The sequence below is a fragment of the Pristiophorus japonicus genome, chromosome 13, assembly GCF_044704955.1.
Source record: "Pristiophorus japonicus isolate sPriJap1 chromosome 13, sPriJap1.hap1, whole genome shotgun sequence".
NCBI lineage: Eukaryota > Metazoa > Chordata > Chondrichthyes > Pristiophoridae > Pristiophorus > Pristiophorus japonicus.
The window spans coordinates 12,726,687-13,015,044 of NC_091989.1; the positions used below are offsets into that span (position 1 = coordinate 12,726,687).

Below are 288,358 nucleotides of genomic sequence, written 5' to 3' on the forward strand. Positions count from 1 at the left end.
AGATATAGAAGCTGTCGTGAAGGTGTGGCGGCAAACCTAGGAGAGGTGGACTGAAAGCTTAGTCGAAAGGGTGGTGGTTTTGAGAAGGTTTTTAAAGGTAGAGAGACAGATTGCTCCTCTCGGTTTCATGGCGGTACTGCAGGGCCCTGCCAGCCCTGCCCCGCATTGGCAGAAAGTCCACCAGGCTCACAACCACCTGCCTCATCGCGGATCCCCTGAACCCAACTGGCCGGGGTTTTATTGAGTCTTGTGAACGTCATGTGACTGGCTAAGCCACTCCCAACTCAACAGCTCTACAAACCTTTGAGCATCCTCACAGGTGCATACATTACACACACAGTTGTAGTAATGGCAGGATCAGGTCTTTACTTAAACCATCCTACGACACAGAAACCAGTATGAAAGTTACTGAGACATACACTTCGATTCCTGTGTATACTCCCTGCTCTTCAGACACACACATTACATTACCAGTGCCTGCTGCTAAAACAGAGTTTATTCACATCTCTTATACAAAATGTTGTCTTTGATCTCTATATTCCATGCATACTATTAATAAATCATGGTACATCAAAGGTACACACAAATACTAACAGAATGACAAAGTAAACTAAACAACCAGCCACTCAACCTCCTGAAATTGGTTTATTTCCACAACAACTCTTGCCATGTATTTTTTTCCTATTACACACAGGTGACCAAATTGAAACACATTCGATTATGGCTGAATGACTCTCACACCTTCTAGCACCTTCTTTCCTGTGGGGACATCCTCTGCGTTGATCTTGTACCCAATTTACAACCCCGTGCTCATCAGAAAGCTGCTTGAACTTTTAATCCAGTGTGCATTATCTCACAGACAATGCAGAGCGAACAGCGAGGTATTCGGGTAATACGGGCTTTCGATCCCAGAACCTCTATTGTGAAAGTGAGACCCAAGACCCAGTTTTGGGTGAGATGAGAATCAGGCTACCATCTCCTGCCCCTCACCTGCAGCGCATCACCTATTCTGGGTCCAGAAATGGGGCGAAACACTCCAACATTGTACAACATTCACAGGATCACTAACACTTGAAATTTTCTATTAATTGATGAATAGAATGCGTATCAAGCATGTGCACCCTTCATAGCAGCTCGCAGCACATTTAAGAACATAAGAACATAAGAAATAGGAGCAGGAGTGGGCCATTTGGCCCCTCAAGCCTGCTCTGCCATTTAATAAGATCTAATCTTGTGCTCAGCTCCACTTCCCTGCCCGCTCCCCATAACCCTTCACTCCTGTATCATTCAAAAATCTGTCTATCTCCACCTTAAATCTATTCACTGACCCAGCCTCCACAGCTCTCTGGGGCAGAGAATTCCACAGATTTACAACCCTTTGAAAGAAGAAATTCCTCCTCATCTCAGTTCTAAATGGGCAACCCCTTATTCTGAGACTATGCTCCTTAGTTCTAGATTCCCCCAGGAGGGGAAACATCCTCTCAGCATCTATCTTGTTAAGCCCCCTCGGTATCTTATATGTTTCAATAAGATCACCTCTCATTCTTCTGAACTCCAATGCGTATAGGCCCAACCTGCTCAACCTTTCTTCATAAGTCAACCCCTTCATCTCAGGAATCAACCAAGTGAACCTTCTCTGAACTGCCTCCAATGCAAGTATATCCTTCCTTAAATAAGGAAACCAAAACTGTACGCAGTACTCCAGGTATGGTCTCACCAATATTCTGTACAGTTGTAGCTGGACTTCTCTGCTTTTATACTCTATCCCCCTTGCAATAAAGGCCAACATTCTATTTGCCTTCCTGATTACTTGCTGTACCTGCATACTAACTTTTTGTGTTTCATGCACACAGACTCGGTGACTCAGTCTATTGATAACATATGATGTGATCTAACAGTAAGATTTAATGTTCTCTTGTGCAGGCTACTCACTCTAGCTTTGGTAGATGTGGCTCTCTTATATTTTGGTGGAACACAAAGCAAAGTGGCCTTCACTTTGGAGTTCATCTGAGTGAAGATGTTTCTGCACAGACTAAGGAACATGAAGTACAGTGTAACAGATTAGTTTTCTTTCAGCCTGACCGTGTTTGCCTTCAATAAATTTATATTTCAGAAATGAGATTTAATATGTTGTGCAGTAGTTTACGCAAGTTTGTTCAGTTACAATAATACATGAATTACATTTCTTATTTTATAGCTTTTCATCAGACGATGGCCTGGTTTAGATGTGCTGTCACTGATCACTTCCTGTGGCCCCGGAGTCCTATCACTGATCGGTCATCTGTCCAGTTTGCCCCTAGTACGTCCTTGGCACTCTCCCTGCTTAGTACTGGATACCATGATGTTCTGTGATGACACTTTGGAACGGAGAGGAAATCTAATTGAGCAAGCACTGTCAGAGTCCATCCATCACCATGGATCAAGAATGTAGGCTTCGCAAAAAGGAAGGATTGTTCTTTGTCATTTACCTAATCTTTCTTATTTTTAAGGAGAAAGAAACTTATTCGCATTCGCTATATAGTTGTGAAACGTACAAAGAGACAGTTGCCTGTCCCTCATTGTTGTGTTTGTTTTCAAAGTGCTGCTCAGGGGCAGCCATTTTGTGTGCAGTTGCCCATTCAGTGACATCATGAAGTGTTACCAACAGCCCATTGTCCCTGTTCCTGGTGTCAGTGGAGAGCTAGATTACGATGGGAAACAGCAATAAGGCGGAGGCGTCCAAGATAGAACAAAAGAAACAAGCCAGGGCTTGCATTTTCTAGTGTCTTTCACATCCGAAGGTTGTCCCGAATCCATTCTCGGCCAATTAATTAATTTTGAACTGTAATCATTGTTGTCATGCAGGCAACGTTGGCAGCCAATTTTCACACTTACACCCGCAGACAACTATGACCTGTTAATCTGTTTTTGTGGTGGTTTTGGTTGAGAGACAAGCGTTTGGCTGGGACAATAGGAGAATCCCCTTGCTCGTCTACAAGTAGAGCTATGGGATATTTACGTCTGCCTGAACAGGCAGTCGGAGCCTCAGATTAACATCTCGCCCAAAGAACAGAATCTGTGCCAATGCACCAGTGCTTCAGTACTGTGCTGACAAGCAGGTACATTGATGATAATGTGATGGCTAAAAATAGATGAAACGGTAAAAAGATATTGGTGTAAATGCCATGCAGTGTGACAACAGAGCTTAAAATAATGATGTTTAAAAAAAAAGACTCAGATATCTGGTGTCAGAAATGGAAAAATTCACACTGATGAATGACAGAGGATGAAGTTAAGGCATATTGTGAGAGCTGTTTGTATAACATTATGTTAGTGGCAGGTTTATGTCAGTGAACACATTAGTCCAGCACCAAGTTAGGATTGTAACACCAAGATGTGCCAATCACTCTGGACCATCACTTGACGCGAGCATTGCGAGCTTTGTTCGAGCAGGAACACCTAGTCCTGCCACAGAGCCAGTCTTCTGCAAAAACCCTGATGTCCCTCATCTTGATCAAAGCAAACAGCAAAATCACCAGGGAAACAATCTAAGGTTTTATTGTCTCTTCCTGCAGCAGATGAAAATATTAATATTGCTTTGTGGAGGCTGTGAGTGACAGACTGCAGCTTTGCTTTATTTATTCTTCTTACTGCTCCAGAGGGAAAGAAAGCAGAAGAACTTGCATTCATCGAGCCACCTTTCATGACCTCAGGACGTCCCAAAGCGCTTTAAGCCAATGAAGTACTTTTTGAAGTGTGGTCACTGTTGTAATGTAGGAAAAGCAGCGGCCAATTTGCGCACAGCAAGCTCCCACAAACAGCAATGTGATAATGACCAGATAATCTGTTTTTAGTGATGTTGGTTGAGGGATAAATATTGGCCAGGACACTGAAGATAATCCCACTGCCCTTCTTCAAAATAGTGCCATGGGATCTTTTACATCCACTGGGAAGAGTAGACGGGTCCTCAGTTTAACATCTCAGGCAAAAGACAGCGCAGCACTAACCCTAAATGCAGCACTCCCTCGCCAACCTAGATTTTGTCAAGTTGCTGCAGTGGGACCTAAACCCACAACATTCTAACCCAGAAGCGAGTGTGCTACCCACTGAGCCACAAGCTGACACCTGAGAGATGGTTCTCCAGGACAGAGGACAGGGAGGAGAGTTGATTCCAGGTCTTTATTGATTCTGCTGCTGAATCGGCTCACGGAGACGTCCATGAAAACGATGCATTTCACTTAAAGGGAAGGGCACACGCTGCCGGCTCTGCAAAAGAAAAAGGCACTTAGCTGCACCAGCGGGGAGCGAGGCACTCGAGCAGAGTGCGGGACTGAGGGATCGCAGCACCGACCTGCAAAGAAACCGCATCAGGAGCGGCAACAAAAAGGTAAGTTTTATTTTTTCTGCACTCAGCCACCTCCCCTTTAATTTAGGCCCTGGTAGCAGCCGGCTGTCCAATAGGCATCCCTTAAGTTGCCGCTGTCATCGCCCGGCGCTGCAGCCGGGGGTGAAAGCGAATTTGGGGGCCGGGGCGCTAACGGGGTGATGTGCGTGCCGATGACGTCACGATCTCTGGGTGCAGGAGATCGGGGCACAACGCCACAGCGTCGCCGCTAAACTCCCGCCCAATATAGCGGGAGTCATTAACAGCGCCGGACCCGGTCGCAAACTCGTGTGCGCCCTGTTACCACCCTCTGGGGGCACTAACGAGAGGTGCAAAGGAGCCCAATTTCGCCCCCGAGGAGCCCATTCTTAAGCAGTCAGATCTCCCGGTTACGCAGCACAGCCCAACGTAACTGGCAGCAGCTGAAGAGTAAAAAGGGGAGAGCAGCCCATCGATGTCAATCTTCTCAGCCCCGCTTGCCTATCGGCCCCACCCTTGCTGGCATTCACTGACCTCCTCTCCCCTAAAAGATCCAATTTGAAAATGCCGCAGTCTGGTCTACGACTTCCTCCATGGCTTCCTCCCATTCCCAAATCTGCCACCTTTTCCATCCTCGCACCCCATATTCTTCAGTTCTCTCTTCCTCTCGGCTCCCTCTTCAATGGCAGGGCCTTCAGCTTCCTCAGCCCTGCGCTTTGAAACTTCATCCACAAACCCCGTGCACTTCGCAACCCACTTCCCCAGCTTTAAAAGGCCTCTCACAACACATCTCTTTGACTGAGCATTCGGACACCTCTCCAAACCCCTCTCCAAAGGCTCACGCACACACTTCTTTTCTTTTCTCTGAAGTTCCTTGGCTCACTTTCCTACCAGAACTGAAAAGTTACACTTATCAGGAAAGGATAAGAACATAAGAACATAACAAATGGGGACAGGAGTACGCCATACGGCCCCTCGAGCCGGCTCCGCCATTCAATAAGATCATGGCTGATCTAATCATGGACTCAGCTCCACTTCCCTACCCGCTCCCCATAACCCCTTATCCCCTTATCGTTTAAGAAACTGTCTATTTCAGTCTTAAATTTATTCAATGTCCCAACTTCCACAGCTCCCTGAGGCAGCGAATTCCACAGATTTACAACCCTCAGAGACAAAATTTCTCCTCATCTCTGTTTTAAATGGGCGGCGCCTTATTCTAAGATCATGCCCTCTAGTTCTAGTCTCCCCCATCAGTGGAAACATCCTCTCTGCATCCACCTTGTCAAGCCCCCTCATAATCTTATACATTTCGATAAGATCACCTCTCATTCTTCTGAATTCCAATGAGTAGAGGCCCAACCTACTCAACCTTTCCTCATAAGTCAACCTCCTCATCCCCGGAATCAACCTAGTGAACCTTCTCTGAACTGCCTCCAAAGCAAGTATATCTTTTTGTAAATATGGAAACCAAAACTGCATGCAGTATTCCAGGTGTGGCCTCACCAATAGCTGTAGCAAGACTTCCCTGCTTTTATACTCCATCCCCTTTGCAATAAAGGCCAATATACCATTGGCCTTCCTGATCACTTGCTGTACCTGCAGACTATTCTTTCGTGTTTCATGCACAAGTACCCCCAGGTCCCGCTGTACTGTGGCACTTTGCAATCTTTCTCCATTTAAATAATAACTTTCTCTTTGATTTTTTTTCTGCCAAAGTGCATGACCTCACACTTTCCAACATTATATTCCATCTGCCAAATTTTTGCCCACTCACTTAGCCTGTCTGTGTCCTTTTGCAGATCTTTTGTGTCCTCCTCACATATTGCTTTTCCTCTCATCTTTGTATCGTCAGCAAACTTGGCTACGTTACACTCAGTCCCTTCTTCCAAGTCTTTAATGTAGATTGTAAATAGTTGGGGTCCCAGCACTTATTCTTGCGGCACCCCACTAGTTACTGGTTGCCAACCAGAGAATGAACCATTTATCCCGACTCTCTATTCTTTGTTAGTTAGCCAATCCTCTATCCATGCTAATATATTACCCCCAACCCCATGAACTTTTATCTTGTGCAGTAACCTTTTATGTGGCACCTTGTCAAATGCCTTCTGGAAGTCCAAATACACCACATCCACTGGTTCCCCTTTATGCACCCTGTTCGTTACATCCTCAAAGAACTCCAGCAAATTTGTCAAACATGACTTCCCCTTCATAAATCCATGCTGACTCTGCCTGACCGAATTTTACTTTTCCAAATGTACTGCTACTGCTTCTTTAATAATGGACTCCAACATTTTCCCAACCACAGATGTTAGGCTAACTGGTCTATAATTTTCTGCTTTTTGTCTGCCTCCTTCTTTAAATAGAGGTGTTACATTTGCAGTTTTCCATTCTGCTAGTACCTCCCTAGAATCCAGGTAATTTTGGTAAATTACAACCAATGCATCCACTATCCCTGCCACTACTTCTCTTAACACCCTAGGATGCAAGCCATCAGGTCCAGGGGATTTATCTGCCTTTAGTCCCATTACCTTACTGAGTACCACCTCCTTAGTGATTGTGATTGTGTTAAGTTCGTCCCCCCCATACCCCTTGACTATCCACTGTTGGAATATTGTTAGTGTCCTCTATCATAAAGACTGATACAAAATATTTGTTCAGAGTTTCCGCCATCTCCATGTTCCCCATTACTAATTTCCTGGTCTCGTCCTCTAAGGGATCAATATTTACTTTAGCCACTCTTTTCCTTTTTATATACCGATAGAAACTCTTACTATCTGTTTTTATATTTTGTGCTAGTTTACTTTCATAGTCTATCTTCCCTTTCCTAATCATTTTTTTAGTCGTTCTTTGCTGGCTTTTAAAAGCTTCCCAGTCTTCTGTCTTCCCATTAGTTTTGGCCACTTCGTATGCCCTTGTTTTTAATTAGATACCATCCTTTATTTCTTTAGTTAGCCACGGATGGCTATCTTTTCTCTTACACCCTTTCCCCCTCACTGGAATATATTTTTCTTGAGAGTTGTGAAATATCTCCTTAAATGTATACCACTGTTCATCAACCGTCCTCCACTTTAATCTATTTTCACAGTCCACTTTACCCAACTCTGCCCTCATAACTTCATAGTCTCCTTTATTTAAGCTTAGTACGCTGGTTAGAGATCCAACTTTCTCACACTCCATCTGAATTTGAAATTCAATCATGCTATGATCACTCATTCCAAGGGGACCTTTTACTAGGAGATTCCTATCTTATTACACAGGACCAGATCTAAGATAGCCTGCCTCCTGGTTGGTTCCGTTACATACTGCTCAAGGAACTCTTCCCTTATGCACTCTATGAACTCCTCCTCAAGGCTACCCTGATCAATTTGATTTGTCCAATCAATATGGAGGTTAAAATCACCCATGATTATTGCTGTTCCCTTTTTACAAGCCCCCACTATTTCCTGGTTTATGCTGCGACAAACAGAGTTGCTACTGTTAGGGGGCCTATAGACTATGCCCACCAGTAACTTTTTCCCCTTATTGTTCCTTATCTCCACCCAAACTGTTTCAACACCCTTATCATTTGAGGCAATATCATTTCTTACTATTGCAGTGATTCCATCCTTTATCAATAGAGCTACCCCACCTCTTTCTCCTTTCTGTCTCTCCTTGTCAAGTACTCCTGAATATTTAATTCCCAGTCCTGGTCACCTTGCAACCACATCTCTGTAATGGTTATCAGATCATCCCAGATGACCAGGCTATGGCTCGTTTCTCTAGAAGAGCAAAGGCTGAGGGATGGCCTAATAAAGGTCTGTAAGATTATGAAGGGGTTTGAGAGTGTAGATATGTGTTTCCACTTGTGGCGGAGACCAAAGCTAGGGACAATTGTGATGTATTTGCTTCATGGGTTTTTGCTTAAAAATTCATAGCAGCACATACTGTAAAAAAAACTAGTTGGTTTATTCACAAAGATTTAACAATCACACTACACATTACCAGTTCATCCACTAAGTTCACAACTGTACACCTCATCGTGGATGACCTAGACCCAATTGATTGGGTTTTTATTGTGCCTTGTGAATATCACATGGCTGGCTAAGCCACTCACAATGCAACAGCTCTACAAACCTGTGAGCATGCTCACAGGTTCATACATTACACCAATAAATCCAGTAGGGAATTCAGAAGAAAATTCTTTACCCAGAGACTGGTTCAAATGTGGAACACATTACCTCAGGGATTGTTTGAGTTCAATAGCATAGATTCATTTAAGGGGAACTCAATAAACGCATGAGGGGGGAAAGGAATTGAAGGTTATGTTGATAGAAGAGGGGTGGAGGAGGCTCATGTGGAGCATAAACACCAGCATGGACCAGTTAGGCTGAATGGTCCGTTTCTGTGCTTTAATTACTTTGTAATTCTATATATCCTACACGAGCAGGAGCAGTGAGGTCGGGGCGAAGGAGCGGTGAGAGACTGTAGAGGGACGTGATCGGGGTCCAGGGGAGGCGTGAGTTAGGAGCCAGAGGCCAGGGGCAGCACGGGCCAGCCCACACTGCGATATGTGTGCGCACTAGGTCCGTGCAGCAGAGCTGGTCTCCAGTCGTCTTGGATAACCCTTGCCACTGGACCAAGACCTCGCTCTGTCAAGCTCATGTGGTGGCTGGTGTGCAACTGCCACCACACGTTAAAAAAATCCACGCAGAGCCATCTTCCACCCTCAGGATGTAGTTCAGGATCTGGAATATTAGGTCCTTCGTTGACACACCTGCGAACTCATCCTTTTTTGACGTGGAAGCAAGTCATCCTCGTTTCGAGGGACTGCCTGTGATGATGACACGGCAAGCAACCCTCAGGTGGGCAGAAGAAATGTTTCAAGGACACCCTCAAAGCCTCCTTGATAAAGTGCAACATCCTCACTGGCACCTGGGAGTCCCTGGCCAAAGACCACCCAAAATGGAGGAAGAGCATCCGGGAGGGCGCTGAGCACCTCGAGTCTCGTCGCCGAGAGCATGCAGAAATCAAGCGCAGGCAGCGGAAGGAGCGTGCGGCAAACCAGACTCCCCACCCACCCTTTCCTTCAACCACTGTCTGTCCCACCTGTGACAGAGACTGTAATTCCCGTATTGGACTGTACAGTCACCTGAGAACTCACTTTTAGAGTGGAAGCAAGTCTTCCTCGATTTCAAGGGACTGCCTATGATGAAAAGGGGTTATACTGTTGGAATTGTTGTACTAACAGGTTCGTGTAAAAGTGCCTTGGGCGTTTAGCACAACTGCCTGTGTGGGGGAATGACAGAAGACCTCCAGGTGACTGAACAATCGAGTCTGATGGTGGGCAGCGATGAGGATTGCAGCTGATTCTTCACCCTTTCTTAGTAGAACAGCACGTCACGTTATAACACACAGGGGAGATGGTGGAATTTGTTTTATTAAAATTATGCACTTCATAGCTGAGAACTAAACCCCTAAAGCTCTATTATTGTTGAAGATTATGAAATATCTACAAGTTGCAGATCTTGGTAAGATTGACACTGAATGGACTGCCTGTGTTTGATCAGGGCAAACAGAGTAGGTGCTTTGAATTAGTCCCGTGTTTACCTAACACAATTACTCCTCTAAGTAATGTAATTACAATTGGACTATTTGAATACTGTTGGATTATACTCTTTATTAGTGCAGCATTGTTAGGTGGGACTTTCACATTAGCCAGTAATGAGAGTACACTTTTATATTTCCATCACTTAAATCCTGCTTCTTCCCATGCATTTTAATTATGATCCATTATTAGATTGTACGCTTCATTCCTGCACTGTTCCACTGTTGCTGCATAATTATTTTGTACTATATTACAGATAGGAGACAAAGGTGCTTACCTGTTTAATGGGTCTCTCTTCAACTTCAGCTACTCTGATATTTGTTCACGGGTTTTAGGAGCAAGATTGTATCCCGTGACTTCTGGCCAATCCTACCTCCAGCACAGCAAGCCGATGTCCCTGAAATCAATCCCTGCTCCAAACCTTCTTCCCCTTTTGTTCCCTCTGCTCTGGAGTTTGTCGACTAATGCTGAGGTGCGGTTCTACAGGTGCAGTGCGGAGAGAGTGCTGCACTGTCGGAGGTGCCGTCTTTCGGGTGAGACGTTAAACCAAGGCCACGTCTGCTCTCTCAGGTGAACGTAAAAGATCCCATGGCACTATTTCGAAGAAGAGCAGGGGAGTTATCCCCGGTGTCCTGAGGCCAATATTTATCCTTCAGCCAACATCACTAAAACAGATGATCTGGTCATTATCACATTGCTGTTTGTGGGAGCTTGTTGTGCACAAATTGTCTGCTGCATTTCCTACATTACAACAGTGACTACGCATCAGAATTATTTCACTGGCTGTATAGTGCTTTGGGATGTGCTGCGATTGTGAAAGACGCTATATAAATGCATGCTCTTTCTTTTTCTCGCGTGTGTGAGCCTTCATCACTACTGTCACCAGAAAGGCTCTCATTTAGATCGGGCTTCATTGCATCCTTTCGGAAATCTCTCACAGTGCTTCCACACAGTGGGTGTCTTTGAAACATCGTGACTGTTGACTGGTAGCTGTAATGTATGTACATGTGAGTGTGCTCACAGGTTTGTAGAGCTGTTGAGGGGGTTGACTTATGAAGATAGGAAGAAACTGGCTCCACTGGCAGGCAGGTCGGTAACCAGGAGGACACAGATTTAAGATGATTGGCAAAAGAACTAGGGGGGAAATTAGGAGACTTTTTTAACACAGCGAGTTATGAACTGGAACGCGCTGCCTGAAAGGACGGTGGAAGCAGATTCAATAGCCACTTTCAAAAGGAAATTGGACAAATACCTGAAGGGGAAAGAAATTGCAGGGCTGTGGGGAAAGGACAGGAGAGTGGGACTAATTGGATAGCTCCTTCTAAGAGCTGGCCTTCTGTGAAATTGCCCCTGTACGCAGGGCCAGTTAGCTTGGGTGGCTGGCACTAACGGAGCGCTATTGGGTTAGCGCGCGGCCGTGGCGGCCACATCGACCCGAGCGGGATTGTTACCCCGGGGCTCCGCTGGCGAAAAATGGTTTGCGCCGCAATAAGCGCTCCGCTGCAGCGCACGCACGCCTTGTGCGTGGACAACTTATCGCCCCACGCCAACCCCTTTGCACCCCTCGGGGGAAATTGCACCGCGGGACATGAGGTCGGCGCGGGGGCGATAGCACCAACAACTTCTACGGTGCACGAAGCTATGGGGCCCCGACCGCCCTTAAAGGGGAGTTGGTTGCAAGCCAGCCGCCATCTTTCTTCAGCCGGCCCGACATTGGCGGCCGCTGGCATGGTCGGGCCGCCAACCCACAGACCAGCACCCCCTCATGGGTGCCAGGCCACTGGCTCAGCCAACACCCTCCCGAGGTGACCCAGTGGGCGCCACTAAAGAGGCTGCAGTGTTCGAAGAGGCCTGCCCCTTTAAAAAGAGAGGGATGTCCTGAGGTGTCAGCGTGGCGCTAGGCCTCGCGCCGCACAAACGCCGGGGGAACGCTTGTTCCCGCAGGCAAAATTTTTTTTAGTCAAAGAGCCCAAATCTACGGCGCAGAAGAATCACTTCTAGTGAAATGACCGCCCCCAAACCCAGCACGGGGCAATTTCGGCCCCTATGATTGTGTGACCAACTCATCATCATAGGCAGTCCCTCGAAAGTGAGGAAGTCTTGCTTCCACTCTAAAAGTGAGTTCTCAGGAGGCTGTACAGTCCAATACGGGAATTACAGTCTCTGTCACAGGTGGGACAGACAGTGGTTGAGGGAAAGGGTGGGTGGGGAGTCTGGTTTGCCGCACGCTCCTTCCGCTGCCTGCGCTTGATTTCTGCATGCTCTCGGCGACGAGACTCGAGGTGCTCAACGCCCTCCCGGATGCTCTTCCTCCACTTAGGGCGGTCTTTGGCCAGGGACTCCCAGGTGTCGGTGGGGATGTTGCACTTTATCAGGGAGGCTTTGAGGGTGTCCTTGAAGCGTTTCCTCTGCCCACCTGGAGCTCGCTTGCCGTGTAGGAGTTCAGAGTAGAGCGCTTGCTTTGGGAGTCTCGTGTCAGGCATGCAGACGATGTGGCCCGCCCAACGGAACTGGTCGAGTGACCAACTATGGAGATAGCAGTCACCTCCTTCAAGACTGAAAAGCACAAGTTTCTCCAGTCCTTCTGACACTCACAATCGGTCTTTCTTTGCATTGTCTCCAGGGCTTGGGTAGTCTTTATAAATGCAAGTTATTTTCTTTTCTTCATCTTCCAGTGACCAAAGCTGGACACCGTGTTCAATGTCTCACCATACAGCAACCTTGGTGTTTTTTTTTAAATGTTTCTTAGTTCTCATCTTTACAGTTAAAATTCCTCCAAAGTACAAGTGTACAAATTGTGTGCAACTCCTAAATTCAATGTTTCGCTGACATCTACATAAGTTTGTGTCCTGTGTAATTTTTAATTACCAAGTTACCTGCCTGCCAGCCGTTGGCATGTTTTGTTCAGAATCACATGGATGGTTCTGCTGCGCGTTTACGATCTGGGATGTTAACGACCAAGTTGATGATATTTCTCTCACACGCGGTGTGCTGGTTTAATTTTAGCTTGTCATCTTTTCTCATTAGTTCGTAAGGTGCTCTTCTTACCCTCTCCACTGTGCTCGGCCGTGTGTTTGTAAGTATTACTTGCAACACTTTATCTTTCGAGCCAAATGATCGCGCCCAGTGTGGAGCAGGTTTTGCAGACGGGGATAGATGTCAGCCCCCACAGAATGCCTGTCCTGGTCTATATCAATGTTGGTGCTCATTAAGGTGAGGCATGATATTGCTGCAACACGCGACCCTTTTTTTTTTGCCTTTTTTTCCCGCAGCGACAGCATCAACTACCTCTGAGCAGGTGGAGTGAGCATCAGCAGCAAAGCAGAGTGCCTTTTTCAGCAATAATCTTAAAAAAAGACTTGCATTTATATAGCACCTTTCACGACCACCGGACGTCTCAAAGCACTTTACAGCCAATGAAGCACTTTTTTGGAGTGTAGTCACTGCTGTAATGTGGGAAACGCGGCAATCAATTATGTGCACAGCAAGCTCCCACACACAGCAATGTGATAATGACCAAGTCAACTGTTCTTGTTATGTTGATTAAGGGATGAATATTGGACCCGGGACACCGGGGATAACTCACCTGCTCTTCTTCCAAATAGCCCATGGGAGTTTTCGTGTCCACCTCATCCGAAAGACGGCACCTCAGACAGTGCAGCACTCCCTCAGCACTGCACTGGGAGGATTTATGTGCTCAAGTCCCTGGAGTGGGACTTGAATCCACAACCTTTAACGCAAATTGTGTCTCGCTTCTCCTGTTTTATCTCTGTTTTAGAATCATTACAGCACAGTTGGAGGCCATTTGGCCCGTCGAGCCCGTAGTTGAAGGCCCTTGCGGACGAGGCATCGGGTCAAGTCTCAAATTTGGGTTAGCTTTTTTTTGCAGCTTGGGTCTTGGGACCTCGGCTTTAAGCTGTTGAAATTTGTGAAAGTTAACCCTTCCTGTGCCACAAGCGTGTTTATTAGTCCTGTCTTTGCCACTCTAGTTTTCTCATCAATAGGAGACCCTTCTATAGGGTGTAGCATGACAATGTATCAGAGGTTGACACGGGTGTATGTGTGATGTGCCCATGTCAATCATTACATTTTGAACTTCCAATTGGCTGCAAAAGCCGGATTCAGATCTGATTTTCAACCAATGAAAATATTTGTATTTTGCTCCTAACTCCAAAAAAGGACAGAAGCTAAGTAAGAATTTTTAAAGTTAGAGTAAGATTGACATGGATTCGATTGAATAGAAGAAAGTCAAATTAAAGTTTAAAAACTGAAATAAAAATAGGACAGAGAACAGAAGCATGAGCAGAATTAACGGTTTCTAATTTTTTGAATTACATCGGAAAATAGAAGCTCCCCAGGACTAGGCCAATTGGTCCCTTGTATCTGTTGTGCCAGTCAATTAGGTCAAGGCTGATCTGTATCTGAACTCCATTTACATTTTTATTATATATTAATAAGAATTAAGTGCTTACTGTCAGTCGTGGCTGAGTGGGTAGCACTCTCGCCTCTGAGTCAGAAGGTTGTGGGTTCAAGTCCCACGCCAGGAACTTGAGCACAAAAATCTAGGCTGACACTCCAGTGGAGTGTTGCACTGTCGGAGGAGAGATGAGACGTTAAACCGAGATCCCATCTGCCCTCTCAAGTTGATGTAAAGGATCCCCACGGCATTATTTTGAAGAAGAGCAGGGGAGTTATCTCCAGTGTCCTGGCCAATATTTATCCCTTAATCAGCATCACTAAAAGTAGATTATCGGGTCATTATCACAGTGCTGTTTGTGGGAGCTTGCTGTGCGCAAACTGGCTGCTGCATTTCCTACATTACAACAGTGACGACACTTCAAAAGTGCTTCATTGGCCGCAAGGCACTTTTGGGATGTCTTGGGGTTGTGAAAGGCGCCATAGAAATGCAAGTCTTTCTTTTTACAGCTGACATTTTGATAGCTTTATTGCTGCAATATTACTGTTTGTTTCAGCACCACAGTGTGCAAGCTGACAAATAAATCAACTGGCCCTTGCCTAACAAAAATCTATTAATCTCAGTTTTGACATTTTCAATTGGCTGCCAACCCCAACAACATTTTGGTGGAGAGAGTTCCAGCTTTGCACTGCCCTCAGTGTGAAGAGATGTTGCCTGACACCACCCCTGAACGGCCTGGCTCTAATCTTCAGGTTATGCCCCCTTGTTCTGGACTGCCCCACCAGACAAAATTGTTTCCCTCCAGCTACCCTATCAGCTTTTTCTGTTCTTATTTTGGAATTCCATTATTTCATCAAAGGCGACATAAGAAAAAAACGTTCTTAATGCAGCGAGTGGTTAGGATTTGGACTGTGCTGCCCTGAAAGGGTGGTGGAGGCAGACTCAACCTTATCTTTCAAAAGGGAGTTGGATAGGTATCTGGAGGGAAAAAAATTGCAGGGTTAGAGATAAAGGCCGGGGGAGTGGGATTAGCTGAGAGTCAGCACGGGCTCGACAGGCCGAACGGCCACCTTCCGCGCTGCCTCCATTCTATGATTCTATTTTTCTTTTTTTATTTCTACTATCTGCAGGTACATAAGAAAATAATAATTAGGAATAGGAATAGGCCATCCAGCTCCTCGAGCCTGCTCCGCCATTCAACAAGATCATGGCTGATCTGGCCGTGGACTCAGCTCCACTTACCCGCCTGCTCCCCATAACCCTTAATTCCCTTATTGGTTAAAAATCTATCTATCTGTGACTTGGATACATTCAATGAGCTAGCCTCAACTGCTTCCTTGGGCAGAGAATTCCACAGATCCACAACCCTCTGGGAGAAGAAATTCCTTCTCAACGCGGTTTTAAATTGGCTCCCCCGTATTTTGTGGCTGTGCCCCCTAGTTCTAGTCTCCCCGACCAGTGGAAACAACCTCTCTGCCTCTATCTTGTCCATCCCTTTAATTATTTTCAATGTTTCTATCAGATCACCCCTCATCCTTCTGAACTCCAACGAGCAAAGACCCAGTCTCAGCCATTTCCACATTTCCCATTATTAAATCCCCCTTCTCAGCTTCTAAGGACCAACATTTACTTTAATCACTCTTTTCCGTTTTATATATCGGTAAAAGCTTTTACTATCTGTTTTTATGTTTTGCGCAAGTTTACTTTCGTAATCTATCTTTCCTTTCTTTATTGCTTTCTTAGTCATTCTTTGCTGTCGTTTAAAATTTTCCCAATCTTCTAGTTTCCCGCTAACCTTGGCCACCTTATACGCATTGGTTTTTAATTTGATACTCTCCTTTATTTCCTTGGTTATCCACGGCTGGTTATCCCTTCTCTTACCGCCCTTCTTTTTCACTGGAATATATTTTTGTTGAGCACTACGAAAGAGCTCCTTAAAAGTCCTCCACTGTTCCTCAATTGTGCCACCGTTTAGTCTGTGTTCCCAGTCTACTTTAGCCAACTCTGCCCTACATTGTTGGGTGAAGTGTAATTTGAGCATTGCGTAGTTATAGGCTCTACAATCTCAGTCACAAAAGAAGGACGAACGGAAGGAACAATAGGAACAGCTAATTTGTTCAGTTACTGCTCTGCCGTGATGTACACGAGGCTGACACTCCTTGAGACACGGTCTGTGGCGTTCATGCGTGTCACTGTTTGGCTGGAGAGCTGATCCAACAGGCATCTTGTCTTGATCCTTTCCCAGCAAGAGGTTTTAAATGCATTTTACCGTGTCTGTCAGAGCCTCTCTCTTCGCACCCCGTGATTGCAATAGAGTCAGTACCAGCTGAGATTTTAGTAATAGCTTTGCCTCGTAAAAAAATAAGTGCTTCTGATTTATTAATCCCCGGTTTAATTAGTGCGGTTTCAGCTTGAATTTCGCAACTTGATTCTGCCCCGATATGAAAGTTCTTCAGTGTAATGCTGCCTTGCTCCTCTCCGCTGCTTTAATAGGATTCTGTAGCCAGCAGAATCAAGTGGATAGGTGTAGAGTTACATTTTCACCCTTCTGAATAAGAAAAAAGATATTGAAAACTTTTGAAATATAATATTGCACGATGAATAGTTTATTAACTAGCTGTTAAATCTCATAGTGAAGCATTGCTTGTCATGCCGCAATAAATATCAGTTATCTCTGTGACCCTTTCAACTGGCTCCTTGTCACTGCACTCTGCCCAAACTATAATGCTGCACAACAAACTTGTAAAAAATGTGTTTGGTAAAGATGATGTAAAACAAAGGGGCCAAAATTGGTGAAGGCCCCCGCCCGCCCAAGTGCCGCTCAAAGGAGCGCCGATGGCTGCCGAGGTACCTGACGGTACTCTGGGCGGGAGTTTTGGCAAAAAGGTCCTTGAAAGGGCGCCCGGCGGCAAAAGAGGGACTTACGCCGTCAATCTGAGTGGCTGCGGGCGGGAGCTTCCAATCCCAGCGGCAAAGGCGCTTGCCGACCAAGTGCCGCCGAGGATAGAGTCAGGCCCACGGAGGGTCGAAGAGCTAGAAAGAAAAATCAATGCAAAAAATAAACAGAACACCTTCAGGGGACCCCCGTGCAGGCAAGTCGCTGTCAGCAAAATGTTTTTAAGTGTTCACTCACCTTTTTTTGCAGGTCTTCACATACCTACCGTCGGGGACAGGCCCGCCTCCACGCCGCGGGCCTTCCCTGTTCTGGTGCCGACTCCCGCCCGCTCCAATCTGGCATCTCGGTGGGGGGGGAGGTCACTTGCACCACTTGGCCACCCGCTGACGTCAGTGGGCGGTTCTCCCCTCCCGCCCACTCCAGCCCAAGCGCAAACTGGGACTGGGACCCGGAGAGGAATGTTGGCGGATCGCGGCGGTAGTCGGCAGTAAGGCCATCAATTACGGCCCCAAAACCTTTTACTGTTTCTGATTTCCCTCCCTCTTGTTCTATATTATGTACCTATTTATTGCACAATATTATATAACAACCGTGGCTCAGTGGATAGCACTCTCGCCTCTGAGTCAGAAGGTTGTGAGTTCCAGGCCCACGCCAAGGACTTGAGCACATTAGTCTAGGCTGGCACTCCAGTGCAGTGCTGAGGGAGTGCTGCACTGTCGGAGGTGCCATCTTTTGGATGAAAAGTTGACGATTACGAATACATTTCTGGTTTTAATTTATTCGTTCCTGGGATGTGGACGTCGCCAGCAAGGACAGCGTTTATTGCCCATCCCTAATTGCTCTCGAGAAGGTGGTGGTGAGCTGCCTTATACAACTGAGTGGTTTGGCTGGACCATTTCAGAGGGCAGTTCAGAGCCAACCACATTGCTGTGGGTCTGGAGTCACATACAGGTCAGACCAGGTAAGGACAGCAGATTGCCTCCCCAAAGGGCATTCGTGAACCAGATGGGCTTTTACAACAATCCGGTAGTTTCATGATCACCATTAATGATACTAACGTTTTATTTCAGATTAGTTAATGAACTGAATTTAAATTCCCCAGCTGCCATGGTGGGACCTGAACTCATGTCTCCGGAGCATTAGTCCAGGCCTCTGCATTACTAGTCCAGTGACATAACAACTATGCTGCCATACCTGTAAGTAAATAAGTAAACACAGCTTGCCCACGCTAAAACATGCACCAATAAAGTGCATGATAATTTGGAGATTTGTACCTATGTAACACTCAATGACCTATGGCACCGACCTGCCACAGAAAGCTTTGAATGAACTGGTGGATATTGCGTGATCGCACTCCAGGGTACAGATGTGGAAGAAGTTGAAGGTTGGAATGATTCGATTATTTCTGACTCCTCAGATAGTTTTGATACAAGTAAAGTACCAGTAGCATATCCTACATTAAATGTACTGGAAGCAAATCCAAGAGAAAGTGAGAATTTAAGTCTGAGTCCGAGTCAGGCAGACAAACAGTCTGAAGTTGTAGAGAGTTCAAATGTAAATCAAGGGCATCCCTTGGAGGAAAACTTTCCTCAGGATCAGCCTAGAATGAGTCTAAGTTCAACACCATGTTTGGAAGGTTCTGTTCGAGAGTGAAGATATTCTTTTTGAAACAGAAAACAAGTGGTTAAGCTTGATTTGTAAATATGGCAAAATCAGTCCATATCTTTTGTTATGTATTACCATGCAAGTTATGTATCATGATTGTTTGTTATAATTACTTCTTCATTAAGGAGGGAGAAGTGTAATAAATATAGCTCCATCCAGTGGACAACTGTGGCATTGCAGCCATTGCTGTTCATAACAATAAAGAGGGAACAGGTCACCTGACTGGTTCCTGAAGTTATCAGCCCTCTTCGAGCCTGTGCATTTGTGAGGTCGTACAGAAACCATAACAATTGCCAAAGATTGAAAGATGGGCGAACACTCAGAGACCATCCCCATTGATGTTAGCCAATCTAGACATGTGTACAACCCAGCGACGGGCCACCTGGGAGATCCTCTTACCTGCTCACCCTGTACACTGAATGAACAAAGATCAACAATGTTGGGGTTGAAAAGTAACCAGATGTTGGGGGAAAGACCCTCACAGGCAGTGAAACAGGGGCTGCGTCCTTTTGTTTTGTTCATTCACAGGCTTTGTGGGCGTCGCCGGCAAGGCCAGCATTCATTGCTTGTCCCTAATTGCCCTCGGGATGGTGGTGGCGAGCCGCCTTCTTGAATAAGTGGCTTGCTGGGCCATTTCAGAGGGAAGTTAATGGTCAACCACTTTGCTGTCTGTCTGGAGTCACATATAGGCCAGACCGGGTAAGGATGGCAGATTTCCTTCCCTAAAGGACATGGGTGAACCAGATGGGTTTTTATGACAATCGGGTAGTGTCATGGTTTTTTTTTTAATCCAGATTTATTTAATTGAATGTAAATTCCCCAGCTGCCAAGAGGAATGTCTCCGGATCATTCATCCAGGCCTCTGGATTACGAGTCCAGTAATAGAGACACTATACTACTGTTCCCTCTGGCGCTAGGCGGGAACATGAAATGCAGTTTGATCCTGACAGTGGAATGAACATGTGGTAGGACGCCCATAAATTGGCTGGGGGGATTTATTGGGTGCCGTTGCACTGTGCAGCACTCCCCCACCCCAGATCCCCTGAGAGACCAGGGCCGATCCCCATATAGAGCACCTTCCGCTGCCCACACCAGTTGCCAAACTGTTTCCCAGAGAAAGGCTAGCGCAGGGCACAGGAGTGAAGAGTGTGCAAATGGATGCAGGAAATCCATGGACGGAATCTTGGACAGGCAGCTGAGGTCAAGAAGCAGAGATGCCAGGGGAACGGGTGGGGAAGTGTTCAGAGCCAGGTGCTGATGGGCATCTCCATCTGAATGGGACTTCAGTAACTATCAATGTTTCATATCAGTTTGAATAAGTAAATTAACAATTGGCAAATGACAATACATTCATTCAGAAAGCAGTTTGGGTCCTTCATTGAAACACCTGTGAACTCGTGGAAGCAAGTCAGCTGCGTTCGAGGGACCACCTATGATGATGATGATGATGATGATGATCCAGGCTGCCCCAGAGTGTGCAAAGTGGGGTTTGTAAGCAGAGGCTGAGCTGCTGTGTGTAAAGTCATTAAAAACCTTTAGAAAGTTTTCATCCAATCCGTGATTACAATCAATCTTAAAACAAGTTCCGTTAAGAACATCGCAACCTAAGTTTCTCCATTTTTTTGTTTTAATCCCCTGTTCTCACCCGGACTGATGCTTAAAACAAAAGAAAGACAGACTTGCATTTCTATAGCACCTCTCATGTTATCCCAAAGCGCTTTACAGCCAATCAAGTACTTTTTGGAGTGTAGTCACTGTTGAAATGTCGGAAATGCGGCAGCCAATTTGCGCACAGCAAGCTCCCACCGTCAGCATTGTGATAATAACCAGAGAATCTGTTTTTGTGATGTTGATTGAGGGATAAATATTGGCCCCAGGACACCAGGGATAACTCCCCTGATCTTCTTCGAAATAGTGCCATGGGATCTTTACCATCTACCTGAGACAGCAGACGGGGCCTCGGTTTAAAGTCTCATCCAAAAGACGGCACCTCCGACAGTGCAGCACTCCCTCAGCACTGCACTGGGAGTGTCAGCCTAGATTTCTCTGCTCAAGTCTCTGGAGTGGGACACGAAGCGACAACAACAATAAGCATTTGCCTCAAGAACCCTCTTAAATCGATAGAATGGTTTGGGTGGGAAGAGAGGAAGGAAGAGAGAGGACAAGTTATCTGACGCAAAAGCAGCAACCATTACCCATATGCTATAATTAAAAATTCATTTGCTAAACTTTTGTTCCTGAATAATTAAGATTTTTTTTTTGGCTTTACTGTTGGTGAACCGAGCCCTGATTGTATCCTGAGGGTTTGGAGACACCTCACACCGCTCATTTGCAAGGATGTGTCCAAGCACAGCTAATGCACATTGGGAAAGACATCTTAATGAATGGTGCTGTCAGGCCAGCAATTTGCAGGCCTACTTATCACAGTGATGTGAGTCAGAGGTTCAAGTCTTGAAACATCCACTAGCTGTTCTTGGCTGGGCCAATTGTTAGGGGGCGAGGAATAAATGAAGCCACAGTCATGACTTCATGCTGGTCAAGTGCTGAGTGTGGCCTCCAAAATGTCACATTCAAATGTTAATAGGTTTCTGGCATGGTCGGGTGGGCGTTTGGGATCGGGAGGTGTCTGGGTCAGTGAGCTTACACGAGAACATTTAGGAGAGTGGAATAACCTTTGCCGGTGTCCTGGCCAACATTCATCCCTCAACTAACACTACCAACTGCAAATGATCTGGTCATTTATCTCATTGCTGTTTGTGGGAGCTTGCTGTGCGCAAATTGGCTGCCCATGTTTGCCAGCAGTGCAACAGTAGTGACTACATTCCAAAATATTTAATTGACTGTGGGACTTTAGGATGTCATGAGGTCGTGAAAGACGCTATATAATTGCAAGTCATTCTTTCTTTGCCCTGCACCTTGTAATTTAACTTGTATTCCACTTTTTCAACCATGTTTTTTTTTTGGTAAACCTTTTACATGACGATAAAACATACAAACACTGACTGTTCAGCCAAAATGCACGACTTTATTCGATGTTTATATTTAATTGGTGGGCTGTGGCTGATCAAAATGGAGATGATTTGGCAAGTGCAGGACTGTATAATAAGAGGATTGCAGAACACGGAGCAGAAGACTAATACAGGTTTAACCTCCCTTATCCAGAACTCCCTTATCCAGAACCACCCCTCGTCCAGAACCAGTCGGCGAGAGGTGGGAGCAGTGTTGGTGAGGCTTATAAAGGCCCAGCGGGTGTTCCTGAGGCGGCGGCAGTCGAGAGGTGGGAGCAGTGTTGGTGAGGCCTATAAAGACGTGCCTGTGCAGCTTCAGTGGGGAGAGAAAGCAAAAAAGTAGAAAGAAATCAAAAGGTGACGTCACAGCCAAAGGGGTAAGTGATTGGTAAGGAGCTTTTCTTTTTCGTTTTTATATCAGTTAGTAACCTGTTAACATTGTTGTCGTCAAATTAAGTAATTAAGTGTATCTAAGAGTTAAGTCATGGCAGGAGAGCTCGGACACGTGATATGCTCCTCCTGTACTATGTGGGAACTCAGGGACACTTCCGTGTCCCTCACGACTACATTTGCGGGAAGTGTATCCGCCTCCAGCTCCTGACGGACCGCGTTGCGGAATTGAAGCTGAGGGTGTATTCACTCTGGAGCATCCACGATGCTGAGAATGACGTGATTAGCATATGTAGCGAGTTGGTCTAACCGCAGGTAAAGGGTCCACAGCCAGATAGGGAATGAAAGACCAACAGGGAGAGCAGTGCAAGGAAGGTAGTGCAGGGGTCCCCTGCGGTCATCCCCCTGCAAACCAGATACACCACTTTGAGTACTGTTGAGGGGGATGACTCATCAGGGAAGGGCAGCAGCAGCCAAGTTCATGGCACCGTGGCTGGCTCTGCTGCACAGGAGGGCAGGAAAAAGAGTGGGAGAGCGATAGTGATAGGGGATTCAATTGTAAGGGCAATAGATAGGCATTTCTGCAGCTGCAACCGAGACTCCAGGATGGTATGTTGCCTCCCTGGTGCAAGGGTCAAGGATGTCTCGGAGCGGGTGCAGGACATTCTGAAAAGGGAGGGTGAACAGCCAGTTGTCGTGGTGCACATTGGTACCAACGATATTGGTAAAAACAGGATGAGATCCTACGAGACGAATTTAAAGAGCTAGGAGCTAAATTAAAATGTAGGACCTCAAAAGTAGTAACCTCGGGATTGCTATCAGTGCCACGTGCTAGTCAGAGTATGAATCGCAGGATAGCTCAGATGAATACGTGGCTTGAGCAGTGGTGCAACAGTGAGGGATTCAAATTTCTGGGGCATTGGAACCGGTTCTTGGGGAGGTGGGGCCAGTACAAACCGGACGGTCTGCACCTGGGCAGGACCGGAACCAATGTCCTAGGGGAAATGTTTGCTCGTGCTGTTGGGGAGGAGTTAAACTAATATGGCAGGGAGATGGGAACCAATGCAGGGAGACGGAGGGAAACAAAATAGAGACAGTAGCAAAAGACAAAAGGAGATGAGTATAAGTGGAGGGCAGAGAAACCCAAGAAAAGACATGGCTCCAGGGTGACCAAGGCTGGGAACTCAACATCCAAGGCTATTCAACATTTAGGAAGGATAGACAGAAAGGAAAAGGAGGCTGGGTGGCGTTGCTGGTTAAAGAGGAAATTAATGCAACTGTAAGGAAAGACATTAGCTTGGATGATGTGGAATCAGTATGGGTGGAGCTAAGGAATACCAAAGGGCAGAAAACGCTAGTGGGAGTTGTGTACAGACCTCCAAACAGTAGTAGCGATGTTGGGGAGGGCATCAAACAGGAAATTAGGAGTGCATGCAATAAAGGTGCAGCAGTTATCATGGGTGACTTTAATATGCATATAGATTGGGCTAACCAAATTGGAAACAATATGGTGGAGGAGGATTTCCTGGTGTGCATAAGGGATGGTTTTCTAGACCAATATGTCGTGGAACCAACTAGGGGGGAGGCCATCTTAGACTGGGTGTTGCGTAATGAGAGAGGATTAATTAGCAATCTCGTTGTGCGGGGTCCCTTGGGGAAGAGTGACCATAATATGGTGGAATTCTACATTAGGATGGAGAATGAAACAGTTAATTGAGAGACCATGGTCCAGAACTTAAAGAAGGGTAACTTTAAAGGTATGAGGCGTGAATTGGCTAGGATAGATTGGCGAATGATACTTAAGGGGTTGACAGTGGATGGGCAATGGCAGACATTTAGAGACCGCATGGATGAACTACAACAATTGTGCATCCCTGTCTGGTGTAAAAATAAAAAAGGGAAGGTGGCTCAACCGTGGCTATCAAGGGAAATCAGGGATAGTATTAAAGCCAAGGAAGTGGCATACAAATTGGCCAGAAATAGCAGCGAACCCGGAGACTGGCAGAGGAGGACAAAGGGTTTGATTAGGGCAGGGAAAATAGATTACGAGAGGAAGCTTGCAGGGAACATTAAAATGGACTTCAAAAGCTTCTATAGATATGTAAAGAGAAAAAAGTTAGTAAAGACAAACGTATGTTCCCTGCAGTCAGAATCAGGGGAAGTCATAATTGGGAACAAAGAAATGACAGATCAATTGAACAAGTACTTTGGTTCGGTATTCACTAAGGAGGACACAAACAACCTTCCAGATATAAAAGGGGTCAGAGGGTCTGGTAAGAAGGAGGAACTGAGGGAAATCCTTATTAGTCGGGAAATTGTGTTGGGGAAATTGATGGGATTGAAGGCCAATAAATCCCCAGGCCTGATGGTCTGCATCCCAGAGTACTTAAGGAGGTGGCCTTGGAAATAGCGGATGCATTGACAGTCATTTTCCAACATTCCATAGACTCTGGATCAGTTCCAATGAAGTGGAGGGTAGCCAATGTAACCCCACTTTTTAAAAAAGGAGGGAGAGAAAACAGGGAATTATAGACCGGTCAACCTGACATCGGTAGTGGGTAAAATGATGGAATCAATTATTAAGGATGTCATAGCAGCGCATTTGGAAAGAGGTGACATGATAGGTCCAAGTCAGCATGGATTTGTGAAAGGGAAATCATGCTTGACAAATCTTCTGGAATTTTTTGAGGATGTTTCCAGTAGAGTGGACAAGGGAAAACCAGTTGATGTGGTGTATTTGGACTTTCAGAAGGCTTTCGACAAGGTCCCACACAAGAGATTAATGTGCAAAGTTAAAGCACATGGGATTGGGGTTAGTGTGCTGACGTGGATTGAGAACTGGTTGGCAGACAGGAAGCAAAGAGTAGGAGTAAATGGGGACTTTTCAGAATGGCAGGCAGTGACTAGTGGGGTACCGCAAGGTTCTGTGCTGGGGCCCCAGCTGTTTACATTGTACATTAATGTGGTATCTCCAAATTTGCGGATGACACTAAGTTGGGTGGCAGTGTGAGCTGCGAGGAGGATGCTATGAGGCTGCAGAGTGACTTGGATAGGTTAGGTGAGTGGGCAAATGCATGGCAGATGAAGTATAATGTGGATAAATGTGAGGTTATCCACTTTGGTTGTAAAAACAGAGAGACAGACTATTATCTGAATGGTGACAGATTAGGAAAAGGGAAGGTGCAACGAGACCTGGGTGTCATGGTACATCAGTCATTGAAGGTTGGCATGCAGGTACAGCAGGCGGTTAAGAAGGCAAATGGCATGTTGTCCTTCATAGCGAGGGGATTTGAGTACAGGGGCAGGGAGGTGTTACTACAGTTGTACAGGGCCTTGGTGAGGCCACACCTGGAGTATTGTGTACAGTTTTGGTCTCCTAATTTGAGGAAGGACATTCTTGCTATTGAGTGAGTGCAGCGAAGGTTCACCAGACTGATTTCCGGGATGGCGGGACTGACATATCAAGAAACACTGGATCAACATGGCTTGTATTCACTGGAGTTCAGAAGAATGAGAGAGAATCTCATAGAAATGTTTAAAATTCTGATGGGTTTAGACAGGTTAGATGCAGGAAAAATGTTTCCAATGTTGGGGAAGTCCAGAACCAGGGGTCACAGTCTGAGGTTAAAGGGTAAGCCATTTAGGACCGAGATGAGGAGAAACTTCTTCACCCAGAGAGTAGTGAACCTGTGGAATTCTCTAGCACAGAAAGTTGTTGAGGCCAATTCACTAAATATATTCAAAAAGGAGTTAGATGTAGTCCTTACTACTAGGGGGATCAAGGGGTATGGCGAGAAAGCAGGAATGGGGTACTGAAGTTGCATGTTCAGCCATGAACTCATTGAATGGCAGTGTAGGCTCGAAGGGCCGAATGGCCTACTCCTGCACCTATTTTCTATGGTTCTATTCCCAGCCACCGGGTGGCGCATGCGCAGAACTCCGACATGAACAAATTGAAGAACTTCCTCGCTAACGACTCCCACAATCACTGGCCTGACCCCGCGATCCACCACCCTCCAGCCTCCCCCTGCTACCCTCCCGCCACCCCCCCCCCCCCCATGATCTCTCTGCCGCACTCCCAGCCCCAAACCAGCCAGCCCCGATATCCCCTTGCTCAGTACCTGTACCAGCCAATTTAATGTGACCACCCTTCGTCCGGAAAAATCCCTTATCCAGAACAGGCCAGGTCCCGAGGGTGCCGGATAAGAGAGGTTCAACTTGTATAATGGATCTCAAGCTCCAGCGAGGCAGAGTGTTCATGTTCTTAACCTGATACTGTCAGGGGGATTGGTGAGACCTGAAGCTGCCTGGATGTACTCCTGTCAAAAGAGCTAATCTACCAAATGGGGTAATGCAGACTGATAGCCCAGCCTGCAGAGACAACGTCGGTAAGACAACGCAAGGTTTTAGTGAAGCCAAAAATATGAAGGTGGGATGATGAAATCTCTGGAAAATAATGTACACTATCTACAACAACAACAATCACTTTTATTTATATCGCGCCTTTAACGTAGTAAAACATCCCAAGGCGCTTCACAGGAGTGTTATAAGACAAAAGTTTGGCATCGAGCCAGATAAGAAGAAATTACAGCAGATGAACAAATGCTTGGTCGTAGAGGTAGGGTTTAAGGAGAGTCTCAAATGAGGAAAGAGAGCTAGAGAGGCGGAGAGGTTTAGGGAGGGAATTCCAGAGATTCATCATAGGTAGTCCCTCGAAATCGAGGAAGACTTGCTTCCACTCTAAAAGTGAGTTCTCAGGTGACTGAACAGTCCAATATGTATTATTATGCTCATAATAAAGGATGAAACTGAGTACTGTATGCAATGAGTAAGTGTGATCTTAGCTCCTTTAATTGAACTCCAGAGTGCTCGTACAGCGTGGGAGGCCTGCTTATATGCTGGGACCCCTTGGGACTCCAACAGGTAGGTCCTCTGGCGGTGGTGTGATACAGGTTGCCAAGGGTTACATACATAACATCATTCCCTCGTAAAGTCAATCGTACACTTATTCACAGGGTGAGACAATCTGGGGCTTTTCTCTCTCTTGTCGATCGTCTTGGTACAAATGCGGGTGTGGGTGAGTTGGTTGGTTCTTCGCTGGGCTGCTGGGCAGCTGGCCTTGCCGGGCTGCTGGGGATGGTGAGTTCAGCTTCGTGGTCAACCGTGATGTCGGTAGCCACTTGTGTGTGTGTTGGAGGGTCGAAGTTGGTGGTTTCCTCTTCGGGTTGCTCGCAGCTGTTAGTGAACCACAATTTCGTTTGGTCCAAATGCTTTCTGCAAGTTAGTCCATTGGCCAATTTGACCTGAAACACCCTACTCCCTTCTTTGGCTATGACCGTGCCAGCGAGCCATTTGGGACCATGTCCATAATTGAGTACAAACACAAGGTCATTGATTTCAATATCGCGTGACAAGTTTGCGCGATCATGGTATATGCTTTGTTGATGCCGCCTGCCCTCGACATGATCATGGAGATCAGAGTGGACAAGAGAGAGCCTTGTTTTGAGCACCCTTTTCATGAGCAGTTCGGCTGGGGGAACCCCGGTGAGCAAGTGGGGTCTGGTGCGGTAGCTGAGCAGGACTCGGGACAGTCGGGTCTGCAGGGAGCCTTCCGACATGCGTTTCAAGCTTTGCTTGATGGTTTGAGCTGCCCATTCTGCCTGGCCATTGGATGCGGGCTTGAACAGGGCAGATGTGACGTGCTTGATCCTATTGCGGGTCATGAATTCCTTTAATTCCGCACTGGTAAAACACAGCCCATTGTCGCTGACAAGGCCATTAGGCAGGCCGTGTGTGGCAAACATGGCTCGTAGGCTTTCGGTGGTGGTGGTGGACGTGTTGACAGACATTATTACACATTCAATCCATTTTAAATAAGCATCCACAACAACCAAGAACATTTTGCCTAGAAATGGGCCCGCAAAGTCAATGTGGATCCTAGACTACGGTTTGGAGGGCCACGACCACAAACTTAGTGGTGCCTCTCTGAGTGCATTGCTCAGTTGAGAGCAAGTGTTGCACTGGCGCACGCATGACTCTAAATCTGAGTCGATGCCGGGCCACCACACATGGGAACTGGCTATGGCTTTCATTCTTACTATGCCTGGGTGGGTGCTGTATAGGTCGCGTGTGAACATTTCTCTGCCTTTCTTGGGCACGACTATGCGATTACCCCACAAAAGACAGTCCGCCTGTAAGGACATTTCGTCCTTGCACCTGTGGAACTGCTTAATCTCTTCCTGCATCTCCACTGGGACGCTGGACCAGCTCCCATGGAGGACACAGCTTTTTACCAGGGACAGTAAAGGACCCTGGCTGGTCCAGATCCTGATCTGACGGGCCGTAACGGGTGACTTTTTGTTTTCGAATGCATCCATCACCATGAGCAAGTCTGCGGGCTGTGCCATTTCCACCCCGGTGATGGGCAGTGGGAGCCGACTGAGAGCATCAGCGCAGTTCTCTGTGCCCGGTCTGTGGCGGATTACATAGTTGTATGCCGACAGCGTGAGCGCCCATCTTTGGATGCTGGCAAAGGCATTGGTGTTAATCCCTTTGCTCTCTGAGAATAGCGATAAGAACGGCTTATGGTCAGTTTCAAGCTCAAACTTGAGACCAAACAAATACTGGTGCATTTTTTTCTCCCCATAACCGCACACCTGAGCTTCTTTTTCAATCATGCTATAGGCCCTTTTGGCCTTGGACAGACTCCTGGATGCATAGGCAACTGGTTGCAAAATCCCCGATTCGTTAGCCTGCTGTAACACAAACCCGACCCCGTATGATGGCACATTGCAAGCTAGCACTAATCGTTTACATGGGTTAAACATGGGTTATATTTGAACATAAAAGATTTCTGGCTTTCTCAAAGGCAGCCTCTTGTGAATTCTCCCATACCCAATCGTCTCCCTTGCGCAGTAGCACATGTAGGGGTTCTAGCAAGGTGCTTAACCCGGGTAGGAAATTACCGAAATAGTTGAGGAGTCCCAAGAACGACCGCAGCTCCGTCACGTTCTGTGGTCTCGGTGCGTTCTTGATGGCCTCTGTCTTGGCGTCGGTGGGTCTGATGCCGTCTGCTGCGATTCTTCTTCCTAAGAACTCAACCTCTGGCGCCAGGAAAACACACTTCAAGCGTTTCAACCTGAGTCCCACTCGATCTAGCCGACTTAGAACCTCTTCCAGATTCTTCAAGTGTTCGATGGTATCCCGACCTGTGACCAGTATGTCATCCTGGAAAACCACGGTGCGTGGAAATAACTTTAGCAGGCTCTCCATGTTCTGTTGGAAAATTGCCGCAGCCAAAAGAATCCCAAATGGACATCAGTTATAGATGAACGGACCTTTGTGCGTGTTAATGCAGGTGAGGCATTTCGAAGATTCCTCCAGCTCCTGCGTCATGTAGGCCGAGGTCAGGTCTAACTTGATGAACGTCTTTCCTCCAGCCAGGGTCGCAAATGGGTCATCTGCCTTGGGTAGCAGGTACTGGTCCTGTAGCGAAAAACGGTTAATCATTACTTTATAGTCCCCACAAATTCTGACTGTGCCATCACATTTGAGTACCGGGACAATCGGACTGCCCCCCCTCGTTGAATTCCACCGACACGATGATGCCTTCTCGCTGCAGCCTATCCAGCTCAATTTCCACTTTCTCTCGCATCATATACAGTACCGCCCGTGCCTTGTGGTGGATGGGTCGTGTACCGGGAACCAAGTGGATCTGTACTTTCGCCCCCGAGAAACTTCCAATGCCTGGCTCGAACAACAATGGTAACCTGCTCAGAACCTGGGCACATGAGGCGTCGTCAACGGACGAAAGCGCTCGGATGTCGTCCCAGTTCCAGCGGATTTTTCCCAGACAGCTTCTGCCGAACAGTGTGGGACCATCATATCCTGGCACGATCCATAGTGGGAGTTCGTGCACTGCTCCATCATAGGAGACTTTTACTTCTGCGCTGCCAATTACAGGGATCAGCTCTTTGGTGTAAGTTCTTAGTTTGGTATGAATGGGGCTGAGTTTGGGCCTGTTTGCCTTGTTGCACCACAGGCTGTCGAAGGCCTTTTTGCTCATTATAGACTGACTCACACCCGTGTCCAGTTCCGTTCAGTTTAACTTTTAACATAATCGGTGGACATTTTGTGGTGAAGGTGTGTACCCCGTACACTTCTGCCTCCTTGGTTCGAGTCTCTAGTTCAGCCTGATCCACCATGGATCGATCTTCCTCTGCAACTTGGTGGTTTGCAGGATTTGCAGGGTTTGCAGCTCGCCTGCACATTCGCTGGAGGTGTCCCATTGTTCTGCAGCCGTTGCACACATAGTGCTTGAAGCGGCATTGATGGGCCCGATAATCACCTCCACAATTCCAACAAGGTGTTAACTGCTTCGCATTAATGATTGATGGCAGACTCTGGGTCATCTGAGGTCATGCAGCAGCCGGCATGTACGTTCTGCCATGTATATTCCTGCTGGAAAATGATGTTACTTTGTGCACAGTACTAACCGAAACCTCTTTATGCTGCAAAATTTGTTTGGTGTTATCGCTGGTGGACATAAATGCCTGCGCTATCGTTATGACTTTGCTCAGATTCGGTGTTTCAACAGTCAATAATTTGCGAAGGATAACCTCATGGCCAATGCCAAGCATGAAAAAGTCTCTTAGCATTTGTTCAAGGAATCTATCGAATTCGCAATGTCCTGCAAGGCGCCTTAGTTTGGCGACGTAGCTCGCCACTTTCTGGCCCTCCGACCGTTGACACGTGTAGAACCGATAACTCGCCATCAAAACGCTTTCCTTCGGATTTAGGTGTTCCCGGACCAGTGTACACAATTCTTCACAGGATTTGGTTGTTGGTTTCAGCGGAGCTCGAAGATTCTTCATTAGGCCATAGATTGTTGCCCCACAGACGGTAAGGAGGATCGTCCTTCCTTTGGCAGCGTTCTTGTCCCCTTCCAGCTCGTTGGCCACGAAGTATTGGTCAAGTCTCTCCACGAAGGCCTCCCAATCATCCCCTTCTGAGAATTTCTCCAGGATACCAACAGTTCTTTGCATATTCGCGCGTTTTTTTTTACCTCGTTGCTAATTATTATGCTCATAATAAAGGATGAAACTGAGTACTGTATGCAATGAGTAAGTGTGACCTTAGCTCCTTTAATTGAACTCCAGAGTGCCTGTACAGCGTGGGAGGCCTGCTTATTTACAGTGCTCCCAAGGGGTGCTGGGATCCCTTGGGACTCCAACAGGTAGGCCCTCTGGTTGCCAAGTGTTATATACATAACAACGTGAATTACAGTCTCTGACACAGGTGGGACAGACAGCCGTTGAAGGAAAGGGTTTGCCGCACGCTCTTCCCGCTGCCTGCGCTTGGTTTCTGCATGCTCTCGGCGACGAGACTCGAGGTGCTCAGAGCCCTCCCGGATGCTCTTCCTCCACTTAGGGCGGTCTTTGGCCAGGGACTCCCAGGTGTTGGGAGGTTTAGGGAGGGAATTCCAGAGATTAGGGCCTAGGCAGCTGAAGGCACGGCCACCGATAGTTGTGCGATTATAATCAGGGATGCTCAAGAGGATAGAATTAGAGGAGCGCAGATATCTCGGCGGGGGGGGGGAGGTTGTGAGGCTGAAGGAGATTACAGAGCTAGGGAGGGGTGAGGACATGGAGGGATTTGAAACTAAGGTTGAGAATTTTGAAATCGAGGCGTTGCTTAACCAGAGCCAATGTAGGTCAGCGAGCACAGGATTGATGGGTGAGCGGGATTTGGGGCGAGTTAGCAGAAAAGTGGGGCCATTTGCACACCTATTTAATGTAAAGTAGGACCATTTCCCACATTGCAATGGTGACTACGCTCCAACTGAACTCTATTGGCTGTAAAGCGCTTTGAAAGGCGCTATATAAATGCAAGTCTTTTTTTTCTTTTCATTTGCGCACTCACTTACAAACGAACTTCCATTTATATAGTGCCTGTCACAATTTGTTGACTGAATACTACAATTTTACAACTAGTCCCAGAGGCAGCGCAAATCCGAGTTCCTGAGTTATAGCACACCACTTGCTGCGGCCACCTTGCATTGATGAATCAGTGATGCCCTTCAATCCCCTTTTCATCCCAAAGCCAACTATAGTGGAACAAAAGGTTATTTTATTTTCTAAATCTCCAGTAGCAGACACTGTATGATGATGAGGAGCAGGCACTCTCGTTAATCTTCTCTTCCTTAACCAGGATGCTGAAGCTATTTGTAATGCCACTATTACCCTCACCGCCTCCGTCCCATCCACCACCTTCCCCAGCCAGCTGAGACCAACTAACTCTGCCTCTGTGTGTTTGTGTGTGGACGTCAGATGAGAGCAGGATTGAGCACCTCTGACAGTGCAGCACTGCCTCAGTACTGCACTGGAGCGCCAGTCTAGATTTTAGTGCTCAAGTCTCTGGAGTGGGACTTGAAGCCACAACCTTCTGATTTAGAGGTGAGAGTGCGACCCACTGAGCCATGGCTGATACCTCTGGAGGGTTCTGATAAAGGGTTTCTGCTTGATGGGCTAGACTGTCATTCTCTTTCAGATGTTTCACATGAGATCACCCAACTCTTTAAAAGTAATGCAGCAAGAAGCTAATATTGCATTTGGTTGAATGCTCCAATTCTTCAGAAAGAAGCAGCTGTAAATAGCTATGTGACAGAGTGTGACTTATACGAAGGAATTTACAGTACAGTGCATGTAATTTAAATATCCCCATGATCTACAAAATGAAAGAATATAATAAATCTCTTTGTTAGCATTCGTTCTCACTCTGTTTTACAGCTGACTGTCTTTTCTCTCCCCTCTTAGTCTCCAAAAGTTATATATATCTTTCTGTTATATATGCAGACTATAGATATACTCTCTGTGTAGTCACTGTATAGTTGCATAAGATGGAGACTTGTTTACCTGATGTACTATCAATAAGATTTACACTATGTATATACATGCTGGCACCACTAGAGGGTGCAACTGGTGGAGACTGGGGTTTCCTGCCCTGGTGGCAGGGGCTGTATGAAAGGGGAGCCACCTTGCAGCTGCCTCACGCTGGAGTTATGAGTAAAGGATCACGGTCACTATAGTTTGAGTACAACACATTGCCTCGTGGAGTCATTCATAAGTACACTACAAACATAATACTTTGTCCCCTCTTCAACTTTCTTCCACCCTCTTCTCCTGATGACACTGACTCCCTTACTGGGGTCCACTCCCATTGGCACCCACAAGTACCTTGGGCTCATAAATCCAATACCTAGTCGACTCTCTCTGCTGAAATTCACAACACATGAATAATGGCCACTCCGCAAGGTACTTGCGGATGTCCATGGGCGCAGGTCCCAGTAAGGGAGACAGTGTCATCAGGAGAAAATGGGGTGGGAGAGAGTTGAAGAGGAGACAAAGCTATGTATAACTTTTGGAGAATGAGAGGGGAGAGAAAAGACAGTCAGCTGTATAACAGAGTGAGAACCACTGCCAACAAAGAGACTTATTATATTCTTTCACTTTGCAGAACATGGGGATATTTAGATTACATGCACTGTACTGTAAATTCCTCTGTATAAGTCACACTCTGTCACACAGCCATTTACAGCTACTGCTTTCTGAAGAATTAGAGCATTCGACCAAATGCAACATTAGCTTCTTGCTGCGTTACTTTTAAGGAGCTGGGTGATCTCATGTGAAACATCTGAAAGAGAAGGACAGCCTAGCCCATCAAGCAGAAACCCTTTATCGGAACCCTCCAGAGGTGTCAGCCATGACTCAGTGGGTAGCACTCTCACCCCTGAATCAGAAGGTTGTGGGTTCAAGTCCCACTCGAGCACTAAAATCTCGGCTGACACTCCACTGCAGTGCTGAGGGAGTGCTGCACTGTCGGAGGTGCCGTCTTTCAGATAAGACATTAAACCAAGGCCATGCCTGCTGTCCCAGGTAGACATAAAAGATCCCATGATATTGTCTCAAGTACAGGGACGTTCTCCCTCGTGTCCTGGCCATGATTTATCCCTCAACCAACACCATTAAAACAGATGATTATCACATTATCACATTTCTTGGAGCTTGCTGTGCACAAACTGGCTGCCACGTTACAATACTGACTACACTTCAAACGTATCTCATTGGCTATAAAACGTCCAGAAGTTGTGAAAGGCGCTGCATAAAATACAAGTCTTCTTACATTCTGAGAAAGAAACGGCAGCCAACAGGATGCATTACTTTCAATTGTCCCGCTAGCAAAAGCAAATCCACTACTTCCTGTTTCTGCAGAAAGGTTAATGGTTCCTGCTCTGTGTTTACTGTAGTTCTTGGAAGATCCTCTGTGCAGCCGTCTCTGGGGCATCACCGTAAATAATAGATCTTCTTTCTCTTGTCCTTCAGTTTCCTTTTCCATAAAGTTTCAATGGGCCAGAAATTGCGGTCGGAGGCTTCCCGCAGGCAGATGTCCCCGACCACAATCGGAATTACAAAAATATCTGGTGGTCCCAGAGGAACGAACACTTCGGCTCCAAGGCCCAGATCTGCAACCCAGAGCAGAGGCTCATGCATTCCAGGAGTGTAACCGCTTCCTGTGATCGCGTGGACCTGGACCACCGATGAAAATGTAATAGAAACATAGAAGCATAGAAATTTACAGCGCAGATGGAGGCCATTTCAGCCCATCGTGTCCACGCCGGCCGACAAAGAGCCGCACAGCCCTTAGTCAGCAGCCCTAAAGGTTACATATAAACCTATGAACAATGACGGAAAGGCAAAGAGCACCCAGCCCAACCAATCTGCCTCACCACAACTGCGACACCCTTTATATTAAAACATTCTACACTCCACCGCAACCGGAGCAGTGTGATCTCCTGTGAGAGGCAAAAACCAGATAAAAACCCAGGCCAATTTAGGGAGAAAAAAATCTGGGAAAATTCCTCTTCGACCCATCCAGGCGATCGAAACTAGTGCAGGAGATCACCCTGGCCGTATCCTATTTCCTGCAGTACTTACCATTATATCTGCTCCGTCCAACAAAAGGTCATCCAGTCTAATCCCAATTACCAGATCTAGGTCCTTAACCCTGCAGGTTACTGTTGTGTATCTGTAAAGATTGCACTCCCATGTTCCACCACCAGGTAGCACATCCCCTGAGGCCTGTTCCTCACTCTGGAGTGTCTTAATAAAGACTGAGGTCACTGTTACTTTAACCTCCCTGTGTGCAGTCTCATCTGTGTTGGGAACACAACAACTGGCGACGAGTATACGAATCCAACGCAAAGATGCAGCAAACTGTGGGCATCCTGGAGACGTTCTCGGAGGGTGAGGACTGGGAAGCCTATGTCGAACGGCTAGATCAGTACTTTGTAGCCAACGAGCTGGACGGAGAAGGAAGTGCTGCAAAAAGGAGAGCGGTCCTCCTCACGGTCTGCGGGGCACTGACCTATAGCCTCATGAAGAATCTTTTGGCTCCAGTGAAACCCACAGATAAGTCATATGAGGAGCTGTCCATACTAATTCAGGAACATCTTAACCTGAGGGAGAAGGTGCTGATAGCGAGGTATCGGTTCTATACGTACCAGCGATCTGAAGGTCAGGAAGTGGCGTGCTACGTCGCCGAGCTAAGGTGACTTGCAGGACAATGTGAGTTTGATGGCGACCTGGAGCAAATGCTCAGAGACTTTTTTGTATTGGGTATTGGCCACGAGACCATCCTACGAAAACTTTTGGCCGTAGAGACACCGACCCTCAGTAAGGCCATTGCGATAGCACAGGCATTTATGTCCACCAGTGATAACACCAAACAAATCTCTCAGCACACAAGTGCTAGCAATGTTCATACATTAACTGGAACTGTGTTTGCAAGCAGAAATGTACAGGGCAGAAACCACGAGTCTGCAACTGCCAGCAGGCCTCAGGTGACCCAGATGACTCAGAGTTCCCAACAAAGGATGAATGCAAACCAATTCACACCTTGTTGGCGTTGTGGAGGCTTCCATTCAGCCTATTCATGCCGCTTCAAAGGGTATGTTTGCAAGAGCTGTGGAACAATGGGACACCTCCAACGAGCTTGCAGATGAGCTGCAAGCTCTGCAAAACCTGCTAACCACCACGTGGCAGAGGAAGATCGGACCATGGTGGACCAAAGCAATTTCGAGCCTCAGAGAGAGGAGGCAGAGGCTGAAGTGCATGGAGTGCACATATTTTCAATGAAATGTCCACCTATAATGTTAAGCACAAAATTGAATGGCTTACCCGTAGCCATGGAACTGGACACTGGCGCTAGCCAATCCATCATGAGTAAAAAGATGTTTGAGAGACTGTGGTGCAACAAGGCATTCAGACCAGCCCTGAGTCCCATCCACATGAAACTGACAACGTACACCAAAGAGCTTATCACTGTCCTGGGCAGCGCCATGGTCAAGGTCACTTACGAGAGCGCGGTGCACAAACTGCCACTCTGGATTGTCCCAGGCGATGGCCCCACACTGCTTGGAAGGAGCAGGCTGGGCAAAATCCGCTGGAACTGGGATGACATCCAAGCGCTATCACATGTCGATGAGGTCTCATGTACCCAGGTTCTGAACAAATTTCCTTCCCTTTTTGAGCCAGGCATTGGAAACTTTTCCGGGACGAAGGTGCGGATCCACTTGATCCTAGAGGCACGACCCATTCACCACAAGGCGCGAGCAGTACCTCACATGATGATGGAGAGAGTGGAAATCGAGCTGGACAGGCTGCAACGTGGGAGCATCATCTCCCCAGTGGAATTCAGCGAGTGGGCCAGCCCGATTGTTGCAGTACTCAAAAGTGATGGCACGGTCAGGATTTGCGGCGATTATAAAGTAACTATTAATTGTTTCTTGCTACAGGACCAATACCCACTACCTAAGGCAGATGATCTATTTGCAACGCTGGCAGGAGGCAAGACATTCACCAAGCTCGACCTGACTTCGGCCTACATGACGCAGGAGCTGGAGGAGTCTTCGAAGGACCTCACCTGCATCAACACGCACAAGGGACTGTTCATCTACAACAGATGCCCGTTTGGAATTCGGTCGGCTGCAGCGATCTTCCAGAGAAACATGGAGAGCCTACTCAAGTCAGTACCACACACGGTGGTCTTTCAGGACGACATACTGGTCATGGGTTGGGACACTGCCGAGCACCTACAAAACCTGGAGGAGGTCCTCCAGCGACTGGATCGCGTAGGGCTGCGGCTGAAGAGGTTGAAATGCGTCTTCATGGCAACAGGAGTGGAGTTTTTGGGGAGAAGGATCGCGGCGGACGGCATTCGGCCCACAGTCGCCAAGACAAAGGCTATCAGGAACGCACCCAGGCCACAGAACGTCACGGAGCTGCGGTCGTTCCTGGGACTCCTCAACTATTTTGGTAACTTCCTACCGGGGTTAAGCACCCTTTTAGAGCCCCTACATGTGTTATTGCGCAAAGGTGAGAACTGGGTAAAGGGAAAAAAAACAAGTAATTCCTTTTGAGAAAGCCAGAAACATTTTATGCTCCAACAAGCTGCTTGTATTGTATAACCCGTGTAAAAGACTCGTGCTAGCATGTGACGCGTCGTCATACAGAGTCGGGTGTGTATTACAACAAGCTAACGTTGCGGGGAAGTTGCACATGTCGCCTATGCTTCCAGGAGCGTGTCTAAGGCTGAGAGGGCCTACAGCATGATTGAGAAAGAGGCATCAGATTGTGCATCAATACCTGTTTGGCCTCAAATTTGAGCTGGAAACCAATCATAAGCCCCTCATATCCCTGTTTGCTGAAAACAAGGGGATAAATACTAATGCCTCAGCCCGCATACAAAGGTGGGCACTCACGCTATCAGTGTGTAACTATACCATCCGCCACAGGCCAGGCACTGAGAACTGTGCGGATGCTCTCAGTCGGCTACCATTGCCCACCACGGGGGTGGAAATGGCGCAGCCTGCAAACTTGTTGATGGTGGCGCAGTCCGCAGACTTGTTGATGGTCATGGAAGCATTTGAAAATGATAAATCACCTGTCACGGCCCGCTAGATTAGGACTTGGACCAGCCAAGATCCTCTGCTGTCCCTAGTAAAAAACTGTGTACTGCATGGGAGCTGGGCCAGCATCCCTGCTGAAATGCAAGAGCTAATCAAGCCGTTCCAGCGGCGAAAGGACAAGCTGTCCATTCAGGCAGACTGCCTGTTGTGGGGTAACTGCATAGTGCTACCCAAAAAGGGCAGGGAGACATTCATCTCGGATCTCCACAGCACACACCCGGGTGTAGTAATGATGAAAGCGATAGCCAGATCCCACGTGTGGTGGCCCGGTATCGGCTCTGACTTAGAGTCCTGTGTACGGCAATGCAGCGTATGTGCTCAGTTGAGCAACGCGCCCAGAGAGGCACCACTAAGTTTGTGGTCCTGGCCCTCCAGACCATGGACGAGGATCCATGTCGACTATGCGGGCCCGTTTCTCGGTAAAATGTTCCTGGTGGTGGTGGATGCTTTTTCAAAATGGATTGAATGTGAAATATTGTCGGGAAGCACCGCCACCGCCACCATTGGAAAGCCTGAGGGCCATGTTTGTCACCCACGGCCTGCCTGACATACTGGTCAGTGACAACGGGCCATGTTTCACCAATGCCGAATTTAAAGAATTCATGACCTGCAATGGGATCAAACATGTCACCTCGGCCCCGTTTAAACCAGCCAACGAGCAGGCAGAGCGGACAATACAAACAATCAAACAGAGCCTCAAAAGAGTCACAGAAGGCTCACTCCAAACCCGCCCATCCCGAGTACTGCTCAGCTACCGCACAAGACCCCACTCGCTCACAGGGATGCCCCTGGCTGAGCTACTCATGAAAAGGACACTTAAAACCAGACTCCCGCTGGTTCACCCCAACCTGCATGATCAGGTGGCGAGCAGGTGGCAGCAACAAAATGTAAACGATGGTCGCGCCACTGTGTCACGGGAAATTGATCTGAATAACCCTGTGTATGTGCTAAACTGTGGACATGGTCCCAAGTGGATCGCGGGCACGGTGATAGCTAAAGAAGGGAGTAGGGTTTTTGTAGTCAAACTAGACAATGGACAAATTTGAGAAAGCACCTGGACCAAACGAGGCTGCGGTTCACAGACTACCCTGAACAACCCACAGCAGACACCACCTTTTTCGAGCCCACAACACACAACCAAAGGATCAACAACAACAGGCCGGACCAGGAAATCGAACCCATCACTCCCAACAGCCCAGCAAGGCCATGCACGCCAGCCCAGCGAGGGCACAGCCAACACACCAGAACAGACATTTGTACCGAGGGAAAGAAAGGCTCCCGACCGCCTCACCTTGTAAATAGTGATTTTGGCGGGGGAGTGATGTTGTGTATCTGTAAAGCATGCACCCCCATGTTCCACCACCAGGGAGCTCATCCCCTGAAGTCCTAAGGGATCCCAGCATCCCTTGGGAGCACTGTATATAAGCTGGCCCCGAAGGCCTGTTCCTCACTCTGGAGTGTCTTGATAAAGACTGAGGTCACTGTTACTTTAACCTCCCTGTGTGCATCTATGTTAGGAACACAACAGTTACAACAATTTAAGTGCCCATCTAACCATCTCTTAAAAATGGTGAGGGTTTCTGCATCCACCACTCTTCCAGGCAGTGAGTTCCAGATCCCCACAATCCTCTGCGTAAAGAAGCCCCCCCCCCCACTTCAAATCACCTCTAAACCTTCTACCAACCACCTTAAAACTATGCCCTCTCATTATCGACCCCTCCACCAATGGAAATAGACCCTTACTATCCACTGTGTCCAGGTCCCTCAATATTTTGTACACCTCAATGAGGTCTCCGCTCAACCTCCTCTGAACCATTGAGAGCAAACCCAGCCTATCCAATCTGTCCTCATAACTAAGATTCTCCATTCCAGGCAGCATCCGAGCAAATCTCCTCTGCATCCTCTCTAGTGCAATCACGTCCTTCCTATAATACGGCGACCAGAACTGCACGCAATACTCCAACTGTGGCCTAACCAAAGTATTATACAATTTAAGCATAACTTCACTGCTCTTATATTCTATGCCTCGGCCAGTAAAGGCAAACATTCCGTATGCCTTCTTAACCACCTTATCCATCTGCTACTTTCAGGGATCTGTGGTCAAACACTCCAAGTTCCCTTTGTTCATCTACACTATTAAGTGGCCTACCGCTTAATGTGTATACCCTTTCCTTATTAGCCCTCCCAAAGTGCATCACCTCACACTTCTCTGAATTAAATTCCATTTGCCACTGCTCTGCCCACCTGACCAGTAGATTGATATCCTCCTGCAGCCCATGACTTTCCTCTTCATTATCAACCGCACAGCCAATTTTAGTGTCGTCTGCAAACTTCTTAATCATACTCCCTATATTCAAATCTAAAGTGTTGATAAAAGCCACAAAAAGCAAGGGTCCCAGTACTGAGCCCTGCGGAACCCCACTGGAAACATCCTTCCAGTCACAAAAACATCCATCAATCATTACCCTTTGGTTCCTACCACCAAGCCAATTTTGGATCCAACTTGACACTTTGCCCTGTATCCCATGGGCTTTAACCTTCATGACCAGTCTACCATGTGGGACCTTATCAAAAGCTTTGCTAAAGTCCATATATACTATATCATACGCACTACCCTCATCGACCCTCCAGGTTACCTCCTCAAAAAATTCAATCAGGTTAGTCAGAAACGATCTTCCCTTAACAAATCCGTGCTGACTTCCCTAATTAATCCTTGCCTTTCCAAATGCAGATTTATCCTGTCTTTCAGGATGTTTTCCAATAAATTTTCCACCACTGAGGTTAGGCTGACAGGCCTGTAATTACTCGGCCTATCCCTTTCTCCCTTCTTAAACAAGGATTCTACATTAGCAGTCTTCCAATCCTCCGGCACCAAGCCCATATCCAAAGAGGACTGGAAAATGATGGTCAATGCCTCTGCTATTTCCTCTTTTACTTCGCTCAACAGCCTGGGATGCATTTCATCCGGGCCTGGGGACTTATCTACTTTCAAAGCTGTTAAACCCCTTAATACTTCCTCTCTCACAATATTTATTTCATCCAGAATATCAAACTCCTCCTCAATAGCAGTATCTGCATTGCCTCTTTCCTTTGTGAAAACAGATGCAAAGTATTCGTTAAGAACCCTCCCAACATCTTCCTCCTCCAAACAAAGATTACCCGCATGGTCTCTAATGGGCCCCACCCTTTCTTTAGTTATCCTCTTACTCTTAATATATTTATAGACCATCTTAGGGTTTTCCTTAATTTTACTGGCCAAGAATTTCTCGTGCTCTCATTGATAGTAATGGTGAGTTCTGTTTGTACGGAGCTCCCATTACTATGAATGGAAATACCACCAAAAACAAATAAAACACAATACAAAGATAAAAACCAAAACCTCACGTATTTAAAATGAAAAGAAATTGAAATAAGTTAAATGTTTTAGAATTTGGCGGAGGGGAGGGGGGCGCGGGGGAAGTTTTTAATTTTTTTTAATAGTGTTAAAAATAAACTTATCTTAATGGACTGAATTTTTAATGTAAAACTTAGTCATAACATTTATTTTTTCTAAATTTTAAAACTCTTACGCTGGTAAAAGCAGGCCTTACAGCTTGACAGGGAAATCTCCACCCACAAAGGCCCTTCTCCTGGGATGCATGCAATCTGTCAAAAGAAATTTAGACAGATCCCAAGTGCCGAGTTTAGATGCATGCGCAGTTCATGCCTAAACCTGGAACTTGTGGGGCCTCTTTGGGCGGGTGCATCATACGCACTCGGAGAGGCCGCAAATTAGGGTCCAATATCTCTCCGTTGTCTGCTCTGTGTATTTATCTCTCTGGTTCTTCTTTAAATGATTTGGTGACTGAGATTCATGCGTCAGTATTTTATTTTCTGTCGGTCACTAATGCCTTAGTGGTTTTCAAAGCTGTCCGTGGGAGGAGATGAAGTCCTTTTCAAGTATCTATCAATGATTTAGTCTTCAATGCAGGGGGCATGATTAAGAAGTTTGCAGATGATACAAAAATTGGCCGTGTGGTTGACGGAGGAAAAACGCTGTCGACTGCAGGAAGATATCAATGGAATGGTCAGGTGGGCAGAACAGTGACAAATGGAATTCAATCCAGAGGAATGTGAGGTAATGCATTTGGAGAGGGTTAACAAGGCAAGGGAACCATCATCATAGGCAGTACCTCGGAGACCAGGAAGACTTGCTTCCACTCTAAAAGTGAGTTCTCAGGTGACTGAGGAGTCCAGTGCGGGACTTACAGTCTATGTCACAGGTGGGGCAGACAGTGGTTGAAGGAAAGGGTGGATGGGGAGTCTGGGTTGACGGATGCTCTTTCCGCTGTCCACGCTTGGTTTCTGCTTGTTCTCGGCGAAGGGACTGGAGGTGCTCAGCGCCCTCCCGGATACTCTTCCTCCACTTTAGCCGATCGCGGGCCAGGGATTCCCAGGTGTCGCTGGGGATGTTGCAGTTTATCAAGGAGACTTTGAGGGTGTCCTTGAAGAGGGTTTCCTCTGCCCGCCTTTGGCTCGCTTGTCGTGTCGAAGCTCCGAGTAGAGCACTTCCTTTGGGAGTCTCGTGTCGGGCATGCGGACAATGTGGCCGCCCAACAGAGCTGATCGAGTGTGATCAGTGCTTCGATGCTGGGGATGTTGGCCTGAGCGAGAACACTGACGTTAGTGCGCCACTCCTGCCAATGATTTGCAGGATCTTGCAGAGGCAGCACTGGTGGTACTTCTCCAGCACTTTGAGGTGTCTGCTGTATATCCTCCACTTCTCTGAGCCATATAGGAGGGCGGGTATCACTACTGCCCTATAGACCATAAGCTTGGTGCCAGATTTGGGGTCCTGCTCTTCAAACACTCCCTTCCTCAGCCGACCGAAGGCTGCGCTGGTACACGGGAGACGGTGTTGGACCTCGTCATCGATGTCTGCCCTTGCTGATAGTAGGCTCCCGAGGTATGGAAAATGGCCTAAATTGTCCAAGGCCTCATCGTGGATTTTGATAGTTGGCGGCAGTACTGTGTGACAGGGTCAGTTTGGTAGAGGACCTTTGTCTTACGGATGTTTAGCGTAAGGCCCATGCTCTCATATGCTTCGCTGAATACACAATAAATGATAGGACACTGAGAAGTGTAGAGGAACAGAGTGAAGTTAGCAAGACAGATGGATAAGGTGGTTAAGAAGGCATATGGAATGCTTGCCTTTATTAGCCGAGGCGTAGAATATAAGAGCAGGGAGGTTTTGATTGAACTGTATCAAACACTAGTTAGGCTCCACCTAGAGTACTGTGTGCAGTACTGGTTCACCACATTACAGGAAAGATGTGATTGCACTGGAAAGGGTACAGAGGAGATTTCCGAGGCTGTTGCCTGGACTGGAGAATTTTAGCTCTGAGTAAAGGCTGAGGTTGTTTTCTTTGGTTTTCTTTGGAACAGTGGAGGCTGAGGAAAGGCTTAATTGAGGTGTATAAAATTATGAGGGGCCAAGATAGAGTGGATAGGAAGGACCTATTTCTCTTAGCAGAGAGGTCAATAACCAAGGGGCATAGATTTAAAGTAATTGGTAGAAGGATTAGAGGAGAGTTGAGGAGAACTTTTTTCACCCAGAGGGTGGTGGGGGTCTGGAACTCACTGCCTGAAAGAGTGGTACAGGCAGAAACCCTCATCGCATTTAAAAAGTACTTGGATAAGCACTTGAAATGCTGTAACCTACAAGGCTACGGACCAAGAGCTGGAAAGTGGGATTAGGCTGGATAGCTCTTTATCGACCGGCACAGCCAAAATGGGCTGAGTGGCCTCCTTCTGTGCCGTAAATTTCTATGATTTTATTTGTGCAGTCCTGTGTCACCCCTTGTCCGAATTAGTGTCGGCTGCATAAAGGAAACTTTCTTTTTTTATAATATTATTCATTTTATTAATTGGTCAGTGTCAGCTGTGGCTCAGTGGGCAGCACTCTCGCCTTTGAGTCAGAAGGTTGTGGGTTCAAGACCCATTCCAGAGACTTGAGCACAAAAAAAAATCTAGGCTGACACTCCAGTGCAGTGCTGAGGGAGTGCTGCACTGTCGGAGGTGCCGTCTTTCGGATGAGACATTAAACTGAGGCCCTGTCTACTCTCACAGGTGGATGTAAAAGATCCCATGGCACTATTTTGAAGAAGAGCAGGGGAGTTATCCCCGGTGTTCTGGCCAATATTTATACCTCAATCAACACAACAAATACAGATTATCCGGTCATTATCACATTGCTGTCTGTGGGAGCTTGCCGTGTGCAAATTGGCTGCCGCGTTTCCTACATTACAACAGTGACTACACTCCAAAAGGACTTCATTGGCTGCAAAGCGCTTTGAGATGTCCGGTGGTCGTGAAAGCCAAGTCTTCCTTTTTACAATGATAGAAATAACTCGGCATACACAGAGAGCTGGGAATGAGCAGACAAATATATCAGGGCTGATTTTCAATTGTGCCGCCTGGGCAGTAACACGGTGAAGAAGGGTGCCCACCCTTTGTAGATCCCGTGTTGCAAACCGGGCAGGCTCTACAACAGGCAGGTGATCCGTTGCGCCAGGGTAAAGGGCACAGCAGTCAAAGTTGGACATGACCCGCATTGTCTGTGGTTCAGGAACCCTCCCCATCCTCCTCTCCGCCAATTTGAAAACCTGTACTCTACAGCCTCTGTCAATGGTGCAGCACAGTGTTGCAATGGTAGCTTTATTTATGCATAGTTCTCCCCTCCAAGCTCTCATTATTTTCATATTATCCTTGCTTCAGCCTGTGCGCTTGATGAGAAGCAGTGTGCCACCTACTCTAATTAGTGCAACTGCTGGGTACCAATTAGAGACGGGGAGGGATAGAAGAGGCGGCAACTTAACTGATGTCCTATAACTAGCGCCTCAGAAAAAAATTCAGTCATGACAAAAGTTCAGAAATGTATTCTCTTAATCTGCAGTGCATGATGCTTAATTAGGGGCTGAGGTCTGAGCTTCCGCCAAATATTTGAGCACTTGGGTATTTGCGCAGTGCTGATTCTGCGCTCATTGAAGATTTAAACTGACAATTAAATTACAGTTTTTTTCTCCCCACTTCAAGAAGTTGCCAATAATTATAACCTAAAGAATCGGAACTTCACAAAGGATTGTCAGAGCTGAATGATTTCAAAATGTATTTGAACAAGAAATTTTAAAATTGTAGATGTGGGCTCGAGATATAATGCAGTGGCTAATCTTTTCTAAGCTGTTTTTTTTTTAAATGGATTGTTAGTTTAATCCACTTGCTGTGGATTTCAAAATATGCTTTAAAGTCATTGAGGACTTAAAATTTGTGAAGTGGGATCAATGTGGTAAATGTCGAGTAGATGTTTCCACTTGTGGGGGGTTGGGGGGGGGGACAGGAGTGGAGTGCAGGAGTCTAAAACTAGTGGTCATAAACTTAAGGTAGTCGCGAATAAATCCAATAAAAAACGTCTTTCCCATGAGAGTGATTAGGATGTGTGCGATCAGAAGGGTCAGGGGGAAGATCGGTGGCCACAGGCAGGGGCATGGGTGCTTGGAGGCTTCGGGGGGCAAGTCTGAAGGGTTGTGGGTGTCCGATCGTGGGGCTGTTGGTGAGGCAGGGGCGCGGGATCCAACAGGTAAGTGGAAAGGCACTTACCTCCTGGATCCAACAGTTTCCGCCTCCCTTTAGCTGACTGGTTCTCTGAGGCCTGGAAAACCCGACCAGCTAGTTAAATTTGAAATGGCGGATCCCTGAAAGGCACGGAGGCTCATTATATTTAAATGGACAACCCGCCTCCTGGGAGTGGGTTGGCTGAACACCCCCCCCCCCCCCCCCCTCGCTCCCCAGTCCTGCCTCATTAAAACTGGAAGTGGGTGGGTTGGAGGAGCGTTGGGGTCATAATTCAGTTTTTTACCTGCCTCCTGATCCCAACACACCCGTTTTTTCGGGTTAACCTTCCCACATAAAGTCACTTCAAAATATTGCTACATTTCTAGGAGTAGTTCAGTCCCTTTGTTGGTTTTATTCCCCTTTCCCCACCTCCTTTTGTTGGCACTCCTGTTGTCTCACCAAACGCACGTTGACATTTTCCATTCTATCAGTCACTTTCTCGTATTTAGATTGTAATGTATTTGCTCCATGGGTTCTTTGCTGACGAATTCATGGCAACACCTTGCTATTAAGAACTAGCTGGTTTATTAGCAAAAGGTTTAACAATCACACGATACTATATATTTGTTTTAGTTTTTTCGCCTGTGTCTATCTGTGTGCACATTTTGGCTGCCGCTTCAGACCCGAACCTTTAACCTCTTTTTACACTTCCTTCTCCTGCTTTTTCTCTCTTTCCCTCAATGGTCAATATCTAAAGTGGTGTAACCTGCAGGGTTACGGACCTAGAGCTGGTAATTGGGATTAGACTGGATGACCTTTTGTTGGACGGCGCAGATATAAAGGGAATAGAATACGGCCAGGGTGATCTACTGGTCTAGTTTCGATCGCCTGGATGGGTCGGAGATAAATTTTCCCAGATTTGTTTCTCTCTCAATTGGCCTGGGTTTTTATCTGGTTTTTGCCTCTCCCAGGAGATCACATGGCTGCGGTTGGGGTGGAGTGTTGATGTTTTCAGTGTAAGGGGTGTCGCAGTTATGTGAGGCAGACTGGTTCGGCTGGGTGCTCTTTGCCTTTCCATCATTGTTCATGTGTTTGTATGTAACCTTTAGGGCTGCTGACCAAGGGCCGTGTGTCTCTTTGTCAGCCGGCGCGGACACGATGGGCAGAAATGGCCTCTTTCTGCGCTGTAAATTTCTATGTTTCTATGGGCCCAACTTTCCTAGAACGGCACAGTCCCGACCTGGACGCCGGTTTTTCGCGCCACAAAAGCGCCTAAAAAAATCCTCGGTATTCTCCACCTACTTGCAGGTCCTCTGGCCCTCGGCGCAGCCAGCACGAGCTGTGGGGGGGCGGAGCCAGGTCCCTGCGCTGAAAACAGTGCCGGGACCTCTGCACATGCGCGCTACAGTGGGCACGCAAGTGCAGTAGCTCCAGGCGCCGAACTGTGTGGGAGGGGCCCGAAGCACGCAGCCCCTAGCCCTGGCCCAATGGCCTCACTGGGGCTGCGTGAATAAGGCTCCTCCCATGGCCAGCTCCTGCTCCCCCCCCCGACCAGACCCGACACTCGCTCCCTGCCCCCGCCCTGCCTCCAGACCAGACCCGACACTCGCTCCCCGCCCCCCCGCCACTGCCTCCGGACCAAACCCGACACCCGCGCCCCCCCCACCCCCGACTGACCCAACTCGACCCGCTCCCCGCCTCTCCAACTGGACCCGACCCGCGCTCCCGCCCCCCCGACCCGACCCCCCCCCACTGGACCCGACCCAACTCCCGCTCCCGGACTGGATCCGACCTGACCTCCCTCCCTCCCTCTCTCTCTCCCCCCCTCCCTCTCTCTCTCTCCCTCCCCCCCTCCCTCTCTCTCTCTCTCTCTCTTCCCCCCCCTCCCTCTCTCTCTCTTCCCCCCCTCCCTCTCTCTCTCTCTCCTTCAACCCCTCCCTCTCTCTCTCTCCCTCCACCCCTCCCTCTCTCTCTCCCTCCGCCCCTCCCCTCTCTCTCCCCCCCCCCACTCTCTCTCCCCCCCCCCTCTCTCTCCCTCTCTCTCTCTCCCCCCGACCCGAACCGAAGCTCCCCCCCCCCGACCCGACCCAACCCAACGCCACCTACCTGTAAATCTGGTGCTGGGGACGGGCCCTGCCTGAAGTCTCGGGCCGGCCCGTTCAGCCTTCGGTCCCGAAAGGCCTGCCTGAAGCACTTTCACACAGGTAGGAAGATGGTTTATTTAATCTTTTCTTTGCTTATAAATGTTTATTCAGGTTGGATTTATTTGTATAATATTTGTATAAGTATAAATAAGGATTCATTATAGAATTCAATGACTTCCCTTCCCCCTCCCCTCGTTCTGGACGCCTAATTTGTAACCTGCGCCTGATTTTTTAATGTGTAGAACAGGTTTTATCAGTTCTACAAAAATCTTCACTGGCTCCATTCTACTTTAGTTTGGAGTATGTTTTCACTGTGGAAACTTTCAAATCAGGCGTCAGTGGCCGGACACGCCCCCTTTTGAAAAAAAAATTCTGTTCCAAAGTAGAACTGTTCTACCTGTCTAGAACTGCAGAAAAAAAAATGTGGAGAATTGCGATTTCTAAGATAGTCTGTCTCCACCAGTTGCTCCTAAAAATCAGGCGCAAATCATGTGGAAACTTGGGCCCTATGTTTCTAACGTGTTGTAAAATTGTTGTGAAGTGCCTTGGGATGTTTTATTACGTTAAAGGCGCTATATAAATAAAAGTTATTATTATTATACATTACTAGTTCATCCACCAGGCTCACAACCACCTGCCTCATCATGGATTCCCTAAACCCAACTGGCTGGGGTTTTATTGAGTCTTCTGAACATCATGTGACTGGCTAAGCCACTCCCAACTCAACAGCTCTATAAACCTGTGAGCATACTCACACATACCTACATTATAAGGGTAATAAAAGAGACAGAGCTTATAAAAGTGATTGTGTTAGACAGTGGATTTGAAACAGAAAAGAAAGATTTGTATGTGTACAGTGCCTTCCACAATTGTTCGAATGTCCCAAAACATTTTTAAAATGTAGTCAATGTTGCAATGTAGGAAACGCAGATTCAAAACACATTCCCTTCATCCGAGGCCTTTCATTCCAGCCCAGACTCCATGCCAGCATCCAAAGTGTGTTGACTTCAGGCAGTCTCAACCCAATTCTACAAGATCAGAGCACAAAATTGAAAAAAAAAGACCTTGGTACTAAATTGGTATTCGCACTTAAAGAGACAACAGGAAGAATGGTAATTAGGGAAAATTCAGACTGGTAGATAAATATTTGAAGCAGGTGAATGATACAACAACAGCAACAACTTTTATTTATATAGCACCTTGAACGTAGTAAAATGTCCCAAGGTACTTCACAGGAGTGTTACAAGACAAAACTGATAAATTTGACACCGAGCCATATAAGAATAAATTACGGCAGATGACCAAAAGCTTGGTTAAAAAGGTAGGTTTTAAGGAGCATCTTAAAGGAGGAAAGAGAGGTAAAGAGGCGGAGAGGTTTAGGCAGGGACTTCCAGAGCTTGGGGCCCAGGCAACAGAAGGCACGGCCACCAATGGTTGAGCAGTTATAATGAGGGATGCTCAACGGGGCAGAATTTGAAGAGCGCTGACATCTTGTGGGGTTGTGAGGCTGAAATAGATTACAGAGATAGGGAGGGGCGAGGGCCATGGAGGAATTTGTAAACAAGGATGAGAATTTTGAAATCGAGGCTGTTAAGTCCTGACTCTAATGTACTGACTTACACAAGACACATGCTGAAGTCAAGCTCACTCAGGACCTGCACCTTTAATTCCAGCTCTCCAGTGCTGCACTTGCCTGAGACCTCCCTTTATATACCTCAGTGGGACAGGTATGGAGTGTCTCCTGCCAGTGCACCCCTGGTGGTAAGGTATGCTTATTGTTACAGGTCATATCCAGTTACAGTCATGTATAGCATGGTAAGACACAGTTATATACAGTAATGTGAGATACATGACATCACCCTCCCCCAAAGTCTTATTGCCTTTATAGATTCAGTCTCTCAGGTGGTCTGCGCTCTCGTGTGAAGCGTCTTAGTTGTGGTTCAGTTGTTTGCCTTGGTGCCTGTTTTTCATTCGGTGTGATTGCTGGTATCTCGCCTGGGCTGTCTGTTTCGTTCGGTGTGATTGCTGGTACCTCGCCTGAGCTGTCTGTTCAGACCGCCCTTTCGTCAGGTTGTTCCACCTGTCTGTCCACCAGGTGTGGTGTGAGTTCCACATTGTAGTCTGCCTCTGGTTCTTTAGTGTTATCAGTGAATCTACTTTTTACTTGGTCTACATGCCTTCGGCAGGTTTGGCCATTGTCCATTTGTACAACCAGTAGCCTGTTTCCCTCTTTGTCTGTTATTGTCCCTGCAAGCCATTTGGGACCCCGGCCATAGTTTAGCACAAACACTTTGTCCCCTATCTCATTCCACCTCCCCCTCGAATTTCAGTCATGGTACTCAGTTAGCTTTTGACACTTAGCCTCAACAATTTCATGCATGTCTGGGAGGATTAACGAGAGCCTGGTCTTTAAGGTTCGTTTCATCAATAGTTGCGCGGGGGGAACCCCAGTCAATGAATGCAGACGAGATCTTTATGCCAGCATCAGTAGCGACAGGCGGCTCTGCAGCGTGGGACCTTGGATTCTGAGCATGCCTTGTTTAATGATCTGCACTGCTCGCTCCACCTGGCCATTGGAGGCCGGCTTGAAAGGTGCCGTCTTAACATGATTCATACCGTGGTCAACTATAAGATCGTGAAATTCTGCACTGGTGAAGCACGGACCGTTATCACTGACCAATATGTCAGGAATGCCGTGCATTGCAAACATGGTTCTAAGGCTCTCCACAGTGCTGGAGGAGGTGCTCGAGTTTAAAATGGTGCGCTCGATCCATTTTGAAAATACATCAACGACTACGGGAACATTTTGCCCATGAATGGGCCCGCATAGTCTACATGCACTCGTGACCATGGTTTGGTGGGCCAGGGCTAGGGGCTTAGGGGGACCTGCCTGGGGGCATTACTGAGTTGGGCACAAATGGTGCACCGATGGACGCAGAGCTCCAAGTCCGCGTCAATGCCAGGCCACCAGACATGAGATCTAGCTATGGCCTTCATAAGGACGATTCCCGGGTGCTCGCGATGGAGCTCCCGGACAAACGTCTCCCTGCCTCGTAAGGGCATAACTACTCGGCTGCCCCACATCAGGCAGTCTGCCTGTAGTGAGAGTTCATGCATGCGCCTATGGAAGGATTTGACCTCCTCGGGGCAGGCATCGCGAGCCTCTGCCCAGTCACCGGTTAAAACGCATCTTTTAACTAGAGATAACGTGGGGTCGCTGGTCGTCAGACTCTGATTTGGCGAGCCATCATGGGCGAACCTGTGGATTCAAAGGCATTGATTGCCATGACCATCTCACAGTCCTGTTCGTCGGACCCTTCTGTGGTCGCCAGGGGTAGCTTGCTAAGAGCGTCGGCACAGTTACCTGTGCCTGGTCTGTGCCTTATCGTGTAGTCGTAAGCCGCCAGCATTAGTGCCCACCACTGAATGCGCGCCGAGGCGTTGGCGTTAATTGCCTTGCAGTCGGATAGTAGAGATGTGAGGGGTTTGTGGTCAGTGTCTAACGCAAACTTGGCCCCGAAAAGGTATTGGTGCATCTTTTTGACACCGTACACGCACGCGAGCGCCTCTTTCTCAACCATACCGTACCCGCACTCCGCCTGCAAAAGTGACCTGGAGGCATAAGCAACGGGCTACAATTTACCCACATCATTGATGTGCTGTAAAATGCACCCAACCCCGTACGCTGACGCATCACACGTAAGGACTAACTTTTTACCTGGGTCAAAAAAGGCTAAAACTCTCTTGGAACATAGAAGGTTGCGTGCTTTATTGAAGGCGCGTTCTTAGGCGTCCCCTCAAAAACCAATCACACCCCTTTCTGAGTAGCACATGGAGAGGCTCCAGCAGTGTGCTCAAGTTCTGCATAAAGTTCCCAAAGTAATTGAGTAGCCCGAGAAAGGCGTGTAGTTCCGAGACATTCCGGGGCCTGGGTGCCAGGCGAATCGCTTCAGTTTTGGACTCTGTTGGGCGAATTCCATCAGCGGCAATCCTTCTGTGCAAAAATTCAACCTCAGGCGCGAGAAACAGACACTTGGATTTCTTAATTCTTAGGCCTACCCGATCCAATCGACTTAGTACTTCCTCAAGATTGCGGAGATGAGAGTCGGTGTCCCTGCCCGTGATGAGTATGTCATCTTGAAACACAACCGTCCCCGGGATGGATTTGAGCAGACTCTCCATGTTGCGCTGGAATATAGCAGCTGCCGACCTGATGCTGAATGGGCATCGATTGTACACAAAAAGGCCTCGATGTGTGTTGATGGTGGTGAGTAGCTTCGACTCTTCGGTCAGTTCTTGCGTCATATATGCAGATGTGAGGTCAAGTATCGAGAAATGTTTTCCTCCAGCCAACGTGGCAAATAGGTTCTCCGCTCTGGGCAGCGGGTATTGGTCCTATAGGGAGACTCTGTTTATGGTAGACTTGTAATCCCCACAGATTCGCATGGATCCATCAGGCTTCATGACGGGGACGATGGGGCTTACCCAGTCGCTGAATTCCACGGGAGAAATTATGTCTTCCCGCAGAAGCTGGTCCAGTTCGTTTTCAATCTTTTCCCTCATCACATAAGGCACAGCTCTAGCCTTGTGATGGACCGGTCTGGCATTCTGTGTGATGTAGATTCTATCTTTAGCCCCTTTGAAGGTGCCCACACCTGGCTGAAAGAGATGTTCAAAACGGCTTAGAACTGTTGAGCAGGAGGTCCGTTCCTCTGACGACATGGCGTGAACATCATCCCATTTCCAATTAAGTTCTGCTAGCCAGCTTCTCCCCAACGGTGCTGGGAGATCCCCGGGGACAATCCACAGGGAAAGTCGGTGCACCATCCCTTTGTGTGTGACTGAGAGCATGGCGCTGCCAAGGACTGGGACGATTTCTTTAGTATAGATCCTTAGTTTGGTGTCGATTTTTGTGAGTTTTGGTCTGTTGCTTTTGTGCGGCCACAGCTGTTCAAATTGTTGAACGCTCATGAGGGATTGACTGGCCCCCGTGTCCAGTTCCATGTTGACGGGTATCCCGTTGAGTAGAATCCTCATCATAATTGGAGGCATCTTGGTGTAAGAACAGTGGATATTGATCGTGTTAACCCGCTGTACCTCGGCGTCCCGTGCACTGTTCCAACCGTCTTCTGGTCCGCTTTCCGACCCTTCCGATTCATATACCAGCCGAGCTGCTGTTTTTCTGCACATGCGAGCCAGATGCCCTGTGTAGTTGCAGTTTCTGCAAACGGCATGCTGAAATCGACACTCCCTGGTTGAGTGCCTTCCCCCACATCTCCAACACAAACCGTTTCCATTGTTTCCGAAGGACGAGCTGCGTCTGGCTGATCTCCTTTGAGCTTCTCTCAATCTGTTGTTGATTGCTCGCATTGTGGGTTGATGAGAAGTGATCGGCCGTTCATGTGGCCCTTGATTTTGATGGCTTCTGGCACCACTGTCTGCTGTTGAAGGCCTGCTCTCCTGCCTTTGTCTGTGTGTGAGGGTAGCGGTTTGTTTCACAATGTGAACCCTTTATTCCGATGCCTCGTTGGTTGTCGTACCCGAAGTATAGATCAGCCTCGTTTCTTCTTCGCCTGCCAAGAACGTCTGTGCGACCAGTGCTGCTGCCTCTAGAGTCAAGTTCTTAGTCTCTATAAGCTTTCGTAATATACCTGTGTGGCCTATTCTTCAATAAAAAGTCTCTCAGTACTTCTCTCCTTAGTTCATCAGGGAACTCACATGAACTAGCCAGCCTCCGAAGTTCCGCCACGAAGTCGGGTATGCTTTGGCCCACACAACGTCTGTAGTTGTAGAACCTGTGTCTGGCCATGTGTAAGCTGCTCACTGGCTTCAGGTGGTCTCTCACCAGTGTGCTCAACTCCTCAAACGACTTGCTTGCTGGTTTCTCGGGTGCCAGCAGGTCTTTCATTAAAGCGTATGTTTTCGAGCCACAGCTGGTCAAGAGATGGGCTCTTCTCTTGTCTGCCTTATCATCGCCAAGCCAGTCTTTGGTCACAAAGCTTTGCTGGAGCCTTTTTATAAAGTCATCCCAATTGTCTCCAGCATTGTATTTCTCATCTGAGCTGTTGGTAGCCATTCTGTGGATTCTGTGATCCCATAACTCGTCGCCAGTGTTAAGTCCTGACTCTAATGTACTGACTTACATGAGACACATGCTGAAGTCAAGGTCACTCAGGACCTGCACCTTTAATTCCAGCTCTCCAGTGCTGCACTTGCCTGAGACCTCCCTTTATATACCACAGTGGGACAGGTATGGAGTGTCTCCTGCAAGTGCACCCCTGGTGGTAAGGTATGCTTATTGTTACAGGTCATATCCAGTTACAGTCATGTATAGCATGGTAAGATACAGTTATAAACAGTAATGTGAGATGCATGACAGAGGCATTGTTTAACCGGGAGCCAATGTAGATCAGGAAGCACAGGGGTGTGGGTGATCGTGAACTTGGTGCAAGTTAGGACACGGGCTGCCGAGGTTTGGATGACCTCAAATTTACATAGCGTAGAATGTGGGAGGCCAGCCAGGAGTGCATTGGAGTAGTCACGTCTAGAGGTAACAAAGGTATGGATGAGGGCTTCAGCAGCAGAAGAGCTGAGGCAGGGACGAAGGCGGGCAATGTTAGGGAGGTGGAAAAAAGCAGTTTTAGTTATGCCGCAGATATGTGGCTGTAAACTCATTTCAGGGTCAAATATGACACCTAGGTTGCGAACAGTCTGGTTCACCCTTGGATTGATGCTAGGGAGAGGGATGGAATCGGTGGCTGGGGAATGCAGTTTGTGGTGGGGGCCAAAGATAATGGCTTCGGTCTTCCCAATATTTAATTGGTGAAAATTTCTGCTCATCCAGTACGAGATGTCGGACAAGCAATCTGACAATTTAGAGACCATGGAGGGGTCGAGAGAAGTGGTGGTGAGGTAGAGCTGGGTGTCGTCAGCGCACATGTGGAAACTGACTCTGTGTTTTCAGATGATGTCACCAAGGGGCAGCATATAGTCGAGAATTAGGAGGGGGCCAAGGACAGATCCTTGGGGGACACCAGAGGTAACGATGCGGGAGTGGGAAGAGAAGTCATTGGAGGAGGTTTTCTGGCTACGATTAGATCGATAAGAATGGAACCAGGCGAGTGCATTCCCACCCAGCTGGACGATGGATGAGAGGCGTGGTGGAGGAGGATGGAGTGGTCGACTGTGTCAAAGGCTGCAGACAGGTCCAGGAGGGATAGTTTACCTTTGTCACAGTCACAAAGGATGTCATTTCATCATCATCATCATAGACAGTCCCTCGAAATCGAGGAAGACTTGCTTCCACTCTAAAAGTGAGTTCTCAGGTGACTGAACAGTCCAATATGGGAATTACAGTCTCTGTCACAGGTGGGACAGACAGTCATTAAAGGAAAGGGTGGATGGGGAATCTGGTTTGCCACACGCTCCTTCCGCTGCCTGCGCTTGTTTTCTGCATACTCTCGGCGATGAGACTCGAGGTGCTCAGCGCCCTCCTGGAAGCACTTCCTCCACTTAGGGCTGTCTTTGGCCAGGGACTCCCAGATGTCGTTGGGGATGTTGCACTTTATCAAGGAGGCTTTGAGGGTGTCCTTGAAATGTTTCCTCTGCCCAACTGGGGCTCGCTTGCCATGTAGGAGTTCCGAGTAGTGTGCTTGCTTTGCATTTGTGACTTTGATGAGAGCCGTTTCGGTACTGTGGTGGGGCAAAACCCAGATTGAAGGGATTCAAACAGTGAATTTAGGGAAAGATGATCATGGATTTGGGAGGCGACAACACATTCAAGTACTTTGGACAGGAAAGGGAGGTTGGAGATGGGGAGATAGCGAGCAAGCACAGTGAGGTCAAAGGTTGTTTTTTTGAAGAGGGGGTGATGACAGCAGATTTGAAGGAGAGGGGAACAGTACCTGAGGAGAGAGAACCGTTAACAATGTCGGTTAACGTGGGAGCCAAAAAGGGAAGTTGTGTGGTCAGCAGGTTAGTGGGATTAGAGTTAAGGGAGCAGGAAGTGGGTCTCATGGGCAAGATGAGCTTGGAAAGGTCAAGAGGGAAGATCAAAGAGAAACTAGAAAAAGATGTGAGTTTAGGGCTAGGGCAGGTGGGAGCCTCAGATGAAGTTTGGCCCCGGTGGGCTAGGGTAAGGAAGGGAACTCGCAGAGGCAGCTGATTGGATGGTCTCAATCTTTGAGACAAAGAAGTCCATGAGCTCCTCACACTTGTTGTTGGAGTTGAGTGTGGTGGAGACAGGGGTGAGGGGTTCAAGGAGACGGTTAGCAGCAGAGAATAGTAGCCGGGAGATGTCTTTGCATTCCAGAATGATCCTGGAATAGTGACCAGTTTTTGTAGACAAGAGTAGAACCCGATAATGCTTTATGTGTTTGGGCCAAATCTGGCGGTGAATGGCTAAACCAGTTGTCCGCCATATCTGTTCAAGTTTGCGCCCTTTGGATTTGAGGGAGCAAAGGTGAGGGCTGTACTGGGGGAACGGCCAGGGTGAGAGAGAGTAATGGTTTTAATCGGGCCTAGGACATCAAAGGTGGTGCTGAAGGTGTGGTTGAGCAGATCAGTGGCTGCAAAAATGTCATTGTGGAAGGGGAGTCAAAGGTTGGATAGTTTGGAGTTGATAAGTGCCGTTGTAAGAGAGTTTTTTCCAGGGGCAGATGCAGAAGGAAGTAGGTTTGGTTTGGGGAAAGGGGATGTGGGTCGAGAGTGATCTAAGGAAATGGTCAGAGGTAGCCTTATCTTTAATTGACACGGTTGGAATAGCATGGCCACGAGAGATGGCAAGGTCAAGGGGGTGGCCGTGAATATGGGTTGGGGAGTTCACAAGGAGGGAGAGATGAGGGGAGGATGGAGGCTCGTGAACTCGGAATGGGAGAGCATGATGAATTGAGATGGAGGTTGAAGTCACCGAGGATGAGAAGTCGCTCTGTGCAGAGGCTGAGGGAGGAAAGCAGCGAGGATACAAGAATCTATCGAGAGCAGCGCAGTGGGATTGGTCTTGGCTGCTCCACCAAATAGACACGACGGACCAAGTGGCCTCCTCCTGTGCTGTACAATAGCACTGGCGAGGTTGAAGTTGAGACATGTTACTGACACAAAGGGAGCCATTTGCTGCACCTGCCTTGGGATTAACCGGTGCTGTAAAGTGGACCAGTGCTCCATTACCCAGGCAGGCAGCCCACAGCCTGATCAGCACAAAGCCTCATTCCAAAATATCAGTTCAAAGGAAATGCAGCAACATCTGGATTCGATTTCGAAATGCACAACACTAACTGTTGACACTGGGAGTTTAATGCGAATCAAACTATAATTGATGCTGCATGAACTCTTGAGTGTCATACTTAAGGTGTCTAATCAGATTAATTATGAAATGCTTTAGTGAATTGAAATATTTTCGAACAGGTCTGTTGTGTGTTATTGTGGTACGTGTAGGCATTAAGTTAATTGAACTTAAATAGCAGTTCAATTAAAATGAAGTTGCATAGTAATGGGACGCATAGACAAAATGTTTAATAGTTCTTTCTTTAATATTATGCTCATCAAGCATTGGGAATGGAAGGTTTGCAATCTTTGGTTAGCTGGAATCATTCCATCCGGGCACAGCACAATTGAAGAGAAATAAAAAGACTTGACTTGAAATAGCGTCTTGTTACATCTAAGAAGTACCTCAAAACATTTCACATAAAACGAATTACTTTGAAATGCGGTGACTGTAGTTACGTTGGGAGCTTCACTCTGCAGTTGGATGCAGAATAAAGCTCCCTCTGCTCTGCCCCAAACCTCGTGCCTGAGCCTCGGCTTCTGAAGAGTACTGCCACTAAGCCGGCAATCCTGTGGCCTCTCGGTGTGAGCCTGCCAATTAGTGCTGCATTAGAGAAGGTTTGTGCTGAGGACACAGCTTCATTAGGAACTAGACTGATATAACCCAGGCTCATAGCAAAAAGGACCCTTACAGCAAGCAACTAAGACTAGGTTATTCTGCACTGGACTTAAGGCCACGCCCCATCAAGAAAAGACTGTTCCCCATTCCCCAGTTAATATTTTCTTCAAAATTTAGTCGATCAATGAGATCTGATGTTCCTACCAGTGACCGAAGTACATTTGATAAATACACTGCCCAGGTATTGGGCTCAATTTCCCCCCGAGCCCGTTTTTTGGTGTGTTGCCAGAGTTGCGCCACTTAATTAGGTAAATAAATGCGGCAGAAAAAATTCTCTGAAGGTTCCCCGATGTTTGGGCTGTACTCTGCAGCCGCGCAGTGCGGCCAGTCGCCTCTGGGGGCGGAGCCTGCGTTCTGCGCTGGAAAGAGGAGCCGGCCTTCTGCACATGTGCAGGGGAGAAAATTGACGTTCTTGGCGTCGCTGAAATGGCCGCGCATGCACAGTAGAGCTCAGGGAAAGGTGAATGGCAGGCAGTGTTGGCTTGTGGATGGCAGCCATGAGAGGTGGAACAGGGAATGGACAATAGACAGTCAGCATCAGGCCACAGAACTCATTTTAGGTCCTTCAAGACTGCTCAGCGGTAAGTAACATCACCACCTAGTTTGGAGACCGGGCTTAAAGGACTCAAGTCAGAGGTAGGTAAAATGAATAGGGAGCGTAATTATAACAGAAAGCAGGCATGCCGAGAATTTTAATTACAGGAAAGCACTACAGGAAATAAGTCTGACAGTTTACTGGCAGAGAGAGGGAGAATATGAGATAGAATAGAATAAATTTGAGAGAGGAATGGTATCACAATTACAATACCAGGCAACTGATGCATCTCTCAAGAAACTGAACTCACAGCTACCACCCAATACCATCAAAGATCAGTGATGCCAACCAAACGCAGCAACTGAAGTATTTCCTTGTAGTCTAAAGAGTTTCACTGCAAATGGAAACAATAGTGATGCCCTACTATGCAAGAACAATTCTACTGTCTGTAAACTCTCCATTTTACGAGGAGTTGTACTTCAAGCTGGCTTCCTCCCCCGCCGAGCCTCTCCGGTCACGAGTGAGTGTCTTCCCAGTCTGTGGCCCACGAGTGAGTGCTAGTCAGTTCGCTTCCTCCCCCGCCGAGCCCCTCCGGTCCTGAGTGTGTGCTGGTCCAGTTCCGCTCCCCTTCCCACCCCTAGCCCAGGCCGAATGACCTCCGACGTACTTACCTGCGCTGATTTCTTTAACTCTCCGCAAGGGTTTTCTCGCGAGGCCACATACGCTGGCCTAAGTAGAAATGGAGTAACTGATAGTCTGCATCCCAGAGTACTTAAAGAAGTGGCCCTAGAAATGGTGGATGCATTGGTGATCGTTTTCCAACAGTCTATCGACTCTGGATCAGTTCCTATGGACTGGAGGGTAGCTAATGTAACCCCACTTTTTAATAAAGGAGGGAGAGAGAAAATGGGGAATTATAGACCGGTTAGCCTGACATCAGTAGTGGGGAAAATGTTGGAATCAATTATTAAAGATGAAATAGCAGCACATTTGGAAAGCAGTGACAGGATCGGTCCAATTCAGCATGGATTTATGAAAGGGAAATCATGCTTGATGAATGTTCTGAAATTATTTGAGGATATAACTCGTAGAGTGAAGAAGGGAGAACCAGTGGATGTGGTGTATTTGGACTTTCAAAAGGCTTTTGACAAGGTCCCACACAAGAGATTGGTGTGCAAAATTAAAGCACAGGTATTGGGGGTAATGTACTGACATGGATAGAGAACTGGTTGGCAGACAGGAAGCAGAGAGTCGGGATAAACGGGTCCTTTTCAGAATGGCAGGCAGTGACTAGTGGGGTGCCGCAGGGCTCAGTGCTGGGACCCCAGCTATTAACAATATACATTCATGATTTAGATGAAGGAATTGAGTGTAATATCTCCAAGTTTGCAGATGACACTAAACTGGGTGGCGGTGTGAGCTGTGAGGAGGACGCTAAGAGGCTGTAGGGTGACTTGGACAGGCTAGGTGAGTGGGCAAATGCATGGCTGATGCAGTATAAAGTGGATAAATGTGAGGTTATCCACTTTGGGGGCAAAAACACGAAGGCAGAATATTATCTGAATGGCGGCAGATTAGGAAAAGGGGAGATGCAATGAGACCTGAAATGAGTCATTGAAAGTTGGCATGCAGGTACAGCAGGCGGTGAAGAAGGCAAATAGTATTTTGGCCTTCATAGCTAGGGGATTTGAGTATAGGAGCAGGGAGGTCTTACTGCAGTTGTACAGGGCCTTAGTGAGGCCTCACCTGGAATATTGTGTTCAGTTTTGGTCTCCTAGTCTGAGGAAGGATGTTTTTGCTATTGAGGGAGTGCAGCAAAGGTTCACCAGACTGATTCCCGGTATGGCAGGACTGACATATGAGGAGAGACTGGATCGACTGGGCCTGTATTCACTGGAGTTTAGAAGGATGAGCGGGGATCTCATTGAAATATATAAAATTCTGACGGGACTGGACAGGTTAGATGCAGGAAGAATGTTCCCAATGTTGGGGAAGTCCAGAACCAGGGGATACAGTCTAAGGATAAGGGGTAAGCCATTTAGGACTGAGATGAGGAGAAACTTCTTCACTCAGAGAGTTGTTAGCCTGTGGAATTCCCTACCGCAGAGTTGTTGATGCCAGTTTATTGGAAATATTCAAGAGGGAGTTAGATATGGCCCTTACAGCTAAAGGAATCAAGGGATATGGAAAGAAAGTGGAAAGGGGTACTGAGATGAATGATCAGCCATGATCTTATTGAATGGTAGTGCAGGCCCGAAGGGCCGAATGGCCTACTCCTGCACCTATTTTCTATGTTTCTAGCTGGCCAAAGTTGCCTAAATGGCCAGAATTGAGGTAGGTGGCTGGTTACGCCCCCTTTTGGAGGAAAAAACAATGTAACTAAATAAGTTACGCTGGTGCAAATTGATTGGGGAAACTGGGGATTTTTAAGTTAGGCCAGAAAAAGTAGCCTACTCAAAAAAAAAAGCTCAAAATATTGGGGAAAATTGAGCCCATTGTAACAAAGATAAATATAGTTTTGGTGTTTTTTTTTAATGTTGTATAATTTTCTTCACGCACTCCCTATTCCCAGCTGTGAAATCGGACATGACTTAATGCTGGAAGTCGATAAACCGAGGTATAAGATACAAATAACCTTCTAAAGGTACTAGGGGATAGTGGGTCTAGTGAGAAGGAGGAACTGAAGAATATCCTTATTAGGTGGGAAATTGTGTTAGGGAAATTAATGGGATCGAAGGCTGATAAATCCCCGGGGCCTGACAGTCTGCATCCCAGAGTACTCAAGAAAGTGGCCCTAGAGATAGTGGATGCATTGGTGATCATTTTCCAACAGTCTATTGACTTTGGATCAGTTTCTATGGAGTGGAGGGTAGCTAATATAAGACCACGTTTTTAAAAAAAGGAGGGAGAGAGAAAACGGGTAATTATAGACCGGTTTCCCAGTAGTGGGGAAAATGTTGGAATCAATCATTAAGAATTAAATAGCAGCACATTTGGAAAGCAGTGACAGAATCGGACCAAGTCAGCATGGATTTATGAAAGGGAAATCATGCTTGACGAATCTTCTGGAATTTTTTGAGGATGCAACTAGCAGAGTGGACAAGGGAGAACCAGTAGATGTGGTGTATTTGGACTTTCAAAAGGCTTTTGACAAGGTCCCACACAAGAGATTGGTGTGCAAAATCAAAGCACATGGTATTGGGGGTAATATACTGACATGGATTGGGAACTTGTTGGCAGACAGGAAGCAGAGAGTCGGGATAAACGGGTCCTTTTCAGAATGGCAGGCAGTGACTAGTGGAGTGCCACAGGGCTCAGTGCTGGGACCCCAGCTCTTTACAATTTACATTAATGATTTAGATGAAGGAATTGAGTGTAATATCTCCAAGTTTGCGGATGACACTAAACTGGGTGGCGGTGTGAGCTGTGAGGAGGACGCTAAGAGGCTGCAGGGTGACTTGGACAGGTTAGGTGAGTGGGCAAATACATGGCAGATGCAGTATAATGTAGATAAATGTGAGGTTATCCATTTTGGGGGCAAAAACACGAAGGCAGAATATTATCTGAATGGCGGCAGATTAGAAAAAGGGGAGGTGCAACGAGACCTGGGTGTCATGGTTCATTAGTCACTGAAAGTGGGCACGCAGATACAGTAGGCGGTAAAGAAGGCAAATGGTATGTTGGCCTTCATAGCTAGGGGATTTGAATATAGAAGCAGGGAGGTCTTAATGCAGCTGTACATGGCCTTAGTAAGGCCTCACCTGGAATATTGTGTTCAGTTTTGGTCTCCCAGTCTGAGGAAGACTTTCTTGCTATTGATGGAGTGCAACGAAGGTTCACCAGACTGATTCCAGGGATGGCTAGGCTATCATATGAGGAGAGTCTGGATCAACTGTGTCTTTATTCACTGGAGTTTAGAAGGATGAGAGGGGATCTCAGAAACGTATAAGATTCCGACGGGACTGGACAGGATAGATGCAGGAAGAATGTTCCCGATGTTGGGGAAGTCCAGAACCAGGGGACATAATCTGAGGATAGGGGGTCGGCCATTTAGGACTGAGATGAGGAGAAACTTCTTCACTCAGAGTTGTTAACCTGTGGAATTCCCTGCTGCAGAGAATTGTTGAATATAGCCTATGAACTGGCATCAAGAGGGAGTTAGATATGGCCCTTATGGTTAAGGGGATCAAGGGGTATGGAGAGAAAGCGGGAAAGGGGTACTGAAGGAATGATCAGCCATGATCTTATTGAATGGCGGTGCAGGCTCGAAGGGCTGAATGGCCTACTTCTGCACCTATTTTCTATGTTTCTATAAAACAACAACAACTTGTATTTATATAGCACCTTTAACGTAGTAAAATGTCCCAAGGCCTATCACAGGAGTGTTACAAGATAAAACAAATGAATTTGACACTGAGCCACACAAGGAGAAATTGGGGCAGGTGACCAAAAGCTTGGTCAAAAAGGTAAGTTTTAAGGAGCGTCTTAAAAAGGAGGAAAGAGAGGTGGAGAGTCGGAGAGGTTTAGGGAGGGAGTTCCAGAGCTTGGGGCCCAGGCAACTGAAGACACAGCCACCGATGGTTAAGCAGTTATAATCAGGGATGCTTAAGAGGGCAGAAGTTTGGGAGCGCAGAGATCTCTGGGGGGGGGGGGGGGGGGCGTTGAATCTAAAGGAGATTACAGAGATAGGAAGAGGTGAGGCCATGGAGGGATTTGTAAACGAGGATGAGAATTTTGAAATTGAGGCGTTGCTTAACAGGAAGCCAATGTAGATCAGCGAGCATGGGTGATGGGCGAGTGGGACTTGGTGCGAGTTAGGACACGGACTGCCGAGTTTTGGATGACTTCTAGTTTGTGGGAATGTGGGATGCCAGCCAGGAGTGTATTGGAGTAGTCATGTGAAAAGGTATCAAAGGCATGAATGAAAGGTTTCAGCAGCAGATGAGCTGTGGCAGGAGCAGAGACAGGCAATGTTACAGAGGTGGAAATAGGCAGTTTTAGTTATGTCGTGGATATGTGGCCGGATGCTCATTTCAGGGTCAAATATGACACCAAGGTTGAGAACAGTCTGGTTCAGCCTCAGACAGGAAAAGTCAGGGAAATTTCTACACAGAAGGAATATCGACGGAAGCTTCTGAGGCCTTTGGGCAGTGCCTGCAATGGGCAAATCATTCGAGCATCTGAGCCTCTCTGCCTGTGATTCTCCATCCATTCCAGGGACTTGAGCACAAAATCTAGGCTGACACTCCATCATCATCATAGGCAGTTCCCTGAAATCGAGGAAGACTTGCTTCCACTCTAAAAATGAGTTCTCAGGTGACTGAACAGTCCAATACGGGAATTATAGTCTCTGTCACAGGTGGGACAGACAGTGGTTGGAGGAAAGGGTGGGTGGAGAGTCTGGTTTGCCGCATCCTCCTTCCGCTGCCTGCGCTTGTTTTCTGCATGCGCTCGGCGACGAGACTCAAGGTGCTCAGCGCCCTCCCGGATGCACTTCCTCCACTTCGGGCAGTCTTGGTCCAGGGATTCCTAGGTGCCGGTGGGGATGTTGCACTTTATCAAGGAGGCTTTGAGGGTGTCCTTGAAATGTTTCCTCTGCCCACCTGGGGCTCGGTTGCCGTGTAGGAGTTCCGAGTAGAGCGCTTGCTTTGGGAGTCTTGTGTGGGGCATGCGGACGATGTGGCCCGTCCAACGGAGCTGATCGAACGTGGTCAATGCTTCGATGCTGGGGATGTTGGCCTGAGCGAGAACACTGACGTTGGTGCGTCTGTCCTCCCAGCGGATTTGTAGGATCTTGCGGAGGCAGCGCTGGTGATATTTCTCCAGCGCTTTAAGATATCTACTGTATATGGTCCACGTCTCTGAGCCATATAGGAGGGACTTGGTGCGAGTTAGGACATGGACTGCCGAGTTTTGGATGACTTCTAATTTGTGGGAATGTGGGACCCCAGCCAGGAGTACGTTGGAGTAGTCATGTGATGAGGTAACAAAGGCTTGGAAGAAGGGTTTCAGCAGCAGATGAGCTGCGGCAGGAGCAAAGACGGGCAATGTTACGGAAGTGGAAATAGGCGGTTTTAGTTATGCCACGGATATTTGGCCAGAAGCTCATTTCAGAGTCAAATATGATACCAAGGTCACTATTGCCCTGTAGACCATAAGCTTGGTGCCAGATTTGAGGTCCTGGTCTTCAAACACTCTCTTCCTCAGGTGACCGAAGGCTGTGCTGGCACACTGGAGGCGGTGTTGAATCTCGTCGTCGATATCAACAGTAGGCTCCCGAGGTATGAAAAATGGCAGACGTCCAAGGCCACACTGTGGATTTTGATGACCAGGGGGCAGTGCTGTGTGGCGGGGTCAGGTTGGTGGAGGACCTTTGTCTTATGGATGTTTAGTGTAAGGCCTATGCCTCGGTGAAGGTGTTGATGATGGTTTGGAGTTCGGCCTCTGAATGTGCGCAGATGCAAGCGTTGTCCGCGTACTGTAGTTCAATGACACAGGATGGGTGCCATTGGATCTAGCCTGGACGCGATGAAGGTTGAACAGGTTCCCATTGGTTCTATAGTTTAGTTCCACTCCAGCGAGGAGCTTGTTGAGAGTGAGATGGAGTATTGCAGCAAGGAAGATCGAGAAGAGCGTTGGCGCGATGATGCAGCCCTGCTTGACCCCGGTCCGGACATGAATTGGGTCTGTGGTGGATCCATTGGTTAGGATCATGGTTTGCATGTCATCGTGAAGCAGGCGGAGGATGGTGACAAACTTTTGGGGGTAGCCGAAACGGAGGAGGGTGCTCCATAGTCCCTCAGTTGTCAAAGGCCTTTGTGAGGTCAAAGAAGGCCATGTACAAGGGTTGGTGATGTTCCCTGCATTTCTCTTGTAGTTGTCACGCGGTGAAGATCATGTCTGTTGTACCCCTTAGTGGACGGAATCCGCATTGTGACTCTGGGAGGAGCGCTTCAGCCGCAGGGAGAAGACTGTTGGGGAGGATTCTAGCGATGACTTTCCCAGTGACCAACAACAGGGAGAGTCCTCTGTAGTTGCCGCAGTCAGACTTGTCCGCCTTTTTGAAGATGGTCACGATTACGGCATCTCAGATCTCCCAGCATCCTCTCCTCCTTCCAGATAAGAGAGATGAGATGAGTTGTGCCAGTAATGCTTCGCTGCCATACTTTAGTGCCTCGGCGGGGATTCCATCTACTCCTGTTGCCTTGTTGTTCTTGAGCTGATGGATGGCCTTTTCTACCTCGTGCAGAACTGAGATTTTGCTGAGATGGTGGTGGGTAGCATGCTGCGGGATGGAGTCGAGGACACTCATGTCAAAGGCAGAGTCTCAATTAAGGAGATCTTCGAAGTGTTCCTTCCAGCGGGCCCTGACTGCCTCGGTGTCCTTGATGAATGTCTCCCCATTCTTGGTCAGCAGAGGGGTGGGGCCTTGGGTGCTTGGGCCATAGGTGGACTTAACTGCGGTGAAGAATCTTGGCACGTCATGGCTGTCGGCCAGCTCCTGGATGTCCTATGCTTTCTCCACTCACGATCTATTCTTTAGGTCGCAGGTTTTTTATTGGATCTCGGCCATCAGCCATCTGTGGAGCTGCTTTGCTGCTCCCGAGTTGGGTTGTTGCTTTAGGTTCAGAAATGCCCTGTGCTTGCAGTTTATTAGCTCTTGGATCTCCTGGTCATTCTCATCAAACCAGTCCTGGTGTTTCCTGGTTGAGTGACTGAGCGTCTCTTCGCAGGCGCTTGTTATGGTGGCCTGGAGGGCAGACCAAGCGCTGTGGGCACTCTGTGTCTCAGGGTCATTGAGGGTCGCCAGGTTAGCAGTGAGGTGCTGGTTGAATAGGGCTCCCTTAGCTGAGTCTTTGAGTGCCCCGCTGATTTTTCTGCGGCATTGCTTCTGTTGCTGTCGCCGCTTTGGGACTGTATTAATGTTGATGACGGAACAGATTATGCAGTGGTCCGTCCAGCAATCATCGGCTCCTGTAATGGCACGGGTGATGCGCACGTCCTTGCGGTCCCTCACTCGAATGATCATGTAGTCGAGCAGGTGCCAGTGTTTGGAGCGAGGGTGTTGCCATGATGCCTTGACTCTGGCGGACCAAGGTGTTGGTTATGACAAGGCAGTTTTCTAGGCATTTTGTCAGGAGCAGGGTACCGCTGGAGTTGGTTTTCCCTACCCACCTCTCTGCCAATCACGCCTCCCCGGAGGTCTGTGTCCTTACCAATTCTGGCGTTGAAGTCACCGAGGAGGGTCAGTTTTTCGCCTGTAGTGACTCGGGACAGGGATTGTTCGAGGCTGGAGTAGAATTCCTCTTTAGCCTCATCTGTTGCGTCGAGTGTTGGGGCGTACACACTGATGACTGTGGCACACTGGTTCCGGGATAGGGTGAGTCAGAGAGTCATGAGACGTTCGCTAATCCCGCATGGGGAGTCTCTGAGGCGGCCGACCAGCTCGTTCTTGATGGCGAAACCAACTCCATGGAGGCAGTGTTCTTCCTCTGGTTTATCTTTCCAGAAGAAGATGTAACCACCACCTTGTTATTTGAGCTGACCTTCCCCTGCCCGCCGGGTCTCAATTAGGGCGGCGATGTCGACGTCGAAGTGTCTGAGTTCCTGGGCAACAATAGCGGTGCGGCGTTCCGGTCTGTCGCTGTTGGAGTTGTCCATGAGTGTTCTGACGTTCCAGGTCCTGAACTTCATTTTGAAAGGTGGAGGTTGCCTGTGCATGAGTCCTTTTAACGTGCGGTGGCTGTTGCACACCGGCTACCACACGGGCTTAGCTGATCACGGTCTTCGTCCAGTGGCAAGGGGGTCCAAGACGACTGCAGACCAGGCTGTATGGGCTAAGTTGCCTATGGTGGGATGCGAGCCGTAAGCTCGACCCTTCGGTGTGATGGTGAGAGTTCCTAGGTGTGGAAGGTGGGGGTGAGAGATTTGAGGTGATGCTTCCCTCTCCCAAGCACTGGGATGGCCAGAGGTCCACTTCATGGAAGGAGGAGAGGTCAAAGTGGCTGCAGCCATTGTGCGTATCATGTGCTCACCCAGGGCTCCACAGTTGAGTGGGACCAGTGGCCGGGGGGGATGCCAGGACGTCGTCGGAGTGAGGAAGGGAGGCCCGAACATCGCTGGAGGAGTGGAGGCCCGAACGTGAGGGCAAAGAGGGAAAGTTGGGCCCAAACCTGTCGGGGCTGGTCAGAGGCTCATCGGATGCCGTCGAGTGCAGCAGCTAGGTCGGCCATGTCCAGTGGGGAGCAAAGAGCGAAGGTCCAGTTGGGAGGTCTTGGCAGCAGGGAGGTCGATCTGGAAGGTAAGTCTTGATTGGCGGATGGGCAGTGGGCCCAGCTAGCTGCCCTTGCAGCACGGGTTTCAGGGGTAAGGGGTATACTTTTGGGGTGGGAACTGCACCCACTATTAGGGCAGGTGGGGTTTAAACAGTGAGTGGGGGGGGGGTGGGGAGATTGGGGGAGAGAAGAGTGAAGGATGGCAGCAGATGGCCAGGGGGAAGTTAGTTCAGGGAGAGCTCCCGAGGAAGCTGCCATCCTATCCGTCAATCTTTACTGACACTCCAGTGCAATAGTGAGGGATTGTCGGATGTGCCATCTTTCGGATGAGACATTAAACTGAGCCCCCATCTGCCTTCCCAGATGGACATAAAAGTTGCCATGGCATTATTTTGACGAAGAGCAGGGTAGTTCTCGCTGGTGTCCTGGGCCAATATTCATCTCTCAACCAACATCATGAAAAGAACAGATTATCTGGTCATTATCACATTGCTGTTTGTGGGGCATTGCTGCATTACAACAGTGACTGCACTTCAAAAGTACTTTGTAAAGCACTTTGGGACATCCTGATGTCATGAAAGGCCATTATATAAATGTTAGTCTTTCTTCTTTTCCTTCTTTGACACGCACAGTTTTCCAGTAAGCTGCTCCCTATGGGCGAGGATTTGCTGGTCACTCAAAATTCCACCCTTTGAATCATTAGACATCTTGCGCGTGAGTTAAATTGGTCACTTTGCCAGATTCAAGAACAATAACTTGTAATTATATAGCACCTTTAACATAGTGAAATGTCCCAAGGCGCTTCACAGGTGTGTTGTGAGATAAAATATTTACACCGAATTGCATAAGAAGAAATTAGGGCAGGTGACCAAAAAGCTTGGTCAAAGAGGTAGGTTTTAAGGAGCGGCTTGGAAAGAGAGCTAGAGAGGCGGAGATTTTTAGGCAGGGAGTTCCAGAGCTTGGGGCCGAGGCAAATGAAGGCACGGCCACCAATGGTTGAGCGATTATAATCAGGGATGCTCAAGAGGGCAGAATTAGAGAAGCGCAGATATCTCGGAGGGGGGGGTGGGGTGGGGTGGGGGGCTGGAACGGATTACAGAGATAGGGAGGGATGAGACCCTGGAGGGATTTGAAAATAAGGATGAGAATTCGTATCAAAAATCTCTCCTGGAAAAAAAAGGGAACTGGCTTGAGGCTTTGTTCCAGTTTCTGAAGATTCTCCTTCGATTCTGAGTTTTGAAAGTTATGCTTCTCAGAATGCCAACGTATTCCTGACCAGCAGCATAAAAACAGCAAAAGGGAGCGGTTTCAATGCTGCAAAATAAATCTCGAGCTTGGGTCCTTGCAGTTGGCTTTCACGTCAAGTCACATGATTAGATTACAACAGCTTGCATTTATATAGCGCCTTTAATGGGGTAAAATGTCCCGAGGCACTTCACAGGAGCGTGATCAGACAAAAACTGACAACGAGCCAAAGAAGGAGATATTAGGTGACCAAACACTTTGGTCAAAGGAGGTAGATTTTAAGCAACACCCTAAAGTAGGAGAGAGCTGTTGAGAGGCGAAGAGGTTTGGTCAAGGAATTCCAGAGCTTGGCTGAATGCACGGCTGCCAATGGTGGGATGAAGGAAGTGGCAGCCATGTTGTCACTCCGTACTAATTGTTTTTTTGAATCTTTTCGTTCATGGGATGTGGGCGTTGCTGAAATTTATTGCCCATCCCTACTTGCCCTCGAGCTCGTGATGGTGAGCCGCCGCCTTCGACTGCTGCAGTCCGTGTGGTGAAGATACTCCCACACAGTGCTGTTCGGGAGGGAGATCCAGGATTATGCACAGTTTGGATAAGGCTTTTACAAAATGCCTTGCTGCTCAATTTGTGACAGAAGGCTAAATGAATGCCACTTCTGATCTTGCCGATGTTGAAAAGCACAGAGAGAAAAGAAAGACAGACTTGCATTTATAAAACACCTTTCGTGACCACCGGATGTCCCAAAGCACTTTACAGCCAATGAAGTACATTTAGAGTGCAGTCACTCTTGTAATGTGGGAAACGCAGCAGCCAACTTGCGCACAGCAAACTCCCCTGCTCTTTTTCAAAATAGTGCCATGGGATCGTTTGCGTCCATCTGAGAGGTTTAACGTCTCATCCAAAAGACAGCATCTCCAACAGTGCAGCACTCCCTCAGCACTGCTCTGAAATGTCAATCTAGATTTATGTGCGTAAGTTTCCAGAGTGGGACTTGAACCCACAACCTTCTGACTCAAAGGCAAGTGTGCTACCCACTGAGCCACAGCTGAGGGAATGAATCAAACTTGCCTTAATGCACTGCTATCCCCACATTAAAGCTGGTTGATTATTTGATATGTTATACAGTTCTCACCACTTACACCATCCATACGTATCACAGGCAGCTGCCTATTTCAGGCAAATGGCACTAACCGTTTGCCATTACCATTGAAGTCAATTAAAAAAGGAGGCGCTATAACGCCTTGAGTGCTGGCGATTTCGGGCAGCGGCAGATCCAATGGTGCTGAGCACAAGGAGTAGTTGAGACGGATAGCATACATGTTTTTAAGGGAAAGCTAGATCAACAGATGAGGGGGAAAGGATATGCTGATGGGGTTAGATGATGTGATTGGGATTACGGAGACGTGGCTCCAGGATGATCAGGGCTGGGAACTCAACATCCAGGGGTATTCAACATTCAGGAAAGATAGAATAAAAGGAAAAGGAGGTGGGGTAGCATTGCTGGTTGAGGAGCAAATTAAGGCAATAGTTCGGAAGGACATTAGCTTGGATGATGTGGAATCTATATGGGTAGAGCTGCAGAATACCAAAGGGCAAAAAACGTTAGTGGGAGTTGTGTACAGACCGCCAAACAGTAGTAGTGATGTTGGGTAGGGCATCAAACATGAAATTAGGGGTGCGTGCAATAAAGGTGCAGCAGTTATAATGGGTGACTTTAATATGCACATAGATTGGGTTAACCAAACTGGAAGCAATACGGTGGAGTGCATAAGGGATGGTTTTTTAGACCAATATGTCGAGGAACCAACTAGGGGGGAGGCCATCTTAGACTGGGTGTTGTGTAATGAGAGAGGATTAATTAGCAATCTCGTTGTGCGAGGCCCCTTGGGGAAGAGTGATCATAATATAGTGGAATTCTGCATTAGGATGGAGAATGAAACAGTAAATTCAGAGACCATGGTCCAGAACTTAAAGAAGGGTAACTTTGAAGGTATGAGGCGTGAATTGGCTAGGAAAGATTGGCGAATGATACTGAAGGGGTTGACTGTGGATGGGCAGTGGCAGACATTTAGAGACCGCATGGATGAACTACAACAATTGTACATTCCTGTCTGGCGTAAAAATAAAAAAGGGAAGGTGGCTCAACCGTGGCTATCAAGGGAAATCAGGGATAGCATTAAAGCCAAGGAAGTGGCATACAAATTGGCCAGAAATAGCAGCGAACCCGCGGACTGGGAGAAATTTAGAACTCAGCAGAGGAGGACAAAGGGTTTGATTAGGGCAGGGAAAATGGAGTACGAGAAGAAGCTTGCAGAGAACATTAAGACGGATTGCAAAAGTTTCTACAGATATGTAAAGAGAAAAAGGTTAGTAAAGACAAACGTAGGTCCCCTGCAGTCAGAATCAGGGGAAGTCATAACGGGGAACAAAGAAATGGCAGACCAATTGAACAAGTACTTTGGTTCGGTATTCACTGAGGAGGACACAAACAACCTTCCGGATATAAAAGGGGTCGGGGGGTCTAGTAAGGAGGAGGAACTGAGGGAAATCCTTATTAGTCGGGAAATTGTGTTGGGGAAATTGATGGGATTGAAGGCCGATAAATCCCCAGGGCCTGATGGACTGCATCCCAGAGTACTTAAGGAGGTGGCCTTGGAAATAGTGGATGCATTGACAGTCATTTTCCAACATTCCATTGACTCTGGATCAGTTCCTATGGAGTGGAGGGTAGCCAATGTAACCCCACTTTTTAAAAAAGGAGGGAGAGAGAAAACAGGGAATTATAGACCGGTCAGCCTGACATCGGTAGTGTGTAAAATGATGGAATCAATTATTAAGGATGTCATAGCAGTGCATTTGGAAAGAGGTAATATGATAGGTCCAAGTCAGCATGGATTTGTGAAAGGGAAATCATGCTTGACAAATCTTCTGGAATTTTTTGAGGATGTTTCCAGTAGAGTGGACAAGGGAGAACCAGTTGATGTGGTATATTTGGACTTTCAGAAGGCTTTCGACAGGGTCCCACACAAGAGATTAATGTGCAAAGAGATTAATGTGCAAAGTTAAAGCACATGGGATTGGGGGTAGTGTGCTGACATGGATTGAGAACTGGTTGTCAGACAGGAAGCAAAGAGTAGGAGTAAATGGGGACTTTTCAGAATGGCAGGCAGTGACTAGTGGGGTACCGCAAGGTTCTGTGCTGGGGCCCCAGCTGTTTACACTGTACATTAATGATTTAGACGAGGGGATTAAATGTAGTATCTCCAAATTTGCGGATGACACTAAGTTGGGTGGCAGTGTGAGCTGCGAGGAGGATGCTATGAGGCTGCAGAGCGACTTGGATAGGTTAGGTGAGTGGGTAAATGCATGGCAGATGAAGTATAATGTGGATAAATGTGAGGTTATCCACTTTGGTGGTAAAAACAGAGAGACAGACTATTATCTGAATGGTGACAGATTAGGAAAAGGGGAGGTGCAAAGAGACCTGGGTGTCATGGTACATCAGTCATTGAAGGTTGGCATGCAGGTACAGCAGGCGGTTAAGAAAGCAAATGGCATGTTGGCCTTCATAGCGAGGGGATTTGAGTACAGGGGCAGGGAGGTGTTGCTACAATTGTACAGGGCCTTGGTGAGGCCACACCTGGAGTATTGTGTACAGTTTTGGTCTCCTAACTTGAGGAAGGACATTCTTGCTATTGAGGGAGTGCAGCAAAGGTTCACCAGACTGATTCCCGGAATGGCGGGACTGACCTATCAAGAAAGACTGGATCAACTGGGCTTGTATTCACTGGAGTTCAGAAGAATGAGAGGGAACCTCATAGAAACATTTAAAATTCTGACGGGGTTAGACAGGTTAGATGCAGGAAGAATGTTCCCAATGTTGGGGAAGTCCAGAACCAGGGGACACAGTCTAAGGATAAGGGGGAAGCCATTTAGGACCGAGATGAGGAGGAATTTCTTCACCCAGAGAGTGGTGAACCTGTGGAATTCTCTACCACAGAAAGTTGTTGAGGCCAATTCACTAAATATATTCAAAAAGGAGTTAGATGTAGTCCTTACTACTAGGGGGATCAAGGGGTATGGTGAGAAAGCAGGAATGGGGTACTGAAGTTGCATGTTCAGCCATGAATTCATTGAATGGCGGTGCAGGCTCGAAGGGCCGAATGGCCTACTCCTGCACCTATTTTCTATGTTTCTATGAGTAGCGGTGGGAGGAGGCTCATGCAGAGCATAAACACCAGCATGGACCAGTTGGGCCAAATGGCCTGTTTCTGTGCTGTAAATCCAACATAATTTTGGAGAACATGGCCAGAGCTAAGAAGATGGAAACCTTGCTATGTTATTGTTTGCAGGTTGCCATCAGTCAATGGGATGACGCTGTTAACTTTTACACATTTCACCAACCTGCACACTGCACCAAAACCTTGAGTGCACGAAACACAATGGTATCCAGTTTAACAAGATTATTTAATTTGCCCTTGTAAATGCTGTTGTATTGATTAGCACAAAGTACTATAACAAAGACTTGCAGCACTTGCTCCAATATGTTCTCTCACGATTTACCGTCCACTTTATTTCAAATTTATGTCAAATTTTTGTCTTATCACACTCCTGTGAAGCGCCTTGGGATGTTTCACTACGTTAATGGTGCTATATAAATACAAGTTGTTGTTGTTTATTTAAAGCAGGCAAATCACATTGACAAATCATCATCATCATAGGCAGTCCCTCAGAATCGAGGAGAACGTGCTTCCACTCCCAAATGAGTTTTCTGATGGCTGAATAGTCCAATATGAGAGCCACAGACCCTGTTACAGGTGGGACAGACATTCGACGGAAAGGGTCGGTGGGGCTGGTTTGCCACGCGCTCCTTCCGCTGCCTGCGCCTGGCCTCTCCATGCTCTTTGCGCCGAGACTCGAAGAGTTCAACGCCCTCCCGGATGGACTTTCTCCACCTCGGGTTGTCTGCGGCCAGGTTCTCCCAGGTGTCAGTGGTGATGTCGCACTTTACCAGCGAGGCTTTGAAGGTGTCCCTATTACATTTCCACTGTCCTCCTTTGGCTCGTTTATCATGAAGGTACTCTGCATAAAGCATTTGCTTAGGGAGTCTCGTATCTGGCATGCGAACTATGTGGCCTGCCCAGCAAAGCTGATCGAGTGTGGTCAGTGCTTCAATAATGGGGATGTTCGCCTGGACAAGGACACTGATGTTGGTGACACAATGTTGACACAATGCGCCTGCTATAAGCAGTGGAGAGTGTAGAAGAAGATATTCATTTCTATTTTTAATAATTGTGACTGGGCCCTTCAGCCATGTTATATGCACTGATATTCTTTGATTCAAAGCACTTTGGGGTAAGGCTTCAGGCCCTATTGGATTGTATTGGCTTATACACTACACAGAACATCATTTTTCACATAAAACTCACCTCACAACCAAAGTAAAAATACATGAATCCTCAAATCATGAAAATATGTTGCTCAATTGAAAGGTCAATGTATTTAAAACAAATTGAGAGTGAACTGATTCGCCACATTTTCACTCCATGAGAAGATGCCTTACGGGAGCAACGTTTATTCCACATCTCCGGAGTTTCCACCAAGGCACAGCGGGAGGTCAGGTGACCCCTGCAGGAATTCTACCCCTTCATCGGTTTGGATGTGTGTAAATGGGTTCAAACCGATTCCTCATTTGAGATGTAAAGGTGCTGTGTAATAAAGGAAACATGATCACAAATCGGCCAAAGCAATTTTGAAAAAAGGAGTAATTTGCGCACAAAATATTCTAGAGAATAATATCATGTCTTCAAAAACATTAATTTGATGTTATCTCCAAGAGGCAATGAGATGTTTGTTGCTGACAAGCTGAGTTCAGGTGGCAGCTTGGCCTAGTTTGAAGCGCTCACATTTCTGACGCCAAAGTTTTCGGTTGAACCTCCAATTCAAGGACATGAGCATACACTGTAGGCTGTCCCTTCAGTGCAGCATAGTTTGATGTGCCGTCTTTCAGATCAGACTGAGAACAAGCTAGCAGAAGTGTGTAAAAAGAAAGAAAGATTTGGATTTATATAGCGCCTTTCACGACCACCGGACGTCTCAGAGCACTTTACAGCCAATGAAGTACGTTTGGAGCGTGGTCACTGCTGTAATGTAGGAAAGGCGGCAGCCAATTTGCACACAGCAGGCTCCCACAAACAGCAATGTGATAATGGCCGGATAATCTGTTTTTATTTTTGTTATGTTGATTGAGGGATAAATATTGGCCAGGACACCGGGGATAACTCCCCTGCTCTTCTTCGAAATAGTGCCATGGGATCCTTTACGTCCACGTGAGAGGGCAGACGGGGCCTCAGTTTGATGTCTCATCCAAAAGACGGCACCTCCGACAGTGCAGCATTCCCTCAGCACTGCACTGGAGTGTCAGCCTAGATTTTTGTGCTCAAGTCTCTGGAGTGGGACTTGTACCCACAACCTTCTGACTCAGAGATAAGAGTTCTACCCACTGAGCCACAGCTGACACTATCAATTCTATCATAATGTAATCAATTCTATCATATTTGAAATGGATGTCACACGCACACGCACTCACCTTTGGAAAAATACTCACTATGAACTTTATGTGAATAGAGATTTTGCAATTTGACCTTGACCTTGGAAAGAGAACCAAAAACATAAAGAGTAATATTCCTGCAGCTGAGCTGACAAAGCCACTGATACCTCCTGTGAAATTGTACACACGCTCAGACCGTGGAATCTGCCTTCAACTAAAAAGTCATAGGGCTGAGCAAAAATATTTCCAAGTCTCGTTTTTTGGTAGAGGTGAGGCCTTCAAGTAAAAATAGGAATTAAAGTCTTCAAAGACACAAAAGACACAATGGTTAAGAATACATAATTTTATTGTGGCACATGTATCATTTCAATGTTTTGGTATTCAAAACTTTATTTTGAGCTCTGGAAATTTCAGTTACTCAGAAAAAAAATGGCAGCTGAATTGCTTTCAGAAAATAGTTTAAATAATGGATTTGTTCATCATCTTTGGTTCGTCCTCCTGACTGGTCATCTAAGATTGGTTGTTTTCCCAAGTCATTCATAGTTTATTATTGGTAGTTTTCTAGACACTTTCTTGGTTTCTGAATTGCACATAACCTGCATAAGAACATAAGAAATAGGAGCAGGAATAATCCCTTCAGCCCTTTGAGCTTGTTCCACCATTCATCATCATCATCATCATAGGCAATCACTCAAAATCGAGGAAGACTTGCTTCCACTCTAAAAGTGAGTTCTCAGGTGACTCAACAGTCCAATACAGGAATTACAGTCTCTGTCACAGGTGGGACAGACACAGGTGGTTGAAGGAAAGGGTGGGTGGAGAGTCTGGTTTGCCGCACGCTCCTTTCGCTGCCTGCGCTTGGTTTCTGCATGCTCTCGCCTACAAGACGCGAGGTGCTCAGCAACCTCCTGGATGCTCTTCCTCCACTTAGGGTGGTTTTTGGCCATTCAATAAAATCATGGCTGATCTTCTACCTCAACTCCACCTTCCCGATATCCCTTGACTCCCTACAGTCTGAATTTGTTGTTGTTTTACTTTAAGCTAATTAACAAAATGTGACAGAAGAACATAAGATCATAGGAAATAGGAGCAGGAGCAGGCCATACAGCCCCTCGAGCCTGCTCTGCCATTCAATAAGATCATAGCTGATCCGATCATGGACTCAGCTCCATTTCCCCGCCCGCTCCCCATAACCTCTTATCTCCTTATCACTCAAGAAACTGTCTATTTCTGTCTTAAATTTATTCAATGTCCCAGCTTCTACAGCTCTCCGAGGCAACAAATTCCACAGATTTACAACCCTCAGAGAAGAAATTCCTCCTCATCTCTGTTTTAAATGGGTGGCCTCTTATTCCTCTAGTTCTAGTCTCCCCCATCAGTGGAAATATCCTCTCTGCATCCACCTTGTGAAGCCCCCTCATAATCTTATACGTTTCGATAAGATCACCTCTCATTCTTCTGAACTCCAATGAGTAGAGGTCCAACCTACTCAACCGTTCCTCATAAGTCAATCCCCTCATCCCCGGAATCAACCCAGTGAATCTTCTCTGAATTGCCTCCAAAGCAAGTATATTCTTTCGTAAATATGGAAACAAAAACTGCACGCAGTATTCCAGGTTTGGCCTCACCAATACCCTGTATAGCTGTAGCAAGACTTCCCTGCTTTTATACTCCATTCCCTTTGCAATAAAGACCAAGATACCATTGGCCTTCCTGATCACTTGCTGTACCTGCAAACTATCCTTTTGTGTTTCATGCACAAGTACCCCCAGGTCCTGCTGTACTGCGGCACTTTGCAATCTTTCTCCATTTAAATAATAACTTGCTCTTTGATTTTTTTCTGCCAAAGTGCATGATCTCACACTTTCCAACGTTATACTTCATCTTCCAAATTTTTGCCCACTTAGCCTGTCTATGTCCTTTTGCAGATTTTTCGTGTCCTCCTCACACATTGCTTTTCCTCCCATCTTTGTATCATCAGCAAAGTTGGCTACGTTACACTCAGTCCCTTCTTCCAAGTCGTTAATATAGATTGTAAATAGTTGGGGTCCCAGCACTGATCCCTGTGGCACCCCACTAGATACAGGTTGCCAACCAAAGAATGAACCATTTATCCCGACTCTCTGTTCTCTGTTAGCTAGCCAATCCTCTATCCATAAGAACACAAGAATTAGGAACAGGAGTAGGCCATCTAGCCCCTCGAGCTTGCTCCGCCATTCAATAAGATCATGGCTGATCTGGCCGTGGACTCAGCTCCACTTATCCGCCCTCTCCCCGTAACCCTTAATTCCCTTATTGGTTAAAAATCTATCTATCTGTGACTTGAATACATTCAACGAGCTAGCCTCAACTGCTTCCTTGGGCAGAGAATTCCACAGATTCACAACCCTCTGGGAGAAGAAATTCCTTCTCAACTCGGTTTTAAATTGGCTCCCCCGTATTTTGAGGCTGTGCCCCCTAGTTCTAGTCTCCCCTACCAGTGGAAACAACCTCTCTGCCTCTATCTTGTCTGTCCCTTTCATGATTTTAAATGTTTCTATAAGATCACCCCTCATCCTTCTGAACTCCAACGAGTCCATGCTAATATATTACCCCCAAACTCGTGAACTTTTATCTTGTGCTTTTATGAAGTAATAATACTTAATGGAAGTGTGTACTATACACAAAAATGTATATATGCACAATGTTCAGAAACAATTGCATTTGCTATGGTGATCACTAACCAAAATAATAATACACCAGGATTGCTCTGGGTAAAATTACTTGTGAAAGTTTTTACATTGATGTGTGTTTAAAATTTCCCTTACTTTTCCTAACAAAACAAACCTTTGTGTTGTCAGGTCTGTGAGTACGATGCACTGTGTGGGCAGATATGGTAATGTAATCACAGAACATCTTGAGAGAATTAGGTGTATTGAACGTAATCGCGCCTTTGGGTTGGTGCAACGTACAAGCTACACTTTAACTCTTCAGCGACTAAATTACTTTTGTCACCATATTGAAGAATCCAACCAAACAGAAACAGAAATAATGTATTCTGGGAGAATGCCACAGCGAGTTAAAGCCGGATCACTCTCGACCCATCAATTCTCTCACTCTCCTGTCTCACGAGCTCAATCTCGCGCCTAAGACAACCAATCTTAGATGGCCACTCAGGAGAACGAACCAATCAAAGAAAGATGAAGAACCAATACATTATTTAAACTATTTTCTGAAAAGAAATTCAGCTGACATTTTTTTTCTCAGTAACTTGTAATCCCTGACATTTCTCCTTCTTTCTCTCCCTATCTATTGCGAGAAACAAACAGCGAATTGTTGAAAGTTGCCAAGGTTAGCCATTTTTCACATGGAAATTCGTATTCTCGTCGCCAATTGTTGTGTCTGTAAGCACTCTAGTAATGACTCCACGAGGTAAGGTATTGCACTTGAACTGTTGTGACCTTAGTCCATTTATTGCGGCTCCTGAGTGAGGTTACAGTAAAATGAGCTCCCTTTTACACCTGGTTACCTGCGGTGTGCAGGTGACCACCAGTTGCACCCTCTGGTGGTAGACATATTGTATACAGTGTAAAGATACATTCAATGGTCTTATGTAACTGTACATTGCGTGTACAGGGTATATACATACACAACATAAGTTGGGGCTTCCCCACCATTCATAGCCCTAGCGCAAGCCCTTTATTAAAACTAGTGATGCTGGGACGGCCCCACCTCCATAACTATTTACAGTAGGGAAAAACACTGCAAATTCCACCAATACTCCACATGAAGGCAGAGAGAAAGAAATACTTAAATATATGTATTGTCCATTATCATTGTAATGTATTTGCTTCATGGATTCTTTGCTTAAGAATTCATAGCAACACATTGCTATTAAGAACTAGTTGGTTTATTAGCAAAGGTTTAACAATTGCACTACACATTACCAGTTCATCCACCAGCCTTATCGTGGATCCCCTGAATCCAACTGGTCGGGGTTTTATTGAGTCTTCTGACCATCACGTGACTGGCTAAGGCACTCCCAATTCAACAGCTGTACAACTCTTGTTGTAACACTAAAACAAACAGTTAAATCAAGTTCCCCCTGATCTGGGGGACACTCCGAACATTTTTCCAGGCCCTTTTTTGTTTTTTTTTGTATTTTTTGTTGGTTTTTTTGGGGCACTAAAACCATAATTTACAAGTGCCCCCTATAAAAGGGGAGGGGGGACACTAAAACCGGCAATTAAAACAAATTAAACTTTAAAACATATAAAATCAAATTAAAATTTGGTTGCCGGGGGTGATGATGCACTCCAGTCCCTCCGGCGCCCACCTCTCGCAGAAGGCCGCGAGCGTACCTCAACAGCTCGACAAATCTGTGAGCATACTCGCAGGTGCAGACATTATAATCATGTTCTTAAAGTGTCTTGAAATGATACCTTTGGTGTGCAGTGACTAGTATTATTTCGGTAGATAAGCGAACTACTCTGTGCTGGTAACAGCCCATAAAAATCATTTACATAACTATCCAAGTTCATATCTTTTTACTGCTGTTGGTTGAGGGAGGAATGTTGTCCAGGGCATGCAGTTTTTCATTTTAACCCAAATGGGAAGCTCAACATAACATCTGATCTGAAGGATAGCATTCCCAACAATGACGTGCTCTCTCAGCACTGCAGTGCTCTGATCCCTGGTGTGGGCATACACTGTCTAGAGGAAAGAAAGCTATAAAAATAAAACACAAGACAGCAAAGGAAGAGAAAGGGAGGAGAGGGAGTATGAAAGGAAAAATGACTACATTAATGTCATTTGGCTGATCCTGAGGCCTGTACGGTTTGTCACTTTTAACCACCTATCTAAGCACATCAGGTAAATGACTGTGACTGATAATTTCTCACCTGTGATTTGCCCAGTGTATTTGAATCCTTATTTTGAACTTGGTGAATTTCAGTTACTGAGAAAACAAAATGGCAGCTTAATTTCTTTCCAGAAAATATTTTAAATGGTGGATTCGTTCATCTTCTTTCTTTCATTGGTTGTTTCTCCTGACTGGTCATCGAATGCAGCTCTGATCCAACTAAAGTTTTAATAATCAGACATTAGCTGAGTTTGGAAAGTCTCAACCCAGTTCCTGTGGGCCTGCAGCCCGAAATGGTCCGTAATTCAGCACCAAGTTGACAATTTGACTGGCAGAGGACATACAAATGGCTGGTTGTGAGAAATTGAAATAGGTATACTGACAATGTCAGGTGGTCCTTCCTCTGTGGTTCGGGTCAAGATACATTGTTGGTACAGAGTAGAAGGAGCTTTGCCCTACGTCAAGGCTTATCCTATCCCAACAATGGTATCACTGGTCCCGAGCACAAAATATGACAGACATATGCTGAATACATTCTCCTACCTGTGGGAAAATATTTTCTTTCTAAAAGTGTGAAGTGACAGCATGTTGCATTTAAAGGGCTTTGGTTTCTTGGCAAAGTCTTCCCTCTCTCATACATGAGGACTCTTGAAAATACTCCAAGACCCATATAATCATATAAACATATAAGCTGTTTCAAGAGCTTCGATTCCATTCTGTCATTTGAGACCACTGGCCCTGTTCCATGTGTAGACTTCCCACAATAAGTACTGATGAAATTACACAACAACTGTGATCATATTAGCTAACAGCTGTGGTTGACATCTGTGGCTCTTGGCACGGTGAACAAAAAGTTTTTTTTTTTCCCACCTCCTCGTCTGTGCTTAGATTGAAAAGGAGGACATAGTAAATGTAGTGAAGCTGACAACTAGTCGCATAATTAGACAAACTATGGGAGAGTAAGCGGTTGTAATAAAGTGTGCAGTGTTATAGAAACATGTTAGAGTCCTTGCAATGCAAGGGCGACAGACAGCGTCAAACATGTTCAAAGCCTGGATCAGCCAAGTTTTTCTTAAACCAGAAGGGGGAGAAATTCAGTTGCTGAGCGCCCCCGCCAGGCGTTAACAGGGCGCTCAGGCAGTAGCGCCACGGCGGGGCAAATCCCGTGCCGCACGTCACATTCTTCGGCCCCGTAGCACCGGCGATAACAGTTAGCACCTCGGAACCATTCGTCATGCAGATCATGACATTAGCAAGCATGCAACGCTCGCTGGGTGCCAGATCTGCAAACTTCAGTAGCGCTTCCCGCCTCGCGCCGAAAGTGCCAGGGAGCGCAGGCATGAATAAGCCTGCTTACAGCTGGCGGGGCGCTACTTAAAGGGATGCATCCCAGTATGTCCGTTGCAACGGTCGTTTATACATGCCGGAGAGCGCATGAGGTTAGGCCCCGGAGTGTTGCGGGCTGTCAAAGGACTTTGCATTTCATCCCACAGCATATCGCCGTTCTGCACTCCCCGAATCACTGGGGGCTGGTGTGCAGACTCCAGTGACCCTTCCCTTTAATGGCTGAAAGGCACCTTTGCCAAAGCTCACACCCAATTACACAACGCCTCATATTCGTTATCGCTTGGAGCCTAATGCCATGCACCTATGCCATGAGCGCCTGATTTAGCACTCCACTGCATGCTTTCAGCGCAGAGACTCAATTTCCCAGGCGTGGAGATTGATTAACACCTGGCGCTGAAAATTGTCATCCCTGGTAAACTCCTCTGGAACCTCTCCAAGTCCCTGATATCCTTCCTAAAATGTGGTGCCCAGGATTGGACACAGTACTCCAACTGAGGCCGAACTAGTGATTTATAAAAGGTGTAGCATAAAAGTCACAAAGCACAAGGTTGCCACTTGGCCAGTTACACCTGAGCTGCTGCTAGCTCTTCAACTGGAACTACCTGTAATAGAGCTCCACCTAGTGGACTGCTACTCCACCTAGTGCATGACAGCGGTAAAGCTGGAGGGAGATAAAACATCAGCGTCTCCCCGACAACGGAGGCAGCTCAAGCCTGGAGCAGGTGGAGGCAGCTCGAGCCTAGAAACATAGAATATAGTTGCAGGAGTAGACCATTCGGCCCTTCGAGCCTGCACCACCATTCAATAAGATCATGGCTGATCATTCACCTTAGTACGTCTTCCTTGCTTTCTCTCCATATCCCTTGATCCCTTTAGCCATAAGGGCCATATCTAACTCCCTCTTGAATATATCCAATGAACTGGCATCAACAACTCTCTGCGGTAGGGAATTCCACAGGTTGACAACTCTCTGAGTGAAAAAGTTTCTCTTCATCTCAGTTCTAAATGGCTTACCACTTATCCTTAGACTGTGTCCCCTGGTTCTAGACTTCACCAACATCGGGAACATTCTTCCTGCATCTAACCTATCCAGTCCCGTCAGAATTTTATATGTTTCTATGAGATCTCCTCTGATCCTTCTAAACTCCAGTGAATAAAGGCCCAGTCGATCCAGTCTCTCCTCATATGTCAGTCCTGCCATCCCGGGAATCAGCCTGGTGAACCTTCGCTGCACTCCCTCAATAGCAAGAACATCTTTCCTCAGATTAGGAGACCAAAACTGAACACAATATTCCAGGTGAGGCCTCACCAAAGCCCTGTACAACTGCAGTAAGACCTCCCTGCTGCTATACTCAAATCCCCTAGCTATGAAGGCCAACATACCATTTGCCTTCTTCACCGCCTGCTGTACCTGCGTGCCAACTTTCAATGATTGATGTACCATGACACCCAGGTCTCGTTGCAGCTCCCCTTTTCCTAGTCTGCCGCCGAGGCAGGACCGGAACCAATGTCCTAGGGGGAGTGTTTGCTAGTGCTGTTGGGGAGGAGTTAAACTAATATGGCAGGGGGGATGGGAACCAATGCAGGGAGACAGAGTGAAACAAAATGGAGACAGAAGCAAAAGACAGAAAGGAGAGGAGTAAAAGTGGAGGGCAGAGAAACCCAAGGCAAAAAACAAAAAAGGGCCACTTTACAATGAAATTCTAAAGGGTCCAAGTGTAATAAAAAGGCAAGCCTGAAAGCTCTGTGACTCAATGCGAGGAGTATTCGGAATAAGGTGGATGAATTAACTGTGCCGATAGCAGTTAACGGATACGATGTGGTTGGCATCACGGAGACATGGCTCCAGGGTGACCAAGGCTGGGAACTCAATATCCAAGGGTATTCAACATTTACGAAAGATGGACAGAAAGGAAAAGGTGGCGGAGTGGCGTTGCTGGTTAAAGAGAAAATTAATGCAATTGTAAGGAAGGACATTAGCTTGGATGATGTGGAATCAGTATGGGTGGAGCTACAGAATACCAAAGGGCAGAAAACACTAGTGGGAGTTGTGTACAGACCTCCAAACAGTAATAGTGATGTTGGGGATGCATGCAATGAAGGTGCAGCAGTTACCATGGGTGACTTTAATATGCATATAGATTGGGCTAACCAAACTGGAAACAATACGGTGGAGGAGGATTTCCTGCAGTGCATAAGGGATGGTTTTCTAGACCAATATGTTGAGGAACCAACTAGGGGGGGAGGCCATCTTAGACTGGGTATTGTGTAATGAGAGAGGATTAATTAACAATCTCGTTGTGCGAGGCCCCTTGGGGAAGAGTGACCATAATATGGTGGAATTCTACATTAGGATGGAGAATGAAACAGTTAGTTCAGAGACCATGGTACAGAACTTAAAGAAGGGTAACTTTGAAGGTATGAGGCGTGAATTGGCTAGGATAGATTGGCAAATGATACTCAAGGGGTTGACAGTGGATGGGCAATGGCAGACATTTAGAGACCGCATGGATGAACTACAACAATTGTACATCCCTATCTGGCACAAAAATAAAAAAGGGAAGGTAGCTCAACCGTGGCTATCAAGGGAAATCAGAGATAATATTAAAGGAAGTGGCATACAAATTGGCCAGAAATAGCAGCAAACCAGGGGACTGGGAGAAATTTAGAACTCAGCAGAGGAGGACAAAGCATTTGATTAGGGAAAATAGAGTACGAGAGGAAGCTTGCAGAGAACATTAAAATGGACTGCAAAAGTTTCTGTAGATATGTAAAGAGAAAAAGGTTAGTAAAGACAAACGTAGGTCCCCTGCAGTCAGAATCAGGGGAAGTCATAACTGGGAACAAAGAAATGACAGACCAATTGAACAAGTACTTTGGTTCGGTATTCACGAAGGAGGACACAAACAACCTTCTGGATATAAAAGGGGTCAGAGGGTCGAGTAAGAAGGAGGAACTGAGGGAAATCCTTATTAGTCAGGAAATTGTGTTGGGGAACTTGATGGGATTGAAGACCGATAAATCCCCAGGGCCTGATGGTCTGCATCCCAGAGTACTTAAGGAAGTGGCCTTGGAAATAGCGGATGTATTGACAGTCATTTTCCAACATTCCATAGACTCTGGATCAGTTCCAATGAAGTGGAGGGTAGCCAATGTAACCCCACTTTTTAAAAAAGGAGGGAGAGAGAAAATAGGGAATTATAGACCGGTCAACCTGACATCGGTCGTGGGTAAAATGATGGAATCAATTATTAAGGATGTCATAGCAGTGCATTTGGAAAGAGGTGACATGATAGGTCCAAGTCAGCATGGATTTGTGAAAGGGAAATCATGCTTGACAAATCTTCTGGAATTTTTTGAGGATGTTTCCAGTAAAGTGGACAAGGGAGAACCAGTTGATGTGGTATATTTGGACTTTCAGAAGGCGTTCGACAAGGTCCCACACAAGAGATTGATGTGCAAAGTTAGAGCACATGGGATTGGGGGTAGTGTACTGACATGGATTGAGAACTGGTTGTCAGACAGGAAGCAAAGAGTAGGAGTAAATGGGTACTTTTCAGAATGGCAGGCAGTGACTAGTGGGGTACCGCAAGGTTCTGTGCTGGGGCCCCAGCTGTTTACACTGTACATTAATGATTTAGACGAGGGGATTAAATGTAGTATCTCCAAATTTGCAGATGACACTAAGTTGGGTGGCAGTGTGAGCTGCGAGGAGGATGCTGTGAGGCTGCAGAGCGACTTGGATAGGTTAGGTGAGTGGGCAAATGCATGGCAGATGAAGTATAATGTGGATAAATGTGAGGTTATCCATTTTGGTGGTAAAAACAGAGAGACAGACTATTATCTGAATGGTGACAGTTTAGGAAAAGGGGAGGTGCAAAGAGACCTGGGTGTCATGGTACATCAGTCATTGAAGGTTGGCATGCAGGTGCAGCAGGCGGTTAAGAAAGCAAATGGCATGTTGGCCTTCATAGCAAGGGGATTTGAGTACAGGGGCAGGGAGGTGTTGCTACAGTTGTACAGGGCATTGGTGAGGCCACACCTGGAGTATTGTGTACAGTTTTGGTCTCCTAACCTGAGGAAGGACATTCTTGCTATTGAGGGAGTGCAGCGAAGGTTCACCAGACTGATTCCCGGGATGGCGGGACTGACCTATCAAGAAAGACTGGATCAACTGGGCTTTTATTCACTGGAGTTCAGAAGAATGAGAGGGGACCTCATAGAAACATTTAAAATTCTGACGGGGTTAGACAGGTTAGATGCAGGAAGAATGTTCCCAATGTTGGGGAAGTCCAGAACCGGGGGTCACAGTCTAAGGATAAGGGGTAAGCCATTTAGGACCGAGATGCGGAGGAACTTCTTCACCCAGAGAGTGGTGAACCTGTGGAATTCTCTACCACAGAAAGTTGTTGAGGCCAATTCACTAAATATATTCAAAAAGGAGTTAGATGAGGTCCTTACTACTAGGGGGATCAAGGGGTATGGCGAGAAAGCAGGAATGGGGTACTGAAGTTGAATGTTCAGCCATGAACTCATTGAATGGCGGTGCAGGCTAGAAGGGCCGAATGGCCTACTCCTGCACCTATTTTCTATGTTTCTATATTTCTATGTTTACATTAGCTACCCTCCAGTCCATAGGAACTGATCCAGAGTCGGATAAACTGTTGGAAAATGATCACCAATGCATCCACTATTTCTCGGGCCACTTCCTTAAGTACTCTGGGATGCAGACTATCAGGCCCGGGGATTTATCGGCCTTCAATCCCATCAATTTCCCTAACACAATTTTCCGCCTAATAAGGATATCCTTCAGTTCCTCCTTCTCACGAGACCTTAGTGCTAGTACAGGTCCTATCAAGAGGACAAAGTGAGAAATAAAAAGTAATAAAATTATGACATCACAAGAATGGAGGACAGTGATTGGTTCTTCAGATTAATTAAATCACTGGACAGAGAATGAATCTTAAAGACTGCTGATAATTGATTTAACTTGCTTCAATTGCTGATTTTCTAATTTTAACCTAATTTATAATTATGATATATATTATTTAATTTTATTTCATTATAATTAATCTTTATTCTGCTGATTTTACTATTGTATACTCATTGTATTATTTACAATGTAATTTGAATGTTTTTTTTATTTGTTTGTTTCGCCTGTGTCTATCTGCGTGGCCATTTTGGCTGCCGCTTCGGACCCAAGCCTTTAACCTCTTTTTACACTTCCTTCTCATGCTTTTTCTCTCTTTCCCTCAATGGTCAATATCTAACGTGTTGTAAAATTGTTGTGAAGCGCCTTGGGACATTTTACTACATTAAAGGCGCTATATAAATAAAAGTTACTATTTATGCAACTGCTGATGTAAATAATAAAGGATCATGTGACAAGGTCACATGATGACAGCTTCTGGTTAAGCGCCATCTTGTGTAGTGTGTGCTGTGTTAGTGATGTCGTAAGAATACATCACACTACCTGCTCTCACATTATTGAGAAATATGCAGTAATGCATATCTCCCGGTAAAAGAGCCGCTGTGTTTACACTCAAATATTGTTAAATGAGGTAAAACAGGGATGGTAATCTGCTATTTGTCAAGTGTCAAAAGGGGTTATCGCATTGGATGGCAGTAATTGCCAAGGTGAACAAAATGTTAGTGTAAGTAATCAATAGAGTAAAAATCTAATTAGATCAAACAGCTCTATATAGTATTAATAAGACAAGACTCAAATGTTGTACCCAGTTTATGTCACTGCAATTACAAGAATACAGAGGCTTTGGAAAAGGTTGAGAAAAAGTAATAAAGATGGTGTGAAAAGTTCAAATCAATCACCAAAGAGGAAATAACATTCAGCTTGCTCAGAAAAACACTTGGAGAATGAGAGTTTAAATGCAGTGATGGGAACCAGTGTGCTAGATATGGGGGAACTGTTTCGACTGAAAGAGAGCTCTGGAGGTATAATTCTCCTTTAAGTAAAGCTTCAGATAAATGTAATTTCACCAGTAAGTAACATCACATGGGGAGTTACTAACTTACAGACTGGATTATCATTTAGATCAGGGATTTTTGACTTGGTTGAGCACCAGAAAAATAAGGAGACCGGTGAAATTCGCACTGTTTGTGCCTCCCGTTAGAGTCTCTGGGGTGGGGGGGGGGGCACTAATGGGGCGCAAACGATTTCTCACCCGAGGCGTGGGACCCCTACCGCCTCCCGCGAAATTGAGAACTTATGAGAACCACTAATCTGAGGTGGCCCAGTCAGGAAAACCTAATTTTGGCCCCTTGTTCTTTCTAGGACAAGTAATAGAGGAGATATGGGCTTGGTACCAACAGAAAGAAGGAGATGAAAATGGACTGTATGGGCCTCATACACAGATTTAAGTACTGGGTTGGATCAAATGGGATGAACTGCCCTACCTCACCCTGGCTCCTTGGAGGAAGAAGCATTGTGGCACCATTAGGCGGACTTATTATGTAAAAGCAATCCCATGCTAAAATGTAGATTTTGAAAGCCTTTGGGCTGGAATTTCATTGGAGGCTTTTCAAGGCACTAATGGCGGCGGGGCAGTAAATCTTCCGCCGGGAAATGGTTTGCGATGGCAGCCAACAAATCCGGTTGCTTTGACCTGAGTGTGGAGCGGAGCACTAAGCGAGGCTTTCCACATCACTCTCAGGGCGCTATGCCAGGTGAGCAACTGAAAATCCACTCTTAAAGAGCCGGCTTCGGAGCGCCGAAAGAGAGGCACCCAGGGGAAAAAAAAAAAAATCGGCGCAAAAACATTCCCCACATAATCGCTCACCCCAAATAAAGATAAATCACAAAAATAAAACAGAAGAAAACAATCGCACTTACTTCATGCAGTTATTCCTTCCCTCACCACCGCCGGGACAGCTCTGACCGTCTGCTTTCTCAGGCGGGTTAGCTACGGAGTCAGCGCGAAACTAATTTTGAGATGGGGCGCTACTGCACAGCGTCTCTGCAAAACCGCAAATCTAATTACCCGGCACGGCGTTGGAATTTGGCCGCCCGGCCGGTAATCATTTCCAGACCCATTACCGCCTCTCCAGGGCGCTAACGGAGGGGCAAACCCAACGAAATCCTGGGTGAAGGCTTGGAAATGAAGGACTGGTCAACCCAGGCCACTCACTACAACTCCAAGTAGCTGCTTACATGGACAGTCGCATTAACAGGGGCCTTGAAGGAAAAAACACTTGCTTACTTTCTTGGTTGGCAAATGGGATATTCGAGACAACTGAAGAAATCTCTGATTTGTTTTGCTTACTGTAAACTTTTGTTTCTAATAATTTCCACAGAGGAGCTAATCATCCAGTGTGAAGGATTATAATAGCCAAGTCTTTAATTATTGTAATTATTCAAAATTATTTTACATCAACTTGAGGGTTCCAGGTTAAGAATTTTAAAAGGTATTGTGCTCTGGATTAACCCAGTCACTCTGTCCTAACCATGCTGATCCTGCCTTTGTGCTGCAATCTGAATGGAGGAGAAACCTATAGCGAACAGCAGAGAGGAAAGGATTGTCAGTGAGTCACGATTGTACTTCAACACCTCCGACTAGACAAAGCAGGATTGGTGGTGTCCTTGGTATCCATGGAGACACCTGTGGTTGCTAGCACGTCCTCTCACCTGGAGGCCAAGGTGGGAGCACAGAACGAGGAAAAGAGTAGAAAAAGAAAGCTATTGAATAATTGATACTGGTATTCCTACACAGTATGAATGCAACTCTAAATTCCACTACACCCCCCGCCATTTTCACCGCAGTACAGGCGCGGGAAATGTAAATAAGAAATAGGGGTGCTTAAAATAATTGTTGAATATAAATGATAATTGTTAGGTATGGAAGAACTCCACAAGACTGAGTACTGTGAGCTAAAACTGATGTGATCTTAGTCCCTTTAATACAACTCCAGAGTCCCCAAGCAGCACGGCAGACAACCTTTTATACTCCCTTGCACGAGGTGTGCAGGTGATCCTTGGGCCTCCAACAGTTGCACCTTCTGGTGGCAAGTCTTACACAGTTACAATGTTTATGTACATAACAATAATGAGAGGTGACCTAATAGAGGTCTTTAAAATCATGACGATTTTTGACTGATAGAGTGGACAGAGAGATGTTTCCACTGAGGATGTAGTAGCAGGACATTTAGAAAATCATAATACAATCAAGCAGAATCAATATAGTTTTATGAAAGGGAATCGTGTTTGACAAATTTATTAGAGTTGTTTGAGGATGTAATGAGCAAAGTGGATAAAGGGGAACCAGTAGATGCAATGTACTTGGATTTCCAAAAGGCATTCGATAAGGTGCCATGTAAAAGGTTACTGCACAAGATAAAAGTTCAGGATGTTGGGGGTAATATATTAGCATGGATAGAGGATTGGCTAACTAACAGAAAACAGAGAGCAGGGATTAATGGGTAATTTTCAGGTTGGCAAACAGTAACTAGTGGGGTGCCGCAGTGCGGAGTAACCGCGTAGCGCTGACGAACACGCCCGAGTAGCGACCCGGAACCCGCCCCAACAGAAAGTGGAGCACGCGACATTGCGCTCCACTTCCTGTGAGGGGCGGTGACCGTAGGAAGTCCCGCCCCGAGTCTGTTACCGCCCCCAATCGGGACGCTGGGGAATTTCAACCCCTCAATCTTAGCTTTCAAACGGGAACTGAATAAGTATCTGAAGGAAAAGAATTCGCAGGCCTACGGGGAAAGGGCAGCTGAGAGCCGGCACAGGCTTGACGGGCCGAATGGTCGCCTTCAGTGCTGCAACCATTCTGCAATTGAATGATTCTATCGAGCACACACTCCCCGGTTTGTCGCACTTGCGCCATCACAGTTTGTTGGTTGGCTCAAAGTAAAATGGCAGCAAATTAGAACTGAAGAAAAAGTCCGTACAATCAAAAATGAGGAAAACAAACCCACCAATAAGAAACTACGGAGGACTTATGGGAACAACTAATCTGAGATGACCAGTCAGGAAAGCCTACTAATTAAAGAAAGGGGAAATTCATCACTCGATATATTTTATGAAAACAAAATTGCCTGCCATTTCTTCCCGCAGTGATTGTTAATGTTCAAAATAGGATTTTAAACAAAACAAAAATGGCCAATAATTACACCCATACCTGTATGCACACCTCGGAGTCCTACAATCCTCCGCTGGGTGAATTGGTTCACCTGTCGAATTTTAGTTAATGAAAGTAAAAAGCAAGACTTGGATTTGTATAGCGCCTTTCACGACCACCGGACATCTCAAAGCACTTTGCAGCCAATGAAGTACTGCAATAATGAGGGAAATTAAATTTGTTCAGCCTGGTCCGGTTTTAATACAATCCTTGGGCTGCAAATCACTCACATCCAGTAGAAAATTCTGCACATTAACCAGGCTATGATAATTGGCTGTACCTTTAAACAGCTCAGCCTTCTCAATTAAGCATCTTCACACTTTGCTGCATGATTACCTGAAATACTGTAAGCAGTCACCTAAATTTAGGAATGCAACTGGACAAAATTGTTGGCTGATTCTTTTTTTCTCTCAAACTCGTGCATTTCCTCATATACTGCCTTTGTCTCTCTCACAAGTCACAATCTACCGCCGGTGTTAAGACACAAAGGGTCAGACATTTTTTTTTCCTCACCATTCAAGTGACAGCTGCCATGTCCAATGGTGTCACCTTTTTCTCGACTAGCTAAGCTACATTAGTTTCTAGTCAAGGATTTTGCCTTCCACTTAACTGTCGCATTATGGAACAGTGACCTTGGGTACGGTGCGACGTAATGTCACTTATCTGTCTCTCCAAACATCTTGACAAGTGACAACCCACAATTGCGCCTTTCGGTAAATTAGATGGCCCCGCTGTCAGGGCCACTTTGAGGCTGGAACAATGGGGCCTGCTCCTGTCCTACTTATGCTGTTGTAGCCCTCCCACCCACCCACCCACCCACTTTTCGAAGAAACCTTCGCCTCCACATGGAACTGATGGAATACAGGTGCACTTATTTGCATGCTTGCAGTGTCTCCTCACAGGCACTGGATCTTTACTTTAAAAGAACAAAAGGCACTCGGGTTTTACAATGTGTGAAAGAGAAAGGCATTAGGAAAATAATCAGCACCGTTTTCTTTTGCAAGTATTGTTGAATTAAATAAGGATGCAGCGAACAAGTGCCAGATGATTGATTCTTGTGTATTGCAAGTTTAGTCGTAACGAGGTACAAATTTCATAATGTGGCCTAGGCAGACTGTGATATCTGCAAGTGCACATCACTGCTCCCTTGTTGCTTCCATTATTATCATCACAGGCGGTCCCTCGAAACGAGAATGACTTGCTTCCACGCCAAAAAGGGACGAGTTCACAGGTGTTTCAATGAAGGACCCGAACTACATCCTGAAGGGTGGAAGATGCCTGTGGGTGGATTTTTTTTAACGTGGGGTGGCCGTTGCACACCAGCCACCACACGAGCTTGATAGAGCTAGGTCTTGGTCTAGTGGCAAGGATTACCCAAGACGACTGGAGACCAGCTCTGCTGCATGGACCTAGTGCGCGCACATATCTCAGTGTGGGCTGGGCCCGTGCTGCCCCTGGGACCCTGGCTCCGAACTCGCGCCTCCCCGGGCCCCGTTCACGTCCCTCTACAGTCTCTCGCCGCTCCTTCGCTTTGACCTCGCCGCTCCTGCTGTACCTGCCCACGCTCCAATCACCGACCTGGATCTTGATGACGTCACTTTTCGCTGCCGTCGCCCTCCTGCACCAGCTCGCACTATACCTTGCCGTGGTACGTCTTCATGCTGCTCCTGGGCCTCCGTACCCCCACGCCTTTTATGGTCCCTTTTATTGTTGCATCTACAATCAGCTCAGCAACGGTACGGAGAAATCTCTAGTTACTTGTGGCTGTTGCATTACACATAAGCACAACAATTAATAACTTGTTAGTGGAGAATGGTGCTCGTGCTGAAATTGAGCTTACTTCCATGACCGAGGAACGGGAGGAACTGGAGAGCATCATCACAAACGGGAATAACAGTTTAATTTGATTTATTAAGGTTCCCTTTTGGTTTTTCTTTTGGTTAATTTACAGCTTTATTGGCTGTTGACTTAATTGCCGGTATTAAAAAAAGAGTTGAAACTGAGTTTAGTCTGACAGACTAGGTATTACTATGCAGTTATTAAATTACAACAAAAAAAAGACGCAATGGAAGCTGTGTGGCCGGTCTCGTTTCCCCCCCCTCCACCACCACCCCCCCCCAACTCCGTCCCCCCCGACTCCCGACTCCCCATTCCGCCCGCACCCGACTCCCCACTCCACCCCCCCCCCCAACTCCCCACTCCGCCCCCCCGACTCCCAACTCCCCACTCCGCCCCCACCCGACTCCCCACTCCACCCCCCCCAACTCCCCACTCCGCCCCCCCACTCCGCACTCACCCCCTGACTCCCCACTCTGCCCCCCCCCCCCGAATCCCCACTCCACCACCCCCCTCCCCGACTCCCCACTCCCTTCATAGAATCATAGAAAAAATTATGACAGAGAGGCCATGCGGCCCATCGTGTCAATGTCGGTCGAAAAAGGAGCTACCCAGCCTAATCCCACCTTCTAGCACTAGGTCCGTAGCCCTGTAGGCTACGGCACTTCAAGTGCACATCCAAGTACTTTTTAAATGTGGTGAGGGTTTCTGCCTCTACCACCCTTTCAGGCAGTGAGTTCCAGACCTCCACCACCCTCTGGATGACTACATTTTTCCTCAACTCCCCTCTAATCCTTCTACCAACTACTTTAAATCTATGTCCCTCTGCTAAGGGAAATAGGTCCTTCCTATCCACTCTATCTAGGCTGCTCATAATTTTATACACCTCAATCAAATCTCCCCTCAGCCTCCTCTGTTCCAAAGAAAACAGCACCAGCCTTTCCAATCTTTCCTCATAGCTAAAATTCTCCAGTCCTGGCAACATTCTCGTAAATCCCCTCTGCATCCTCCTGCAATGCAGTGACCAGAACTACACGCAATTCTCTAGCTGTGGCCTAACTGGTGTTTTATACAGTTCAAGCATAAGAATATAAAAAATGGGAACACGCCATACGGCCTTTCGAGCCTGCTCTGCCATTCAATAAGATCATGGCTGATCTGATCATGGACTCAGCTCCACTTCCCCACCCGCTCCCCATAACCCCTTATTGTTTAAGAAACTGTATTTCTGTCGTAAATTGATTCAATGTCCCAGCTTCCACAGCTCTCTGAGGCAGCAAATTCCACAGATTTACAACCCTCTGAGGGAAGAAATTTCTCCTCATCTCGGTTTTAAATGGGTGGCCCTTTATTCTAAGATCATGCCCTCTAGTTCTAGTCTCCCCCATCAGTGGAAACATCCTCTCTGCATCCACCTTGTCAAGCCCCCTCATAATCTTATACGTTTCGATAAGATCACCTCTCATGCTTCTGAATTCCAATGAGTAGAGGCCCAACCTACTCAACCTTTCCTCATAAGTCAACCCCCTCATCCCCAGAATCAACCTAGTGAACCTTCTCTGAACTGCCTCCAAAGCAAGCATATCCTTTCGTAAATAACTTTCCTGCTCTTCTATTCTATGCCTCCCTTGATGAGACATTAAACCAAGGCCCCGTCTGCCTTCTCAGGTGGATGTAAAAGATCCCATGACACTATTTCGAAGAAGAGCAATATTTCTGGGCCAATATTTATCCCTCAATCAACATTAACAAAAACAGATTATCTGGTCATTATCACATGCGGTTTCTGGGAGCTTGCTGTGTGCAAATTGGTTGCTGCGTTTTCCACATTACAACAGTGACTACACTCCAAAAGTACGTCATTGTCTGTAAAGCGCTTTGAGACGTCCTGTGGACGTGAAAGGCGTTATATAAATGCAAGTCTTTTCTTTTTCTACCCCTTGTTGAACTAAATGCCATTTCATTCTTTTTAACTACTGAAACACCTCTCTGTGACTCACGCTGAACTTCAAAAAAATGGGTTCACGTTGTTTTGTATCTGGGAGACAACCTGTGGTTTTAGATGACTGCTCTGTCAGTTGTGGAGCTCTCTACATTAATTTGTCTGCTTCACTGAATAGTAACAATTACACGACACTCATTCTCTTATCCCCAGCTGTTCATTATGACGGTTATCCTTGTTTTAAAAAAAAAGCTCCAACGGTTGTATTCTAGATTATTATGCAAATGTCATAGTTTCCTGAAAAAAATGCACATCCACAAATGGAGGTTTTATAAATGTTTTTCGGAACTCTTCTGTCTTATCCATTTGTTGCCAAGTCTACTCTGAGGAGCAGATATGGAGACTTGCTACCAGTGCTTGGGCCTGCAGTAAACACCCTCAGGAACAAAAGAATGTACGCACACAGTACATGGGTTATCAGCTTGGCTCAGTTGGTAGTATTCTTGTCTTTATATCAGAGGATTTTGGGCTGCAGCTCCACTCCGCGACTTGAGTGGACAATGTAGGCCGATAATTGCAGCAGGCCACTTTTGGAGATGTCCTCTTTCAGGTGCAACGTTAAACCCAGACCCCGCCTGCTCATTCGGGTGGACGTGAACGACCCCGTGAACTTAATTGAAAGGGTAGCCATGCAACCACCAAGCATCGTTTAGTTCATTTGCTGCTGGTGGGAGCTTACCATGCCCGTGCCCTGACTCACACCAAGTCCCGCTCACCCATCACCCCCTGTGCTCGCTGAACTACATTGGCTCCCGGTTAAGCAACGCCTCGATTTCAAAATTCTCATCCTTGTTGACAAATCTCTCCATGGCCCTCGCCCCCTCCTTATCTCTGTAATCTCCTCCAGCGCCACAACCCCCCGCGCCGAGATGTCTGCGCTCCTCAAATTCTGCCCTCCTGAACATCCCTGATTATAATCGCTCAACCATCCATGGCTGTACATTCAGCTGCCTGGGCCCCAAGCTCTGGAACTCCCTCCCTAAACCTCTCCGCCTCTTTCCTCTCTTTCCTACTTTAAGACGCTCCTTAAAACCTACCTCTTTGACCAAACTTTTGGTCATCTGCCGTCATTTCTTCTTATGTGGTGTCAAATTTATCTGTTTTGTCTTGTAACACTGATGTGATGCGCCTCGGGGCATTTTACGACGTTAAAGGTGCTATATAAATACAAGTTGCTGTTGTGCGCAAATTGGCTGTTGCAGTTACTGGAGTGTGACTGCACTGCAGAAGTAATTCATTGGCTGCGTGCAATAAGGTGAATGTAAATTAAAGGTTATTTCATCAGCTATTCCCTTGTGAGGAGCCACATCAGCAAACTGGTGTGGCAAGTTGGCAAAAAGAACACGGCCTGCATGGGGATTGAAGTATCACCCCTCCCCCACAGCATCCATTTACGGAGTGACTGCTGCCAACGAAGTGGAAGTTGTGCAGAAATGCTCTGCGCCTAAATCTGTGGTGGTTTAGGTATGAATGCTTGATAATGTAGTCATATCGCATGCCTAATTCTATGGAGCTATGGGTTGGTTTAATAGCATGTAATAATAATTGGTTTAACTGATAATGTAAGGTATTTTTGCGGGGCGAGGGTTGTGGAGATTTATTTGTACGGAGCCCGAAAGGAAAGAAGAAAATTAATAAGTGAGAAAATTAATTTAAAAATGGCCGTTTACTGTGTTTTGCTGGCGCAGATTTTATTTTGCAGATGTGGTTCTGTTCAGCAGTAGTGATCATTTCTCACCTTTCCCTCCCCGTCCTCTCTGTCTGGAATTGTAATGGCGATAATATTTTCTTTTCTGTTAGCGAACAACCGAAAAAACACAGACTGCACACTTCGTAAAAGGTGTAGAGACAGAAAGAAAGACTTGCATTTATATAGCGTCTTTCACGACCACCGGATGTCCCAAAGCGCTTTACAGCCAATGAAGTACTTTTGAAGTGTAGTCACTGTTGTAATATGGGAAACGCATAGGCCAATTTGCGCGCAACAAACAGTAATGTGATAATAACCAGATAATCTGTTTTTGTTATGTCGATTGAGGGATAAATATTGGCCAGGACACCAGGGATAACTCCCCTGCTCTTCTTCTATAATAGTCCCATGGGATTTTTTACTTCCACCTGAGAGAGCAGACGGGGCCTCGGTTTAACGCCTCATCCGAAAGACAACACCTCCGACAGTGCAGCACTCCCTCAGCACAGCACTGGAGTGTCAGCCTAGATTTATGTGCTGGAGTGGAACTTGAACCTACAACCTTCTGACACAGAGGCGAGAGTGGTACCCACTGAGCCACAGCAGACACTGAGCTCAGAATGTCACTACTATGTGACCATGGGAGGGGAGGGACATTTTCTCTAGATACTAGTTTAGCTGAAAAGGTTGCAATCCTGTTTCTGTACTTGCACCGACCGACCTGTTGGTAAAATGAATGTGGAGTTCTCTCAATATCAGCTGCTTCTATATTTCAAGGTAGAGTTACCGGTGTCAGCATTCAGTGGTGGTTTTAATAACACTTGTCGACTTACAAACGATACGATCAGCAACAAGAGCATTTTATTTATCGTGTTAAATCAGCGCTGGTGATGGCCAGTATCCAATCTCTCGAGCCGGAATGCAAGAAAGTCACCTCTGGGAGTTGCTGTTGGATCTCCTTTTCTCTCTCTCTCTCTCGACTCACAGTTGGCCCATGCAGTCAACATCAGACCTTAACGTTCCCAGCTGCATCTGCTCACCTCAGGAAAATGTGAGGAGTGAGATTTATGATGGGAAAGAGTGACACAAACTATTGATGCAGCACTCAAGGCTGCCAGGACTGCAAATCCATTTAAACACAGAGTGGCCCTTGCTTCCCACAGTGAGATGCACTTAATTTGTTTATTTTATGTCCGAAAAAGCAAATCTTACTCCAAAGTGTAACCGCTGGCGGACCCGTGTGTGACACCAATCGTCTAAAATGGAGTAGCAACGGAAACCCTGACAAATGAACCCTCCATCGCAAGGGTGCACGTGAGTTGACACAGATGGGGGTCATCTGGAACTGGCTACTTTCCAGCGCAAGAGGCTGGCCAACTGCTGCTTCAGGAATTGGCACCATTACGGCACCAGCTCTCGACAGTCTCGACATCATGGGAGGGAAAGCTTGTTTACATATTCCATCTGCCTCCTGCAATCCGGAAAATGTGAATAGCGAAAGAAAGACTTCAATTTATATAGCGCCTTTCATGTCCTGGGAACGACCCAAAGCACTTTACAGCCAATGAAGTGCTTTTGGGATGTCGTGGCTGTTGTAATGTAGGAAAGACAGCAGTCAATTTGCGCACAGCAAGCTCCCACAAACAGCAATGTGATAATGATCAAATCATCTGTTTTTAGCTGTTGGTTGAGGAATAACTATTGGCAAGCACATTTGGGAGAGGCCCCCTTGCTCTTCTTCAAAATATTGCACTGGGATCTTTTACATCCATCTGAGAAGGCAGACAGGGCCTCGGTCTAACGTCTCATCCGAAAGATGGCACCTCCGACAGTGCAGCGCTCCCTCAGCACTGCACTGGAGTGTCAGCCTAGATTTTGTGCTCAAGTCCCTGGAGTGGGACTTGAACCCACAACCTTCTGACTCCGAGGTGAGAGTGCTACTCACTCATCATCATAGGCAGTCCCTCGGAATCGAGGAAGACTTGCTTCCGCTCCTAAAGTGAGTCCTTTGGTGACTGAACAGTCCAACACGAGAGCCACAGACCCTGTCACAGGTGGGACAGACATTCGTCGGGGGAAGGGGGGAATGGCACTGATTTGCCGCACGTTCCTTCTGCTGCCTGCGCCTGACCTCTTCACGCTCACAGCGTTGAGATTCGAAGACCTCAACGCCCTCCCGGATGCACTTTCTCCACCTAGGGCGGTCTTCGGCCAGGGTCTCCCAGGTGTCAGTGGTGATGTCGCACTTCACCAGGGAGGCTTTGAAGGTGTCCTTGTAACGTTTCTGCTGCCCACCTTTGACTTGTTTGCCATGAAGGAGCTCCGCATAGAGCAATTGCTTAGGGAGTTTCGTGTCTGGCATGCGGACTAAGTGGCCTGCCCAGCAAGTGTGGTCAGTACTTCAATACTAGGGGTGTTAGCCTGGGCGAGGACACTGATGTTGGTAGGTCTGTCCTCCCAGGGGATTTGCAGGATCTTGCGGAGACATCGTTGGTGATATATCTCCAGCGATTTGATGTGCCTCCTGTACATCGTCCATGCCTCTGATCCATACAGGAGGACGGGTATTACCACAGCCCTGTAGACCATGAGCTTGGTGGTAGATTTGAGGGCCTGGCCTTCGAACACTCTTTTCCTCAGGTTGCACTGGCGCACTGGAGGCAATGTTGAATCTCCGCATCAATGTCTGCCTTTGTTGACAAGAGACTCCCGAGGTATGGGAAATGGTCCACGTTGTCGAGGGCCGCGCCGTGAATCTTGATGACTGGGGGGGCAGTGCTGTGCGGCGACGACAGGCTGGTGGAGGACCTTTGTCTTACGGATGTTAAGCGTAAGGCCCATGCTTTCATATGCCTCGGTGAATACATCGACTATATCCTGGAGTTCAACCTCAGAATGTGCGCACGCATAGGCGTCATCTCCATACTGCAGTTCAATGACAGAGGTTTGGGTGATCTTGGACCTAGCCTGGAGGCGATGTAAGTTAAACAGCTTCCCACTTAAGTAGTTTAGTTCCACTCCAGCGGGGAGCTTGTTGACAGTGAGGTGGAGCATGGCAGCGTGGAAGATTGAGAAGAGGGTTGGATGACGCAGCCCTGTTTGACCCCGGTCTGAACGTGGAATGGGTCTGTAATGGATCCGCTGGTAAGGATCACAGCCTGCACATCATCATGGAGCAGGCGAAGGATGCTGACAAACTTTTGGGGGCATCCGAAACGGAGGAGGACACTCCATAAGCCCTCACGGTCGTCAAAGGCCTTTGTAAGATCGATAAAGGCCATGTATAAGAGCTGGCGCTGCTCCCTGCATTTTTCCTGCAGCTGTCGTGCTGCAAAGATCATGTCGGTCGTTCCCCGTAGGGGCCGAAATCCGCACTGTGACTCCGGGAGGGGCTCCTCGGCCACAGGAAGAAGACGGTTGAGGAGGACTCTAGCGACAACCTTCCCGGTGGTTGGATAGCAGGGAGATTCCCCTGTAGTTGCCGCAGTCGGATTTGTTCCCCTTTTTAAAAATGGACACGATCACTGCATCTGAGATCCCCGGCATGCTCTCCTCCCTCCAAATGAGAGAGATAAGGTCATGTATCCGCACCAACAGCGCCTCTCCGCCATATTTTAGCACCTCAGAAGGAATTCCATCCCTACCCGTAGCTTTGTTATTCTTGAGCTGATTTATGGCTTTGCCGACCTCGTGCAGCGTGGGGTCTCACTGAGGTGGTGGCGGGTTGCATGCTGCGGGATGGAATTGAGAACACTGGAGTCAAAGGCAGAGTCTCGATTGAGGAGATCTTCAAAGTGCTTCTTCCAGCATGCCCTGACAGCCTCGGTGTCCTTGATGAGTGTTCCCCCGTTTTTGGCCAGGAGTGGGGTGGGACCTTGGGAGTTTGGACTGTAGGTGGCCTTGACTGCGATGAAGAATCCTCGCATGTCGTGGCTGTCGGCCAATTGTTGTATCTCGTGTGTGCTTTCTCCATCCACCACCTGTTCTTTAGGGCCCGGGTTTTTTGTTGGACCTCAGCCTTGAGCTGTCTGTAATGTTGCTTTGCAGCTCCCGAGGTAGATTGTTGCTTGAGGCTCAGAAATGCTCTGCGCTTACGATCTATTAGTTCTTGGATCTCCTGATCATTTTCATCAAACCAGTCCTGGTGTTTTCTGGTTGAGTAACCAAGTGTCTCTTCACAGGCACTGGTTATAGAGGCCTGGAGGGCAGACCAAGCGCTGTGGACATTGAGCATCTCAGGGTCATCAAGGCATGCCAGATTGGCTGTGAGGCGCTGGCTGTATAGCTGGCTCTTTAAGTGCCCCGGTATAAACTTTTTTGCAGCACTGCTTCTGCTGTCCCCTCTGCTTTGGGGCTATGTTAATATCGATGATGGATTGGATTAGGCGGTAGTCCGTCCAGCAGTCATCAGCTCCTGTCATGGCACAGGTGATGCACACATCCTTGCGATCCCTGGCTTGGACGATGACATAGTCCAGCAGATGCCATTGTTTGGAGTGAGAAGGTTGCCATGATGGCTTGTATTTGTCCCTCTGGCGGAACAGGGTGTTGGTGATGAGGAATTCATGTTCTAGACATTTTGTCACTGGACTTGGATTCCCCTATCCCCTCTCGACCAATCACGCCTCCCCAGAGGGCTGTGTCTTTGCCGACCCTGGCATTAAAGTCACCCAGGAGGATCAATTTGTCACCTGTGGGGACACGGGACAGGGATGTCTCGAGGTTGGAATAAAAACCCTCTTTAGCCTCATCCGTTGCATCGAGTGTTGGGGCGTACGCACTGATGACTGTGGCGCATTGGTTCCGGGATAGGGTAAGGCGAAGGATCATGAGACGTTCGTTAACCCCGCAGGGGGAGTTTTTGAGGCGGCCGACCAGTTCATTTTTGACGGCAAAGCTGACTCCATGAAGGTGGCGTTCTTCCTCTGGTCTTCACTCAGAGTTGTTAACCTGTGGAATACCCTACCGCAGAGAGTTGTTGATGCCAGTTCATTGGATATATTCAAGAGGGAGTTACATATGGCCCTTACGGTTAAAGGGATCAAGGGATATGGAGAGAAAGCAGGAAAGGGGTACTGAGGTGAATGATCAATCATGATCTTATTGAATGGTGGTGCAGGCTCGAAGGGCAAAATGGCCTTCCCCTGCTCCTATTTTCTATGTTTCCTTTCCAGAAAAAGGTACAACCTCCACCATGTTCCTTGAGCTGGCCTTCCCCTGCCCGCCGAGTCTCGCTTAGGGCGGCGATGTCGATGTCAAAGCGTCTGAGTTCCTGGGCAACTATGGCAGTGCGGCGTTCCGGCCTGTCGCTGTTGGAGTTGTGTATTAGGGTCCTGACGTTCCAGGTCCCGAACTTCATATTAGATGAGTGGAAGATGCCTGTGCGCGAGTTCTTTTAACGTGGGGTGGTCGTTGCACACTGACCACCACACGGGCTTAGCTGAGCAAGGTCTTGGTCCAGTGGGAAGGGGGTTCTAAGACGACTGGAGACACAGAAACATAGAAACATAGAAAATAGGTGCAGGAGCAGGCCATTTAGCCCTTCTAGCCTGCACCGCCATTCAACGAGTTCATGGCTGAACATGAAACTTCAGTACCCACTTCCTGCTTTCACGCCATACCCCTTGATCCCCCGAGTACTAAGGACTTCATCTAACTCCCTTTTGAATATATTTAGTGAATTGGCCTCAACTACTTCCTGTGGTAGAGAATTCCACAGGTTCACCACTCTCTGGGTGAAGAAGTTTCTCCTTATCTCGGTCCTAAATGGCTTACCCCTTATCCTTAGACTGTGACCCCTGCTTCTGGACTTCCCCAACATTGGGAACATTCTTCCTGCATCCAACCTGTCCAAACCCGTCAGAATTTTAAACGTTTCTATGAGGTCCCCTCTCACTCTTCTGAACTCCAGTGAATACAAGCCCAGTTGATTCAGTCTTTCTTGATAGGTCAGTCCCACCATCCCGGGAATCAGTCTGGTGAATCTTCGCTGCACTCCCTCAACAGCAAGTATGTCCTTCCTCAAGTTAGGAGACCAAAACTGTACACAATACTCCAGGTGTGGCCTCACCAAGGCCCTGTACAACTGTAGCAACACCTCCCTGCCCCTGTACTCAAATCCCCTCGCTATGAAGGCCAACATGCCATTTGCTTTCTTAACCGCCTGCTGTACCTGCATGCCAACCTTCAATGACTGATGTACCATGACACCCAGGTCTCGTTGCACCTTCCCTTTTCCTAATCTGTCACCATTCAGATAATAGTCTGTCTCTCTGTTTTTACCACCAAAGTGGATAACCTCACATTTATCCACATTATACTTCATCTGCCACGCATTTGCCCACTCACCTAACCTATCCAAGTCACTCTGTAGCCTCATAGCATCCTCCTCGCAGCTCACACTGCCACCCAACTTAGTGTCATCCGCAAATTTGGAGATACTACATTTAATCCCTTCGTCTAAATCATTAATGTATAATGTAAACAGCTGGGGCCCCAGCACAGAACCCTGCGGTACCCCACTAGTCACTGCCTGCCATTCCGAAAAGTACCCATTTACTCCTACTCTTTGCTTCCTGTCTGACAACCAGTTCTCAATCCACGTCAGCACACTACCCCCAATCCCATGTGCTTTAACTTTGCACATTAATCTCCTGTGTGGGACCTTGTCGAAAGCCTTCTGAAAGTCCAAATACACCACATCAACTGGTACTCCTTTGTCCACTTTATTGGAAACATCCTCAAAAAATTCCAGAAGATTTGTCAAGCATGATCTCCCTTTTACAAATCCATGCTGACTTGGACCTATCATGTCACCATTTTCCAAATGCGCTGCTATGACATCCTTAATAATTGATTCCATCATTTTACCCACTACTGAGGTCAGGCTGACCGGTCTATAATTCCCTGCTTTCTCTCTCCCTCCTTTTTTAAAAAGTGGGGTTACATTGGCTACCCTCCACTCGATAGGAACTGATCCAGAGTCAATGGAATGTTGGAAAATGACTGTCAATGCATCCGCTATTTCCAAGGCCACCTCCTTAAGTACTCTGGGATGCAGTCCATCAGGCCCTGGGGATTTATCGGCCTTCAATCCCATCAATTTCCCCAACACAATTTCCCGACTAATAAAGATTTCCCTCAGTTCCTCCTCTTTAATAGACCCTCTGACCACTTTTATATCCGGAAGGTTGTTTGTGTCCTCCTTAGTGAATACTGAACCAAAGTACTTGTTCAATTGGTCTGCCATTTCTTTGTTCCCCGTTATGACTTCCCCTGATTCTGACTGCAGGGGACCTACGTTTGTTTTTACTAACCTCTTTCTCTTTACATACCTATAGAAACTTTTGCAATCCGCCTTAATGTTCCCTGCAAGCTTCTTCTCGTACTCCATTTTCCCTGCCCTAATCAAACCCTTTGTCCTCCTCTGCTGAGTTCTAAATTTCTCCCAGTCCTCAGGTTCGCTGCTATTTCTGGCCAATTTGTATGCCACTTCCTTGGCTTTAATACTATCCCTGATTTCCCTAGATAGCCACGGTTGAGCCACCTTCCCTTTTTTATTTTTACGCCAGACAGGAATGTACAATTGTTGTAATTCATCCATGCGTTCTCTAAATGTCTGCCATTGCCCATCCACAGTCAACCCCTTAAGTATCATTAGCCAATCTATCTTAGCCAATTCATGCCTCATACCTTCAAAGTTACCCTTCTTTAAGTTCTGGACCATGGTCTCTGAATTAACTGTTTCATTCTCCATCCTAATGCAGAATTCCACCATATTATGGTCACTCTTCCCCAAGGGGCCTCGCACAATGAGATTGCTAATTAATCCTCTCTCATTACACAACACCCAGTCTAAGATGGCCTCCCCCCTAGTTGGTTCCTCGACATATTGGTCTAGAAAACCATCCCTTATGCATTCCAGGAAATCCTCCTCCACCGTATTGCTTCCAGTTTGGCTAGCCCAATCTATGTGCATATTAAAGTCACCCATTATAACTGCTGCACCTTTATTGCATGCACTCCTAATTTCCTGTTTGATGCCCTCCCCAACATCACTACTACTGTTTGGAGGTCTGTACACAACTCCCACTAACGATTTTTGCCCTTTAGTGTTCTGCAGCTCCACCCATATAGATTCCACATCATCCAAGCTAATGTCTTTCCTAACTATTGCATTAATCTCCTCTTTAACCAGTAATGCTACCCCACCTCCTTTTCCTTTTATTCTATCCTTCCTGAATGTTGAATACCCCTGGATGTTGAGTTCCCAGCCCTGATCATCCTGGAGCCACGTCTCCGTAATCCCAATCACATCATATTTGTTAACATCTATTTGCACAATTAATTCATCCACCTTATTGCGGATACTCCTTGCATTAAGACACAAAGCCTTCAGGCTTGTTTTTTTAACACCCTTTGTCCTTTTAGAATTTTGCTGTACAGTGGCCCTTTTTGTTCTTTGCCTTGGGTTTCTCTGCCCTCCACTTTTCCTCATCTCCTTTCTGTCTTTTGCTTTTGCTTCCTTTTTGTCTCCCTCTGTCTCCCTGTATAGGTTCCCATCCCCCTGCAATATTAGTTTAACTCCTCCCCAACAGCACTAGCAAACACTCCCCCTAGGACATTGGTTCCGGACCTGCCCAGGTGCAGACCGTCCGGTTTGTACTGGTCCCACCTCCCCCAGAACCGGTTCCAATGCCCCAAGAATTTGAATCCCTCCCTGCTGCACCACTGCTCAAGCCATGTATTCATCTGCGCTATCCTGCGATTCCTACTCTGACTAGCACGTGGCACTGGTAGCAATCCCGAGATTACTACTTTTGAGGTCCTACTTTTTAATTTAGCTCCTAGTTCCTTAAATTCTTTTCGTAGGACCTCATCCCTTTTTTTACCTATGTCGTTGGTACCAATGTGCACCACGACAACTGGCTGTTCTCCCTCCCATTTCAGAGACCGGGCCCTGCTGTATGAGCCTAGTTGCCTACAGCGAAATGTTGGCCGCAAGCTCGGCACTGAGTAGCGCCCTTGATGGTAGGTGGCCTGCTGCTTGGATGGGGGCAGGCATTGAGAGGGTCAGCGGTCCTCTGGAGTTCAGTGTGGAAGGTGAGAATGGTCACAGCCATGGTACTCATCACGTGAAGAGGCCAGGTCATTAGCAGGGAAGGAGAGGCCCAGTCGTCGCTGAAGAGCAGGAGGCCCAATCACCACCGAGGAGGATAGGCCTAGCTGCTGTCGCTGGAGGAGGCCCAATCTCCGCTGGAGGGGGCCCAGTTGTCGTTAGGAATGGCCCAATCATCATTGGAGGGGGTCCGATTGCCGTTGGAGGGGCCCAATCGCCTGGTCGGAGGCTCACCTGGTTCACCGTGCGTCGTCGAGGATCGGGGATCGGGTGGGGCAGCTGAGTCGACGTCGAAGGAGGAGGTTACCGGAGAAGGTCGCCGAAGGAGACAAAAGAGGTCCAGGTCCAGGTCGCTGCTTCAGGAGGCTTAGTCGTCGCTGGTAGTCCGGTCGTCGTCAATGAGTGGTGTGGAGTTTAGGAGGGAAGGTTCGCGCCTGAGGTCGGCCCGAATTTATGGGGCTTGTAGGATTAGGGTTTAAGGTAAAGTTTAAGAAAATGTACCCCCTATTAGGGTCTATCAAGGCTAGGGAAAGTTTAGACAGTGGGAGGGGAGGAGATTGAGACTGAAAAGTTGTCGGATGGTGCAAGATTGTAAGGTTAAATTTGTTTTGTCAGGGGAGCTGCCAGGGAGCTGCCACCCCAGCGGGCACCTTGATGGAATAAAACTGAGCCACAGCTGACAGCTATTCATTTCCAAAATTGAGGCACTCCTTTCACTTCCCTCCTATGCTCACGGTGGAAAGGAGTTTCCGTAAGCAGAGCATGGGCCCTACGATCCGGAAGCTTGTGCCCATGTATGTGCAACCATCATCATCATAGGCAGTCCCTCGAACAAGGTATGTGCAATAGTATTGCCAAAGTTAACAACAACAACAACAACTTGTATTTATATAGCGCCTTTAACGTAGTAAAACGTCTCAAGGCGCTGCACAGGAGTGTTATGAGTTGGAAAGTTTGACAGCGAGCCACATAAGGAGAAATCAGCGCAGGTGACCAAAAGTTTGATCAAAGGTTTTAAGGAGCGTCTTAAAGGAGAAAAGAGAAGTGGAGAGGTGTAGGGAGGGAGTTTCAGAGCTTAGGGCCCAGGCAACTAAAGGCACGGCCACCAATGGTTTAGTGATTATAATCAGGGATGCTCAAGAGGGCAGAATTAGAGGAGCGCAGACATCTCGGGGTGGGTTGTGGGGCTGGAGAAGATGAGAGGGCGTGGTGTGCAGTACACAGGAGATTGCATGGAACGCCGAACATCTTTTCCGGTCTTCCTCAAGAAGGTGCCAGACTGATGCGTACAGGCTAGGACTCACAAGATTTATTTACAGATTGAATAATGCATAGCTGCAGTGGAACACAACAAGGTACTGAGAGTGCAATAAAGATAGCATCAGCCCGAAAGAGGTTTAAGTATCCTCCTTAGAATGTATTCCTTACACAGCTTGATGAGCGACAGGATTATTGGATGAAATGTGAGATCTTCATAATGTAATGTGCGTGGGTGATGCAAATTCCCAGTACGCCCACAGAGTTCAAATCTCCAGTCAGAATGAAGAACTTGAGCAATCTACACGGTGATTGATGATATAAGAATTCTTCATTGTTACAACCAGTCCTTTGAAGTCAGCTGTCACATTTTGTGAGGTAGCATGTTAATGTCTGAGTATTAGTCTTCCTGCTCATACTTTTCCTTTTAATGGTTTAGCAATCAGAGAAATTAAATTCTATTCTTCTGTCAGTCATCCGCGCTTTTGCCAACTCCAGACTCGACTCTTCCAACGCTTTCCTGGACAGCCTCGTTCCTTCCACCCACCATAAACTCGAGCTCGTCCAAAACTCTGCTGCCCATGTCCAAACTCACACCAAGTCCCGTTCCCCCATCACCCCCTGTGCGCGCTGACCTACTTTGGCTCCCGTTCCACCAACACCTAGATTTTATTCAAATCCCTCCATGGCCTCGACCCTTCCCGATCTCTGCAACCTCCTCCGGAGCCCCACAACCCTGCAAGAACTCTACGTTTCTCCAACTCTGCCCTCTTGTCCACGCCCCACTTCCTTCACCCCGCCATTGGCGGCCTTGCCTTCAGCTGGCTCGGCCCCAAGCTCTGCAATTCCCTCTCCAAACCTCTCTGCGTCTCTCTCTCTCTCTCTCGTCTTTTCAGACCATCCTTAAAACTTATCTCTTTGACCAACGCCCCAATATGTCTTCATGTGGCTCGGTGTCAAATTCTATCTGATTACACTCCTGTGAAGCACCTTTGGACATTTAACTATTTTAAAGACGGTATATAAACGCATGTCCTGCTTCAGCCATGGTGACCTTTGTCAGTCTGCAGATGCAATCTTATTATTCCCTTATGATGAAAGTTAGGACTTAATTGTGCTGAGCACGGCAGTGCCCTGAAGATTTTGAAGAATTGTTCTGGTAGCTGAAACCAACAATCTACCTCGATGGTTAAATTGCATATGAGGGAGAAGGGAATCAAGGGTTATGCTGATAGATTTAGATGAGGAAAAATGGGAGGAGGCTCAAGTGGAGCATAAACGCCGGCATGGACAGGTTGGGCCGAATGGCCTGTTTCTGTGCCGTATATCCAATGTAAAAAGTTTACAGTGGAAAGAATTCAAGGATTAACAAGGATAATTATAGCCCTTAGGGGACTAAGTTATGAAGAAAGACTAAAGAGACCAAAATGATTTTCACTAGAGAAACAAAAGCTGAGGAGGTCTGCTACAGGTATTGAGAAGAGTGAACAGCAGAGAGTAGCTTGGACAGTGAGCATTGAACGTGAGGATTTGGCAGAGGATCATATGCACATCAGATTGGGCACAGACCATCCCACTGCTCAATCGATGCACCCATTTTTCGGGTGTGTAACAGGCACAACGACTACTAATTTCTGTGCCATGGAGTCAGGTTCCACAGGTCAGCTGATGACACCGAGCTCTACCTCTCCCGACTGCCTCTGTGCTGTCAGGCTGTGTCAGACACCCGATTTATGGATGAGTTGCAATCTCTTTCCATTGGGAAGACCGTCACAAACTCCGTACTTGTGCCACCGATTCCATCCTCCTTCCCAGCCACCATCTGAGGTCGCAATCTCAGCGTCCCAGTCAAACCCAAGCTGGTCTCCTGATGCCATTTCCTCTTCATCTCAAAGGCCATTTACTTCCACCTCAGTAACATTACCCACCTCCAGCCCTGCCTTACCCCATTGCTATGAAAACACCCTTCTATGCCTTTGTCACCTCCAGGCTTCACTATTCCAATCCTCTCCTTACCACCCTCCTATTCTCCGTGCTCCGTAAACTTCAACTCGTCTGAAACTCCGGTGCCTGTATCCTATCCCACTTAACTATCACTACTGTTCATGTTGACCTACATTGGCTTCTCGTCCCCCAAACCACATGTTCAAATCCCTTCATGCTCTTGCCGCTCCTTTCACGGGAGCATCCTCTAGTCTTATAACCACACCCCACCCACCATCCCGCCAAATTGTGTTAAGAACGTAAGAAATAGGAGCAGGAGTAGGCCACACAGCCCCTCGAGCCTGCTCCGCCATTTAATACGATCATGGCTGATCCGATCATGGACTCAGGTCCATTTCCCTGCCCGTTCCCCATAACCCCTTATTCCCTTATCGATTCCTCCAACTCTGGCCACTTGTGCATCTCCCCGACCCCCACCCCCAACCCACCCAACCTTCACTCCACCATTAGCTGTGGTGCCTTCAGCCATCTAGGCCTCACGCACTAGAATTCCCTCCTTAAACCCCTCTGCCTCTCTACCTTCCTCTTTTCCTTGAAGACCCTCCTCAAAGCCCACATCTTGCCCTTCCTAATGGCTCCTTGGCATCCATTTTGTTCCAATTAAGTCTCTGTGAAGCACACAAGGACATTGTTCTGCGTTAAGGCTGCAATACAAGTAAATGGACCAAAATGGATGGCAAGGACTCGTGAGGAGTTGTTATTTATATGCTAACCTACACTCTAATAGCCATTTTGGTCATTCAAATATCTGATGTTAAATTTAAGAATGTGTTGGTTGTGCAAGAAGTTAGAAGAGTATTCTTTGCTTCCAAAGACTGGAAATCATCTGTGTTTTGTATTCATATTTTTAAATTTACATACATTATGCTATTAATGCTGTGGACATTACAACAACAAAGTTGGGTTTGGTTAAAATCAGATTGTTTAGATGTTAAGACCATAAGCTACGGAACTAGTGCCGGAAGGTGGGATTAGGCTGGGTAGCTCATTTTCAACTGGCATGAACACAATGGGCCAAAGAGCCTCCTTCTGTGTCGAAATTTTTCTATGATTCTATATGAAACTCTGGAACATGAAAAATGCCTTTGCATTAAGACGATTCCATTCATTCTCTTCAACAGATATACTTCTGCAACAGGGAGCTTCCATCTATCAGGCATGAGCCTTGGCTCAGTGGGAGCCATCTTGGCTGAGGCAGAATGTCATGGGTTCAAGCGCCACTCCAGGTTTAGAGCACATAATCTGGGCTGAGACTTCGGTGCAGTACTGAGGGAGTGCTGCACTGTCGGAGGTGTCGGCTTTTAGACGAGCGGTCGAACTGAGATGTTCTCCACCCTCCCACAGCACTATTAAAAAAAAGAAGAGCAAGGGGGTTTGGTCTCCCAGTGTCCTGCCCAACATTTATTCCTTGATCATTAGTACCAAAGAAACAGATTATCTGGTCATTTGTCTGATTGCTCTGGGCATATTAGCTGCTGCATTTCCCGACAGTACAACAGTAACTGCACTTCAAGGAGTATTTCATTGACTGAGTCGGGCTTTGGGATGTCATAAGTGGTACTATATAAATGCAAATTCTTTCTTGACCAATGTACAATTCACTTATCCCTGAAACTACAAGCACTTTTGTTCTCATCTTGCCCTGGACTTCAGTTTTATCCTGTTCCATTTGTCTGTAACTATTCCCTTTTAGAAAAGTTTTGTGAATCTGGTATTTACTGCTTGGAGATTGTACTTTTTTGAGAAATTAATTCGTTGAAGAAGTTCCTTCTCAGTGCTCATTTGCCTTGTGGTTTCTTTATTTGCAAAGAATCTCCTATTCTGATTAATTTAAAGGCTCGATGGCACCACTCATTATTTCAAGCTGTATGAATTAATTTCTTGTACCTTCTCCCCAGTCCTCATTTTAATTGAAGAGAACACGCTCATTACGGGCTGTGTTAAGCCCTTCTCTTCCCCTCTGCACCTTCCCCACCCAATAGGAAAGTTGTGCTTTGTGAAAATTGGTTCAGGCGCCAGGGGATGCCAGTTAGAAGTTAGGGAGTTGGGAGAAAGGAGGGAAGTTGGGCACAATCCCGTTCATTTTCCACAAAAGAAGAAGCAAACTAGGGTTCGAGACACGACTGGCTGCATTTCTGAAGGAAGGAAGGAATTGAGGGGCAAGGATTTAGAAGCCTGGGTATGAAACAATTAAATGTTAGCCGCCTCTGCGAAAAGTGGTCAACGGGGCGAATGGGATCACGCGATAAAAGCAATTATACAGCGTGCGGTCAGGGGGGATTCACGATATTCAGTCACAGATGTCCCACGTTGGGTGACAGCAGGCATGAAGGGACTGAGTTAAGGTGAAAGGGTAGGCAAACTAAGTTATAGTTCCCTGCAGATGATGTTCAGGGGTGATCTGATTGTTCCCTTCATCATTTTAAAGATCTCAGACAGGCTAGCTTAGCAGAACAACAACAACTTGTATTTATATAGCGCCTTTAACGTAATAACACATCCCAAGGAGCTTTACAGGAGTGTTATAAGACAAAACAAATAAATTTTACACCCCGAGCCACATGACAAGAAATTACAGCAGAGAGGTAGGTTTTAAGGAGCGTCTTAAAAGGAGGCAGAGAGGCGGAGAGGTTGCGGGAGGGAGTTCCAGAACTTGGAGCCCAGGCAACAAAAGACACGGCCACCAATGGTTGAGCGATTATAATCAGGGATGCTCAAGAGGGCAGAATTTGAGGAGCGAGATATCTCGGGGGGTTGTGGGGCTGGAGGAGATTACAGAGATAGGGAGGGGCGAGGCCATGGAGGGATTTGTAAACAAGGATGAGAATTCTGAAATCGAAGCGTTGCTTAACTGGGAGCCAATGTAGGTCAGCAAGCACAGGGGTGCTCTTCCATTTAGCAGGACAGTCCAGAAGAAGAAGATATAATCTTTGGATTTGAACTAAGCCGATTAAAAGCAAATCCAGGAAAAACATTTTCACACAAAGTATTGTGAGAATGTTGAACATGAATCAATGCAGAGTCAGTTAGAATCATAGGGGAAGAAATTGGCCTGGTTTGCACCGTCTGTTAGCACCTCCAGGGGGGGAGGCGGTAACGGGGCGCTAAGGGCTTACCGACCAGGCACGGCAAAATCCCCAATGCCGGCGAACTTCCTGAGCAGGTTTGCTTTGCCCTAAAACTTACCGCTTCAATCTTTGCGTCCCATAGACCGTGATGTCATCCGGTGCGCAGCGCCCCGTTACCGTCCCGGATGCAACATTCGCTCCCGCCCCCTGCAGCATCGCCGGGCGTCAACAACGGCAGCTGCAGGAGGCGTTGTCACCTCGGCCGGCCACTTGGAGAGCGCGAATTAAAGGCAGTGGTGGTCAGATAGGGCAAAATGTATTTATCTCCCCATTCTGCTGTTTTTTGCTTTTTTTGGATTGCTCAGCCCTGAACTCTCCATCATTGTAGGCAGTCCCTCGAAATTGAGGAAGACTTGCTTCCACTCTAAAAAGTGAGTTCTCGGGTGACTGAACAGTCCAATACGGGAATTACAGTCTCTGTCACAGGTGGGGCAGACAGTGGTTGAAGGAAAAGGTGGGTGGAGAGTCTGGTTTGCCGCACGCTCCTTCCGCTGCCTGCGCTCGGTTTCTGCATGCTCTCGGCGACGAGACTCGAGGTGCTCAGCGCCCTCCCAGATGCTCTTCCTCCACTTAGGGTGGTCTTTGGCCAGGGACTCCCAGGTGTCGGTGGGGACGTTGCACTTTATCAGGGAGGCTTTGAGGAGTCTTTGTGCTTGGGGCTGCTACTCACGTAGCACAGGTGCCATCCCCCACCAGACACAGCCTGGCGATTCCTTCACCCCAGTACTGGCCCTTGACGGAAGGAACCTGTACAGACAGCAGCGCTGCCCCAAACTTTGCTCAGCGCTCTGCCAATACCACCCCTCTCAGTCTCTTTAGAGCTCAAAGGGAAGTGGTAGCGCTTGATTCAGTGCCCCTCTTCCCTCTTGGAGTGCTAAAGTGGAATTTTAGGCAAAATCAAATCTTTGCCACCCGGCGATACTTTTGCGCTCCCTCAAAAGTTATTGTCCCAAACGGGGCACTACGTAATTTCTCGCCCATAGAACTATAGAACGAGGCCATTCGGCCCATCGTGCCTGTGCCCCGGCTCTTTGAAAGAGCTCTCCAATTGGTCACACTGCCGCGCTCTTTCCCCATAACCCTGTAATTTTTTTCCCCTTCAAGTAGTTATCCAATTGTCTTTTGAATGTTACTATCGAATCTGCTTCCACCACCAATTCAGGCAGCGTGTTGCCAGATCATAACAACTCACTGTGTAAAAACTGCTGCCTCTGGTTCTTTTGCCAACCATAGTATATAGTTGTAAAGGATGTGGAGAAGATGTAAGGAAATTAGATTTTAAAAGATTACGGCTAATTAATAGGAGGAGCAGGCTTGGTGGGCTGAATGACAAAAAAAAATCAAGTGAAGGCCAATGAACCCCAGCATTTGATTTGTTTAATAATGAAAATATTTATATATTACCTTTCACACCCAAAGCCTCAAGGTACTGAACATAATGAATTACTGATTAAAATGCAGTTACTGTTGTTCAGAAAGCAGTGATCACTCAAAGATGCTCTTCCATTTGATTCAAATTTCACGATTCATCTCAATCAAAGTTAATGTAATTCACACAGTATGTAGTAAGCAGTGTTCATCAGAGTCCAATCATTTGATCAACTACCGGGTCTCATGAGATGCCTTTGGACAATATGAATGTCCATGGGACTATTTGCCAATTCTACACACAGGTAACAAACGTGGAATTCTTTTGAAACCCATCGTCCAAACTTTTTTCGGGACCCCAGTCATCATGTCGCCCTTGCTCATGCTAACACTTCTATAATACACTCTGACCCAATATCAAATCAGCTTTCAGACCTCTTTGCTATATCTCCCAAAGTGCCCTTCCAAGGTGCACCAAAGATGTTCAACTTGCCTGGACTGTTTGATCCACAACGTTATTCATTCATATAGCGCCTTTCGCGACCACCAGACGTCTCAAAGCATTTTACAGCCAATTAAGTACTTTTGGAGTGTAGTCACGGTTGTGATGTGGGAAACACGGCAGCCAACTTGTGGCTCCCACAAACAGCAATGTGATAATGACCAGATAATCTTTTTTTTTGTTATGTTGATTGAGGGAAAAATATTGGCCTCAGGACACCGGGGATAACTCCCCTGCTCTTCTTCGAAATAGTGCCATGGGATCTTTTATATCCCTGAGAGAGCAGACGGGGCCTTGGTTTAACATCTCATCCAAAAGATGATTCGAACTGAAGAATCAGTTTAAAATTCTACCAACCTAGGACTTTCTTCATTCAAAAAAGCAGTTGTATCTTTTGCAAGCTCTATCTTTTAGTCCGTTCTCTGTCTAATATAAGCATAGTTAAAAAAAGAGTCTGTCTCCTTCTGTTAAATCCCCATCACAATTTGCCTTTCTATTTATTCATTTTCATTTTAGTCATCCTTTTCTGCCTGGCTTACCTCCTTTGCGGATGGTATAGATTGATTCAAGTGAGAACAGCCAGCAAAGGAACAGGAGTGGGCCATTCAGCCCGTCAAGCCTGCTCCAGCATTTTGCTTCTCTAACCGATATTTACAGTTCTAGATTCCCCCCACGAGGGGAAACATCCTCTCAGCATCTACCCTGTCAAGTCCCCTCAGAATCTTATATGTTTCAAAAGATCACCTCTCATTCTTCAAGACTCCAGAGAATATAGGCTCATTCTACACAATCTCTCATCATAAGACAGCCCTCTCATCCCAAGAATCAAACTAGTCAACCTTCTCTGAACTGCCTCCAATGCAAGTATCTCCCTCCTTAAATAAGGAGGCCAAAACTGTACGCAGTACTCTAGGTGTGGTTGAACCAACGCAGTTGTAGCAGCAAGGCAAACGAGCCAACAGTGGGCAGCGGAAATGTTACAAGGACACCCTCAAAGCCTCCCTGATAAAGTGCGACATCCCCACCGACACCTGGGAGTCCCTGGCCAAAGACCGCCCTAAGTGGAGGAAGCGCATCCGGGAGGGTGCTGAGCACCTCGAGTCTCGTCGCCGAGAGCATGCAGAAAACAAGAGCAGGCAGCAGAAAGAGCGTGCGGCAAACCAATCCCACCCACCCCTTCCCTCAATGACTATCTGCCCCATCTGTGACAGGGACTGTGGTTCTCGTATTGGACTGTTCAGCCACCTAAGGACTCATGTTAAGAGTGGAAGCAAGTCTTCCTCGATTCCGAGAGATTGCCTATGATGATGATGATGATGATGTAGCAGGACTTAAAATTGTTCTCCTGAAAGCAAGTGCTTTTTGTTGTATTGGTGTCAACACACATTGAACCTTTATGATCATATTTACTTAAATATTCCCTTACCTCCAGGCTACCAATCATTTATAACATCCTGTTCAACACCAAATCAAAAATCACCTTCTACCCTGCTGTACTGATTCACATGCTATGTCAAAATTCTCTGCTCAAATACTCCACACTCTGCTCCCCTGTTATCGTCACATCGTTTAATATCAGCCTCAGCACCTACCTCGGCAGTCCGGAACAGTTACCTACAAAATAATTCTTAGCTGTGCTGGTTGAGCTCCACACAAAGTTGATGCTGATAGTTTCTCTCCCAGTGATGAGTCACACGCACATTAATCCTTCCCTGAACAGTAAATGCTTAGAATCATGGAACCGTAGAAATTTACAGCACAGAAGGAGGCCATTTGGCCCATTCTGTCCGCAGCAGCCGACCAAGAGCTATCCAGCCTAATCCCACTTTCCAGCTCTTGGTCCGTAGCCCTGTAGGTAACGGCACGTCAAGTGCACATCCAAGTACTTTTTAAATGCGATGAGGATTTCTGCCTTTACCACTCTTTCAGGCAGCGAGTTCCACACCCCCACCACCCTCTGGGTAAAAAAGTTCTCCTTAACTCCCCTCTAATCCTTCTACCAATTATTTTAAATCTATGCCCCCTGGTTGTTGACCCTTCTGTTAAGGGAAATAGGTCCTTCCTATCCACTCTATCTAGGCCCCTTATAATTTTATATTATTCAAAAAGGTCTCCCCTCAGCCTCCTCTGTTCCAAGGAAAACAACCCCAGCCTATCCAATCTTTCCTCATAGCTAAAAGTCTCCAGTCCAGGTAACTGCCTCGAAAATCTCCTCTGTACCCTCACTCGTCCAATCACATCTGTCCTGTATTGTGGTGACCAGAACTGCACGCAGTACTCTAGCTGTGGCTTAACTAGTGTTTTATACAGTTCAAGCATAACCCCCTTGCTCATATTCTATGTCTCGGCTAATAGAGGAAAGTATCCCGTATGCCTTCTTAATCACCTTGTCTACCTGCCCTGCTACCTTCAGCAATCTGTGGACATGCACTCCAAGGTCCCTCTGCACGTTTCAGTATCCTTCTCCCTTTCTAAACAACTTACCCTCCGACCCCAGCGCCCCCGAAAATCCCCCCTCCCCTGTGAAACTGCCCCTTCCATTTTGTTTCTGAGCATTAACATCTGCTTGAGAACTCCAAGACCTAACCAAACCAAGTCACACTTTGTCACATAAGCTTCTCGTTCCAATGTCCTTGTTCAGACATCATCCCCCTCTCAGTGTAGGAAGTACACAACAGCAATAATAACTTGTATTTATATAGCGCCTTTAACGTAGTACAGCATCGCAGGAGACTTATCGGGCAAATTTTGACACCGAGCCACACAAAAAGACATATTAGAACGGGTGACCAAAAGCTTGGTCAAAGAGGTAGGATTTAAGGAGCAACTTAAAAGGAGAGGGAGAGGGAGAGGGAGAGGGAGGGGGAGGGGGAGAGAGAGGAGAGAGGGAGGGGAGGAAAGAGAGGGAGGGGAGTGAGGGAGGGGAGTGAGGGAGGGGAGTGAGGGAGGGGAGTGAGGGAGGGGAGTGAGGGAGGGGAGGGGAGGGGAGAGGATGAATGACTTTCAGCAGAAAGATTCATATTTATATCGAGCTTCATTGCATTCTATGAGAAAGCTCTTCTTTATCACTGAATACTGGCTTCTATCAAAATGTCAACCCATTAGAGAAGTGGATGTGGTATTCCACAAGGATCAGTGCTGGGAACACTGCGGCTCACAATTTATTAATGATTTAGACTTTGGAATCAAAAACACAATTTCTAAATTTGCAGATGATACCATAGATTTACGTAGATTTATTTTCTCTCTTATACTCAGCTCCCAATCAGATAATTGTACCTTTGCTCTGGAATCTTTTCAGTCCGAGATTACTCTCTCCAATTTTCCAATCCACCACCTCGAGATTGGCTCAATTTACCCGTCTGACGATAGTGCGACCAACTGCTTCACTCCTGGTCCTCCAACGACCCAAACTTGTCATCCATCTCGCTTCCATGTTCCACTTAACAGTCCAGTCAGGGAGTTGGGCTGGCTTTCTAATTCATAACTGCCATTTAATAAGTGTATTTAGTTCAGTGATTAGCAGGTAATTTAAATCGTGGGTTCTCACAACTCTTTTGGTTGGATAACAATAAAACAGTTAAGTCAAGTGCCCTCCAATCTGGGGGACACTCCAAACATTTTTCAACTGCCCTTTTTTTGTTTTTTTGGTCTTTTGTTTTTTTTTGTAGTTTTTTTGCCACCAGTTACACACCCGCCCGTTATACACCCCGCCTGTTACACACCCGCCCGTTATACACCCCGCCTGTTACACACCCGCCCGTTATACACCCCGCCTGTTACACACCCGCCCGTTATACACCTTCCCCACCAGTTATACACTTACCCATTTTACATCCGCCCGTTATACACCCCGCCTGTTACACACCCGCCCGTTATACACCGCCCACTATATATCCCGCGCCGTTGTACACCCCGCCCGTTAAACACCTGGCCTGATTTTCCTCTGAGCTGATCCACTATGGCAGTTTTCCATCACTGCTTAAAATGTAAAATCGGCCAGTAATATTCCTGATCTGTGATGTTGGCCTGGTTTAGATTGAGGGAAGAACTGCTGGAACCCGGTTTGTTTGCTTTGGCATGTGTGTGTTTGGTGGAGGAAACTCTTCATTTTTAAAATTGTAGTCATGCAAATGCCAGATGATTAGAAAGCATGTTATTTTGTTCTTATAAGCACGAGAAAGTTTTTACAAGCAAGTGAGTGTTACTTTGAGAGCTGTATGGAAATGTCAATCTGACTTTTTTTGTTTACAAATTTCAGTGCCTTTCCTGCCCTTCATGTTTATAGCCCAACTGATGAACGAAGCAAAGGACTGTGGCACTGAGATAGTCTGCTGACAGGATGCTGGGGGAAAGACTCATTTTCCCCCAGTGCCCTTTATTTTGTGGTCAAACTTTTAGTCGCCTCTTAAAGGCGTAGCTCTAGTACCTCGTCCAAGGGGCCAGTCGTCATGGATCAGCGGACTATTTAACCACAAAGGCATCGCAGCTAAGGCTCATCCTGTTCTCACTTGCTGCACCGTGCACGCCCTCGCACACAGTGTCCAGCAGGGGTCACTAGATAGCAATGGGGAACGGGAGCCCTGGCTGATTTGCTGGGATTATTGCCGGGGATGACTGAGACCGAGTGTTGAGCTCCTGCTACCACCGGGAGAGTTCATCTCGTTCAGCACGGACCCGGAATCGAACCTGGAACCCTCCTGCTATGTAAGACTCAAAAGCCTTACATTGCTTGTACGTTGCTACAGCCGCAGAGGAATTTGGAATGTTATTCTCTCGTGCCCTAATTTCTATCTTCTCAGATTTAGAAACCTGGACATAATGAAGAGGGCATGTGACTGGCCGAAGGGGGCACAAGCTGAACCAGTGTCAGCTGTGGCTCAGTGGGTAGCACGCTCGCCTCTGAGTCAGATAGTTGTAGGTTCAAATCTCACTCCAGGGACTTGAGCACAAACATCTAGGTTGAGGAAGTGCTGCACTGTCGGAGGTGCCATTTTTTGGATGAGACGTTAAACCGAGGCCCCATCTGCTCTCTCAGGTGGATGTAAAATATTCTATGGCACTATTTTGAAGAAGAGCAGGGGAGTTATCCCTGGTGTCCTGGGGCCAATATTTATCTTTCAATCAACATAACGAAAACAGATTATCTGGTTATTATCACATTGCTGTTTGCGGGAGCTTGCTGTGCACAAGTTGGCTGCCACGTTTCCTACATTCCAACAGTGACGACATTCTCAAAGTACTTCATTGGCTGTAAAGCACTTTGAGAAGTCTGGTGGTCATGAGAGGCGCTATATAAATGCAAGTCTTTATGGCATTGAGTTTAGACTTCACTTTACAGCTTCAAATCTTTTCTTCACATGGTGTTACTTCAAACAAAGCTGAATCTTGTCACTTTTGTCAGAACCAAAGAATTTTTAGAAACATGAGAAGGCCTTTATACCCGGAGGTGGCTCAGCCTTTTGCGTAGATCAATCCCATCTCCCTTTCTCCTTCACCACATCCTTCAATGCCACTTCTCACCAGAAACACATACAACTACCTCTTGATCCCGATTACACTGTCTCTTTTGATGCCTTTTGCTGGTAACTTATTCCATTGGCCTTTAAGTAAACAGGCTCTGTCTCTTAGAATCATAGACTCATTGGGGTGGAACTTCGGTCGTGCCTAAGTTGGAGCGGTGTCCCGGGCCGAGCGGTACATTTTGCGCCAGCAAATGGTTTGCGTCTGCTGCCCCAAAATTCATCTGCTGGGCCCGGAGTTTGGAGCGGGGCACTAAGGGGGGGCGTTGCAGGTTTCTTTTAGGATGTTAGGCCGGTTGAGCAAGGGAAAATCCTGAGCAAAACTGCCAGCCTCGGAGCGCCATAACAGAGGCCGGGGGGGGGGGGAAATCCCACCAAAAACATTCCTAATACACGGCCCACGCCACCACAACATAAATCGCAAAAAGAACATTTTAAAAACAATCAGACTTACCTGAGGTGGACATTATTTACCTCACTGCGGCCGCTACAGCTCGGGCTTTCACAGGCGGTCCCAGCACAGTGCTCTACGGCGCACTATGGATCGAGCAGCAGCCAAAAATCAAGCTGTGTTGCAACCAGGGGCGTTGCACCGGCTCGCCTCTCCCGGGCAGTAATGCTCCACGCCCCAACAATAGCGGCACCAAATGTCCCGTCGGAACGCTAGAAGCTGGCCGCCCAGGCGCAAGTGTTTTCTGTCGCCATTGCCGCCCCTCCGGGGCGCTAAAAGGGGCAGCAGAAGGCCGAATTTCCAACCCAAAGAATCATCGAATGGGTAGAGCACAGAAAAAGGCCATTCGGCCCATCGAACCCATGCCAGCTCTCTGCAAGAGCACTTCAGCGAGTCCCACTCCCCCCACCCTTTCACCGTAGCCCTGCTATTTATTTTCCTTCAGGTACTTATCCAATTGCATTTTGAAAGTCAAGATTGAGTTTGCCTCCACCATCCTTTCAGGCAGTCCATTCCAAATCTTAACCACTCGCTGCATAAAAAAGTTTTCCCTCTATGAAGACCCAGTTAAGTCCCAGGAAACAGACAGAACAGGGTACCATTAACTGACATGATAGGTCCAAGTCAGCATGGATTTGTGAAAGGGAAATCATGCTTGACAAATCTTCTGGAATTTTTTGAGGATGTTTCCAGTAAAGTGGACAAAGGAGAACCAGTTGATGTGGTATATTTGGACTTTCAGAAGGCTTTCGACAAGGTCCCACACAAGAGATTAATGTGCAAGGTTGGAGCACATGGGATTGGGGGTAGTGTGCTGACGTGGATTGAGAACTGGTTGTCAGACAGGAAGCAAAGAGTAGGAGTAAATGGGTACTTTTCAGAATGGCAGACAGTGACTAGTGGGGTACCGCAAGGTTCTGTGCTGGGGCCCCAGCTGTTTACATTGTACATTAATGATTTAGACGAGGGGATTAAATGTAGTATCTCCAAATTTGCGGATGACACTAAGTTGGGTAGCAGTGTGAGCTGCGAGGAGGATGCTATGAGGCTGCAGAGTGACTTGGATAGGTTAGGTGAGTGGGCAAATGAATGGCAGATGAAGTATAATGTGGATAAATGTGAGGTTATCCACTTTGGTGGTAAAAACAGAGAGACAGACTATTATCTGAATGGTAACAGATTAGGAAAAGGGAAGGTGCAACGAGACCTGGGTGTCATGGTACATCAGTCATTGAAGGTTGGCATGCAGGTACAGCAGGCGGTTAAGAAAGCAAATGGCATGTTGGCCTTCATAGCGACGGGATTTGAGTACAGGGGCAGGGAGGTGTTGCTACAGTTGTACAGGGCCTTGGTGAGGCCACACCTGGAGTATTGTGTACAGTTTTGGTCTCCTAACTTGAGGGAGGACATTCTTGCTATTGAGGGAGTGCAGCGAAGATTCACCAGACTGATTCCCGGGATGGTGGCACTGACCTATCAAGAAAGACTGGATCAACTGGGCTTGTATTCACTGGAGTTCAGAAGAATGAGAGGGGACCTCATAGAAACGTTTAAAATTCTGACGGGTTTAGACAGGTTAGATACAGGAAGAATGTTCCCAATGTTGGGGAAGTCCAGAACCAGGGGTCACAGTCTAAGGATAAGGGGTAAGCCATTTAGGACCGAGATGAGGAGAAACTTCTTCACCCAGGGAGTGGTGAACCTGTGGAATTCTCTACCACAGAAAGTAGTTGAGGCCAATTCACTAAATATATTCAAAAGGGAGTTAGATGAAGTCCTTACTACTAGGGGGATCAAGGGGTATGGCGAGAAAGCAGGAATGGGGTACTGAAGTTTCATGTTCAGCCATGAACTCATTGAATGGCGGTGCAGGCTAGAAGGGCTGAATGGCCTGCTCCTGCACCTATTTTCTATGTTTCTATGTCTATGTTACGTCAGTGACTGCAAAGTAACTTCTCCTTTCCCTCTCTGTCTTTAGCCTCGCAGCACTGTCCTGGTTTTGCAGTCTATGCCCAACGACTGCCTTTCTTTCCCAGTGTTGGGCCCTAACTCCATCTGCCCACATCCCAGAGCCACAGGATCATTACATCTGCTTACTTCTAATGTAGTCATTCTTAATCGCTGTCCCCTGATATTTGAACCAAGGCTGGCATTTATTGCCCATCCCTAATTGCCGCTTGAGAAGGTGGTGGTGAGCCGCCTTCTTGAACCGCTGCAGTCCGTGTGATGAAGGTACTCCCACAGTGCTGTTAGGGATGGAGTTCCAGGATTTTGACCCAGCGACGAGGAAGGAACGGCAATATATTTCCAAGTCAGGATGGTGTGTAACTTGGAGGGGAACTTGCAGGTGATGGTACTCCCAGGCGCCTGCTGCCCTTGTCCTTCTAGGTGGTAGAGATCATGTGTTTGGGAGGTGCTGCAGTGCATCTTGTAGATGGTACACATTGCAGCCATGGTGCGCCGGTGGTGGAGGGAGTGAATGGTGAAGGTGGTGGATGGGGAGCCAATGAAACAGGCTGCATTGACAATGATGGTGTCAAGCTACTTGAGTGTTGTTGGAGCTGCACTCATCCAGGCAAGTGGAGAGTGTTCTATCACACTCCTGACTTGTGCCTTGTAGATGGTGGAAAGGCTTTGGGGAGTCAGAAGGTGAGACACTCGCCGCAGAATACCCAGCCTCTGACCCGCTCTTGTTGCCACAGTATTCTCATCATGATGGAGGTTTGGAGCCACATTGGCCTTCTCTGGCAGGCTTGATAATCCAACACCTAAACCATGTGCCCCAGTGTACTGTTGATGAGTGGACCCGATAGCCTAGCTCCCTATGGAATTTGAAGGGATTGACCTATCAGGAAAGAAGTTATACCGAGCAGCAAAGGATGAACTGGCTGGGTCTCTTTACTCTGTAGAAAAAAAGAGGGATGAGGAGTGACGTAATAGAGGTCTTTAAAATTATGAAAGGTTTCGATAGAGTGGATACAGTGTGAGTGTTTCCACTTGTGAGGAAGAGCAAAACTAGAGGCCATCAATATAAGATAGTCACCAAGAATTCCAATCGGGAATTCAGAAGAAACTTCTTTACCCAGAGAGTGATGAGAATGTGGAACTCGCTGCCACAGGGAGTGGTTGTAGTGAATAATATCGATGCATTTAAGAGGAGGCTAGACAAGCATTTGAGGGAAAAGGGAACAGAGGGTTATGCTGATAGATTTAGATGAGGAAGGACGGGGGGAGGCTGGAGTGGAGCATAAACGCCGGCACGGACTGGTTGTTTCTGTGCTGTATATCCTATGTAATCCTAAGTAATTATCATTGGGATTCTTCACACTCAACTCCAAGTAACTCTGAAAAGCAAAAGCCCCGTTGGGAAGGATGGTCAAAGCTAGAGAAGCTCACCGCTGCCTTGGAATGATGCCAAAACCCACCCCGTGCTTACCGTCCAGTCGTGCCTCCGTTACAGCAGCCACCATTTTGAAAGAGGCCTACCGCTGGGCGTCCGTATCCCCTGCCTGTTTCGGGCCGGATAGGCCCCATTTAATATGCAAATTGGGGTCCTACGACATATGTCGGGCCCCGATTGCCATTTTGGAAGCAAACACATTTTGCTTCCAGTCTCCGATCGGTTCCACGGGTAATAGAGGAGAAGAGGCCCAGTTACGATTGGCAGGAGGTTTTCAAGGTATTAAGGGGAACGAATAGGGTCGAGAGAGAGGAACTATTTCCGCTGGTTGGGGATTCTAGGACTAGGGGGTCATTTTCGACAAATTAGAGCCAGACCTTTCAGGAGTGAAGTTAGGAAACACTTCTACACCCAAAGTTTGGAACTCTTCCGCAAACAGCAAATGGTGCTAGATCAATTATTAATTTTAAATCAGAGATTGATATATTTTTGTTACCCAAAGATAATAAGGGATATGGGCCAAAGGCGGGTATATGGAGTTAGGTCGCAGATCAGCCGTGATCTGATTGAATGGCAGAACAGGCTCCAGGGGCTGAATGGCCTCCTCCTGTTCCTATGATCCTTTGAGTGGTTTTTCCAAGCCACCACAAAAAATTAATCTTGCCAGTTACTGCCCCAGGCCCTTGGCACCGTCACAATCACACTTACCCTGCTATGGGCCGGGACAAGCCACTAATGGATCACCTGAATCCAGGGTGTTGCAGTGGTACGTACACCTGTTTACTGGCCAGACGTCAATGAGGACCTCAAAATCACGGCCACCTCTATGCTGTCAGGATGGTTGGCTGCCTGAGATCAAAATCGATCCCATCGCTTTGATTTTCCTATTTATCTTATCAAAAATCCCTTCGTTAACATAGAATCAGAGAGATTTACAGCACGGAAGGAGGCCATTTCGGCCCATCGTGCCCGCGCCGGCCGACCAAGAGCTATCCAGCCTAATCCCACTTTCCAGCTCTCAGTCCGTAGCCCTGTAGATTACAGCACTTCAAGTGCACATCCAAGTACTTTTTAAATGTGGTGAGGGTTTCTGTCTCTACCACCCTTTCAGGCAGTGAGTTCCAGACCTCCACCGCCCTCTGGGTGAAGAAATTTCCCCTCAGATCCCCTCTAAACCTCCCCCCAATTATTTTAAATCTATACTCCCTAGTTGTTGACCCCTCTGTTAAGGGAAATAGATCTTTCTTTCCCCCTCAGCCCTGTAAGCTTTCTCCTTTTCAAACTCCAACCAGAAAATTACATCGATTTTCTGTTAAAGCGATCCAGAACCTTATTTGCTTTCATTTTTCAAAAATAAAATTGCAGCTAAGGACTGTATTGACTGTTTCATGTAGTTATCCACATTAACCCTCTTAGCGCACACTTTCCCTTTGGGTTCCTGTCTCTCATTCTAATTATTTGACGTTTATCCCCATGTACTGCATCTGCTGGCCCAGTGACCTAAAAAGATCGGAATTCTCCTGAGGCTGGCTACATTATTTTTCATTATTTGCCTCAAGGGCCTAATGATTTTATATTAATATCCTGTGTTATCTGCCCACTGTGCATCTTCTGCGACGCTTCCCCGAACCAACTGAGGCAAATTGCTCAGCTTTCATGAATAAAGACAGGTTTGAAGTAGATATTTAATAACTATATCGGGCTCCAGCTCTCCCGCTACGGTTTTGAGTGGCCCAATACTTCCCCTCGCCCATTTTATCTGTGTCCATCAATTAATGATATTGTCTATAGGTTGTCAACCGTGCATGAAACAAACCCGCAGAGGTGCGCTGTCCTGTTTTGTCATCAACCAGCAGACCCATTAAACCGTGTCACGAACCGACAGTTCACAGGTCAGTGCGAGAATTGTTTCACAGATAGAGCTTAAGCTGTAACAGCAGTGGCAAGGTCCTGTGGAATTCATTACCACACTGACGTGTAATGGATTGCTGCTTGAGCAAATGCTGGTGCCTTAACAGGAGCTGACAGCAAATTACTTCTAGTGGACTAGATTTGTTATGGTGATCCATTCCTCAATTCCATTATTTTTTGTTTGTTTCCGAGTCAGATCACCCGCGCTCTTTGTTTCTCAGCTGCCCACCAAGAGAGATTGCACAGCCGTAATGAAGGAGTGATCTCACTAATAATTAACACTGCAATTAAACTGAAGGCAGCTCATTGGCGAGGTTTGTTTTTCTGCAGACTAGCATCAGGTCCCAGTAATCACTGGGCAAAGGCCGGGAGAGGCAGTGCTGGCTGCCAGGTCAACGTGACGGAGAACTCCCTTTAAAAAGGAATGTCTTACACAGCATTCACAGTGCAGAAACAGGCCATTCGGCCCAACTAGTCCACGCCGGTGTTTACACGCCACACGAGCCTCCTCCCACCTTACTTCATCTCACCCCATCAACATATCCTTTTCTTCCATTCTCCCCTTGCTTCCCCTTAAATGCATCTGTGCTATTCGCCTCAACTACTCCCTGCGGTAGTGAGATCGACATTATATCCACTCTCTGGGTAAAGTAGTTCCTCTTGAATTCCCGATTGGATTTATGAGTGACTATCCTATATTGATGGCCCCTAGTTCTCTTCTCCCCCTCCCCCCCCCCCAACCACCCAGTTGAAACATCTTCTCTAAGTCTTGCATTTCTATAGCGCCTTTCGTGGCCTCAGGACATCCCAAGGTGCTTCACTGCCAATGAAGTACTTTTGACGCGTAATCACTGTTGCAATGTCGGTTTTTACAACAGCCAAATTGTGCACAGCAAGTTCCCACAAACGGCAAAGTGATACCGACCAGATAATCGGTTTTGGTGATGTTGATTGAGATAAATATTGGCCAGGAGAATTCCCCTGCTTGTCTTCGAAATAGTGCCATGGGATCTGTTGTGTATGAAGAAAGAGTCAGACTGAACACTGTGAGCTCAAAGTAAAGTGTGACCTTAGTCTTTTATTGCAGATCTCCAGAGTGCCTCTCCAACCCATGAAGCCTCCTTAAATATCTGTGCTCCCAAGGGACTCCAGGGCATGAGCCCTCTGGTGGCTGTACAGAGTAAATACAAGTCCACTTATATAACAGGATCTTTTACATCCACCTCACAAGGCTGACGGGACCTCGGGTTAACGTCTCATCAGAAAGACGGCACCTCCGACAGAGCAGCGCTCCCTCAGTACTGCACTGAGATGTCAGCCGAGATTCTGTGTTGAGGGCCCTGATATTGCTGGAAGTCCTGCCCACAGCCGCCAAGCTACCACCGGAAATGCCGTTTTTTTTTCCCGGTGATTCCTCCGGTGCCGAGGCTGGAAATCCGGCTTTTTCCTCATCGTAGGACAGTCAAAGATGGCCCTGCCGCCCGTCAGAAGGACCGCTGGGGAAAAGCGGGTCTGAGCTGCGTGTGAGTCGGGCGGCAGGGAGGGTGACCCAGATCGCTGCAGCGCTGCACTTCACTTCCCCCGATATCGTTCACATCCTGCAGCACTGTTGGTGGCACATAAATAGTGAGGTGATGGATCTTAACCCGCCCAGAGAGAGTTCAGATATGTGACTCCCTATGACTCCGTTGAAGGGAAGGTGTGGCAGAGGAAGTGACAATGAGTTGCGGAAGATGGTGAAGGCTCAATGCAAGAGGGACCCTGCAAGAGTTTGGAGCCCATTCCATGCGGAAAATATTTAGTGACTGATGTGACTGCGCAGATGGTCTGAGCTTATGCCAGAGTTATTATGCGAAAGTGATAAGATGTCAAGCGATGGCACATAGCTGCAACTGATACTGAGAACAGCATGACATGAGGTGTGGAAGAGGGGTAGATACATATAATGGACTGCAATGTAGCTAATCAACATGTCATCTCAGGGATGGCACTCCGCCATGTTTGGCGTCTTAAAAAGTGTCTTGACCTGAAAGCATTATTGTGTGCCCTGCAAGTACTTCAAGTGACTCTCATTGAATGGCAGTCTTTCTGCATTGGTCTCCCTTACTTGTCGTGCCGCGATGTCCTGATGACAGGACCCATTATACAGTGCAATCATATGTGGAGCACAATATAGTCCCGAAGCAGCAGAACCCACGAGGGACAGCACTGTGTTTCTCACATCACGTGGGAATGAGACACTAACCAAGAGAGGGTGAACATTGCGACTGTATTTAAAAGTGCTATATTACAGAAGTGACATAACTCTACAGGATTTACAAACATCTCCACCACCAACACCCACCCCTCTACCCGCTACCACCACCTCTCCCGCCGTCGCCTTGATGTGAGGCCCATCGTCCTCTTCTTTGTCCCGCCTTCAACTTGGCGTCCCGCACCCCTGCCCCTCCCCTCTCCCCATCTCTGCTTGAGCAGGTTGTGCAGGAGGGCTGCCGGACCTCTGCAGACGTGTCCGTCTTGGCGAGAAGGTAGGGGGCATGACTGAAGGCACCGGCTCCTCGGGATCTGTCTGCCCTGAGGGTGTGGCGCAGGGGGCTTGCATGACCGGCCCAGAAGCCATCGCTTGTCTCGTCGCCTCAGCAGACTGGGTGTTGCTCTCCACCGCATTAATGAGCCGGTCCATTCGGTCAGAATGATGCTGAGCCGAGGGACTCGATGCCGGCACCTACCCCAGCCATGGTTCGGCAGCAGCTCGCAACCTATCTCCACACTTGTCCTCGATAGCTGCACCATCTCGTGAATAGCTGTGCGCGGTCCTGCATCCTCAGCAGCTTGTTGGGTCGGTGTGGGTCGGTGTGGGTCGTTGTGGGTCGGGGTGTGTCGGTGTGGGTCGGGGTGTGTCGGTGTGGGTCGGGGTGTGTCGGTGTGGGTCGGGGTGTGTCGGTGTGGGTCGGTGTGGGTCGGGGTGTGTCGGTGTGGGTCGGGGTGTGTCGGTGTGGGTCGGGGTGTGTCGGTGTGGGTCGGGGTGTGTCGGTGTGGGTCAGTGTGGGTCGGGGTGTGTCGGTGTGGGTCGGGGTGTGTCGGTGTGGGTCGGGGTGTGTCGGTGTGGGTCGGGGTGTGTCGGTGTGGGTCGTCGTGGGTCGGTGTGGGTCGGGGTGTGTCAGTGTGGGTCGGGGTGTGTCAGTGTGGGTCGGGGTGTGTCGGTGTGGGTCGGGGTGGGTCGGTGTGGGTCGGTGTGGGTCGGGGTGGGTCGGTGTGGGTCGGGGTGGGTCGGGGTGGGTCGGGGTGGGTCGGGGTGGGTCGGGGTGGGTCGGGGTGGGTCGTCGTGGGTCGGTGTGGGTCGGTGTGGGTCGGTGTGCGTCGGTGTGCGTCGGTGTGCGTCGGTGTAGGTCGGGGTGTGACAGTGTGGGTCGGTGTGGGTCGGGGTGTGTCGGTGTGGGTCAGTGTGTGTCAGTGTGGGTCGGTGTGGGTCGGTGTGGGTCAGTGTGGGTCGGTGTGCGTCGGTGTAGGTCGGGGTGTGACAGTGTGGGTCGGTGTGGGTCGGGGTGTGTCAGTGTGGGTCGGTGTGGGTCGGTGTGCGTCGGTGTGGGTCGGTGTGCGTCGGTGTGGGTCGGTGTGCGTCGGTGTGGGTCGGTGTGCGTCGGTGTGGGTCGGTGTGCGTCGGTGTAGGTCGGGGTGTGTCGGTGTGGGTCGGTGTGCGTCGGTGTGGGTCGGTGTGCGTCGGTGTGCGTCGGTGTAGGTCGGGGTGGGTCAGTGTGGGTCGGTGTGTGTCGGTGTGGGTCGGTGTGGGTCGGTGTGGGTCGGTGTGGGTCGGTGTGGGTCGGTGTGGGTCGGTGTGGGTCGGTGTGGGTCGGTGTGGGTCAGTGTGGGTCAGTGTGGGTCAGTGTGGGTCAGTGTGGGTCGGTGTGGGTCGGTGTGGGTCGGGGTGTGTCAATGTGGGTCGGTGTGGGTCGGTGTGTGTCGTCGTGGGTCGGTGTGGGTCGGTGTGGGTCAGTGTGGGTCGGTGTGGGTCAGTGTGGGTCGGGGTGGGTCGGTGTGGGTCGGGGTGTGTCAATGTGGGTCGGTGTGCGTCGGTGTGGGTCGGTGTGCGTCGGTGTGCGTCGGTGTAGGTCGGGGTGTGACAGTGTGGGTCGGTGTGGGTCGGTGTGGGTCGGGGTGTGTCGTCGTGGGTCGGTGTGGGTTGGTGTGTGTCAGTGTGGGTCGGTGTGGGTCAGTGTGGGTCGGGGTGGGTCGGTGTGGGTCGGGGTGTGTCAATGTGGGTCGGTGTGGGTCAGTGTGGGTCGGTGTGGGTCAGTGTGGGTCGGTGTGGGTCGGTGTGGGTCGGTGTGGGTCGGGGTGTGTCGTCGTGGGTCGGTGTGGGTCGGTGTGGGTCGGTGTGGGTCAGTGTGGGTCGGTGTGGGTCGGTGTGGGTCAGTGTGGGTCGGTGTGGGTCGGTGTGGGTCAGTGTGGGTCGGTGTGGGTCAGTGTGGGTCGGTGTGGGTCAGTGTGGGTCGGTGTGGGTCGGGGTGGGTCAGTGTGGGTCAGTGTGGGTCGGGGTGGGTCGGGGTGTGTCAGTGTGGGTCAGTGTGGGTCGGTGTGGGTCGGTGTGGGTCGGTGTGGGTCGGTGTGGGTCGGTGTGGGTCGGTGTGGGTCGGTGTGGGTCGGTGTGGGTCGGTGTGGGTCAGTGTGGGTCGGTGTGGGTCAGTGTGGGTCGGTGTGGGTCGGGGTGGGTCGGTGTGGGTCAGTGTGGGTCGGGGTGGGTCGGGGTGTGTCAGTGTGGGTCGGTGTGGGTCAGTGTGGGTCAGTGTGGGTCGGTGTGGGTCGGTGTGGGTCGGTGTGGGTCAGTGTGGGTCGGGGTGGGTCGGGGTGGGTCGGTGTGGGTCAGTGTGGGTCAGTGTGGGTCGGTGTGGGTCGGTGTGGGTCGGTGTGGGTCGGTGTGGGTCGGTGTGGGTCAGTGTGGGTCAGTGTGGGTCGGTGTGGGTCGGTGTGGGTCGGGGTGCGTCAGTGTGGGTCGGTGTGGGTCAGTGTGGGTCAGTGTGGGTCAGTGTGGGTCGGTGTGGGTCGGTGTGGGTCGGGGTGTGTCGGTGTGGGTCGGTGTGTGTCGGTGTGTGTCGGGGTGGGTCGGGGTGTGTCGGTGTGGGTCGGTGTGGGTCGGTGTGGGTCGGTGTGGGTCGGGGTGTGTCGGGGTGGGTCGGTGTGGGTCGGTGTGGGTCGGTGTGCGTCGGTGTGGGTCGTCGTGGGTCGTCGTGGGTCGGGGTGGGTCGGGGTGGGTCGGTGTGCGTCGGTGTGCGTCGGGGTGCGTCGGGGTGCGTCGGGGTGCGTCGGTGTGGGTCGTCGTGGGTCGGTGTGGGTCAGGGTGGGTCGGGGTGGGTCGTGGTGGGTCGGGGTGCGTCGGTGTGGGTCGGTGTGGGTCGGGGTGCGTCAGTGTGGGTCGGTGTGGGTCAGTGTGGGTCAGTGTGGGTCAGTGTGGGTCGGTGTGGGTCGGTGTGGGTCGGTGTGGGTCGGGGTGTGTCGGTGTGGGTCGGTGTGTGTCGGTGTGTGTCGGGGTGGGTCGGGGTGTGTCGGTGTGGGTCGGTGTGGGTCGGTGTGGGTCGGTGTGGGTCGGGGTGTGTCGGGGTGGGTCGGTGTGGGTCGGTGTGGGTCGGTGTGCGTCGGTGTGGGTCGTCGTGGGTCGTCGTGGGTCGGGGTGGGTCGGGGTGGGTCGGTGTGCGTCGGTGTGCGTCGGGGTGCGTCGGGGTGCGTCGGGGTGCGTCGGTGTGGGTCGTCGTGGGTCGGTGTGGGTCAGGGTGGGTCGGGGTGGGTCGTGGTGGGTCGGGGTGCGTCGGTGTGGGTCGTCGTGGGTCGGTGTGGGTCGGGGTGTGTCGGTGTGGGTCGTCGTGGGTCGGTGTGGGTCGGTGTGGGTCGGGGTGGGTCGTCGTGGGTCGGTGTGGGTCGGGGTGGGTCGGTGTGCGTCGGTGTGGGTCGGTGTGGGTCGGGGTGGGTCGGTGTGGGTCGGTGTGGGTCGGGGTGGGTCGGGGTGGGACAGTGTGGGTCGGGGTGGGTCGGGGTGGGTCGGGGTGGGTCGGGGTGTGTCAGTGTGGGTCGGTGTGGGTCGGGGTGGGTCGGGGTGGGTCGGGGTGGGTCGGTGTGGGTCGGGGTGGGTCGGGGTGGGTCGGTGTGGGTCGGGGTGGGTCGGGGTGGGTCGGGGTGGGTCGGTGTGGGTCGGGGTGGGTCGGGGTGGGTCGGGGTGGGTCGGGGTGGGTCGGTGTGCGTCGGTGTGCGTCGGTGTGCGTCGGTGTGGGTCGGTGTGCGTCGGTGTGGGTCGGTGTGCGTCGGTGTGGGTCGGTGTGGGTCGGTGTGGGTCGGTGTGGGTCGGGGTGGGTCGGGGTGTGTCAGTGTGGGTCGGTGTGGGTCGGTGTGGGTCGGTGTGCGTCGGTGTGGGTCGGTGTGCGTCGGTGTGCGTCGGTGTGGGTCGGGGTGTGTCAGTGTGGGTCGGGGTGTGTCAATGTGGGTCAGTGTGGGTCGGTGTGTGTCGGGGTGGGTCAGTGTGGGTCGGGGTGGGTCGGTGTGGGTCAGGGTGGGTCGGGGTGTGTCAGTGTGGGTCAGGGTGGGTCAGTGTGGGTCAGGGTGGGTCAGGGTGGGTCGGTGTGGGTCAGGGTGGGTCGGGGTGTGTCAGTGTGGGTCAGGGTGGGTCAGTGTGGGTCGGTGTGGGTCAGGGTGGGTCAGGGTGGGTCGGGGTGTGTCAGTGTGGGTCGGTGTGTGTCGGGGTGGGTCGGTGTGGGTCAGGGTGGGTCGGGGTGTGTCAGTGTGGGTCAGGGTGGGTCAGTGTGGGTCAGGGTGGGTCGATGTGGGTCGGTGTGGGTCAGTGTGGGTCGGGGTGTGTCAGTGTGGGTCAGGGTGGGTCGGGGTGGGTCGGTGTGGGTCAGTGTGGGTCGGGGTGTGTCAGTGTGTGTCGGGGTGTGTCAATGTGGGTCAGTGTGGGTCGGTGTGGGTCGGTGTGTGTCGGGGTGGGTCAGTGTGGGTCGGGGTGGGTCAGTGTGGGTCGGTGTGGGTCAGTGTGGGTCAGTGTGGGTCGGGGTGTGTCAGTGTGGGTCAGGGTGGGTCGGTGTGGGTCGGGGTGTGTCGGGGTGGGTCGGGGTGTGTCAATGTGGGTCAGTGTGGGTCGGTGTGGGTCGGTGTGTGTCGGGGTGGGTCGGGGTGTGTCAATGTGGGTCAGTGTGGGTCAGTGTGGGTCAGTGTGGGTCAGTGTGGGTCGGGGTGGGTCAGTGTGGGTCGGGGTGGGTCAGTGTGGGTCGGGGTGGGTCAGTGTGGGTCAGTGTGGGTCGGGGTGGGTCGGTGTGGGTCGGTGTGTGTCGGTGTGTGTCGTTGTGGGTTGACCCGCCCTGGTTGGGTCAGCTCCACAGCCTCTGAGCCTGGCAGTGCTTGGAGGTGTTGCGTCCGGCTCAAAGCCCATGAATTCTGAGCCGACGCCGAGGTTCTGAGGACAGATGGCACACATGGCAGGAGGCTGGTATCATCCTCTTCCGGCTCCTCCACCGCAAGGGGCTCAAAGATGGGCCCTTCTCCCTCCTCGCTCTCCTCTTCTTCGTGACTCTGGGCGGCGGAGTTTGGTGCGATGGAACTGGGTGGTCTTGGCGGTGGGGAGGGGAGGTGGCGGGGTGTGGTCGAGGAAGGAGCCCATGTCTCGGGCTGGGGACCACGTTGGGGTGGGAGACGCTGAGGTCACACTCCTCCTTCGAGTGCCAGAGGTGGCTGGCGTGCATTGATCAGTGCTGTCCGACTCACCGTCTGCAAGTAGAGGCCAATATTTCAGTCTATAGGGCTATAGGCAAGGGGGGCGGGGGTCGGAGGGGCGGGAGGTCAAGCTGATGTGAGACTTCTCATCTCACACTCACATTGTGCCATCAGGGAGTTCCATCTCTACATGGGCGCACCAATAGTGACCTTTCATGCACTGAGCCTGACGCAGACCGGAGTTTAGTAGAAGCTTACCACGCTCTAGCAGCGGATCTGCATCACCCTTTGGTTGCATGATGGCGGTCACCCACCAATGCCAAGGCATGCTCCTCCAGGTTGCTCAACTCCATCACCTCTGCTGGGTCCCCTCCCGTGGCACTGGGGCTTGCTGCCTTGGATGTATTTTTCTTCTGCAGAAAGATACGTTGAAGTTTTTACCCCCTTTGATCATGCCCCACACACACAACCACACACACACACACACCCACACACATATCTGGGTCATGACCAATTGCAGTTGGACGGGAGGGGTTCCTTAAATGTTTACTCACGCTTGCTGATGCCACCGCATCGCTCCAACGTTTCCTACACTGGCCTCCATCTCACTCAATGTTGCCCGTTGAGGACACGGCCTCACCAATCTCCCTCCAGATGCGTCTGCATCGGGGTGGTGGAGGTTTGCCACGACCATCCCGGGTGAGGTCTTTATACGTGCGCTCCACTTCTGATGCAAGGAAAGTAGTGCAGGGGTCCCCTGCGGTCATCCCCCTGCAAAACAGATACACTGCTTTGAGTACTGTTGAGGGGGATGACTCATCAGGGGCGGGCAGCAGCAGCCAAGTTCATGGCACCGTGGCTGGCTCTGTTGCACAGGAGGGCAAGAAAAAGAGTGGGAGAGCGATAGTGATAGGGGATTCAATTGAATGGGGAATAGATAGGCGTTTCTACGGCCGCAACCGAGACTCCAGGATGGTATGTTGCCTCCCTGGTGCAAGGGTAAAGGATGTCTCGGAGCGGGTGCAGGACATTCTAAAAAGGGAGAGAGAACAGCCAGTTGTGGTGGTGCACATTGGTACCAACGACATAGGTAAAAAATGGGATGAGGTCCTATGAGGCGAATTTAAGGAGCTAGGAGCTAAATTAAAAGTAGGACCTCAAAAGTAGTAATCTCAGGATTGCTACCAGTGCCACGTGCTAGTCAGAGTAGGAATCGCAGGATAGCGCAGATGAATACATGGCTTGAGCAGTGGTGCAGCAGGGAGGGATTCAAATTCCTGGGGCATTGGAACAGGTTCTGGGGGAGGTGGGACCAGTACAAACCAGACGGTCTGCACCTGGGCAGGACCGGAACCAATGTCCTCGGGGGAGTGTTTGCTAGTGCTGTTGGGGAGGAGTTAAACTAATATGGCAGAGTGATGGGAACCAATGCAGGGAGACAGAGGGAAACAAAAACGAGACAAAAGCAAAAGACAGAAAAGAGATGAGTAAAAGTGGAGGGCAGAGAAACCCAGGGCAAAAAACAAAAAGGGCCACTGAATATAAAGGGGTTGCAGGAGGGTTCAAAACTAAAAATCATGGTTTAAAAACTAGTATTAAAACACTCTACCTAAATGCACGCAGCATTCGAAATAAAGTAAATGAGTTGACGGCACAAATCATTACAAATGGGTATGATTTGGTGGCCATTACAAAAACATGGTTGCAGGGTGGCCAAGACTGGGGATTAAACATACAGGGGTATCTGACGATTCGGAAAGATAGACAAGAAGGGAAAGGAGGTGGGGTAGCTCTGTTAATAAAGGATGATATCAGGGCAGTTGTGAGAGACGATATTGGCTCTAATGAACAAAATGTTGAATCATTGTGGGTAGTAAGGGATAGTAAGGGGAAAAAGTCACTGGTGGGCGTAGTTTATAGGCCCCCAAATATTAACTTCGCGGTGGGGCGGGCAATAATCAAGGGAATAATGGAGGCATGTGAAAAAGGAACGGCAGTAATCATGGTGGATTTTAACCTACATATCGATTGGTCAACTCAAATCGCACGGGGTAGCCTGGAGGAGGAATTCATAGAATGCATGCGGGATTGTTTCTTAGAACAGTATGTAACAGAACCTACAAGGGAGCAAGCTATCTTAGATCTGGTCCTGTGTAATGAGACAAGAAAAATAAACGATCTCCTAGTAAAAGATCCTCTCGGAATGAGTGATCACAGTGTGGTTGAATTTGTATTACAGATTGAGGGTGAGGAAGTTGTGTCAGAAACGAGCATACTATGCTTAAACAAAGGGGACTACAGTGGGATGAGGGCAGAGTTGGCTAAAGTAGACTGGAAACACAGACTAAACGGTGGCACAATTGAGGAACAGTGGAGGACTTTTAAGGAGCTCTTTCATAGTGCGCAACAAAAATATATTCCAGTGAAAAAGAAGGGCGGGAAGAGAAGGAATAACCAGCCGTGGATAACCAAGGAAATAAAGGAGAGTATCAAATCAAAAACCAATGCGTAGAAGGTGGCCAAGGTTAGTGGGAAACTAGAGGATTGGGAAAATTTTAAACGACAGCAAAGAATGACAAAAAAGCAATAAAGAAAGGAAAGATAGATTACGAAGGTAAACTTCTGCAAAACATAAAAACAGATAGTAAAAGCTTTTACCGATATATAAAACGGAAAAGAGTGACTGAAGTAAATGTTGGTCCCTTAGAAGATGAGAAGGGGGATTTAATAATGGGAAATGTGGAAATGGCTGAGACCTTAAACAATTATTTTGCTTCGGTCTTCACAGTGGAAGACACAAAAACCATGCCAAAAATAGCTGGTCACAGGAATGTGGGAAGGGAGGATCTGGAGACAATCACTATCACTAGAGGGGTAGTGCTGGACAGGCTAATGAGACTCAAGGTAGACAAGTCCCCTGGTCCTGATGAAATGCATCCCAGAGTATTAAAAGAGATGGCAGAAGTTATAGCAGATGCATTCGTTATAATCTACCAAAATTCTCTGGACTCTGGGGAGGTACCAGCGGATTGGAAAGCAGCTAATGTAACGCCTCTGTTTAAAAAAGGGGGCAGACAAAAGGCAGGTAACTATAGGCCGGTTAGTTTAACATCTGTAGTGGGGAAAATGCTTGAGACTATCATTTAAGGAAGAAATAGCGGGACATCTAGACAGGAATAGTGCAATCAAGCAGACGCAGCATGGATTCATGAAGGGGAAATCATGTTTAACTAATTTACTGGAATTCTTTGAGGATATAACGAGCGTGGTGGATAGAGGTGTACCGATGGATGTGGTGTATTTAGATTTCCAAAAGGCATTCGATAAGGTGCCACACAAAAGGTTATTGCAGAAGATAGAGGTACGCGGAGTCAGAGGAAATGTATTAGCATGGATAGAGAATTGGCTGGCTAACAGAAAGCAGAGAATCGGAATAAATGGGTCCTTTTCGGGTTGGAAATCCGTGGTTAGTAGTGTGCTACAGGGATCGGTGCTGGGACCACAACTGTTTACAATATACATAGATGACCTGGAAGAGGGGACAGAGTGTAGTGTAACAAAATTTGCAGATAGCACTAAGATTAGTGGGAAAGCGGGTTATGTAGAGGACACAGAGAGGCTGCAAAGAGATTTGGATAGGTTAAGCGAATGGGCTAAGGTTTGGCAGATGGAATACAATGTTGGAAAGTGTGAGGTCATCCACCTTGGGAAAAAAAACAGTAAAAGGGAATATTATTTGAATGGGAGAAATTACAACATGCTGAGGTGCAGAGGGACCTGGGGGTCCTTGTGCATGAATCCCAAAAAGTTAGTTTGCAGGTGCAGCAGGTAATCAGGAAGGCGAATGGAATGTTGGCCTTCATTGCGAGAGGGATGGAGTACAAAAGCAGGGAGGTCCTGCTGCAACTGTATAGGGTATTGGTAAGGCCGCACCTGGAGCACTGCGTGCAGTTTTGGTCACCTTACTTAAGGAAGGATATACTGGCTTTGGAGGGGGTACAGAGACGATTCACTAGGCTGATTCCGGAGATGAGGGGGTTACCTTATGATGATAGACTGAGTAGACTGGGTCTTTACTCGTTGGAGTTCACAAGGATGAGGGGTGATCTTATAGAAACATTTAAAATCATGAAAGGAATAGACAAGATGGAGGCAGAGAGGTTGTTTCCACTGGTAGGGGAGACTAGAACTAGGGGGCCCAGCCTCATACGGGGGAGCCAATTTAAAACCGAGTTGAGAAGGAATTTCTTCTCCCAGAGGGTTGTGAATCTGTGGAATTCTCTGCCCAAGGAAGCAGTTGAGGCTAGCTCATTGAATATGTATTCAAATCACAGATAGATAGATTTTTAACCAATAAGGGAATTAAGGGTTACGGGGAGAGGGCGGGTAAGTGGAGCTGAGTCCACGGCCAGATCAGCCATGATCTTCTTGAATGGCGGAGCAGGCTCGAGGGGCTAGATGGCCTACACCTGTTCCTAATTCTTATGTTCTTATGTTCCTCCAGCTCCTCATTATTAAACCAGGGAGCTCTGAGCCTGGTTTTGACAGTCTTATTTGATGCTTTTTTTCCACTCATCTTAAATCACTTAAGGAATGGATAATGAAAGATTTGCAGCTCTCTGTCTCCTACTCTCTCCCCTCTACAACTGGCAGGTGCAAGGGAGTGTTTGACATTTATGCGCATGCGCAGAAGTCCCAGCAGCCTCAATCGTAGAAACATAGAAACCTTGAAAATAGGTGCAGGAGTAGGCCATTCGGCCCTTCGAGCCTGCACCACCATTCAATAAGATCATGGCTGATCATTCACCTCAGTACCCCTTTCCTGCTTTCTCTCCATACCTCTTGATCCCTTTAGCCATAAGGGCCATATCTAACTCCTTCTTGAATATATCCAATGAACTGGCATCAACAACTCTGCGGTAGGGAATTCCACAGGTTAACAATTCTCTGAGTGAAGAAGTTTCTCCTCATCTCAGTCCTAAATGGCTTACCACTTATCCTTAGACTGTGTCCCCTGGTTCTGGACTTCCCCAACATTGGGAACATTTTTCCTGCATCTAACCTATCCAGTCCCGTCAGAATTTTATATGTTTCTATGAGATCCCCTCTCATCCTGCTAAATTCCAGTGAATAAAAGCCCAGTCGATCCAGTCCCTCCTCATATGTCAGTCCAGCCATCCTGGGAATCAGTCTGGTGAACCTTCGCTGCACTCCCTCAATAGCAAGAACCTCCTTCCTTGGATTAGGAGACTAAAACTGAACACAATATTCCAGGTGAGGTCTCACCAAGACCCTGTACAACTGCAGTAAGATCTCCCTGCTCCTATACTCAAATCCCCTAGCTATGAAGGCCAAAATACCATTTGCCTTCTTCACCCCCTGCTGTACCTGCATGCCAACTTTCAATGACTGATGTTCCATGACACCCAAGTCTCGTTGCACCTCCCCTTTTCCTAATCTGCCACCATTTAGATAATATTCTGCCTTCGTGTTTTTGCTCCCAAAGTAGATAACCTCACATTTATCCACATTATACTGCATCTGTCATGCATTTGCCCACTCACCTAACCTGTCCAAGTTACCCTGCAGCCTCTTAGAATCCTCCTCACAGTTCACACCGCCACCCAGTTTAGTGTCACCCGCAAACTTGGAGATATTACACTCAATTCCTTCATCCAAATCATTAATGTATATTGTAAATAGCTGGGGTCCTAGCACTGAGCCCTGCAGCACTCCACTAGTCACTGCCTGCCATTCTGAAAAGGACCCATTTATCCCGCTCTCTGCTTCCTGTCTGCCAACCAGTTCTCTATCCACTTCAGTACATTACCCCCAATACCATGTGCTTTAATTTTGCACACCAATCTCTTGTGTGGGACCTTATCAAAAGCCTTTTGAAAGTCCAAATACACCACATCCACTGGTTCTCCCTTGTCCACTCTATTAGTTACATCCTCAAAACATTCCAGAAGATTTGTCAAGCATGATTTCCCTTTCATAAATCCATGCTGACTTGGACCGATTCTGTCACTGCTTTCCAAATGCGCTGCTATTTCATCTTTAATAAATTATTCCAACATTTTCCCCACTACTGATGTCAGGCTAACCTGTTTTCTCTCTCTCTCCTTTTTTAAAAAGTGGTGTTACATTAGCTACTCTCCAGTCCATAGGAACTGATCCAGAGTCGATAGACTGTTGGAAAATGATCACCAATGCATCCACTATTTCTAGGGCCACTTCCTTAAGTACTCTGGGATGCAGACTATCAGGACCCAAAAGGTTACTGCAGAAGATAAAGGTACGCGGAGTCAGAGGAAATGTATTAGCATGGATCGAGAATTGGCTAGCTAACAGAAAACAGAGAGTCGGGATAAATGGGTCCTTTTCGGGTTGGAAATCGGTGGTTAGTGGTGTGCCACAGAAATTGGTGCTGGGACCACAACTGTTTACAATATACATAGATGACCTGGAAGAGGGGACAGAGTGTAGTGTAACAAAATTTGCAGATGACACAAAGATTAGTGGGAAAGTGGGTTGTGTAGAGGACACAGAGAGGCTGCAAAGAAATTTAGATAGGTTAAGCAAATGGGCTAAGGTTTGGCAGATGGAATACAATGTCGGAAAATGTAAGGTCATCCACCTTGGGAAAAAAAACAGTAAAAGGGAATATTATTTGAATGGGGAGAAATTACAACATGCTGCGGTGCAGAGGAACCTGGGGGTCCTTGTGCATGAAACTCTTTTAGAGTCACGAATTTGCGTGTCATCCTTGCGCAGGGGCCATGCTAATCTTCTCTGTATCGTTCCAATTTTAGTATATGTGATGCCGAAGCGAGCACACATGATTTGAACACACAACCTTCTGATCTGGAGTCAGACACACTATCGTTGCACCACGAGGTCTACACAAAACTCCAAGTTAGTTTGCAGGTGCAGCAGGTAATCAGGAAGGCAAATGGAATGTTGGCCTTCATTGCGAGAGGGATGGAGTACAAAAGCAGGGAGGTCCTGCTGCAACTGTACAGGGTATTGGTGAGGCCGCACCTGGAGAACTGCGTGCAGTTTTGGTCACCTTACTTAAGGAAGGATATACTAGCTTTGGAAGGGGAACAGAGACGATTCACTAGGCTGATTCCGGAGATGAGGGGGTTACCTTATGATGATAGATTGAGTAGACTGGATCTTTACTCATTGGAGTTTAGAAGGATGAGGGGTGATCTTATAGAAACATTTAAAATCATGAAAGGGATAGACAAGATAGAGGCAGAGAGATTGTTTCCACTGGTCGGGGAGACTAGAACTAGGGGGCCCAGTCTCAAAATACAGGGGAGCCAATTTAAAACCGAGTTGAGAAGGAATTTCTTCTCCCAGAGGGTTGTGAATCTGTGGAATTCTCTGCCCAAGGAAGCAGCTGAGGCTAGCTCATTGAATATATTCAAATCACAGATAGATAGATTTTTAACCAATAAGGGAATTAAGGGTTATGGGGAGTGGGCTGGTAAGTGGAGCTGAGTCCACGGCCAGATCAGCCATGATCTTGTTGAATGGCGGAGCAGGCTGGAAGGGCTAGATGGCCTACTCCTGAAACTAATTCTTAAGTTCTTATGTTCTTATTAATGTTGGGGAGGTCCAGAGCCAGGGGTCACAGTCTAAGGATGGGGGGTGCTCCATTTGGGACCGAGATGAGGAGAGGCTTCTTCACCCAGGGAGTGGTGGGCCTGTGGGATTCTCTGCCACCGAGAGTTGTTGAGGCCAGTTCACTAGATGTATTCAGGAGGGAGTTAGATGTAGTCCTTACTACTGGGGGATCAAGGGGTATGGTGAGAAAGCAGAAATGGGGTACTGAAGTTGCATGTTCAGTCATGAACTCATTAAATGGTGGTGCAGGCTCGAAGGGCCGAATGGCCTACTCCTGCACCTATTTTCTATGTTTCTATGACCCGGGGATTTATCGGCCTTCAATCTCATCAATTTCCCCTAACACAATTTCAAGCCTAATAAGGATATCCTTCAGTTCCTCCTTCTCACTAGACCCTCAGTCCCCTAATACTTCTGGAAGGTTATTTGTGTCCTCCTTCATGAAGATAGAACCAAAGTATTTGTTCAACTGGCCTGTCATTTCTTTGTTCCCCATTACAAGTTCACCTGAATCTGACTGCAGGGGACCTACATTTGTCTTCACTAATCTTTTTCTCTTCACATATCTATCGAAGCTTTTGCAGTCAGTTTTTATGTTCCTGGCAAGCTTCCTCTCATACTCTATTTTCCCCCTCCTAATTAAACCTTTTTTCCTCCTCTGCTGAATTCTAAATTTCTCCCAGTCCTCAGGTTTGCTGCTTTTTCTGGCCAATTTATATGCCTCTTCCTTGGATTTAACACTATCCTTAATTTCCCTTGTTAGCCACAGTTGAGCCACCTTCCCCGTTTTATTTTTACTCCAGACAGGGACGTACAATTGTTGAAGTTCATCCATGTGATCTTTAAATGTTTGCCATTGCCTATCCACCGTTTAAGTATCATTTGCGGCAAAAATGACGTCGGTGATAGAACTACAAAAAAAGACCACAGATCTCGCGCATGCGCAGTGCGGCACCTTCGAAGTTCCCCGATTCGAGAGGCCTGTACCTCCCGCTCACTGATCGCCACCCGCCGACTCCCGCTGCTGCCCACAATACCGAGCCGAAGATGGATCCCAGCGACAGCAGGCGCCAAAAAGGTAGATGCCGCTCAGGGACTGCCGAAAAATGGGCGGGCCTTACAGCTCATCACTATTGGGGGCCTAGGTCTCTGGAACCCACAACTTTCTGACTTAGAGCTACCTACTGAGCTAAATGCTGAGCCCATGCTGATTGGCCAAACACTGTGAGCTATCGTTTCTTTCCGAACACATGACAGTAGACCCTTGTAGGGCATTCAGACACTTGCATTTTGCCAGATAAAGCTGAGCAAATAGGTCGCAACTTGCCTTTTATAAAACACATTAATTTCGACATCTCCTCACTGAACCTCTCCGGGGCCAGAAGCTTTAATTTTGTGAGAATCATCTATCTTCAACAGCGAACAACCGGAGCTAAATCAGCCGGAAAAAAACCCATTGGGCTCCTCGGCCTTTGTGATTGGGTCCCAGCCACTGTCACTCTGCTTCGAACTGAACTTATCTGCTCCTGTCAGAGGGGGTTTCAAATAGATCGGAAGGAAAGCGGTGTGGAATGCAACGCAAGCAACTGTGGAAATGGGCGCTAGCATCAACTAGAGGAAGAAAGTACGAAAGGGCAGACACAGCTCAGGGAATCTCCAACCACTCCAACTCAATCTGGCTGCTCAGTGCTCGGCGCTTGATGTCAAATATTTTAACGTCAGCACACACACACACAGAAATGAAGTGGAAGGCAGCTGGAATTGATAACCATCGCTGATTTTTCTTTCTTCTCGTTCGTGCAAGGCACTGGCGGGAGTTCCTGTAACGCTTTTTGTTATACTTTTTGCACTTCCAACAATGAGAGCGTTTGCAGAGAGTGTTTCAAACAGAGCTTCCAACTCCTGCTAAAAACAGCAGCAGTAGGTGATGTACTTGTCTGGCGCTGCGCTTAATCAGTGCTCAGGGGATACTTTTCCTTTTTGGCTCCACTGGACTCCTTTGAAAAGCTCAGCCCCACACTGGGCACTAAATGAATTGCCCAGTGTGGGGCCAGCCTCAAATACATTGCCCATTGTGGAACAGTGCCACAGAGACCAGGAACGGCACAGATTCCATTTTGGAGCACTGGGGACACGTTGCTTTTTAGATTTAATTTGACTTCACGTCCTGCACAATAGTACAAAGCCGCAACTATTTTGGGGTTGAACTTTCTTTTTGGTTTGTTTTTAAACTTCCGTTGTCTGAATTTGGTGTTCAGCGAGAATGGAACTGTTTTTCATTTTGGGGGCTGGGTTTCAGCATCAAGCATTGGGTCAAACAAAAGACTTGAACAACTTGCATTTATATAGCACCTTTCGCGACCACCGGATGTCTCAAAATACTTTACAGCCAATGAAGTGCTTTTCGAGTGTAGTCACTATTGTAATGTGGGAAACACAGCAGCCCATTTGCACACAGCAAGCTCCCACGAACAGCAATGTGATAAGGACCAGATCATCTGTTTTTTTGTTATGTTGATTGAGGGATAAATAGTGGCCAGGACACTGGGGATAACTCCCCTGCTCTTCTTAAAAATAATGCCATGAAATCTTTTAAGTGCACCTGAGAGAACAGACAGGGCCTTGGTTTAACATCTCATCTGAAAGACAGCACCTCCAACAGTGCAGCACGTCCTCAAGTAGCGTGTCAGCCTAGATGTTTGTGCTTAAGTTTCTGGAGTAGGACTTGAACCCACAACCTTCTGACCCAGAGGCGAGAGTGCTACCCACTGAGCCACAGCTGACACTGCGAGCCTGGTATCAGCATCAAGCACTCTCGGGTCAAAGTAAACTTCAGTCTGCTCGGACCCAATAAGGCGCCTCCTCTCCAACAGGGGAATGTCTCCTGACCATACCATTGTGCAATTTTCCCCCTCATTTATTTTGGGGTGTGCAGTCCCTTTAACGGGCTGCGCGGCCCATTCAAACTTTCGCGCATACGCAAAATCTCCGATTCAAAAGCCGGTAAGCAGTCTGTGTGGGACCTCCGGCCAGCTGTGGTGCTTAGCGGGAATGTTGCCATTGAAGCATTCCTCCGTTTCCCGCACTAGCCATCTGGCAGCCTGTCTGAATGAGATTCCTGGCTTTTTAAGTGCTATTTGGGGCTGTTTTGTACATTGAGACTGACCAAACATATGGTTCTCATCTTTTTTTCAAATCCCACCATGGTCTCGCCTCTCCCTATCTCTGTCACGTCTTCCATCCTTACAACCCTCCAAGATCTCTGCACTCCTCCAATTCTGGCCTCTTTTGCATCCCCGATATTAATTGCTCCACCATTGGCAGCGGTGCCTTCAGTTGCTGAGACTCTAAGCTCTTGCATTCCCTCCCTAGACCTCTCTGCCTCTCTACCTCTCCCTCCTCCTTTAAGATGCTCCTAAATTACATTGCAACAGTGACTACACTCCAAAAGTACTTCATTGGCTGTGAAGCGCTTTGAGACTTCCGGTGATCGTGAAAGGCGCTATATAAATCCAAGTCTTTCTTTCTTTTAAAATGTTTCTTTGCACCAGTCTCAATATCTCCTTTTGTGACTCGGTGTCAAATGTGTTTTATAAGACTCCTGTGAAGCACCTTGGGACGTTTTACTAAGTTAAAGGCGCTATATAAATGTATGTTGTTGATATTATATGGGATCCTTACAGCCAGCCTGAACTACATTTGATCCCAAATCCCAGAGTTGAAAGGTCAATTCACCACACCAGCCAGTCCACCATTTTGTAGTGTTTCATTATGTACAATATAATTTGGATTCCCAAAGCAAGCGCTCTACTCGTTAACTCCTTCACGGCAAACTAGCCAAAGGTGGACACAAGAAACGTTACAAGGACACCCTCAAAGCCTCCCTGATAAAGTGCAACATCCCCACTGACACCTGGGAATCCCTGGCCAAAGACCGCCCTAAGTGGAGGAAGTGCATCCGGGAGGGCGCTGAGCACCTCGAGTCTCATCGCCGAGAGCATGCAGAAATCAAGCGCAGGCAGCGGAAAGAACGTGTGGCAAACTTGTCCCACCCTCCCTTACCCTCAACGACTGTCTGTCCCACCCGTGACAGAGACTGTGGCTCTCGTATTGGACTGTTCAGCCACCTAACGACCCATTCTAAGAGTGGAAGCAAGTCTTCCTCGATTACGAGGGACTGCCTATGATGACAGGAGATGGTATCTGTTTCACGTTTCTTTTGACTTTTGAATGGGTTTCCTTCCATAGTTATATCATTTCTTTGGCAAGAACAAAGTAATATTGTTTTGTTGCGCCAAATATAATGTAAGATAATAAGTTTCAAAAAGCAGGTATTCCCTCAAGAGCTGAGTTGGTTATATACACTGCCCAACCACTGGAATTGAGCCAGATAGACCCGGAATCTGAGCAGATTCGATCGTTGGTCCGTGCTGAATTAGCTGGTTTTAATGGATGTGGTTCATGGGTGCTTCTAATTAAAGTGCTATAATTAACAGAGGCATTCTACTACCCAGTACAGCTTGAACCTCCCTTATCCAGAACTCCTTTATCCAGAACCACCCCTCGTCCAGAACCATTCCCGGCCACCGGGTAGCGCATGCGCAGAACTCTGACATGAACAAATTGAAGCCCTTCCTCGCTGCCGACTCCCGCAATCGCTGGCCTGACCCCGCGATCTATCCCCCGGCCCCCCCATGATCTCTCTGCCTCACTCCCAGCCCCAAGCCAACCAACCCTGATATCCCCTTGCTCAGTACCTGTACCATCCAATTTAACATGACCGACCATCCCTCGTCCGGAAAAATCCTTTATCCAGAACAGGCCGGTCCCGAGGGTTCTGGATAAAGGAGGTTCAACCTGAATATGCATATTATACGTAGCATATCTTCCCCCCTTCCCCACCCCCAACTTGATTAACTCATATCCTGCAACCTCTTGCTTTATCTGAAAGAATATTTAAACAAATCCATTCATTTTTTTCCCCTATTTTCAGCAGTGGTGATGTATGGAAGTGTCAGCTATGACTCAGTGGGTAGCACTCTCACCTCTGAGTCAGAAGGTTGTGGGTTCAAGTCCCACTTCAGGAACTTGAGCACAAAATCTAGACTAACGCTCCAGTGTAGTGCTGAGGGAGTGCTGCACTGTCGGAGGTGCTGTCTTTCAGATGAGGGGTTAAACCAAGACCTCGTCTGCTCTCTCAGGTGGATGTAAAAAATCCCAGGACACTATTTGGAAAAAGAGCAGGGGCCTTCTCCCCGGCGTCCTGGCCAATATTTATCCCTGAATCAACATAACAAAAACAGATTATCTGATTATTAACACTGCACTTCAAAAGTACCTCATTTGCTGTAAAGCGCTTTGGGACGTCCTGCGGTCATGAAAGGGGCGATATAAATGCAAGTCTTTCTTTCTTTCAAATATTCCAAAATTCGATACAGGCCTATTTCTAAGGTGGCTCATACTTGGCAGGAGTTGGGCAAATCGTCCAATTCTCCGCCCGCGAAGGACCCTTCTCCCGGGGTGACGCGCAATCTGACAAAAGAAATGTTGACAGATCGCAAGTGCCGGGTTTAGGTGCATGCACTTCGCGCGACTAAACCTGGAACTTGCGGGGGCCTCTTCGGGCACATGCGCACCTCATACTCTCCCAGAGAGGCTGCAGTCTATGGCCCAGTATTTCCTTCACGCTTGAAAAGTACTATTTTTAAATGTGTAGTCTTTTAGGTAGTGCGGACAGCCCACAAGAAATCATGCATTTTGGGTGACTATGCCCTGACAACCTCAGTTGAACTCTCTGCCCCTCTACCAGGAGTTTCAGGGCCTACAGTCACATCCATCTCCGATAGTTCAGATGTAAACACAAGACAATGCTGATTCCACACTGAACCTTTAGGTTTCTTGGGGACAAATTATTGACACTTCAGGTGTTCCTATTCTTTTATTTCCTACGACTTGGTCCAGTGTTCAGCCTTGGTAGGACCCTAACTTTATGTCGGGAATTGGAGTCTCCCACTTGCCTTGAATGCTTTGTGCGTTTCTCTGATGCTGGTCAGGTATTTCCACTTAACTTTGAGATTTTCTGGAAGCTCTGTAGACTTATTCTTAACTGTTAGCCCATTAAGATTTCTGCAGGGTGTATCTATTTGCCAATATACGGGATCTAAATTGTCATGTTTTTAACCTTCACATAACTGTAACCTTTATGTAACAACACTGTACACTGTATACACCTGAGTAATGCACACCTTGACCACAGGGGGTGAACTTGTGGGAGACACTCCTCACCTGGTCATCCAGGTATATAAAGGGAGGTCCCACGCAGGGTTGTCACTTCTTGGTCCTGGGAATAAAGGTTCAGGTCACAGAGTGACCTTGTCTGTGGTACATACCTCGTGTGATTCTATAGTAAGGTGTAAGGACACTACATTTGGCGACGACCCACGAGGATGGCCACCAGTAGCACAGAGGAATGGTACTGTGTTGGTGAGGACTGGGTCGATTTCGTTGAGAGGCTCCAGCAGAGCTTTGTCACGAAGGACTGGCTGGGAGAGGAAGCGGCTGGCAAATGGAGGGCGCATCTACTGACCAGCTCTGGGCCTAAGACATATGCGCTGATGAAAGACCTGCTCGCACACGAGAAGCCGGCGGACAAGTCCTTTGAAGAGCTCAGCACTCTGATCGGTGAGCACCTCAAACCGGCGAGCAGTATACACATGGCCCGGCACCGGTTCTATACACACAGGTGTCGGGAGGGACAAAGCATATCAGACTTCGTTGCGGACCTTCGGCATTTGGCCAGCCTGTGTAAGTTCACAGACGCCTGCAGGGGGGGAGATGTTAAGGGATTTCTTCATTGAGGGCATTGATCATGCCGGGATTTTCAGGAAGCTTATTGAGACCAAGGACTTGACTTTGGAAAGGGCAACGCTGATAGCTCAGACCTTCATTGCAGGGGAAGAGGAGACCAAGATAATTTACATGCGCAGCCCTGGTTCCAACGTGGCGATGGACCAGGGAGTTAACCTTGTAAACGAGACACAGAACCCCACAGGCAGGCAAGGGCAATTCAACACCGCCCAGGCAGCAACAGGCTCTAGGGTGGGCCAGCAACAGAGACAATGGCAGGGGGATCAGCAATTCACGCCATCACAAGGGACAATGCCTCTCGGGATGGGACCATTGACACTCAGCAACAGAGTGCTCAGGAGTAATCAAAGAGACAATCAGAGAGGAATGCCTGTTAACAGTTTCTTTGTTCACAACAATCTCAGCTCATGCTGGAGGTGCGGTGGCTGACATGCTGCGAAAACCTGCAGGTTTCAACAATTTATCTGTAGAAACTGTAACTTCAGTGGACATCTGGCCAGAATGTGCAGAAAGCCCGTAGCGAGGCTAGTTTACGAGGCAGAGGAACCAGACGAGGGGTCTGCAAGGCAGGGTGATGCTTGGGGCAAAGCTATGGACGCTGAAGTCCAGCAGGTTCATGTGGCAGACGTCCACAGCTCGTACACCAAAACGCCACCTATGATGATGAAAGTTCTATTAAATGGTATCCCGGTACGCATGGAGCTGGACACAGGAGCCAGCCAGTCACTTATGAGTGCCCAACAATTTGAAAAACTATGGCCACTCAAAGCTAACAGGCCCAAACTGGAACGCATTGACATGCAGCTACACCAAAGAGATCATCCCAGTACTAGGCAGTGCAAACTTGGTGGTCACACACAATGGATCGAAGAACCGGCTGCCACTTTGGATTGTCCCGGGAATGGTCCTGCGCTCTTGGGGAGAAGCTGGCGAGCCGAGATGAACTGGAAATGGGGGGATGTGCACGCCATTTCATCTGTGGAGCGAAGTTCATGCTCACAGGTCCTACAGAAATTCGAGACACTTTTTCACCAGGTGTCAGGACCTTTAAGGGCACCAAAGTAGTGATACGCATCACCCCGGACGCCAGACCAGTGCACCACAAAGCCAGAGCCGTGCCGTATGTGATGCATGAGAGAATTGAGAGTGAGTTGGATAGACTGCTAAGAGAGGGCATTATATCGCCTGTTGAATTCAGTGACTGGGCAAGCTCCATCGTTCCTGTCCTTAAAGCGGATGGCTCGGTCAGGATTTGTGGCGATTACAAGCCCACCATCAACCGAGTGTCACTACAGGACCAATACCCGCTTCCAAGAGTGGAGGATCTTTTTGCCATGCTGGCAGGTGGAAAGCTGTTCACCAAGTTGGACCTCACTTCAGCCTACATGACTCAGGAACTGCGAAGAATCCAAGCTTCTGACCACCATCACTACGCACAAGGGGCTATTCGTTTACAACAGGTGTCCGTTTGGCAGTCGTCCAGCGGAACATGGAAAGCTTGCTTAAATCCATCCCTGGAACAATCGTATTCCAAGATGACATCCTTATCACAGGTCGAGACACCGAGGAACACCTCCACAACCTGGAGGAGGTGCTACGCTGACTGGACCAGGAAGACTTGCGACTAAAGAAGCCCAAGTGTGTGTTTTTGGCCCCAGAGGTCAAGTTTTTGGGCAGGAGGGTTGCTGCAGATGGGATCTGGCCTACCGAATCCAAAACAGAGGCGATCCGTCATGTGCCCAGGCCCGGCAACACATCGGAGTTGCGGTCATTTCTGGGACTATTGAACTACTTCGGGAACTTTCTGCCGAACTTAAGCACATTGTTGGAGCCGCTGCACGTGCTCCTGCGTAAGGGTTGTGAATGGTTTTGGGGGGGCTGTCAAGAAAAGGCTTTCAATCGGGCACGGAATCTGCTTTGTTGTAACAAGCTGTTGACCCTGTACGACCCCTGTAAGAAACTGGTTTTAACGTGTGATGCATCATCCTATGGGGTTGGGTGCGTGTTGCAGCAGAGTAATGATGAGGGCCAACTCCAACCTGTGGCTTATGCCTCCAGGTCGCTCTCCCAGGCAGAACGGGATATGGGATGGTTGAAAAGGAAGCATTCGCATGTGTCTACGGGGTGAAAAAGATGCACCAGTACCTTTTCGGCAGAAGGTTCGAGTTAGAAACGGACCACAAACCGTTAACATCCCTTTTGTCCGACAGCAAAGCTGTCAATGCCAATGCGCCGGCTCGCATACAGCGACGGGCCCTCACGCTGGCTGTGTATGACTACACCATACGGCACCGGCCAGGCACCAGAAATTGCGCTAACGCGTTCAGCAGGCTTCCACTGGCGGCCACCAAGGGGGCGTCGGAACAAAGCGCGGAGATGGTCATGGCCGGTGAGGCTTTTGACACCGCAGGCTCCCCCATCTCAGCCCGCCAGATCAAAATCTGGACCAACAGAGATCCTCTCCTATCCCTGATAAAGAAATGTGTCCTGACTGGGGATTGGGCGTCCGCACATGGAGCGTGTCCCGAGGAGGTCAGGCCGTTTCACAGATAGATGGACGAGCTCTCCATCCAAGCCGACTGCTGCTAAGGGGCAGCTGGGTAGTTATGCCCCAGAAAGGAAGGGAAGCATTCCTCAGGGATCTCCACAGCGAACACCCAGGCATCATGCTAATGAAGGCCATTGCCCGATCACATGTATGGTGGCCGGGAATTGACTCAGACCTGGAACACTGGGTTCGCAGGTGCACGATGTGTTCTCAGCTGGGAAATGCCCCCAGGGAGACCCCACTCAGCCCGTGGCCCTGGCCCACCAGGCCATGGTCACGTATTCACGTAGACTACGCGGGCCTGTTCATGGGAAAAATGTTCCTGATTGTTGTTGATGTATATTCGAAATGGATCAAGTGCATCATCTTGAATTCGTGCACGACATCCACCACCTTGGAAAGTCTGCGTACGGTCTTTGCGACCCACGGCTTGCCGGACATCCTGGTTAGTGATAATGGCCCGTGTTTCACTAGCTATAAATTCCAGGAGTTTATGTCGGGTAATGGCATCAAATATGTCAGGACAGCACCATTCAAGCCGGCTTCCAATGGCCAGGCGGAACGTGCGGTTCAAATCATAAAACAGGGCATGCTCCGGATTCAAGGACCCTCCCTCCAGTACCGCCTATCGCGCCTTCTGCTGGCCTATAGGTCCCGCCCGCATTCGCTCACGGGAGTCCCGCCCGCGGAACTACGCATGCTTAAAACGCGGCTGTCCCTCATTCACCCAGGCCTGTCAGACATTGTTGAGGGCAAGCGCCAGTCTCAAATCGAATGCCATGATCGCAACTCAGTGGGGAGATGCATAGAAATTGATGACCCTGTATTTGTTCTCAATCATGCTTTGGGACCCAAGTGGCTTGAGGGTACTGTAATTGGCAAAGAAGGGAATAGGGTCATAGTGGTCAGACTTAACAATGGGCAGATAAGAACATAAGAACATAAAGATTAGGAACAGGAGTAGGCCATCTAGCCCCTCGAGCCTGCTCCGCCATTCAAAAAGATTATGGCTGATCTGGCCCTGGACTCAGCTCCACTTACCCGCCTGCTCCCCATAACTCTAAATTCCCTTATTGGTTAAAAATCGATCTATCTGTGATTTGAATACATATTCAATGAGCTAGCCTCAACTGCTTCCTTGGACAGAGAATTCCACAGATTCACAACCCTCTGGGAGAAGAAATTCCTTCTCAACTCGGTTTTAATTTGGCTCCCCCCGTATTTTGAGGCTGTGCCCCCTAGTTCTAATCTCCCCGACCAGTGGAAACAACCTCTCTGCCTCTATCTTGTCTATCCCTTTCATTATTTTAAATGTTTCTGTAAGATCACCCCTCATCCTTCTGAACTCCAACGAGTAAAGACCCAGTCTACTCAATCTATCATCATAAGGTAACCCCCTCATCTCCGGAATCAGCCTAGTGAATCGTCTCTGTACCCCCTCCAAGGCTAGTATATCCTTCCTTAAGGTGACTAAAACTGCACGCAGTACTCCAGGTGCGGCCTCACCAATACCCTGTACAGTTGCAGCAGGACCTCCCTGCTTTTGTACTCCATCCCTCTCGCAATGAAGGCCAACATTCCATTCGCTTTCCTGATTACCTGCTGCACCTGCAAACTATCCTCTGTCATTCATGCACAAGGAACCAATCGTGAAGCAGTGGAGGCGTGTCCTGCTCAGTAGGAACTGTGAGCAGTGAGAGGAGCAGCCATCAACTTGAGCTCCTGCCTGGAGAGCCCTGAGACCAGCCCAGGAAAGGAAGGAAGGAAGGGGCTTCACTACAACTTCTATCCAGAGGGAGAGGAGGAGGAAGCAGAAAACATTAAACATCTTTTACCATTCTGCAAGGAGTTGGAGAGAGGGGGAAAGACCAACAACAAACCAGTGTGGAAGGAGGGAGACTCAACATTCTACAGGTGGGTGTGGGTGCATTTCCCAAAAAGACTTTGTTGTTTCGGTGGGGGGAGGAAAGAAGACCACTGAGGGCCGGAACATCGCGGCGGGTGTGTGTGTGTGTGTGTGGTAGTGTGCGTGGGGGCCGTGCTTACAACTGGGCCCCCCCCACAATTGGAACCCCCCCCACCCCCCACATTTGCCTAGCCTGGGATAGCTGGAGCTACCAGGCTGAAGATTGTTATTAATCACCCAATTAAAGATCGTTAGGAGTGCCTGGTGGCTCCAGCTACCCCAGGTGAAGACATCTTCTCCCCCCACCTGAAGACCACCCCAAGGACTTTTGTGTTTTTGCCATCTGGGGAGTGCACCCACCCACAGCTGCGAGGGGAGACCTGCCCTCGCAGCCCCCCCCCCTTCCCACCCCCCTCTCTCTTTCTCTGCTACTCTGTTTCTCCCCTCTCTCTCTGAGAACCCTTTCCTTCCAAATTTTAAAAAAAAAACCAATTAAGACAACTGAGCAGAGGGAGCAAGGCCTCTCCCCAATTGTCAACGAGGGGAGAGGTGCCTCGTTAAGGGCTCCTCTGCTCAGTCATTATACAAGAGGCCAATTAAGACCATTAAGGCCTGTGACTTTGGGGTGGGTGTAGCCCTTAAAGGGACCCCGTGATGGCGACTCCATCCACGCCGGTGGCAGGGCCAGCAAGGACGTATGCGCAGGTGGCAACCGCTTCCACGGCCCCTCCTGCGCCACCCGCTGCCCTGCCACCATTTAGGTTAATTACGAAAAAACACGGGGTCAAGAGCTACACTCACCCCACAATGACCATCGAGGAGTGCGTGCGGGCGATGGCTGGGGTAGTCGGCCCCTCGGCCATTGTCGCAGCCTCCAAGATGTCTGGGAAGGCCGTGTTCTTCCTGGGGTCGGAGCGGGCGGTGTCCCTGGCCCTTGAAAAGGGGCTCACGGTGGGCGGGACGTTCCTGCCGGTGGACCCTCTCGAGGCCACCGCGCAGAGGGTCATCGTGTCAAACGTCCCGCCCTTTGTTTCCGCTGAGCTCCTCCTCCCTCACCTACACCAACTGGGGGAGGTAAGGTCGGGGATCAACCCCATACCGCTCGGCCTCAGGGAGAACAGCCTGCGCCACGTGTTCTCCTTCCGCCGCCAGCTCTTTGTCCGGCTGGCGCGGGAGGACCTGACAGAAGGGCACTTTAATGTGGTGCACGAGGGGACTGCCTACCGCGTCTTCTGGACGTCGGACGGCGTGCGGTGCCATGCCTGCAGGGAGGTGGGGCACGTTCGCAAGAGCTGCCCCGCCTCCAAGGCCGCCAAACCACCGAAGGCGGCCATAGCTGGCGCCGCCGCCACCCCTCCCCCTAGTTGCGTCCGCGTGCCGGGAGCCATGGGTGCGCGGGCATCGTCGGAGGCCTTTGTTTTCAGGGCCTCCGGCGGGGGGGAGGGAGAGCGTCCGAGCGGAAAGAAGGCGCGGAAGAAGGAAAAACATCTAGAGGCGGGTCCCCTCGGTGCGCCGGAAAGTCTGACCACCGCGCTCAGCCCAACCCAGTCACCGGCGAGCGCGGGGTGCCCCGAGCCCGTGCCCGGGCCCTTGAATAACACCACAGAGGGGCCCAGGCGCGGGCAAGAAAAGGAAAAGGGGGGGGCGGAGCGGGAGGCCTCGGCAGACATGGAGGTCTCCCTGACTCCGCGCGCCCCCAGGAACAAAAAGAGGCACCGCCCCAATGAGGCGGAGGGGGAACAACATCCCTCCGCGGAGGAGGCGGTGCCCGCCGCGTGTCCCGCGTCCCCCACCAGCGCCCCCAAATTGCGCTGCAGGCGCGAGGAGTCTTTCCCCGGGGAGGGTGAGGCAGTCGAGGCTGCCCAGCCGCTGCCTCCTGGGGAGGGCGTGGAAGATCTGCCTGTCGTGGGGGGCGTGGGGCCAGTGGAAGAATGCGTAGCCGCCGGGTCGAGCGTCCCGGGGACCGAGGCGGGCGGGGCCGAAAAGGCCGAACCTGAGCCCGCCCAGCCAATACACAACTTACCCCGGGATTTGCTCGACCCGGCAGAGAATGAAACAATTGATTTTAATGATACTGTAGATGCTGGGCCGGGGGGTGGCAGCGGGGAGGGGGAGGAACACCCACCCTCGCCCCTTACTTTGGAGCTGGAGCACTTGGAGGGCCTGGGGATTTCCTATGGCCGGGTCTCTCCTTGTTCTCCGGTTCCTGGGGCGGAGGGGGAACCCCTTCCGCTGTCATTTCCCGACCCGGCACCATTTTTAAAAGAGCCCAGTGGGGACTCCTCTGCCGACGATCCTGGGGGTGGGATCGGGGCAGTGCCAGGGCCGGTTGGAGCGGCCGGTTCATTTGCCGTACCTTGTGCGGTCGATGGGCCGGCTGCTGGCGGCCACCTCCCGGAGGAGGACGGGGACTCGGTGGGGGACGCGGGTGAAGACCTAGAGACCACCGCCAGGGAGGCGGTGGATCTGCTCGCGGCCGCCGCTGAGGCCCTCCTCGTTCCTGCAAAGGAACTCCGGGACTTTTTGGCCCAGAGCCGGGGTCGCCGCGACCAAGCCCGACTGGCCCTGGAAAAATGGTCCGAGCCGGAGCTGATCAAGGGGTCCGTCCGCGCCGCCGTTAAAACCTTGGCCGCGGGCGGGCCCTTGACAAAGGAGCAGCACCTTGAGCTGCGCGAGCTCGAGGGACTCCTCGCTGGGCTGCGGAGGGAGCGGAGTTCAACAAAAGACTCCGCTCCCTCCCCCACAATAGGTTAAGGTAGAGGTTGCACTATGCTTTTGCCATGAAGATAACCATAGCCAGCCTCAACATCAACGGCGGCAGAGGGGCACGCCGTAGATTTGACAATTTTTCGCTCCTGCGGGAGGGGAAATATGCGGTGTGCTTCCTGCAAGAAACCCACACCGTTCCGGGAGACGAAGCCACGTGGCTCCTGGAATGGCAAGGAGAGGTCCGCATGAGCCACCTCACCGCCATTTCTAGTGGGGTGGCCATCTTGCTGGGCCCGCATTTTCAGCCGGAGATCTTGGGGGTCGAGGAGCCCGTGCCAGGCCGCTTGCTGCACGTAACGGTTCGCCTGGGGGACGTGCCGCTCCATCTCGTGAACGTGTACGCCCCTCATCCCGGCCCGCAGCAAACGCGCTTCTTTGAAGAGGTGTCCGCTCTTCTTGGCTCCGTCGACGTCGGCGACTGCATTGTCCTCGGGGGGGATTTTAACTGCACCCTCGAGGCGAGGGACCGCTCCGGTGCCCCGCAGTGCATGACGGCGATGGAGAAGTTGAGGGACCTGGTCGGGTCCTTCGACTTGGTGGACGTCTGGCGAAATCTCCACCCCGACTCCAGCGCCTTTACTTGGGTGAGGCCTGGAGTTGGATGGTCTAGAGTCGACCGCCTTTACGTGTCTCGGGCGTACGTTTCCTGCGTCCCGGCGGCCTCCATGCGGCCGGTGCCGTGTTCGGACCACCACCTGGTGTGGGCGGAGCTCGCTTCGCTCCGCGCGAGGACGGGGTCCGCGTACTGGCACTTTAACAACCGGCTGCTGGAGGACGTGCGGTTCCAGGACTCGTTCCGTCGATTCTGGTCCGACTGGAGAAGGAAGCAGGGGGGCTTCCCCTCCTTGAGGCTATGGTGGGACGTGGGCAAGGCTCACGTCCGCGTCTTCTGTCAAGAGTACGCGAGGGGGTCGACCAAGAGGCGGGCGGCCAGAGTCGGGCGCCTAGAAAAAGAGGTGCTCGACCTGGAAGCCCGTCTCGGTCAAGTCGTCCAGGACCCGGCCCTGCGGACGGTGTACGAAGCGAAGAAGGCCGCGCTGAAGGACCTGCAGCTCGTCGGGTCCCGAGGCGCGTTCGTGAGGTCGCGGATCCGGTTCCTGCGGGATCTGGACCGCGGCTCCCCCTTCTTCTACTCGCTGGAAAAAAGGCAGAGTGTCCGTAAGCAGCTCTTGACGCTGCTGGCCGACGACGGCTCTCTCGTCTCGGATCCGGAGGGCGTCAACAACAGGGTCCGTGAATATTACGGGGCTCTGTTCTCTCCGGATCCGTCCAGCGAGGAAGCGCGTAGAGTTTTGTGGGAGGACCTGCCGAAGGTCGGCCCGGAGGGCGCCGAAAATCTGGAAGCTCCGCTAAGCCTGGCGGAGCTGACCGGTGCCCTCGCCCGGCTCTCGAGGGGAAAATCCCCGGGGCTGGACGGGCTGACCGTGGAGTTCCACAGGGCGTTCTGGGACGTCCTGGGGAGCGACTACGCGCGGGTCCTGGGGGAAAGTCTGGCGACCGGGGAGATGCCCCTCTCTTGGCGCAGGGCAGTCATCGTCCTGCTGCCTAAGAAGGGCGATCTCCGCCTCCTTAAGAACTGGCGCCCGGTCTCCCTCCTCAGCACGGACTACAAAATCTTCGCCAGGGCGATGTCTGCTCGCCTTGGTGCCGTGCTGGACCACATGATTCACCCCGACCAGTCATACACGGTCCCGGGCCGGACGATCCACGACAACATCCATCTGGTCCGGGACCTCATCCATTGCTCCCAGGAGGCTGGTCTGTCGGTCGCCTTCCTATCCCTCGACCAAGAGAAGGCGTTCGACAGGGTGGATCACGACTATCTGCTCGGAACTCTGCGCGCTTTCGGGTTCGGGACGCATTTCGTCGCCCGGATCCGACTTTTGTACGCCGCCGCGGAGTGTCTGATTAAGGTTAACGGGTCCTTGACGGCGCCCCTTCGCTTTAGGAGAGGGGTGCGCCAGGGATGCCCCATGTCCGGCCAGTTATACGCCGTTTGCGTGGAGCCTTTCCTGCGCCTCTTGCGGACGAGGTTGACGGGACTGGCTCTGCAAGGGCCGGGCGTGGAGGTCGTCCTCTCGGCTTACGCCGATGACGTGCTCCTCGCGGTAGAGGATCCCGCTGACCTGCGGAGGATGCGTGAGTGCCAGGAGATTTACTCGGCCGCGTCCTCCGCCAGGATCAACTGGGAGAAATGTTCCGGACTCCTGGTGGGTCAGTGGCGGGTGGACTCCCTGCCGGAGGAGCTCAGGCCTTTTGCCTGGAGCACGACCCATCTCCTCTATCTGGGAGTCTACCTTAGCCCCGACGAGGAAGCCTGGCCGGCGAACTGGCAGGAGCTGGAGGCCAAGGTCGCCGCTCGCCTAGGGCGCTGGACAGGACTGCTCCGAGTGCTGTCCTACAGGGGTCGAGCGCTAGTCATAAACCAGCTGGTGGCCGCAATGCTGTGGTACCGGCTGGTCACTTTGACCCCTCCCCCTGCGTTTGTCGCCAAGATACAGAAGAAGCTGGTGGACTTCTTCTGGAACAACAGGAAGCACTGGGTCTCTGTCGCGGTCTTGAGTCTCCCGCTTGAGGAGGGCGGTCAGTCGTTGGTGTGCGTCAGCGCCCAGCTCGCGACTTTCCGTCTTCAGACCCTGCAGAGATACCTTTACGTCGAGCCCCCTCCTAGGTGGTGTGCTCTGGCGAGGTATTTCTTCCGCCAGCAGCTCGACCTCAATTATGACACGCAGCTCCTGTTTGTGAACTTGGGGGGTGCCAGGACCGCCCTCCGGGAGCTGCCTGTCTTTTACAGGGAACTCATCAGGGTCTGGAACAAAGTCTCCACCAAGCGCAGCTCTCCGCCGGCTGGAGTGGCGGCCGTCCTGCAGGAACCGCTGCTCGGGAATCCGTACCTCCACGGCCGAGGCTTCATGTGGCGGTCGGAAGAGAGGGCTGTGGCTGGTGAGGTGACCAGGGTCAGGGACCTGCTCGATGGCGGAGGAGCGGGCTGGATGGCGCCAGTCACGCTGGCGCGGCGCCTAAATTCTGCCAACGTCCGCCGCGCGGCCGATGCCATCGAGTCGCTAAAAACAGCTCTGGGCCCTGACTCCGTTAGGTGTATCGAGGAGGCTCAAGCACGTGGGGAGATCCCGTCCGAACTGACCCCCGTCCGGACGGAATTCCTCATCGGCGCCAAACCCCGGAACCTCCCTCGGGGGCCGGCGCCTCACAACTTGAGCCGCCTCGGGGAAATCCCCTCCGTGCCTTTCAGTTCCGCGCGGAGGGGTTTCCTGTACGGGCTGCTCCTGCACACCCTCAACTTTGCCATCCTCGCCGGCCGTCCGGACACGCCATGGCGCACCATCTTGCCGTCCGGAGGAGGCGGGGGTCCCCGATGGAGGGCACTCTACGCAGGGGTCCTCCCACTATTCATCGGGGACTTGGCCTGGAGGGTGGTGCACGGAGCAGTGCCGTGCAACAAATTTTTAAGCCGGTTCACGGACTCCCAGGCCGCCTGCAATTTCTGCGGTCTGGAGGAGTCCGTGTTCCATGTTTTTATTGAGTGCACAAGGTTGCAGCCCCTGTTCCATTATTTGAAGGGGCTGCTCCTGAAATTCTGGCTGCACTTCAGTCCCACTCTCCTGATCTTTGGGCACCCTGTGCGGAGGGGAGCGGGTAGGTCCGAAGGCCTCCTCGTAGGACTGCTCCTGGGCACGGCCAAGGGTGCCATCAGCCGGTCCAGGCAGCGGGCGGTCGAGGGGGTCGTTCAACCTGACTGCCTGCCTCTCTTCCGCTCTTACATCCGGTCCAGGGTGTCCTTGGAGATGGAGCACGCGGTGTCCACCGGTACGCTCGCGGCCTTCCGCGAGAGGTGGGCACCGGAGGGACTGGAGTGCATCATCACGCCCGGCAACCAAATTTTAATTTGATTTTACGTTTTAAAGTTAATTTGTTTTAATTGCCGGTGCTTTTAGTGTCCCCTTCCCTTTTATAGGGGGCACTGGGGAAAAATTGTGATTTTAGTGCCCAAAAAAAAAAACAAAAAAAAAAAAACACACAAAAAAAAAACACAAAAAAGGGGGAAAAATGGGCCTTGTAAATGTCTGGAGTGTCACCCAGGTCGGGTGGCACCGTTTAATGTTTTATGTTTTCACAGATAAACTCAAAAGAGTTTCATGCACAAGGAACCAATCGTGAAGCAGTGGAGGCGTGTCCTGCTCAGTAGGAACTGTGAGCAGTGAGAGGAGCAGCCATCAACTTGAGCTCCTGCCTGGAGAGCCCTGAGACCAGCCCAGGAAAGGAAGGAAGGAAGGGGCTTCACTACAACTTCTATCCAGAGGGAGAGGAGGAGGAAGCAGAAAACATTAAACATCTTTTACCATTCTGCAAGGAGTTGGAGAGAGGGGGAAAGACCAACAACAAACCAGTGTGGAAGGAGGGAGACTCAACATTCTACAGGTGGGTGTGGGTGCATTTCCCAAAAAGACTTTGTTGTTTCGGTGGGGGGAGGAAAGAAGACCACTGAGGGCCGGAACATCGCGGCGGGTGTGTGTGTGTGTGTGTGGTAGTGTGCGTGGGGGCCGTGCTTACAACTGGGCCCCCCCCACAATTGGAACCCCCCCCACCCCCCACATTTGCCTAGCCTGGGATAGCTGGAGCTACCAGGCTGAAGATTGTTATTAATCACCCAATTAAAGATCGTTAGGAGTGCCTGGTGGCTCCAGCTACCCCAGGTGAAGACATCTTCTCCCCCCACCTGAAGACCACCCCAAGGACTTTTGTGTTTTTGCCATCTGGGGAGTGCACCCACCCACAGCTGCGAGGGGAGACCTGCCCTCGCAGCCCCCCCCCCTTCCCACCCCCCTCTCTCTTTCTCTGCTACTCTGTTTCTCCCCTCTCTCTCTGAGAACCCTTTCCTTCCAAATTTTAAAAAAAAAACCAATTAAGACAACTGAGCAGAGGGAGCAAGGCCTCTCCCCAATTGTCAACGAGGGGAGAGGTGCCTCGTTAAGGGCTCCTCTGCTCAGTCATTATACAAGAGGCCAATTAAGACCATTAAGGCCTGTGACTTTGGGGTGGGTGTAGCCCTTAAAGGGACCCCGTGATGGCGACTCCATCCACGCCGGTGGCAGGGCCAGCAAGGACGTATGCGCAGGTGGCAACCGCTTCCACGGCCCCTCCTGCGCCACCCGCTGCCCTGCCACCATTTAGGTTAATTACGAAAAAACACGGGGTCAAGAGCTACACTCACCCCACAATGACCATCGAGGAGTGCGTGCGGGCGATGGCTGGGGTAGTCGGCCCCTCGGCCATTGTCGCAGCCTCCAAGATGTCTGGGAAGGCCGTGTTCTTCCTGGGGTCGGAGCGGGCGGTGTCCCTGGCCCTTGAAAAGGGGCTCACGGTGGGCGGGACGTTCCTGCCGGTGGACCCTCTCGAGGCCACCGCGCAGAGGGTCATCGTGTCAAACGTCCCGCCCTTTGTTTCCGCTGAGCTCCTCCTCCCTCACCTACACCAACTGGGGGAGGTAAGGTCGGGGATCAACCCCATACCGCTCGGCCTCAGGGAGAACAGCCTGCGCCACGTGTTCTCCTTCCGCCGCCAGCTCTTTGTCCGGCTGGCGCGGGAGGACCTGACAGAAGGGCACTTTAATGTGGTGCACGAGGGGACTGCCTACCGCGTCTTCTGGACGTCGGACGGCGTGCGGTGCCATGCCTGCAGGGAGGTGGGGCACGTTCGCAAGAGCTGCCCCGCCTCCAAGGCCGCCAAACCACCGAAGGCGGCCATAGCTGGCGCCGCCGCCACCCCTCCCCCTAGTTGCGTCCGCGTGCCGGGAGCCATGGGTGCGCGGGCATCGTCGGAGGCCTTTGTTTTCAGGGCCTCCGGCGGGGGGGAGGGAGAGCGTCCGAGCGGAAAGAAGGCGCGGAAGAAGGAAAAACATCTAGAGGCGGGTCCCCTCGGTGCGCCGGAAAGTCTGACCACCGCGCTCAGCCCAACCCAGTCACCGGCGAGCGCGGGGTGCCCCGAGCCCGTGCCCGGGCCCTTGAATAACACCACAGAGGGGCCCAGGCGCGGGCAAGAAAAGGAAAAGGGGGGGGCGGAGCGGGAGGCCTCGGCAGACATGGAGGTCTCCCTGACTCCGCGCGCCCCCAGGAACAAAAAGAGGCACCGCCCCAATGAGGCGGAGGGGGAACAACATCCCTCCGCGGAGGAGGCGGTGCCCGCCGCGTGTCCCGCGTCCCCCACCAGCGCCCCCAAATTGCGCTGCAGGCGCGAGGAGTCTTTCCCCGGGGAGGGTGAGGCAGTCGAGGCTGCCCAGCCGCTGCCTCCTGGGGAGGGCGTGGAAGATCTGCCTGTCGTGGGGGGCGTGGGGCCAGTGGAAGAATGCGTAGCCGCCGGGTCGAGCGTCCCGGGGACCGAGGCGGGCGGGGCCGAAAAGGCCGAACCTGAGCCCGCCCAGCCAATACACAACTTACCCCGGGATTTGCTCGACCCGGCAGAGAATGAAACAATTGATTTTAATGATACTGTAGATGCTGGGCCGGGGGGTGGCAGCGGGGAGGGGGAGGAACACCCACCCTCGCCCCTTACTTTGGAGCTGGAGCACTTGGAGGGCCTGGGGATTTCCTATGGCCGGGTCTCTCCTTGTTCTCCGGTTCCTGGGGCGGAGGGGGAACCCCTTCCGCTGTCATTTCCCGACCCGGCACCATTTTTAAAAGAGCCCAGTGGGGACTCCTCTGCCGACGATCCTGGGGGTGGGATCGGGGCAGTGCCAGGGCCGGTTGGAGCGGCCGGTTCATTTGCCGTACCTTGTGCGGTCGATGGGCCGGCTGCTGGCGGCCACCTCCCGGAGGAGGACGGGGACTCGGTGGGGGACGCGGGTGAAGACCTAGAGACCACCGCCAGGGAGGCGGTGGATCTGCTCGCGGCCGCCGCTGAGGCCCTCCTCGTTCCTGCAAAGGAACTCCGGGACTTTTTGGCCCAGAGCCGGGGTCGCCGCGACCAAGCCCGACTGGCCCTGGAAAAATGGTCCGAGCCGGAGCTGATCAAGGGGTCCGTCCGCGCCGCCGTTAAAACCTTGGCCGCGGGCGGGCCCTTGACAAAGGAGCAGCACCTTGAGCTGCGCGAGCTCGAGGGACTCCTCGCTGGGCTGCGGAGGGAGCGGAGTTCAACAAAAGACTCCGCTCCCTCCCCCACAATAGGTTAAGGTAGTGGTTGCACTATGCTTTTGCCATGAAGATAACCATAGCCAGCCTCAACATCAACGGCGGCAGAGGGGCACGCCGTAGATTTGACAATTTTTCGCTCCTGCGGGAGGGGAAATATGCGGTGTGCTTCCTGCAAGAAACCCACACCGTTCCGGGAGACGAAGCCACGTGGCTCCTGGAATGGCAAGGAGAGGTCCGCATGAGCCACCTCACCGCCATTTCTAGTGGGGTGGCCATCTTGCTGGGCCCGCATTTTCAGCCGGAGATCTTGGGGGTCGAGGAGCCCGTGCCAGGCCGCTTGCTGCACGTAACGGTTCGCCTGGGGGACGTGCCGCTCCATCTCGTGAACGTGTACGCCCCTCATCCCGGCCCGCAGCAGACGCGCTTCTTTGAAGAGGTGTCCGCTCTTCTTGGCTCCGTCGACGTCGGCGACTGCATTGTCCTCGGGGGGGATTTTAACTGCACCCTCGAGGCGAGGGACCGCTCCGGTGCCCCGCAGTGCATGACGGCGATGGAGAAGTTGAGGGACCTGGTCGGGTCCTTCGACTTGGTGGACGTCTGGCGAAATCTCCACCCCGACTCCAGCGCCTTTACTTGGGTGAGGCCTGGAGTTGGATGGTCTAGAGTCGACCGCCTTTACGTGTCTCGGGCGTACGTTTCCTGCGTCCCGGCGGCCTCCATGCGGCCGGTGCCGTGTTCGGACCACCACCTGGTGTGGGCGGAGCTCGCTTCGCTCCGCGCGAGGACGGGGTCCGCGTACTGGCACTTTAACAACCGGCTGCTGGAGGACGTGCGGTTCCAGGACTCGTTCCGTCGATTCTGGTCCGACTGGAGAAGGAAGCAGGGGGGCTTCCCCTCCTTGAGGCTATGGTGGGACGTGGGCAAGGCTCACGTCCGCGTCTTCTGTCAAGAGTACGCGAGGGGGTCGACCAAGAGGCGGGCGGCCAGAGTCGGGCGCCTAGAAAAAGAGGTGCTCGACCTGGAAGCCCGTCTCGGTCAAGTCGTCCAGGACCCGGCCCTGCGGACGGTGTACGAAGCGAAGAAGGCCGCGCTGAAGGACCTGCAGCTCGTCGGGTCCCGAGGCGCGTTCGTGAGGTCGCGGATCCGGTTCCTGCGGGATCTGGACCGCGGCTCCCCCTTCTTCTACTCGCTGGAAAAAAGGCAGAGTGTCCGTAAGCAGCTCTTGACGCTGCTGGCCGACGACGGCTCTCTCGTCTCGGATCCGGAGGGCGTCAACAACAGGGTCCGTGAATATTACGGGGCTCTGTTCTCTCCGGATCCGTCCAGCGAGGAAGCGCGTAGAGTTTTGTGGGAGGACCTGCCGAAGGTCGGCCCGGAGGGCGCCGAAAATCTGGAAGCTCCGCTAAGCCTGGCGGAGCTGACCGGTGCCCTCGCCCGGCTCTCGAGGGGAAAATCCCCGGGGCTGGACGGGCTGACCGTGGAGTTCCACAGGGCGTTCTGGGACGTCCTGGGGGGCGACTACGCGCGGGTCCTGGGGGAAAGTCTGGCGACCGGGGAGATGCCCCTCTCTTGGCGCAGGGCAGTCATCGTCCTGCTGCCTAAGAAGGGCGATCTCCGCCTCCTTAAGAACTGGCGCCCGGTCTCCCTCCTCAGCACGGACTACAAAATCTTCGCCAGGGCGATGTCTGCTCGCCTTGGTGCCGTGCTGGACCACATGATCCACCCCGACCAGTCATACACGGTCCCGGGCCGGACAATCCACGACAACATCCATCTGGTCCGGGACCTCATCCATTGCTCCCAGGAGGCTGGTCTGTCGGTCGCCTTCCTATCCCTCGACCAAGAGAAGGCGTTCGACAGGGTGGATCACGACTATCTGCTCGGAACTCTGCGCGCTTTCGGGTTCGGGACGCATTTCGTCGCCCGGATCCGACTTTTGTACGCCGCCGCGGAGTGTCTGATTAAGGTTAACGGGTCCTTGACGGCGCCCCTTCGCTTTAGGAGAGGGGTGCGCCAGGGATGCCCCATGTCCGGCCAGTTATACGCCGTTTGCGTGGAGCCTTTCCTGCGCCTCTTGCGGACGAGGTTGACGGGACTGGCTCTGCAAGGGCCGGGCGTGGAGGTCGTCCTCTCGGCTTACGCCGATGACGTGCTCCTCGCGGTAGAGGATCCCGCTGACCTGCGGAGGATGCGTGAGTGCCAGGAGATTTACTCGGCCGCGTCCTCCGCCAGGATCAACTGGGAGAAATGTTCCGGACTCCTGGTGGGTCAGTGGCGGGTGGACTCCCTGCCGGAGGAGCTCAGGCCTTTTGCCTGGAGCACGACCCATCTCCTCTATCTGGGAGTCTACCTTAGCCCCGACGAGGAAGCCTGGCCGGCGAACTGGCAGGAGCTGGAGGCCAAGGTCGCCGCTCGCCTAGGGCGCTGGACAGGACTGCTCCGAGTGCTGTCCTACAGGGGTCGAGCGCTAGTCATAAACCAGCTGGTGGCCGCAATGCTGTGGTACCGGCTGGTCACTTTGACCCCTCCCCCTGCGTTTGTCGCCAAGATACAGAAGAAGCTGGTGGACTTCTTCTGGAACAACAGGAAGCACTGGGTCTCTGTCGCGGTCTTGAGTCTCCCGCTTGAGGAGGGCGGTCAGTCGTTGGTGTGCGTCAGCGCCCAGCTCGCGACTTTCCGTCTTCAGACCCTGCAGAGATACCTTTACGTCGAGCCCCCTCCTAGGTGGTGTGCTCTGGCGAGGTATTTCTTCCGCCAGCAGCTCGACCTCAATTATGACACGCAGCTCCTGTTTGTGAACTTGGGGGGTGCCAGGACCGCCCTCCGGGAGCTGCCTGTCTTTTACAGGGAACTCATCAGGGTCTGGAACAAAGTCTCCACCAAGCGCAGCTCTCCGCCGGCTGGAGTGGCGGCCGTCCTGCAGGAACCGCTGCTCGGGAATCCGTACCTCCACGGCCGAGGCTTCATGTGGCGGTCGGAAGAGAGGGCTGTGGCTGGTGAGGTGACCAGGGTCAGGGACCTGCTCGATGGCGGAGGAGCGGGCTGGATGGCGCCAGTCACGCTGGCGCGGCGCCTAAATTCTGCCAACGTCCGCCGCGCGGCCGATGCCATCGAGTCGCTAAAAACAGCTCTGGGCCCTGACTCCGTTAGGTGTATCGAGGAGGCTCAAGCACGTGGGGAGATCCCGTCCGAACTGACCCCCGTCCGGACGGAATTCCTCATCGGCGCCAAACCCCGGAACCTCCCTCGGGGGCCGGCGCCTCACAACTTGAGCCGCCTCGGGGAAATCCCCTCCGTGCCTTTCAGTTCCGCGCGGAGGGGTTTCCTGTACGGGCTGCTCCTGCACACCCTCAACTTTGCCATCCTCGCCGGCCGTCCGGACACGCCATGGCGTACCATCTTGCCGTCCGGAGGAGGCGGGGGTCCCCGATGGAGGGCCCTCTACGCAGGGGTCCTCCCACTATTCATCGGGGACTTGGCCTGGAGGGTGGTGCACGGAGCAGTGCCGTGCAACAAATTTTTAAGCCGGTTCACGGACTCCCAGGCCGCCTGCAATTTCTGCGGTCTGGAGGAGTCCGTGTTCCATGTTTTTATGGAATGCACGAGGTTGCAGCCCCTGTTTTATTATTTGAAGGGGCTGCTCCTGAAATTCTGGCTGCACTTCAGTCCCACTCTCCTGATCTTTGGGCACCCTGTGCGGAGGGGAGCGGGTAGGTCCGAAGGCCTCCTCGTAGGACTGCTCCTGGGCACGGCCAAGGGTGCCATCAGCCGGTCCAGGCAGCGGGCGGTCGAGGGGGTCGTTCAACCTGACTGCCTGCCTCTCTTCCGCTCTTACATCCGGTCCAGGGTGTCCTTGGAGATGGAGCACGCGGTGTCCACCGGTACGCTCGCGGCCTTCCGCGAGAGGTGGGCACCGGAGGGACTGGAGTGCATCATCACGCCCGGCAACCAAATTTTAATTTGATTTTACGTTTTAAAGTTAATTTGTTTTAATTGCCGGTGCTTTTAGTGTCCCCTTCCCTTTTATAGGGGGCACTGGGGAAAAATTGTGATTTTAGTGCCCAAAAAAAAAAAAACAAAAAAAAAAGAAAAAACAAAAAAAAAACACAAAAAAGGGGGAAAAAAAATGGGCCTTGTAAATGTCTGGAGTGTCACCCAGGTCGGGTGGCACCGTTTAATGTTTTATGTTTTGCAGGTGAACTCCCAAAAGAGTTTCATGCACAAGGAACCAATCGTGAAGCAGTGGAGGCGTGTCCTGCTCAGTAGGAACTGTGAGCAGTGAGAGGAGCAGCCATCAACTTGAGCTCCTGCCTGGAGAGCCCTGAGACCAGCCCAGGAAAGGAAGGAAGGAAGGGGCTTCACTACAACTTCTATCCAGAGGGAGAGGAGGAGGAAGCAGAAAACATTAAACATCTTTTACCATTCTGCAAGGAGTTGGAGAGAGGGGGAAAGACAAACAACATCCAGTGTGGAAGGAGGGAGACTCTACAATTCTACAGGTGGGTGTTGGTGCAGTTCCCCAAAAGACTTTGTTGTTTCGGTGGGGGGAGGAAAGAAGACCACTGAGGGCCGGAACATCGCGGGGGGTGTGTGTGTGTGTGGTAGTGTGTGTGGGGGCCTTGCTTACAACTAGGCCCCCCCCACAATTGGAACCCCCCCCACCCCCCACATTTGCCTAGCCTGGGATAGCTGGAGCTACCAGGCTGAAGATTGTTGTTTTTCTTAAATCACCCAATTAAAGATCGTTAGGAGTGCCTGGTGGCTCCAGCTACCCCAGGTGAAGACATCTTCTCCCCGCACCTGAAGACCACCCCAAAGACTTTTGTGTTTTGCCATCTGGGGAGTGCACCCACCCACAGCTGCGAGGGGAGACCTGCCCTCGCAGCCCCCCCCCCCCTTCCCACCCCCCTCTCTCTTTCTCTGCTACTCTGTTTCTCCCCTCTCTCTCTGAGAGCCCTTCCTTCCAAATTTAATTTAAAAAAAAAAAACATTAAGACAACTGAGCAGAGGGAGCAAGGCCTCTCCCCAATTGTCAACGAGGGGAGAGGTGCCTCGTTAAGGGCTCCTCTGCTCAGTGAACATAAGAGGCCATTAAAGACCATTAAGGCCTGTGACTTTGGGGTGGGTGTAGCCCTTAAAGGGACCCCGTGATGGCGACCCCATCCACGCCGGTGGCAGGGCCAGCAAGGACGTATGCGCAGGTGGCAACCGCTTCCACAGCACCTCCTGCGCCACCCGCTGCCCTGCCACCATTTAGATTAATTACTAGAAAACACGGGGTCAAGAGCTACACTCACCCCACAATGAGCATTGAGGAGTGCGTGCGGGCGATGGCTGGGGTAGTCGGCCCCTCGGCCATTGTCGCAGCCTCCAAGATGTCTGGGAAGGCTGTTTTCTTCCTGGGGTCGGAGCGGGCGGTGTCCCTGGCCCTTGAAAAGGGGCTCACGGTGGGCGGGACGTTCCTGCCGGTGGACCCTCTCGAGGCCACCGCGCAGAGGGTCATCGTTTCAAACGTCCCGCCCTTTGTTTCCGCTGAGCTCCTCCTCCCTCACCTACAACAACTGGGGGAGGTAAGGTCAGGGATCAACCCCATACCGCTCGGCCTCAGGGAGAGCAGCCTGCGCCACGTGTTCTCCTTCCGCCGCCAGCTCTTTGTCCGGCTGGCGCGGGAGGACATGACAGAAGGGCACTTTAATGTGGTGCACGAGGGGACTGCCTACCGCGTCTTCTGGACGTCGGACGGCGTGCGGTGCCATGCCTGCAGGGAGGTGGGGCACGTTCGCAAGAACTGCCCCGCCTCCAAGGCCGCCAAACCACCGAAGGCGGCCAAGGCTGGCGCCGCCGCCACCCCTCCCCCTAGTTGCGTCCGCGTGCCGGGAGCCATGGGTGCGCGGGCATCGTCGGAGGCCTTTGTTTTCAGGGCCTCCGGCGGGGGGGAGGGAGAGCGTCCGACCGGAAAGAAGGCGCGGAAGAAGACAAAACATCAAGAGGCGGGTCCCCTCAGTGCGCCGGATAATTTGACCACCGCGCTCAGCCCAACCCCGTCACCGGCGAGCGCGGGGTGCCCCGAGCCCGTGCCCGAGCCCTTGAATACCACCACAGAGGGGCCCAGGCGCGGGCAAGAAAAGGAAAAGGGGGGGGCGGAGCGGGAGGCCTCGGCAGACATGGAGGTCTCCCTGACTCCGCGCGCCCCCAGGAACAAAAAGAGGCACCGCCCCAATGAGGCGGAGGGGGAACAACATCCCTCCGCGGAGGAGGCGGTGCCCGCCGCGTGTCCCGCGTCCCCCACCAGCGCCCCCAAATTGCGCTGCAGGCGCGAGGAGTCTTTCCCCGGGGAGGGTGAGACAGTTGAGGCTGCCCAGCCTCTGCCTCCCGGGGATGGAGTGGAAGATCTGCCTGTCGTGGGGGGCGTGGGGACCGCGGAGGAATGCGTAGCCGCCGGGCCGGGCGTCCCGGGGACTGAGGCGGGCGAGGCCGAAAAGGCCGAACCTGAGCCCGCCCAGCTATTACCCAACTTCCCCCGGGATTTGCTCGACCCGGCAGAGAATGAAACAAATAATTATGACACTGTAGATGCTGGGCCGGGGGGTGGCAGCGGGGAGGGGGAGGAACACCCACCCTCGCCCCTTACTTTGGAGCTGGAGCACTTGGAGGGCCTGGGGATTTCCTATGGCCGGGTCTCTCCTTGTTCTCCGGTTCCTGGGGCGGAGGGGGAACCCCTTCCGCTGTCATTTCCCGACCCAGCACCATTTTTAAAAGAGCCCAGTGGGGACTCCTCTGCCGACGATCCTGGGGGTGGGATCGGGGCAGTGCCAGGGCCGGTTGGAGCGGCCGGTTCATTTGCCGTACCTTGTGCGGTCGATGGGCCGGCTGCTGGCGGCCACCTCCCGGAGGAGGACGGGGACTCGGTGGGGGACGCGGGTGAAGACCTAGAGACCACCGCCAGGGAGGCGGTGGATCTGCTCGCGGCCGCCGCTGAGGCCCTCCTCGTTCCTGCAAAGGAACTCCGGGACTTTTTGGCCCAGAGCCGGGGTCGCCGCGACCAAGCCCGACTGGCCCTGGAAAAATGGTCCGAGCCGGAGCTGATCAAGGGGTCCGTCCGCGCCGCCGTTAAAACCTTGGCCGCGGGCGGGCCCTTGACAAAGGAGCAGCACCTTGAGCTGCGCGAGCTCGAGGGACTCCTCGCTGGGCTGCGGAGGGAGCGGAGTTCAACAAAAGACTCCGCTCCCTCCCCCACAATAGGTTAAGGTAGAGGTTGCACTATGCTTTTGTCATGAAGATAACCATAGCCAGCCTCAACATCAACGGCGGCAGAGGGGCACGCCGTAGATTTGACAATTTTTCGCTCCTGCGGGAGGGGAAATATGCGGTGTGCTTCCTGCAAGAAACCCACACCGTTCCGGGAGACGAAGCCACGTGGCTCCTGGAATGGCAAGGAGAGGTCCGCATGAGCCACCTCACCGCCATTTCTAGTGGGGTGGCCATCTTGCTGGGCCCGCATTTTCAGCCGGAGATCTTGGGGGTCGAGGAGCCCGTGCCAGGCCGCTTGCTGCACGTAACGGTTCGCCTGGGGGACGTGCCGCTCCATCTCGTGAACGTGTACGCCCCTCATCCCGGCCCGCAGCAAACGCGCTTCTTTGAAGAGGTGTCCGCTCTTCTTGGCTCCGTCGACGTCGGCGACTGCATTGTCCTCGGGGGGGATTTTAACTGCACCCTCGAGGCGAGGGACCGCTCCGGTGCCCCGCAGTGCATGACGGCGATGGAGAAGTTGAGGGACCTGGTCGGGTCCTTCGACTTGGTGGACGTCTGGCGAAATCTCCACCCCGACTCCAGCGCCTTTACTTGGGTGAGGCCTGGAGTTGGATGGTCTAGAGTCGACCGCCTTTACGTGTCGCGGGCGTACGTTTCCTGCGTCCCGGCGGCCTCCATGCGGCCGGTGCCGTGTTCGGACCACCACCTGGTGTGGGCGGAGCTCGCTTCGCTCCGCGCGAGGACGGGGTCCGCGTACTGGCACTTTAACAACCGGCTGCTGGAGGACGTGCGGTTCCAGGACTCGTTCCGTCGATTCTGGTCCGACTGGAGAAGGAAGCAGGGGGGCTTCCCCTCCTTGAGGCTATGGTGGGACGTGGGCAAGGCTCACGTCCGCGTCTTCTGTCAAGAGTACGCGAGGGGGTCGACCAAGAGGCGGGCGGCCAGAGTCGGGCGCCTAGAAAAAGAGGTGCTCGACCTGGAAGCCCGTCTCGGTCAAGTCGTCCAGGACCCGGCCCTGCGGACGGTGTACGAAGCGAAGAAGGCCGCGCTGAAGGACCTGCAGCTCGTCGGGTCCCGAGGCGCGTTCGTGAGGTCGCGGATCCGGTTCCTGCGGGATCTGGACCGCGGCTCCCCCTTCTTCTACTCGCTGGAAAAAAGGCAGAGTGTCCGTAAGCAGCTCTTGACGCTGCTGGCCGACGACGGCTCTCTCGTCTCGGATCCGGAGGGCGTCAACAACAGGGTCCGTGAATATTACGGGGCTCTGTTCTCTCCGGATCCGTCCAGCGAGGAAGCGCGTAGAGTTTTGTGGGAGGACCTGCCGAAGGTCGGCCCGGAGGGCGCCGAAAATCTGGAAGCTCCGCTAAGCCTGGCGGAGCTGACCGGTGCCCTCGCCCGGCTCTCGAGGGGAAAATCCCCGGGGCTGGACGGGCTGACCGTGGAGTTCCACAGGGCGTTCTGGGACGTCCTGGGGAGCGACTACGCGCGGGTCCTGGGGGAAAGTCTGGCGACCGGGGAGATGCCCCTCTCTTGGCGCAGGGCAGTCATCGTCCTGCTGCCTAAGAAGGGCGATCTCCGCCTCCTTAAGAACTGGCGCCCGGTCTCCCTCCTCAGCACGGACTACAAAATCTTCGCCAGGGCGATGTCTGCTCGCCTTGGTGCTGTGCTGGACCACATGATCCACCCCGACCAGTCATACACGGTCCCGGGCCGGACAATCCACGATAACATCCATCTGGTCCGGGACCTCATCCATTGTTCCCAGGAGGCTGGTCTGTCGGTCGCCTTCCTATCCCTCGACCAAGAGAAGGCGTTCGACAGGGTGGATCACGACTATCTGCTCGGAACTCTGCGCGCTTTCGGGTTCGGGACGCATTTCGTCGCCCGGATCCGACTTTTGTACGCCGCCGCGGAGTGTCTGATTAAGGTTAACGGGTCCTTGACGGCGCCCCTTCGCTTTAGGAGAGGGGTGCGCCAGGGATGCCCCATGTCCGGCCAGTTATACGCCGTTTGCGTGGAGCCTTTCCTGCGCCTCTTGCGGACGAGGTTGACGGGACTGGCTCTGCAAGGGCCGGGCGTGGAGGTCGTCCTCTCGGCTTACGCCGATGACGTGCTCCTCGCGGTAGAGGATCCCGCTGACCTGCGGAGGATGCGTGAGTGCCAGGAGATTTACTCGGCCGCGTCCTCCGCCAGGATCAACTGGGAGAAATGTTCCGGACTCCTGGTGGGTCAGTGGCGGGTGGACTCCCTGCCGGAGGAGCTCAGGCCTTTTGCCTGGAGCACGACCCATCTCCTCTATCTGGGAGTCTACCTTAGCCCCGACGAGGGAGCCTGGCCGGCGAACTGGCAGGAGCTGGAGGCCAAGGTCGCCGCTCGCCTAGGGCGCTGGACAGGACTGCTCCGAGTGCTGTCCTACAGGGGTCGAGCGCTAGTCATAAACCAGCTGGTGGCCGCAATGCTGTGGTACCGGCTGGTCACTTTGACCCCTCCCCCTGCGTTTGTCGCCAAGATACAGAAGAAGCTGGTGGACTTCTTCTGGAACAACAGGAAGCACTGGGTCTCTGCCGCGGTCTTGAGTCTCCCGCTTGAGGAGGGCGGTCAGTCGTTGGTGTGCGTCAGCGCCCAGCTCGCGACTTTCCGTCTTCAGACCCTGCAGAGATACCTTTACGTCGAGCCCCCTCCTAGGTGGTGTGCTCTGGCGAGGTATTTCTTCCGCCAGCAGCTCGACCTCAATTATGACACGCAGCTCCTGTTTGTGAACTTGGGGGGTGCCAGGACCGCCCTCCGGGAGCTGCCTGTCTTTTACAGGGAACTCATCAGGGTCTGGAACAAAGTCTCCACCAAGCGCAGCTCTCCACCGGCTGGAGTGGCGGCCGTCCTGCAGGAGCCGCTGCTCGGGAATCCGTACCTCCACGGCCGAGGCTTTATGTGGCGGTCGGAAGAGAGGGCTGTGGCTGGTGAGGTGACCAGGGTCAGGGACCTGCTCGATGGCGGAGGAGCGGGCTGGATGGCGCCAGTCACGCTGGCGCGGCGCCTAAATTCTGCCAACGTCCGCCACGCGGCCGATGCCATCGAGTCGCTAAAAACAGCTCTGGGCCCTGACTCCGTTAGGTGTATCGAGGAGGCTCAAGCACGTGGGGAGATCCCGTCCGAACTGACCCCCGTCCGGACGGAATTCCTCATCGGCGCCAAACCCCGGAACCTCCCTCGGGGGCCGGCGCCTCACAACTTGAGCCGCCTCGGGGAAATCCCCTCCGTGCCTTTCAGTTCCGCGCGGAGGGGTTTCCTGTACGGGCTGCTCCTGCACACCCTCAACTTTGCCATCCTCGCCGGCCGTCCGGACACGCCATGGCGTACCATCTTGCCGTCCGGAGGAGGCGGGGGTCCCCGATGGAGGGCACTCTACGCAGGGGTCCTCCCACTATTCATCGGGGACTTGGCCTGGAGGGTGGTGCACGGAGCAGTGCCGTGCAACAAATTTTTAAGCCGGTTCACGGACTCCCAGGCCGCCTGCAATTTCTGCGGTCTGGAGGAGTCCGTGTTCCATGTTTTTATGGAGTGCACAAGGTTGCAGCCCCTGTTCCACTATTTGAAGGGGCTGCTCCTGAAATTCTGGCTGCACTTCAGTCCCACTCTCCTGATCTTTGGGCACCCTGTGCGGAGGGGAGCGGGTAGGTCCGAAGGCCTCCTCGTAGGACTGCTCCTGGGCACGGCCAAGGGTGCCATCAGCCGGTCCAGGCAGCGGGCGGTCGAGGGGGTCGTTCAACCTGACTGCCTGCCTCTCTTCCGCTCTTACATCCGGTCCAGGGTGTCCTTGGAGATGGAGCACGCGGTGTCCACCGGTACGCTCGCGGCCTTCCGCGAGAGGTGGGCACCGGAGGGACTGGAGTGCATCATCACGCCCGGCAACCAAATTTTAATTTGATTTTACGTTTTAAAGTTTAATTTGTTTTAATTGCCGGTGCTTTTAGTGTCCCCCTTCCCTTTTATAGGGGGCACTGGGGAAAATTGTGATTTTAGTGCCCAAAAAAAAAACCAAAAAAAAAGAAAAACACGAAAAAAAAAAACCAAAAAAAAAGGGGGGAAAAAAAGGGCCTTGAAAATGTCTGGAGTGTCACCCAGGTCGGGTGGCACCGTTTATTGTTTTTATGTTTTCACAGGTGAACTCAAAAGAGTTTCATGCACAAGGAACCAATCGTGAAGCAGTGGAGGCGTGTCCTGCTCAGTAGGAACTGTGAGCAGTGAGAGGAGCAGCCATCAACTTGAGCTCCTGCCTGGAGAGCCCTGAGACCAGCCCAGGAAAGGAAGGAAGGAAGGGGCTTCACTACAACTTCTATCCAGAGGGAGAGGAGGAGGAAGCAGAAAACATTAAACATCTTTTACCATTCTGCAAGGAGTTGGAGAGAGGGGGAAAGACAAACAACATCCAGTGTGGAAGGAGGGAGACTCTACAATTCTACAGGTGGGTGTTGGTGCAGTTCCCCAAAAGACTTTGTTGTTTCGGTGGGGGGAGGAAAGAAGACCACTGAGGGCCGGAACATCGCGGGGGGTGTGTGTGTGTGTGGTAGTGTGTGTGGGGGCCTTGCTTACAACTAGGCCCCCCCCACAATTGGAACCCCCCCCACCCCCCACATTTGCCTAGCCTGGGATAGCTGGAGCTACCAGGCTGAAGATTGTTGTTTTTCTTAAATCACCCAATTAAAGATCGTTAGGAGTGCCTGGTGGCTCCAGCTACCCCAGGTGAAGACATCTTCTCCCCGCACCTGAAGACCACCCCAAAGACTTTTGTGTTTTGCCATCTGGGGAGTGCACCCACCCACAGCTGCGAGGGGAGACCTGCCCTCGCAGCCCCCCCCCCCCTTCCCACCCCCCTCTCTCTTTCTCTGCTACTCTGTTTCTCCCCTCTCTCTCTGAGAGCCCTTCCTTCCAAATTTAATTTAAAAAAAAAAAACATTAAGACAACTGAGCAGAGGGAGCAAGGCCTCTCCCCAATTGTCAACGAGGGGAGAGGTGCCTCGTTAAGGGCTCCTCTGCTCAGTGAACATAAGAGGCCATTAAAGACCATTAAGGCCTGTGACTTTGGGGTGGGTGTAGCCCTTAAAGGGACCCCGTGATGGCGACCCCATCCACGCCGGTGGCAGGGCCAGCAAGGACGTATGCGCAGGTGGCAACCGCTTCCACAGCACCTCCTGCGCCACCCGCTGCCCTGCCACCATTTAGATTAATTACTAGAAAACACGGGGTCAAGAGCTACACTCACCCCACAATGAGCATTGAGGAGTGCGTGCGGGCGATGGCTGGGGTAGTCGGCCCCTCGGCCATTGTCGCAGCCTCCAAGATGTCTGGGAAGGCTGTTTTCTTCCTGGGGTCGGAGCGGGCGGTGTCCCTGGCCCTTGAAAAGGGGCTCACGGTGGGCGGGACGTTCCTGCCGGTGGACCCTCTCGAGGCCACCGCGCAGAGGGTCATCGTTTCAAACGTCCCGCCCTTTGTTTCCGCTGAGCTCCTCCTCCCTCACCTACAACAACTGGGGGAGGTAAGGTCAGGGATCAACCCCATACCGCTCGGCCTCAGGGAGAGCAGCCTGCGCCACGTGTTCTCCTTCCGCCGCCAGCTCTTTGTCCGGCTGGCGCGGGAGGACATGACAGAAGGGCACTTTAATGTGGTGCACGAGGGGACTGCCTACCGCGTCTTCTGGACGTCGGACGGCGTGCGGTGCCATGCCTGCAGGGAGGTGGGGCACGTTCGCAAGAACTGCCCCGCCTCCAAGGCCGCCAAACCACCGAAGGCGGCCAAGGCTGGCGCCGCCGCCACCCCTCCCCCTAGTTGCGTCCGCGTGCCGGGAGCCATGGGTGCGCGGGCATCGTCGGAGGCCTTTGTTTTCAGGGCCTCCGGCGGGGGGGAGGGAGAGCGTCCGACCGGAAAGAAGGCGCGGAAGAAGACAAAACATCAAGAGGCGGGTCCCCTCAGTGCGCCGGATAATTTGACCACCGCGCTCAGCCCAACCCCGTCACCGGCGAGCGCGGGGTGCCCCGAGCCCGTGCCCGGGCCCTTGAATACCACCACAGAGGGGCCCGGGCGCGGGCAAGAAAAGGAAAAGGGGGGGGCGGAGCGGGAGGCCTCGGCAGACATGGAGGTCTCCCTGACTCCGCGCGCCCCCAGGAACAAAAAGAGGCACCGCCCCAATGAGGCGGAGGGGGAACAACATCCCTCCGCGGAGGAGGCGGTGCCCGCCGCGTGTCCCGCGTCCCCCACCAGCGCCCCCAAATTGCGCTGCAGGCGCGAGGAGTCTTTCCCCGGGGAGGGTGAGACAGTTGAGGCTGCCCAGCCTCTGCCTCCCGGGGATGGAGTGGAAGATCTGCCTGTCGTGGGGGGCGTGGGGACCGCGGAGGAATGCGTAGCCGCCGGGCCGGGCGTCCCGGGGACTGAGGCGGGCGAGGCCGAAAAGGCCGAACCTGAGCCCGCCCAGCTATTACCCAACTTCCCCCGGGAGTTGCTCGACCCGGCAGAGAATGAAACAAATAATTATGACACTGTAGATGCTGGGCCGGGGGGTGGCAGCGGGGAGGGGGAGGAACACCCACCCTCGCCCCTTACTTTGGAGCTGGAGCACTTGGAGGGCCTGGGGATTTCCTATGGCCGGGTCTCTCCTTGTTCTCCGGTTCCTGGGGCGGAGGGGGAACCCCTTCCGCTGTCATTTCCCGACCCAGCACCATTTTTAAAAGAGCCCAGTGGGGACTCCTCTGCCGACGATCCTGGGGGTGGGATCGGGGCAGTGCCAGGGCCGGTTGGAGCGGCCGGTTCATTTGCCGTACCTTGTGCGGTCGATGGGCCGGCTGCTGGCGGCCACCTCCCGGAGGAGGACGGGGACTCGGTGGGGGACGCGGGTGAAGACCTAGAGACCACCGCCAGTGAGGCGGTGGATCTGCTCGCGGCCGCCGCTGAGGCCCTCCTCGTTCCTGCAAAGGAACTCCGGGACTTTTTGGCCCAGAGCCGGGGTCGCCGCGACCAAGCCCGACTGGCCCTGGATAAATGGTCCGAGCCGGAGCTGATCAAGGGGTCCGTCCGCGCCGCCGTTAAAACCTTGGCCGCGGGCGGGCCCTTGACAAAGGAGCAGCACCTTGAGCTGCGCGAGCTCGAGGGACTCCTCGCTGGGCTGCGGAGGGAGCGGAGTTCAACAAAAGACTCCGCTCCCTCCCCCACAATAGGTTAAGGTAGAGGTTGCACTATGCTTTTGCCATGAAGATAACCATAGCCAGCCTCAACATCAACGGCGGCAGAGGGGCACGCCGTAGATTTGACAATTTTTCGCTCCTGCGGGAGGGGAAATATGCGGTGTGCTTCCTGCAAGAAACCCACACCGTTCCGGGAGACGAAGCCACGTGGCTCCTGGAATGGCAAGGAGAGGTCCGCATGAGCCACCTCACCGCCATTTCTAGTGGGGTGGCCATCTTGCTGGGCCCGCATTTTCAGCCGGAGATCTTGGGGGTCGAGGAGCCCGTGCCAGGCCGCTTGCTGCACGTAACGGTTCGCCTGGGGGACGTGCCGCTCCATCTCGTGAACGTGTACGCCCCTCATCCCGGCCCGCAGCAAACGCGCTTCTTTGAAGAGGTGTCCGCTCTTCTTGGCTCCGTCGACGTCGGCGACTGCATTGTCCTCGGGGGGGATTTTAACTGCACCCTCGAGGCGAGGGACCGCTCCGGTGCCCCGCAGTGCATGACGGCGATGGAGAAGTTGAGGGACCTGGTCGGGTCCTTCGACTTGGTGGACGTCTGGCGAAATCTCCACCCCGACTCCAGCGCCTTTACTTGGGTGAGGCCTGGAGTTGGATGGTCTAGAGTCGACCGCCTTTACGTGTCTCGGGCGTACGTTTCCTGCGTCCCGGCGGCCTCCATGCGGCCGGTGCCGTGTTCGGACCACCACCTGGTGTGGGCGGAGCTCGCTTCGCTCCGCGCGAGGACGGGGTCCGCGTACTGGCACTTTAACAACCGGCTGCTGGAGGACGTGCGGTTCCAGGACTCGTTCCGTCGATTCTGGTCCGACTGGAGAAGGAAGCAGGGGGGCTTCCCCTCCTTGAGGCTATGGTGGGACGTGGGCAAGGCTCACGTCCGCGTCTTCTGTCAAGAGTACGCGAGGGGGTCGACCAAGAGGCGGGCGGCCAGAGTCAGGCGCCTAGAAAAAGAGGTGCTCGACCTGGAAGCCCGTCTCGGTCAAGTCGTCCAGGACCCGGCCCTGCGGACGGTGTACGAAGCGAAGAAGGCCGCGCTGAAGGACCTGCAGCTCGTCGGGTCCCGAGGCGCGTTCGTGAGGTCGCGGATCCGGTTCCTGCGGGATCTGGACCGCGGCTCCCCCTTCTTCTACTCGCTGGAAAAAAGGCAGAGTGTCCGTAAGCAGCTCTTGACGCTGCTGGCCGACGACGGCTCTCTCGTCTCGGATCCGGAGGGCGTCAACAACAGGGTCCGTGAATATTACGGGGCTCTGTTCTCTCCGGATCCGTCCAGCGAGGAAGCGCGTAGAGTTTTGTGGGAGGACCTGCCGAAGGTCAGCCCGGAGGGCGCTGAAAATCTAGAAGCTCCGCTAAGCCTGGCGGAGCTGACCGGTGCCCTCGCCCGGCTCTCGAGGGGAAAATCCCCAGGGCTGGACGGGCTGACCGTGGAGTTCCACAGGGCGTTCTGGGACGTCCTGGGGGGCGACTACGCGCGGGTCCTGGGGGAAAGTCTGGCGACCGGGGAGATGCCCCTCTCTTGGCGCAGGGCAGTCATCGTCCTGCTGCCTAAGAAGGGCGATCTCCGCCTCCTTAAGAACTGGCGCCCGGTCTCCCTCCTCAGCACGGACTACAAAATCTTCGCCAGGGCGATGTCTGCTCGCCTTGGTGCCGTGCTGGACCACATGATCCACCCCGACCAGTCATACACGGTCCCGGGCCGGACGATCCACGACAACATCCATCTGGTCCGGGACCTCATCCATTGCTCCCAGGAGGCTGGTCTGTCGGTCGCCTTCCTATCCCTCGACCAAGAGAAGGCGTTCGACAGGGTGGATCACGACTATCTGCTCGGAACTCTGCGCGCTTTCGGGTTCGGGACGCATTTCGTCGCCCGGATCCGACTTTTGTACGCCGCCGCGGAGTGTCTGATTAAGGTTAACGGGTCCTTGACGGCGCCCCTTCGCTTTAGGAGAGGGGTGCGCCAGGGATGCCCCATGTCCGGCCAGTTATACGCCGTTTGCGTGGAGCCTTTCCTGCGCCTCTTGCGGACGAGGTTGACGGGACTGGCTCTGCAAGGGCCGGGCGTGGAGGTCGTCCTCTCGGCTTACGCCGATGACGTGCTCCTCGCGGTAGAGGATCCCGCTGACCTGCGGAGGATGCGTGAGTGCCAGGAGATTTACTCGGCCGCGTCCTCCGCCAGGATCAACTGGGAGAAATGTTCCGGACTCCTGGTGGGTCAGTGGCGGGTGGACTCCCTGCCGGAGGAGCTCAGGCCTTTTGCCTGGAGCACGACCCATCTCCTCTATCTGGGAGTCTACCTTAGCCCCGACGAGGAAGCCTGGCCGGCGAACTGGCAGGAGCTGGAGGCCAAGGTCGCCGCTCGCCTAGGGCGCTGGACAGGACTGCTCCGAGTGCTGTCCTACAGGGGTCGAGCGCTAGTCATAAACCAGCTGGTGGCCGCAATGTTGTGGTACCGGCTGGTCACTTTGACCCCTCCCCCTGCGTTTGTCGCCAAGATACAGAAGAAGCTGGTGGACTTCTTCTGGAACAACAGGAAGCACTGGGTCTCTGTCGCGGTCTTGAGTCTCCCGCTTGAGGAGGGCGGTCAGTCGTTGGTGTGCGTCAGCGCCCAGCTCGCGACTTTCCGTCTTCAGACCCTGCAGAGATACCTTTACGTCGAGCCCCCTCCTAGGTGGTGTGCTCTGGCGAGGTATTTCTTCCGCCAGCAGCTCGACCTCAATTATGACACGCAGCTCCTGTTTGTGAACTTGGGGGGTGCCAGGACCGCCCTCCGGGAGCTGCCTGTCTTTTACAGGGAACTCATCAGGGTCTGGAACAAAGTCTCCACCAAGCGCAGCTCTCCGCCGGCTGGAGTGGCGGCCGTCCTGCAGGAGCCGCTGCTCGGGAATCCGTACCTCCACGGCCGAGGCTTCATGTGGCGGTCGGAAGAGAGGGCTGTGGCTGGTGAGGTGACCAGGGTCAGGGACCTGCTCGATGGCGGAGGAGCGGGCTGGATGGCGCCAGTCACGCTGGCGCGGCGCCTAAATTCTGCCAACGTCCGCCGCGCGGCCGATGCCATCGAGTCGCTAAAAACAGCTCTGGGCCCTGACTCCGTTAGGTGTATCGAGGAGGCTCAAGCACGTGGGGAGATCCCGTCCGAACTGACCCCCGTCCGGACGGAATTCCTCATCGGCGCCAAACCCCGGAACCTCCCTCGGGGGCCGGCGCCTCACAACTTGAGCCGCCTCGGGGAAATCCCCTCCGTGCCTTTCAGTTCCGCGCGGAGGGGTTTCCTGTACGGGCTGCTCCTGCACACCCTCAACTTTGCCATCCTCGCCGGCCGTCCGGACACGCCATGGCGTACCATCTTGCCGTCCGGAGGAGGCGGGGGTCCCCGATGGAGGGCACTCTACGCAGGGGTCCTCCCACTATTCATCGGGGACTTGGCCTGGAGGGTGGTGCACGGAGCAGTGCCGTGCAACAAATTTTTAAGCCGGTTCACGGACTCCCAGGCCGCCTGCAATTTCTGCGGTCTGGAGGAGTCCGTGTTCCATGTTTTTATTGAGTGCACGAGGTTGCAGCCCCTGTTCCATTATTTGAAGGGGCTGCTCCTGAAATTCTGGCTGCACTTCAGTCCCACCCTCCTGATCTTTGGGCACCCTGTGCGGAGGGGAGCGGGTAGGTCCGAAGGCCTCCTCGTAGGACTGCTCCTGGGCACGGCCAAGGGTGCCATCAGCCGGTCCAGGCAGCGGGCGGTCGAGGGGGTCGTTCAACCTGACTGCCTGCCTCTCTTCCGCTCTTACATCCGGTCCAGGGTGTCCTTGGAGATGGAGCACGCGGTGTCCACCGGTACGCTCGCGGCCTTCCGCGAGAGGTGGGCACCGGAGGGACTGGAGTGCATCATCACGCCCGGCAACCAAATTTTAATTTGATTTTACGTTTTAAAGTTAATTTGTTTTAATTGCCGGTGCTTTTAGTGTCCCCTTCCCTTTTATAGGGGGCACTGGGGAAAAATTGTGATTTTAGTGCCCAAAAAAAAAAACCAAAAAAAGAAAAACACAAAAAAAACAAAAAAAGGGGGGGAAAAAAAGGGCCTTGTAAATGTCTGGAGTGTCACCCAGGTCGGGTGGCACCGTTATTGTTTTATGGTTTCACAGGTAGACTCTAAAAGAGTTTCATGCACAAGGCTATTCATCGGGGACTTGGCCTGGAGGGTGGTGCACGGAGCAGTGCCGTGCAATAAATTTTTAAGCCGGTTCACGGACTCCCAGGCCGCCTGCAATTTCTGCGGTCTGGAGGAGTCCGTGTTCCATGTTTTTATTGAATGCACGAGGTTGCAGCCCCTGTTCCACTATTTGAAGGGGCTGCTCCTGAAATTCTGGCTGCACTTCAGTCCCACTCTCCTGATCTTTGGGCACCCTGTGCGGAGGGGAGCGGGTAGGTCCGAAGGCCTCCTCGTAGGACTGCTCCTGGGCACGGCCAAGGGTGCCATCAGCCGGTCCAGGCAGCGGGCGGTCGAGGGGGTCGTTCAACCTGACTGCCTGCCTCTCTTCCGCTCTTACATCCGGTCCAGGGTGTCCTTGGAGATGGAGCACGCGGTGTCCACCGGTACGCTCGCGGCCTTCCGCGAGAGGTGGGCACCGGAGGGACTGGAGTGCATCATCACGCCCGGCAACCAAATTTTAATTTGATTTTACGTTTTAAAGTTTAATTTGTTTTAATTGCCGGTGCTTTTAGTGTCCCCCTTCCCTTTTATAGGGGGCACTGGGGAAAATTGTGATTTTAGTGCCCAAAAAAAAAACAAAAAAAAAGAAAAACACAAAAAAAAATCAAAAAAAAAAGGGGGGAAAAAAGGGCCTTGAAAATGTCTGGAGTGTCACCCAGGTCGGGTGGCACCGTTTATTGTTTTTATGTTTTCACAGGTGAACTCAAAAGAGTTTCATGCACAAGGCTCTAAAAGAGTTTCATGCACAAGGACCCCCAGGTCCCTCTGCACCGCAGCATGTTGTAATTTCTCCCCATTCAAATAATATTCCCTTTTACTGTTTTTTTTCCAAGGTGGATGACCTCACATTTTCCGACATTCTATTCCATCCGCCAAACCTTAGCCCATTCACTTAACCTATCTAAATCTCTTTGCAGCCTCTCTGTGTCCTCGACACAACCCGCTTTCCCACTCATCTTTGTGTCATCTGCAAATGTCATTACACTATACTCTGTCCCCTCTTCCAGGTCATCTATGTATACTGTAAACAGTTGTGGTCCCAGCACCGATCCCTGTGGCACACCACTAACCACCGATTTCCAACCCGAAAAGGACCCATTTATCACGACTCTCTGCTTTCTGTTAGCCAGCCAATTCCCGATCCATGCTAATACATTTCCTCTGACTCCGCGTACCTTTATCTTCTGCAGTAACCTTTTTGTGGCACCTTATCGAATGCCTTTTGGAAATCTAAATATACCACATCTATCGGTACACCTCTATCCACCATGCTCGTTATATCCTCAAAGAATTCCAGTAAATTAGTTAAACATGATTTCCCCTTCATGAATCCATGTTGCGTCTGCTTGATTCCACTATTCCTATCGAGATGTCCCGCTATTTCTTCATTAATGATAGCTTCAAGCATTTTCCCCACTACAGATGTTAAACTAACCGGCCTATAGTTACCTGCCTTTTGTCTGCCTCCTTTTTTAAACAGAGACGTTACATTAGCTGCTTTCCAATCCGCTGGTACCTCCCAGAGTCCAGAGAATTTTGGTAGATTATAATGAATGCATCTGCTATAACTTCCGCCATCTCTTTTAATACCCTGGGATGTATTTCATCAGGACCAGGGGACTTGTCTACCTTGAATCCCATTAGCCTGTCCAGCACTACCCCCTAGTGATAGTGATTGTCTCAAGGTCCTCCCTTTCCACATTCCCGTGACCAGCAATTTTTGGCATGGTTTTTGTGTCTTCCACTGTGAAGACCGAAGCAAAATAATTGTTTAAGGTCTCAGCCATTTCCACATTTCCAATTATTAAATCCCCCTTCTCATCTTCGAAGGGACCAACATTTACTTTACTCACTCTCTTCCGTTTTATATATCGGTAAAAGCTTTTACTATCTGTTTTTATGTTTTGCGCAAGTTTACTTTCGTAATCTATCTTTCCTTTCTTTATTGCTTTCTTAGTCATTCTTTGCTGTCATTTAAAATTTTCCCAATCTTCTAGTTTCCCACTAACCATGGCCATCTTATACGCATTGGTTTTTAATTTGATACTCTCCTTTATTTCGTTGGTTATCCACAGCTGGTTATCCCTTCTCTTACCGCCCTTCATTTTCACTGGAATATATTTTTGTTGAGCACTATGAAAGAGCTCCTTAAAAGTCCTCCACTGTTCCTCAATTCTGCCACCGTTTAGTCTGTGTTTCCAGTCTACTTTAGCCAACTCTGCCCTCATCCCACTGTAGTCCCCTTTGTTTAAGCATAGTACGCTCGTTTGAGACACTACTTCCTCACCCTCAATCTGTATTACAAATTCAACCATACTGTGATCACTCATTCCGAGAGGATCTTTTACTAGGAGATCGTTTATTATTCCTGTCTCATGACACAGGACCAGATCTAAGATAGATTGCTCCCTTGTAGGTTCTGTTACATACTGTTCTAAGAAACAATCCCGTATGCATTCTATGAATTCCTCCTCCAGGCTACCCCGTGCGATTTGATTTGACCAAATCGATATGTAGGTTAAAATCCCCCTTGATTACTGCTGTTCCTTTTTCACATGCCTCCATTATTCCCTTGATTATTGTCCGCCCCACCGTGAAGTTATTATTTGGGGGCCTATAAACTACGCCCACCAGTGACTTTTTCCCCTTACTATCTCTAATCTCCACCCACAATGATTCAACATTTTGTTCATTAGAGCCAATATCATCTCTCACAACTGCCCTGATATCATCCTTTATTAACAGAGCTACCCCACCTCCTTTCCCTTCTTGTCTATCCTTCCGAATTGTCAGATACCCCTGTATGTTTAATTCCCAATCTTGGCCACCCTGCAACCACGTTTCTGTAATGGTCACCAAATCATACCCATTTGTAATGATTTGTGCCGTCAACTCATTTACTTTATTTCGAATGCTGCGTGCGGTTAGGTAGAGTGTTTTAATGCTAGTTTTTTAACCATGATTTTTTTGTTTTGACCCCTCCTGCAGCCCCTTTATATTCATACATATTGTCCCTTCCTATCACCTTGTGGTTTACACTTACCCCAGTGCTACTCTGCCCTGTTGCCTCCTGCATTCTTTCTTGGGGTCCTGTTCATCTGCACTCTCACCCACTCTAACTAGCTCAGAGCCCTCTCCTGGGTTCCGAAAAGCCCTCGCATTGAGGCTCCGAGCTTTCAGGCTTGCCATTTTATTACAGTTTGACCCTTCAGAAATTTGCTGTACAGTGGCCCCTTTTGTTTTTTGCCTTGTGTTTCTCTGCCCTCCACTTTTACTCATCTCCTTTCTGTCTTTTGCTTCTGTCTCCATTTTGTTTCCCTCTGTCTCCCTGCATTGGTTCCCATCCCCCTGCCATATTAGTTTAACTCCTCCCCAACAGCACTAGCAAACACTCCCCCTAGGACATTGGTTCCGGTCCTGCCCAGGTGCAGACCGTCTGGTTTGTACTGGTCCCACCTCCCCCAGAACCGGTTCCAATGCCCCAGGAATTTGAATCCCTCCCTGCTGCACCACTGCTCAAGCCACGTATTCATCTGCGCTATCCTGCGATTCCTACTCTGACTAGCACGTGGCACTGGTAGCAATCCTGAGATTACTACTTTTGAGGTCCTACTTTTTAATTTAGCTCCTAGCTCCTTAAATTCGTCTCGTAGGACCTCATCCCTTTTTTTACCTATGTTGTTGGTACCAATGTGCACTACGACAACTAGCTGTTCACCCTCCCTTTTCAGAATGTCCTGCACCCGCTCCAAGACATCCTTGACCTCTGCACCAGGGAGGCAACATACCATCCTGGAGTCTCGGTTGCGGCCGCAGAAACGCCTATCTATTCTCCGTACAATTGAATCCCCTATCACTATCGCTCTCCCACTCTTTTTCCTGCCCTCCTGTGCAACAGAGCCAGCCACGGTGCCATGAACTTGGCTGCTGCTGCCCTCCCCTGATGAGTCATCCCCCTCAACAGTACTCAAAACGGTGTATCTGTTTTGCAGGGGGATGACCGCAGGGGACCCCTGCACTACCTTCCTTGCACTGCTCTTCCTGCTGGTCTTCCATTCCCTAGCTGGCTGTGGACCCTTCATCTGCGGTCAGACCAACTCACTACACGTGCTACTCACGTCATTCCCAGCATCGTGGATGCTCCAGAGTGAATCCACCCTCAGCTCCAATTCCGCAACGCGGTCAGTCAGGAGCTGCAGGCGGATACACTTCCCGCACACTTAGTCGTCAGGGACACCAGAAGTGTCCCTGAGTTCCCACATGGTACAGGAGGAGCATATCACGTGACCGAGATCTCCTGCCATGACTTAACCCTAAGATACACTTAATTTGGCGACAACAATGTTAACAGGTTACTTACTGATATAAAAAAGAAAAAGACAACAATATTAACGGGTTACTTACTGATATAAAAAAGAAAAAGAAAAGCTACTCACCAATCACCAGCCAATCACATACCCCTTTGGCTGTGACATCATCTTTTGATTTCTTTCTACTTCTTTTTTGCTTTTTCTCCTGGCTGGAGCTGTACAAGCCGGGCATTTATAGGCCTCATCACGCACCCTGGACTCGCGCTGCTCGAACTGCCATTCCTCCTGCGACCTTGGGCCTTTATAGGCCTCGTCATGCACCCCAGACTCGCGCTGCTCGAACTGCCATTCCTCCTGCGACCTTGGGCCTTTATAGGCCTCATCACGCACCCCGGACTTGCGCTGTTAAAACTGACGCACCTCCTCCGACGTTGGGCCTTTATAGGCCTCTCCACGCACCCCGGACTCGCGCTGCTCGCAAGATATGCCGCAAACATCTGGACCAAGTAAAGAAAAGGTTCAGCATGGACACTGAGGAACCTGAGGAAGATCATGAGATGTCACCCACACCACCGCCAGTGAACGAGCAACAAGGACATTCACCAGCATGCACAGTCCCTGCGGCCAGCCCGGACAGGCCAGAATCACCTCAGGTGACAGAGACGCATACCAAGGCCCAACCACCAGAGCCCCAACTGCGGCGCTCCACGAGAGAGCGCCGACCGCCTGAAAGGCTCAATCGTTGGGGGGAGGTGATGTCATGTTTGTAACCTTCATATAACTGTTACCTTTATGTAACAACACTGTACACTGTATATACCTGAGTAATGCACACCTTGACCACAGGGGGTGAACTTGTGGGAGACACTCCTCACCTGGTCATCCAGGCATACAAAGGGAGGTCCCACGCAGGGTCATCACTTCTTGGTCCTGTGAATAAAGGTTCAGGTCACAGAGTGACCTTGTCTGCAGTACATGCCTCATGTGATTCTATAGTAAGGTGTAAGGACACTACATAAATAATGATCTTTTGGTTTCCTGATTAGTCGGTAGTGCTCTCTCTCTCTCCCGCCACCGACATAATAAGAACATAAGAATTGGGAACAGGAGTAGGCCATCTATCCCCTCGAGCCTGCTCCGCCATTCAAAAAGATCATGGCTGATCTGGCCGTGGACTCAGCTCCACTTACCCGCCCGCTCCCCATAAACCTTAATTCCCTTATTGGTTAAAAATCTATCTATCTGTGATTTGAATACATTCAGTGAGCTAGCCTCAACTGCTTCCCTGGGCAAAGAATTCCATAGATTCACAACCCTCTGGGAGAAGAAATTCCTTCTCAACTCGGTTTTAAATTGGCTCCCCCGTATTTTGAGGCTGTGCCCCCTAGTTCTAGTCTCCCCGACCAGTGGAAACAACCTCTCTGCCTCTATCTTGTCTATCCCTTTCATTATTTTAAATGTTTCTATAAGATCACCCCTCATCCCTCTGAACCCCAACGAGTAAAGACCCAGTCCACTCAATCTATCATCATAAGGTAACCCCCTCATCTCCGGAAACAGCCTTGTGAATCGTCTCTGTACCCCCTCCAAAGCTAGTATATCCTTCCTTAAGTAAGGTGACCAAAACTGCACGCAGTACTCCAGGTGCGGCCTCACCAATACCCCGTACAGTTGCATCAGGACCCCCCTGCCCCTGCACTCCACCTCCACCGTGTGGCTATTAAGTCTCCTCATAACCAATCCATATTGCCTTGCAACGGTATCAAAGTCAACGGCTGAACGTTGTTCGATATCTGAAATTACCTCCTTCAGTATTCCATGTTGGGCAGCTATCAGTTTCAGATCTTGCACCATATGTTGTGAAGAGGTGTGGATCAGTCGAGTGGCCTCAATGAAAAATAAGAAGTTGTCTACAATGAAAAGGCAACCATTAGCTTTCCAGTCAAAGAGATCCGTGCCAAAAGTCTTCCAGGGTTGCTCAGACAGTGCAGATTGTATCGTGGACTTGACCAGATTTATCTCTTCATCAACACAGCTCAGATGGTTCTAAACAATTTCTTTGAGCTTCTAACTTATGCCAGGCTGCCACTTGGCCTGTCAGGCACTCTTTCCAGATCTCTTGATTTCTGTATGTACTTTACCATCATCCTCAAGGCACATCGATGGTGAGGTCCCTTGAGCTGTGCTTCTTGAGACACCAACTGCCTGGTAGGTTCAGGTCAATGGGATTTACATAGGCATCCTCATCCCCTTGAACTCTCTCAGTCACTCCTGATATTGGAGCTCATGTCTGCCATTATCAGGTGTACGTCTCTGGATGGTGGATGCCCATGCCTGTTGTAAGTTTTCTATTTATCGGTGCGAGATCGTGGCTGAGATCTGACAAAAGATGAGCAGTGAGAGATCGTGGCGGAGGTGCGGCGAATGTTTTGTGGTGGAGGAACGGCGAGAGATCATGGCGGAGGAGCGGTGAGAGATCAGCGGCGAGAGATCACTGCGGAGGAGCGGCGAGAGGTCGTGGCGGAAGCGCGGCGAATGTTTTGTGGCGGAGGAGCGGCAAATGAGGGTGCGGGGCCCAGAAGAGCCGAGGGCCCAGGGACAGCACGGGCCAGCCCACACTGCGATATGTGTGCGCACTAGGTCCGTGCAGCACAGCAGGTCTCCAGTCGACCTGGTTTATCCTTGCCACTGGATAAAGACTTAGCTCTGTCAAGCCCGTGTGGTGGCTGATATGCAACGGTCACCACACATTTAAAAAATCCACGCACAGGCATCTTCCACCCCTGGTGTTCAGGACTGGAATATCGGGTCCTCCACTGAAACATCTGTGAACTCATCCCTTTTGGTGTGGAAGCAAGTCATCCTCGTTCAAGGGACCGCCTATGATGATGATGATATATCGGTGGGCTTATTTCTCTATTTGCAGCATCGATTCAGAGGGTACGTGTGTTGGGACACCATTGTAGACTGAAGTTTCCTTCATGCATTTAGATGATTTACATTTGCTTACCCAGCTGCCTGGGTTCTCCTAAGGAGTCTCTGCTGTTTTTTAACAGCTTTGCTCTGTCTTGAATGTTGTTTTGCCTTCTCTAGTGTAAGGTCAGGATCATGCTGAAGACTTTCCAACAATCATTTATGTTGCAAGCCAACAACAAGGTTGTCATAAATCATTAAATTTCACCATATAGCACTCTGTGCTCATAGTACTCTGCAAAGCAGTATGGGACTGTAAAACAAAACTGCCAGCAAATTGACCCTCTTACCGCCTTTTGTTAAATTTCAGTGTCTCACAAGTTACAGGATAAATTTTGCAAGGCCCCACTAAATCGTTCTGCGTTTGAGACTCCTTGGAAAACGGAAGGCACAAAATCATTTTGCATTCCTCTCAACGCCCCTCAGATCTTTCCATAAACATCTCCCGTCAGTCCCTCTGTCCGTCAGCTCAAATGAGTATATCGACTGCCTCTTCCCCCGTCACATAGAGCAGTGGGAAGGTTTGAATCTCCTCATTCTTTGCATATAAACTGGGCACTTTTCTCTATCGCCTACATCCTGCCATACATGGAGACCCTGCCTCAGCTTTTATCCAGTTAACTCTCTCTGTGGGGCTAATTGAAATGCTCTCTGCCTTTCCTTTACCCTCGGTTGCCAGGCAGTGCTTTGGCCGTACTCCTAGGGAGGCTGTGCTTTGTGCCTAGGCCATCGCATGTGGCTCCATCCCTCTCCAAAATACACTAGTTGTCCCCGTGAGATGTGAACGGGTCCTTCGAGTCGAGCTCAAGGATATGTGGAGTAGCGAACAAGTGAGTTTTAATTAGCACAAAGTCGCTCTATTTTCCAGTTCATTCATCTCCATGCTTGTCTCCTCCTCAGTCCCCTGGCGCCTTCATAGTGGTTGTAGGGCCCAGCGGGGATGTCTCGACTGAGATCATCGCCTGGAATCCGGAATATCAGCCTTATTTTTTTTTAAATAAATGCTTATGTGGCCCCCTTTGTAAGAGAACTGGGGGTGAGGAAGCCGTTTAAAGTTACGCCCAAGCAAGGCATCCAGATACCCATGCCCGCCCCCCGCTCTCTGACCCTGGGCACATAAGATGGACTTTCTACCCTCCTTGTTGAGCAGCCATGACCATGCAAATCATTAGACCTCCCTTTGACCTCATGAACTTTGGCAGGGTCAGGAGCAGGGGTCCAGAGTGAGCCCCACAGACGTACAATGCCTCTGTCAAGGAAAATTCCCAGGTTCAATACCTGGTCTGTGCTGAGTTAGAGAACGGAAAGGTTAGCCATGGTCCCCACTCAAGTTTGCTCTACAGTGACCCCCCCACTGGAAGTATTTCCGTGGATCACAGCATGGCCTCGCCCGAGCCAAGGAGGGTGCTGACCAGTCTGCAACCGGGCCTTCCAGACCCAGAGCTGGCGAGGACGTCCGAGAACGACATCTGCAGCTTCCACACAGGAAACACAGCAGCCTTCCCAGACCCATGAGACACTGAGGCGTAGTAGCAGATTATGCATGTGTAAGAGGGGTTATAAGGAACTGCACAAGGGTGAGAAATGAAGTTATTGTGTAAGTTATTTTGCACTGGTTGGGATGATGTCATAAATCTTTATTTTTTCCACCTATATCTGGGCAGGTGTGCCATTTCAGAGTGGGCAATTATGTATGAAGGCACGCATTGGGATGGCCATGCAAAATAGAAAATGAAGGGTCATGTGGGGATGAAATTATCTGAATCGAGCAGCAATCGGACGTATCTGCACCTCCCTTGCAGGGTTAGGATGGCGACAGGGATCCTGGTCCTCCACCTCCTCCTCCTCCATCTCCTCCCTCCTCCAACCCCTCCTCCCTCCTGCTGCACCTCCTCCTCCTCTCCCTCCTCCTGCTGCACCTCCTCCTCCTCTCCCTCCTCCCTCCCTCCTCTTCCTCCTCCTCCCTTCCTCCCCATTCAGGAGCGTACTGCAAAGCGCCACCAAGCAACGGAACCTGTGTTTGAGGATCCCGATGCAGTGCTCGATGATGCTCCCGGTGGCAGAACGAGCGTCGTTGTAGGGGGTTCCAAAGTGGAGTCCCCAAGCAGCCATCCGCAATCGTGGCTTGGCCCGGTGAAGACGGCCGGGCACACTGCTCTGGTGCAGGATGACGGAATCCTGGCTGCTGCCTGGGTACCTGGCATCAACTGCCAGGATCCTACGCTGGTGGTCGCACACCAGCTGCACATTCAGGGAGTGGAATCCCTTTCGGTTCATGAAGAGTTCGGGATGGTTCAGTGGCGCCCTCAGGCCAAAGCATGTGCAGTCGATGGCAGCCTGCACCCTGGGGAACCCTGCAATACAGACAAATCCGGCCTGCCGCTCTACCTGCTTCTCCCTGCTCATGGGGAAGGAGATATGTTGGTCGCTTCTCTTATACACAGCATCGGTCACCTGCCCGATGGAGCGATGGGCAGACAATTAGGAAATGTTGGAGATGTCTGCAGTGGCAGACTGGAACGAGCTCGTCGCGTAAAAGTTGAGAGCGATGGTGACCTTGGTCTCAACATTGAGAGTTGTCCTCAGCCTTGTGTGAGGCTGCAGATCTGCCCACGGGAGATTGCATAGCTCGCTCAGGATGTCCTTTCTAAATCTGAGCCTTTGCAGACATTGCTCGTCACTGAGCTCCAGGAATGAAAACTGACGTTGGTACACCCTTTCACAGTAGGCCCTCCTTCCCCCAGGTCTGTGCTGGGCCACTCCGATATCAGCTGGCTGATCGCCTTCTCCCTGTTCCTGCTGATGTTCCTCAGCCTCTGCAGGCTGCTGCTGGCAAGGCTCCTGGCCCAGTATGTGGTGCGGGGGTACAGTGTACCTGACCCTCCTCCCCACGCCATCTCCCTCCTGGCCACCCTCTCAACGTGGAGGTCTGCGGCCTTCTGCAGGCCTTTCTCCATGTTGGGCAGCCATGGCTGCTGGCTCCCTTGCCCGCTGTCTCTGTGCCCGTTGCTGATGTGTTCGGGAGGGAGTTGGATGTAGTCCTTGCGGCTGGGGGGGGTTCGGGGGGGGTGTGGAGGGGGCGTGGAGGGGAGGTACTGGGGTGGGTGATCAGCCATGATCTTGTTGAATGGCGGTGCGGGCTCGAGGGGCCGAATGGCCTACTCCTGCACATATTTTCATTGTTTCTATGTTTCTATGATGGCGCCGCCTTCTCCTGCTTGCCGCCCTGTGCACAACACGTTGCCCTGCCAACACTGAGCCCATTCTGTCTGCAGGCTCAACCCTCACATGCAGGCCTCTGTGGAGCAGAGAATCAGGTCCATAGGCCACGACTAATCAGTGAGAATGACGAGACTCAAGTCAAGAGTCTCATCGCCAAGACCATGCAGAAATCAAGCGCAGGCAGTGGAAAGAGCGTGCGGCAAACCAGTCCCACCCACCCCTTCCCTCAACGACTATCTGTCCCACCTGTGACAGGGACCGTGGTTCTCGTATTGGACTGTTCAGCCACTTAAGAGCTCATGTTTCAAGTGGAAGCAAGTCTTCCTCGATTTCGAGGGACTGCCTATGACGATAATGATGAGAGTGAAAAAGTGTTCTAAACTCTCAAAACTTTATCCAAAGTCCACTGCAGGTTTAGCAAATCCCTACAGAGAAATCCGAGAAAGTTTTCACGAAAAAAAGCCCAATCACACCTGTCATGTATTCAACCAGCATTGTAACCCATGCATAATCTGACCTAAGTTGTACACTGTGAGAACAATGACCACTAGGTGGGAGACACTCCTAACCTGGACCTTCAGGTATAAAAGGGGAAGCTCCACCCACCTTCATCACTTGAGTGCTAAGAAATAAAGGACAGGTCACAGACTGACCTTCTCTCAAGCATGGGCCTCGTGTGCATTTATACTGTATAGTAAGGACGTATCAATGGCAACGAGAAACTGGGATTTAAACCACGCAAGCATGGCCACTAGCAGAACAGATGAGAGGTACTGTGTTAAGGAATGGTTGGGACAGAGATTCAACATTGTTAAAGCAGCACACGGTTCTCCAGGCAGACAAGGGCAGTCGGGCATGCCCCAACATGTAGTCGAACCCAGAGGGGGAGTTCGACAGAGACAATGGCAAGTTGAACGGTGATTCACGCCATTCAAGGGACAATGCGGGCAGTAATGGGGCCATCAACACCTGTTAATGGCGCACTCAAGGACAGTTACAGGGGCAGTCAGGGACGATCGACTGACAAGGGACCTTTTGTTTCCAACAGCAGCTCATGTTGGAGGCATGGAGGCACACACTCAGCCGGAGTTTGCAGAGATGAGCAAAATACCTGCAGAAATTGCAGAAATGAACGCTGGGGGAAATCGCTGGAAGCTGAAATTCAGCGAGTTCATGTGGAGCACGTATACAGTTCATACACCAGGACGCCACCGATAATGATGAAAGTGCTCCTCAATGGCATCCCAGTATCAATGGAGCTAGACACGGGGGCCAGCCAGTCCCTGATGGGTATCAAACAGTTCTAAAAGTTGTGGGCATCCTAGGCCAGGAGGCCAAAATTATCACCGATTGACGCACAGCTACGGACTTACACAAAGCAGATCATTCCGGTGCTCGGCAGCGCCACGGTAGTCGTGACCCACAAAGATTCGGAGAACAGGTTGCCACTCTGGATTGTCCCAGGGGACGGTCCCGCACTACTGGGGAGGAGTTGGCTTGCTGTCATGAACTGGAAATGGGGCGATGTCAATGCAATTTCCTCTGTGGAGCGAGTATCATGCTCAATGATCTTGGACAAATTTGGCTCATTATTTCAACCCGGCATCGGCACTTTCATGTGGGCCAAGGAAATGATTCACATAAACCCAGACGCCAGGCCAGTACATCACAAGGCCAGAGCGGTGCCGTACGTGATGCGGGAAAAGATAGAAGGCGAATTGGACCACCTGCTGAGGGAAGGCATCATCTCGCCAGTCGAATTCAGTGATTGGGCGAGCCCGATCGTGCCGGTGCTCAAGGCGGATGGGTCGGTCAGGATATGTGGTGATTACAAGGCCACCATCAATCAGGTGACACTCCAAGACCAGTACCCGCTACCGAGAGCGGAGGACCTCTTTGCGACGCTATCCGGTGGCAAACATTTTTCAAAATTGGATCTGACCACAGCTTACATGACCCAGGAGCTGGCGAGTGAGTCGAAGAAGCTGACCACCATCACGACACACAAGGGGTTGTTTGAGTACAACAGATGTCCGTTCGGGATTTGCTCGGCCGCCGCGATCTTCCAACGAAATATGAAAAGCCTCCTCAAGTCGATTCCAGGGACGGTGGTTTTTCAGGACGACATCCTCATCACGGGTTACGATACTAAAGAACACCTCCACAGCCTGGAGGAGGTGCTACGCAGACTAGACCAGGTAGGGCTGCAACTGAAAAAGGCGAAGTGCGTCTTCCTAGCTCGAGGTAGAATTCCTGGGGATGAGGGTAGCAGCAGACGGGATCAGCCCTACTGCGTCCAAGACGGAAGCGATCCAGAGAGCACCCAGACCCCGTAACACGACAGAGCTGCGTTCGTTCCTGGGGCTCCTGAACTATTTTGGTAACTTTCTTCCCAAATTGAGCACGCTGCTAGGGCCGCTACACGTGCTCCTATGCAAAGGTCGCGAATGGGTCTGGGGGGGACAGCCAGGAAAGGGCTTTTAATAGAACACACAATTTGTTATGTTCCAACACTCTGTTAACACTATATGACCCATGTAAGAAACGTGTTAACGTGCGATGTGTCGTCCTATGGGGTCGGGTGTGTGTTGCAGCATGTCAATATCAAGGGTCAGTTACAGCCAGTAGCTTATGCCTCCAGGAGTCTGTCCCAGGCAGAAAGGGGCTACGGGATGGTAGAAAAGGAGGCGCTCATATGTGTATATGCGGTAAAGAAAATGCACCAGTACCTGTTTGGCAGGAAATTTGAGCTGGAGACAGATCACAAACCCCTAACGTCCCTTTTGGCCGACAACAAGGCCATAAATGCAAACGCATCGGCCCGCATACAGAGTGGGCACTCACGTTAGTCGCCTATGACTATACAATTCGGCACAGACCGGGCACTGAAAACTGCGCCGATGCACTCAGCAGGCTCAGCAGCTCAAATTTCCTGCCAAACAGGTACTGGTGCATTTTCTTTACCGCATATACACATACGAGCACCTCCTTTTCTACCATCCCGTAGCCCCTTTCTGCCTGGAACAGACTCCTCGAGGCATAAGCTACTGGCTGTAACTGACCCTTGACATTGATATGCTGAGGGGGCTACCGAGCATGCTGCTGAGATGGTCATGGCTGTTGAAGCTTTCGGAAGCGAAGGCTCACCCGTGAAAGCCCGTCAGATTAAAGTCTGGACAAATAGAGACCTGCTATTGTCTTTAGTCAAGAAATGTGTCCTGAATGGGGACTGGACAGCAACGTACAGGACATGCCCTGAGGAATTTAAACCATTTCACAGGCGCAGGGATGAACTCTCGATTCAGGCCGATTGCCTACTGTGGGGAAATCGCATAGTCATGCCCCAGATGGGCAGAGAGGTGTTCATCAGAGAACTCTACAATGAGCACCCGGGCATTGTCATGAAGAAGGCAATTGCCAGGTCACACGTTTGATGGCCAGGGATAGACGCAGATCTGGAACTTTGTGTTCGCAGGTGCAACACGTGTGCCCAGCTGGGCAATGCGCCCAGGGAAGCCCCCCTTAGCCCCTGGCATGGCCCGCCAAGCCTTGGTCATGCATCCATGTGGACTACGCAGGTCCTTTCATGGGAAAAATGTTTTTGGTTGTAGTAGACGCCTACTCCAAATGGATCGAGTGTGACATTTTAAATTCAAGCACATCCTCTGCCATGGTAGAAAGTCTACGGGCAATGTTCGCCGCCCATGGTCTACCGGACGTCTTGGTCAGCGACAATAGCCCGTGCTTCACAAGCACTGAATTCCAGGACTTCATGGCAGGCAATGGAATTAACCATGTCAGAACGGCACCATTCAAGCCGACCTCAAACGGCCAAGCAGAACAAACAGTGCAGATAATCAAACAGGGGATGCTCAGAATCCAAGGGGGTTCCCTACAAAGGCACTTATCACGCCTCCTGTTGGCCTATAGATCCCGACCACACTCGCTCACAGGGGTTCCACCCACAGAGCTGCTAATGAAAAGGATGCTCAAAACCCGGCTATCCCTTATACACCCCACCATGAAAGAAATTGTCGAGAGCAGGCGCCAGCCACAATATGACTACCATGACAGGAATGCGAGGGCGCGATGTATTGATGTAAATGATCCTGTTTTTGTCCTCAACTACACTGCAGGGCCCAAATGGTTCGCAGGCACTGTGATTGCCAAAGAGGGAAATAGGATTCTAGTAGTTAAACTTACCAATGGGCAAATCTGCCGCAAACATGTGGATCAAACAAAAAGGAGGTTCAGCAACCCCATAGAAGAAGCAGAGGAAGAACACGATGTAGAGTTCACTCCACCACAGGTGACCGAACACCGGAACCAAAGGGAGGAGAGCCCAGTCACTGTGGGCAGTCCGGACAGGCCTGAGGCACCGCAAACAGCAGACACTCAGGCCAGTGCCCAACAACCGGAGCCCCAACTCAGGCGCTCTACAAGAGAGCATAAACCACCAGAGAGACTCAACCTGTGATCCCAATAAGACTTTGAGGGAGAGGTGATGTCATGTATTTAACCAGCATTGTAACCCATGTATAATCTGACCTAAGTTGTACACTGTGAGAACAATGACCACTAGGTGGGAGACACTCCTAACCTGGACATTCAGGTATAAAAGGGGAAGCTCCAACCACCTTCATCACTTGAGTGCGAAGAAATAAAGGACAGGTAACAGACTGACCTTCTCTCAAGCATGGGCCTCGTGTGCATTTATACTGTATAGTAAGGACCTATCAACACCAAACCTCTGTTCTGCTTCTCTGGCGCTCTCGAGCAGCCCGGCAAAGTGCAACAACCCACAAAGCTGGCGGGGACACTGTCAGAAAAAAAGCTGAGTCTTTTATACTGAAAATAGGTGACGTGGCGGAGCGGCAGCGATGCGCACTTTAATGACATCATTGCAGCCGCAAGCCCCACACGGCAGCGGAAGTCTGGGGTTTGGGGCGGAAGTGGACACCGCCCCAAAAACTCCCGCGCTGAATATGGGTCGTGGCAGCAGATAGACTGCAACGTAGCGGCCTCACGATTCCGCCGCATGGCCGACCCAAAACGGCGGTAATGGGCCTTATCTAGACCCTGAATTTCGGCCCGTTAATCTCTCCTGCCTTCCACCCTATCAGAGACCTTCCCTTGCCTTCCACCCTATCAGAGACTTTCCCTTTTGTTCTATCCTCCCCTCCCACTTTCCCTGTCCCTACACCTGCTTAAAAACCTGTTACATCTCTAACTTTTTCCAGTTCTGACGGAAGGTCATCGACCCGAAACATTAACTCTGTTTCTCTCTCCACAGATGCTACCTGACCCGCTGATTTCAGATTTCGAGCATCCGCAGTATTTTTCTTTTGTATTGAGGTTAACCTGATCCCATCTTACTCCCAATAGGAGTAAATCTTTTGTGAGCAAATGTTACATTTTCTTTATTTTAGAAAAATCACTTAATTTGTCCAATCGAATCCACAGTGAGAGACAATCAAGTGACGAGACGTAATGTTTGGCAGCGATTTACATGTTTCCCAGCGTGTGTTTCTTAACGTTGATGGGCAGCGTATTATCTCATCCCAAATTGCATGCTTCCAAGATTGTCAGTCAGTCAGAACAGAAAGTACGTTGTTGACAGGACTAAATTATCTTTGTCTTGCCAGCCATCGAGCTTGAACAACGAGAATCAAACATCGGATTGGCGTGATCGTACCATCCTCAGATATATACAGCCCCCAACAGCACTCCTCATGCATCTCAAAGCACATAACTATTCTGTGGGCTACTGGGTATTGAATAAAAGACGTGAACACCGAACAGAAGGACAGAAAGGGGTGCAGGGAGGGAGGGAATGGTAAACGAGTGTCGGAGGAATGGAGCATGCATGCAGGGATCTACAAGTAAGAAACAAAGAAAGACTTGGATTTATATAGCGCCTTTCATGACCACTGGACATCTCAAAGCGCTTTACAGCTAATGAAGTACTTTTGGAGTGGAGTCACTGTTGTAATGTGGGAAACGCGGCAGCCAATGTACGCACAGCAAGCTCCCACAGACAGCAATGTGATAATGACCAGATAATCTGTTTTTTTTATTATATTGATTGAGGGTTAAATGTTGGGCCAGGACACCGGGGATAACTCCCCTGCTCTTCTTTAAAATAGTGCCGTGAGATCTTTTATGTCTGAGAGAGCAGACGGGGCCTTGGTTTAAAGTCTCATCCGAAAGACGGCACCTGCGACAGTGCAGCACTCTCTCAGCATTGCACTGGGAGTGTCAGCCTAGATGTTTTTTTGTGCTCAAGTCCCTGGAGTAGGACCTGAACTCACAACCTTCTGACTCAGAGACGAGAGTGCTACCCACCGAGCCACGGCTGGAGGAATTCTCTGAGGGAGGGGGTGACAATACTATGAGGGGCGTGTCATTACGATTATGGGCATGGGGGCAATCAAGGGAGGGGGAATGGTGAAGTCATAGGTTTCTCTCAAGCGCATGGCTGGTATCCTGTGCTTTTCAATCTTTATCTCATTTACTTTGTTCCTTTGTTCCTTCACGCACGGCCCCACAATGCACTCTTCCGGCGTAACACATGGCAATCTCTTGTTGTGTTTCGAGGGGTGTCCCAATGCTGGCATTGTAATGTCAGTGCTCTTCTGCTGTTCCAAGTGTACAAGAGGAAGCCAACTGTACAGCCCCAAACCTGGCACCTCACGGCACCCTGCATCGCCCACTCCTACAGTGGCAAGCACCAGCACAGATATACGCATTCTGAAGAGGGCATCATCATCTTCATCATCATAGGCAGTCCCTCGGAATCGAGGAAGACTTGCTTCCACTCTTAAAATGAGACCTTAGTTGGCTGAACAGTCCAATACGAGAGCCACAGTCCCTGTCAAGGGTGGGACAGATAGTCGTTGAGGGTAAGGGTGGGTGGGACAGGTTTGCCACACGCTCTTTCCGCTGCCTGCGCTTGGTTTCTGCATGCTCTTGGCGATGAGACTCGAGTTGCTCAGCGCCCTCCCGGATGCACTTCCTCCACTTAGGGCGGTCTTTGGCCAGGGATTACCAGGTGTCAGTGGGGATGTAGCACTTTTTCAGGGAGGCTTTGAGGGTGTCCCTGTAACATTTCCTCTGCCCACCTTTGACTCATTTGCCATGAAGGAGGTCCGAGTAGAGCGTTTGCTTTGGGTGTCTCGTGTCGGGCATGCGAACGATGTGGCCCGCCCAGCGGCCATGATGATGGAGAGGGCAGGATGTGGTTGAAGCACACAGCACGAGCGAAGGGGAGAAAGTGCAGGTTGAATTGCAAGAGGCACAACCTGTTGGCTAGATGACCAGCTGGAGCGATCCATCATGGGAATGTAAGTTGTGCAGAGGATGCAGAGACTTCAAGGGGATATAGACAGGCTAAGTGAGTGGGCAAGAACATGGCAAATGGAGTATAATGTGGAGAAATGTGAAGTTATCCACTTTGGTAGACAAAATAGAAAAGCAGAGAATTTTTAAATGGTGAGAGATTGGGAAATGTTGGTGTTCAGAGGGACCTGTGTGTCCTTGAACACGAATCACTGAAAGTTAACATGCAGATTCAGCAAGCAATTAAGAAAGCAAATGGAGGTTTTGAGTATAAGAGTAAAGACGTCTTACTGCAACTATATAAGGCCCTGGTGAGACCGCACCTGGAGTATTGTGTACAGTTTTGGTCTCCTTATCCAAGGAAGGATATACTTGCCATTTATGGAGTGCAATGAAGGTTCAACAGACTGATTCCTGGGATGGGGGGATTGTCCTATGAGGAGAGATTGAGTAGGAGAATGAGAAGTGAAATATACAAAATTCTTACAGGACTTGACAGGGTAGATGCAGGGAGGATGTTTCCCCTGGCTGGGGAGTCTAGAACCAGGGGTCACAATCTCAGAATAAGGGGTCTGCCATTTAGGACTGAGATGAGGAGAAACTTCTTCACTCAGAAGGTGGGGAACCTTTGGAATTCTCTACCCCAGAGGGCTGTGGAGGCTCAATCTTTGAGTATATTCAAGGCAGAGATCGATAGATTTTTGGATATTAAGGGAATCTATGGATGTGGGGACAGTGCAGGAAAGTGGAGTTGAGGAAGAAGATCGGCCATTATCTTACTAAATAGCAAAGCAGGCTCGAGGGGCTGAGTGGCCTACTCCTGCTCCTAATTCCTATCTTCTTATGGGCTGCTGTGCCCAGAGATTTGGACCTCGAAGCACTTATCTACAAACATTCTTTGGTCGTTCAACATCACACCTTCATGGAGTCATTTGAGAGTGCGTGAGTCACTCCATACATTCTGGAGGTGTCACTGGATGAGTCCACAAACTGTGGACTCCTTCTTTAAGTTTTGGTCACCTTACTTAAGGAAGGATATACTGGCTTTGGAGGGGGTACAGAGACGATTCACTAGGCTGATTCCGGAGATGAGTGGGTTACCTTATGATGATAGATTGAGTGGGTCTTTACTCGTTGGAGTTCACAAGGATGAGGGATGATCTTATAGAAACATTTAAAATAATGAAAGGGATAGACAAGATAGAGGCAGAGAGGTTGTTTCCACTGGTCGGGGAGACTAGAACTAGGGGGCACAGCCTCAAAATACAGGGGAGCCAATTTAAAACCGAGTTGAGAAGGAATTTCTTCTCCCAGAGGGTTGTGAATCTGTGGAATTCTCTGCCCAAGGAAGCAGTTGAGGCTAGCTCATTGAATGTATTCAAGTCACAGATAGATAGATTTTTAACCAATAAGGGAATTAAGGGTTACGGGGAGCGGGCGGGTAAGTGGAGCTGAGTCCACGGCCAGATCAGCCATGATCTTGTTGAATGGCGGAGCAGGCTTGAGGGGCTAGATGGCCTACTCCTGTTCCTAATTCTTATGTTCTTATCTTATTATGTGTCTGTGCAGAGCTGGGCAACTACCTGACCATGTTGCGCACTACCATAGAGAAAGTGGCTACTCCAAGGCCCTCTGCAGCAAAGCTCTTTCTCCACCCACAGGTTCTAACCTCAAGCCGAGCTTCTCTCAAGAATGTTTAGAATGGAACAAAGGGCACCTTCAGCTTCAGTCCAGAGCAGCATATCTCCTCTGGCCTCAACACCTTGATCAATCAAATCGAGGCGACCCACAACTTCATAGCATTAATTTACAATCTATATTAATGACTTGGATGAAGGGACCGAGTGTAATGTAACCAAGTTTGCTGATGGTACAAAGATGGGTTGGAAAGCAAATTGTGAGGAGGACACAAAAAATCTGCGAAGGGATATAGACAGGCTAAGTGAGTGGGAAAAAATTTGGCAGATGGAGTATACTGTAGGAAAATGTGAGGATATCCACTTTGGCAGAAAAAATAGAAAAGCAAATTATAATTTAAATGGAGAAAAATTGCAAAGTGCTGCAGTACAGAGGGATCTGGGGATCCTGGTGCATGAAACACAAATAGTTAGTATGCATATACACATTGGAGTTCAGAAGAATGAGAGGTGATCTTACTGAAACATATAAGATAATGAGGGGGCTCGACAAGTTGGATGCAGAGAGGATATTTCCACTCATAGAGGAAACTAAAACTAGCGAGCATAGTCTCAGAATAAGGGGCCGCCCATTTAAAACTGAGATGAAGAGAAATTTCTTCTCTCAGAGGGATGTAAATTTGTGGAATTGTCTGCCCCAGAGAGCTGTGGAAGCTGGGTCATTGAATATATTTAAGGTGGAGATAGACAGATTTTTGAGCGGTAAGGGAGTAAAGGGTTATGGGGAGCGGGCAGGGAAGTGGAGCTGAGTCCATGATCAGATCAGCCATGATCTTATTGAATGGCGGAGCAGGCTCGAGGGGCCAAGTGGCCGACTCCTACTCCTATTTCTTATGTTCTTATGTTCTAACCACAGATCCATTCCTGTATAAATCTCTTGACTATGCTCAGGGAGTGCCCAGCAGCAGGGCAATGGCAGGAGTTGGCATGAACGATCATTTGGCAGACCCAGGTAGCCACTTCATCAGCAGTTGTGACACCTTCATTTGTAGGGTCACCTTCTGACCCAGCACCTCTATCTCCTGAGGCAAACACTGAAAGCCGGCAACCATCCACCTCGCTTCCTCCTCCGATTGGGGGAGCACATAGAAGGAGTGGAGGTTTAGGAACTAGAAGGCACTTTCCTGAGTACCGGACTGGGGTCTCTTACCTGGACCTGTCAACAACAATAACAACAACATCTTTGTTTTTAAATAGCGCCTTCAAAGTAGTAAAACGTCGCAAGGTGTTTCACAGGAGTGTACCTGTGAAGAACCACCTCATGACCAGGGTGCTTTTATTTTTAGCCCGCACTTTAGTGTGAACTTTCCTCACAACAACAAAAAACAACAGCTTTTATATCGAACCTTTAACGTAGTAAAACGTCCTCAGGTGCTTCACAGCAGCATTGAATTACAGAACGCGGACGACGCTTGTGTCTGCGCACACTCGGAAGCTGAACTCGAAGCCATCGTCAACACCTTCACCGAAGCCTATGGGAGCATAGACCTTACACTAAACAGCCATAAGACAAAGGTGCTCTACCAACCTGCCCTCGCCACACAGCACTGCTCCCCGGTTATCAAAATCAACGACGAGGCCTTGGACAACGTGGACCATATTCCAGACCTCAGGAGCCTACTGTCAACAAGGGCAGGCATCGACGACGAAGTGCAACACCGTCTTCAGTGCGTCAGTGCAGCCTTTGGTCGCCTGAGGAAGAGAGTGTTTGAAGACCAGGACCTCAAGCCCGGCACCAAGCTCATGGTCTACAGAGCAGTAGTAATACCCACCCTCCTATATGACTCAAAGATATGGACTACATACAGCAGACACCTCAAAGCACTGGATAAGTACCACCAACACTAACTCCACAAGATCCTGCAAATCCATTGGCAGGATAGGCACACCAACGTCAGTGTTCTCGCTCAGGCCAACATCCCCAGCATCGAAGCATTGAACACGCTCGATCAGCCCCATTAGACAGGCCACATCGTCCAGCATGCCCGACACGAGACCCCCAAAACAAGTGTTCTACTCGAAGCTTTGACACGGCAAGCGAGCTGCAGATGGGCAGAGGAAACGCTTCAAGGACACCTTCAAAGCCTCCTTGAAAGAGTGCATCATCCCCACCGGCACCTGGGAATCCCTGGTCCATGACCGCCCAAAGTGCAGGAAAAGCATCGGGAAGGCGTCAAACACCTTGAGTCTCTTCGCCGGGAGCACGCGGAAGCCAAGTGCAAACAGCAGAAGGAGCGTACGACAAATCAAGCACCCCGACCACCGTCCTTCCAACCACCATCTCCCCACCTGTGACAGAGACTGTAGGTCCTGCATTGGACTCATCAGTTACCTGAGAATTCATTTTCAGTGTGGAAGCAAGTCATCCTCGACTCCGAGGGATTGCTTAAGAGAGAAAATCTAATTAAATTTGACACCGAGCCACATAAGCAGGTCCTGGTGCATGAAACACAAAAGGATAGTATGCAGGTACAGCAAGTGATCAGGAAGGCCAATGGTATCTTGGCCTTTATTGCAAAGGGGATGGATTATAAAAGCAGGGAAGTCTTCCTGCAAGATATTGGTGAGGCCACACCTGAAAAAATGCGTACAGTTTTGGTTTTCATATTTACGTAAGGATATACTTGCTTTGGAGGCAGTTTAGAGAAGTTTCACGAGATTGATTCCGGAGATGAGGGGGTTGACTTATGAGGAAAGGTTGAGTAGGTTGGGCCTCTACACATTGGAATTCAGAAGAATGAGAGGTGATCTTATCGAAACGTATAAGATTATGAGGGGGCTTGACAAGGTGGATGCAGAGAGGATGTTTCCACTGATAGGGGAGACTAGAACTAGAGGGTACAATCTTAGAATAAGGGGCCGCACATTTAAAACTGAGATGAGGAGGAATTCCTTCTCTCAGAGGGTTGTAAATCTGTGGAATTCGCTGTCTCAGAGAGCTGTGGAAGCTGGGACACTGAATAAATTTAAGACCGAGATAGACAGTTTCTTAATCGATAAGATAATAAGGGGTTATGGAGAGCGGGCAGGGAAGTGGAGTTGAGTCCATGATCAGATCAGCCATGATCTTAATGAATGGCGGAGCAGGCTCGAGGGACCAAATGGCCTACTCCTGCTCGTATTTCTTATGTTCTTGTTGTTATATGTGTATACTTGTATTTACTCTGTACAGCCACCAGAGGGCTCATCCCCTGGAGTCCCAAGGGATCCCATAATCCTTTGGGAGCACAGGTATATAAAGAGGCTTCACAGGTTGGAGAGTCACTTTGGAGACCTGCAATAAAAGACTAAGGTCACACTTTACTTTGAGCTCACAGTGTTCAGTCCTCCATACACTACAACTGGCGACGAGACACAAATAGCGAACCCAAAGAGGCAGAGAACAGTGGGCATCCTGGAGAAATTTTCGGAGGGAGATGATTGGGAAACTTTTGTGGAGCGACTCGACCAATACTTCATGGCCAACGAGCTAAATGGGGAAGAGAGCACTACCAAATGCAGAGCAATCCTCCTCACCGTCTGTGGGGCACCGATGTATGGCCTTATGAAGAATCTGCTCACTCCAGCGAAACCCACGGAGAAATCGTATGACGATTTGTGCACGCTGGTCCGAGAGCATTTGAACCTGAAGGAAAGCATTCTGATGGCGAGGTACCGGTTCTACACCTACAAAAGGTCTGAATGCCAAGAAGTGGCGAGTTATGTCGCCGAGCTGAGACGCCTTGTAGGACATTGCGAATTTGAAGGACATTTGGAGCACATGCTCAGAGACTTTTTCGTACTTGGCATTGGCCACCAAACCATACTTCACAAGCTTTTGACTGTAGAGACCCCAACCCTGAGTAAGGCCATAGCGATAGCCCAGGCATTCATTGCTACCAGTGACAATACGAAGCAAATCTCTCAACACACAAATGCTGCTACAAGTACTGTGAACAAAGTGATGTTGTTTTCATATCATAACGTACAGGGCAGGTCACACATACCTGCAGCTACACGTCTGCAGATGTCTCAGAGTCCACCATCAAGGGTGATAAATGTAAGGCCATTAACACCTTGCTGGCACTGCGGGAGTGATCATCGTTTCCATTCATGCCGATTCAAAGAGTACGTTTGCAAGGGCTGTGGAACAATGGGACACCTCCAACGAGTGTGCAGGCAAGTTGCTAAGCCTGTTAAACCTGCAAACCACTATGTTGCAGGGGATCACTACAAACCAGAGCCTCAGATAGAGGAGGCAGAGGTACATGGGGTCCACACATTCACCACGAATTGTCCCCTGATAATGCTGAATGTTGAACTAAATGGACTCCCAGTGTCAATGGAGCTGGACACGGGCACGAGCCAGTCTATCATGGGCAAAAAGACTTTCAAAAGGTTGTGGTGCAAGGCCAGTCTTAACTCCAGTTCGCACGAGACTAAGAACTTACACTAAAGAACTGATTCCTATAATCGGCAGTGCTACCATAAAGGTCTCATACAATGGAGCGGTGCACAAACTTCCACTCTGGGTGGTACCGGGCGATGGTCCCACGCTGATCGGCTGGAGCTGGCTGAGATAGATATGCTGGAACTGGGATGACGTCTGAGCACAATCGCCCGCTGACGACACTTCGTGTGCCCAAGTCTTAAACAAATTTCCTTCGCTGTTCGAAACAGGCATTGGGAAATTCAAAGGAGCAAAAGTGCAGATCCAACTAACTCCGGGGGCGCGACCCATCCATCACAAGGCGACAGCAGTACCTTACATGATGAGAGAAAGGGTAGAGATCGAGTTAGACCGGCTGCAATGAGAGGGCATCATTTCACCGATCGAGTTCAGCGAGTGGGCCAGTCCTACTGTCCCAGTTCTCAAAGGAGACGGCACCGTCAGAATCTGTGGCGATTACAAAGTAATTATCAATCGATTCTCCCTGCAGGACCAATACCGACTACCAAAAGCCGACGACCTCTTTGCAATGCTGGCAGGAGGAAAGACATTCACGAAGCTGGATCTGACTTCAGCCGACATGACGCAGGAACTGGAGGAATCATCGAAGGCCCTCACCTGCATCAACACACACAAAGGTCTTTTTGTTTATAACGGGTGCCTGTTTGGAATGCGATCAGCGGCGGCGATATTCCAGAGAAACATGGAAAGTTTACTGAAGTCGGTCCTGCACACCGTGGTCTTCCAGGACGACATCTTGGTCACAGGTCGGAACTCAGCCGAGCACCTGCAGAACCTGGAGGAGGTTCTTAGTCAACTCAACCGCGTGGGGCTCCGGTTAAAGTGCGTTTTCTTGGCGCCTGAAATACAATTCCTGGGAAGGAGGTTTGCAGCGGACAGCCTCAGGCCCACGAACGCAAAGACGGAGGCAATCGAGAACGCACCGAGGCCACAGAACGTAATGGAGCTGCAGTCGTTTCTGGGACTCTTGAACTACTTTGCTAACTTCTTACTGGGTCTCAGCACATTGCTAGAACCACTACATGTCTTATTACGAAAAGGAGGTGAATGGGTTTGGGGCAAAAGCCAAGAAAATGACTTTGTAAAAGCGAGAAAATTGCTATGCTCAAACAATTTGCTTGTGTTGTACGATCCATGTAAGCGTTTGGTACTAGCTTGTGATGCGTCGTCATATGGCATCGGGTGTGTATTGCAACAAGTTAATGATTTTGGGAAACTGCAACCGGTTGCTTATGCATTCAGGAGTCTGTCCAAGGCTGAGAAAGCCTACAGCATGATTGAAAAAGAAGCATTAGCGTGTGTCTATGGGATAAAGAAAATGCATCAATGTTCAGTCTGACTCTTTGTCCATACACTACACTTATGTACTTATGTTCTTATTAGGACAGGTGACCAAATGCTTGATCAAAGAGATTGATTTTAAGGGGTGACTTAAAGGAGGAAAGGTGAAGAGGCAGAGGCTTAGGGAGGGAATTCCAGGGTGTAGGGTCCATGCAGCTGATTAAAAGAGGGGAAGCTTAACACAGCATTTGCTGATCTTTCACTGCCCATTGCAATTCCAATAAACAACACTGAGCAACAGAAATGAGAAGGCACATGTGCAGATTTGGCAGCTGTGTGCACTGTTCTCAAATTAATATAATCCTTTTGAGAATAGAAAGACTCTTCAACTGAAGGAGAAGCAGACCTTCCCTTTCAACAGGTGCAGAAAATGATTTTGCAATGATTGTGTTCAAGCAGAATTAGCAAACTGTACAGAACCATAAAGTCTTACTTAATTCTTGGAATAAACTGTAACATTATCATTTATTGTTTTTTTAATTTGTTACAGGAATGGAGGCTTTTCAAATCGAAAGGACAGTTCAGTCCCATAATTCCTGCCGAGTGACGGAATTCTGGACTTTATATGTTCCTTGCGCCCGCCCACAGCACAATGTTTGCAAGTTAGTTCCACCCATTATGTTAAGTCGCACTGACCAAGGTGTGACCTCCACCTCAGCCCTAACACCTGCGGTCCTTGGCAATCCTGGTGCTCTCCATCTCTCGGCTTCCAGTCAGTCACTCAGCTGTACATTTCATTCACCCACCTGTGTGTTCAGCACTATTCACTCTCCTCTTGCTGTACAATTAGAGAAGGTAAGGGAGGGGGGGAGGGTGCAAGGTGTCTCCCAAATGCTATTAAGAGACAAGGCAAAACATATAGTCTCAGCTTGGCTCAAACATTAGGGGCCCCGATTTTCCACAATCACGATTTCTGGCGCCCACTTGCGATAACGTACGTCCCCCCCAGTCACCCCACCGCCTCCCCCCCCCCCGTTAGCGCAAAGAAAATCCGGCACTTTCCACGAAGTAAACGTTATTTTTAGTGCCCGAAGACATTTTTGGGGGCGGAAAAATCACTGTGTGTGCTGAAAAATCACTGTGCATGTGCTGAAAACAATCGCCCACTGCGCTGTGTGGAAAAGGCTCTGCTGGAAGTTTATTTTTCAATGTGCCTGGAGTTTGTTCAGTCTGGTGTGGAGGACCTTCGGCCAGAGATTGCAGTGGGCCAGCGGCGATTTCCTTAACTTAAGATAGGGCTTTTTACAGCGGGGTCTAAGGTCTCTCTGCGCTGTTTTGGAAAAAAAATCGTTGCTGGGGAAAATGGCGTTAAGTGGCCAGAAACGGCGCGGAATCCCTTTTCAACGTAAACCAGCGCCAAAATATCCGGCCCTGATCATTGGCGCTGGCGTCAAAACTTTGGGGAAAATTTCCACCGACCCATTACGCCAAAAAAAAAAATCGCCGGGCGCCCAAAAAAACGCCACCCAATGATGCCGGAAATTGCCTCCCTATCGCACACCGACTCATTTGGTAGCATCCACCTCTCCCTGTCCAGCATATGAGCACATATTTCAGGCTGTCACACTCCAGTGCAGAACTGTATTGTTAGAGTTAGATGTTGGATAAGGCCCCCTCCATCTGTTTCCATGGTGCTATTCAAAAAACAGCAGGGAGTTCCCGGCTTCCTTCTTCAACCAACAAAGAAGTCTTGCCACAGTTATAGGCCCCAAATTTCACCCGCTGCTTAGAGCGGCGTATTTCAATGTGGTGCGCTTACTTCCTGAGGGAAAAAAAGCGCCAAAAATCTACCTTTGAATTTGGCCGCTCCGTCGTCGTCCGGATCCATCAGCATCGTGCAGCAGAGCCTTGGGGGGGGGGGGGGCGGAGCTTCGGCCGCGCTTGTTCAGCGCAGTGGGGCGGGGCTTGGGCCCAGCGTGTTGTGCAGTGCCGGCAGGGGCACGCTTGACCGCTTGAGCATGCGCATTGGGTGGTTCAGTTTGCGCGCATGCGCAGTGCAACAAGAAACTTGGCAAGTGGCCTATTAAAGGGAGAGCGCCCTCAGAATAATTGGTTATGGAGCATATATAAAGGTGAGGTCAGTGGCTTGACCCATCCACCTCCACGGAGGTGTGTGGGGGACCTGACCCATCCACCTCCATGGCACGAACCTGGTATTGCAGTATTTCCAGGAACAGTGCAGTGGCTCTAGGCCTTTTGGCTAAGAGCATTGGCGCAGAGTGATCCTTGAATGGGCCCAAGGTGACCTCTGGCGTTTGTGATTTGACAAAGAATTGGAACGATTGACTACGAATTTCAAAAAAAATATATATATAAAGGTGAGGTCAGAATATTGATTTTTGTGTGGCTGAGGGAGTGCTGGACAGATGTAAGAGAGGTGTAAGTGTGATCTTTGAACATTACCTGCGTTTGAGTCCAATAGACAAATGGCGCAAGAGAGTGCAAGAGGAACCAAGAATTTCCTCCATGAGGACGTGGAGAAATTAGTGACTGTAATTGAGGAGAAATGGCTGGAGCTGGATATCAGCAAGAGTGGTCCGTCAAAAGTTTCACCCAAGGAAATGAGAAAAAGATGGAACCTAGTTGCAGAAGAATTCTCTGCTGGGGTCAACACCACAAGATCTGGAAGCCAGTGCAAGAAGAAATGGCAGGATGTTGGTCAAGTAGTGAGTGTAAGTAATATCTTCATCTTTAAGTTGAATTGCAGTGGAAAATGTGACCATCTGTATGTGTCCCACCCATCAGAAGCGCACCATGACTTTCAATTAATATTTTCATCTTTCCAGAAGAAATTGGTCCACAACAAGAGGGAGAGAATTAGAACAGGAGGAGGTCCGCCAAATCTGCACCAACTGACACCGCTGGAACAGAGGGTTGCTGCCTTGCTGACTCGCACCGGCAGAAAAAGAATCAGCTCTGCACAAGCTGGACCCACATGCGAGGGTGAGGGTGGGTCATTAAAATGCATAGTGGCCCTTCAAAGCAACCTGCTGACTGGCCTGCTACGCATGAGGTTACTTATGCCACCCATCCTGCCCCCTCCTGTGCTGCTAACCATTTGACTCTTGTGTGGTCTTTTGCAGAAGAAGAAGATCCTCCTCAAGATCCTGAGGATCCAGATGCGTGCGCTCCAGACCAAGGCTGGTGGGGGGAGGAGGGATCCATGGAAATGTGTGCTCAGGAGAACGCTGACCGCGATATGGATCAGTACCTATCACAGGAGATCACACAGCCAGAACCCTCCATTAGCTCCTCGGCAATCTGCCATGGGTTCACACCTTACAAGGTCGCGGATCCGAGTGACGGTCAGGAAATGCATCTTGGGACACCCAGTCCCCCACCATCCCAGCCTGCACCTCACACTGGAGGGGTGCCACTAGGCAGACCCACAGCGAGGGGAAGGAGAAGCCAACCAGTCTCTCCTGAGAGGCAGCCCTCAGCAAAGGTTAATCAGGTTGTTTCATTGGGTGAGGAGACCAATGCCCTCACAAGAGCACTCGTGGCGGCCATCAGTGGGGTGCATGATGAGGTCGCGACACTGTCGGGTGAAATCTCTGCACTAAGATGGGAAGTCAGGGCGGGCATTTCAGAGGGTGTGCAGACGATGGCAGATGCCATGAGGGAGCTGGCTTCTGCAATAAGGGCACAAAGGCCGGAGACTCAAATGTCACTCACACTTCAGTCCATGCACCAGCCACCGGTCAGACCCAAACCGGGCCCCCAACACCCCCCACCACCATCACTGACCCAATAAAGGAAGTGCACTTTCCCCGAGATGTGGGTGAGGGATGGGTGCAGACTCCTGTTGTGGCTGTTGTTGTTGTTGTTGGTATCATTGAAGTGCATTGTAAAATTTACAATAAAAGATATTTTGCATCAAACTGAATCATCCTCCATTAGGACCACGCAACATTTAGGGTCAACTGTAAACAGTAAAGATCCCTCACCCCTACAGTCATGCGTGCCTGCCGCCCCTAGCCCTGGCGGGAGGGCTAGCCGGTGCATTCTGCAGTCGGCAAGGTAGGACTGCTCTAATTTCTGTAGCTGATTTATCTTTCATTTATTTGTGATGATGTTGTGCAGCTGTGTGCTGAAGATGTTGTAATGTCGTGCTGATGTTGTGAAAGTTTTTAGAGCTTTGGAATCCTCTAACTCACCTTCTGCCCCCACCCTATCTCTGGCTACCTGCGCTGATCTCTTAAATGTTGGTAAAGTTTTTCTGTGCCTACAAAAGTGGTCACATACACAGGCCTAAGTTAGTTTGGAGTAGCTTTCGGCTGGCCAAATTTGCTTCAATGGCCAGAAGAGGTATAAGTGGCTTGTCACACTCCCTATTGGAGAGAACAAACTAAATTAGAAAAAAACCTAACTAACTGACTTAAACTGGAGCAAGTTAAATGGGGAAATTTGCGATTTTTAAGTTACTCCAAAAAAAGCTACTTCCTCCAAAAAAAACGGGGCAACTCTTGGGGAAATTTGGGCCCATACAGGGTATTGGTGAGGCCACACCTGGAATACTGCAGACAGTTTTGGTTTCCATATTTAAGAAAGGACAGAAACATAGAAATTTACAGAGTAGATGGAGGCCATTTCGGCCCATCGTGTCCGCGCCGGCCGACAAAGAGCCGCGCGGCCCTTGGTCAGCAGCCCTAAAGGTTACATATAAACCTATTATCAATGACGGAAAGGCAAAAAGCACCGCAGCCCAACCAGTCCGCCTCACACAACTGCGACACCGCTTACACTGAAATATTTTACACTACACCCCAACCGGAGCCATGTGATCTCCTGGGAGAGGCAAAAACCAGATAAAAACCCAGGCCAATTTAGGGAGAAAAAATCTGGGAAAATTCCTCTCTGACCCATCCAGGCAAACGAAACTAGTCCAGGAGATCACCCTGGCCGCATTCTATTCCCTGCAGTACTTGCCATTATATCTGCACCGCCCAACAAGAGGCCATCCAGTCTAATCCCAATTACCAGCTCTAAGTCCGTAACCCTGCAGGTTACTGCACTATAAGTGCCCATCCAACCATCTCTTAAAAGTGGTGAGGGTTTCTGCATCCACCACTCTTCCAGGCAACGAGTTCCAGATCCCTACAATCATCTGCATAAAGAAGCCCTCCCTCAAATTCCCTCTAAACCTTCCATCAACCACCTTAAAACTATGCCCCCTTGTAATAGACCCCTCCACCAATGGAAATAGACCCTTATTATCCACTATGTCCAGGCCCCTCAATATTTTGTACACCTCAATGAGGTCTCCTCTCAACCTCCTCTGTTCCAATGAGAACAAACCCAGCCTATCCAATCTGTCCTCATAACTAAGATTCTTTAATCCAGGCAGCATCCTAGAAAATCTTCTCTGCACCCTCTCTAGTGCAATCACGTCCTTCCTATAATACGACAACCAGAACTGCATGCAGTACTCCAGCTCTGGGCGAACCAAAGTATTATACAATTTAAGCATAACTTCCCTGCTCTTCTATTCTATGCCTCAACCAATAAAGGCAAGCATTCCGTATGCCTTCTTAACCACCTTATCCACCTGGCCTGCTACTTTCAGGGATCTGTGTGGGGTGGCTTGACCCATCCACCTCCATGGCACGAACCTGGTATTGCAGTGCTTCCAGGAACGGTGCTTGGCCTCTAGGCCTTTTGTCTAAGAGCATTAGCGCAGGGTGATCCTTGATGTGTGCTAGGTGACCTCTGGCGTTTGTGATCTGACAAAGAATTGGAAAGATTGGCTACGATTTTTAAAAAAAAAATCTCTGTGGACAAGCACTCCAAGGTCCCTTTGTTCATCTACACTATTAAGTTGCCTACCGCTTAATGTGCATACCCTTTCCTTAGTAGTCCTCCCAAAGTGCATCACCTCACACTTCTCTGAATTAAATTCCATTTGGCACTGCTCTGCCCACTTGACCAGTAGATTGAAATCCTCCTGCAACACGTGACTTTCCTCTTCATTATAAACCACACAGCCAATTTTAGTGTTGTCTGCAAACTTCTTAATCATACTCCCTATATTCAAATCTAAATCAGTGATATATACCACAAGGGACCCAATACTGAGCCCTGCGGAACCCCACTGGAAACATCCTTCCAGTCACAAAAGCATCCACCAATCATTACACTTTGCTTCGTACCTCCAAGCCAATTTTGGATCCAACTTACCACTTTGCTCTGTATCCCATGGGCTTTAACCTTCATGACCAGTCTACCATGTGGGACCTTATCAAAAGCCTTGCTAAAGTCCATATATACTACATCGTACGCACTACCCTCATCAACCCTTCTGGTTACCTCCTCGAAAAATTCAATCAGTTTAGTCAGACACGATCTTCCCTTAACAAATCTGTGCTGACTGTCCCTAATTAATTCATGTCTTTCCAAATGCAGATTTATCCTGTCTTTCAGGATTTTTTCCAATAATTGTCCCACCACTGAGGTTAGGCTGACAGGCCTGTAATTATTCAGCCTATCCCTTTCTCCCTTCTTAAACAAAGGTACTACATTAGTAATCCTCCAATCCTCTGACACCATGCCCAGATCCAAAGAGGACTGGAAAATGATGGTCAAGGCTTCTACTTTTTCCTCTTTTACTTCGCTCAACAGCCTGCGATGCATTTCATCCGGGCCTGGGGACTTGTCTACTTTCAAAGCTGCTAAACCCCTTAATACATTCTCTCTCACTATATTTATTTCATCCAGAATATCAAACTCCTCCACGATAGCAGTATCTGCATTGCCTCTTTCCTTTGTGAAAACAGATGCAAAGTATTCGTTAAGAACCCTCCCAACATCTTCTGCTTCCACCCAAAGATTATCCTCATGGTTTCTAATAGGCCCTGCCCTTTCTTTAGTTACCCTCTTACTCTTAATATATTTATAGAACATCTTAGGGTTTTCCTTAATTTTACTGACCAAGAATTTCTCATGCTCTCTTAGCATTCCTAATATCCTTTTTAATTTTGCCTCTTAACTTTCTATATTCCTCTAAAGATATACTTGCTTTGGAGGCAGTTCAGAGAAGGTTCACAAGGTTGATTCCGGAGATGAGGGTGTTGACTTATGAGGAAAGGTTGAGTAGGTTGGGCCTCTACTCATTGGAATTCAGAAGAATGAGAGGTGATCTTATCGAAACGTATAGGATTATGAGGGGGCTTGACAAAGTGGATGCAGAGAGGATGTTTCCACTGGTGGGGGAGACTAGAACTAGAGGGCATGATCTTAGAATAAGGGGCCGCCCATTTAAAACTGAGATGAGGAGGAATTTCTTCTCTCAGATGGTTGTAAATCTGTGGAATTCACTGCCTCAGAGAACTGTGGAAGCTGGGACATTGAATAAATTTAAGACAGAAATAGACAGTTTCTTAACTGATGGGAATAAGGGATTATGAGGAGCGGGCAGGGAAGTCCTGATTCCATGGTCAGATCAGCCATGTTAGTATTAAATGGCGGAGCAGGCTCGAGGGGCCGTATGGCCTACTGCTGTTCCTATTTCTTATGTTCTTATGTAACAATGTCCAAAGAACTGATTATCCCTCTTAACAACAACGGGCGGGTGTATAACGTGTATGACTGGCGGGCAGGGTGTATAACGGGTATAATGGGCGGGCAGGGTGTATAACGGGTATAATGGGCGGGCAGGGCGTATAACGGGTATAATGGGCGGGCAGGATGTATAACGTGTATAATGGGCGGGCAGGGCGTATAACGGGTATAATGGGCGGGCAGGATGTATAACGTGTATAATGGGCGGGCAGGGTGTATAACGGGTATAATGGGTGGGCAGGATGTATAACGGGTATAATGGGCGGGCAGGATGTATAACGGGTATAATGGGCGGGCAGGGCGTATAACGGGTATAATGGGCGGGCAGGATGTATAACGTGTATAATAGGCGGGCAGGATGTATAACGGGTATAATGGGCGGGCAGGGCGTATAACGGGTATAATGGGCGGGCAGGATGTATAACATGTATAATGGGCGGGCAGGATGTATAACGTGTATAATGGGCGGGCAGGGTGTATAACGGGTATAATGGGTGGGCAGGATGTATAACGTTATAATGGGTGGGCAGGGTGTATAACGGGTATAATGGGCGGGCAGGATGTATAACGGGTATAATGGGCGGGCAGGATGTATAACGGGTATAATGGGTGGGCAGGGTGTATAACGGGTATAATGGGTGGGCAGGGTGTATAACGGGTATAATGGGCGGGCAGGGTGTATAACGGGTATAATGGGTGGGCAGGGTGTATAATGGGTATAATGGGCGGGCAGGGTGTATAACAGGTATAACGTGCGGGTGTATAACGGGTATAATGGGCAGGCAGGATGTATAACGGGTATAATGGGCGGGCAGGGTGTATAACGGGTATAATGGGCGGGCAGGATGTATAACGTGTATAATAGGCGGGCAGGATGTATAACGGGTATAATGGGCGGGCAGGGCGTATAACGGGTATAATGGGTGGGCAGGATGTATAACGTGTATAATGGGCGGGCAGGATGTATAACGTGTATAATGGGCGGGCAGGGTGTATAACGGGTATAATGGGTGGGCAGGATGTATAACGTTATAATGGGTGGGCAGGGTGTATAACGGGTATAATGGGCGGGCAGGATGTATAACGGGTATAATGGGCGGGCAGGATGTATAATGGGTATAATGGGCGGGCAGGGTGTATAACAGGTATAACGTGCGGGTGTATAACGGGTATAATGGGCAGGCAGGATGTATAACGGGTATAATGGGCGGGCAGGGTGTATAACGGGTATAATGGGCGGGCAGGATGTATAACGGGTATAATGAGCAACCGACTGCTACCCGCTGCCGAAGCTTAAATTGAACCTCATAATCTCAACCCAGCCCTTAATGGACTCACGCCGGCAGTATAAAACTGCAGAAAGCAGCACTGCACTGGCAATATGACCAACAAAGGTCCGAAGGTCGTGGCAATGGGCGATGAGGGGTAGTGCGAGGGGCGGCAGAACAGGAGAAAGGGGATTCTGTTAGTACAGGCAAGGATTCTCTCCTGACATTGAGACTGCTGGGTGCGCTCAGTTAGACGAGAGTAAATTAATTTTCAGTGTGCCTCTCCATGTTCTATCTGATCTGGAAGTGCTTGACATGGGGCAAAACATGTGGAAATGTATCGTCCATTCTTCATCCTTCACTTTGATGACCGCATAAAAAAGAAGCCACAGAAAGGATTGTTAAAGATTACAATTACCGTTGTTTTCTGTATCGGTTTATCTCTGCTTTGATTGTAACACTTCTAGAAAGAAAGACTTGCATTTATAGAGCACCTTTCACAACCACCGGATGTCTTAAAGCGCTTCACTGCCAATGAAGTACTTTTGGAGTGTAGTCACTGTTGTAATGTGGGACATGCGGCAGCCAATTTACATACAGCAAGCTCCCATGAATTGCAATGTGATAATGACCAGATAATCTGTTTTTGTTGAGAAAGTTGTTGAGGCCAATTCACTAAATATATTCAAAAAGGAGTTAGATGTAGTCCTTACTACTAGGGGGATCAAGGGGTATGGCGAGAAAGCAGGAATGGGGTACTGAAGTTGCATGTTCAGCCATGAACTCATTGAATGGCGGTGCAGGCTCGAAGGGCCGAATGGCCTACTCCTGCACCTATTTTCTATGTTTCTATGTTATGTTGATTGAGGGATAAATATTGGCCCCGGGGATAACTCCCCTGCTCTTCTTCGAAATAGTGCCATGGGATCTTTTACATCCAATTGAGAGGGCAGTTATAAACGTATAATTGATTTAACATCTCATCCGAAAAACGGCACCTCCAACACTGCAGCACTCCCTCAGCACTGCACTGTAGTGTCAACCTAGATTGTTTTAATGTGTTCAAGTTCCTGAAATGGGACTTGAACCCACAACCTTCTGATTCAGAGGCGAGTGTGCTATCCACTGAGCCACAGCTGACACATCCAGCACTGCCTTGACACCACATTCTGATCTCTCTCCAATTTACCAGACTGAGCTAGTATGTGTTCAGGTTACACATTAGGTGTGCGTTGTATTCGGTTGATTCAGTGCTTAATTTCAAACTAAAAATAAACCTTAAGTGATTTTTCTTTTGTTCCCTCGATGAAGATAATTATCAGAATTTAACATCCAGCTCCGTGGTCTACAAGTTAAAATTCTTGGAATGGTCAAGGCTTAGTTCTCATTGCAATTGGAGATGCATCTTTCCTGGGACCATACAAATCCTTTCTTTGGCTCCATTCAGACTTGTCTCTAGCACATGGAGAGGTCAGGGCAGCCTCAGGACAAACTGGGTCTACTCTGGGAGTTACCAGATATCTGGGCATCCAGACTGAGTGCGTGCTATCGCTTGAATCAACATCAAGCTCGGGACGATTTGACCAGAGCACGCCAAAGCTCTCCTGTGAATTCTCCACACAGTAAACTCCCCGCCTCTCTTGTGCACCAACAGGAGGTTCCTTGGAGGGAGGGGCCTGGGGAGCGGAATCGCAGAGCCAGCCACGAATGCTGCTCTTGCACGTGTGAAAGCAGTCATTTAAGGAGGAGCATGGTGGAACCGAGGGAGGGAAAGAACGAAAGGATACATTTTTGTCTTCATCACATGGACAGTGTAATGTATGCACCGGTGAGTATGCTCACAGACTTGTAGAGCTGTTGCGCTCCCCTTAGGACTGCTCCTGGGCCTGGACAAGGTGGCCATTAACAGGTCCAGGTAGTGGGCGGTCAAGGGAGTTGTTCAGCCCGACTGCCTGCCTCTCTTCCGCGGTTACACCCGAGCCAGGGTATCCCTGGAGATGGAGCATGCAGTGTCCACCGGTAGGCTCGCGGCCTTCTGCCAGAGATGGGCGCCGGAGGGACTGGAGTGCATCATCACCCCCGGCAACCAAATTTGAACTTGAACCAAGTTTCCTTTAAAGTTTTATTCTGAAATTTGTGGGTTTTGGTGCCCTTACTAAAAGGGGTACTCAAAATGCTTAAAATAGTTGTAGAGCTGTTGCATTGTGAGTAGCTTAGCCAGTCACATGATGTTCATAAGACTCAATAGAACCCCAGCCAGTTGAGTCTAGACCATCCATGATGAGGTATGCAGTTGTGAGCTGAGTGGATGAGCTGGTAAGGTGTAGTGTGATTGTTATACCTTTATTAATAAACCAACTAGTTCTTAATAGCAATGTGTTGCTATGAATCCTTAAGTAAAGAGCCCATGAAGCAAATACAACAACTTTTATTTATATAGCGCCTTTAACATAGTGAAACGTTGCAAAGCGCTTCACAGGAGTATTATGCGATAAAAATTTGACACTGAGCCGCGTAATTAGAAACTAGCGCAGGTGACAAAAAGCTTGGTCAAAGAGGTATGTTTTAAGGAACGTCTTGAAGGCGGAAAGTGAGGTAGAGAGGCAGAGAGGTGTAGACAGGGAGTTCCAGAGCTAGGGGCCTAGACAACAGAAGGCACGGCCACCAATGGTGGAGCGATTATAATCAGGGATGCTCAGGAGGGCAGAATTAGAGGAGGTCAGACATCTCGGGGGGTTGTGGGGCTGGAAGAGATTACCAACATAGGAGGGGCAAGGCCATGGAGAGACTTGAAAAGAAGGAAGAGAATTTTGAAATCGAGGTGTTGCTTAACCAGGAGCCAATGAAGGTCAGCGAGCACGGTGGGGTGATGGGTGAGCGGGACTTGGTGCAAGTTAGGACACGGGCAGCCGAGTTTTGGATCATCTGTAGTTTACGTAGGGTAGAATGTGGGAGGCCGGTCAGGAGTGCGAGGAATGGTCAAGTCTAGAGGTAACCCTAGCGGTAATCTGGAATGAAAATCGGACGGGTTCTATAAAGGCGGTCGATTCCTTCTGACAGATTCTGCCAACCCCCATCCTCTCCCTGTGCAGTCAAGGGTGAAGCCAAAAATTTACCTCAGGTCTTCAACTGATCCTTTTCACTCGACCCCACGTGGGATTCTGCAAAGGAAAATTATATATTCATCAGTTCCCTGTCTACCATTGACGGTAGAATAGGCAGTAACATCTGGAGGGGAGCAGGGGGCAGGGGGCGGGGGACAGGGGGGGGACACCCGTGCCCCAAAAGGCAAAGAAGTTGATGAAGGTTGTACACTTGAAACATTAACTTGTCTATTCTTTCCACATATGCTGTGTCCTTCCAGCATTTTCTGTTTTTCAGTTCAGATTCCAGAACCTGTAAGGAATTGCTTTATTTTTTTTAAATGAGAGGCATTTACTTGCAATTTAATTCCATTCAGGTAGTTCAGAATGCAAACCTGTTAATTAAGAAGGCCCAGGGATCAGAGGACACTAGTGAGGTGACTTCACTGGCTCATGGTTAATTCTGCATTAACAGCACCAATCAGGCTACCCCAATAGTCATCAACTTAGTTTGTGTACATACCAAGCACTATTGAAGCAATTAATTAAATGTCATGTCTCCGATAGTTAAAAGATGGCAGGCATACAGTCCATGGTACTCCACGTCAACAGGATTGAACTAAATTAATGAGATCAGTCCTTGCAGTCCTGTCTCAGGCTGGCACACTGGCAGCCTCAAATCACCACTACTGCCTGCTCTTTGGAGAAAGTAAATCGAATCTGGTTTAGGAAAGTCCAGCATGGATCCTAAATAGCTTTTAGATCGTTACACTGCTTTTGTTGAGAGAAAGAAAGACGTGGATTTATATAGCGCCTTTTACGACCACCGGAAGTCTCGAAACGCTTTACAGTCAATGGAATACTTTTTGGAGTGTAGTTACTGTTGTAATGTAGGGAAACGCAGCAGCCAATTTTCACATGGCAAGATCCCACAAACAGCAATGTGATCATGAGCAGATAATCTGTTTTTGTGATGTTGGTTGAGGGATAAATATTGGCCCGGACACCGGGGATAACCTCCCCCCACCCCGTTCTTCTTCGAAATAACGCCATGGGGTCTTTTACATCCGCCTGAGAGGGCAGACGGGGCCTGGGTTTAACGTCTCAAGGAAAAACCGACACCTCCGACAGTGCAGCACCCCCTCAGCACTGCACTGGGGTGTCAGCCTGGAGAGGGGTGGAATAGCACCTCCCAGCACCACTCTAACCCGCTCCCGGAACAGCCTAGAGCGGGCCGTCTTCTCATGCACTGGCGGGAATGAAAATTGGACAAGTTCAATTAACGGGCGGACGATGCATTCTGCCAGGATACCACCCGTTGCGGTGGAAGCTGAAGACGGAAATTTACCTCAGGGTCCTGAGCTGATCCTCTTAACTGGGGTGAACATGCAAGTCCGCAAAGGGGAAACATAATCATAGTCAAATAGTCTGTAAAGGGTTGTCCTTTGTGGAAAGATTGAGTATATTGGACCTATACACTCTGGAGTTTAGGAGAACGAGAGGTGATCTCTTTGAAACATCAGACTCTCAGGGGGATTGACAGGGTAGACACTATGGGGTTGCTTTTCCCTGGCTGGAGAGTCTAGAACTAGGGGGCACAGTCTCAAGATAAGGGGCTGGCCAGTTAAGGCCGAGATGAAGAGGAATTTCTTCATTCAGACGGTTGTGAATCTTCGGAATTCTCTACCGCAAAGTGTTGTGGTTGCTGAATCATTGAGTATATTCAAAGATAAAACAGATAGATTTTTGGACTCTGGGGGAATCAAGGGATATGGAGATCGGGCGGGAAAGTAGAGTTGAGGTCGAAGATCAGCCACGATCTCATTGATTGGCGGAGCAGGCTCAAGGGGCAGTGTGGCCTACTCTTGTTCCTAATTCTTACGTGCTAGCCGGCGGCGAGAGAACGGGCAGTTTGCCATCGGTTGTGAAGGGCCATGTCGTGTGATGCGATGCACAGCAGGTCAGTCAGGATGTGACAGGTTGATGTGACAAGGACTGACGAGCACTGATGAAGCCTTCCGCTCAAAACACGAGCTTGTCTCCCTCTTTCAACTGCTGATTGACGGCATTCCCAGTACTTGTGATTTTTTGTCATTTCACCGTCATTCTTTTCATCCCGACTCCTCGTGATGTAGCTCGCAGCAGGCCACAGAGTGATGACACAACATCGCACGATGTTCCGTCTTGTTGCATTCTGACACCTAAAGGACATTTTCAATGTGCCAGCACTGTTCTCTGTTAACACTCATTGACTGATAAGTGTCAGTGTAATGTTCCTCAGCCATCAACCGGGACTTTAGCCCATGACTGTTGTCACCTGCGGGAGCAATAATGAAATATTAATTCCAACAAATACAGAAGAATCTAATTCCACACTTCCATCACTCCCCGCAGGATCAGTTTCTATCGGGCAAACCCTAACGGAATTCTTCAGTTGTTTCTGTAATTGTCGGAAGAATTCCTTTTGTAAATGTATCCCAAGTGCAGCGATTTGCTTTTTCTACCTTTGATGGCAAGGACAGGCAGGGCCAGTTTCTCAGCCTAGTAAGAAAGAAAGACTTGGATTTATCCCATAGGCAGTCCCTCGGAATCGAGGAAGACTTGCTTCCACTCTAAAAATGAGTCTTCAGGTGGCTGAACAGTCCAATACGAGAACCACACACTCTGTCACAGGTGCGACAAATAGTCGTTGAGGGAACGGTTGGGTGGGACTGGTTTGCCACACGCTTTTTCCGTTGCCTGCGCTTGATTTCTGCATGCTCTCAGTGTTGAGACTCGAGGTGCTCAGCGCTCTCCTGGATGCACTTCCTCCACTTAGGGCGGTCTTTGGCCAGGGACTCCCAGGTGTCAGTGGGGATGTTGCACCTTATCAGGGAGGTTTTGAGGGTGGCCTTGAAACGTTTCCTTTGCCCACCTTTGGCTCATTTACTGTGAAGGAGTTCCGAGTAGAGCACTTGCTTTGGGCGCCTTTCACGACCACCAGCTATTGCAAAGTGCTTTACAGCCAATTAAGTACTTTTGAAGTGAAGTCTGTGTTGTAATGTAAAAAACACGGCAGCCAATTTGCGCACAACAAGCTCCCACAAACAGCAATGTAATAATGACCAGATAATCTGTTTTTTTTGTTATGTTGATTGGGGGATAAATATTCAGAGTAATTATTTGTACTAAGTCTCCTGACACATGCACAGAAGCGAGTTAGGGCAAATAGTCTCCGCCCCCCCCCCCCGGCGCAATTCACGCTGACCCTCTTCTGCGCATGCGCCCAACCGCAGCACCGATCCATCCTCCGATCCATCGACCACGTTGCGTCCACTGTGCCAAGCCTCCGAGCAGCCCCGAGCCCTGAGCAGCCCCACAACACCACAGTGTTTCCACTGCCGCTCCAAGGCCTGGGCAGTGCTGAGCCTCCCATCCACCCAAGAGGGCCCGCGGGGCAGCTGGGAGCAGGGCTGAAGAAGCAGAGGGCGGCCAAGAATGGAGTGGGAGAGAGGGAGACTGGCGGGGGGGGGGGAGAGGGAGAGAGACTGGAGGGGGGGGGAGAGGGGGGGAGAGGGAGAGAGACTGGAGGGGGGGAAGAGAGGGAGAGAGACTGGGGGAGAGGGGAGAGAGAGACTTGGGGAGAGGGGAGAGAGAGACTGGGGGAGAGGGGAGAGAGAGACTGAGGGAGAGGGGAGAGAGAGACTGGGGGGGAGCGAGAAACTGGGGGGAGCGAGAGAGAGAGAGAGAGAGTGGGGAGGGGGGGAGAAACACGGGAGCAGGGGGAGAGAAACATGGGTTGGGGGGGGGGAGAGAAACACGGGTGGGGGGGAGGGATCGGAGGGGAGAGAGGGAACTCAGGGAAGATGGATCACATTCTTACAACCCGCTACAAGGGACAGGATGAAATCTAGAAGTCACGACACTGTCACTATTCATTTCATACCCAATAAACCATACACAGTGCCCCATCTATGGTTTGGGGGGGGTAAGGTACTTTGCGCTTGCACTGGGGTAAGGTACTTTGGCTGGGGGAGGGATGTGTTCTGACTTCTGATGTCAAAATGGATCATGTTACATCGTGCAAAGTTAGACTGGGAGGTTCATTCACATATTCCAGAGAAATTTCAGAGTGTGGCATATCCTCCAAGGGGACCAATCAGCAATAGGTTATGTGATAATAGAGAGCCAATCAGAGAAACGGCTGCAATTCAGTTAGTACAAATAGACGCATCCATAAATATTGGCCAGGACACCAGGGATAACTCCCTGCTCTTCTTCAAAATATTACGTCTATCAGACAGAGCATTGGTTTAACTTTTCATCCGAAAGACAGCACCTCCAGCAGTGCAGCCCTACCTCAACACTGCACTGGAGTGTCAGCCTATATTTTTGGGCTCAAGTTCCTGGAGTGGGACTTGAACCCATGACCTTCTGAATCAGGGGCAAGTGTGCCACCCACTGGGCCACTGGCTGACACACAACTTGGTCAAAGAGGTAGGTTTTAAGGAGCATCTTAAAGGAAGAGCAAGAGGCAGAGAGGTTTGTGTTCACAGAAACATATTAAGCTTTCTCCTGTTAATATCAGCACAACAGTTTCCAGGTCACTGTGATTAAACTGGTCTCAGGCCCTCACAAGCTATATTCCTTATAACAGGCTCCCAAGGCAATGGCTTCACCTCTCGCCCCCGCTTGGTCACGTCCCATCCTTGTCCAACTTTCCTCCTTAACTCTCTGCTCCCCCTCAGTAACTATTATTTCCGACCCTTCAGGATTGTCGTGAAGTCTCCAGGAATTGAAGATTCATCTCCACGACACTGCCGCCAGCAAAAACTCAGGCGAAAAATCACAGGCGCATTAAAAAATGGTATGTTTTTTTTCATAGTCTTTGAACACTTTTGTTTATTAGTTACAAAAATATAGGAGTTGCGGGGGGGGCGCGGGCTAAGTCTTCTTGACAGTCAAGCATCATCCAATTGAGTCAGGAGGAGTCTGTTCGCTTTCCAATTGGCCGACCAATGGCGGGGGAGTGGGAGGTGGGACGTCATGGAATGCAACTTCCAGGAATGCATCCAACCAGAATTGGCAACCCAATCAGTGATATTATTCTAAACATGAGATCAGCTTCTATATAACAACCAACTGTACCTCTCCAACACAGCCCTTGTTTCCTTGATTGTCCTTAAACTGTCCACCTGTCTTCAGTCGTCAAATCCTGGACAAGGCAAAAATTTCTTCAGCCCAAAAATAACAATCCTGAAGCCAGCTTGTTTGGCCCCCTTCAAAAACTTGTCTCTTAGACACTGATTCCATCCACGTCCCCACATGCTCGCCAACACGGAGCCAGATGTAGCATAATCCCGGTGTGCAGCTGTCCTGGGAGTGAGATTCGATCTTTGGATGGATTTGGGCTTCAGGAAGATTTAAGAGCTGTTGCAGGGAAGAAAAGATGCTTGGAACAAAGGGGGGGGAAAATAAAGTGGTTTGGAGACAGCTTTAGCAAAGGAGGACATGTGGGAGTTCAATCTGAGATCCGAGGGGATAGTGATGCCAAGATTGCCAATACTCAAGCTAAGTGTGGAGCCAAAGGTAAAATGTTGCCTGTGGTGCTTAACATGTACTTGTACAATTAGGCTCTACAAAATAATGAACCCTTATTAAAAAGCATGTTCATCAGTCAATACAGCAATCTTTACATATGTTGCTCAACTTTAGCTCAAACACAAATGTATACAATAATGTGAAGGAAAGGTAACAGAATTCACCAAACACACACCTTCCCTTCAACCAATCTGTTTTTTAAAATTCATTCCGGGATGTGGGCGTCGCTGGCAAGGCCAGCATTTATTGCCCATCCCTAATTGCCCTCAAGAAGGTGGTGGTGAGCCGCCTTCTTGAACCGCTGCAGTCCGTGTGGTGAAGGTGCTCCCAAAGTACTGTTCGGGAGGAAGTTCCAGGATTTTGACCCGGCAACGATGAAGGAATGGCGATATAGTTCCAAGTCAGGATGGTATGTGACTGAGAGGTGAACTTGCAAGTGATGGTGTTCCCAAGCACCTGCTGCCCTTGTCCTTCTAGGTGGCAGACGTCGTGGGTTTGGGAGGTGCTGCCGAAGAAGCCTTGGCGAGTTGCTGCAGTGCATCTTGTAGATGGTGCACACTGCAGCCACGGTGCGCCGGTGGTGGAGGGAGTGAGTGTTGAAGGTGGTGGATGGGGTGCCAATCAAGTAGTTTGATTCTGTTGAATATGGGCAATTGAAACCAAATGAATGAGTCCTGATAGCATCCAGATAAATTCAGCAATATATAAAATGTACATTTATGTCACAATTTACTTGCATGTTAATGGAATTAAAACCTTGCCCATTGGCCACGCAGCCTGCAAGGAGTTCTACGTCTGTGCCCGGGACCCTTGCAAAACCAATAATATATTTTTTTAATCTTTTCTCGTTGTACTTTGGTACCAGGATCTAGTTGGAAGGATGTGGCTTGTTCCTGTAATTCTCCCAGATGATGAGTTTTAGGCCTAAAACCTTGATGTTTGGGAGGCACCACACCATAATTACGTTTAAGTGGGAGTGATGTGCATCTCAAAGTGAAGAGGATTTAAAATTCTCATCCGTGTGTTCAAACCTCTTCAGGACCTCGCCCCTCCCCATCTTTGTAACCCCCTCCAGCTCTACAATCCTCAGATCTCTGCACTCTGTCAGTTCTGGCCTATTGCGCATTCACAATTTCCATCGTTCCAGCATTGGCAACCGTGCTTTCAGGTGCCTGGGCCTTAAGCTCTGGAATTCCCTCCCTAAACTGCTCTACCTCTCTGCCTTGCTCGTTCATCCTTTAAGAGGCTTCTTAAAACCTACCTATACTAATATCTCTCTATCTGGCTCCGTGTCAACATTTTGTTTGATAACGCTTCCATGAAGTGCCTTGGGATGTTTTATTATATTAAAGGTGCTATATAAATGCAAGTTGTTGCTGAAGAATCAGAAGGCACTCTATACCTCCCGGTGGCCAGCCTATGACTGCTAATGGCGGGGAATGGATTATGTCTCCTCCAATTCCATAGGGAATTATCCCACCTTGGAAATCTAAAAAGGAGAGAAAGTGATGTACAAAATGGGGACGAGAAAGGAAGTCAGGAGACCAGAGACACTCTGATCTGCTTCCTCCACCACAACAATGGGCTAAAACCACGCCTCGCCGGGTGGGTACGAAGTGCGCACGGACCCAGCGAGGCCTCGCAAAAGCCGGCTCTCGGGGCACATTACGCATGCGCCGAAAACCGGCTTTTCCGATCTGTCAAGATTTCTCCGTACAGATCCTCTGCGTCCCCGGGAGAAGGACATCCGCACGGGAGAGATCGGGCTATTTGCCCAACTCATGCCCAGCAAATGTCCTTCAAACTCTTACACCTGGTAAAAGCAGGCACACATAGAAACATAGAAAATAGGTGCAGGAGTAGGCCATTCGGCCCTTCTAGCCTGCACCGCCATTCAATGAGTTTACTTTTACCAGCATAAGAGTTTTAAAACATATAAAAGTTAAATTTAAATACACATTTTTTTATTGAAAAGCCTGTCCATTAAGGTAAGTTTATTTTTAACACTATCAAAACATATTAAAAAAAAATTGAAAAATGTTTTTTTCTAAAACAGTTAATTACATTTAATTTCAATTAATTTTAAATATGTGAGGTGTTTTATTTATTTGTTATGCTGTGTTTGAGTGCTTTAGGGGGGTTTCTCATTGGTAGTAATGGGAACTCGTACAAACCAAGTTCCCATTTTTATCAATGAGAATACTGCATCGTGATTGGTTCTCCAGGCCCACGTGACTCCAGCTTGGACTTGCGTACCTCGAAGACAGGCCTCCGACCGGGATCCTACGTTTCTCCAAGACCAACGGGTAGATTCGTAGATGTTTTTCAGGTTGGAGGCGTTCGTACAAAGGAATCCTCCGACCTCAATTTCAAGCACAATGATTAATCGCCCCCAACACCCGCTGTAACATGGTTAATAGGAAGCTAGAAAGAGCCAAAAGCACAGAAAGCTAAAGATACATACTCTTCCACTACTTTTTTTCTTTTTAAGTCCACATTTTATTTCAAGAAATTAAATATTACAAACCAACAGTTTACAAGTTAGAAACATAGAAACATAGAAATTTACAGCGCAGAAGGAGGCCATTTCGGCCCATCGTGTCCGCGCCGGCCGACAAAGAGCCACACGGCCCCCGGTCAGCAGCCCTAAAGGTTACATTTAAACCTATGAACAATGACGGAAAGGCAAAGAGCACCGAGCCCAACCAGTCCGCCTCACACAACAGCGACACCCCTTACACTGAAACATTCGACACTCCACCCCAACCGGAGCCATGTGATCTCCTGGGAGAAGCAAAAACCAGATAAAAACCTAGGCCAATTTCGGGAGAAAAAATCTGGGAAAATTCCTCTCCGACCCATCCAGGCAATCAAAACTAGTCCAGGAGATCACCCTGGCCATATTCTATTCCCTGCAGTACTTACCATTATATCTGCACCGTCCAACAAAAGATCATCCCGTCTAATCCCAATTACCAGATCTAGGTTCGTAACCCTGCAGGTTTCTGCATCCACCACTCTTCCAGGCAGCAAGTTCCAGATCCCCACAACCCTCTGCGTAAAGAAGCCCTCCCTTAAATCCCCTCTAAACCTTCCACCAACCACCTTAAAACTATGCCCCCTCATTATAGATCCTTCAACCAATAGAAATAGACCCTTACTATCCACTATGACCAGGCCCCTCAATATGTTGTACACCTCAATGAGGTCTCCTCTCAACCTCCTCTGTTCCAATGAGAACAAACCCAGCCTATCCAATCTGTCCTCATAACTAAGATTCTCCATTCCAGGCAGCATCCTATTAAATCTCTTCTGCATCCTCTCTAGTGCAATCATGTCCTTCCTATAATACGGTGACCAAAACTGCACGCAGTACTTCAGCTGTGGCCCAACCAAAGTATTATACAATTTAAGCATAACCTCCCTGCTCATATATTCTATGCCTTGGCCAATAAAGTCAAGCATTCTGTTTGCCTTCTTAACCACCTTATCCACCTGGCCTGCTACTTTCAGGGATCTGTGGACAAGCACTCCAAGGTCCCTTTGTTCATCTACACTATTAAGTGGCCTACCGCTTAATGTGTATACCCTTTCCTTATTAGCCCTCGCCAAGTGCAGTACCTCACACTTCTATGAATTAAATTTGCTACTGCTCTGCCCACCTGACCAGTAGATTGATATCCTCCTGCAGCCCATGACTTTCCTCTTCATTATCAACCACACAGCCAATTTTAGTATCGTCTGCAAACTTCATAATCATACTCCCTATATTCAAATCTAAATCGTTGATATATACCACAAAAAGCAAGGGTCCCAGTACTGAGCCCTGTGAAACCCCACTGGAAACATCCTTCCAGTCACAAAAACATCCATCAATCATTACACTTTGCTTCGTATCTCCAAGCCAATTTTGGATCCAACTTGCCACTTAACCTTCATGATCAGTCTACCATGTGGGATCTTATCAAAAGCCTTGCTACATCATACGCACTACCCTCATCGACCCTCTTGGTTACCTCCTCAAAAATGTTGAAGAAGGAAAACTGGTAAACACATAACAGATTATTCGAGTAAAAATGGAAAATGCTGGAAACACTCAGCAGGTCAGGCAGTATCTGTAGAGCAATAAACAGAGTTAACGTTTCAGGTTGATGGTCCTTCTTCAGAGCAAACAAAAACAACAACTTGTATTTATATAGTGCCTTTAACATAGTGAAATGTCCCAAGGCGTTTCACAGGAGTATTATGAGATTTTAAAAATGTGACACCGAGCCGTACAAGGAGAAATTGGGGCATGTGACCAAAAGCTTGGTCAAAGAGGTAGGTTTTAAGGGGCGTCTTGAAGGAGGAAAGAGAGGCAGAGAGATTTAGAAAGGGAGTTCCAGAGCTTAGGGCCTTGGCAACAGAAGACAAATTCCTACATTACAACACTGACTACACTTCAAAAGTTCTGCATTGGCTGTAAAGTGCTTTGGGACGTTCTGAGGTTGAGACTATATAAATGCAATTCTATCTTTTTTACGGCCCAGGTATAATATCATTTTTTTAAATTTAACACTTTTTAAAATCTTTTTACAAAGGAAAGAAAATTGCACACTGGTCTTCATATTGGTAGAGCCATGGTGTATATTCTCAATCTGGTGTTTACAGAAAGGGGACTCTGATGGGCTCAATTGTGCATATTTGCACAGTAACTTAACAGTCTTCAGGTCCGTTGTGCACAAAGGGTGGAGGCTGCACAGCCACAATTCTTTTAGGGAGTACAAAACAAACATTAGATCGAGTGCCCCCTGATCTGGGGGACACTCCAGACACTTATACCTGTCCTCTTTTTTAAAACTTTTTTTTTGTTTTTTTGGTGATTTCTTTTGGGCAATAAAATCATAAAGTTTACAAGTGCCCCCTATAAAAGGGCAGGGGGACACTAAAAACCCCGGCAATTAAAACAAACTAAACTTTAAATCATAAAATCAAATTAAAATTTGGTTGCCGGGCGTGATGATGCACTCCAGTCTCTCCGGCGCCCACCTCTCGCGGAAGGCCGCGAGCGTACCGGTGGACACCGCGTGCTCCATCTCTAGGGACACCCTGGCCCGGATGTAGGCGCAGAAGAGAGGCAGGCAGTCAGGCTGAACGACCCCCTCAACCGCCCGCTGCCTGGACTGGCTGATGGCACCCTTGGCCGTGCCCAGGAGCAGTCCTACGAGGAGGCCCTCGGACCTACCCGCTCCCCTCCGCACAGGGTGCCCAAAGATCAGGAGTGTGGGACTGAAGTGCAGCCAGAATTTCAGGAGCAGCTCCTTTAAATATTGGAACAGGGGTAAATGTCTCATCTGAAAGATAGCACTTCTGATAGTGCAGCACTCCCTCAGTACTGCACTGGAATTTCAGCCTAGATTTTTGTGGTCAAGTCACTGGAGTGGGGTTTGAACCCACAACCTTCTGACTCCAAGGTGAGAGTGCTCCCCACTGAGCCACCTAGGCTAATGATCTGCACAGCCACAACTCTTTTAGAGACAAAATAAAACATTTAAATCAAGTACCCCCCAATCTGGGGGGGCCACTCCAATGCCCTTTTTTTTGTTGGTTTTTTTTGTATTTTTGTAGGGTTTTTTTGTTTTTTTGGGGGCATTAAAATCGTGAATTTTCCAAGTGCCCCCTATAAAAGGGGAGGGGGACACTAAAACCGGCAATTAAAACAAATTAAACTTTAAAATAAATAAAATCAAATTAAAATTTGGTTGCCGAGGGTTATAATGCACTCCAGTCCCTCCGGCACTCATCTCTCGTGGAAGGCCGCAAGCGTACCGGTGGACACCGCGTGCTCCATCTCCAAGGACACCCTGGCGCGGATGTACGCGCGGAAGAGAGGCAGGCAGTCAGGCTGAACGACCCCCTCGACCGCCTGCTGCCTGGACCGGCTGATGGCCCCCTTGGCCGTGCCCAGGAGCAGTCCTACGAGGAGGCCCTCGGACCTACCCGCTCCCCTCCGCACAGGGTGCCCAAAGATCAGGAATGTGGGACTGAAGTGCAGCCAGAAGTTCAGGAGCAGCTCCTTTAAATATTGGAACAGGGGTAAATGTCTCATCTGAAAGATAGCGCCTCTGATAGTGCAGCACTCCCTCAGTACTGCACTGGAATTTCAGCCTAGATTTTTGTGGTCAAGTCACTGGAGTGGGGTTTGAACCCACAACCTTCTGACTCTGAGGTGAGAGTGCTACCCACTGAGTCACCTAGGCTAATGACCTGCACAGCCACATGTGGGCTACCCAATCCTCTCCAGAGTCACGTTATCTGCATCGTTAGAAAAGAAAGACTTGCATTTATGTAGCGCCTTTCATGACCATCAGGCAGCCCAAATCGCTTTACAGCCAACGAAGTACTTTTTGAACTGTAGTCACTGTTGTAATGTAGGAAACGCGGCAGTCAAATTGCACACAGCAAGGCCCCACAAGCAGCAATGTGATAATGACTAGATGTTTTAATGTTGTTGGTTGAAGGATTAATATTGGCCAGGACAGCAGGGATAAATCCCCTGCTCTTCTTCAAAACAGCGCCATAGAATTTTTTTACATACACCTGGGAGAGCAGACGGAGCCTCGGTTTAACGTCTCATCCGAAAGAACAGCACTGGGAGCATCATCCTAGATTTTTGTGCTTGAGTTTCTGAAGTGGGACATGAACTCACATACTACCTTCGGACTCAGAGGTGTGAGTGCTACCCACTGAGCCACGGCTGACACTAAGTTAGGAAGCAGTGGTGGTGAAAAATGCACTTTCACTTCTACTGGTTAAGTTGACCCTGGCATAGACCGAGGTACAGTTCCTGACTCATGCCTGCTGTGGTTCTTTGGTAAGCTGAAAGCCCTTCTGTCTGTACCAGCTAAAGAATTACATTGCGTGCAGTAATTGTGTTTTCTGCTATCTTTTTCTGCCTGGTAACATTGGTCACAAGGTAAGCGGTATAACACTCAACTATTTTTTTTAATCCTGATATGTGAACCTTTGCTGTCGTGTTTGATAGACTTGAAGCTGGCTGATGCTTGATCAAATATACAAAAGAAAGGTGAACACAGCATGCGCAGTCCACTTACCTCACACACTCCCTAATTAAGGTACTAATTGGCTTGTGTTGCATGGCACTGCGACGCCCTGAACTTGGTAAATGTTAATGCAAAACAATGCTGAATGTTCCTTGAATATTGTGTTGTTGTTGAGATTGTTCTGTGAAACGCAGTTTGGGTAAGAACTTGCATCTCACTCTGATAGCCTATCAGTTTGAGTGGAAGAATTTAGGGACAGTTCTTAAGCACCAGCAAGTGCTGCAATTGATGTTGCAATTAAACAACTGGTTGGAGCCAGACTGGTGAAGTGAGTCAATCTGCAAGATGGAGATTGGTGATCTGTTGAACGTGAAGTTGTTTGAAACGCTACAATAAATTGGTTCTTAGCCAATACTGGATTAGAGCCCCTCAAAATGTTACAGCAACATAGTTATCAGTGACAACTCCTTTGTAAATGCTGAATTTTTTTTAAAAAACAGTAGATGACTGGTATTTTTTGCAGTGAAGCCCCCTTTGTTGTCATGCACCCCATCACTGTGCGAGGGAGACGTTGAGAAAGTGTATCGGCAGATATTGTAAGCTGGCAAATGGATGGATACTATCAGATTTTAACACAAGTCTGAAACACAGTTCACCAATTGTTTGCATACCTGTCAATGGAGCAGTTTTGTTTTAATTGGTAAATGTATTTCCAACAGTCACTCGTACAGTTGAGACCCAACCTTACCATTCACCAACATATCTTTGGTGTAGCTATCTGCCTGTCTGTCTTTACCGATTTCAGTTTGTCTGTATCAATCCCCCTCTCCCCTCCCCTCACCTTTTACTGCTCGCCTCGGGCGTTTACAGTAGCACATATTAGGTGTTGTCTGTACAAGTGGCTCGGCATGTAATACTTTTTCCAGGATTTAAAAAAAATATATGAAATGCTTTCTGAGCTTCAATATGGACCTAAGCCCCTTTTGATGAGCCAGTTAAATTGAACGTGTTTTCATTGCTAATCAGTATTCCAAACGCTCCACATATTCAGGAAGGGTGCATGTGTGTGTGTGTGTCTCTCTCTCTCTCTCTCTGAACATGCCCGATGTGCACCTGACGTTTTCAAACCCACACAAACCTTCATTAAATGCGAGGCTGTGCTAAACTTGGGTCTGTCACCGTCAGCTTGCTACAAGAGCAGTTGAGTGCTGGGAGTTTACGGGTTCCAGCTTCTCGCCGCTTGGAAAGCCAATCTGCCCCCCTCAGAAAGAGGTAGGTTGTTTGGGGGATTTTTAAAAACCTATCTTTTAAGCTTGGTTCTATTTTTTTTAGACTTGATTTTTTTTTCCCGGTCCTTGTAAAATCAAGTTGCCACTCGCGGTTTGAGACATGTGCTTTGAAATCACCGAGTCATTTTAATCTCTTTCAGCAAGGTTTATTTGGGTTTTTAATGTTTGTATTCTCTGCTGGTTGTGAAGTGTGTGTGTGTGTGTGTGTGTATCTTGGCTGGTTTGTGGGCAATGAATCAGCCTCCATTTGTGACCTCGATGTTCACAAGTGCAGTTTATAGTGGACGCTGTTCTGATACTTGCTGGTTCCGTGTATTGTGCATATTTAAGACAACCCATAGTTTTAATTAATTGAATTTAAATTCCCCCAGTTTTAAGTTCCTCCCCGCTTTGCCCAGCATAGCTCCGAGTTCCCAGATATTTCCAGGCTGATGGTCTAGTAGGCGGCGTGGGTTCAATGTCCGGCTCCCTGAGAAGGATGCACTCCTTATACACCATGAAATGGACCGTGTCACTAAAGAGCGGTACTTTGTGGCCAATTCCGCAAGATTGCAAGTGTCTTTGGCAGAAGAGAGCGCTTTTCTTGGACCGCAAACTTTTTTTGGGGGGTGGGGGGGAAAGAGAGACCCAGCCAGTCACTTGGTGCAATTATTTGCATGAACGTTTTGTTCCTTGTCGAGAAGCACAGGTAGCCTGCTGTCCGCACAACTGTTGTTTTAACCCCTTTTTGGAATGATGCTTCCTCTGGGGCAGGTGCACAGCTCGTTCCCAATTTGCAGTGCCGACTAGTATCCAGGGTCGTACAATAGTGGAAGTGGATCATTTCAAGAGCTGAGGGGGTAGATCGCACAGGGCTCTCTTTGGAATTCTGTGGCCCCTGTCCACAGTGTGGTCTGTGGTTTGAATGCAGTTCACATTGGACCCCAGCCCATTGTGATTGTGGTGCTATTGCGGACTCACATTTCACCTGTTGCAAACTTGAAGTTGCACGTTTCCGAATGTGTTGCCAGAATGTCTTAACCCCTTTTAATGTTCTTAGTCGCAGTGACACTTGAGCAGAATTAGTTGATTTAACAGTGCTACGGTTGCCATCAGATGACCGTATTGTTTGGCATGCAGTTTCAAGACGAGATATGTAAAAAAAAAATGAAAAGCTGTATTCAGCTGTTTGAGCAGTGCATTTTATTTGTAAAACTAACACTCAAGATCCTCAGACTGAAATGTAAATCCTAGAATATTTTGTGATCTCCCCTGTCATTGCACACAGGTGGGGAGGGGTTTAGAGGGCAGGAGAGAACTGAACAGGGTACGCATATATAAATGATATGCCGGCACTTTTGAAATCTTTCTCTTTTTTTCAATTTTCTATCTAAGACAGAATATATTTTTATATATTTACACACATAGCTTTATCACTACGTGTTTTTTTTGTTAAATTGACAAACTGCATCTCATTGGAGCGGGACACAGTATTGTTTCCTGCAGATCCCAAGAGTTCCCGATCTCAGCCGGACACTGCAGGACGCACGAGGCAGTGACAAGAGGATTGGAAACTTTGGAGGACCAATCACACTTGTGCTGCTCTTTGTCATCTCCTAGTGGCGAGTACGGGTATAGCTGGCGTTGGGAGAACTGGCCTGGCCCAACGATTTTCACATGGCCAGCGGCCAGTCCCATTGGAGGAAGGGCAGACACTACCTGGTAGAATAGGAGAAAATAGTCAGAAGTACCATCAGCAGATTAGTGAGCATCATTGTTAGACTCCAGAGAACCGCACCTCCATGTCTTGTCTTTGGAACAGAGGAGGCTGAGGGGAGACCTTATTGAGGTGTATAAAATTGAGTGGCCTAGATAGTGGACAGGAAGGACCTTATTTTCCTTAGCAGAGCAGTCAATAATCAGAGGACATAGATTTAAAGTGATTGGTAGGAGGTTTAGAGTGGATTTGAGGAGAAAGTATTTCACCCAGAGGCTGGCGAGTGTCTGGGACTCACTGCCTGAAAGGGTGGTAGAGGCAGAAACCCTCCATAGTATTTAAAAAGTACCTGGATATATACTTGAAGTGCCATAACCTATAGGGCTACGAACCGAGAGCTGGAAAGTGGGATTAGACAGGATAGCTCTTTGTCGACCAGCATGGGCTGAATGGCTTTCTGTGCTGTAAATTTCTGATCCTATGCTATGATCCATTAAATGAGTGTGTGAGGTCTGAAAGAGGAGGAGATTGAAATAATAAAAATGGTGACTAAGAGGGGGTTAACTTGTGCACACTGGCAAGGAATCATTGAGTGACCATTGGACAAATTTGTTTAGCAGCAGTTTCTCCAGATTTCGGTGTGGGGTCTTGTTTTATGGAACTGGCACAATAGAGAGCTTGGCATACAAGCCTGCCGACACATTGTTTACGAGAAGAACGTGGATATTTTTTTTAATGTTTAATTGTTTAGATTCACTTCCGTGTCACTTTTTTGCTTTCGGTCATCTGTTGTGTCTGAGCAGAATGGTCTTGTGTGGTGACTATATTGTTGTGGAGTAATTCCCAGCCCGGTGTCCACTGCATTGCCATGTGGCACCATGCCGCAATTAGTCACGGTGATGCTAATGGTATGGAGAGCAGTTCTCTGGAAGAATTTCACGACTGCTTCCCTCCATTATCATCAGTAACAGTATAACAAGGGGCCACTATATGGGCAGTGTTTACCATCTAAGGAGTGCCTTCCGATGATCAGCAATGCTGAAGTGACAATGGAGAGGGGGGGAGTAACAGACTCATTGCGTCAATGAATGTAATGACGGGTCCTTACTGACGTGTTAAGAATGAAGCTAAGTTCTTTGCCTACATCAGCATATTATCTGAATGGCTTTACATTGAGGTTATGGAAAAAAAAGTTGTGGAGGTAGAGAAACCTTTCATTTAACCAATAATTTACATATGGGGTCCTGGGGCATAATGATACTGAACTAGTAATTGAGAAGCCTGGGTTAATGATCCGGAGGCGTGAGTTCAAATCCCACCACGACAGCTGGAGAATTTTTAATTTAAATTTAAATAATTAAATCTGGAATAAAAAAAACTAGCATCAGTAATGGTGACCATGAAACCACTGGATTGTCGTAAAAACCTATCTTGTTCACTAATGCCCTTTAGGGAAGGAAATCTGCCATCCTTACCCGGTCTGGCCTATGTGACTGCAGCCCTACAGCAATGTGGTTGACTCTTAACTGCCCTTTGACAAGCCCTAGCAAGCCATCACCAAGGCTGCTCACCACCACTTCTCGAGGGCAATTAGGGATGGGCAGTAAATGCTGGCCTTGCCAGTGACGTCCACATCCCGTGAATGATTTTTTAAAAATCTTAATTTATTGTTATATACAAGTAGGTCAAGCTTGTATTTTATTCCCACCCCACATCACCCAACTGATGGCAATGGCACATGTCAGGAGACCTCACGTAAGTGGTCAGCTTTCCGTGTGTAATCGTGGACAATGACCATCGGCAGACTGTCTGTCTGATCCTGGAAGCACGATGGGCCAAATAGCTGCCTTTGAGCTGTATGATTCTATGCTCATTGTTCAATGCTGCTCAACCTTCGTGGTGATATGTGCTTTCTCTCGACTGTGTAAATGAGGTGTGTACAACAGGATTGCCAGGTCCAGAGAGCTGAACAGTTAACTGTGCCCATTTTACAACAGACTTCTTAAGATTGTGTCCAACTGTCCATTAAGGAATATAATTAGGTTGTTGAATGTAGGACTCTATCCTGGATTAGTGTCTATTCACCAGCCAATCTGTCGCATTGTCCTTAATAAACTACCTAGCAAAACAGTATTCATAACACCCATGATCTTATTGAATGGCAGAGCAGGCTTGGCGGGCCATACGGCCTACTCCTGCTCCTATTTCTTATGTTAGCACTAAGTCCAACATGATTCCATCGGTAATGCAAGTTAATTATATTGTACTTGTCTCCTAGAATTATAGACATGTAATCACAGAAGCAGCCTATTTGGCTCCTTCACAGGAACTATTTACTCTCTCATTTCCCTGCTCTTTCCTAATGCCATTTAGTGTTTATACATTTACTATTAAATGCTCTGATGGACTCAATTTCCATAGCTTCGTGTCGGTAATGCAGTCTATATTCCAGTAATCCTTTGCATAAAAAAAAGTTTTTCTAACCTAGAGAATGCATTGATGGCAAAATACAGCGCTCATGCTTTTGGTAAATTTTTGTACTCATAAAAGTGAGATTAGCACTGGACAGTTCCTCCCTGTCCTCCCTTTTAAGATGCTGCTTAAAACCTACTTATTTGACCAAGCATTTTGTTCTCTGGCTCGGTATCAATCTTTGTCTGAGTATGCCCCTGTGAAGCACCTTTGTGCATTTTAGTATGTTCAAGGTGCTATATAAATGGGGGTTGTTGAGGAGGAGATAGTTTCCCATCTTGGGTGTCCAGTGGTAGTTAGATCCAGAGTAAGACGTCGTCTATTCTGCCCTGACAATGTGCTGTGACCTTGGCCTTTACTGCACAAATACAACATGTCCTTTCTTGCACCAGCCATCCTTGCTCTGTGCAACCTCAGGTCAATCAGTGTCAGATTAGGAGGTAAGGGAGAAAGTAAGTCTTTGATTCCTATCATGCCTTTCACCATCTCGGGGCATTGCAAAGTGCTTTACAGCCAATGAAGTACGTTTGAAGTGTAGTCGCTGTTGTAATGTGGTAGTCTTCTGAGGTCCATTGAAGAACTTATCCTGAAATGTTAAAACAATCTTTTTTTTTTTCTTTTCAGGTGCTGTTTGGCCAGTTGTGTATTTGTGGTATGTTCTGTTTTTATTTGCAGTTTAAAATTTTTATCCATGGGGCAGTTTTTCATACCCTTTTTATAACCATACCCTTGAAACCATCCAAACTGATTCCATGCAGTACCCTTGCATCCAACAGAGAGAGGAGACTTCCATCACACTAGTCCGGACTTAGGCCTGTGTGCAACGCATGGCTGCACCTGGGTGGGGTGGGGGGTGGTGAAGGTAAGGCAGGCTATTATAAATCTTTATTCCTGTGTTGAATCTGAGTGTGCTCCATAGGAGCGGGTGCCCCTCTGATGCCTTACCAAAGTGGCCATTTGTTCTGAGGCTATTCTACCATGGAAGGCATAATCACAGAGCTGGATCTTGTTCTCCTCAAGCAAGCACTGCCACAGCAGAGGTTACTGGGTTGTGATCAAGACGGTCACCTTGGATAATCCTCCCCCTGTCCCCTCCCAGTCCGACCCCAATTACTTCGCCCCGAAGCCCATCGAGATCAATTATAGCAGTCCGTTGTGGCCCAGGCCCGCCTCCACTAACTCTGTGCAGAACAAAGATCGAACAGGGGACCTTGCAGTCCTGGATGGCTCACTGCCATTTGTGGGATCTTTCTGCGTGCAAGTTGGCTGTCATTTGCCTCAAACGACAGTGACTACACTTCAAAAACACTTCCTTGGTCGTGAAGCACTTTTGGGATGTCATGATGTGAGAAGATGCTCTTTCTGATCACGTGAGCTCTTTCTTTATATTCGAATACACCCACTTTATTCCAGTGTCCCTCCCTTACTTTCTCTCATCCTGTCTTTTCTCCTCATGGAATGCGCTGCCTGAAAGGGCGGTGGAAGCAGATTTGAAAATAACTTTCATAAGGGAATAGGACATGTCCTGGAAAAGGGTAAAACCTGCAGGGTTATGGAGAAAGAGCAGGGGGAGTGGGACTAATTGGATCGCTCTTTTTTTAATAAGAACATAAAAAATAGGAGCACGATCGGCCATTCGGCCGCTCGAATCTGCTCCACCATTCAATAAAATCATGGTTGATCTGATCTTGGCCTCAACTCCACTTCCCTACCTGCTCCCCTTGACTCTTGCCCCCTCCACTCCCACTCCCCCTGGCACGGCCCCTTTTTTAAAAGCTTTCACAAGAGTCAGTATGGGCATGATGGGCCGAAGGGACACACGCACACACACTCTGTGCTGCAAGATTCTGCACCACACCATGCGGTGCATTGAACCTCAGCCATTATCAGGGCTGCCTGAACCAACAGCAAAAAATCAAATTACCGAAGGAAAGTGATTTGCTTTCCACAAACTGTTTAATGAACGATGCTAAGTGAACTCTCGGGGGAAGTCAGCGTTTCAAACGTGACCCTTTCTTTTCTCTTCACAGATGCCGAAGGACCCCTGCTGTGCCTTGCCATCATGTTCTGTTTTTGTTTCAGATTGACAGCTTGCTGTGAAGCCTTTGACGAGGATCTTTCAACATATTTGAGCGTTAAAAAAAATGATTACCTCCGTGCCGCATTCATTAGTGTTATACTTTTTTTAAATACAAATAAAAGGTAGAAAAGATCAAACTTCATGGGCACCTCTCCGCACTCCGATGCCCAGGAACCAGAGCAGCCGACATGCAGTAAATTGGTTAACTTCACCATGTTCATTTTAGGGTCCAGCGGTGGGTTTTAAGCGTGCATCTAAATGGCTTTATTAATAGCACGGTGCCCATTATTCCTTCCAGCACTGCCAGCGACCGGGCTCACAGCAATTACACGGCACCCACTGGCCTGTTGCTTCTTATTAAACAGTTTCTGCTTTCACCAGTGACTAAAGGCAGCCTGTCGACTAATTACATGCTTTCAGATTTGCAGTGCAGTGTGAGGTCAAATGTCAGGAGCTGCTGCAAGCTCGCGGAACGTGTGCGTTTTTTGGTCAGTCTTTGCATCATTTTTTTGAAGCCTCTTCCAGGTATCGGAATGCTTGAACAAAAGTCAAATTTCACTCCCCCCCCCCCCCCCCACCTCCAAGAAGGGGTCGAGGGGAAGGATTTTTGGCATTGCTGGCTTGTTGTGGGTGCAATATGCAGCATTTTGTGTCTAAATTGGAGGATTATTAGGACGAAAGGCTCACGCACTATGTCCACTCTACCACACTGTTGAAAACCGTTCGTTATTGATGTGAGGTAATTGCCCAACAAGTGGAATACAATGAGCAACATCTCATTTGCCCGCGCTTCTTTGACGGGTTCATTTTAAAGGAAAATTAGGTTTCTAACATCTTTTGAGGGTGCTTTTAGCAGATGAATAACATTTTGGACCAAAATTTGATTTGAATTCCCCAAAGCTCTTCCTTGTTAACATTAACATAGATTGTGATAATTCAGGCATCTCTCTCTCTCTCTCGGGCAGTAACAGGTTTTTAATTGGTACAGCATATAATGCATATTAATACTATTCTCGGGGAGAAGGCATTGCATACGCCGGCAAGCACTTCTAATGGAGGGATAACTATTTGGTCAGTCACCTGAGGCTCCGTGTTTATATGGGACCTCTATGGTGAGATATATATGTATAATATGTATGTTTTTAATGAAGGGATTAATCCATTTAAAATGAACAAGTTTAACAACCCCCCCCCCCCTGCTCCTCCTACACCACGCTGCTAAAATCACAGACAAATTGAGAGGAGATTTGATAAAGGTGTTCAAAGCCATGAGGGGTTTGCAAAGAATAGATTGAGAAACCCATTGGCGGAAGGGTCAAGAACCAGAGGACACAGATTTTAAGGTAATTTTCAAAAGAACCAAAAGCAACATAAAGTTTGGGTGACTATGATCTGGAATGCACTGCTTGAAAGGGAGGTGGAGGCCGGCTCGATCACTGCTTTCAAAAGGGAGTTGGATAAGCACCTGAGAGAAGAAAGTTTCAGGGCTACGGGGAAAGGGCGGGGGAGCGGGACTAGCTGAGGTGCTCTTGTAGAGAGCCAGCATGGGCCGAATGGCCGCCTTCTGTGCTGTAACCATTCTTATGATTCCATGAAATTAATATGTTTGTATGTGAATATCGCCCGATTAGTGAAGTATGACATGCATGTCAGCTGTTGCTCAATCTGCAGCCACGTTTGCGCCCGGGTGTTCCTGGAGATGGAGCACATGGAGTCCACCAGCACACTCGAAGCCTTCCACGAGAGGTGGGTGCCGGAGGGACTGGAGTGCTTCATCACAACTGCCAACAAAATTGTAATTTGATTTATTAAGTTTTATTTTAAATTTGTTAACTTAGCCTTTATCGGTTGTGCCCTTTTTAAAAAGGGGGGCACATGCTTGACTTTTAATTGGCACGTGGCAGTTTTTTTTTAAGTCAGCTGTGACTCAGTGGGTAGCACTCTTGCCTCTGAGTCATAAGTTTGTGGGTTCAAGCCTCACTCCAGAGCACACAAATCTAGGCTGACACTCCAGCGCTGACGAGTGCTGCACTGTTGGAGGTGCTGTCTTTCGGATGTGACATTAAACCAAGGCCCCGTTTGCTCTCTCAAGTGGACGTAAAAGATCCCATGGCACTATTTTGAAGAAGAGCAGGGGAGTTATCTCTGATGTCCTGGCCAATATTTATCCCTCAATCAACACCTTTAATAAATAAATAAAATTATCTGGTCTTTGTCACATTGCTGATTGTGGAAACTTGCTGTGTGCAAATTGGCTGCCGCATTTCCTACATTACAACATGGACTCCGACCCCTCGGCGCTCCTCTGCTGCTCGCCATGTTTCCTCCTGCACCTGGATCCTAACCCCGCCATTGATCCTGTCCACGCTCCAATTGGCGACCTCGATTTTTGGTGTCGTCAATCCAGTTGCCCTCCTGGAACGGCTCGTGCTGCTCCCTGGAGAGGCTAGCTCGAAATCGAGGAGCAGTGGGGTCGGGGCCCAGAAACGTTTGAGTCGAGGAGCCCAGCAGCGAGCGAGGCAGGGGGCCCAGGAGTGGCGCAGTGTATAACAGCGGGGTTGGGGCCCAGGGAAGGTGCAGCATGGGCCAGCCCACACTGCGATCTATGGACAGTAGGAGTATGTGTGCGTACTAGGTCCGTGCAGCACAGCTTGGTCTCCAGTCGTCTTGGTCAACCCTTGCCACTGGACCAAGAGCTTTCCAGGTCAAGCCCGTGTGGTGGCTGGTGTGCAACGGCCACTCCAGGTTAAAATAATTCACGCAAGAGCACCCTCCACCCTTTTTAGGATGTAGTTCGGGACCTGGAATGTCGGGTCCCTCATTGAAACAACTGTGAACTCATCCCTTTCTGGTGTGAAAGCAGGTCACCCTCTAGACTGCACAACATGGACTGCACTTCAAAAAGGCCTTCATTGGCTGTCTAGAGATTTGGAACATTCTGTGGTCATAGAAAGGTGCCCGATTATATGTGAGGCTTTCTTTCTTTGAATCAAGTGTACAATGAGTCACAGTCCACTGGCTACCGGAGTATTCAAAGCTGTCGGCATAGGCACTTGGCTCACTTCTGTGTGCTACGCTCTTGCTGTCTCTCCCTTCACTGACTCTCCCTCTTCAGCCAGCCCAGGCTGACTTTCTCTGAAAGATATGCCTTCACCGTCTGTCGAAAAACACTTTGCGGTCAATTTTAACTCTGCTTTAGCGGGAGCGGTTATGTTGTCAAAATGGGGCCAGTAAATTTGTTGACGCTCTTACAAGGACCTACCATAGGGCGGTCGAAGCATCTGCCTGTTTTAGGTGGTAGGCCCCTTTTTTAATATGCAACTAGAGGTCCTGTGAGCTACATTGGGCTCAGATTGCTAGTTTGGTCCAGACTTGGTCAGAGCGAACAGCGTGCAGACCCCAAGTAGTTGCTGTCCATGTGCTGCAGATAATTTATTAGTGATGTTGATTTGAGGGATAAATATTGGCGAGGTCACCAAGGAAACCTCCACTGCTCTTCCTTGAATAGCGCCATGAGACCTTTGCATCCGCCTGAGAGGGCAGATGTTTCATCCAAAAGACGGCACCTCTGACAGTGCAGCACTCCCTCAGCACTGCACTGGAGTGTCAGCCTAGATTTATGTGCTCTAGTCCCTGGAGTGGGGCTTGAACCCACAACCTTGTGGCTCCGAGGCGAAGGTGCTACCCACTGAGCCACACGCTGACACTTCCCAGCACTGTCACTCTTCCATCTTAAGTGAGCCCGTGTCTAGGCTGACCGTTTACTTTATTTTCCCAGCAGCCACCTTTTGACTGGCGGCGGGTGCAAGCCAGGGGCAGGATTTATCTGTCTGCGATCTGGCTTTTTATTAATCTATCAAGCACCCGAGATAGGCCCGATTTTATTTTTTTTTAAACGAAGGACGGTGGAATATATATAATAAAGCTGACACGCACAAAGTCTGTAGAAGCAATATAAGCGGCAGCCCAGAAGCTCTCAAACAGAATTGCGAATGAGATTGCCTTCCAAACAAAAATAAACAGAAAGCAGAGTCTCATAAGTTTTGAGATGTTGGGAGCCCACTGTTGTCACTGACATTCTCAAGGCTAGATATCAGGCAGTGAACTCACACTGACTTTCCAAGCAAAGGGGTTTTTATTGATTTTTGGGAAAGGGTACTACCATTTGATTAAAAAAAAATAATCTTTTATTTTAACAAGTTTGGATCTTTCCAAGTGCCCAACAATCAGTGTTATAATGTTGTTTCCACCACAACCTGGATTTGCAGTATGAACAAAAGACTTGCATCAAATATGCATGTTTAAGCAGCAAGCTTAGAGTATCTGTAGCCAGGCAGCCAGGATGAGGAGTTTAACTGTCCATCAAACCACTACAAGAGTATTTGCAATCCTCTTAGTGCTGTTTTATCGCCGTTAATGCAGGACAGCAGATGTTCCAGAATCCTCATCTGCGTTGAATTTATTGATCACTTCATGACTAACATACTTATTGCACACTTTCACATTTCACTGATTACATGGCTCCACAAAGGCTCCAGGAACCGAACATTTGAGTGATTTTTAGCTGCTTGGAATTGGCCCATTTTCTTTTTTGCACGCTAAAACAACAATTGTTTAGAATGACAGTATGCATTCGATTCACAGGTCTGTGGGCCACGTTAATATGGGCCTTCCTATGTCACAATTTTAATCTAACCCAAGAGTGTCAGCTGTGGCTCAGTGGGAGCATTCTTGCCTCTGGATCAGGAGGTTGTGGGTTCATCTCCGAGACGCCCACTCCAGAAACTTGGGTACAAAATCCAGGCTGACACTCCAGTGCTGTACCGAGGGAATGCTGCATGTCAGATTATCTGAACATTATGACATTGCTGTTTGTGGGAGCTTGCTGTGTGCGAATTGGCTGTCCGTGTTTTCTACATTGCAACAGTGACAACACTTCAAAAAGTACTCCATTGGCTATAAAGTGCTTTTGGGCATCCTGAGATAGAGAAAGGCACTATATAAATGCACATTCTTTTTATTTTTAATCTGACCGACTTCAATGGGGCGGGCGTGAGTCATTTTACCCCTCGACTGATTTTGCTCTCTGTTAATATCAATTCAAAAGGGAGAAAATAGATGATTAATGTCAAATGGAAACAACCACAAATGTTGAAATCCTGTACTTTTTTTTAAAAAAGCACAACAGGCCTATCAACGCATGAAAAGAGAGATACCATAATGTGTGCGTATGCCCTTCATGTATGAGGACAAAATTTCATTGCGGAAGCTAGGTTCAGATCCAAGTGTCGCCCAACGGCACCAGCAAGGTTGAAAAGACTTGTGCCAACCACTAATTATTGATCTATCTTGTCTCATCAATAATTCGTAACTTAGTTGACACATGAACATGACGGGCAGCAAAAGACTAGTTGGTCCATCAAACCTGCCCCACGCTCCTGATGTCTGAAGCATCATGCCTAGATACTTCTTTCCAACCCCCCTGCCCCCAACACACATTCTCACACACACTCTCTCACTCAACACACTCTCACACTCACACTCACACACTCTCACTCACACCACCATCATCTCCTGGAAGAGGCAAAAAACCAGAAGACCATGGCCAATAAAGGAAAAAAATACTCTGGGAAATTCCTCTTTGACCCCTTCAGCCGATCGCCACCAGTCGAGATCACATTAACCAGGTGTTCGCTGTAAAGATACTTATTATTCTGTATGACAATAATCCATTCGTTGACATTTAGTAATATTACACGGTTGAAAGACGTCCATTTTTCAGCTTGTACAGCCTGCTCACTTCAGCTAATTCTGTCCTCTTGAGCATCCCTGATTATAATCGCACAAATATTGGTGGCCATGCTTTCTGTTGCCTAGGCCCCAAGCTTTGGAACTCCCTCCCTAAACCTCTCTACCTCTTTCCTCCTTTTAAGATGCTCCTTAAAACATCCCTCTTTGACCAAGCTTTTGGTCACCTGCGCTAATTTCTTCTTGTGTGGCCCGGTGTCAAATTCTTTTATATATTAAAAAAATCTCATTATCCTCCTGTGAAGCACCTTGGGATGTTTCACTATGTTAAAGTTGCTATATAAATACAAGTTGTTTTTGTTGTTGTATGACTTGCCCCTCTTTTTGAAGGACCTCCGCCACATTCTGTTGACGACCCATTTGCCATCCTTTAGCTATACAGGATGAGCCTAGAATTCACTTACTGCATTGACCGCATTTAACATTTTACAAATGAGGTGCCACCATTGTGGAAAATAATACATGCAATCAGTCTTAAAGTGTTGGTCTCTGGAGTAGTTGAAATGAGTCTGGTTATTCCGGTCAGGCCCAATTAACAGAGAGCTGTTCAGAAGATCAAAAGTAAGCAATGCACTTTTAAGTTTCAATGTTGCGCTGAGGATGGATTTTCTTAGGACATCTCACTGCTTTGACATCTACCAAAGCTCGACTTAAAAGTATCAAGCTGAAAAATCAGCCTTAATCTACAAGGGGCTATCCAGTATTTACATCACGTTCGCTGATATTTGTACCTGGTTCCGCAATGTAGCTTGTAGCTTGTCCTCTTGATCTTGAGTACGACACTTGCCTCTTAATCAAGGCTGCCTAGTCCCACAAGGGGCTTCCAGTACTCTTGAGCTTTTCCAAAAAGCTGTGGGTGCTGGGATAAATGGACCTTTTGAAGACTTTAGATCGATGGATTTTGTTAGACAAAGATTCGGAGCAAAGGCGGGTACACGAATTGAGTTGCAGATCAGCCATGATCTGATTGATTAACTGGTGGAGCAGATTCGTGGGGCTGAATGGCCTCCTCCTGTTCCCATCTCCAATTTCCCTGGCTCCCCCCCCCCCCCCCCCACACACACACACACACACACACACACTGCGGTCCATATACAGAAACAGGAGCAACTCCATCTCTAGCATTTCTCCAATTCTGTCGGATTAGATTGCCCATTTCCGAATTCCCTGTTGACAGGCAGCTTATTACCAAAACAAGTTGGTTTTTGGCTGCACCTTAAGTGCAGGCTGAGCACCTCGAGTCTCGTCGCCGAGAAATCAAGCGCAGGCAGCAAAAGGAGCGTGCAGCAAACCAGACTCCCCACCCACCCTTTCCTTCAACCACTGTCTGGCCCACCTGTGACAGACTGTAATTCCTGTATTGGACTGTACAGTCACCTGAGAACTCACCTTTGAGTGGAAGCAAGTCTTCCTCAATTTCGAGGGACTGTATTATGATGATGATGATGCACAAGATTAGATGTGTTGCTGATTGAACAGCTCGTGCACTGAAGGTACTAAAAAAAGAACAGCCTATGGAATCCCACTAACTTCAGCAGAACCCCCAGGGCAATGGCCTAAACAGCTGATTGCATCATTCCCATTGGGAATCTGCTGGTATTCCACCACAATTCTCCCTCCAAGATTGTGGCCAGAGTTGGGTTTCCTATATCTGTTTTTTCTCTCTTTATCTCTCTCTCTCTCTCCTACATAACATAAGAAATAGGAGCAGGAGTAGGTCATACGGCCCCTCGAACCTGCAAATGATCATGGCTGACCCAATCGTGGACTCAGGTCCACTTCCCTGCCCGCTCCCCATAATCCCTTATTCCCTTATCGGTCCTCTTTTTCTTTCTTTTCTTCTCGCTCTCTCTCGTCTCCCTTTTCTCCCGCTCCCTCGACCTGAGGGGGGTAATTTTGATTTTCTGTCGTGGTGTAAAATGAGTGATGGCGATTCCGCAGTTACGGAGCCAATGAGGTTGCTCTAATTGACATCAGTGCAAGGAAGGGGAACATGTGGTTATGACGGACGAGCATAGGACCAAAACTGATTGAGGCTGACCTCCCCCAGCTTGCCGCTGCAAACTGGATTTACACACTATAAATGGTTACTGCGTGTGGTACCGGTTCACCAATGTGAGTCAGCACGAACAAATTCTGCCCTTTACTGGTCGTGTCCCTTGGTGGAGCCGCTGATGCCTGTAGCTTAGGTGGCGAGGAACTGATGGCTTAAACCCAGTGCCTCACACCTTTTTATGGGACTCCTCGATGGCACATCACAGCATCACACATGAGCCCTTTGAAAACATTACACTGGATGTTACACTACATGATGTAGGCCAGCATTTGGAGAAAAGCTGAACTCAACCAAACTGTTATATATGCAGACTATAGATATACTCTCTGTGTAGTCACTGTATCGTTGTATAAGATGGAGACATGTTACCTGATGTACTGTGTATATACTATGCTAGCACCACTAGAGGGTGCAACTAGTGGAGACCGGGGTTTCCTGCCCCTGTGGCAGAGGCTGTCCACCAGAGGGCACTGCGGTGGGAGACCTGAGGGTCATCTGCATAGGTGTGCAGGGTCCAGTATAAAAGGCTGCCCACCATGCTTGTGCCTCACTCGAGTTACGAATAAAGGACCAAGGTCACTACAGTTTGAGTACAACACATTGCCTCGTGGAGTCATTCATAAGTGCATTACAGACATGACATAAACTTTCAGCTAAACTTGGCAAGCAAGCAAACAAAATAATTGTTGGGAGCCATTAACCCTGCGTTTGAAACTCCGTTGTTTGTTAGTACACAATACAACAGTGAATTTAAATTTTGAAATGATGCAAATTGGCAACAGTAATTTTACAGCACTTCAAAAATTGACTGTAAAGTGTTTTGAGACCTCCGGTGGTCCTGAAAGGTGCTGTATAAATCCAAGTCTTTTCGTTCCATCCTTGTACCACATAGTGCCAGCACATGGTCACACTAAGGAGCCGAGAGGTCTGGGCTGGTAGTGAAATGCACAGGAGACCTCAATGGTGGAACTTGGGCCAGGAGTAAGATTGGGTGGTGAAGGGGTTTGGGGAAGGGTTGGACAACTGGCAGTGAAGCCTGGGCCAGCAGTGGGAACTGGAATTCATCTGCAGTTGAAGAAGGCTGGCAGAAGTGGGAGAACTTTGGACGAAACTCAAGAGCCAGCAGGAGTGGGCAAAGCCTGGGACATAGAACACATGCTCCCGAGGACTAAGCCAGAAGAAGAGGAGGAGGTAGGTAGGTGGATGCGTGGCTTCTGCCAGGAATACGCGTAAGTTGAAAGAGAGTGAGAAAATCTGACGGAAGTTGTGGAAATCGGGTCCAGAAGAAGGAGAAATGCGGGATTCAGGAATAAGGGAGCCTGCAAGCTGATATTAGACTCTGGCTGGGAGCAGGACATTAGAAGCAGTCTGAAGATGGTGTAAGAATGGTTTGGGGCATGCAGTATATTCGTCAGGAGGAAGGGGAATAAGGATCCCAGGTCAAAATCCTGCATTTTAAATTTCAATATTTTCGTATAAATTGAATGCGCCAACCATTGCTTTGCTGTTTCCTTGTCCAACCAAATTTGGAATAATTGGTCATACTTTTAAAGGAAATGGAGAAAATAAAACATTTTGCAAGGGTAAAATATTGTATGAAATGATCTCCTGGCAGTCACAGCCCTTGCGACATCACACAGCATTCCTTCACCTACAAAGGGTCCGCTGTCTTCCCCTTGCCCAGCTCCCCCGTACACACCAGTTGCCCACAAGCCTGTCTTTGTCCGCCAAACTACCCAGGCCTCGCGTTCTATGGATTGAAGGTGGTCCTTGGCTCCTTGCAAATGTGTGCCAGCCAAGGGCGATGAACGAAAAGGCCACTTTGCAATGCCTTTCAAGTCGCGATTGGATGGTGCAGCAGCGAGCGTTAGGATCTGTCTGCAGCGCTACTTGAAGTGTGTTGGCAGGATGTGTGTGTGAACACAGCCTTTGTCAGGAAGTCTGATGCGACTTGGAGTCGGAGGTGCGAAGATCAGATCTGTGAATGTTATTCATATATACTTACACGTTGTCTTCATGCAGTGTGTTCTGAGCGCCATCTGTTCACACCTTTGTGTTCAACTTTTATGTTTCTCTGAATTTTTGTTGTTTGTTGCACAAGAGAGCTTGGTACCGAATCTCACACCACAGGTGCTGATGACGCGAGCTCCCTGGTGCCAGTCCCATGGAAGTTTGTGTACTTGGCCTCCAGTATCACTGCGAAACTTCCCAGTTGGCCCCCTGGCTCCCACTGAACGAAGGCTGCAGGAACTTCTTCTCTCACCCCCGTCCTCCCTCGCAGAGTGGAGATTGGAAAAGGACAAAGTTTGGAATATAGAGAGAATACAAGAAAGGCAAACAATAAGTTGGAAAAAGTGCAACATCTCCACCGACACCTGGGAATCTCCGGCCCAAGACTGCTCCGAATGGAGGAGAAGCATCCGTGAAGGCACAGAACACCTCGAGTCTCTTTGCCGGGAGCACGTGGAAGCCAAGTACAAACAACGGAAGGAACACACGACAACCCAAGCTCCCTACCCACCCGTCCCTTCAACCACTGTCTGCCCCACCTGTGACAGACACTGTAGGTCTTGCATAAGAACCTAAGAACATAAGAAATAGGAGCAGGAGTAGGCCATACAGCCGCTTGAGCCTGCTCTGCCATTTAATACGATCGTGGCTGATCTGATCATGGACTCAGGTCCACTTCCCTGCCTGCTCCCCAAAACCCCTTATCCCCTTATTGATTTAAGAAACTGTCTATCTCTGTCTTAAATTTATTCAATGTCCCAGCCTCCACAACTCTCTGAGGCAACGAATTCCACAGATTTACAACCCTCAGAGAAGAAATTCCTCCTCACCTCAGTTTTAAATGGGCAGCCCCTTATTCTAAGATCATGCCCTCTAGTTCTAGTCTCCCCCATCAGTGGAAACATCCTCTCTGCATCCACCTTGTCAAGCCCCCTCATAATCTTATATGTTTCGATAAGATCACCTCTCAATCTTCTGAATTCCAATGAGTAGAGGCCCAACCTACTCAACCTTTTCTCAAAAGTCAACCCCCTCATCCCCGGAAGCAACCTAGTGAACCTTCTCTGCATTGGTCTCATCAGTCACCTGAGAACTCAGATTAGTGTGGATGCAAGTCATCCTCGACTCCGAGGGACCGCCTAAGAAGGAGAAGAGCGGAGGGGGCGAGAGTGGAAGAAAAGTGTTGCAAAATCAATTCTTGTGCTCCGTCGATAGGCCATGACCTGACCATCCAGTAGATCCAGGCTCAATAACAGGGAGTGCAGCTCACGGACTGCAGGCATCGATCAACACTACTCTATGGCAGGCTTCGGCCTGGCAGTGGGGCAACACATGCCCTATGCTTGGCATCTCTTCACGATGGGACAACAACATACAACAACAACAACTTGTGTTTATATAGCACCTTAAACGCTATGAAACGTCCCAAGGCATTGCACAGGCGAATTATGAGATAAAAAAATTTGACTCCAAGCTGCATAAGTAGAAATTCGCGCAGGTGACCAAAAGCTTGGTGAAAGAAGTATGTTTTAAGGAGCGTCTTGAAGGAGGAAAGAGAGGCGGAGAGGTTTAGGCATCGAGTTCCAGAGCTTGGGGCCTACGCATCAGAAGGCACGGCCACCAATGGTTAAGCAATTATAATCAGGGATGCTCAAGAGGGCAGAATTAGAGGAGCACAGACATCTCGGGGGGGGTTGTGGGGCTGGAGGAGATTAGAGATAGGGAGGGGCGAAGCCATGGAGGGATTTGAAAATAAGAAAAATCGAGACGACGTTGCTTAACCAGCTGAACAAAGTAAGTGTCCTAACATTATGTGGTTCAGTGTGGCGGAGCTTGAAGGCACTTCCCCACCCTTCATGCTGGAAACAAGAGACCAGCAAAGTCTAGAAGGTGAACAGAGTTGCCTAGAAATAGCTGCCTGGATCATTTCTGTAGTGGGGTGGGCGGGGGCATCCTTCAGTTGCTTGTTTTATCCAGAAAACAAAATGGACAATGGCAAGGTTGTTGTCTTTGCTTGAGTCAAGGGGATGTACAGTTGGGGGTAGGGGTGTAATGGGCGGTACGGTGTACAACGTTCAAAATGCTTGCCGCACGTCTGGCTGTTACATTAAAGAATTAAGGCATTATCTGCATAGCTGTAGGTATAACTCTATGCCCATGTTGTAAGATGAAAGTTTAGCCTTCAATACTTATGCAGACACCCTTAACATCTGTGCCAGAATGTTAAACTGGAAATTGCAATGTATCCAGTCACATCCGCTCCATTCGTATTCAAAGGGGGCTAAATGTTATCCACAGTTGTGACATTACGTAGGGTACAAGCTTTATGTTGCGTATAATCAATGCTGTACCTAGTATTCACTAATTGGCTGCAGTGGGTGGTATGTGGAGGGAGGGATGCATGTAGCAGTACAGAGGCAATTTTGCTTTGGAGTCCAATGGCAGATTATGCATCTAAATCAGCAAAACCAACACCAAAAATGGTTCTTATTTACATTGATTCAGCCCCTGGTTAATTGTTTGGGTTGAGCTGAATATCAGACCTCCTGAGAGCGAGACTCTTTCCTTCACCCTTCATATCTTCTCTCTCCACCTTTCGAATCATAGGATGGTTACAGCACAGAAGGAGGCCATTCAGGCCGTCAAGTCCATGCTGGCTCTCTGCAGGAGCACTTCAGCTAGTCCCAATCCCTCGTCCTGCAACTTCTTTTCCTTCAGCGACTTATCCAATTCCTTTTTGAAAGCCATGATTGAATCTGCCTCCATCACCCTTTCAGGCAGTGCATTCCAGATCCTAACCACTCGCTGCAGAAAAAATGTTTTTCCTTATTGCCTTAGAACCAATCACGTTAAATCTGTGTCCTCTGGTTTTCGACCCTTTTGCCAATGGGAACCGTTTAAGAACATAAAAAATAGGAGCAGGAGTGAGGGGATTTGAGTACAGGGGCAGGGAGGTGTTGCTACAGTTGTACAGGGCCTTGGTGAGGCCACACCCTGGAGTATTGTGTACAGTTTTGGTCTCCTAACTTGAGGAAGGACATTCTTGCTATTGAGGGAGTGCAGCGAAGGTTCACCAGACTGATTCCCGGGATGGCGGGACTGATATATTAAGAAAGACTGGATCAACTGGGCTTGTATTCACTGGAGTTCAGAAGAATGAGAGGGGATCTCATAGAAACGTTTAAAATTCTGACGGGTTTAGACAGGTTAGATGCAGGAAGAATGTTCCCAATGTTCGGGAAGTCCAGACCCAGGGGTCACAGTCTAAGGATAAGGGGTAAGCCATTTAGGACCGAGATGAGGAGAAGCTTCTTCACCCAGAGAGTGGTGAAGCTCTGGAATTCTCTACCACAGAAAGTTGTTGAGGCCAATTCACTAAATATATTCAAAAAAGAGTTAGATGTAGTCCTTACTACTAGGGGGATCAAGGGGTATGGCGAGAAAGCAGGAATGGGGTACTGAAGTTGCATGTTCAGCCATGAACTCATTGAATGGCGATGCAGGCTCGAAGGGCCGAATGGCCTACTCCTGCACCTATTTTCTATGTTTCTATACGGCCGCTCGAGCCTGCTCCGCCATTCAATAAGATCATGGCTGATCTGATCATGGACTCGGCTCCACTTCCCTGCCCGCTCCCCATAATCCCTTATCCTCTTATTGTTTAAGAAATTGTCTATTTCTGTCTTAACTTTATTCAATGTCCCAGATTCCACAGCTCTCTGAGGCAGCAAATTCCACAGATTTACAACCCCCTGGGAGAAGAAATTTTTCCTCATCTCATGTTTGAAATGGACGGTCCCTTATTCTAAAATCATGCCCTCTAGTTCTAGTCTCCCCTATCCAGTGGAAACATCCTCTCTGCATCCACCTTGTCAAGCCCCCTCATAATCTTATACATTTCGATATGATCACCTCTCATTCTTCTGAATTCCAATGAGTAGAGGCCCAACCTACTCAACCTTTCCTCATAAGTCAACTCCCTCATCCCCGGAATCAACCTAGTGAACCTTCTCTGAACTGCCTCCAATGCAAGTATATCTTTTTATAAATATGAAAACCAAAGCAGCACGCAGTATTCCAGGTGTGGCCTCACCAATACATTATTTAGCTGGAGCAAGACTTCCCTGCTTTTGTACTCCATCCCCTTTGCAATAAAGGCCAAGATACCATTGGCCTTCCTGATCACCTGCATACTATCCTTTTGTGTTTCATGCACAAGTACCCCCAGGTCCCACTGTACTGCGACACTTTGCAATCTTTCTCCATTTAAATAATAACTTGCTCTTTGATTTTTTTTCTGTCAAAGTGCATGACCTCACACTTTCCAACATTATACTCCATCTGCCAAATTTTTGCCCACTCACTTAGCCTGTCTATTTCCTTTTGCAGATTTTTTGTTTCCTCCTCACACATTGCTTTTCCTCCCATCTTTGTATCATCAGCAAGCTTGGCTATGTTACACTCAGTCCCTTCTGCCAAGTCATTAATATAGATTGTAAATAGTTGGGGTCCCAGCACTGATCCCTGTGGCACCCCACTAGTTACTGGCTGCCATCCAGAGAATGAACCATTTATCCCAACTCTCTGTTTTCTGTTTGTTAGCCAATCCTCTATCCATGCTAATATATTACCCCCAACCCCGTGAACTTTTATCTTGTGCAGTAACCTTTTATGTGGCACCTTATCAAATGCCTTCTGGAAGTCCAAATACACCACATCCACTGGTTCCCCTTTATCCATCCTGTTCATTGCATCCTCAAAGAATTCCAGCAAATTTGTCAAACATGACTTCCCCTTCATAAATCCATGCTGACTCTGCCTGACCGAATTTTGCTTTTCCGAATGTCCTGCTACTCCTTCTTTAATAATGGACTCCAACATTTTCCCAGCCACAGATGTTAGGCTAACTGGTCTATAGTTTCCTGCATTTTGTTTGCCTCCTTTTTTAAATAGGGGTGTTACATTTGCAGTTTTCCAATCTGCTGGGACCTCCCCAGAATCCAGGGAATTTTGGTAAGTTACAACCAATGCATCCACAATCCCTGCCGCTACTTTTCTTAAGACCCTAGGATGCAAGCCATCAGGTCCAGGGGATTTATCCGCCTTTAGTCCCGTTATCTTACTGAGTACCACCTCCTTAATTTCCCTCTATCTACCCTGTCCAGATCCCCTCATGAATTTGAACACCTCTATCAAAACCCTACTCAAACTCCTTCTATTCAACTAAGCTTGGTCATGTCTCCTAATCTCTCCCTCAACTTCATTGACTGTAAAGCGCTTTGAGATGTCCAATGGTCGTGAAAGGCGCCATATAAATGTAAGTCTTTCAACGGCTGAGCATCCATTCCTCTATGTCCATTTGTGAAGAACCTTGGGACCATTTTTTGTACATTAAATGTGCCGTATCAATGCAAGTTGTTGTTCATTTAACCATGACTTGATGTTAGATCTGCCAAAAGAGAGAGTCTCATCATTAAACATGAAGAAGTAAAAGCAAATGCAAATGTCAATGATATGATCAGGGGTCCGGGAGCAACAGCAGTGAGAGTTTAAACATAAATGTTCAAAAAGAGAACAAAGCCACGATAGAAACAAAGTGATGTTTCCAGTGACGGGAAGATTCTCTCAGTGACATGTTCACCTGTTTTGAAGTAAATGGCTGCAAAACTGATTTCCTATGCTCCCCTACGGGCAAACTATACAGATCAGAATCATTTCAACTACGACAGAGAAAACTGCAATTGCAAAGACAGTTTTTAAAGAATGGGAGTTTTCCAGAGTAATTTTTCATAGTGTACACGCAAGGGCATGGAGGCCCAACTGGAGGAGAGTCAAACAAAAATTGCATCATTTAAAAAAAAAAGAAGTTACTTCTGAAAAAGAACCGATGAGGTTGGGGGACTGCATTAGCGTTCTGTCCTTTCACCAATGACCGGGATGAAAGTGGGATTGCTAAACTTCCTGGAGTCTCCAGAAATTAAAGATTAATCTCCAGGACACTGGTGTGAGCAATCCCGGAGTGAAATCATCATCATAGGCAGTCCCTCAGAATCGAGGAAGACTTGCTTCCACTCCAAACGTGAGTTCTCAGGTGACTGAACAGTCCAATGCAGGAATTACAGTCTCTGTCACAGGTGGGGCAGACAGTGGTTGAAGGAAAGGGTGGGTGGGACTGGTTTGCCGCACGCTCCTTCCGCTGCCTGCGCTTGGTTGCTGCATGCTCTCGGCGACGAGACTCGAGGTGCTCAGCGCCCTCCCAGATGCTCTTCCTCCACTTAGGGCGGTCTTTGGCCAGGGACTCCCAGGTGTCGGTGGGGATGTTGAATTTTATCAAGGAGGCTTTGAGGGTGTCCTTGAAACGTTTCCTCTGCCCACCTGGGGCTCGCTTACCATGCCGGAGTTCTGAGTAGAGCGCTTGCTTTGGGAGTCTCGTGTCGGGCATGTGGACAGTGTGGCCCGCCCAATGGAGCTGGTTGAGTGTGGTCAGTGCTTCGATGCTGGGGATGTTGGCCTAATCGAGAACACTGACATTGGTGCATCTATCCTCCCAGGGGATCACAGGGACATTAAAAGACATTGTGTGCTTTTTTTCCCCCCCCATTTTCTTTGAACACTTTTTAGTTTATGATTTATAAAATTATTGGAGATGGGGAAAAAGGCTGAATTATCAAGAATCATCCAATCGGTTAACGGAGTGGCTGTTCACTTTCCAATTGGCATGGGAAGGTGGCGCCCTGCAAGGACGGAAGTGTCGATTGGCCGATGACTGGAGCGGGCTGGTTAAAGGTGGCAGGCCAGGGGATGAAACCTTCTGGAATACGCCCAACTAGAATTTTCATCCCTATGTGAAAGTCGCCTGTGTCTATTGCTTGTGAAGGTATTTGTATATTGCAGTGTCATTGGTTTCCAAAGGGTTTGTCCCACACTACCAGCATGGGCTCGAGGGGCCGAATGGCCTCCTGTGCAGTAACCTTTCTATGATTCTACCAAATCTCCCACGCTGCACTGTTCTACTGCAAGTGGTGACCCCAGTTTAGGCTGGGTTTCCCAATCCTGCCAATATTCCTCGTCAGGGGGCTGAATTGCATCAGTGAGCCTGTGTCATGACGGGTGGTATGTCTATTGCACGGGTTATACTCAGCACATTTTCACAACTGGCAGGGTGACTTTTATTCAACTGAAGAACTTCTTTGAGCAGAAGTGGCTGAGCACTCCATTTTTCTGGTGACTCTGCTCTCCTATTGGAGAAGACCGATTTGGAAATGGGGACCCAGTCTTGGGTACACATGTGGAGGACATGCTCTCCGATTACCAAACTGATTTCCAGCAGGCCCACGGAAAATTGGAGGCCTCAGCCAGTATATGCGTGTAAGAGTAATACAGAGTTCAGTTTAACATTTGACAGAACCCAGGGAAAGTATAAAAGTAATTTGTGGGTTCAGTGCCAGCTGATTTTGGGATGCTTCAACAACAATTTACATTCATTACAAAAGTTTCGATATAAAAGTGTTAAAAGCTCTTTGGAGGAACAGTGTACAGTGAGCAAGATGTTGAGCTAGATGACTGAAGGAATGGGTGACGAGAGAGGCCTTCAGGAGGCTTTCGAAGGAGAGAGTGAGTTGGCGAGGAAGAGGTTTAGGGAGAGCGTTCCAGACGTAAGGGTATAATGACTGAAAGTGCTGTCATCAATGGTGTAACGGGGTAGGGGTGAGGTGGGAGGAGGGGGAGATGGATAAACTCGGATAGAAAGACGCATGCTGAGACTTAGAGCTGGAGAAGATTGTAGAGAGAGGGCAGAGAAAAACCATGGATGTATTTGAAGATGAGTATCAAGATTTTAAAGTTGACAGTGGTGGTTGTCAGGTAAGAAAGAAACATAGAAACATAGAAAATAGGTGCAGGAGTAGGCCATTCGGCCCTTCTAGCTTGCACCGCCATTCAATGAGTTCATGGATGAACATGCAACTTCAGTACCCCATTCCTGCTTTCTCGCCATACCCCTTGATCCCCCTAGTAGTAAGGACTTCATCTAACTCCTTTTTGAATATATTTAGTGAATTGGCCTCAACAACTTTCTGTGGTAGAGAATTCCACAGGTTCACCACTCTCTGGGTGAAGAAATTCCTCCTCATCTCGGTCCTAAATGGCTTACCCCTTATCCTTAGACTGTGTCCCCTGGTTCTGGACTTCCCCAACATTGGGAACATTCTTCCTGCATCTAACCTGTCTAATCCCGTCAGAATTTTAAACGTTTCTATGAGGTCCCCTCTCATTCTTCTGAACTCCAGTGAATACAAGCCCAGTTGATCCAGTCTTTCTTGATAGGTCAGTCCCGCCATCCCGGGAATCAGTCTGGTGAACCTTCGCTGCACTCCCTCAATAGCAAGAATGTCCTTCCTCAGGTTAGGAGACCAAAACTGCACACAATACTCCAGGTGTGGCCTCACCAAGGCCCTGTACAATTGTAGCAACACCTCCCTGCCCCTGTACTCAAATCCCCTCGCTATGAAGGCCAACATGCCATTTGCTTTCTTAACCGCCTGCTGTACCTGCATGCCAACCTTCAATGACTGATGTACCATGACACCCAGGTCTCTTTGCACCTCCCCTTTTCCTAATCTGTCACCATTCAGATAATAGTCTGTCTCTCTGTTTTTACCACCAAAGTGGATAACCTCACATTTATCCACATTATACTTCATCTGCCATGCATTTGCCCACTCACCTAACCTATCCAAGTCGCTCTGCAGCCTCATAGCATCCTCCTCGCAGCTCACACTGCCACCCAACTTAGTGTCATCCGCAAATTTGGAGATACTACATTTAATCCCCTCGTCTAAATCATTAATGTACAGTGTAAACAGCTGGGGCCCCAGCACAGAACCTTGCGGTACCCCACTAGTCACTGCCTGCCATTCTGAAAAGTCCCCATTTACTCCTACTCTTTGCTTCCTGTCTGACAACCAGTTCTCAATCCATATCAGCACACTACCCCCAATCCCATGTGCTTTAACTTTGCACATTAATCTCTTGTGTGGGACCTTGTCGAAAGCCTTCTGAAAGTCCAAATATACCACATCAACTGGTTCTCCCTTGTCCACTCTACTGGAAACATCCTCAAAAAATTCCAGAGGATTTGTCAAGCATGATTTCCCTTTCACAAATCCATGCTGACTTGGACCTATCATGTCACCTCTTTCGAAATGCACTGCTATGACATCCTTAATAATTGATTCCATCATTTTACCCACTACCGATGTCAGGCTGACCGGTCTATAATTCCCTGTTTTCTCTCTCCCTCCTTTTTTAAAAAGAACTTGCATCTATATCGTGCTTTTCATGTCATCACGAAACATGCATTTTGTATTCTAGGCAGACACAGCAACAAGATCCGACAAATGGCAATAAACAAAATAACGTTTAATCTGCTTTTGGTGGTGGTGATTGAGGGAGAAATGCTGACCAGGACTTTTATGTTCAGAATAACTTCACAAGACTGTATACTGTCTCTTTAATGTAACTCCAGACTGAGGAAGCAGTATGGTAGGCTGCCTTTTATACCTGCTTGCCCAGGGTGTGCAGATGACCCTTGGGTCTCCAACAGGTGCGCCCCCTGGTGGCAAGTCTTACATACTAGTAAAGTTTACATACATAACAAGGACATTGGGAGAATATCCTGCTCTTGAGATAATGCCATGGGACCTTTTATGTCTATTTAAACAAGCAGATGGTGCATTGGTTTAACGTCTCACCCAAAAGACAATGCAGTACTCCCTCAGTACTGCACTGAAATGTTGGCCTCGATTTTTGTAATTGAATCCACAACCTCTGACTCTGAGGCAAGACTGCTATCAATTGAGCCGTACTGATACTTGGAGCATGATAGGTGAGCAGGACTTTGTTGGGGATAGTATTGGATGAATTGGATGAGGGAATGTGGCAAAAAAAAAGCTACTGACAAATTGTGCTTTGAGGTAAAGGTGTGAATGAGGATTTCGGCTGCACTGGAGCTGAGATTTGAGAGACGGTTTGGGATAGAAGAAAGCTGCCTTGGCAGCGAACTGGATGTGGGTTGAGAGTTCAGCTCAGGGTGGCAAATGATACCGAGAGCGAGAGTGCACGGTTTGCTTCAGTCAGAGTGCGCGGCTGGTGAGAGAGATAGAATCAGCACCTGAAATGTCTGAAGGGTCTGGTGGAAGCCAACCAGGATAACTCCTGCCTTGTCGCTGTTAAACCGAAGAAAGTTAAGGTCAGACGGGCTTATGGAGTCCAGGGTGATGGTGGAGAGGTAGAGGTGGGTGTGTTCAGCGTTCACATGAGAGCTGGCCCCCCTTGTTTGCTGATGCTGTCACCAAGTGGACATAAAAAGTCCCATGGCATTATTCAAAGAGCAGGATATTCTCCCAATATCCTGGTCAGCATTTCTCCCTCAATCAACACTACCAAAAGCAGATTAAACACTATTTAGTGTATTGACATTTGCAGGAACTTGCTGTGCACAAGTTGGCTCTGTGTTTGCCTAGAATTCAAAATGCATGCTTCGTGAAGACACTATATAGAGGCAAGAGCTTTTCTTTCTTGACTTGAGGAATGGGATGGGCCTTTGACCACATAATAGGTGGCCATACTTCATGGAAGGAAAAGCCATTGGAGGAGATGAATTGATTGCTTTAGGAGAGGAACCATGTCCACATGTACGCCTCCCGAAATGTTCCCCTGGTCTACGGTTGGTGTGTGGTGCTGGAGGAATGTACAACAGCAACAACTTTCATTTATACAGCGCCTTTTAACGTAGTAAAACGCCCCGAGGCACCTCACAGGAGCGATATCAGACTGAATTTGACGCCGAGCCGCGCAGATATTGGGATAGGTGACCAAAAGCTGGGTCAAAGGTTTCAAGGAGGGGAGAGAGGCGAAGAGGTTTGGGGAGGGAATTTCGGAGCTTGGGGCCCAGGCAGCTGCAAGCACGGCCGCCAGTGGTGGAACGATGAAAATCGAGAGTGCGTAAGAGGCCAGAATTGGAGGAGTGGAGTGATCGCGGAGGATTATAGGGCTTGAGGAGGTAACAGAGGGTGAGAGCGGCGGGGCCTTGGGAGGGGTTTGTAAACACGGATGAGAATTTTGAAATCGAGGAATTTGAAGGTAACATATTGGCCTTGAAATTCCGGGTCCATACGAAGTTTCTACGGACCCGGGAAGGCATCGGAAAAACCAGTTTTCAGCGCGCAATGCGCATGCGCTGAAAACCAACTTTTTCCACCTGTCAAGTTTCTGGCTTGACCGATCCTCCGTATCTCTGGAGCGAGGACCCCTGCAGGGCTAGATTTCCGATATTTACAAATATCTTGCCCAGCAAATGTCCTTTAAAATCTTGCGCCTGAAAAAGCAGGTGTATAGCCTACTTTTACAGGCGCAAATGTTTAAAAATACACAAACATTTTAAAATAAAGTTACAAAAACACATTTTACTGTTTTAAAAACCCTCCCCACTACGGTATGTTTTTATTTTAAGGCTTAATTTAAAAAATATATATTTTTTTAAAGTCAGGAAAATATTTTTTTTATAACAACTTTAATTTAAATGAAATTTTAAATATGTAGTTTATTTTCTATTTTTTATTTTGTTTTGGGTGTTTGTAGGGGGGTTCTCTTTCATAGTAATAAGACTTCCGGACTTAAGGAACTCCTATTACTATGAGAATCTATACTACACCTGGTTGGCTGCTGTCTCCAGCTCCTGGCCTGCGCACATCCCCACATGCACGCGCTGCGACGCACAGTCAGGGGAGGCCTCAGGCTGGGAAGTTCCAACGGGTGCAGCAGCAACAGGTAACTGCGCATCTTTTTTCTCTTTTTCTGTCGTTTGCCCGCGGGAAGAGCTCGACTGGAATTTAAGGGCCAATGTATTGGGAAGAAAAGAATAAAATTCATCCATGTTTTCTGTTTTAAAGATGATACTTTTTGTGGTACATCTTGCTTTGCACCGCAGTGCCACGAACATTCCTCAGCCCAGGGGGCAGGAACGTGGCCCCTGCTTCCAGGCCTTCACCACAGGCAGTGTAAATAAAACCTGCTGCTATGCAATGCATGGAAATGGCCCGAGGGCAAGTTCTTTTCTCCAACTAGCTTGCTTGGGTTACAAGAACAAGGTCGCATCTCAGCCCTGTGATGTAGATCCATGAGCTGCCAAACGTACGAGGAAAGATTGAGTAGGTTGGGCCTCTACACATTGGAATTCAGAAGAATGACAGATGATCTGATCAAAACGTATAAGATTATGAGGGGGCTCGACAAAGTGGATGCAGAGAGGATGTTTCCACTGATGGGGGAGACTAGAACTAGAGGGCACGATCTTAGAATAAGGGGCGGCCCATTTAAACCAGAGATGAGGAGAAATTTCTTCTCCCAGAGGGTTGTAAATCTGTGGAATTTGCTGCCTCAGAGAGCTGTGGCAGATGGGACATTGAATAAATTTAAGACAGAAATAGACAGTTTCTTAAACAATAAGAGGATAAGGGTTTATGGGGAGCAGGCGGGGAGTTGGAGCTGAGTCCATGATCAGATCAGCCATGATCGTATTGAATGGTGGAGCAGGCTCGAGGGGCCGTATGGCCTACTCCTATTTCTTATGTTCTTACGAACTGGGCTATCACTCCCGGAGGTGTTCAGATATGAACATGTAACATTGGCTGCTGAAAAATGCATTTAACCACTGTACCAAATCCAAATCTTCCGCACATCTCTGTAAATCATATTTTATAATTGTCAATTGGAAGGTAAATGCTCCTGACAAAGCTCCCGTGTTCCTTATCAGTATTGTATTCAAATAATTTCAACACCGCCTTTTGAAGTGTATCTCTCGCAGAAACATCTATTCACACAGTATCGCTGCTGTCTGCTGCATGTGTGTAGTATCCAATCTGACAGACAATAGCTCTTTTCTGCATCTTCCGTGATCGTTTGACCGATTTTGTGCAAAAACCCATCAGTCTTTGCCTTATCAGCACTTTGCCTGGCTTGTCCGCAAATCTCCTATGGAACACCACACACACACACACACACATATACAGCTGGTCTAACTGATTATCCAAGCCCGGTTTACACCAGCATTCTCCAATTCATTACTGCTCTTGAAAAAGCACGCTGTCGCAAAAGAGCTTGGCAAAGTATTTTGGTGCCGCCTGTGATTGGTGCGTTTTGAGATTTGTCTGCCAGCTTTTTTGAAAATTGTTTTTGGAGGATGTTGAACGTTCAATTCTCGTCTTGATGGGTCACTGGTGCTGAGCCTGGGAGCCCAGTTCGATCCCTGATCTGTGCTCAGCTCTACCGGGTGGGGTGGGGTGGGGGGCAGGTACTGCAGTTGACCTCAGGACCCTGGAGCAGGGAGAGGGAAGGGCCGTGCTGCGTGTGCATGCACATGTGAACAGGGGCTCCGAGTATGGTCAGGATTAGGCTTGACTGTGGTGCCCCCACGGTGGAATATCCTTTGGCACTCCAGAGGTAACTTTACGTGCCTGAATTCCAGATATGTACTCGGTGTCAGCTGTGGCTCAGTGGGCAGCACACCCGCCTCTGGGTCAGAAGGTTGTGGGTTTAAGTCCCACTCCAGGAACTTGAGCACATAAATCCAGGAGTGAGATGCTGAGGGAGTGCTGCACTGTTGGAGCGTGCCGCCTTTCGGATGAGGTGTTAAACCGAGGCCCCCTCAGGTGAACGTAAAAGATCCCAAGGCACTATTTTGAAGAGGAGCGGGGGAGTTATCCCCTGTGTCCTGGCCAATATTTATCCCTCAATCAACATCACTAAGACTGATTATCTGATCATTATCACATTGCTCTTTGTGGGAGCTTGCTGTGCACAAATTGGCTGCCGCATTTCCCACATTACAACAGTGACTACACTCCAAAAATACTTAATTGGCTGTAAGGTGCTTTGAGATGTCCGGTGGTTGTGAAAGGCGCTATATAAATGCAAGTCCTTCTTGGGCAAGGCTCCCTACCGAGGGAGAAATGCAACTTTAAAAAGTTACCACACAAATCTCAAAACTCAACAATCCAGGCGGACACGGAGAAAGCCCAGTTGGGTATTGGAGTATTGAAGTTGGCAACACTTGCGAAATTGTCTGCCAGCTTGAGTCAGGTGTCTTCAAGAGGGCGACAAAGTGTAGCTTACTGCCATGTCAATTTTCATCAATCTTCCTGAACTCGAAGTAGACAGTTTAGAAACGTGCATACTTCAAAAATCTGCAGTTGATATTTCCCTTGTTCTGAAGTCAGTATTGATGTAGCAAAGAATACAGTCTCCAGCTGGATATGTAACTATTCCCGCTTGACGTCACTCGTGCAGCACAATGGGGAGGGTTTGACCAGTGATGTTGATGCAACCTTCCTCACAACTTGTGGTCTATAAACATGAAAATCCACCCGTCCTGAAACTTTCTGTAAACAGATCAGAGTATCTTCTTGCCCTGTTCGCTGGCTGTTCTCCAGGCATCAGGGGCCATGCTGCAAGTATAGGGTACGGTAGCATCGTGCTTGTGTTACTGCACTAGTAATCCAAAGGCCTGGACTAATGATCTGGAGACACAAGTTCAAATCCCACATGGTAAGTATTAGATTAATTGGAAAGAAGCTTTGTGCTATAATAACTCAAAACTTGAATGTCCTATCTTTACTAAACTGAGGAGAATAATTATGTTAATCCAGCCTAATTTGAATTGTTACTTTAGTAATTGGTCTCCTCCTCCCACCCCACCACCCCCCCCCGCAATTAACCCAAAGTCTAGTCTCCTTTTTTAACTTGCTAATTCTTATCGTCATTTTCACCCCCTCCCATCCTCTCATCTCCTTAATCCATTGAGTCTTTGCTGGAGTAGATTTCAATGGGTAACCACTGCCCTCTGATACCTTGCACTTGTGGCTACTAATGTGTGAGCCTCACTATTGAGTGATGGCACTGGGCAGTACAGCTAGATCATGTCTAGTAACTGGATAGTAATCGGAACTGTAAACCATGGCTCTTTAGTCCTTCTCTCACCCAGGGGTGCTGAGGCTTAAGTGCAACACCTCTCCCATCACCGGAGATGAGGGGGTTGACTTATGAAGATAGGTTGAGTAGGTTGGGCCGATATACTTTGGAGTTCGGAAGAATGAGAGGTGATCTTATTGAAATATAGAAGACAATGAGGCGGCTCGACAAGGTGGAGGATATTTCCACTCATAGGGGAAACTAAAACTAGGGGACATAGTCTTAGAATATGGGGCCGTCCATTTAAAACTGAGATGAGGAGGAATTTCTTCTCTGAGGGTTGTAAATCTATGTAATTCTCTGCCCCAGAGAGCTGTGGAGGCTGGGTCATTGAATATATTTAAGGCGGAGATGGACAGAATTTTGAGCGAAAAGGGAGTAAAGGGTTATGGGGAGCGGGCAGGGAAGTGGAGCTGAGTCCATGATCCGATCAGCCACGATCTTATTGAATGGCGGAGCAGGTTCGAGGGGCCAAATGGCCGACTCCTGCTCCTATTTCTTATGTTCTTACCTCTCCCATCAACGAACAGGCAGAGAATTGAACTTGGCATCTTGCTGGTCTGCATAACTGCCCTGATCACTGGGCACTGGGGGAGTAGCAAGGGTAGTCTGTACAGAACTCAGAACCATAAGAGGTGGCTCCGCGAAGTGTTGTATTACCGTCATGCCTGAGCAATGGGATTTGGGTTTCTGCAAATGAGCGCCAGCCATGCCCTCGGTGAGAAGTCAAAGTGCTGACTAGTCGCCTCCCTCTGAAGAAGGAAAGAGGAGCAGAGATCAGGGCAATGTTGGTACAACTTGCAAACAGCCCTGGCAGTCAGTTGAAGGGCTGCATCAGATCTACTGGTTGAGTTATGTTCTTACCATGGGAGGGTCAGGGGATGGAATGTGAAGAGAAACTAGGGGAGGCATTGTGATATATTCGTTAGGACCTCACAAACACACAGACTACAAGATGGCTGTACAGGAACTTGTCATCATGTGACTTCCCCTCTTGTATTTACATCAGCAGTTGCATTACCACAGTAGTCCACTCGGTGGAGCAACAGTCCACTAGGGGGAGCTCTATATTACAGACATATTTTAATGTCATAAGAGTTAACAGGGCCGAAATTCAGGGTCTCAAAAGACCCGTTAATGTCTGTTTGCGGCGACCATTCCTAAAAATCGAATGGCCGCCGCTTTGGGGTCAACAGGCCGACCCGACCTAAATTCAGGTTGGGGATTTTTCAGCCTGGACTCCATTCCGCCCAAGTGGTTGCACCGCCAATTTAAAGGAATAAAAAAAATACTCACCAGCCATTTTCAGCTCGATTCCCCCACCGCGCGGTGCCCCTGACAAGTTTATTTTGCCGATGCACCATCTCCGCACTGAGTGCGGCCCGTCAGCGTGGCGGGGGAATCGCGGGATGGAGCTGAAAATGGCTGGTGAGTAAAACACTGCCCCCGGGTTTGGCCGGGCCACCAAAGGGGAAGCTTGGCATCACCTCTTGGCTGGCCCGGCTGAAAACTTCCCAACATTAAAAAAATGATAGATTCTCTCCCCTTTAACAGAGGGGAGAGAGCGTGGTGATGCACACGCGCTATGACATCGCTATGACATCACCATGACTCCACCACTGAGGGACAACGGCGGAGGCCCCGAATGACCTAGTCAGCCCGGCTTTGAATCTGAGGCCCGCCTCATTATGATCCATTTCCTGTCGGACTTAGGAAAAATGTCAAAGTCCTGAAAATGGGATCTACTTCCTGTACCAGGAGTTCCAGCGGTGAGCTCCACTCCAAAACTCATAAGTGCGCCAGCTTCCTGGTGCACCAAAATTTTGACCCTAACATATTAATGAATTATTATAATTAAGCATGATTTAAATAAGGACATTAATTAGAATATAGGCAATAATTCAAAGTCCGTCCTGCTTTAATGAAGATTGTACTGTATAGCCAAGCCACCACTGAACTTGCTCAACAAAACCAATACGGTAATACATTGTGACAAACAGGTTTTCAGTCCTGCATAAACTAGAGCTTATTATATGAAATGTACATTTTACACATCATTCTGTCAAAGAGAGAGAACACGTTTTAAAAGCCTGTTACACAAAGAACCTGTCTTATCAGTGTGCTCTTTCTGGAGCTATTTAAGTCTTATTATCATAAGCTTTTCACTGAAGGTTCCCTGTCTTAAAGAACCTCAGTCTTTTTATTTTTAATGCTCATTTCTTGGGCTGTGGGCGTCGCTGGCAAGACTGACATTTTATTGCCCAACCCTAATAGCCCTTGAGAAGGTGGTGGTGAGCTTTTTTCTTGAACCGCTGCAGCCCATGTGGTGAAAGTGCTCCCGCAGTGCTGTTCCCAGACAGGGAGTTCCAGGATTTTGACTCTGTGACCATGAAGGAAGAGCGATATATTTCCAAGTCAGGATGGCGCGTGACCTGGAGAGCAAGTTGGAGATGATGGAGCTACTGCCCATGCCCTTCTGGATGACGAAGGTCGCGGGTTTGGGAGGTGCTGCCGAAGAAGCCTTGGCCAGTTGCTGCAGTGCATCTTGTAGATGGTACACACTGCAGCCACGGTGCGCCGGTGCTGAAGGGAGTGAATGTTTAAGCCAGTGGATGGGGTGCAGATCACTTGGATGTCAGGAGTGTGGTGCATTATTTAAGTTTGGAATAAAAGAACACATTATATCTCCTAAACCTACAGTATCCTGATTCCAGAGTCAGATCCTGGCTGAGAGGACAGCCAGCATGTGTCGGTCTGTTACCCTCCTGCAGAGGGAGGCATCGGTGGTAGATTGCTGCTTCTTTATTCCCCATTGGCAGGTCAACTGTTTCTGCTGCTGGGTTTTTTTCAAAGCAATCTTTATTTGATCAGGAAGTGTCTGCTGGGCCATTTCAAATGAGCGAATGGGCCAGATTCAGCCTACAGTTCAGGGCCTTGGACACCACTGTGTCCGCCAAGGCTCAGTGGGTAGCACTCTTGTCCCTAAATCAAAAATTTTGGGTTCAAGTTTCACTCCAGAAAACTTGAGCACAGGATTGAGGCTGACACTCCAGTGCAGTGCTGAGGGAGTGCCGCACTATCTTTCGGATGAGATGTTAAACCGAGGCCCTGTCTGCCCCCTCGGGTGTACGTGAAAGATTCCACGGAAGAGCAGGGGAGTTCTTCCCGGTGTTCTGGACAATATTTATCCCTCAATCAACAGCACTAAAAAACAGATTATCTGCCCGTATATTTAATTGCTGTTTGTGGGAGCTTACTTTGTGCACCAAATTGACTCTTGTGTTTCCTACATTCCCACAGTGACTACACTCCAAAAGCACTTCATTGGCTGTAAAGTGCTTTTGGGCGTCCTGAGGTTGTGAAAGGCGCTATATAAATGCAAGTCTTTCTTTCACTGAGATCTAGTATGACTACTGGATGGATGCTTTTATTTATTAAACTCAGAGCCCCAGATTGCATGCAAGCATGAAACTACGTTCAACTTTAAATCGGTTTTATTAAACCTCCGTTTTAGAAAGTAAATCAGCATGAACAAGACAATTATAACCCACCTTGTCATTGAAAATATCATGAGGTAAAGTTTTGCCTTCACCGTATGTGTGGGAATCTTGAAGTAGTTCACCCATCTGTTGGAAAGCGCACCCAATTTATATTCCATTGCTTTCAACCGAATGTAAATCGGGGCAGCTTCATACAACAGGCAGGAATCTGCTCCACCAAATCACTGCCCAGGTGGTAAAGATCGGAGCACAGGAACAGGAGGAGGCCATTCAGCTCCTCGAGCCTGTTCTGCCATTTACTGAGATCATGGCTGATCTGCAATCTAACTCCGTCTACCCTTTGCCCCATATCTTTTAATACCTTTGGTTAACAAAAATCTATCAACCACCGATTTAAAATTGACAATTGACCCAGCATCAACTGCTGTTAACGGAAAAGAGTTCCAAACCTCTACCACCCTTTGTGTAGAAGTGTTTCCTAACTTCACTCCTGAAAGGCCTGGCTCAAATTTTTAGGCTATGACCCCTAGTCCTAGAATCCCCGACCAGCAGAAATAGTTTCTCTCTTTCCCTCCACCCTTTTGGTTCCCCTTAATATCTAGAAAGCTTCGATCAAATCACCCCTTAACCATCTAAATTTACTCTGCAGTTTCCTGCACTGTTGCTGTAAGAACAATAAGAAATAGGAGCAGGAGTAGACCGTTTGGCCCCTCAAGCCAGCTCCGCCATTCAATAAGATCATGGCTGATCTGATCTTGGCCTCAACTCCACTTTCCTGCCCGCTCCCCATAGCCCTTGACTCCCTTGTAGTTCAAAAATCTGTCTATCTCCACCTTAAACCTATTCAATGACCCAGCCTCCACAGCTCTCTGGGGTAGAGAATTCCAAAGATTCACGACCCTCTGAGAGAAGAAATTCCTCCTGATCTCCGTTTTAGATGGGCGACCCCTTATTCTGAAACTATGCCCCCTAGTGGATTAGATCAACGTCCTTTCACATTCGGGGTCTGTGATGCAAAATAAGGCAGATGGAACTAAAAAGATTGTTGACGCTTGTTGAGATTCTGTAAGTGGTTTCCCTTGGGTGTTTTCAACGCACCCCCACTTTACAATAGTTCTAGAGCTGGGAGTAATTACTGTACTGAACAGATGAACGAATCTGAGACGAATATCTTGGTCTCAACCGGCAATACTTTTATTAAAGTTAACGCACACACCTGCACCCAGTAAAACTGCACACACCCTGGTATGTAAAACAAACAAATACGGTACAACACACAGTCTGGCCCATCTAAACAGGCCCCTATCGTGAAGTACTCACGTCTAAAACCTCCTCTGAAAACCTTTGGTTGGGAGAACACACGATACCCCCTCACACCGTGGCTGTGATCTTAAAAGATGTGTGTGTAAAGATGATGCTCACCGATTTGTTGGCTTACTCGCTGCTTCTCCTGATGAAAACGTGTCTCTTCTGGTTTCTTCTCTCTGTCCCACATGGAGAGTTCGGTTCTTGTAGAGGCGACGCAGCGAGAGCAGGATGTGGCCACACGGCCTCTTTTTTTTATACCCCCTTTTCGTTTGCCTTTTCGAGCCGAATAAAGTTTGTTCTTGTTCCGAAGCTTCCTGTGGGTGTGTCTTCTTCTGGCCCAATCAAGTTTTTTCCTTGTTTTCGAGGTTTCCTGTTTTGCCAGTGATGGATTTTCACTTCCGATTGGTCTGGGCTTAATGGCGTTCTGGTATCTCATCCAGGTAATGGCTCGATTTGGTTCTGTTCATTTGGTCTACCTTTGGCGAGTTCACATTGCTTAACAATGGGCTCACCATTTGCCCATCAGCTGCGATGAATTGCCTGATCTTGACCATTGTCTTCCCAGACCACACCTGCACATCATTCCAAGTCCAACATGGAGAAGTACCTGGGCCCTTCCCACAAACAGCTTCCAGCTTTTTTCTGCAGTGAGAAAAATATGTCCAACAAATCCTTAGGGATTAAAACGTTATGTCCAACAAAATCCTTGGGGAGCCGATGCTTACAATTCCCAACAAAATTAGCTTGGGGATCTCAGTCTAGTTCCTCGTGGCTGCAGGACCTCGGCAAGACACGTGTAAAGGGCAATTTAATTTTCCCACTTGCCACTGTGGTGCAGAGGCTGTTTACACCAGGCAATGGTTTTAAAAATCGCAGTGTGCCAAAAGTTTCCCTCTGGCTCTTCACACCGTGGGACCGGACCACTTCAGGGACTTGAGCACAAAACATCTAGGCTAACACTCCAGTGCAGTGCTGAGGGAGTGCTGCAGTGTCAGTGATTGGCTGCCGCGTTTCCAACATTACATCAGTGACTGCACTCCATTGGCTGTAAAGTGCTTTGGGATGTCCAGTGGTGCTATATAAATGCAAGTCTGTCTTTCTTTATACATGAAAAAAAAATCAACAAAAAATGATGGCATTAAAAGAAGTTACAATTCCCGTCTTGGATGAGATTCAAACTCCACTGTATTTGTGGCATTTCCTGATTAAATTCCCAAGTCACGCTTTTTTTCCCCTCGTCTTTTGAATGTGAAGCATTAGTGCTGGTGCAGGGCTCAAAGCAAAACAGACAGAAATATAACGAGAAGATACTAATGAGACCTACTGCTGCCCTGAATTTTCAAAAGCTGCAATACCCCGATACAGCTCACAAGCTTCACGGAACGCTGGAAAACTTGTAAAGATTTTTTTTTTAATCGGAAAATGAATAATGGGAAGGAAGATGTTAGTTCAGCTTTTATTTAATTTCACTATATTTCGATTTTTACCCATCTTTTTAATTGACAATTTTCTGACTTTTAAGATCCCTCCCACAGCTTGCATCATTCATGTGTCAATGCCACCTGCCAAGTTTCTAGGATAGAGAGAGCAAGAGAGAGCGCGAAAGAAAGAGAGTATCTGACTTCACTCTGGGGGGCAAGTGGCTTGCTCTCTCACCTGAGAATGGGAATTAACCACAGACAATCGCAAGATAGATGAAGAAGGAGGCCATTGGGCCCATCCAGAAAGAAGCTACAATCCTTCCATCATGGCATTCAACCATTTCTTAAATAATTCCAGTGCTTCTGCCTCCGCTGGCCTACTTGGAAGTGTACACCATGTGTTAATCAATCTTTGAATGGCTGTCCTGATATCAGTCCTAAATTTGAGACATTTGTGATAATGACCAAATAATCTCTCTTGTTATGTGAATTGAGGGATCGGCCGCAACACTGGGGATATCTCCCCTTCTCATCTTTGAAATAGTGATATGGGATCTTTTTACATCCACCTGAAAGAGCAAGCGAGGCCTCGGTTTAACATCTCATCCAAAAGACGGCATCTCCGACAGTGCAGCACTCCCTCAGCACTGCACTGGAGTGTCAGTCTATATTTTTATGCTCAAGTCCCTGGAGTGGGACTTGAACCCACAACCTTTTGACTCAGAGGCGAGGGTACTACCCACTGAGCCAATGTCTGATCATGGTGAAAGATTTTAGCCCACCCAAGGGCCAGCATTAAAGTCCACACTCGAGTCATATGGTTGCAGAAGGTCCTCTGGTTCAACCCTCGGGGTTGCTGAATTATCTGGTCTCCAATGGGATAGCAGTAGGGATGCTATAATTATCTACAGTGTGCCTGGGTTAGGGGAAGGAAAACTAATCAGTGTTTCTGCTTTAGGTTGTAGGAAGATCAGATTGTTTATATAAAAGAAAAATGGACTATGCAATACCCCAGGACATTGCAGAATCCTTGTGGGATTTAGCAGCATCCATGAGAGGCAGCAGTGTTAATACCCCAGGTGGTACAAGAACCCTCAACTATTTTTGTGGAAGATCACAAAAGGATAGTATACTGGTACAGCAAGTGATCAGGAAGGCCAATGGGAATTTTGGCCTTTATTGCAAAGGGGATGGAGTATAAAAACAGGGAAGCCTTGCTACAGTTATACAAGGTATTGGTGAGGCCACACCTGGAATACTGCGTGCAGTTTTGGTTTCCATATTTACGAAATGAAATGCTTGCTTTGGAGGCAGTTCCGAGAGGGTTCACTAGGTTGATTCCGGAGATGAGGGGATTGACTTATGAGGAAAGGTTGAGTAGGTTGGGCCTCTGTTCATTGGAATTCAGAAGAATGAGAGGTGATCTTATCGAAACGTGTAAGATTATGAGGGGGCTTGACAAAGTGGATGCAGAGAGGATGTTTCCACTGATGGGGGAGACTAGAACTAGAGGGCATGATCTTAGAATAAGGGGCCGCCCATTTAAACTGAGATGAGGAGAAATTTCTTCTCTTAGAAGGTTATAAATCTGTGGAATTCGCTGCCTCGGAGAGCTGTGGAAGCTGGGACATTGAATAAATTTAAGACAGAAATAGACAGTTTCTTAAACAATAAGGGGATAAGGGGTTATGGGGAACGGGCGGGGAAGTTGAGCTGAGTCCATGATCAGATCAGCCATGATCATATTGAATGGCGGAGCAGGCTCGAGGGGCCATATGACCTACTCCTGTTCCTATTTCTTATGTTCTTATCTCCTCATTCTTCAAAGAACAGCAAGTGAGATGGGCCAACGCATAACTCACAGTGGCCAAATAAGGGACTCCCAATGCAATGCAGAATGCTTGCCGGAAAGAACATTGCAGTGGGGGAAGGTTCAGTACATTGCTGCCGGTTTAAGTGGAGTTGGGGTTACTGTGATAACCCATGATTAAATGAGTTACTATCACAGATCTTTGGGCTATCCTGAAGACTGATTTGTCATGGCTCAGTTGCTGGAGGCAGTTCAGAGAAGCTTCACGAGGTTGATTCCTGAGATGAAGGGGTCGCCTTATGAAGAAAGATTGAGCAGGTTGGGCTGATACTCATAGAAGAATGAGAGGTGATCTTATTGAAACTTACAAGTTTCTGAGGGGGCTCAACAGGGTAGATGCAGAGAGGATGGTTCCCCTCGTGGGGGAATCTAAAACTAGGGGGCATAGTTTCAGAATAAGGGGCCGCCCACTTAAAACTGAGATGAGGAGGAATTTCTTCTCTGAGGGTCGTGAATCTTTGGAATTCTCTACCCTAGAGAGCTGTGGAGGCTGGGTCATTGAATATATTTAAGGCGAAGATAGACAGATTTTTGAGTGATAAGGGAGTCAAGGGTTTTGGGGAGCGGGCAGGGAAATGGAGTTGAGGCCAAGATCAGATCAGCCATGACCTTATTGAATGGCGGAGCAGGATCAAGGGACCAAATAGCCGACTCCCGCTCCTGTATGTTCTTATGTTATGCTGTCCCTGGATTTCTAGGAAAGAACCTGATTGAGTATCTGGGTTATGGCCTCTTCCTAAGATTGAAGAAGTTAAAGTTGATCTGACTCCTTGTTCTCGAGAAATATCCAAAAAGAGCCCCCGCCCCCTCAATATCAATACAGCACACCCTTTTAGAGGGAGGGGCATGGGGAAATAGCAAGATGACTTCTCCCTTTGCCCCTCTATCCCAAGAATAACAACTCAATGCAATTCCACCCCAAGGCATGTATTTTCTTTAAAGAAAGACACTTGTCTCTTATTGCAGTAGATATAATCTATCAATCGACTGACTAAATCAGTGTGAAGCAGAACGCATAATTCTACAGTATGTAAACAAAGTTGAAACTGCCCAAGGAGAAAAGTACACATGTGTTGAAAAATTAAGCAATGTCTCGATTTCAAAATTCTCATCCTTGTTTATAAATCCCTCCATGGCCTCACCCCTCCCTATCTCTGGAATCTCCTCCAGCCTCACAACCCCCCGAGATATCTGCGCTTCTCAAATTCTGTCCTCTTGAGCATCCCTGATTATAATCGCTCAACCATTGGTGGCCGTGCCTTCTGTTGCCCTGGGCCCTACGCTCTGGAACTCCCTCGCTAAACCTCTCCACCTCTCTACCTCTCTTTCCTCCTTTAAGACGTTCCTTAAAACCTCCCTCTTTGACTGAGCTTTTGGTCATCTGCCGAAATTTCTTCTCATGTGGCTCGCTGTCAATTTGTTTTTTTGTCTTATAACACTCCTGTGAAGCACCTTGGGATGTTTTACTACGTTAAAAGCGCTATATAAATATAAGTTGTTGTTACACGCACTCTCTTCATTTCTTCATGAACACTCTTGTTTCTCATGCCCTGTGATCATTATTGCACCGGTAGTGAGCAGTTCAACCTCATTTCATCCCCCAGCATAATCGGGTCATCAACCTTGTGAGGTCATGTGGAAAACCGACTTGGTTAATACAATGGCTTGTCAGAATAGAAGACATGTCGAGCATTTCCTGTACCTTGCTCATCTTCTAAATTCAACCCAATCTTTTTGTCAGCGTCACAAATTCAGCATCACCCGTACACTTATTTTTCTGACAGACCCTTCAACTAGATGCTGCCTCCCTCCTTGATTTTTAATTCCTCTTGTGTAATAGCTGTCTTTCTGTGAAATATATGCACATGCTTCTACGTTCCATCATGTAATACCTGCCAACATAAATTTCTGGAGCGTTTTAATGGGTTTTGTTGTGAAACAAAATTAGACCAATGTTCGAAACCAAAGATGCTGCTTTTTTGAAACAATGTCTCCGTCCTTTAAGATTCTCCATCATCTCTACCCCTGTCTGCTAAAGCAATGCATGGTCTGTTCTATTCTCTATGGAGGATGTTTCCCCTGGCTGGGAAGTCTAGAACAAGGGGTCACAGTCTCAGGATACGGGGTAGGAAATTTAGGACCGAAATGAGGAGAAATTTCTTTACTCAGGGTGGTGAACCTGTGGAATTCTCTACCACAGAAGGCTGTGGAGGCCAATTCACTGAATCTATTTAAGAAGGAGATAGGTAGATTTCGAGACACAAAAGGCATCAAAGGGTATGGGGAGAAAGCATGAATATGGCGTTGATAGAGGATCAGCCATGATCATATTGAATGGCAGTGCAGACTCGAAGGGCCGAATGGCCTACTACTGCTCTTATTTTCAATGTTTCTATCATCTCTACCCCTGTCTGCTAAAACGTTGTATTCTCTCTCTGATTTTCCATCATCTCTACCCCTGTCTGCTAAAGCGTTGCATCATCTCTCCAAACTCTGTCCTCAAATTCTCTGCCTTGTCATGTGCCAGCACCTCTTCATATTGGGCTTGTTATGTCTATAATGTACTTATGAATGACTCCACAAGGCAATGTGTTGTACTTGAACTGTAGTGACCTTGGTCCTTTGTTCCAAACTCGAGTGCTCTGCAAGCATGGTGGGCAGCCTTTTATACAGGGCCCTGCCACCAGGGCAGGAAACCCCCGATCTCCACCAGTTGCACCCTCTAGTGGTGCCAGCATATATATACATGGTGTGAACCTTTATTGATAGTGCATCAGGTAAACAAGTCTCCATCTTATACAATCTCACAGTGACTATACATAGAGTACATCCAGAGTCAGCATATACAACAGGTCTAATAAAAAAAGAATTCTTCCATTTCCTCGCAACTCTCTCTGCTGCTGTCCAGGATTCTTTGCCCAACTTCACTGCATCTATCAATTCCAGCTTATCGGGCAACAAAGAATATCTTGCCGTGATCTGTTTATTGTACCGTGGCTCTCACCATCTTGCTGAGGCTTTCGACAGGAATATGTATTTTGAGCTCCATTTCCCAGCCTTTGCAGTGAGGCACTGGTTACCCTTCTGGGTGTCGCTCACTGGCCTGTTCTTCATGTGAGAGCCTCTACAGTGGGGTTGCCAACCCTCCTGGATTGCCCTGGCATCTCCAGGAACTAAGGAGAAAAATCATGGGGGCATTTAAAAGAAATCACAGATGGGAATAAAGCCTGTTTGACTGACGATCTGGAATCATCCAATGGGGTGTTCAAGAGTCTCTTCACTTTCCGATTGGTGTGGGAAGGTGGGGTGCCTCAAGGATGAACCTATCGGGCGCCGAATGGCGGGTGCAATGGACGGGATGGCTGGAGATGGCACGGCATGTGATGAAACCTCCTCGAATACATCCAACCACAGTTCCAGCCCTGTTCTCCAGTGAGTGCCAACCAAGCCTGATCCTGCCCACATCTGACGCCCGCACATATGTTTCCGGCGGAGGCCACTGGAAAGTGATTTGGGACAATTCTCTCCTCTCTAACCCAGGATGCTGACACCAATTGTATCTTCCCTGGCACTGCCCCCGGTGAGAGCGAGCTTGGTACTAAGCTGGGGTCACAACTGACGCTTTTCTGCTCCAGATGGCTCAGTTATTCACTGTCTCAGCCCGCTGAGCCACCGGGCAGCCAAACGTTGGGTTGCACCTTCATGAAAATGTGCTCTGGCAATTTTGTTTATGCTTGATTGGGTAGGAGAAAGATCCAGGTTTTATTTCCTTCGTAACCGGATTGTCGTAAAAACCCATCTAGTTCACTAATGCCCTTTAAATGAGGAAATCTGCCATCCTTACCCGGTCTGGCCTATATGTGACTCTAGACCCACAGCAATGTGATTGACTCTGAACTGCCCTCTGAAGTGGCCTAGCAAGCCACTCAGTTGCACCAAACCGCTGCAAAGAAGACGGACTGCAGTGGTACAAGAAGGCGGCTCACCACCACCTTCTCGAGGGCAATTAGGGATGGGCAACAAATGCCGGCCTTGCCAGTGACGCCCACACCCCGTGAACAAATTTTTAAAAATAACTGCCACGCCCAAGTGATACGACCTGTTTCAATGTGGTTTTGTGTCATAAACTTTGTGACTTAGCAAACAAAGAAAAGATTGGCCACACCTCTTCACAGAGTCAGTGCCTCTTTCAATAAGAATTACTTTTTTTTTCAATTAGTTTCTCCAGGAATGAGTTGCATTTGGTGTTTTTAAAAAAAAAAGGCTGAACAGGGAAAGGTGGGCGGGATGGACATTTACATTAAAGAGAGAATATTTCATTTGAGGAACGAGATAATGAACAGGACTCAAAGACCCAGGAGTCAATGTGCAATTCTATCACAGCTCAATCTTTACGCTGGGAATTGGGATGGATTTCTCAAAGGATTACACATATATGAAATTGTCAAGTCTGTCATTTGGGAACAGAAAGTCCTGCTCCAGTTTGATTATTACCTTTTCTGAGAAATGAAATTATATGTTGAGTGTGTATCCAGCCGCAAATTTTGAATCAAGTGTCTGCGGAGTTTGATTGCAGCATTTCAATATTCTAATATAAAAGGAAGGGGTATGATTGACATTCACTTTAACTGCCATGCTCCTTTATTATGGCTCAGTATCCTTGCCCTCTGCTCAACAATGGAATGGGCCAGCGAGCACCAAGACTTCGTGATTCAATCCCTGGTTTTTTTCTGAGGCAGGCGGTTGTGAGCCTGGTGGATGAACTGGTAATGTGTTGTGTGATTGTTAAACCTTTTTCTAATAAACCAACTAGTTTTTAATAGCAATGCGTGCTATGAATTCTTGAACAAAGAACCCATGAAACAAATACATTACACCCTCTAGCAGTATTACAGCACGCAGCGCATCTTTGATCCACAAGCCACCCAGTGACGCAACAAAGATTTTGTTTCTTTTCAATCTTCAGAGAGACAGGCCTGAAATTCCCCTCTCCCCTCCAGGCCAGGGCGTGTTAAGGGGCGGAAGGTAGGGCATGTCATGTATCTTACATTATTATATATAACTGTATCCCAACATGCTATACATGACTGTAATAAGATATGACCTGTAACCACCAGCATACCTTGCCACCGGGGGTGCACTTGCAAGAGACAGGTATATAAGCACAGGTCTCAGGCAAGTGCAGCACTCCAGAGCTGTGAAATAAAAGGTGCAGGTCCAGAGTGACCTTGACTTCACTACATGCCTCGTGTGAATCTGTACTGAGGGGACAGGACTTTACAGTGGCGACGGGTTACGGGATCACAGAATCCACAGAATGGCGAACAACGGATCAGATGAAAAGTACAATGCGGGAGACAATTGGGAGGACTTTATAGAAAGGCTCCAGCAAAGCTTTGTAACCAAAGACTGGTTAGGCGACGATACGGCAGACAAGAGAAGAGCCCATCTCTCGACCAGCTGTGGCTCGAAAACATACGCTTTAATGAAGGATCTATTGGCACCTGAGAAACTAGCAAGCAAGTCGTTTGAAGAATTGAGCACACTGGTAAGAGACCACCTGAAGCCAGCGAGCAGCCTACACATGGCCAGACACAGGTTCTACAACTACAGACGCTGTGTGGGCCAGAGCATACCCGACTTCGTGGCAGAACTTCGGAGGTTGGCTAGTTTATGTGAGTTCTCCGATGAACTGAGGAGAGAAATGCTGAGAGACTTTTTCATTGAAGGAATAGGCCACGCAGGCATATTCCGAAAACTCATAGAGACCAAGAACCTGACCTTAGAGGCAGCAGCATTGGTTGCAAAGATATTCTTGGTCGGGGAAGAAGAAACAAGGTTGATTTACAATGCAAGTACGACAACTAACGAAATAATGGAACAAGGAGTTCACAGCATTAGAAAAGCTGCTACCCCCACACACAGATAAAACTGGTAGAACAGGCTTTCGACAGCAAGCAGTGGCAACAGAAGCCATCAAGGGCCACAGGAACGGCCGTTCACACCTCATCAACCCACAATGCGAGCAATCAACTACAAACTGAGAAAAGCTCAAGAGAGATTGGCCAGATCAGCTCATTCTTTGCAAGCAGTCTGTACTGGAGGTGTGGGGGTGGGCACTCGTCAAGGGAATGTCGATTTCAGCAGGCTGTTTGCAGGAATTGTGAATATACAGGGCATTTGGCCCGCATGTGCAAAAAAACGGCAGCTCGGCTGGTATACGAATCGGATGGGTCGGAAAGCGGACCAGAAGACGGTGGGGACAGTACCCGGGACACCGATGTACAGCGGGTCAACACGATCAATGGCCGCTGCTCCTACGACAGGACGCCTCCTATAATGATGAGGGTCCTACTCAACGGGATATCTGTCAACATGGAGCTGGATACAGGAGCGAGTCAATCTCTCATGGGCGCTCAACAATTTGAACAACTGTGACCGCATAAAAGAGACAGACCAAAACTCACAAGGGTCGACACCAAACTAAGGACCTGTACCAAAGAAATCATACCAGTTCTCAGCAGTGCCATGCTCTCTGTCACACACAAAGGGACAGTGAACCGACTTAACCTGTGAATTGTTCCCGGAGACCCCCCAGCACTGCTGGGGAGAAGCTGGCTGACAAAACTAAACTGGAAAGGGATGATGTCCATGCCATGTCATTAGAGGAACGGACCTCCTGCTCAACAGTTATAAAGCGATTTGAACATCTCTTTCAGCCAGGTGTGGGCACTTTCAAAGGGGCCAAAGTCAAAATCTACATCACACAGGATGCTAGACCGGTCCATCACAAGGCCAGAGCTGTACCCTATGTGATGAGGGAAAAGATTGAACACGAACTCGACAGGCTTCTGCGGGAAGGCATTATATCAGCTGTGGAATTTAGCGACTGGGCAAGTCCCATCGTCCCAGTCATGAAGCCTGATGGATCCGTACAAATCTGTGGGGATTACAAATCTACCATAAACAGAGCCTCCCTACAGGACCAGTACCCGCTGCCCAGAGCGGAGGACTTATTTGCCACATTGGCTGGAGGTAAACTTTTCTCAAAATTAGACCTCACATCTGCGTATATGACGCAAGAATTGACCGAGAAATCCAAGCTACTCACCACCATCAACACACATCGAGGCCTTTTCATGTACAATCGATGCCCATTCGGCATCAGGTCAGCAGCTGCCATATTCCAGCACAACATGGAGAGTCTGCTCAAGTCCATCCCGGGGACGGTTGTATTTCAAGACGACATACTTATCACGGGCAGGGACACTGACTCCTATCTCCGTAATTTGGAGGAAGTACTAAAGCGGTTGGATCGGGTAAGCCTACGAGTCAAGAAATCCAAATGTCTGTTTCTTGTACCCGAGGTTGAATTTTTGGGCAGAAGGATTGCCGCTGATGGAATCCGCCCAACAGAGTCCAAAACAGAAGCAATTCGCCTGGCACCCAGGCCCCGGAATGTCTCATAACTGCGCGCCTTTCTCTGGCTACTCAATTACTTTGGGAACTTTATGCAGAACTTAAGCACGCTGCTGGAGCCTCTCCATGTGCTACTCAAGAAGGGGTGCGATTGGTTTTGGGGGGACGCCCAGGAACGCGCCTTCAATTAGGCACGCAACCTTCTGTGTTCCAACAGTGTTTTGACTTTCTTTGACCCAGGTAAAAAGCTAGTTCTTACATGCGATGCGTCAGCATATGGGGTCGGGTGCGTTTTGCAACATGTCAACAGTGCGGGCAAATTACAACCCATAGCTTATGCCTCCAGGTCACTTTTGCGGGCGGAGCGCGGGTACGGAATGGTAGAGAAGGAGGCGCTCGCGTGCGTGTACGGTGTCAAAAAGATGCACCAATACCTTTTTCAGGGCCAAGTTCGCGTTAGAAACCGACTACAAGTCCCTCACGTCCCTCCTATCCGAGAACAAGGCAATAAACGCCATCGCCTTGGCACGAATTCAACGGTGGGCACTCATGCTGGCGTCCTATGACTATACCATAAGGCACAGACCAGGCACAGATAACTGTGCCGACGCACTCAGCAGGCTACCCCTGGCGACCATGGAAGGGTCTGACGAACAGGACTGTGAGATAGTCATGGCAATCAATGCCTTTGAGTCCACAGGTTCGCCGATGACGACTCGCCAAATCAGAGCCTGGACGGCCAGCGACCCCACGTTATCCTTAGTAAAAAGATGTGTTCTAACTGGTGACTGGGCAGAGGCTCGCAATGCTTGCCCCGAGCTATCACTACAAGCAGACTGCCTGATGTGGGGCAGGCGAGTAGTCATGCCTCTGTGAGGCAGAGAGGCATTTGTCCAGGAGCTCCACCGCGAGCACCCGGGGATCGTTCTCATGAAGGCCATAGCCAGATCCCACGTCTGGTGGCCTAGTATTGACGCGGACTTGGAGCTCTGCGTCCGAAGGTGCACCATTTGTGCCCAACTCAGCAATGCCCCCAGGGAGGCTCCACTGAGCCCCTGCCCCTGGCCTACCAAACCGTGGTCGCGGGTGCTCGTAGACTATGTGGGCCCATTCATGGGCAAAATGTTCCTCGTAGTTGTAGATGCATTTTCAAAGTGGATCGAATGCACCATTTTAAACTCGAGCACAACCTCCACCACTGTGGAGAGCCGCGCAACCATGTTTGCAACGCACGGAATCCCTGACATATTGGTCAGTGACAATGGTCCGTGCTTCACCAGCGCAGAATTTCAAGACTTTATAATTGACCACGGCATAAATCACGTCAAGACGGCACCATTCAAGCCGGCCTCCAACGGCCAGGCGGAGAGAGCAGTGCAAATCATTAAACAAGGCATGCTTAAAATCCAAGGTCGCACGCTGCAGGGTCGCCTGTCGCGACTGCTGTTGGCATACAGATCTCGTCCGCACTCACTGACTGGGATCCCCCCTGCGCAACTGTTGATGAAAAGGACTTTAAAAACAAGGCTCTCATTAATCCTCCCAGACATGCACGAAATCGTTGAGGCAAAGTGCCGTAAGCTGACTGAGTACCATGACAGAAATTCGAGGGGGAGATGGAATGAGATAGGGGACAAAGTGTTTGTACTAAACTATGGCAGAGGTCCCAAATGGCTTGCAGGGACAGTAACGGGCAAGGAAGGAAACAGGCTACTGGTAGTACAAATGGACAATGGCAAAACCTGCCGGAGGCATGTAGACCAAGTCAAAAGCAGACTTACCAACAGCACTGCGGAACCAAAGGCAGACTACAATGTGGAACTCGCACCACACCTGGTGGACAGACAGAGGAAACAACCTGAGGAAAGGGCAATCCCAACAGACAGCCCAGGCGAGTCAACAACAATCACACCAATCGAAACAGACAGCCCAGGCGAGATACCAGCAACCACACCCAAAGAAAAACAGACACCAAGGCAAACAACTGAACCACAACTCAGACGCTCCACGCGAGAGCGTAGACCACCTGAGAGACTGAAGCTATAAAGACAATAAGACCTTGGGGGAGGGTGATGTCATGTATCTTACATTATTATATATAACTGTATCCCAACATGCTATACTTGACTGTAATAAGATATGACCTGTAACTACCAGCATACCTTACCAGCGGGGGTGCACTTGCAAGAGACAGGTATATAAGCACAGGTCTCAGGCAAGTGCAGCACTCCAGAGCTGTGAAATAAAAGGTGCAGGTCCAGAGTGACCTTGACTTCACTACATGCCTCGTGTGAATCTGTACTGAGGGGACAGGACTTTACAGGGCAGAATCCCATTGGAGCTAGGTTCTGCCCTGCGGAGACAAAGCCAGGGAAATTCCATGTTTGGGTAGGGGGGGGGGGGGCGGCAGAAGGGAAGAGGATAGTTCTTCCTGCCCCCTCTCTTTACATCAAGGGGGAATGTCTGGGGGGATTCCCAGACTGCTCTGAGAAATCCCACCCAGCCTGCTCCTGATGGACTCAATGGAACCCATGCTTGCTGAGATCGGGTGCAGGTTCCATTATGGGCTTTGTAAAGCCCCCACAATTTCAGGATGAAGGGAATTAAGCCCACGTCAGTGATTCTTCTCCTTTTGCTGTCGGGTTTAATTTAATTATTCCTAGTGACACTGCAATCTGAATTTTATTCGAATGGCTGAAAACTGATTCCACAGTGTGGTTTTTCAACCAATCAAGTACCAGAGCTATGATCAAAAGCAAAATACTGCGGAGGTTGGATATCTGAAATAAAAAACAAAATGCTGGAGATGCTCAACAGGTCAGGCAGAGTCTGTGGAGAGAGAAACAGAGTTAACGTTTCAGGTCGATGACCCTTCATCCCCAGAACTATGAAAATTGGCATGGTCAGGTGATTCTATTTACCCACTCCTGCAAAGCGGGTTATCTTATAACACCGGCAGTGCAGCTTCACACAGACAAGGTAGATCAACCTCATAAAAACGAAGGTTAATATTTTGTACAGTGTTAGCAGCAGCACTATTATGCGATTGCACTGTGCCTTTTCCTGACAAACAACAATTTCACAGCAGATTTCAACATCCGTGCATTGGATGCTGGATAACTTCTTCATTCAGGTGAATGATTACAGTATCATCGGTGCAGGTTGCCCAGCTTGCTTCAGCCAGCAGCCAGCCTCTCGCCTTTTGAATCAGAAGTGTAATAGAGCTCCCCCCCAGAGGAGTACTGTGGTAATGCAACTACTGATGTAAATACAATAAAAGGGCCATGTGACAAAGTCACATGATGACAGTTTCTGGTATGGAGCCATCTTGTGTAGAGTGTGTTTGTTAGTGATGTCGTGTGTTTGTTCGTGATGTAGCAAGAATATATCACAAGAAGGTTGTGGATTTGACACCCAGTCCACACCTTGAGCATACAATTCAACTGAACCACTTATTTGCTCTCCTGAGGGAGTGTCGCCCTTCTAATGAGATGTTAAACTGAGTGCCTGCTTCAGTGGTTGAGGTGAATGCACGGTGCAAAGAGCAGGGAATGCTCCAAGTGCCCTGGACAATATTCTTCCTTCAACCAACACTAGTAAAAAAAAAAAGAGATTAAGTGGTCAGTCATTTCACTTCCTGTTTGTGGGACTATGTGATGCAAATTGGTTTCCTGCATTTGTCTGCACAACAACAGTGGGCGTTAGTCAAGAACTAACTCATTGGATGTGAAGCACTTTGGGACAACCTGACAGGCTTGGTAAGGTGTTGGACAAATGCAGCTTCTTTCTTCCTTTTGAAATGATCAATAGTTGGTTGTTGGGACTAGCTGAGAGTCGGCATGGGCCTAATGGCCTTCTTCCGTGCTGTAACCATTCCATGATTCTATGACTGTAGATAGGGCTTTAAACTAAAAAGGAGGTGCAGTGAGGGGAAATACACAGAAATCTAAAGAGAAAGGTCAAGGCAATGGAGCGGTGTAGCAGTTTGGGTAAAGATAAGCAGTGACCGGAAGGGACAGAGGGGGCGAAATTGGTTATGGCCGTTTTTGAGGCGGTGTCACCGCCTGGATGCTGATTTTAACGTCGGGCGTTAGGTGTAGCCTCAAAGTCCTAAGTTCAGTTTTTATGCTCAAAGATAAGAGAGCAGCGCTAAAAGTGGCATTGCACACTCCTCCTTGGGCGAGAGCTCAGGGGGGTCGACTGAATTTCCCGACAGGTGGCTGCCGACATGCTGGAAAATAAAATGGGAAGGAACAAAAAAAGTACTAAAGCTTCTCCGATCCACACACACACTTCCCCACTCTTATAACTAATGAAAATATGCAGAACTAAATAAAGAGGAAAAACTTACCTTTCTTTCTGGGCAACTCAGCCCACGATCCGCTCTTTTACGACCAATTTTTCCTGGCTGTACGGCCGCCTCCTGTTACAGCAGCCGCACAAAGCAAGTGTCGCGACAGGTGTCAAAGAGGCGAAGTACGCAGGATGACGTCATCACGTGAGTGGTGTTAGCCGGCCCAATGTTGCCTCTTGGCGCCTCTGCCAAAGAGCAGACCGAATGTAGGACGAGGCGTCAACGGCGCTTACCGATGATGGTAGGCATTTGCCGCCCATTAACCACCTAGCACCGGTACTAACGGCAGCTTGATAAAATGAATTTCACCACCAGAGAGTTTAAAGGTAATCGTGCATCAGCAAATAAGATGAAAGCGGGGAACAATGCTAAAAGGTTCAAACTAAAGCTCTTTACCTGAATGAACAAAGCATTCGTAACATGGTAGATGAATTAATGGCACAAATAGTGATAAATGGGTGCGATCCAATAGCCATTACAGAGACGTGTTTGCAAGCTGACCAGGGTTGGGAACGAAATATTCCATGGTACTTGACTTATCGAAAAGACAGGCAGACTGGAACCGGGAGGGGGGTGGGGGGGTTGCGGGTAGCCCTGATAATTAAGGATGACATAAGGACAGTAGTGAGAAAGGATCTTGGCTCAGAAGATCAGGAAGTAGAATCAATATGGGTGGAGATAAGAAATAACAAGGGGCAGAAAACTCTGGTGGGAGTAGTTTATAAGCTCTTGAACAGTAGCTATACCACTGGACAGAGTATTGATCAAAAAATAATAGGAGCTAGTAACAAAGGTAATGCAATAATCGTGGGCAATTTTAATCTACATATAGATCGGGCAAATCAAATTCGCAAGTGTAGTCTGGAGGACGAGTTCATGGAATGTATTCAAGACAGTTTCCTAGAACACTATGTCATGGAATCAACAAGGAAACAGGCTATTTTCGATTTTGTTTTGTGTAATGAGACAGGGTTAATTAGTAAACTTATAGTAAAGGACCCTCTAGGAAAGAGTGATCATCATATGATAGAATTTCACATTGAGGAAAGTGACATTCTTCAGTCGAGACTAAAGTCTTAAACTTAAACAAAGACAATTACGTAGGTATGAAGGGTGAATTGGCTGAGGTAGATTGGGAAATTAGATTAAAAGGTATGACAGTCTTCTCCTTAGGGAGTCCCTCGGAGTTGACTATGACAGTAGATAAGCAGTGGTAATCATTTAAGGAAATATTCCAAAATTCTCAACAAATATACATTCCATTGAGAAATAAAAACTCCTCGGGAAAAGTGATCCATCTGTGGCTAACTAAAGAAGTTAGTTATTAATAGAATAAAAGAGGCTTATAATATTGCAAAGAATACTAGTAAACCTAAGAATTGAAAGCTTCAGAAACCAGCAAAGGATGGCCAAAAAATTGATAAAAAAGGAGAAAATAGAATAGAGTAAATTAGCAAGAAATATAAAAACAGATTTTAATAATTTCTACAAGTATGTAAAAAGGAAGCAAGTAGCAAAAGTTAGTGTTAGTCCCTTAGAGGCTGAGACAAGAGAAATTATATTGGGGAACAAGGTAATGGCAGAGGCTTTAAACAAATGTTTTGTATCTGTCTTCACAGTAGAAGACACAAAGTATATCACAAATAGTGGGGAACTAAGGAGCTAATGAGAGTGAGGAACTTAAAGTAATTAATATTAGTAGAGAAAAAGTACTTGAGAAACTACTGAGACTAAAAGCTGACAAATCCCCTGGACCTGATGGCCTACATCCTAAGGTTCTAAAAGAGGTGGCAGTAGAGATAGTGGATGTATTGGTTGTAATCTTCCAAAATTCCCTAGATTCAGGCAAGGTCCCAGCATATTGGAAGGTAGCAAATGTAACACCACTATTCAAGAAAGGAGGGAGAGAGAAAACTGGGAACTACAGGCCAGTTAGCCTGACATCAGTCATCGGGAAAATGCTGGAATCTATTAGTATAATAGTATAGTACTAGGCAGTCATCATGTTGAGGATGACCTACTTCCACACCAAAAAGGGATGAGTTCAATGAGGGACCCAAAATTCCAGGTCCCGAACTATATCCTGAAGGGTGGAAGATGCCTGTGCGTGGATTCTTTTAACATGGAGTGGCTGTTGCACACCAGCCACCACATGGGCTTGACAGAGTTCGGTCTTGGTCCAGTGGCAAGAGTTGACCAAGATGACTGGAGACCAAGCTCTGCTGCACGGACCTAGTATGCACACATACTCCTACTATCCATAGATCGCAGTGTGGGCTGGCCCGTGCTGCATCTTCCCTGGGCCCCGGCCCCGCTGTTATATGCTGCGTCACTTCCTGGGCCTGTGTCTCGCTGTTGGGCTCCTCGACTCCGACCTCACTGGTCCTTGACTGCGACCTCGCCGCTCCTGGGCCACGACCCCACCACTCCTCAACTCAGATCTCAACGCTCCTCGACTCCGACCTCACCTCTCCTGGGCCACAACCCCGCCAGTCCTCGACTTCAACCATGCCTCCAACTTCGCCGCTCCTCAACTCCGACACCACTGCTCCTGGGTCCCGACCCCATCGATGGTCCCGCCCACGCTCCAATCGGTTTGGAATCCATTATTAAGGAAGTGGTAACAGGGTACTTCGAAAATCATCATATGATTAGGCAGAGTCAATATGGTTTTATTAAAGGTAACTTGTGTTTGGCAAATTGATTAGACTTTTTTGAATGATGTAACTCGCAGGGTAGATAAAGGGGAACCAGTGGATGTAGTATATTTGGATTTCCAAAAGACATTCGATTAGGTGCCACATAAAAGGTTGTTAAGCAAGATAATGGCACACAGGGTTGGGGCTAAGGTACTAGCATCAGGGAAAGGATTGGTTAACAGAGAAAACAGATTAGGGATAAACGGGTCATTTTCAGATTGGCAGGCTGTACCTATGGTGCTGCAAGGATCAGTGCTTGGGCCTCAGTTGTTTACAATCTATGTTAATGACTTGGATGAAAGGACCAAGTGCAATGTATCCATGTTTGCTGACGATACAAAGCTAGGTGGAAAAGTAAGCTGTGAGGAGAACACAAAGAGCCTGCAAAGGGATATAGACAGGTTAGGTGAGTGGGCAATAAGGTGGCAGATGGGGAAATGTGAAATGTGGATAACAAGAATAGAAAAACTCACTTTTTTAAATGGAGAGAAACTATTGGTTGATGTGCAGAGAGATTTGGGCGACCTAGTACAAGAAACACAGAGTTGGCATGCAGATACAGCAAGCAATTTGTGAGGCAAATGGCATGTTGGCCTTCATTGCTAGAGGGTTGTAGAAGAAGAATAAGGAAGTCTTGCTACAGTTGTACAGGACTCTGGTGAGACTGCAACTGGAGTGCTATGCAATGTTTTGGTCTTGTTATTTAAGGAAGGATATACTTGCCTTAGAGGTGGTGCAACAAAGGTTTGATTCCTGGGATGAGAGGGTTGTCCTATGAGGACAGATTCAGTAGATTAGGCCTATACTCTCTGGAGTTCAGAAGAATGAGAGGTGATCTCATTGAAACATATAAGATTCTGAAGGGGATTGACAAGGTAGATGCTGAGAAGTCGTTTCCCCTGGCTGGAGAGTCTAGAACTAGGATAAAGGGTCGGCCATTTAAGACTGAGATGAGGAGAAATGTCTTCACTCAGAGGGTTGTGAATCTTTGGAATTCTCTGCCCCAAAGTGCTGTGATCTTCAGTCGTTGAGTACATTCAAGGCTGAGATCGATAGATTTTTGGACTCCAGAGGAATTAAGGGATTGGGCAGGAAAGTGGAGTTGAGGTCGAAGTTCAACCATGATCTTACTGAATGGGGGAGCAGGCTCGAGGGGCCGAATGGCCTCCTCATGCTCCTAATTCTTATATCCTAATCAAAGAGTAAAGTTGACAGTTTATTCGTAATTAGATTGAATTGCTGTCTGCATTTTCTTTGCCAAGCATCTAGTGTTTCTTTCTTGTTGTATGATATATTTATAACCTCTCTTCTTGGTGCCTCTTACTTTGCTGCCAATTGGTGATGATGCAGAATTTGAAGGATTTTGCAACAGTGAATGTCACCAGACTCCATATTAAATGTAGGGTTTGAAGTGCTACCACCACCTTCTGATGGATCAGTGGTTAACCACGTCATGTGGTGTGGCACTGGACCCAGGGAAGTGTTATTCAGTACAGGTCGAAGGCACATAAAGAGACGATTGTCCTCTGTATTGCACCCCCCCCCCCCCACCCACAACCGATTACATCTATTTCTGGTGAGCAAAGTGGAGGACAAATAGTGGGAGGCCTGTAAATGCCAGGGGCTGGATTTTCCACTCCTGGCCACTCCTGTGTTCGCCCCAGAGGGGCGGCAATGGCAGTGGTGAGCTCTTCTGGGCGGACGGCCAGGATTTTCGGGGCCGGTTTCGGTGGCGCGAGGAGCATTACCGCCCGGAAGAGGCGAGCCGGTGTGCAACGCCCCTGGTTGTGACACCGCATCGACTTCTGCCTCCCGCCCGACCCGTTGCGCTGCATAGAGCGCCCCCTGCTGGGACAACCTGTGAAAGCGGGCGGTCTGACCTGTAGCGGCTGCAGTGAGGTCGGTGATGTTGATCTCGGGTAAATGCAATTGGTTATTTTATTTTGTTTGCGATTTATGTAGTGGCGGCGCGAGGTATATTTTGGGAATGTTTCTCGTTATTTTTCAAGTTTTATTTTCTCCCCAGGCCTTTCTTCGAGCGTTCCCAGGCCGGCTGTTTAGCTCAGGATTGTCACATGCTAAGCGGGCCTAGCACCCTCAGAGAGATGTGCAATGCCTCCCTTACTGCCCCGCCCCACACTTGGGGCCCAGCTGCCCAATTTTGCTGACTGAGGTGCAAACTTTTTCCAGGCGGTATTGGGGCCGCCATTAATGCCCCGAAATCTTAAAAGCCGCAAATCCAGACCCAGATCTTTGGAACTGTACCCTGGGACCTGCAGGAGAGGAGCACAATGAGCTAAACAATAGGTTTCAAGTATTTTGCCACTTAAGAGGAAGTTCGATAAGTGTAAGATTGCTCCTTGTATTGATTTTTCAACAGTAAATACCTCTTCAGAACAAGCTGTTTCTCTGAACAACATATTGTTTAACCAGCAGGCTCTCCAATGATTTAATAGGTTGTTGCCTGCATCGGTCCTCCATTGCAAAGTGTTACTCGGCTTGTCTGGTGAAAACTTGATTTTATTTTCAAAACTCGCTGTGACCCTGTGCTCCCTAACTTGCTCTTTTTTAAAAAAAGCAAATAACTTGAGAACAGTGTGCAGCTCTAATGAGTCGAATTACCGGTGTGCAGCACAGATAGAGGTGGGATTAGCTGATGTGCTACCTTACGGGATGACCTAGAACTAATATCGAGGAAAAAAAATATATTAAAAGGATGATGAGATTCAGACAGGTAGTATCTTAATATGCAGAATCTGACATTTAATTTGATGATCAGCCACTGAATGTTTGACCCCTGGGGCTTATAAAGTAGCGTGCTATTTTTTAATCACAAATTCAATTAAATGTTTCTTATTTGAAGAGTGCAGTGCAATGGTAAAAGGGCAAAGTCTTCATTAGAAGAAAGTGACAGTCCTTTACTTGTTTCTTTCTGCGATGACACTGTCGGTGCCGAACAAATCACTGGCATGTTAAAGTATTGTCCGGTGACCTGTGCCAGCTGTGAATGTGAAGCGTGTATCTCACTGCTCTCCCTTTCCCATGGCAGTGTCCCTTTAAGAATAGAAACGGGAGTCACAATGAAAGAAATTCAGGGTCAAAAGCGAGTTTTGCCCCAGTT

General features: G+C 48.9%; 1 long non-coding RNA gene and 1 other non-coding gene across 4 annotated transcripts; both read right to left on the reverse strand.

Annotated features, from left to right (window-relative positions):
• Positions 1-16,758: 16,758 nt before the first annotated feature.
• Positions 16,759-207,550, reverse strand: LOC139277944 (uncharacterized). Of its 3 annotated transcripts, none has more exons than XR_011596183.1 (6): positions 207,489-207,550; positions 184,803-185,173; positions 133,368-133,584; positions 133,072-133,226; positions 117,117-117,324; positions 16,759-16,891 (listed from the first exon to the last, which is right to left on the reverse strand). It is a non-coding gene; the product is annotated as an uncharacterized lncRNA (long non-coding RNA). The 3 variants fall into 3 exon arrangements; XR_011596181.1 differs by lacking the exon at positions 16,759-16,891 and adding an exon at positions 73,602-74,766; XR_011596182.1 differs by lacking the exon at positions 16,759-16,891 and adding an exon at positions 75,937-76,204.
• Positions 139,546-139,652, reverse strand: LOC139279200 (U6 spliceosomal RNA). The gene has a single exon (XR_011596419.1). It is a non-coding gene; the product is annotated as a U6 spliceosomal RNA (small nuclear RNA).
• Positions 207,551-288,358: the final 80,808 nt, after the last annotated feature.